The sequence below is a fragment of the Leguminivora glycinivorella genome, chromosome 19, assembly GCF_023078275.1.
Source record: "Leguminivora glycinivorella isolate SPB_JAAS2020 chromosome 19, LegGlyc_1.1, whole genome shotgun sequence".
NCBI lineage: Eukaryota > Metazoa > Arthropoda > Insecta > Lepidoptera > Tortricidae > Leguminivora > Leguminivora glycinivorella.
This window is the reverse complement of record NC_062989.1, coordinates 11,708,892-11,952,684: the sequence shown is the minus strand read 5'-3', so window position 1 is coordinate 11,952,684 and position 243,793 is coordinate 11,708,892. Positions and strand designations below refer to the sequence as shown.

At 37.3% G+C, this 243,793-nt stretch overlaps 2 protein-coding genes, 1 long non-coding RNA gene and 1 other non-coding gene across 5 annotated transcripts; all 4 read right to left on the bottom strand.

Annotated features, from left to right (window-relative positions):
- Nucleotides 1-7,281: 7,281 nt before the first annotated feature.
- Nucleotides 7,282-183,248, bottom strand: LOC125236253 (optomotor-blind protein). Its single transcript, XM_048142943.1, is given in 10 exon segments — nt 7,282-10,088; nt 10,419-10,632; nt 10,635-10,742; nt 11,642-11,775; nt 21,551-21,627; nt 22,196-22,342; nt 72,999-73,094; nt 135,859-136,012; nt 138,499-138,612; nt 182,793-183,248. Coding segments are annotated over 10 exon segments (1,596 nt in total). The 5' UTR covers nt 183,113-183,248; the 3' UTR covers nt 7,282-9,856.
- Nucleotides 24,858-27,941, bottom strand: LOC125236251. Of its 2 annotated transcripts, none has more exons than XM_048142941.1 (2): nt 25,895-27,941; nt 24,858-25,169 (listed from the first exon to the last, which is right to left on the bottom strand). In XM_048142941.1, exons 1-2 carry the CDS (start codon nt 27,323-27,325, stop codon nt 24,873-24,875), a joined length of 1,728 nt encoding a protein of 575 aa, XP_047998898.1. In that variant the 5' UTR covers nt 27,326-27,941; the 3' UTR covers nt 24,858-24,872. The 2 variants fall into 2 exon arrangements, with proteins under 2 accessions (XP_047998898.1, XP_047998899.1); XM_048142942.1 differs by having other exon boundaries at nt 24,858-25,173; nt 25,899-27,941.
- Nucleotides 36,475-42,308, bottom strand: LOC125236254. The gene is made up of 7 exons (XR_007178192.1): nt 42,061-42,308; nt 40,944-41,384; nt 40,303-40,561; nt 40,002-40,167; nt 38,928-39,123; nt 38,719-38,840; nt 36,475-36,917 (listed from the first exon to the last, which is right to left on the bottom strand). It is a non-coding gene; the product is annotated as an uncharacterized LOC125236254 (long non-coding RNA).
- Nucleotides 183,249-231,784: 48,536 nt separating the features above from the next.
- Nucleotides 231,785-231,856, bottom strand: Trnas-cga. Its single transcript has one exon. It is a non-coding gene; the product is annotated as a tRNA-Ser (tRNA).
- Nucleotides 231,857-243,793: the final 11,937 nt, after the last annotated feature.

Sequence of the window (243,793 nt, the reverse complement as noted above, 5' to 3'; positions counted from 1 at the left end):
GAGTTATTCCCGGGTCTGGTTATCACAACCGATTAAGTAAAAGTTTAGTTCGCAGGGGGGCACGTGTGCCAGCATGTAAAATTGTAATTAGTTTGAGTAAGCAACAGTTGTTTTAAATTGTAAGTGTATGTGTATGTTACTTTTGTTTCCGATTAACTTAATTAATAACTGAGGGTGCTCGTCATCATAATGCGGCAAAGGTAAGAAGCCAGAAACTAATAGTTTTACATTTACAGAGTTAGTCAATAGCATAAAACTTGCAATGACATGGGGGCAAGTTTAGTGTTAGGATATCTAGTTATGGTGGCGTAGTAGTATCTATTTACGCATCGTTACATGACAATATTGTTCTTTAAGGTATGTTTCTTATCGTGTGGATGGGAAATGAATAGAAAAATTTTATTCAAGGACCTAGCAACATTGAACTACAATGTATGACTATGTGCGAGTCTCGCTATTTGGAAAGTTGTACGAGAACCTATTAATTAGACCTTAGCTTGATGAACCAATTAACTATTTACATTAAAATTTATTATTTTGTTTATCAGGCATAGATTTTGTCATGTTTTTCTATTACCAAGTAAAACTTATTGTAAATAACGGTCATCCGTCTATAAGCCGTCATTTTATCCTCCACTTAGCTAAAAATATCGTGTAACTGTAACAGTATTAATTTTGCAATGTTGTGTTGGGGAAACTAAAAATAAAGGATAATCCAAAGTTCATATTTTGTTTGTAATTACGCTAACTTGACGCGTTTCGTGCTTCGAGCTTTTGAGTTACAGAGCCAGCAGCAGTTGTACGGGACAGCAGCAGTAGTACGAGCAGCAGTTGCAGTAGAAAATCTACGAATTGGAGTGGCTGTCTTCGCCTGAAGCCCCTCCAAGAACATATTTGTGCAGTCAGTAGGATCTACTACTTCGGCAGAATAAACAAGTTCAAAAACATCTGAAAAGGATCTGGATAGTGAAGAATGAGACGTGGGTAATCGTTTGGTTCAGGATATTTGTGGCTGGTCAAATGTAAGATGAACATGTTACCATTTTGTAGTTAGAATACCTAAGTTAAGTGGCATAGCGTGTAATAATTTTGATTAAAGCAATTGGCGTAACTAATTTAGCGTAAATTAAAATACATTTTGCGTAAATTTAATTGCAATTTAGCGTAAATAATTAAGCGTAATTTTTAGAGCATATAAGGCGTAACTTTTATGGTTGAAGTGATGTGGAATTGGTTTTTGGTGGTTGTGGGTGGCCAGTGCATGTGCGGGGCTATGGCTTTTTGTTGAACAGCAAGTCATGGTTTCGTATGTGTAAGGGTTTATTCATGACTATCAGGAATTAATTCTAACGTTGCTCTGACTATATTTATTTTTAGCGTAATTTGTCTCAACCAATTACGTTAAACATTAAGCGTAAGCGTAAACTTTAATTATAAGTTATGTTTTGTAGTATAGTATACTATGTAGATTTTTTCAATATAAAGCACAATGCAGTAAATATTTTATTCAAAAGGAAATGGGATTAACTTTTTTACTGTCAATATTTTGATTGTTTGCAACTTTGTATTAAACTGTATGAAAGAGCGAGTGAGGAAGAATAAAAGATGATTGAATGGAACATGTATGATATGTGTGTACGACTCAGATGATGTATGTTATGTGTAGATGTAAGAGAGGATGGATGAAAGAATTGATGTATGATTTTGTATGAGAGAGTTTATTAAGAGTTGTTTATCATCAAATATTGACAACAGTTATTGTTATTTGCAAACGGGGAAAAGGGGACCAAAGATGTGTTATCAAGAGAATATTGGTGTTAGGTTAAGGTCATACCTTTTATAGGTAAATTCTTTTTGATAACACAATACTCTACAAGAAGCTATCACTATTCGTCCGTCACACTCTCTATGAACGAGTGGGTTTGCAGAAGGAGTGTTTTGATTTAGTTTGCTTAACCTATCTTAGGGGATCCGGGGTACCGGGCTGCACAGCAAGCACGTGGAAAAAAAAAAAAAGAACCATGTGTTTGAACTGCAGTGACGTGGCGGTCCTACCTTTGGAGAGAAATGTGTGCCTCTGATAGACAGTTTTGGTCATTGCTATTTAACTAAAAAGCTTTCTATAGAAATGATTTTTTTGAAATCAATTGCATTGTAAATTAGTATGGCAATTTGCAGCCGATATACATCCAGATATGTATAATTTTTATAGTAATTTTTCATCATAAGTAGGATTATGATAATAATAACTTCCACAAAATAAAATACAGTTATTATTAATGTAATAGCAAGGCTGAGGCTGTCCAGGAGTTCCTTCCTGCCCATATGTAGTACCAGTAACTCGGTCGAGACTTTCAAATACTTTTAAGGATGTCTTCTACATTCTTAACTGACCATTTGGCTGACTCCTGAGCTTACGTGATGTGGGGTGGTCAAGCATGTGAATTAAAACACATGTTTGAATTACTTCGTGTCCATCTATCCTGACGCTAACCTCAGATAAGGACTTTAGAGTTCGTTTGGGTTCCACACGAATAAAAAAAAAAAAAAATCGAGTGGAAATCATTTGAGCCATAACGTAATATATATGAATTCAAAATACTTCTAGCTTTCTTGCTTGGAAATAGAGTACTACATCAAGCCAAGAAAGAAAGGAACCGGTTGTCCTGTGTGGGTTATTGACTGGAGTTATTGCCACTGGGAAAAAGTGTTGGAGGTTACCGCAAAGGTTTTTCCATTCTTTATGGGGAGGTTTTCGTTGTTTCTGGACATCTGGGCAATGTAGGTGGTGGAATCTCAATGGCTACGGTCGTAGATTCCGGATGAAACGCGAGGACTTTGCTACATAGGGCTCACTTGCCTCACAACCAAGTGTCGCATGGAGGGTGGAAATTCTGTCTGAAAGCAATTGGACTCATGGGTCATAATTCTGTGGGTTTATAATTTCATGCCGGATAATTTGTTTCCTTTCTAGTATTGGTCACTTTACACACCACATTTACATCAAAGGGTTAAATAACAATATCTGATTTAGAGTGGGAACATTTGTGCTCCGAGTCAAGGTTTACAAAACCTTTCCTCTGTGACAAATGTTGGGGGCAATTGTGACGATCCGATAATCTCGTTTCGTACAAACCTATGCATGCATAAATATAATCGTTATTTTCATTCCAAGTAGAAACATCATTCAAAACATCGGTAGCAAGAGTTCTAGGAAAACAGGTCGGAACTCGTCTTGGCGTCAGGCGATGGTGCGCAACCAATCACGATCGAGATGAGCGCGTCGGCGCTGGAGGGTGCGCTTCGGATGCCCATATATGGTAATACAAGCGAGCAATGCCGTCGGGGCTCCGGGGGGACGCTAGCGTGGCAGGTTCGGGCGGGGCCGTCACCCGAGCGGGCTATATAAGCCAGTACACGGGGCGCAGGGGATCATTCTGGAACGAGTCGCGGGTCGAGGCAGCCACGGGGAGATCTCTCCAAAGATAAGAAGGAGTCATGTGAGTTCTTTAATATTTATCACTGTTTTTCTTTGTGATTTCATTATGATGTTCTATTGTGCTTTGTTATATGACTATTTTGTGATACTTTGAAACATAACTGAGTTATTAGGGGTTTTATTATACACTTAGAATAATTTATGGATTTTAAATAATACTCTGATATTCTAGAGCATATTATATTATAATTTTATTAAATGCTTATTGCATATTTTCTGTGTTTGAGATCCAAGGGTCTTACATTAATTCCAAAGAATGCTGAAGCAAATTAAATTATTTTATATGAAAACTTATTACAATGTTAATTATATGGTTATCTGTATAAGCTTTTGCTTTAAATGGACTAAGGTTCTAAACAACTTCAGAAGAACAATGCTTAACTGCATGCTTTTGTGTTTGAGATCCAAGGATCTTACATTAATTCCAAGGAGTTCTGAAGCAAACTAAATGATATTTTATGGGTTAATTATATGGTTATTCTGTACAAGCTTTTGCTTTTAAATGAACTAAGGTTCTTAACCAACTTCAGAAAAAGCTGAAGCCAATTATATTTTATTTATTCTTCAGAAATAAAAGATTATTTTATTTCTGGATATTTGATAATATTGTGATATTATATTTTTATTATTTATTATATCTGTAGAATGAGCTGCTAATGGGTACTATATCTTTGGAGGTTTAATTGCTGAAGTATATGGGATAGCCGGGTTTTGAGAAGCTTAGGGACTAGGTTCTGTCGGGAATGCCAGTTTGAATTAAATATTTTTATTTCGGATTTGTTTTTGATAAATTAAAGAGACTCAGGTCTTTTCTCTTGCTACTTGGCATTGAAGTTATGATGCTTGTTTGGGCAGGAGGTCCAGGCTTGAGTATATCAGCTAAGCGTAACGTGACAGTTGAGGCAAGTTTTGTATAGCAATGCGTACAAGCTTACCACATACAATGATGGCCATTAAATGCATTGTCTTGTTCAAATATAGTAATTGTAGTCTTCATTTGTCGATATGTTGGAGGAGAGTCTGGGGTTCTATGGTTTATATGGTTCAAAATTTTTAAGAGAACCGGTTGATAGGTTCACATTCCAGAAAAGATGATTCTAAGAAAGGATCCAAGGCCTGGCATTTTAGATGATAGAATAGGCGACCTTACCTCATGCGCAAACCAGGAGGTATTTGCCTAAATAAAGCCCCGAACACAAAATAAAACAAAGGGTTCTTGGAATTCTTGAATTGCTGATAGTTTTCCTTTAATTATCTTTGAATAGTATTAATAGTGAAGTTGTATTCTCATTTTCGCTGATTCTCACTGACAATATAAAATAGAAATAATAGAAATAGAATTCCAATTTCGTATTCGATTCGAAGAAAGAATTGAATTGGCAAATAGCTTTACGTTGATGGTCAGAGCTTAGTATGTATTACCGACTATGTATTGTAATTCATACTAGGACGCGTTGGGGATGAAACACCTTTAAAAATAAAATTCCTAAAAATTTGACTAATAAATTGAATTTTTCACCTTAATTATTGTATTTTATTTCTTTCTACTTCACAAAGTGTATATTTGACTATGAGAATTGAATGAACATGTTGGTTGTAATTGCTCTATAAAATAAATTATGTATCGGTACTCATCTATAGGGAATATCAGAATAGCGGAAACTATTATCATGTTGGGGGTAGAATTTGTAAAAGTAGGGAAATATCTAGTGTGTTGAAACTTCCTACACTTGAGAAAAGGATTTGTGGTTACTTCGTACAGCTTAGGCGTCCTACCTTTACTAAACGATCACATTTTATTATTTTTCTTATGGCCAAACGTTTTAAATGCAGAACAAAAACAAACAAAATAAATTGGGATTAAATTCAGGGGTAGTTATTGAGCTTAATGGGTTTTGGGTTGTTAAATATATGGGGTGCTTATGGTAAAGTATAGGCTAGGGTAGGTAGGTCCCCTTTTGACTGTTACAGCACGACAGAGCGAGACTACCTTTCTACGGCGTTTCGGTGGCGCTTCGCGTCGTAGACATGTCAAAACTACAGTCCCAAAACCCAAAACTACAATGGTTCATGATTCGTAGGGTTACCAGATCAAATGATCCCAATGTTGGGATAAAAGGTTTTTCCGGGGTTTTGAGACTCATGTTGGCAAAAGTAAAACATTTCTTGTTTCAATTTGATACCTCAATATTGCAAATGATTTTTACTTTCTATATTAAAATATGTAAAATTGATAATGAATAACAAACTTAGTTAATCACGCGTGTATTGTAGGTGTTACTTGCTAAACATAACACATAATTTTTAAGAAAAAAAAACCGCCTTCCTTTGGGGTTTTGGTGTTAAGTACTTTCAAATGTTGGATTATATTATCAATTCGTCTGTATATTTTTTAATGTTTGTTATTCGATATCTCCGTCATTTCTGAACCAATTTTGAAATTGGGATGATTCTGAAGTACTTACAGATGATAATGATTATCAAAACGGAACTCTAACCAGGGGCGGCTCACTCTTCATCAGCAGTTCCACTGCACCAAATGTCACTGTTCTGGACGGAAGTGCATGCTGTTCTTATAAAAATACCAAAGTCACTATAAGTGTACCGTTCAGATTTGAGGAGTTCCGTTCTGACCATCATCAGCAGTTCCACTGCACCAAATGTCACTGTTCTGGACGTAAGTGTATGCCTTTCAGATTTGAGGAGTTCTCTCGATTTCTCCAGGATCCCATCATCAGAACTGGGTTCTGAGAAAAATGGGACCAATCTGTATGCATATACATTTAATCAAAAAAAAATTTTCAAAATCGGTCCAGTAACGACGGAGATATCGAGGAACAAACATTAAAAAAAATAAAAAAAAACAAAAAAAAACAAAAAAAAATACAGACGAATTGAGAACCCCTTCCTTTGAGATTTGGAAGGCGGTTAAAAATGACGGAAACCACCAGTGGCGAAGGCCGAACTTTTTTTATCCTTTCTGAGCAATGTAGCAGCGATATGTATGTTGTTTTTGTGAATTGGCTTCTCCGGTTTTTTTTCAGAAGTCGGGAGAACATGTGTTAAATTGGGAAAATCCCAGCCTACAGTTTCTCACTATCGTTCTTCTGTGGTGCGACGCAGACACTTGTGTGTCGCCACGTTGCGTCAACGATAGTGCTGTTGGCTTCGGGCCCAGATACCACCAATTACGTACGTGAGTTGTACGTGACACCTCTGTGATGTCAGATAGTGCGCACGCAATTATGTTTGTACGAGATAGAGATGTCACTGAGATTGTTCTTTTTGTTAATTAGGAGTCACCTATTTTGTTTTGTGGGAAATAGGGCTTGACAGAAAACTGATAAAAAAGAAAAGTTACAGATGGAGTCTGTGCGGAAAGAACAGTCTCGAAATGGTCTCGAAGTGCTTTTTCTACATACAATATTAAGATATTCCTTGCCAAAAACCCGCCCGGTTTCCTACATAGATAACGACTTGTTTCGGAAGTACTGTCTCTGGCAATGAATATGCTAAAGTTCTTTGAAGAACTGAGATCGTCGATCGTCATATCTCATATTATGATGCCATTTATCGCCCACTGATAATCATACTCGTATTTAACTCTTGGGCTTTATGATAAGCTTTTACTTTGTTGTCTATCATTTTTAACGTTAGTGGTATGTTCGGAATATATAATTATTCTTTGTTAGAGGTACTCATTCCTCATACTCGTAGTTCGTGTTAAAATTACCTTTTGGGTCATTATCTTGTTAGGGAATTACTATAAAAAAAACAATAAGTATTTTGTCAATAGATTTATCTATTATATTTTAATGAATAATTTCTCAATTACAGCTGTACTTACAAACTGCTCACAGACCTCGCCGTAAGCTTGTAAAAATGGCAAAATAACGAATGTATTGCATGTCAAATCTCTGGTTATAATTTACAGAGAGTGTTATACAAAATAAATGAGCGGAGCGAAGTGAGCTGCGAATACTCTTCTCTGATTGGTCAACAATCATCTGCTGCGCTCTGATTGGCTTACAAAGTCGTGACGTAACACGCACAACGGGATAACACTGAACAGTCATTTATTTTGTAAAACACTGTAAGTACTTATTACAAAAAATCGAAATAAACTCTTAATGCTTAAATTTAATGAATTCCATGGAAAATTATTTTCATTTTATAGATAATATATTTTGTATTTTTAACTACAATAGTTATCAACTATATATTACAAACTTTTTTAACTTAAAATTAGATTTTATCAATCGTTTTTCGCGCGCGTTCAATTGTTGGGCAGGAAAAAAATAATTCACGTCAAAATTAAAATTGCTAAAATAATGGAGACAACAATTAAATAAATATTACTTACATCCAAACTTTGCAGATTTCTGACCATTATCATTTACTCGTATAACAAGACAATTACATATTATTTTCGAAAATAAGTTTCATTGATATTTGTTTTTTTTTGTTATTAGCAACAATTAAACGCCCGCTAATCTCACAGCACAATTGACAAACATATTTTCAAAATATGTCTATTAGTAAACACGCATAATATATACCTTACAAATTGTATTTACAAAATAAAGCGATGTATTTAATATTATTCTATAGGGTGAGTTAAATGATTTGATGAGCGAATTGATTCAATGCAGTTGTAGCACAAAACACAATTTTGTAGAATTGCACATTTCATTTATTCTAATAGCGCTAATTGTAGTCAACAAATTAAAGCCAATTAGAAGCTTTTTGTTTGATACCTATGGGATAAAGTATCTCAAAAGTTCAATAGAAAAATAGATCCTGCCAAAAGAATGCTAAATTCAGTGACAGAAGGTTAGGTTAGACAGCTTGGCACAACACTAGATTTTAGTCACTAATAAATTAGGGAAAAAGTACATTTTCTCCCTTTTTTGACGCAAACTAAAAAAGTTGCTTAAAATATATTATATTAGTACAACGCTTACGGTAGCGATAGCAGAAGAAAACTGCTGCATATAATATAATTATATGAATTATCCCTGCTCTCGTTTTGATGTTTTGATGATTTTTTTATTTTCCACAATAAAAAAATCATCATCACGATATTTGTTTCTCTTGATAAAAAAAATAAAACTTAAAGTATTATGTCACAACTGCAGATGATTCAACTCGAAAGGTTTCTATATTAAGCCTATTGCTACTCCGGTGGAAAACTATTAGTGATTACTATTGTGTGGCGTAACCTACGTGTAGTGTTCGATGTTAATGTTATGGATAAAGTCGACATTTCTGAAGAAAAAAAAATATTTTACAAGTATTGGCAACATTCTGAATTACATTGTTTATAAATTGGACGCTACAAAATTAAACTTTTCATAAAAAAAAACGCTGCGTTTACTTTACTGAGAGTAACAGAAAAAGAGGAAAACAGTAAATAACATTGTATTTCTTGACGCGACAGAAAAAGCATCAAAGCAGCAAAAACGTGTAAAATAATATTTTTTCACCAAAAATTGTCGACTCTAAGGTAATGAAACATAAATAATATCATGCGCTTCGTAGAGTCCTATTAGACTGCAACATTTGACTTGACAACTTTACGTTAATCTTACAGCATAACTCCGGTTCAGTGAATCCAAAAATAAAAAAAATGAAGTTATGTCATTACCAGAAATCGGACAGATTTGCGACATCCTTAGTGACTCACGTCATTTTAATGACTTTTAGTATGAGATGACGCACAAAAATCCAATCTCTGGTCATTACTTATTTACAACTCCAATACCATATAATCCGAAACATGTTTTTTAAATGAATTTCGGCAAAAATTTCGTTTCTAAGATTTTTTTTGTGTACGGAATCTTAAAGATGGGATAGAAAGTTACAATATGTTATATAGGAGTCTATGAAACGCAATGTGAACGGGCCGTCAACACTTTCTGACGTCACAGTTCACGTTGAACTGCCTTACAGGTGTCTAACAACCTAACGACCTAACTTAACTATTTACATTCAGTATACGAATATCGACCCGAATAGAACTCGACAGAAAAAAATAGGAACGATACAAAAAAGCCACGCCTGGCTGCATCTATTGGCATCTTCATCGCATAAAGAACGTGAATTACGTTTTGGCAAACTGTATTTAATAATATAAAAGTTTTAACACAACTGTTTAACCTCTCCACCATGCCATTTGCAGTGGGAGTGAGACTTATAGCTTTCCTTAAAATCATGTACTGTCATGTTTGCACATTATATAAATGAGTTACACAAAGTTTTCGGAAATGGACAGAGTGAAAGCCTCGAAAACGCGAATAACGCACCAGGCGTAGCCACATCGATATAAATACACGATATTTACAACGCTCTCCCGAGTCAGTCCTGCGTCTCCACGTCCAAGCCGTTGACCATTCTCTCGATGCTCTTCAGGTCAGACGGCGTGCCGGTGGCCGTGGCCGTGGGGGCATCAGGCGGGGGGTCGGCGGAGGCCGCTCGCGCGGGGGGGGAGCCGACCCGCGGCCGCGCGGGGGAGGAGCTGAGGCTGCGGGCGCGGGGGGCGACTTGCTCGAACGCGGAGCCCAGGCCGGGTAGAGCATATGGTGCGAACCTGTGGGAAGAGAATGCCGTCAGTGAGAATTCTTAAAGCTTTTCCCTAGTTCTTAGTTTCCGTTTGTAAAATAGTGCATGGCTGCATAGTTGATCTAGAGTGGAAAAGGCAGAGTGTGTAGTCTAAAGACATTCATATTGCAATCGCAGAAGCGGTAAATAGATAAATGAGTGACAGGTAGAACTTTCTAATAGTTTAACTCCTTGATGCTGATGATGCGTTTGTTAACCGAAAGTAATTTTTGGTGGAACATTTTTTCTTCTTCTACTGCTCTAGGTTTGTACTGATTTTTGTTATTATCGAAAGTGAAGTTCATCATTAGACACTAACCTGTGCGTCTTCCCTATCGGAGGCGCAGGCAATGCGGGCGGCGGCGGTAGCGAATACTGCTGCAGCAGCGGATGCAGGTTAAACAGCAGCCCCGGCGGCATCTGGTGCGGCGGGAAGAACGGCGGCGGGTACAGCGAGGGGGGGTACAGGTAGGGGAGAAGGGGGGGCTGCACCGGGGGGCCGAGGGAGACGTCGGGCGCGGGCGAGGGGCGGAGGGGCCCGCGGGAGGGGAAGAGGCACGCGCGCCGCCGGAGCACGAGGAGTCCGAGCCGGCCTCGTTGACTTCTTCGGCGCCGGAGTCGCCCGCTGTCGAACTGAACCAGGCTGCAAGAGAGAAATGTGTTTTAGATATATGGTTACCACCAAAAGGACAATATAGGAGGATTCTGTTGGCATCTCCCGAAAATTCTGTTTACAAATATCGATGGAGTCCATTTCAATGTTTTTGGCTTCCAGATATTAGAAGACAAGGGTGTCTATAGTGAAAGGGGGCTTTCTAATGGAAACGTTATATTTCCTGTGGCTCGAATACGTCATAATATCAGTGCAGGGCTCAATCACTAGACTAAACTCACAAAAAAACTGGTTAATTAAGACTCCTCCGATTGGAAGGCATCAGGACTAACAGAGGTACTTTGGCACTTAAGAAAAGAAATTTCAAAGATGTTAAATTGAGCATAGATTCTTTCCGACGAAATATCTTCGGATTAAAAAAGACCAGGAGGTAGCTCACGTGTGCTGGTGTGGTGCGTGCTTCTCGGGGCCGGCGGACTCGAGGGGCCTCCAACGTCTAGCGGCCGCTCATCGCCATCTCTTGGCTCGGAGCGAGTCCTACAGTCCACTAGAGTACTCACACGTGCTAGTGTGGTCTGTGCTGCTAGGCGCCGGCGGACTCGAGGGGCCTCGAACGTCGAGACGCCGCTCATCGTCTTCGTCTCTCGGCTCGGAGCGAGTCCTACAGTCCACTAGAGTACTCCCATGTGCTGGTGTGGTGTGTGCTGCTAAGCGCCGGTGGACTCGAGGGGCCTCCAACGTCGAGAGGCCGGTCGTCTTCATCTCTCGGCTCGGAGTGAGTCCTACAGTCCACTAGAGTACTCACATGTGCTGGTGTGGTGCGTGCTGCTAGGCGCCGGCGGACTCGAGGGGCTTCCAACGTCAAGAGGCCGCTCATCGTCTTCATCTCTCGGCTCGGAGTGAGTCCTACAGTCGACTAGAGTACTCACAAGTGCTGGTGTGTTGTGTGCTGCTAGGCGCCGGCGGACTCGAGGGGCCTCCAACGTCAAGAGGCCGCTCATCGTCTTCGTCTCTCGGCTCGGAGCGCGCCGTCAGCAGCGCCTGCCTGCGGTACACGGACAGACTACTCGTGTTATTGATGCGAAATTTATTAAAGAAAAACTTATTTTTAATAATTACATATTATAGATAGACATAGAGCAAGATGTCGCCTATGACTTTAGTTACTTAGTGACCACAATTAAAGAGGCCCACTGACGATCAGTCCGCCAGACGACAACTACCCGTCAGTTCTTCGGCGCTGTCACTTTTTAGTTCTAACTGACAGGCTCTTGCCGTTTAACGGACAGATCGTCGTCGTCGATCAATATGCAACAGAATGTAACTCGCATGCGAGTTCTCGCACCGACTGTCTTAATTAACTTTAAAGCCCATAGTACAAGTTTTTCATACGATTTGTGGAAAACTTAAACTAAAGGGGGGAAAATTGCTCCATGTAAAAGGTACTTTGCATTTAAAATACATAAAACAAAGAGTTCTAAACCCACAGTATATCAGGCGCTGACAATAGAATAAAAATATGGATAGCTCTTAGCAAAACCGGAATAAGAAGTAGAAAAAGTACGAGTAAAGGATTTTCTCAATATTTTTATTTCTGTAAGATTCTTGTAGCAATTGCTAACCTTAATAATAGGCTAGTTTCCTACTAGTCAAATCAGCTTCTTTTTAAGAACTGTCAAAACGATTTGGTAATATCAAAGAGGATCGAGTATTATAGAGAGTTACTGTCGAAGTAAAATGTGTAATCACAGTGCATCCATCTCTTGACACAGGCTTAAAACTTTTGAACCTCAGTTTTGACAATTTGGCCCATATTCTTAGCTTGATATGTGTTAAAATGTCAAATATTAATAATAGCGCCATCTAAGTGAGCGTACCCCAACGGTGTAATGCCATCTAGGCCACCGTACCTTTTTCTGTATGGTACTGAGGTACGTTTTTTTCTTAGACTTTATCTGTCTATACGGAGTTATATATGTCTTTGGTGATATGGAATTACTATGAAATACCGAGGAGTGAGGTCACGGTCAATTCATTTACTTTATATCTTTCTCTTTGATTTATTAAATAGAAATTAAGTTTAAACATAACTACTGTCCAATTTTTTCTAATTATGTGGTGCTTTATTTCGTGCACTGCATAAAATATTTATTTTAAGTATAGGATACTAGCCTATTGGATACCAAACCCTAATGATATTCTTAAACATGAACACACTAAACCTATATTTTTCTTAACCCTAAAACAGCGAAAGGGCAAATTGCCGTGGGCCTCGCTGTCATTAGGAGAAGATTAACCTTTTGTGGCCCATTACCGAAATGTCAACCGTTTGTCACCCCCAAAGTGCACACTGTCATTTTAAAATTATTAACGCGGTGTTGTCACGTACCATTAGGTAAATAGTTTGCGTTTGAGACTTTTATTTTTAGCGTTTCTAATATTCGTATCAAAATATCTTATAAGAATTTCACCATTCTCAACATCTCTCGTAGGAGTCTTAGAAGTCGATTGGGTTAGGGGTTTAGTGAGGTGAGGAGGCATACTCAAAGGTTATGACAGATGGCGCCACCCTATCAGTCCATTGCACTTGCATAGCACAGATAAAGTATTTCATACGTGCGAGCGAGAAGATAATATGTTTTTCTCTCTCACACATATGAACGACAGTGACATGCCTACACACTTGCACAGGCGCCGCCTGGCGGGATAAAATGTCAATGTGCCTCCTCATTGTGGTGCGGGCCATGGACTAGCCACTTGTCATTGTACTAGTAATATCACTTTTTCCACCGGCACTAAAACGTGAGCAGTTGTATGTGGTAGTGCTTTGCCTTTTGGAAGGACAGGCGTGAGTTTATACCCGGAGGGCGCCGTGGCCGGAGGGCGCCGTGGTGAATGACATGATGACAACATCGATCCCAGCGCGCCCTCACGAACGGCAAAGAGGATAGAACGCCGGAGTGGGTTTAGTGGGTAGGGCCAAGTTTCCCCCCTCTCGACAGGGGAGGGGAAAGAAACGGCGAGTCCCACACATCGTGCGTAACAGCATTCCCACTCCGTCAAAAAAAAAAAAAAAAAGGCGTGAGTTTATATTAAATTTGTGTAATCTTATTTTTACTTAATGAGAATGTGGCATGGAAAACTAGGGCATCATTTTCTTTATCTCGGTAACAGGAATACTCTATGCAAATAAAAGCTAATTTGTGAGTGTGCACGGGAAAACGTCCCACTTTGTCGATTGCTATAAATTCGCTTTGTCAGTTCATTAAGGTACAAGTAAATCTCGCCTTATTTAATGGTAACCGACAAAGTGGGACGTTTTACTAAACACACTCACATTTGAAGCAACAACCTTGCAGCATGTATGAAGATCAGATAATATATTTACTATTGAGGAGATGCTACGTTTAGTGACTGTCATACCTACATTTTTATGTTAGCAAAACCAAACACTAAACGTATTATGCGAATGAAAGAATTTGTGTCATAAAAAAAAGTCATTAAGTACTTATCTTCTATTGACTGTACTGTCGGTACTCCCAAGTCGCCTAAACGTTCTCAAAACATCCAAAAATAATCTCCATGACAATAGTGCAAATGATTTGCTTTACCAGCTCTTTGTTTTAGGGTTGCTGCGGTCTGAATTAACTCGTCTCATTGTCGCTGATAGAATTTAATTTGGGCCACCCTTGCCGTTTAGGGTTGACGACGGTTATTTTAAAGTTTTTAAACTTTTTAATAAGAAGCTTAAACTTTTAAATTTGCACTAGTTAGTCCAAGGTTTTTGCGCGCTGTAGCGCCCATTTTGTAGATAATTTTGTTTAAAATAAAATCATTGCTCTAAGAAAGTGGGTTTTGTATACGAGACATTTATTTACTCGAGACTGGTGGCATCTCAGAGCATGTCCGAGATATACCTAGCTACAAAAATATATTAGACATAGGTACCTATCATATTCTTATACAAGACTTTATAAGTTTTATGTCAACAATTTGATATTTTTTCGGTTTTGCTGGTCGTTTTTTCGGATTTTTAAACGTCCAAAATGATACAACAACATATAAGTATGTGACATTATCTGGGTAAAGGGACCTTACTGTCGTGGGCGCTTACGACGTTATGAGCGATGTTCGTGTACACAATACGACGCCGCGGGACCAACCTTACCTACTGAGTACCAAAACCAAAACTTCTTGCTTCATTTGGTCTAATAGTCAATCTTCCTCATCTTAAAAAGAAAGCGCGAGAAACAATCCCAAACGACGTATTACCAAACGCGGTCCTTATTGTACAAACGCACAGAACAATTGCATTTAGTCACGCGAACCCAAGCTTCGCGACGGATAAAAATGATAAGAATGTGGCAACCCTAACTTAAACTGCCGGCATTAGGGTGCTCGCGTTACAATGTAAACTCTAGGGGTGCCTCGCCTTGTAATTTCACCAAATTTCATCCCGCTCAGTTCCCCTCGGTTTTTTATTGATGCCCTGTAGTTTATCCCTAAAGCTCGGATGATGAATTTAGGGATTTGATTATCTTTGGTAAAGTTGAATCATTGGTTAAATGTAAGCTTGCAGGGTGGTAAGTGATTCTCTCTAGGGTGAGACTTCCTTGGTTTATGCATTTGTCACTTAATAAATGAGATAGACATCATGCCAATTTAATTTTTAATATCTACTTACAATTTTGAAGAAATTTGTCTTGAAAGTATGTTTGATTCGACCAAATATGATGTCAGAGTAATGCAGGTACTATCAGTCAGACAGAATAGATTGAAATTATATGACCAGAAAAAAATCCCGACGAATTGAAAACCTCCTCCTTTCTTTGAAGTCCGACAATGAAATGGAATCCAAGAATGACGTCAATATATTTACTATCTGTATTGACGTTATTCTTACCATGTGATTCTTATTAAGTAGTTCAGAAATCGTTATTTGATACCCAAAACGTCACAGAAAATGCATGTAATTTTTGGTTTCAGTAACCCTTTGGCAGCGCAGTTCATTTTCTCTATACATTCATTCTTTTATCTAATCCTGGTAGAATTTATTAAAAAAGGTAAACCTTCTATTAAAATACCTCGTTCCATATCCAAGCACCCATAACCCATAACCAACATCTTGGCAAAGGGCACAGTCCACCCGGCACAAAGGGCCTATGAAATATGCCCGGCGTGTCCGCGCGTTTGTCAAAACGCTCACGTTTCCCGCCCTTCCGGCCGGCGGCCATTTTGAAAAAGAACTTCCGGCATCCGGCTCATCCGCTCTAATTCGGATGCTGTGGCTGAGCGCGTCCGGTACAAAATGTGTGAGCGAATTAGAGATTCCTTGCGTGTTGCTGGCGTAGGTAAAACGTGTGCATGATTATACCTTTCATATCCGACGGATGAAATTTAAATGTGCGCGTTGTTATATACCTTTCAATTTATGGTAACCTATTTTTCCCCTCACTAGCCCGGAAACACGTGTTTTATCCCATGCCAGCGAGTAAAAAGCGCATTTTATCCACTAGTAAATAAAGTAATTTGACCTTGAATTATAGTCAAATGTTCTGCTTTAAAATTGATAACATACATACATACATACATATAATCACGCCTGTATCCCATAGAGGGGTAGGCAGAGCACATGAACTACTAAGTTTCAGTGCCACTCTTGGCAAAAAGGGGTTGAAAGAAATCCAATTGTGACATTGCAGTGACAGGTTGCCAGCCTCTCGCCTACGCCACAATTTAACCCATATCCCACAGATTATAAAATAAAATTGATAAAAGCGAGTGAATCTAGTGATGAAGATGATTTACCACCAGTGGAACTACTGGAAGCAGAGGTAAACGCATAAACGCGTTTTTTGTGTTGAAATTTCCTCGCTATAGTGAGGGGAAAAGTTTTGTGTTACACACGAGTGCAAATGTATTTTACTTCTCGCGTATTGAAAAACTCGCTAAGTTCAGGATTCTATTCTCGAACCACTCGCATCGCTCGTGGTTCAACTATAGAATTCTTTCACTTGCTCGTTCTTCAATTCCACACTCGGTGTTAAAATACAAGTTTGCCCCTTGTATAACAAATAACTATTACTTCTCGTGAGTTGAAATTCCACACCAGGCGTTAAAATACCACATTTGCACCCTTGTATAGATAACAAAAAACTATTATCAATCTTGGTATCGAAGGTATTCGAGGTCCATGTGCTCATAGAGAACTTATGGCTTAGGTACTTGAGCGTGGATTTTTCGTTTCTAAATTCATATTATGAGGACTTTTCCTGAAACTTTATTTAAGAAACTTGGGTTTGCATTCTAAAAAAAAGCAGGTTGTTATCTTCTGGCTTACATACATTTATAACTGAATCAATACTTATACAACAAATAATACATTCGATTTTACTGTAGCAATTTTAAGCAAGATGTTCAAAAACGTTGGCTCAGTACTTAATTTTCTTACGGTGCGGCGTTATAGTTACTGGAAAATATAAAAACCCCGTTTTTGTCAAAAAGAATACGGATAATAATTATATGTACAGAATGATTTATTTTTGTGACATCATTTGAACTAATTCAACACACGTCAAAATGATTAATTTCCAGCAAAACTTGCTATACTACAGTCCATAATAGTAATAAATACTTAAAAAAAGTTGCTAATAGATATCGCGGGTGGCACACCGCACACCATACAGGTCTGGACTGGTTCTGCCAGCTTATAAGCGTTAGCTCGCTCGTAATTCTCGAGACAATGTCTGGAGCCAGTTTCTTAGTAAATAGACAGATACATAGTACAGTCGGCAAGAATAGTAGCGGGTGAAAGAACAAGTAACTGTGTGCGTAGCCGTATGCCCAAACCACAGTATAATAAAGAGTACTATCGTACAGTATGGCCACTCCCGTTCCCCGCTGAAAGTGCCGCCCACCCCTGTCGGTTACCTGACAGTTACCGCCTGTCAAAAACGCGAACAATCGACCTGTCATATCTCACTCATACAAGCATGGTAGGTACGCGTTCACCTACACGAGTTTAGAATGTGTGCTAGGAACGCGCCTCTTTCATATATTTGATGGCCAGTGTCCGAGATGTGCCCAAACGCTTCACGATTCGATTATTTACTAAATGGTGATAGGTTCACGATAGTTCAAAATTAATTTATAAATTACTCTTACCCCCTTACTCATAAACGTACACTAAAGTTATCAAGCCGATAAAGTTCGTTTGTCTCTTTCCGACGTATTGGTGTGATAGAAAGGGACAAACGAACTTTATCGGCTTGATAAATTTAGTGAACGTTTATGTATAAGGAGGTAATTGGTCAATATTTCTGCATCCACCCGTGCGATCCTAAAGGTACTACGAGTATGTAATGTTTTGAAGGTAGTTATATTCAACCAATGGATTTTCGGTAATGAATGTTCGTTAGATTACTTTAGTTCAAAGGCTTGAAGAATACACTGAGAAAAGGAGCCCCGCGTTGATCTGGTAACGTGACAAAATGTTCGCACTTTCACACTATGTCTAGGAATTTCACGATTTGCTGACTGTATGGGTTTACTGACGATTTGCCAAAAAACGTTTCCCAAAGTTTCACATCCCAAACTATTATTCCCAAATTATCATTTCCCAAATAAACGTTTGGCAAAACAACTTATCGCAAATTGACATTTAGCAAAACTTTTTTGGCAAGTATTTGTTTCCCAAAATATTTACTTGGTCAAATCTCATTTTACCAAATATTATTTAGTCAAATGTATTGTTAGGCAAAATTTCCATTTCCCAATAAATTGTAGTTAAATGGCGCACTAGAAATTAGTTTGTTGATTTTATACTTTGTGTCCAAGATTTGTGTGAAATAATGTGTATGTCGTACTTTTTTTCCTCCTGCTGCAAATGTCAAGTATGACATTTTCACTTACATGTCCGGATACATTTTATTAAAAAGAAACCTGATGTTTCCAAGACCATTATGTTCTATTAATGTTTAATTACATTAAAAGTCATTTCCGGTTTGCTCACTGTCAACCTAACACGCTCCTCCTCGCTTCGCTCGTCGTCGCACCTAAACTGACTCTGTCACACACGAGTTTTCTGTTACAATACTAATAAAATTATTACATTACATGTATGCCTTATAATATTTATTGTCAAACGTGGTTTTGCATGGTATAATTTGAAGAAACATTTTTTGACAAAAAAAATAGTTGACAAAATAATTTTGTCCAGTAATTAATTTGACAAAAATAAAGTTGAGCAAACTTTTCTTGTCCAGCTGAAGCACTTAGGAATGAAACAGTAAAAAACTTTGGAAAATTATCATTTGACAGATTTTAAGTTTGTCAAATGGGTAGTTGGCAAAATTTGACAAAAAAATCTTCGGTAAATTAAATGGATCCCGTAGAAATGAAAATGCAAATGCCTAAATATTTTCGAAATATGCGATGTGATATTTTGACCAAACGTGTTTTTGGGATATAAGTTTTGCCATTAAAAACGTTTGCGAAATAAAGTTTTGTCTAAATAAAATTTGACTAAGTAAAATTGTGCCAAATGATAATTTGACCAAACAAATTCATTGCGAAACATACCTTTGCCAAACAATAATTTGGGAAATGAAACTTTTGCGATCTGATTATTGGGAAATGAAATTTGACGAAACGTTTTTCGGCGAAACGGCAGGACACCGACTGTATGTGTATACTGTTTGCTGTGTGTATACTTTATAACGCACAAATGGATCATATGAACATAGTATATAAGAGTCAAGACTGATTCCAGTCTTAGTTTAATAATCTGGCCTATTACTGTTTAGTGTTTACCTCAGGTAAATAATTTTTGCAAGCATCAGAAATTATCTCAGGTGTACTTATTTCTAAGAATTGAAGAAAATCAATTAGATGAGTTCAAATTAGGTTAACGCGGACGAATAAACTGTTGGCCAAATCGCCGCGGGCTCGCGGCCGCGTTAACCCACATTTTCGCTTAAACTGAAAAACCCCATAATCCGATTTACCTATTCATCAAAAGAGCTAATTGAGTTCTCGTTCGAAATTCAAATACGTTCGCGGAACCTATCCTACGGGTAAATTACGCCGCGAAAAAAAGCAAAGCTGATTTTATCGTGGAAATCCAATTTTCTCCCTTGCACGCTAAAGACGGAAGAAAAAAGCGGCAAGTCGAATGACTCCACCATTTCGAGCCGTTACTCGCCGTGTTTAAACTTGGAACACGAATAAGGAGGCGCCGGATTGGTTTAATTTGAATTTGGAAGGCGCCGGTGCTGCTGCGTTCGGAAATGTCGGCACTTGGTGTAATTAATGCGAGATCCGGAGATAGGAGCTAATTTCGTTAGCTGTTAACTTTGGTTAAGCAGCCGGCGGTTTTTTTCCTTCATTAATCTTACAGTGAGCTTTTAGTTGCGTTGCGCCACCTACCGTGTTTTTCGATAATTGAATAGCTATTAGCGTAATTGTGTTTTCTAATGCGCCGTGTCCCCTCGCCTGTTTATCTTATCTGTAGATAGCGTAAGCTTAATCTTTTAAACTGGACTGTTTTTTCTCACGATATATTGATAATGGCGGTTAGACCGTTTTCACACTATCCGATCCGATATCGGATGTCGGGAGGATTTCAATAGAAAAAATCCAAGATGGCGCCTGTAATGTATGAGATATCGGTCCGACATCCGATATCGGATCGGATAATGTGAAAACGCACTTACGGACTTCTAATTGATGCATTAATTTATATCCCGAGATTTTGTACGATTTTAAAGCGAAGCGATTGAAACAGGTTGTTAATATTTATATCACTTTAATGAAATTTTCTAAGACTTTTCGTGATTATTGTTTCCGTTCAAATGTGTAGATACTATAAGGAATAAGAAGAAGAGAGTTAAAACGCGCTCCGGTTTCGTGGATGGCACAAAGTATAATCTAAATAACTGTCACACTTAAACCAGTACCTATTTTAGATTTTGTACTCGTAAGTAACATCGTTAAGATATTCTGAACTAAAGTCTGGTGGTTTTACGGTACTCTTTTTTAAAAGCAGGTATACTATCCGTAAAAAAGCTTATTTTTGGCGTGGAAATGAACCTCATATTTGATAAATCAGCGTGCATTCGGCGTGAATTCACGAATTTATTTAACGTACTGCGTATCGGTGCATATTTACTGGAAATATACCGGTAGAATTCAACATGTATGCTGTAGGTAACGTTATAAAATCCAAAAGCCTAAATATTCTGCATTTTTGAGACCCATTTCCGCTATAAAAGCCTCTATTATAATGAGTTTTATTTTCACTGTAGGAGCCTCTATATCTTATTGCGCGAAGTCATCGATTAATAACCTAATACTATGGTATTCTTTACTAGTCAGGTATACTAACAGTTTGTCTTTAAAATATACGTAGCTTAATGTATAAAAACAACCATTAGATGACAATCCTACATAAACTGACCTCGGGGCATTCCTCAATTTCTTTTTGTCTATAATAGACAAAAACGAGAAAATGTCAGCTACTTATAATCGTCAAATTTTTGAGTTGGAAAATTATTGCAAAATGCATGTGGGATAACATATTACTGCGTATCAGCATCCTATTGTAATCTTGACTAGGCTCCTTGCAGGGTACCTAATGGCGCCTGAGATGGCCCGGTTCTTAAGTTTTTCTACTATCAAAACTTTGTAAGCTTGATGAGCCCAAACTCAAGTGTGTGTATTCTCTTTGTTATTACGAACATAACTGAAAGTTTGTATAAAAGAAGAGAAAAATTAAAGTCCACCACGAAGACCACCTTAGGCGCCGGTGTCTTATAATGTATAAAGGGATAGATACTTACTTTTTCTCTCTCTTTCCCGCGCCGGTGTCTCTGAATCCTTTCGCGAAAGGATTGTTGTCGATCTTCAGCTGTGTTATCTGAAATATCATTTAATATTAATATTGCGTCGAAAAAAGGAAGTTCAAAACGAGTGGAACCTTTTCTGCACTTGTATCGTAATGTACCTACCTGCTATTAAGATTATCTTTGTCATTTAGAGTCGATTCAATGTGTTTAAAACACGGTTGCAATTTCTGTAAAACGACAGAGTTTGGCAGTAGGGTAAACTCGCCTCATTCGGTGACACGCCTAATTCGGTGAAACAATCAAAAATCGTCTTTCAGAATAGTGCTTCAATTCAAAGCTTGTATCACCGAATTAGGCGTGTCACCGAATGAGGCGAGTTTATCCTTTAGGTTCAGGTGCTACTTCATAATCTGCTAGACACACTACCTCAGACACTATTGACATAAAAGTCGTGGTGGAGTTTGAGGGTGAAGCAGTCCTTGAAATGCTCGCCTTGATGTTCTCTCGGAAAACTTTGGACTATAGTAGTTTGTGTCAGTTTCCTATCAGTATCAGTGTCAATAGAGTGTCTTTTATCAATTCGTCCAAAAGCAACCATTGTAAACCCTAGTAAAAACGCTTAAAACAACAAAAACTTACCTTCTCATTCTGATACGCCGTGACTGCGATGAACTCTGTCTCCTTGAAGACGTACGTTCTGAAGGTGGAGTAGGGCAGCTTGAGGATATCGTTGGCTCGCACCAGGTGGAACCGCGGCTGGTACTTGTGCATCGAGTTCAGGATCGTCTGCGTAACACACTTCAAACAGCTTAGGAACTTGATCGGAGGGCTTATGATTGGAACAGGTGGTATTTTAATGGAGCTAGCCAAGACGACAGTTAAATCACCCTAAACGCATATACCGTGCCGTCGTGGGTAAAAAGGGGTATAGAGAACAAAACTTAAATGTTTGGAAAAGGTGGACGTGTCTTTTAATAGCATCTCATATCGCGAAATAAGTAAGTATTTTTACTTTTCGTTTGACGTTTGTCGATGTTCAATTGTCGTCTTGGCTTGCCCCTTAGTGACTATATATTAGTATTACATATATTATAGGGGTACGTAATGTATAGGTATAAATAAATATAAGTGACCTAATAAATAACCAAATAGTGGGGCTATGGCAATTTAAACGAAAAAACTGCAAAAAACCTGCGTTTGCGCATGCCTATCTGGATTGACCATTAGTAGGCATGTCTTGCTCAGATATATGATGAATAGCTCTAACCTCTATTAATCCACCGTGTTGCTATTACCTACTCATAAATAACCTTCACAAAACTAGGTAATTAGGTGTAGGTACCTATATAATTGACATTTCCTACAATATTTCACTACCGAAACTTCACTTCGCCGCCCACACAAATCGCTGACTCTACGCATGTCAGCTCCTTTTAATGATATATGTACCTATGATGGACAGCACTAGTAATTTGAATACACGCTGTTGTTAGCAATCTACTTATATAATACCTTTCGACTTCTACCTGGATACATTCGCAGCTTACGACACTATAATCGATCATCCTCAATTTTATTTCACCACAGACACTTAATTTGCAGTTGAAAATCATTAAATTACGCCCGATCGCACACGAAGGCTATTAAACGGAGAAGGGCGTGTACTATAATTATGTTCACCATGTATTTATTATACATAACTTGAAAATTGCTCTTATTTACTTGAGATATATAAGGAAAGTTGTACGTGGTAAAATGTATCTGCACTTCTTTCAGTTTAACAGCTTTAACCTACTTCCAAAAGAGGAGATTGGTATAAAACTGGACCATAAGTATTATTGTTATATTAGTTTAATATGGGCATTTTTCTAAATTGGTTTTGGTTAAATTGCGTAGACGAGAGGCTGGCAACCTGTCATTGCAATGTCACAATTTTCGTTTTCTTGCAACCCCTTATTTTGCCAAGAGTGGCACTGAAACTTGAATAGCTTCATGTGCTCTGCCTACCCCTTTATGGGATACAGGCGTGATATTATGTGTGTATTATATTTTGTTTATTATCGTCATGAACTAACCTGTAATTAGTCATATATAAAAGTGGTATTAAAATCCTTTTTTTAAAGGTAAAATAAAATAACCTAATATATCTATTTATCATATTTTATCCGCTTAGGTATGATAGTAGGTATAAATGGGTATATAAGTATTAATAGAATGTGTGTAAGAATGACCTATAATATTCATTTATTTATTTATGGATGACACTTGTTACTATAATAGCAATTATAATTAGGTTTTACATTTATTTACATTTCAATGATTAAAAAAAGCTGACTTAAAGATTAATTATTTTTCTGTGTATCATAATAAAAACTGCGTCTACACTGACGTTGCACACCTTACTTTCAATGAAGTAGCTTCTAGTTTTAAATATAAAAAGCACCTGTTTTTCAATCGTTTAATAATATATGCCGCAAAACATCACTTATGAATATGAACTTCATACCTATTAAGCGTTTTTTTCTTCCAGACGACTTTATACGTTCTACTCAACTGGGCACATGAAAAAATGCAAAAAACACGTGTGTCCACACTTTTTTACTGATTACATGTTACTTTTTTAATTAATTGTAGTGTTTAAAGGCAAGGGAGTGCGATTATTTTGAGTTACGATGTACGGGTGGGGTGATAATTGAAATATTGTGGTCGGGCGCTTTCGACGTGAAAATTAAGTGTTGTCCATGTTGACAGACAGAAGAAATACATCACAGAAAAAACGTATGCTGAGTGTAAAATGAATTATTGCAAAATGATGGGTAGTTTTCGTAGTAACATTGAAATTTGGAGTCTGTATCGCTTTCGTAATATCAAGGGCCGATTTTGGAATGCCGACCATTCGATATCGTGAATTTCGTTGAATAATATCTCCACTACTAGCGATTTAAATTCTACTAACAAAATTGAAAACAAGAGGTTATTACCACTATATTAAAAATTACTAGCCTTACTTTAAAAAAAATAGCATTTTGTCGTTTCCTTTGAAACGGAGACTTTCAAACGGCGAATTCGTGAGTTCGAAACTCAAAAATCGGTCCCCTAATGCAAATGAAATGAAATGAAATTTATTTGATAACAGATCGTTACATGTCAGTACTAAATAATATATTATGTTATTATTGTGTATTAAACTCAAATATATTTATTTCATTTGGTATAAACAATATCTATGTTAAACTATATTATAATTATAGTATACAGTTATAATTATTTATATTTATGTATATTTATTTATATTTATCACATATTTATCGTACTATTAAAGTGTCAACGGCAATTCAAAGAATTCGTCGTAATCGTAAAACAATTCAAGCAATAGCCACTTTTTTAATCTGGCTTTAAAAATGGCGGTGGTAGCTGCATCTCTTATATTGTCAGGCAAGCGGTTATACACGGCGGGTCCTAGGTGGTAAATATGTCTTTCTGACTTAGCAAGTCTGTGCGCTTCGGCAACAAGTCTGTTATGGTGTTTATTGCTGCGGAGATTGTACTTGGAATTGGTACCCTTTCGTTTAAATATCTCGATGTTCGTTCGCGTAAACATTGCTACTTGATATATGAATAAGCAAGGTAACGGCAAAATTCTAAGGTCATGAAAAAGTGGTCGAGCTGGAGCGTCCGCAGGCTTGCCGGACATTGCGCGGACCGCTCGCTTTTGCATAACGAACGCACGGTTCCAGTCAGAGGCGCGCGCCCAAAGCTCAACACCGTAGGTAAGGAGGGAGTGCACTGTTGCGAAGTAACACTCACGCACTGCGTCCCTACCCGCGGTGTGCGCCAGGCGCCGTAGAGCGAAACACGCGCGCCCCAGCCTGCCGCACAGTTCATCTATGTGCGGCTCCCACGTCAGCGCGTCGTCAAGCTGAAAACCAAGGAGGCGCGTGCATGACAGGTGCTGTATAGCTGTGCCGCCCGCACACACCCTCAAAGTTTCACTTGTGTGCCCGTTTAATTTAAATGTCATGTAGCACGTTTTGTCCTTGTTGAGTGCCAGACCGTTCGATTGGAACCACTCATGGAGCTGTTCCATCACGTGATTTAGCGCCTCTCCCAGGTCCTGCTCGGCGGAAGTGCTGACGACAGCCGTGACATCATCGGCGTACATAAATAACTCCGCGCCTTGTATTGCCATTGGCAAGTCGTTCAGTAGTATAGTGAATAAGGAATTGGAGAGACAGGATCCCTGGGGCACTCCCATCAGGTTTCGCAGTTCCGAGGACACGACGTGACCCCCGTCCCCGACAACAACTTGGGCTCTGTTTGTCATGAAGAGAGTATTAGTTGACTCGCCGGACCGCGGATCCCGTAGTGGGCGAGTTTGTCAGCGATAAGCGAGTGGTCCGCAGTGTCGAACGCGCGCGAGAGATCGCAGCATATGACCGCTACCGGTCGTCTTGCCTCGCGGGCGCTCATCACACAGCGCACCACTTTTCGCACTAGATCGGTGGTGGACCGGCCGCTACGGTAGGCGTATTGGTTATCGGATAGTACGTTTCTTGGTGTCCAGAAATTAAGCAACCTTTTATTTATGCCAACTTCAAAACATTTACTAAGGCCTGGTACTAAGGATATTGGGCGGTACGACTTGATAGCTGATTTTTTACCTTTTCCTTTGTATAATGGGCATATTTTAACCTTTTTCATGCTATCCGGGTACACCCCCGATCGCATGCAACTGTTGTACAATTGGTCGAGTACGTGACATATTGAAGGGCTGGCTTGTTTTAATAACTTGGAGGATAGGCCGTAAGTGTCTGTGCTATTTTTAGAGGCAATTAAGTTTTTAAAAATGCTTTCAACCTCGTCGTGAGTGAATGGCTTAAGTCTCATGGAAGAGTCACTTGCGCCATACCCGCGCGATAGTGCGGTTATACAACGGCCGCGGTTGGCCGCGGGCGCTCCGCACGCGGCAGCGGCCGATACGAACTCGTGATTGAGGGCGTCCACCGCCTGTTGTTTGGTCGCGAACGGGCGGTTGGCGCTGTCCACCAGCAGCTCGGTGTAATCGACGCGCTCCCGAGCCTTCCGAGCTAATTCAGTATTTATGGCTGACCACATAGCCTTGCTTTTATTAGGGTTGTTAGTGATTACAGAGTTGAAATAAGCAGTACGTTTAGCTTTAAGTTCCCGGTTGTAAGAGTTTAGTACTTTCTCGGAGGACTGAATCAATGAGGTGTTATGAGGGAATTTTTTTGATAGGTTACTCAGTTCATTTGATAAAAGTCTGAGTTCAATTATTTCAGAATCTATCCAGGGGCAGACTTTACGTTGTGGTATGATCTTTTTTAATGGTATGTGGATATCCAGTAAGTTTGTTAAAATTATTATTACTTTTTTTGCAAAGGTGTTACAGTCACTAAGATAAGTAGTTACTATCCTATTCCAATCTATAGAATCCAATGCGGAAACAAAAGATGCTCTGTTTTTATTACTGTAAACTCGTTTTGTTATCGGTGCAGGTGTTGCATGGCGGGGGGGCCGCGGGACGGTTAACCTTTGAGCTGCGTGGTCGCTCAGATTAGTGTCTATACAGGTGGCGGCTACTCGGTCGTCGCGAATGTTACAGTACGCGTGGTCCAGTAAGGTAGCACTTGTACCGTCTCGCCTGGTCACATCTTGGACGTACTGACTGAACCCGTGTGAACTTAGTATGTCTAACAGCTGTCTTTTTATCGAAGTATTGTTTAGTAAATCGATGTTTATATCACCCATTATTATTGCTGATAATTTGTCGTCGTTAATCTTGGTTAGTAACGCGTCGAACAATTTTAAGTATTCAGTATGGCTAGTGAGATTAGAGTGATATATTCCCACAATTAAAATATTTTCGTTTACGAGATATATAGCACATACATCGAATATTTGTTCCCGGGATAAATCACAATAATCGGGTCTATTTATAGCCTTGATATGCGACTTAACGTAAATGCAGCTACCTCCGCGTTCGATATTCGGTCTACAGTAGTACGAAATAAGGTCGAAATTAGTTAATGTTACAGATATAATTTCGTAGTCGCGTAAAAAATGTTCGGTTAGAATTAGCACGTCACAGAGTAGCTCGTCGGCCAGCAATACTTCTAATTGTCTAGTTTTACTATTAAGGCCTCTAATATTGTGGTGACATGTAGTTATGACTTCTTGGGATGCTTTGCGCTGATAAGGCCGCGCTGGTGTTGGATGTGGCGGGGGCGCGGCGGGAGGGGCGAGCGCGCCTCGCGCGCCCGGTGCCGCCTCGAAACCACTCGCTGACTTCTGTCCCGGATGGCCACATTTCGGCGGACATAAGACTGTCAAATAAGCTCTGCGGGGCCGTTATTGCGAAAGACGCATAATGATTGTGTTTAAGCTGTAACTTAATAACAGTACAGTCTGCACTGCCCGTTTTCTTTGTTATGTATGATTTGATCGCCTCAGCGGTGGTGTCTTCTTTAAAAGATAGACAAGTATGTAGTTTTTTACTCCCGACTCGCTCAGACGTTTTTAGGTTTATATCTAAGGGTCCGGTGCCTGTTATCGAGACGCGCGTTGGTTTCTGTCGCATGCGGCCTTTAGAATATGATGCGATGTTCCATTTCTCATTGCACAAGTCTTCGGGTGGTTGAGTCGGGTCAGGTGTGTTGTTTTTATAGTGTAATGAATTATTTAAGTCAACCACCTGTATCGGTGGTGTCGGTGTTATATTTTCATTCACGACATCATCATCAGGAATGCGTACCGGGGTCTTCTCCGCTTTGTCCACTTTAGCGGGTAGCGACGTGCGGCGATCGTTAGCGCTCACGCTCGATCTCGCGGGTAAGTTACTGTTAGCGATAACTGTCGGCATCATGGTCGCTGCTACGGGATTTTCTCCGCGCGTCTGGGGAGTCGTCGATCCGTTTGGGCTACAATCGCTTGGTGAACACGGACGGCACAATGCAAATCTTCTCTTGCAGATTACAGTCAGCAACAACGCTATGAATACAGCCAAAGTGCCTGAAATATGTATACAGAAGTTTATTGCCTGTAGATTAAAGTGTGTATACATATTATTAGCACTTTGTATTCACAGCTTGGCTGCTGACTGTACTTGGCAGGTTTGTCATCTTACCGTAAAGTAGGTACCAGTGATGGACACGTTAATGCCCAATATATCACACCCTGCTGTCGCATTTATTGACAGTGACATCTACTGGGTCACTGTCCAGCACTAGTACACATCCCTTATTTTTTGCGGTCATACTAGTTTAGTTTAGTTTAGTTTTATTTATTTCATAATGATAAATTCACTAATAATTGACTATCAGGAGTTTATCACTTTTATAAGTGCCTTGTTTATGTTCTTGCCATGGCTATGTCCCAGATATTTAAACTGCCGTCTCATGTCACCTGTCATAAAATAAGTCACATACCGCTCAAGACATAAAAATATACAGCCATGTCATATAATGTTTTTTGCGTGACAAGATGTAAAATACTATTAAATATACAGATAATTGTTTTAATTCGAACTTTCCAGACATATGTGGCTTTCATTTAAATAAGGGATTTTATGTTTCATGCGCAATAAAGACCTTTTTATAAGAAATTTTGTTTTCTTTTTTATGAACACAACCTTACTACACTATAAGCATTAGAGTCCTTTCTTCCAGTGGGTGTCGTAGAAGTCGACTGTGGGATATGGGTTAAATTGTGGCGCAGGCGAGAGGCTGGCAACCTGTCACTGCAATGTCACATTTCGTTTTCTTTCAACCCCTCCTGGCAAGAGTGCCTCTAACAAGAGTGGTTTCATGTGCTCTGCCTACCCCTGTATGGGATACAGGCGTGATATGTAAGAATAAGAGAAGACCCTTTTGTGAAGGAAATAAACATAACATTACTATCCGTATAAAAAATTATAAGTACAATCGGAGGCGCCTGCACTCCAAGTCATTAAGGGAGATTATCCCGTACCTACGCTGCTGAATGTTACATGAGCGATGACCATCTAGCGCCGTTATAGAAAACTAGCCCTAATTGCCCCATTATACTGCATCGCAATTTGTTTCCAATTATATTCATTTATCGATTGGACTGTCACAGGTATTTAGATTGGTATTCAAAAGACGAATATGGTAAATCTGATGCCTGAAACTATTAATTTAAAAAACGTTTGTCCCATCTTGGTTAAACGTAAAAAGAAAATTATGACTATAATTTTATTAAAAGCGACATTTTCTGTAGGAGGTAGGGTATAGCGAATGATATTCCGCTTTGTGTGGTAGGACACAGCACAGGATATCATCGCGCTCGAATTTAGAGCAGAGCCCAACTGGGGAACTACCTCCGCCTTACAGAAGACCGCAGCCAAATAGCACTAGACACTACTCATAGTGTTGCTTTCCTGCCGGTGAGTAAGGTTGCCAGAGCTCAACCAGGGTGCGGTGTGCTGGTGACGGAAGGACCTACGGAACTTATTTGTTCCCTCTATTGTCATTGGAGTCGTCGGCAACCCGAACCCTCCTTATTAGAACTAATAATGGTGCGACACAAATATTGTAATTTAAAATAGTAAGTGCAAGTTGTTCAAAATTCCGGTCAGTTAATAAAAATACTAACTTTTGCCCGCGGCTTCGCTCGCGTTAAATTTGGAAATTGCGGAATGCTCCATACAAACTTCCACCCCCCATGTTAGGGAAGTGGGAGTTAGAAAGAGACACAAAGTAGCCTATGTCACTCTCCATCCTTTCAACTATCTCCACTTAAAAAATCATGACAATTCGTCGCTCCGTTTTGCCGTGAAAGATGGACAAACAGATTTTCCCATTTATAATATTACTAGCTTTTGCTCGCGGCTTCGCTCGCGTTAGAAAGAGACTAAAAGTAGCCTATGTCACTTTCCATCCCTTCCATTATCTCCACTTAAAAAATCACGTCAATTCTTCGCTCCGTTTTGACGTGAAGGACGGACGAACAAACAGATTCACACACTTTCCCATTTATAATATTAGTATGGATAGTATTCACAGTATTAAGTATCTAGTTTTAAGTTATGTAGGTTATGTTGAAAACTCGGATCTATATCGGAATCCCTAAAGTTTTTTGAACTATTTTTACATTGCCTAATATTTTTTGGCATAATGATCATTTGGCCTAATTTAAATGTCCTAATATTGTTTCGCCTAACGCCGTTAAACCCACTTTTTTAGAAGCGATTCGGATTTGTGTGAGGTCACGGTTCTAACCTAACCTAAACCTACCTTTCTAACAGCGAATCGGTTCTGGGTAATGTCATTTTTGGGGCAAAATTTAAATTATGCCAAATGATCGTTTGGCCAAAAGAGCGTTAGGCATTTCATAATTCGGCCAAATGAGTTAGGCCAAGTGATTTTCGAACAAACGTTATTAGGGATTCCGAGGGAGACCCTGAAAACTCAGCGTTTGTAGTATGTGGTTGCGACCCATACGATATCATCAATAACCACAAAATTAAAATTTTGAAAAAACCCCCGACCGCGACATAGTAGACCGATTTTCATGAAACACGGCTAAGAACACTCCCGACTAAGTTAACAGGTAAAAAAACTAAATCTAAATCGGGTCATCCGTTCGGGAGCTACGATGCCACAGACAGACACACACACAGACAGACAGACAAACAGACAGACAGACACGTCAAACTTATAACACCCTGTCGTTTTTGCGTCGGGGGTTAAAAACAAAAACTACCCAAAAGAAGGGCGTCCTAATTTTATAGATTTTCTTAATCCCAACCACACTTTAACCTCTGACTATATAAAATATTCACCGCGTGTTACGTCCGAAACTCGGTTACTGTAATGATGGTGCGGCCAAATTATAGTGCATTAGGCCGAGCGGTAATGCGGGGTTGCGAGTGTCAGTACTTGTAATACGGATCTTTTGGGGTGCGAAATTGCTTAAAAAATAATGTTATAATATGAAAATATTTAAAAATGTATTTAGAGATAAAATTAGATATGATAGTTTCCTACTAGTCAAATCAGTTTCTTTTTAAGAACTGTCAAAACGATTTGCTAATGTGAAATTACTATGAAATACTGAGGAGTGACGTCACGGTCAATTTATATCTTTCTCTTTGACTTATTAAATAGAAATTATGTTTAAACATAACTACTGTCCATATTTTTCTTCTAATTATGTGGTGTTTTATTTCGTGCACTGCAAAAAATATTTTATTTTAAGTATCGGAACCGCAACGTAGACAGTTGCGGAAAATTTCCAAAGATGTGGAAAAGTTCCAGGTAATTCCAGGATATTATTTTACAGGACATAAAGAAAAAAATAACTTCGAAATGGATAATGTAAATTTCCGTCAAAAAATATCTAAGTCCGTCCGAACGTTTTTCTTAGCTATAGGTAGGTATATTGATTTAGACTAACACGATTTGCACTCATAATTTTAGAACAAAACGGGACTTGGGGTCGGGCCTAATATGAATGTAAGTGTTTACGCGATTAAGTCCCGTTTTGTTATAAAATTATAGGTAGGTACTTTCCGATTTGACATATATGACATTGGTATTGGTACACTTTCCGGTGTGACATATATGACATTGGTACCTAGTACACGAAGTTTAAGGTTTCATCCATTTAGAAGTACTTAAGCAAAACACATAAAGTATCATTATTTTGTATTCATACACAGAAAAAAAAAATTACTTGAAGCAAGTAATATTATTTGAGTCAAGATCTTTTGGGATTTCGATATAAGGAAAATGGAGAATTACTTAGATTGAGATATAAAATGTTTCGCATTATAGTTCTTAGACCAAGAACTACTTTTTTGTATCAACATTTTAAATATCTCTTCCACTAAAAGCTAATAACTGTTGTTTCAAGAGAGAAAGCATTTTGACATAATTATTCCTTTTCTTAATTTAACATTGAAAGGCTCTTTAACGAAGATTGAATGTATTTTGTTTATAATAGTATTCAAAATTGGCTCAAAAGCGTTAGTTCTTATTGTAAAATAGCACATATTCTCTTCAAATGATGTAAGGCTCTTTTTTCAAAAGCTAAATTGTTTAACCCAAGAACGAAAATATTTAAAACAAGATATTTTCGTTCTTGGGTCAAACAATTTAGCTTTTAAAAAAGAGCCGTACATCATTCTCTTCAAATGATGTAAGGCTCTTTTTTTAAAAGCTAAATTGTTTGACCCAAGAACGAAAATATCTTGATCTAAATAGCTGATTAATTTACTCAAGAGCGTTTTGTTCTTGTTGTCAAATGGCCCATATTCCGGTCAAATGATGTAAGGCTCTTTTTTTAAAAGCTAAATTGTTTGACCCAAGAACGAAAATATCTTGTTCTAAGTAACCGAGATAATTTACTCAAAAGCATTAATTGTTCTTGCAAAATAGTTCTTTTCTTGTTGTAAAATGGAACTTATTCGAATCAAATGAGGTAAAGCTCTTCTTTTAAGAGTGTTTAATTCTTCTTATAAAAAGTGTCATTCTTGTCGTAAAATGGAACGTATTCCAATCAAATGAAGTAAAGCTCTTCTTTTAAGAGTGTTTAATTCTTCTTATAAAAAGTGTCATTCTTGTCGTAAAATGGAACGTATTCCAATCAAATGAAGTAAAGCTCTTCTTTTAAGAGTGTTTAATTCTTCTTATAAAAAGTGTCATTCTTGTCGTAAAATGGAACGTATTCCAATCAAATGAAGTGAAGCTCTTCTTTTAAGAGTGTTTAATTCTTCTTATAGAAAGTGTCATTCTTGTCGTAAAATGGAACGTATTCCAATCAAATGAAGTAAAGCTCTTATTTTAAGAGTGTTTAATTATTTTTATAAAAAGTGTCATTCTTGTCGTAAAATGGAACGTATTCCATTCAAATTAGGTAAATCTCTTCTTAATCACGACTATAAGGTGTGCCGTTCTCGAGAATGTTCTCCGTTTACTATGGGCTTTGAGCGAGAACGTTTCCTATACAAAATGGAGAACATTCTCGAGAACGGCACAACATGAGCTACAACACTTTTCATACGGACGTTTGTGTATTTGGCGCGTTTACAAAATTTACCATTTTATTTTTGTTTTATTCTTATCATTTTAATGTCTCAAATGAAATACTTATGATGTATTTTTTTACCTATTTAACATCTTTAGTTTTGTTTGCCTACCTTTATAATAATTATGGTCATTTCATCACTATAGACTTTGCGACAATTATGACTTGATTAAATTACCTACCTTAATAAAACAATAATAAAATGGTATATTTTGTAACTAGGATAAATACACAAATTTCCACTTTTAAAGAAGAGGTTTAAATTTTGATGGAGTGCGTGTCCCTTTACAACAAGAACCAGAAATACAAACTTAAAAGAAAAGCTTAATGTAAGTATGTAATTAGAATACGTTCTATTTTACAACTAGAATGAACATGTTACAAGAAGAATTATCTTAACCCACAGAAGTGCTAATCAACTCAAGCTTTAACTTTTTACAAAAAGACTTGTGCCGTTTTAAGTATGAATGAGTTTTGACAGTATTCCAGTATAATTTATACAAGCCAAATTAGTTTTGAAACACATTTATACCTATTCGGAAATAATGGAATGAAAGTGAAATGTAAGTTTCTCATTTATTTTATGCATCAGTTAAAGAAAGTAATTACAAATTCAGAACCTATCAGTATCACTATACAGTATTAAAATTGAATTTAGAACGGAAAACATTTTGACTTATAGGTAAGCATATAGGTACATAAATGTATGAGCTACCAAGATTGATTAGAGCTACAAAGTACCAAGATTCTCTACAAGTCAAACTTAGAATAAATCACGTCAATTGTAAATAGATGGTGCAAATACTTAAGTAGGTACATAAGACCAAATGGATGCTGATAAGCAATAATGTGTCAACCCACAAAAACTAAAAACATGAGATTTTAATGCCATGTTATAGCTGGATTTTTAAACTTCTATTGGCAAAAATGACCTTTTCATTTTGAAAATTTTCACTTTCCCAAAAGTAAAAAAATAGGTTAACACAAATCCTTTATCGTGTGTTGCCTGTTTTGCATTAATGTGTCAAGAACCTTAACTTATTATAGTAATTGGCAGAAGACATATTTAAATTACAATAATGTGTTAAGAGGGTTGACTCAACGATTTTTTTACACTTGACTCATTCTTGCAAAACGCAAAAAATGACATAGTTACCCACTATGAGACTTGAATGATTATTGCAAAATGATATTTTATTCGTTGTGTTATGCTACGACCCGTGTTATAAAACATAAGTCATTATTGTTAAATTATATTCGGGTCATAAATTGTTCGTTTTTGGTGTAAGTACCATGACACTATATTGTAAAATATAACTGTTCATATTAATTTATGTTTGAATAAGTTATGACTTAGTCCATTAGTATATTTTTGCACATGAATGGTAAATTCAGTACGAAATTGAACATTTTAAGTCATGAATATACATATTCGTTATTATAATTTGCAAAAATTTTTTACAAGTATGTTTTTATATAAAAATCTAATATAAGCTACTATTTTTTTATAATTACTAATTACATTAAGACGTGTTAATGTATGCATAAAAATATTGTTTGATTTTTGAATACTTACTGAATGGTAGTTTATTATTTTGTTAAAGATATTTTATGTTTTGTTCTTGTACAAGTCATGAGTTCTTCATAATTTAAATGACTTAGTCTATTTCTTAGCGTAAAAAAATATTTTGTTGTATATTTTAGATAAGTAGTTTATTTTTTTTAAAGATGATTATTTGGTTTTTGTAACGATTTTTTGTTGAAAAAGCACAGATAATTTAAATATGTGTCTAGAAATGATCATTACTCTAATAGTTAATTTATAGTATTTTATTCAACAGGCGTTTAAAGGAGGTCAAGAAATATCAGTGGCGTACTTTCCACGAGTATTTTGGAGTCAGTTAAACACCATTGCATACAATACTTTTACAACGACCATGCATTTAGTTTTTAATAGTTTTTTTTTAATAATTCTCGCGAAATTCACACTGTTTCCTGTATTGCAAAGGTTTGCACTGTCAGCTCAGCTGCCCAAAGCCTTCCCGCGCACACACGAGTATCGTTAATGCAATGCGTTGCCATGATTACAGAACCAAACAATGCGTTTTCAGTTTTTTCGATACGCACAATCCTGTAAATGACGAATAACAGTTCGGGAGTAGAAAAATCATTAAAAGGTTTGATTAATAAATAATGTATTGATTCCTACATACCTAATAACATAAGTGACCATGACTGATATGTTACTTAACACTTATAAAGTTAAAAATATGCACAGGTAGAGTATTTTACAACAACAATTTATGTGCTTTAACATGTTTATTTAAGACTCATAGATATTTTTAAACAATTAGCAAAAGTGGGTTAAGTATCATAACACAGTCTTGAAAAAGTTTGACGTCGTCGAACAATTCGCAATAAAAGAAAAGGGCATTATTTCGTCAAATTGAAGTTTGTTTTGAAATTAAGCTACAATAATCACTACTACTGAACGTATTATAGCTGAAAAACAAAACAATATATATAAAAACATTTTTTTTTAAGAGAAACACAAAAAAATGAGAAAAAATCTTTAGACGCCATTTTCTCAAAATGGTTGGCGTGTGGGTTGACACATTGTTGCTTATCAGCATCCAAATGTCATAGATACAATTTCTGTAGCTTAGTATATTTTTACATTTCAAGAACTTTATAGTCTAAGATCCGTACCAAGCTCGATCTTCACCGACGTGTTAACCAGGTGAAAATAATATTTTATTAAGTAAAATAAGTTTCTGAACATGTCTTACTATGGTAACCTCAATAAAAATGGTCAAGATTACATAAAAAAAAAAATTCAAAGATTTTTAAAAAATAATCTTGACCATTCATTTTTATTGAGGAGACATGTTCAGAAACTTATTTTCATCTGGTTAACACGTTGGTGAAGATCGAGCTTAGTACGGATCCTATACTATAATAAAATTAAAACGTCTAAGTTTAAAACATCAACTATATACGGTGGTACCTACTGTATCATACGCCGTATGGATTTGATACACTTTTTTTGAATAATTACGCGGAGGTGCTCACACACTTGGGGATACTTGGCGTGAAAAACGTGGTAAATCTTAAACAACAAGTCGAACGCCTTTGCAGCTGAATGCACGTGGTATTTGATATCATGAATAACGATGTATATCTGGGCGAAGTTTTGTAGCGGTCGTTGTATGAGCACGGAGGGTTGCACGGTATCCTTCCGGGCTGCAGCCTTAGCTTTCTGGGCTGCGATTACGCTGTCGATATCTCCGGCGTCCTGCATTAAAAACATAATTTAAAAGTAATGCCATAGTTCCCAGGAATATCCCACTGCTCAGCAGAGGCTCCACTACAAAAATATAAGTTCTTTTTTCTTCATTAAAATATGTACAGCAGAGACTTAGTCATATAGAAAATGGAATTTTAAGGTACACAATAGTTAGTTGTTTTACAAGGGGCAAAGTTGTTGTTTAACCGCACGTGCCAATATTGAAACCTGAGCAACCGAAAGATTCCAATATTGAACCACTCGCGAGCGTAGCGAGTGGTTCGAAAAGTGGAATCTTGTGCGTTGCGAGACTTGCGAGGGTTTCAAGGGACGAAGGTTAAACAAACTTTGCCGCCGAGTGAAACACAAAAATGTTCACCACACCAACACGAAGAAAACACTGACTATAAAACATCAAACTAAATCAAAACTATCAATTTATTCAATAATTATGATTCAAAATAGTCATATATATTTCGGTAATTTCCACCAGGAAGCTAAAATTAAAGATATGAAGTGAAATTTTGTGATAAAATGCAATTTTGCTATCTGTTTTTGAATAGCAAAGTAAGCCTTTACCAGTTGGTGTGGTGAAAAGTTTTTAATTTTTCCCTTAATTATTGTAATTAAATAAAGAAGTAACAAATACCAAAACATGGTAAGTAAAATATGACTTCATTATGGTGGCTCTATGGCAACTTTGCATGCCTTACAGTTTACACACGTAGAGTGTGTTTAGTAAAACGTCCCACTTTGTCGGTTACCATTAACGGCCTAGCCACGACAATGGTCTAAGGCGGCGAGCGGGGCGGCTGGGCTGCGCGGGAAACGCGCGCGGGCGCTAGCCATGCCACGTACTTTTAGAAGCGGCGGCAGGGCCTAGGAGCGGCCAGAACGTTTTCATATTTAAAAACATGTTTTTTACTGTCGAATATGACTCTAAAGTGCATAGAATGCTTTAATTAGTCAATTACATCTTGTACAAGAGAATATGTGTGATGACTAAGTACATGGAATTTATTTTATGGCTAGTTAAATGATACTTAATATAAATAAACACTTAGAAAAAATTAAGAGTAAATACAAATAAATACTATACAAAAATATGTTTGAAAACATTATTACATACTACATACGCGAAAGTACAATTCAATTTTCATTAAATAAAGGTTTCGGGTTCAAGACGCTCATAATAAAAACAAAATGTTTTGTTTCGCGCGGAATCGCTAGCCCCATCTAGCCGCCTAGGCCGGTCGCGCCGCTGTAATGTCGTGGCACCGCCCGCGCGGCGCGTTACAGTTGTTTGAGTCGCGCGCCGCCCCGCGCGCGCTCCCGCGGGTAGGCCCGTAAAAACCCGCGCGCGATTTCGAACAGCGGCAAGGTCGTGGCATGCCTCGCGCGCGCTGCGTTTTTGTTTTTGTGACTTACCGCTTGCCGCTGCCGCAAGACGCCTTAGACCATTGTCGTGGCTAGGCCGTAAGGCGAGGTTTACTTGTATCTTTATATGAATAAACTGACAAAGCGGCTTTATAGCAATCGACAAAGTGGGACGTTGTCCCGTGCACACTCACTAGTAATGATTTTCATAAAAAATGAGTGGGAAATATTAAATGGAATACTACTTTATTATGTTCTGGGAACATATTTACCAAAATGAAATATATTGAACTCGCTTGACTCGAAGAGTAAAATAGTAAAACATTAACTGAACAGTTACACAACTTTTATAGTTAATAATATAAATGTATATTAATAATAAAATAAATAGAATAAAACCCTTAAATTTGGATTGGATGCATCTAATACTTACATCTATCTGAACTAATAAGCCCTGGATTGATTCAGTGGTTGAGAATTTGACTTTCCTAGATTTCCGGCCTTTGGGTGGTATTAAAAAATATAGCAGGTAAATCTGCACCGGAATTATTTTGTCTGAAATTAAAAAAAAATTATATGAGACATTAGACTCACACATATTTTCATAAAATGATCAATTATGAATGCATTGTAATTAATTACGTTTTAACGGCCTCTGTATCTTTCTTCGTGGGTAGTGACTCTGCCTATGAAGTACAAGGTCCTGGGTTGAACTTGAATCCCATTTGAATTTGAACATTTTCAAGTTGTCATCCAACAAACTGAATGCTAATGGCTGAATGTGATCTGCTTGTGTGCTCTTTTTCTTTTCGTTCGTTTTTTTGCGTCGTTGTCATTGCTGTGAAAAATAAATTGGTGATTGCGATGGCAAGTATACCTACTAAAATAAATATAAGACGCTCTGATTAAGAGAAGTGTTCTAAAGGAAATATGGCGTTTATTTTTAATGTATTTAGTGTAGTAACTGGCCACCTTACACCAAAATCATTTTTGGTGTAATAAGTTCTGTGACCTATGAAATAAGCTTTGTTCATAGGTCACAGAATTCATTTTAGTATAACATGGCCAGTAATAAAAATCTTATGCTAAAATCAATTCTATTTATATATGTATGGAATTTATCTGTAATATTCATATTCATATATTCATATTCATTTATTCATAAAATTAACAATTTTACATGTCAAAGTTAAAGTTAAATTATCATAATTAGGGTACAATACAATATACATACATACATACAATCACGCCTGTATCCCATATAGGGGTAGGCAGAACACATGAAACTACTAAAGCTTCAGTGCCACTCTTGGCAAATAAGGGGTTGAAAGAAAACGAAACTGTGACATTGCAGTGACAGGTTGCCAGCCTCTCGCCTACGCCACAATTTAACCCATATCCCACAGTCGCCTTCTACGACACCCACGGGAAGAAAGGGGGTGGTGAAATTCTTAATCCGTCACCACACAGGCAGTACAATACAATATTACATTTTAAAAATAGAAAATACTCTCAAATAAATTCAATAATTAATTTAAAAAAGAAATAGATGTTGAACAATAATTACAAAAAATAATAATAATAGTATGTGATCGTATTGAACATTAAATTGCATTATTATTATAATATTCTGAGATGTCATAAAAAGCATTAATATAAATTGTATACATATATAAATAGAATTGAGGTGGCTAGTTATTTTGAGGAATGTCTTACCAGAGTATCTACTTTGCTGTCTTTTCAAATGGCCCAGGTTTCAAGAAAATCATGTACAGTTTCAATTGTTTGTGTCTTAATTCAAAGGTGTTATTCCACCTTTCACAAACTTGGTCCCATAGCTCATTATATTTCAGCCAAATAGCGTCGTCATTTGAAGCAGTCCCTGAAATAAAACAAAAAAAAAATTATCGAAACTTCGCTATACTTTGTGAAATCAAAAGGAAAAAAGACAACAGACAGACAGAGTTACTATTGCATTTATATTATTAGTAGGTACGAATATAAGTATGGATTTTACCTTGATTATTTTCCACAGACTCTACATCTGTATCCGAATCCCTATTAGAGCAAGTGGGTTTAAGCCCCTGCACTTTTCTCCTGATATGTACAGGAGATTTCGAACCTTGTCCACTAATTTGCCTTTGGCGGGCACATATTTTCTTGAAGCAGATTTGCATGTTGGCACAGCTTTCATATAGTAGGTATATATACTTTCAGTTGGGAAAAGTGAAACTATTTTTGCAGCTAGCAAATTGAATTCTTCTGGTTTGATGTTGCTGAGGAAAAAAATATTTTGAATAATCTTCATTCATATTTAAGTATTAATACTAATTTTATTATAGAAACCAGACAGAAAACCATCACAACTACCCTTGACGTAAATGCATAATTTTGCTCCCTTGTGAAAGAATATCTAACTCGCACTAGTCGTCAATCCATCTGGATTGACATGCAAGTACAGTCACCTGTATAACCTGTAATAATATCTTACGCAATAAAGGCTGCAAAAATATCTGCCACTAATACCTTATGAGACATTGTAAGAGTGTGTAAGATATTTTTGAGGCCTTCGTTGTGTAAGACATTATTGCAGGTGACTGTACCAAGCCTGAAACTACTGCTGTCTGGTCTCCTATAATCCATTAGCTAAGTACTTACTTGTTAACAATAAATGTGTAGTGATATTTCACCAAAACATCAACAATGATGCTTCTTTTTTGCGAGTTCAATTGTTTGTATTTTTGATAATAATTTAGAACACTATTTACTTGTGGAGTACATTGGCGGATACTCTTCAATTCAAATTATGGCAGTGAAAGCCTACTTGGTACACTTAAGTAGGAATCCAAATCCAAAGTAATGTCTATCAGAATAACTGACTGATCTTGATCAACTTGCATCACTTCTATACAGTTTGTTTTCGCTTTAATAACCATTAAATCTTCATTGAAGAAGTATGCAGTTTCAGTATCAGTAACTGAGTCTAAGTAATCTTGTAGTTTACTTTTTAGTTTAATTCGGTGCACAATGTGTTTGCAAAGCTCTTTCAAGTATCATTTAAAACCAAATATTTGAACTGTTCCTTGCTTATATCATTTTCTGTAAAAAAAAATAACTTAAATAATTGGATATCAATGATGAATATCTTATATTGAAGCATATTTGATAGCTATCGCGGAACTCTCCTATGTATATTGAAATGGGAAATGAACGAAATATGTGGATCAAAAACGAATAAATATCTGTAATAACTAAAAATAGCACAAAACCACAATATCATTAAGTCTTGCGGTTGGAGACAGGCTGGATCAAAGTCTTCCACTGCGACATGGTGACAAAATATATTTGAAATTTAAAAACTTCAGAAGACAAATGAACATCTTGATCGACCCCGGAGATGTATGGCAGTTGCAAAATAAATGATTAAGAAGCTTTCGTTATTTTGATTTAAAATTTCACGATTTTCACACATTATTTGAACAAAATGGGACTTCGAGTATTAATATAACTTGTTTTATTTACATCCACGTGTCAAAATGCCCATTGTCTCGTTTTGATAAGATAATACTTAAGTTCTTAATAGTTTAGTAACATACAAATATATCTAGCAAATGAGTAAAAATGTAAATGATGTACTTAGGTAATTTTGTTTAACCTAACATTTAATATGTATCTTGGTAAAACAAAAATGCTTACTTTACGCTTTAAAGAGAAACTATTTTATCTGCCATACCTTTTGATCTGCCAGCGATATTCTAGAAAATACACAACTTACTTTTAAAGTTCTCGACGACTACTGACGGCAAATCCCAGGATACCAATTTGTTTTCTGTGTCTTCTTCCATTATTTTAGTAGGTATACTTGCGATTGCAATCACCAAGTTAATTTTACCACCATAACACTTTCACAGCAATGACAACGACGCAAAAAAACGAGCGAAAAGAGCACAGAACAGTACACGAGCAGATCACATTCGGCCGTTAGCTTGGTTTGTTGGATGACAACTTGAGAATGTTGCCAGTATCAGTTTTTTTTTACCCAATAAATACACCAGTAATCACAAGTCCAACCTAGATAATGTAACTATAGATGGTTAAGCAAAGCATGAGAGTAAAAAATGGCGGCAAATTTGAATAATGTGCTCATACATTGTCGTCCCATAGAAAATTTGAATTTTGTTCTCACGATTTGCTTGACCGTCTATATACAGTCTGGCAAAAAAGAGTAGAAAATAATAGGGGCACCACTGTCTATGTAAAACGTCTTGCATATGGCAACTATTGAATCACTTTGACGTCTCTTTTGTATGAAAACAGTAAGTGTAGCCATGATAAAAAAAATAGTTCAATTTCTACTCTTTTTTGCCAAGCTGTCACATGGGAAAGAGGCCCGAAGTTTAGTCTCTTTCCGTCTTAATGCTATTGCACGGCGCGATACGTCGCACAGTGGATCGAAACGGGGAACATTCGGTGTTTTTTGATAAACTATTTTTAAAAATGCTACCCGACGGCAAATTATGTAAGAAATAAAAGTTGTCATGTAGTATTTTTCAAAATAATGCGTATTTGAGGCAAAATTTAATAAAATCTGTTTTTGTTTTATATGCAACCATAAAATAGGTACCTTATTTCAAGAAAATCTTGGGCGATCCCGCCTTCTAACCTATTGGGCTTTATTTTCCTACTTGTCAAAAGTATAAAATCATGCACCAGTTACTTCTGGAGGGGGCCTATTTTTAAGGAAGGCAAAGATCATTGAAAAAAATATTTTTCTTCTTAAGTAATAAAGTGCAGGTACGACAAATGATCGACATTTCTATAAAAAAAACGACATTTTTAACCTGTAAGCAAATTCCAAAAACGTTTAATTTAGAAATAGTACGTTTTATGAGTAAACATACGTAACTTCATGATATATAATCAGTATGTAATCTATGTGATTGCACTTGTATGGTTTGTAACGTGTCTTTCTTGGTAGGTACATACCTACACTTGAAAATGCCACGCGTTAAGGCTTAACTTTTTTATATCTAAATGTCAATTGTTCGTTGTATGGTTATTTTTAAAACTGTATGTTTTAAATTATGCGAAAAATACAATAAATTATAGACGATCAAGCAAATCGTGAGAGTAAAAAAACAAGCGAAATTAAAATTTTCCATGGGACGTAAAACCCGCGCCCTTGCAGTTTTCAAATTTGCCGCCATTTTTTATTCTCACTTTTTGCTTGACTGTCTATACTAAGAAATAAACATTTTTTTATTTACATCTCGTTTGCCTCCTATTAAACAATAATAAAAAACTTCTAAAAGTAACTGGTGCATGATTTTAATCAAACTTAAAAATAATGCGTATTTCATTATTTTGATAAACACTAGAAAGGAATTTTCGAAATGTATAAGTACCTATGCAAAACTAAGTAGCAACACGCTAAGTAGCTCTATGCCTTTGTTGTTTTATGAAACGGTTTATTTTTTTATGCCTTTTACAATTATTTATATATGGGGTATAATGGGGTATAATGGGGTATAATGGGGGCCCAACTAACACCTTTCGGGCTCCAAGTCAACCTCTCCTGCTCGTGGTATACCCTGCTGAACAACGAACGAGGCTCTGGCGACCCACCAACCCGCACTGGACCAGCGTGGTGGGCTTAAGGTCCAAACCCCTTCCATGAATGAGCAACTCCCCGTCACGGCCCCGAGTGCCCGGCTTAAGGGGTGCTAAGAATCCCCGGGCGGCGACTTCCCAAAATACAACTCAGACTCAGGCTAAGAAAATGGACACCGATTTGCTAAACGTTTTAACATACAACGTCCGCACATTGATGCAAGAAGAACGTCTCATTGAACTGGAACACGCTCTTAAGGATATTAAATGGGACGTGATTGGTTTATCAGAAGTACGCAGGGAGGGAGAGCAGACCGTCGAGAGAATCGATAATGTCTTTTACCACTTCGGAACAGCAGGCGGGCTGTATGGAGTTGGTTTCCTAGTACATAAGAAGTGGAAAAGCAACATTATCGAATTCACAGGCTACTCTGAGAGAATAGCGGTGTTAAAATTTCTCATAGATAAGAAACACACACTAACCATCATCCAAGTTTACGCCCCCACATCTTCACATAGCGATGACGAGGTAGAACGTTTTTACGATCTCCTCAACAAAGCTTGTGAAGAAAATCGAGGAACATGGAACATCGTCCTTGGCGATTTCAACGCAAAGGTTGGCATTAGGGCAGAACTGGATAACTGCGACGTAATTGGACCACATGGACTTGGTATCCGAAACGAGCGAGGTACTCGCCTTATCCAGTTTGCTTTTGGTCAAACCCTTAGTATTTCGAATACATTATTTTACAAAAAACAACATCGCCGTTGGACTTGGAACTCACCTGGTGGTAATATCAAAAATGAAATAGACTATATCCTATCATCCGACAAATATATAGTAAAAGACGTATCTGCACTGAACCGAATTAATTTTAACTCCGACCACAGACCATTAAGAGCAAAACTTAAATTCAACATAAAGATTCATAGACAGCTAGTTTTTGCAAGGAAAATTAAGCGCCTCAACAAGGATACCTTAATAATGAACCATGATCAATTTAACTTAGAATTAAGAAACCAATTTAGCCTTCTCAGTCTGGACGTATGTCCAGATGTTCAGACACAGTTCAACAGTATAACTAATAGCATTAAAATAGCAAGCAGCAAAATTAAACAGCAAAAACCAAACACCAACAAACTAACGCTAAATACAATAAATTTAATAGAACATAGAAGCCAAATCAAACACAACAGAGAGCAATATTCGATTATAGATAAAAAGTAAAACGTGCAATACGACGCGACATTAGGAACTTCAACACCAGACTAATAGAAATAGCTATAAAGACACACACTTCTCTCAGGGCAGCAAAACAAGAAGCTAAACAAGAAAAGGCATGGATTACGAGCTTGCGAGACGCGGATGGAAAGAAATATAGCAATCGAGATAAAATAACCGACATTTGCACGAGGTTCTATTCATCCCTATATTCGGACCCGTCCGCGTCTTCTATTACCTATAATTCTTCCTGTCCCGACACCATCTCTCCTATTACATGTCAAGAGGTCAATACCGCAATAAAAAGCATGAAATACCAGAAAAGTCCTGGGGAAGATGGGGTGACGACGGAAGCCCTGAAAGCAGGAAAAACTACCTTGTTGCCTCACTTAACGAGCCTGTTCAACTCCATCTTGCGCTCTGGTAAATTGCCCCAAAATTTCTGTCACTCAAATATAATTCTTCTTCACAAAAAAGGCGACAAGACAGATATCGGAAATTATAGACCAATCAGTTTAATATCTCACATTTATAAACTATTTATTAAAGTCGTAGAAAATAGAATAGCCCCTCTGCTCGACAAACACCAGCCCCCGAACAAGCCGGCTTCCGTCCAAGCTTCTCCACTACAGATCACCTTCACAGTATCAACCAAATAATGGAAAAATCCAACGAGTTTAAAATACCACTATACCTAGCGTTCGTAGATTACAGCAAAGCGTTTGACAGTGTCAAACATTCTGCTGTATTCTCCGCAATGCGTGAACAAAATATAGAAAATGCTTATATTGAACTCGTTGGAAACATTTATCAGCAAAGCACCGCAAGCATTAAATTGCACGATCCTGGCCCTAAATTTCGCATAGAAAAGGGAGTCAAGCAAGGCGACCCGCTGTCCCCAAAATTATTCACCTCAAGCCTACAGCATATTTTCCAAAAGTTTGCGACTAAGTGGGAAACAATGGGCATTGATATCGGCAACAAGAAACTAACTAACTTGCGATTTGCAGACGACATCGTTTTGTTCTCCCACACTGCACCCCCTCTACAACAAATGCTACAAGACCTTAGCACGGCAAGTCTTGAAGTCGGACTCACAATGAACATGGCCAAAACCAAGTTGATGACCAACAGGGGGAAAGATACGGTCACGGTTGATGGACAGGATATCCAATATGTCGACGAATACATCTATTTGGGCCAGATAGCATCCTTCGAAAACAGGCAGTGCAAAGAAATCGATCGACGCATCGAGAACGCCTGGAAGAGCTTCTGGTCCATGAAGACGCTAATGAAGGGCAACCTTCCACTGACACTAAAGCGCAAACTCGTCGACATGTGTATCCTGCCTATCCTAACATACGGCGCCCAAACTTGGTCATTGACGGAAGCCCAAAAGTCCCGACTCAAGATTTGCCAGCGAGCAATGGAGCGCAGCATACTCGGAGTCCGCAGAACCGATCGGGTTAGGAACACCGAACTGCGCTCCAAAACTGGTATTGTAGATGTGGGTGTTAAGTCTGCAAGGCTCAAGTGGGATTGGGCAGGACATGTCTGCCGAATGCATCCAGATCGGTGGGCCAAATTGGCTACCGACTGGACACCACAGATTAGCCGGGGCAGAGGTAGGCCAAAGAAAAGATGGCGGGATGACCTCGACGCATTTTGCGGCGACTGGCCGGAGCAGGCGGCAAATCGGGATGAGTGGCGGAAGAAAGGGGAGGCCTTTGCCCAGCAGTGGGACACAATTATAGGCTAGGAAAAAAAAAAAAAAAAACAATTATTTCAAAAACATATCAAAAGCGTGGTAGATTGTGTGAAGATTGTTCGCTAAACCATTCTCCAAGATTATCGGGTAAAAAATGAATACAGCAACACTGCTCATAGCAAAAAATGCAACTTCTTGAGACAAGATTTGTAAATTTTGTTGCAAGAGCTAGCAAGAAATAATATCTTGGAGCAATAATGCTTTTGCTTTCGAAGGTCTTGATTTAAGATTCAAATATTTCGACTGTCTTGAGACAAAAACGATTTTTTCCGTAACATAGGTAAGTATATATAGGTATACAATACAATTACATGCAAACAAACGAAGTATTTAATCCTCGCTATGGTTTGTACAACGCATATAAGCCAATATTTAGGTATATAGATTGCGGTGCCGGTACAATCTTCAGTACCAGACTAAAATTTCCGGTACCTGCGTCGTACCGGGAATTCCCGCTACTTCGATACTTTTCAGTACCTAGGTACTAATTGTTTTTCCAGCAAACATTACTAAAACCCGTGACAAATGCTTTGCTTGCTTCTTATCATACAAATTTATAGTCTATAGTAATATTGTAGTGTGGGTGTTGTTGTCTATAGTAGTATTTATAGTCCTTAGTCATATTATATATTATTACATTCTTCATTGTTAATTTAACTGAATCTTGAGTGAAACTAGTAATATCTTCTACCGAGAAATATATTAGGTACTTGCTTTTAGGATTTCTGATTCTTGATTGTTAATTTAGCCAAATCTTGATTGAAATAGTAATATCTTCCACCGAGAAATTTATTATTTCCTTTTAAAATGTCTAAATTCTTGATTGTTAATTTAACTGAATCTTGAATAAAACTAGTAATATCTTTTACCGAGAAGTATATTATTTGTTTTGAGATTGTCTTAATTCTTGATTGTTAATTTAAGTGAATCTTGAATAAAACTAGTAATATCTTCTACCGAGAAATATATTACTTGCTTTTAGAATGTCTAAATTCTTGTTTGTTAATTTAATTGAATCTTGAATGAAATTAGTAATATCTTTTAATACCGAGAAATATATTACTTTCTTTTAGATTGTCTTAATTCTTGGTTATTAATTTAACTGAATCTTGAATGAAACTAGTAATATCTTCTACCGAGAAATATATTACTTGCTTTTAGATTGTCTTAATTCTTGATTGTTAATTTAACCGAATCTTGAATGAAACTAGTAATATCTTTTACCGAGAAATATATTACTTGCTTTAAGATTTTTTAAATTCTTGAATGTAAATTTAACTGGATCTTGAATGAAACTAGTAATATCTTTTACCAAGAAATATATTACTTGCTTTTAGATTGTCTTAATTCTTGATTGTTAATTTAACAGAATCTTGAATGAAACTAGTAATATCTTTTACCGAGAAATATATTACTTGCTTTAAGATTTTTTAAATTCTTGATTGTAAATTTAACTAGATCTTGAATGAAACTAGTAATATCTTTTACCAAGAAATATATTACTTGCTTTTAGAATGTCTACATTCTTGGCTGAATATTTCAATAATTCTTGGGTGAACTAAATAATATCTCCTATCAAGTAACATATTACTTGCTTGAATACTTTTCAGTTGTTCATTTGAGATTTGAATGTAATCTTGAGCTAAGTTTGACTCTATATTGGCACAAGAATTAATTCTTAAATCAATTCTGCTTAATCATTCTTAAGGTGAGAAATAAATTAGTTTTGATTTGAGATATAAATTTTGACTCAAATAATATTTGCTTTCATCCAAGATTTTCGATCTTGAATATGAAGAATTTTAAATTTTTGAAACGTTAGTGAGATTATCTTATTTCAAGATATATATATTTGAGATCAAGAAATATTAGGTGAAACACATCTGGTTCTTGTTTCAAAAAACCATTTTTTTCTGTGTACATTTGTAAATAATACTTAAGTAAGACTGTTTTGTATTTCTCTAAGTTAAGTGAATGTTATATTCTTTTTGGAGAAATAAATTCTTAAACCATAAACCATATTTTATGAATATATAAAGGATTATAAAATACTGAAAATATTTTTCGAGAGACAGCGCGATCGCTTGTGCTAAGTTTAACAGTTCTGCTACTTGCCACTAGGTGGCGCTAGTTTAATCATGTACGTGTAAAGCTCGAATGTTTAGCACGCATATTTTAAACATAATAATGATTGCATGATTGTGTAAGATTTCACAGTTTTATATTACTATTCATTATTATGTTATACCAATCCTGAAGACCAAAGAGGCATATAATTATTGGGCAAATGATAACGTAGATACTTCACACGTACATTTTCGACTTAAACGAACATTTCCATGGAACTAGCTCAACTTCAACAAAGCAATAAGCAAGGAAGTTCATATCCATACAAATGAGACACAAATCTTCACGTATTATCTACATTGTGGCCTAGAACATTCTTGTATGCGTTGTACAAAGGTTACACTTTACCGCAACTGCATAGAGTTTATTTTATAAACGAGTTTCGATTGTAATGTTTGACAACGTATAGCAAAAATGCGTTTGTATGCAAAACATACATTAGTATTCTAAAAGCATGTTGAATACATCGGGAAACCACTCTTATTGTTAATGTATAAGGTCGTGGTGTATCAATATTCAACGGATTTTCGTTTTTGCTGTATCGGGAATAAATAATTTGATATTGTGATTTTTATCTTGTTTATTGCAATATATTATAGCTGTTTTGTGGATATCATTAAGTCATAAAAGCTGTCGTCAAATTAAAGTCATACCAAACTAAATTGGCAACTATTACTTATAAGTCGCAATGTCATATAAGTTTATAAAATAACATTTAATTTTGTATCGGCGGGACTGTCAAAATCGCTGCCTACTTAGATTGGTACGACTTAATAATCTAAAGTCTGATAAAATTACTCTTTTATGGACTTCTTAGTGGGCATTTTAGTGTAGTACCTAATGTAAGTAACAACTTGAGATCATTTCGCTTAATATAACTTTAAATTTATAGCTTTTATTCATAATTTCTGTACGAAGTAGTTCTGCACAAGGTTAATATTTTCTCAATCAGCGGTTTATTACAAACGCCCGTAAACGTTTTAACTCTCTACGTAGGGCTGTCCTATTTTAAATCCATGATTCACGATTTATTTTATTTATTCGTATGGCTTAATTGTTCAGTCGTTTATAAAGGTATTCTAAGGTTCTGGATCCATTGGATTACGTCATTATGCAGGGTGAACAAGTCCGCAGGGTTTCCACTGTATTTGCTGATAGGGCAGTGCTGAACGATGTGCTCGATGTCCTGCGCGGGAGCCCCGCAACTGCACCCTGGAGATTCTATCCATCCACATTTGTGCAGGAATGCTCGGGTACGGCCGCAGCCAGTTCTCAACCTATTTAGTTGGCACCATTCTTTTCTAGGCAGCGAGAAGCCAGGTGGTCTTACTGTAGGATTTATAGCTATCCCTATCCCACAGGGGAGGTTATCGTTCCATTCCTTTTTCCAGCTGTCCAACAGGTTGAAGTTCTCTTCCATGAGTTTTCTCGCGGTTCGGTGAGGAGGGTGTCGGGATTTTAACCGGTGTGGTGGAGGGTCTTTAAATTCAGCATGAGCGGCTAGATCCGGATGGGCCAAGATTTTCTGCGCCTCACGTAACAACGCATGCTGTCTCCTCAGGTGTGGAGGCGGTATATGACTGAGGGTTGGAAGCCACTGTACAGGGGTGCTCTTTATGGTCCCTGATATGCACCTCATAGTTTGGTTTATGATTCACGATGAAATACTGTAGGCATAACCACAGATAATATTCTAAATAGACTAACAAAACATGCCAGCGCACTGGCCAGTAATTGCATTAAACATTTTATTAGCTAATTGCGTGTCCCCCATACAAATCGGTGCTTGATTCGTTTAAATTGTTTTAATTTTGACAACCGTTTGTTGGCTTCCGTTCGTTTGAACAGTGTTGCGTTTCTTATTGTTGTGATGGTGGGAAAGAAGTAAGTAAAAGTACGTGCGTAGGTATATAAAGTCTGTGAAACCAATTCTGTCACTAGAAAAAAGCGGCAAATAAGAAAAAAAGACGCGAAGATTTATCCCAATAATACCTAACTATCCCATAGGTTTTTTACCAATGCAATATGCAATGTTTCGCAGCATTGAGTGCACAGCTAAATATAAATTCTCGCGCTCTGTATAGATATTTTAAAGTGTTATATTGCGAACCGTCACGGGCAGGAAAGCACAGCTAAATAGTTCTACACTATTTTTTTCTACACTGTCTAGTCCTAAATAAAGGTGTTTTAAAAGAAGTTAGATAAACAATCTGGGGGCCGATTTTTGAATCTCACGGCGTTCGAATTCAGAAAATTGTCACTGAAAATAGTAGGCAATTTCGGTGACAATTTTCTGAATTCGAACGCCGTGAGATTCAAAAATCGGCCCCCTGTACACTTATTAGTGTATGTTGTGTACACAAAACATTCATCAAAAAATAACAACTTGAATCCCACTAACAAATAATCGAACAATACCCAACAGTTCCATTCAACTCGTAATAGACCACCGACAAAATGACATCACTTTTCTAACGAACTGGCGACGGATCCAGCCAGCCACATAAAAATATAAATAATTACCACCATCGATAGAGTTTAATCGCTCAGGTTTTTATCTAAAACACCACATATCTTTAAAAATCCTCGGCATTTAAGACCTTTTTGAAAGGAAACTCATTCGTCCAATTTATTTATTTTACGGTTGGACAACATATTAAAATGTAAATCGAGCGGCGGTGTGGTCCGCTATCGATAAAGTATCGATTAAAAATAATCACTCGGTTAAATGTCGGAATGATTTAAGAGTGATGAATTGCGACTAGTTTATCGTATTCTAGTTGTGATCTGATTTGGTGTGCTCGTTAATTTACTATTCTGTTAAATGTTAATGCAATTTAATAGGTGTATGCGGTAGGGAAATGTCTTGTTTAAAGCGTGTCTTGTAATATAATAACGCAGTGTTATGTTGAAAATAAGACTTATGAGTTTTATTATTTTGTCATAGATCAATGTAGGTATACCATTATGTTTTATTTGGTACTATTCATTTAACTTAATAAAGCAATTTATTTAATTAATCGTATAAAAACTAGATCAATTAATTTGGATATCTACTTTGAGTAAGACAGGCAGCTTTTTTTGTGACATTTTTTTCTTTCACGCTCTTATGAGTATTAAGGCTAACAAGAGTGACAGAGAAAGTTAACAAAGCTCGGGAACATAAAATCGTAACATTTGAACCCAGAAAGTACTACTCTACTTTCATGTTTGTGTTATTATTAACCAACTGTTCTGAGTCAGAACTTCAGAACACCAAGTTGTCTCTGGACAACACTTTTTTTAATAAATATCGATACAAATGAAATTAACATAATCATCGATATCTCACCCAACCCTAACCTAATAAGACTAATTACGTGTAACCGACAAGAGATGGCGCCAGCGTCGGCACTTCACTGAGCTTTCGATACGCCACGGCTCATAAAAGAATTACCCAGCTTGTCTCTAATTACGATGACGCAAGAATGAGTCAGAGGCGGCAGGTTAGATGTTCGAAAAATACGATTTCTTGTAAAATTTGATTTTATTTTGCGCTTTTTCATAGTTTTTAACCGGCTTCCAAATCTCAAGAAAGGAGGTTATCAATATATATCTTCTGTATTTTTTAGATCAAGTATATTTTTAGGCAGAAAACTTTGTTAATTACAAAATTTTGCTTGTCTTGTGAACTATAAAAAGATGACAACGAGGTTTTTGTTTTATCATTTTAAGAAATTAGTAATATTATTATAGTAGAATTTGTGGATGATTTTCTACGTAAACAAAGCACACTTCATTATTCAACAGGTAAAAAACGTAAGTAAGTATTAGGTTTTCTTAGATATTGACAAAATAGTATTTTTATGCTCTTAACTAGACTTGTGCATAATATTGAGTAAGAAATTCACAAAGACGTCAAAAGGTAGGTACTCGATAATAATGAATAAATACCAAATTTAAAAAAAATGGTAAGTGCAAAAATAATGTATTATTATCATCGCAATTCAATAAGTAAATAATCCAAAACAAAACACTATCATATTATTATACATTCTGGTCATAAGCTTTGTTAAGGGCGAAAGCTTGTTATGGTAAGTTCCGCTATTGACCGCTAGATGGCGGTATCAGTCATCGCTTTGGGGCTATCTGCTGAACTTACGCTACACAACTTTTGTAACGGATTTTTTGTTCGTCTTTTAAATAATTCAGTTGGAATATTATCTTACAAATGTGTGGGCTTGCTAACATTGTAACATAAGGAGTTATAATTATAAAATAGGTAAGTAATTTTATATTTAGGATAAAATGTTCGAGACTATATTAATTATTCCAAGGTGCTAAAAGTCGGTAAGACGACTTTATCTTTGATTTAAAAACAAGATAAAACAGTTTATTTTATAAACTTTAAACACAAATAAATCAGAGTTGGGTAGTTAAAATAGTCTGCTTATTAGTGATGTTAAACTAGGCAACAAAGATATATCGATTAAAAAAAACTATTCAAAGATTCGATTGATTAACTTTGAAGAGTTTTCGCATGCTTATCAATAGCTGCATCTCCGCCCCACACTCTAATTCACAGCATAACTCCATATCTCGACGACCCACCCGTCAGAAATACACCCCTCTCCCTCTAACCTAGAGAAATCCAATCCCACTGTTTGTTTTTCCTTTTAGATCCTTTCAAATCTTATTTTGAATTTTATTCCTTCGTACAGGGGCGTTGCAGTTGTCGCATATCGGACCTCTTGTTTTAGCATACCTGTGTCTATATATGCGTTTCTCGCTCTGGCTTTTTGTAATTTTAATTCGTGGAACGGTTGAAACGTGATTCGAGTCCATAGGAAAAGTTTTTTATTGCAGATGTTCGGAATTCGCTGGAGCAAGGACGGGATTTCGGCAAAGCATCGTATCGATTTGATTCGATACTAAAAGGCGGTGTTTTCTGAATTTATAGTAAGACATAAGCTTTTTTGTGAATTTGGTAATGTTATTGTATGTTTGGTATTAATCTGATTGCTTGTTGAGTTTGATTAAAAGATTCTTCACCTAAATTATAGCTCACTTTTACCTCCTTCTTCACCTCCTCTCCCTCATGTTATAAATATTTTTCCCCTCACTAGCTCGGAAACACGTGTTTTGTCCTTTAATACCAGTGGGTAAAAACGCATTTTATCCACTAGTGGGTAAAGTAATTTGACCTTGAATAAAGTCAAATTAACTGCTTTAATATTGATAAAAGTAGGTGAATCTAGTAATAAACATGATTTACCACCTGTGGAACTACTGGAAGCAGTGATAAACGCATTTTTTGTGTTATAGTTTCCTCGCTATAGTGAGGGGAAAAGTTTTGTGTTACACTCGGGTGCAAATGTATTTTACTTCTCGTGTGTTAAAAAATTCGCAAGTTCAGGATTCTATTCTCGAACCTTAGAATCCATCCTCTTGCTCGTTTTTCAATTCCACACTCGGCGTTAAAATACAACTTTGCCCCCTTGTATAACAAATCGCCGTGTGCCTGCTATACGGCCACAACTCAAAATTTTTAATTTTCTGGATTATTGCAGATTCGTATTCAAAATTGTTCAATTTACGACCTTATTTCGAGAGCCATAGCAAAAAAGGTCCTTAAGAGCCTTTTTCTCACAAGTGGCCGTATGGAATTGACCATAAATTGTCAGACGATTCCCTGCAATACGGCCACTTGCCAGTTTGTTCGCATGTAAACCGACGGCCGTTTTGAGTTGTGGCTGTATAGCACACGTTTTAAAGGTAGGTAAGTGTTGAGTTGCGTCCTAAAAACTTGAGTGATAATTGAGATAAATCCCTTCAAATATTGTGTCAAACAGTCAGTATCACACTTATTATTACAAAATTACCAGCTCGACGCCGAAACTACTACACAAAATGATTAAACAAATCTCAACTTTGTTTTCTTACAAGTGCAGTTCAATATGTCTCATAATTATTTTTACCAGTCAGTACATTTTGTTCTCTACTTAAATTATTAAAAAACTAGACTTAAGATATGACGGCATTTGTCGAAAGTGAGAAGAAGTGAAAGAAGTTGTCAAGCGGACCCCAGGCTCCCATGAGCCGTGGCAAATGCCGGGATAACGCAAGGAGGATGATGATTTGTCGAAAGTGTCTTAAGATCTGCCCTTTTTCCGCTAAACTTGGTTATGGGGCACTCGAAGGCTATATGGTGCACGTCGGATCTGGGTGGCCACACTGTTACTCCACAAACTCGCACCATCCCCATCTGCACCACAAAGATGAGCAGTTTCCGATGCCTGCCCTGATACGGTTCAGCCGACACCAAACCTGTCGAGGCTCCTTAAATCACACCGGTCGGGCCCCAGTATCGAACTCGTACAGCTCTGTAGGAAGAGCTCTGGCTACCCAGTCCATTATCCATGCCTCTAAGGGGCTTACTTTGAATTCCACTAAGGTGGGTCACAAGTAAGCCCCTTAGAGGCATGGATAATGGACTGGGTTTGAATTCCACTAAAGTGGATCACATTTGGGGGGGTAGTCGAGACTTCAGTCTGAGAGCCTTTAGCGCGTCGAGGTCTCGGTGGATGGGTAAACTTGTGTCTGCTCGAATCTTGGCGATTTCACGAAAAAGGCACTTTTCTCGGCGGAAGTTTAGAGGTAAAATATGACTCAGCACCGGCAAATATGACTGCTGTTCCGGGTCTTGAGCTTCGCAGAGAGGCTGGTCAGGTGTTCCTTGAAATTGAGGCTTCTATCCAAGGTGACACCAAGATACGTAAGCTACAAAGTTGTATTTTGTTTCAATTTTAAATAATTAATATTATTTGGTAATGACGTAATATAATGTTGATGATTATAAGCTAGTTACCTACACATAATTATTGCTATCGTTACTGTCAAAGTTCGTAAATAAAATTATTTTAACTATTTGGTGTTTTTTCATATACATTTGCATGATACCTTTATCGAATAATATCGTTTAATTTTGGACGCATCTCAAAATCATAAAAAAATGTTTCTGCAATACAGCCACAACTCTAAATACCTGTCTTTCAGGCATTGTATCTTAAAAAAAAGATTTTTTTTGCGAAAAGTGGCGTGATCTTATGGAGGTTTATATCATTCCGAGTAAAAATAGCTAAATTTCAAATTCATAGACCTAAAACTCGAGAAGTAAGATCCTAGTTAACAGCCTCAACTATACTCTCAAAACTTTGAGACGCGATTTCTCGAAAAAATGGTTTTTTGAATTGTGGCCGTATAGCAGGCACACGGCGAAATAACTATTTCATGTTTCTATTCACAGAACTTATTTATTTGGTTGCACTGAAAACCAGCGCCATGGATAACTTAGTTAGTCATCGGCAAATGCTGAGTGGCAACCATTTTGGTGTATAAAGTGTTATTAGACTAAGATGTAATAGGTTAAGTTTTTCATTTTTTTTATACACCAAATAAACGTTTCTTTCTTTCTAAATATTTGTTTCTGCTCTTTTAAAGGGATAGTTTTTATTGTACCTTACAGTCCCACTTGCACCAACCACTTAACTCAGGGTTGTCAACTGTCAAATTCCGTATAAAATGGTGGGTTAACCCTCAGGGTTTCATTTCTTATATCATTGGCTGCATCTGAGACTTCGTCAACATTGCATGAAACTTGAGTAATTTCATGTGCTCTGCCTACTACTTTATGGGATACAGGCATTATGTACAGTCAAGTGCAAAAATCAAATAATCATCCTCGTTGCATTATCTCGGCATTTGCCACGGCTCATGGCAGCCTGGGGTCCGCACTAGTTTTTACGAAAGCGCGAGACTGCCATCCGACCTTCCAACCCGAAGGGTAAACTAGATCTTATTGGAATTAGTCCGGTTTCCTCACGATGTTTTCCTTCACCGAAAGGTGACTGGCAAATATCAAATGACATTTCGCACATAAATTCCGAAAAACTCATTGGTGCGAGCCGGGGTTCGAACCCGCGACCTCCGGAACGAAAGTCGCACGTACTTACCGCTAGGTTACCAGCGCTTCCTAGGAAACTAGCCTATTTACTCTAAAACAACTCAAAGCCACCTGAGTGACGATCAATCCCATAAAAAGGAAGCCGATGCCACTAAAAGTGTAAAAGAACAACACAGAAGGCCGCCGCCAATATTTGCGTTCGCTGTCGACAGGCAAACCGCCTTAGCAGAGTAAATAAAAGGGTTCTAATGCCCTTTTTACACAAAAAGCGGGGCAAATATTGGGGCAGACTGGGAGCTGGGAAATTGATAATTATATGGTCTAAGAATAACTGACACGTTAGGTATCTTTTTAAGTCCCAACGATCTGAGAGACGCGACAGTCAGGGCCACAGATGTCATATATACCATAGATCAAGCAAACGTATCTACTTAGCGTGTCAAATGAACTCAGTGAAATCCACTGAGTTGTCCGTCTTTACTCGCAGCTTGCAGCTTTCGGGCGTCAATTTTTGTAAGTTGAAGTCAACCAAAACATAAAAAATGCCTCGTTACGTGATATTCAATTGCAACAACACAAAAATTATGAACAATCAAGAGCCTGAGACATATTTAAAATTACAGGCAAGAATCAACTTCAGTACAAAATTTGACACGCTCGGCCCCTATACAAATATATGAATTTGTTTCTTCTATCTAAATTAAGTTCTGTGGTCAGCAGGGTTAGCACATGATTGCGACGAGAGTATGTCGCCGCGAGATAGACTACCCGTCCTTATGTCATTAATACAGTTAGAAGAAGACGTGTGATCTATCTCGCGGCGACATACTCCCGCGGCAATCATATGCTAGGCCTACAGGGCTGTTAATGCTGCTGCCTATAGGGCATCTCCTGTATAAGAAAGGAACCGCGACACGATAAGAAGAAGAACACCCGACGCAAAAACGACGGGGTGCTATTAAGTTTGACGTGTCTGTCTGTCTGTCTGTGTGTGTGTTTGTCTGTGGAATTGTAGCTCCCGAACGAATGAACCGATTTAGATTTATTTATTTTTGTAAGCTGAGTTAGTCGGGAGTGTTCTTAGCCATTTTCATGAAAATCGAGTCGATCGCTTTACTATTTGTGATATCTTTTCTACTCACCCGACCGAAATACGTTCACTACCGCTATTTTTGTGTCTCTCTATCGCACTTCCTTTATTAGTGACAGTTGCGTTTCATACACAAGTATAGCGACAATAAAGGCGATGGCGATAGCATTGGAGCATGAGCGATCGTCCTTTGTCTACGAGCCGCATGTAATTACTTAAATCATGATAGCTTTTCTATTAAGCTGACGTCACGGTGACGTCACCGCTGAAACAATCGCGAGCGGCCATTACCGATTAACGAGAGATCGCCGCCGGGGTCTAAATTAAAATAAATATTTGCGCCCGCGCACGGCGCTTTCAAGTCGCCGACACAGGTGCCGCGGGACGCTCGGGCGCGCAAGTGTTAGGCGATCGGAGTTATTACGCCGTGTCTTGCGTGGGCGACGGTCGCGCGACCGTCGCCGTCGCGTCTCATACTTCCATATCGATAAGGTTTGATTTCGTATCGCCGTCGCGCGATCGTCGCCCACGCAAGCCACGGCTTTAGTCACAAGGCCTAGAGTTGCAAAACCGTGTCTCTGGAGTAGCTGTCTCCAGGATATCCAAGCACGAGTAATACACCTTTTGGTATTTTGGTAAAAAGTGAAATGAGTGAGTGAAATATTAGGTAGGTACATCTGTAGCATCAGGTTTGATGTAGGTACCGATTAGATATAATTGCAGTTGGATCTACTTTTCAAATGTTGGCTCATCTTTGATTTGTCTGTGGTTGATTTCTATCCTTCAACCCTGGGCTCGGTTCTCATAAAAACCAGGGAATTCTAAATTTTTCGAAATTTACTGACATGTGATGTGATATAGGCAAAGAAACAAACTGTATTGCTATTCAAATTCAGGGATTACAGACTTCTTGGTCTATTATTTTGTTTTTTTCCGACTCATAGTTTAGAGACATCTGATTAGAAATAAAGATAAGTAGTTTTCAGTAGTGTACTAAAACGCTTCCTTAATTTAAATGTAATCAATTTGTCCTAGCTTAAGAGTTTTGGCACCGTCTGTACCAGTGTACATGCTATGATATACGACACCTATATGTGTCTTGGTTATAAATATGGGAAGGCTGTGTATTATTAGTACTAATGAATACTCAATAACTATGTAACAGTGCGGGTAGTATATAGTTATTATCAAGTTGTATTTATTTACAGAATTACTATTCTGTAGTTAATAGAATAAATTACTCTTTAGAAGGTTAGGTTCCATGTTTGTATAAAGTCTAGAACTAAGCAACTATCTAAATTATTACGCTAAATATGTCGGTTAATCTTTGGAAATCTGACACCTGACACTGATTTGTCAGATTTGATAGCCACGATTGATAAGGATAATATTATCTATACTAATATTATAAATGGGAAGGTGTCTGTGTCTGTTTGTTTGTCCGTCTTTCACGGCAAAACGGAGCTACGAATTGACGTGATTTTTTTAAGTGGAGCTACTTAAAGGGACGGAGAGTGACACAGGCTACTTTTTGTCTCTTTCTAACTCGAGCGAAGCCGCGAGCAAAAGCTAGTATTCAATAGAGTCAGAAAAAATCATTTTGAACATCTTACTATAAACAACAAACTGCGCATATTTATTTATGATCTGCTCTTTGTGTTATCACAATAGCTGCCACCTTAGTCTAACTCTAGATAAGACGCATCATTTATACGATTTCATTTTAACCTGAGACGTTTTAGTGACATTTCTCATATAATACCTTATTGCTCTTTTTCTCATTTTTTATTTTTTTTTAGCCTGTTATAGTGTCCCACTGCTGGGCAAAGGCCTCTCCCCTCGATTTCCACAACTCCCTCTGGTGTGTTTTTTTCCGGCCAGTCATTCATAAAAGTACGTATACTTAAAAAAATATGAAAAACATTTTTTTTTGTGATTTTTCGCATATAATTCAAACACATCTTCTGTATACCTTTCGCGCAGGATTATACACAATAATTACAAACGCAAATCGTACTGCCTGAGAAAGTCCCCAACGAGCCAATCACAAGTTACGACTCAAGATTATCTGGACCTAACCGACGCACAGGGTTACTAATTACGTCATAAAATAATTAAAATATGCATGCGAATTTGGGTTACGAGTGACATTGCGTTTCTAGAGATCCGCATTCGAAAATGAACCTTAAGAGGGCTTAGAGTTAAAGACTCCAATTTGTTGTAAACAGTGGTTAAGTTTCCGTTTGATCGCGTTATTTATAATTAAAAATTAAGGCCTTTACTTTATATCTGTCGATATCTGATAGTAATATCCGGTAAGGTCCGACCGAGATCTCGGTCTCGGTCTCGGTCTCGGCATTCTCGGCCGAAAATCGGGCCGAGATCTCGGTCTCGGTTCTCGGCCAAAATGGGCCGAGATTCTCGGCAAATCCGAGACTGCCAAAAACAAACAAATACCTAGGTATAATTCATAAAAGAGTGTAAAATATTTACGACAACGACAACGACGACGCGAAAAATCAAAGCAGCAGGTTAGAATAATACCTGCCTTACATGAGAGAAATCATGGCGAATTACGGAATATCGGACGAAATTTTGAGCTTTGTGGATGCTTTGAGTTTTTTTAGTAAGTATGGGTTTTTCATAGTCATGTTTTTGATATACATACATACAATTTTGGAAATAATCGCTATCAAAAAAAAATTCGTGTCCCTTAACTTTGAATCATGTGCCTAAAAATACGTCAAAATCAAAGTAAAGCTTAGTAAAGACTTTCAAGTAAAACCTGGAAAACTACCCGTAGAAAACACGATTCGACAACCTGTTTTATGATTTCTTGCAAAAAGTCACAAAAAATCAGGGTATTAATCGCTCGTGTAAAACCTCTGAAATTGCATGCCTCTATAGGCTATGGCGACTGCTTACCACCGAGCGAGCCGTATAGTTGTTTTTGTCACTGACGTAGTCTATTTTGCTACGGTAGATAGGTAAGGAGCGCGGGTAGGTTTGGGTAGTTACGGAACCAAACACTAAGCAGGACCCAACATACTATGGTTTCCTGGTTAATAGGTGAATTTCGATTATGAAAACATTTTTTTGTAAAAATGGCATATTTTTTTACTGTTTTACAAATTCTCGGTCTCGGTCTCGGCCGAGAATCAAATTGAATCTCGGTCTCGTTCTCGGCCGAGACAAAAATATCATTCTCGGTCGGACCTTAATATCCGGTAGATCGTGAAATTCTGACATATCTTGAAAAATTAAAATGTTAGTCTCTTCCTCGAGTTGACGAAGGCCCGCTTCGCGGGGCTCCTATTTCTAGACTGTTTAGGTACCTATCCCTCAGGATTCTGAATAAATTTAACAAACATATCGTCACTACTTTTAAAAAATCTCGTATCTCACGCTGCTCCTCAAAGTTAAAACGCAGTAAGTCTATATGCATTCCATACATACTTACTACAATTTTCTTTTCATTGACAGACGAAGATACAAGTTTTTTTAAAAGTAGTGACGATATCCGACCTACATTGGTGTCACTACCACACATTATATCTACACGAAATTTTCAATCAGGCTGATTTTACCATCACCCGCCAACAAATTATTACTCGGTTTATAACTTTATACATATACATAAATACATACATATAATCACGCCTGCATCCCATAAAGGGGTAGGCAGGGCACATGAACTACTAAGTTTTAGTGCCACTCTGGGCAAAAAGGGGTTGAAAGAAATCCAAATTGTGACATTGCAGTGACAGTTGCCAGCCTCTCGCCTACGCCACAATTTCACCAATATCCCATAGTCGACTTCTACGACACCCACGGGAAAAAAGGGGATGGTGAAATTCTTAACCCGTGACCACACGGGGCACTCTGTTTATACTCGTATATTTAATATGCCACCGCCTCACGGAAGTGTTGTTATTAAAACATATTACGGTAAAATGTTTGTATCGCAAAGGAATGTTTAATTGTTCATTGCCTGAATTTGGAAACGAAATGACACCTTAAATTTTCACGTCAATTCGTACTGGCTATAATTAATAACTGTACCAACTTGTGTGGGCAAACTTCCACATGTTTAGTAATTTATTTCGGCAATATTTTCTTATCGAAAGTATCGAATTTTGACTCATGTATTGCCACAGATTGCAAACGGGCTGTTAATAACCTTAAAAAACTTTTTATGTAAGTATGCAAATATATAATTTGACTTGATAATTGCTTTAATAATGCGCTTTCATTTATTTTACGGTCTCACGAAATCCCACATGTAGGTACACTTCTAGAATCATTTATATGATGAAATCTTTGTTTTTTCCGAATCATGCAGGCTCTAAAACGTAACTGAAAATGTGAAAATATTTTTAAATGGCAGATAACACTTTAAGGGCCACTTGCACCACCGAAAATGGAGGGTTAACCCGAGGTTTAAACGACCATTTTATATGGAATTTGACAGTTAAGTGGTTGGTGCAATTGGGCCTAAGAGTTTGAGTCGTACAAAAACTACCTAGCTTTGACTGAATAAGGAACACTTTTGGAAGTTCTTGTACATTACTTTAATAGCGATCGTGAAAGGTTTGAGGCAAAATGTCTGTAGGTACGTAACTCATTTTTGTAAACGTCTTCAGCTTTCGTGCCTTTTTAGAATGAGTTATATTATATATATAAATATTCTGATAGCTACATACATAAAATCTGATATAATTGATAACCGGTGTCGTAAGGGTCTGTTTAAGCGGGATTTCTAAAAGCCCACAGCTTGAAGTAGCACACTATTTGCGATCTTATTCTCCCTAAGGCCGTTTCTTCGGAATTCTTCTTTAGTACAGGATCCCTGCTCCGTCCTCACATACGAAGGCCCCTAATAAGTTACTCAATACAGACAATGACATTCTTTATTTGGAGAACGTGAACAATGTCCTCAAAGCACACACTTTCCTTGATAATTACTTTATCAACATTTATATGGTCACTACTCAAGGTTACGTTGAAAATTAAAGCTTTGACCGTATTTTTGTACTAACATCAAAGCCTACACAGCCACCAGGCCTGTGTGGTCTGCGCTTAACGAAACAACTTTCAACCCATTCACAGCGTATTGACCGAACGGCGAAGCTACCTAAATGGTAATTGGTTTTGTATGTCGACGGCGCGCGTATCGGTTTCCACGTAACGCGAGTCTGTGTGCACAGTACAGACCTACTTGACACTTCTGTTTGGCTCTGGTTACCGTCTTTCTGTCGGTTTGAGTACTCTCATCTTAGAACAATTTTTTAAACTAAGGTACCGGTAAACGGGGCAAATCTCGACTGGAAGGGAAATGTAACTGGTCCATTTTTTCCATATTTTACGATGTTTGCATTATTAAATATAGTGTCCACCGGTTACATATGGTAGGCGTGTTCAGTGGATACATAATAATGGAAAAAATGGATTAGTTACATTTGCCCCCCAGTGGAGATTTGACCCGCTGTACCTTATACGGTTTTTCAGTGGCCCAGTAGGACCGAACCAAGGATAGCCAGATTTTTGAAACGGCAGCAATCTAAGATACAACGCGTAACGTGTGTTGAAAAAAAGACGAAGACGGTAAGTGGATATATGTATAATGTGGCGCAACTGCGGTTTTTAATACGAGATGTTTATTTACTAAAACTGGACTTAACGACTTCTTCGTAGAACGAGAGATGTCTACCTACAGAAATTAGAGTAACATGTTATTTCATTGACACTTTGCCCCCAATCCATTTCCTAGTTTGAATTATCCTTAAACAAAATGTTCACGGTTTTTACAAAACTTATATTCAGGAAAACTGAACTTTACGCTTTCAACAACACTAGCGTTTAAATTTTAAATGCAACTTAAACTTCCGGTTGGTCTTCTAGTTAAATTATCGATATCCTCTTCCGGTGATTGTTCAATTGAAATTTCACATTTATCGCATAGCTGACACGACGCGGAATAACATAGTTTTCTTAATCTATACTACCCAGGATCACAGACTATGTAAACCTTAAGACTCCGCATATTTTTTTATTTTATTTGTTAGGAAAATTTACAGCGAAAGTTACAATAAGGCTTATAACATATAAACAATGTGCCAATAACAAGTTTCCACAGATATAAATGTGACCCTAATGAAACGCTATTCAACTGCAAGTTACAAGGTTGTTTTCTACAACAGTTTACATTCACTCGTAGAACTCAATGTTTGTGATCTTTTTTACAAAACATAAGTAATGATAAAGTCTGTAAGTACGTGTTATTGTTAGTGATACAATCTGATACACTAGTGTCATACGAAACTGTTACATTTAGTTTTCGAATTAATGTGTGTAGATCAGCTGCCGAATAAGACCGAACGTCACGTGTTTTTATTATGACCGAGTTAATTAAGTATGACAATTAAGTATGGTAACCTAGCCATCGGCAAAATCGCTTAAGGTGGACTTCCGAGCAAAGCGGCTCTATCGCAATGGCCGCAGCGTCAGAGCCGCTGCTTCAGCTTCGTAGCGGTAACAGACGCAGGTTCGCTTCCGAGCGGCGCGACTCTGGCGACAGTCGCCATTGTTTTTCCATAGAATTCAGGTCCAGGCATATAGACATGAAGCAATCTAGGATGATGAACTTTTGCTCCTTTACTAAGGATCATTATAGTATTTACGGATATAATATTTAGACTCTGAACAATAATTAAAACCTTGAAAAATAATACACTTTGAAGTGAACGATGGATATTTCAGAAACTTGTGCTGGTTAATTAGAAAAACTCAATTTGATATTATATTATTTTTATTCCGTTTAGTCTATTCTAGATGCTCTGTGGCCAGACTTCAAGGCATATTCCTAAGTTATTATCATTAGTGAGGAATGCAACAATATAATACCGGCCGCGTAAAAGTGTTTTAAACTCGACAGAAACAAGTAATTGTTTAAATGTGTGAGAGAACTTTTAATTAACTTCAACCTTTTAAGTGCAATTGCGAACGCCTTATTAGAAAGACATAAGCGTTATTATCGTGTAAGTAAAGTGTTAGATTTTCTGTGTTATGATCGTTAAAGGTTCTATATACGCTATTTTGCTGTTTCTAAGACATTTTGGAATGTAGCTTGCTTTATTCGTAATGATGGATTTGTAGCAGAATGTAATTCCATTACATTATTGTACGGTTATTTGCTGTAATGAGCGGCTATTATACAAGCATCTTACTTAAATTATTATTCTCGTAAGATATAAAGATCTTCAATTTGTAGATATTTGTACTTTGCCCGTTCTACAATACAATACTGTATTGTAGAAAAGGCGATTTTCCGCAACTCGACGTCTTGCGCCTACTCGTATTTATAAATGTTGGTGAGAGCAAAGCAAAAATTGCGACTTTTCCAAAATACCTATTTTCCTGTGGTGAAATGTTAGTACAGTTTTGGCAGTTACCAACATCAGAAACGAAACCTGGCGTAGGCGACTTAGATGGACGTTGAATTGATGCTACATTGGTGTCACATAATTGTGTCTGAATGACGCCCGCAGAACTTAGTTTTTCTTATTATGTGCGAAAATGTCTATTCCATGTGTTTCTTGGATAAAATGCGCCATTAGAGAGTAATTTCCACGAAAACTGGCGTACCTCGTTATGACAGCATTATAACTATTTTAATTAAGAGACCTTACAAAGTAAAAGTTTTAGTTCACAGCTGGCGCGATAGATGGCAGTACCCTACCACACTTAACGCGCTGTGAACAAAAAAATAAGAATGATTCAAAATACATTCAATACAATGCAAAGGAATATTAATAAAACTGAAAATGTTTGATACATTTAGATATACCGTTTGAAATATAATTATTTTTTATCTCACTCATTTATAGAGAAACCACATATTATGCCATTACTTCCTTATTGAAAACGTGAAACAATAAAACGAAATAACCCCGAACAAAATTACAAATAATAAGAACGCTAGCACTACGTGCTTTGGGTACAAAATCGTTAACACCACGATCCCTAGCAATTCATAGGCAACTCTATTGTAAAGTGATGGTTTTGAACTATAAAACCTTTTATACTAGGCGCTCTAGCTCAAGTATAAAATCATCCATTATTTCTAACACAATTTACTTAGACCTTGCACCGCGAACCGCCATTTTGGCGCGAGAGGCCATCTTAAATTGGGCGCGTTTCGTTCAAATGGGCGCCGTAATTGCAAGAGGCGCCACTGTCTTTGAAGTTGCTCCACATTTTAATGCATGCTTCATTAGAAATGGTTTTAGTAAATACAAGTGGATAGTATGTTGCTGCTACAAAAATATACTCGTTTCTATAGGAATATGATTGATAGAAAATATTTTTCAACTTCCTTGGTCATAGACAATTTCCATAATTATTTAATTGATATTGGTTCAGCATAGGAAGAAGTCATTAAGCAGAAATAGGTCACTATTTAAATAATCGGCGTTTTGTCATCTTTATCATACACATTCATAAAACGTAAGCAGTCATAAAATATCTATTTGTTATTGTATTGTTCGTTTATCCATTATCCAGGTATAAAGTACTAAATAAGCAAGTATCATCGATGTCGTAAAAGTCGTTACTATACAAAGGGAGGTCGTAACTGACAATTTATATGAGCGCTAAGTATGGGCAGTAAAAGTTTACAGTCAGCGCCACCTGTTATCGGATAGAAGTACTACAGTCTTTTAAACTGAATAATGGCGTATCTTTTTGATGCATTTATCGATATCATCAACTAATAATCAGTCAACTTCATTTTTAATGTAAATTTAAACATTTTTTTATATGAACCCAGTTATTAGTTAGGCAATTAATTTATCTTTTACCTTAAATATAATTATGAAGACACATTGAGACTATTTGAGACGAACGGTTATTAGTTACATCGTGCAGGCATGTATAGTATAGCACTTTTATTATAAACTAGCTTTTGCCCGCGGCTTTGCTCGCGTTAGAAAGAGACAAAAAGTAGACTATGTCACTCTCCATTCCTTCAACTATCTCCACTTAAAAAATCACGTCAATTCGTCGCTCCGTTTTGCCGTGAAAGACGGACAAACAAACAGACACACACTTTCCCATTTATAATATTAGTATGGATTCTTATACCGCTTTATAACCCCTAACTTGTATTGTATTCCCTCCACTGTAGGTCACCAGTATATTGAGACCCGTAGACTAATGCACTTTAGCGGGTCAGTCATCAAAATCTAAACTGGTCTTTTAGCTTCTAGTATTAGCTTTTATGAGTAGATTCAGTCAGATTCGAAGGCGCTATTGTAACTAATCGTTTTTTTCCATGTTTTGCAATTTTTACAGCTTTAAATAAAGTGTCCACTGGTCACATGTGTCACACGTGTTCAGTAGATAATTATTAACATGGAAAATAAATTGATTAGGTGAAATTACCTTTTAATTAATTAATATAAGCTCGCTTTAAATTTTTATGCTCAGTCTTAGTTCCTTATACAAAAGAGGATTGAGTATTATAGAGAGTTACTGTCAAAGTAAAACGTGTACCTAATCAAGTAATCACAGTGCAGAGACTGCCATCTCTCGACACAAGCTTAACTTTTAAACCTCAGTTTTGACAATTTGGCCCATATTGATAGCTTGATATGTGTTAAAATGTGTGGTGACGGGTTAAGAATTTCACCACCCCATTTCTTCCCGTGGGTGTCGTAGAAGGCGACTATGGGATATGGGTTAAATTGTGGCGTAGGCGAGAGGCTGGCAACCTATCACTGCAATGTCACAGTTTTCTTTCAACTCCTTATTTGCCAAGAGTGGCACTGAAGCTTTAGTAGTTTCATGTGTTCTGCCTACCCCTTTATGGGATACTGGCGTGATTATATGTATGGCGTGAGTATATGTGTTAAAATGTCAAATATTAATATTAGCGGCATCTAGCTCTATGGCTTTGAGGTACGTTTTTTTCTTAGACTTTATCCGACTATACGGAGTTACATGTCTTTGCTTATACCTATAATTATTGAATATGTAATTTTTGTATGAGTTTTTTTTTTTTTTCACTTTTTATACATACATATAGGTAATGATATTTTACCTTTTTTCTAATGCTATCAAGACACGAATATCATATCAATATATTCAAGTTGAGATTTTTAAAATTGAAGCACGACTGTGGCTCGAATCCCATGAGACATCGCCCAATACGCGAAACGATAAGGGGTTGGGGGGAGGAAAAGGGAGGGAAGGGAAGGGGGAAGGGTAATTGATTGTCCGTGATTGATGACTTTAAAGGTTTGTGAAATTTTAGCTTTAGTTTAAAATGCATTAGTTGAGGCAATACTTGTCTTAGAGTATCATGTGTGAAAAGGGTATTTGATGTAACAATTGACATATAGGTCAAATGTGTCACAATATTTATTATTATTTATTTGTTAGCCTGTTGTGTCCCACTGCTGGGCAAAGGCCTCCCTCTCTTTCTTCCACGCGTCTCGGTTTAAGGCAATGTTTGGCCAATCTTTTCGAAAGACGTCAAGATCGTGCCGCCATCTCCTTCGCGGTCTGCCGTCACGCCGCACTACGTTTGGTCATAGACTAAAATTAATCTATGGTTTGGTGTCCATTCGGTACTTTTCTTGGCCCACAGGTCGTTTGGAATGCGGCAGTCGGTTGTGACTCTGCCTGCTACGCCGCGGTCCCAGGTTCGAATCCCGTTAAGGGCATTTATTTGTGTGATGAGCACAGATATTTGTTCCTGAGTCATAGTTGTTTTCTATGTATATAAGTATTTATATATGATATATATATATCGTTGTCTGAGTACCCACAATACAAGTCATCTTAAGCTTACCGTGGGCCTCAGTCAATCTGTGTAAGAATGTTCTATAATATTTACTTATTTTTTTATTTTAGATGTGTCCGGCCCAGTGTCACAATAAAAATTTTGAAGATTAGTATTTACTTAGAGGTAGCATAATATGACGTCACGGTTTATTACATATAGGTATCTATTCGGTAATAATATACCTACAGTAACTCTAATTCTTGTTAATATTTTCTACCTGTTGCCCGCGACCAAACTTTATCTAGCAGATAATGGTTAGATACTTTTCACGAGTAGGTACTTGATCCTATACGTGTTGTGAGTTTCTATAATGATTGACATATAAATTATCCACTTATACATACATCAATAATTATTGACTTATGAATGAAATATCGATCATAAAAGCGATATATCATGCGCGCGCGTCGAAAAAAGGACCGGAAATCTAACGCATACATAATTACGAATGCCTGCAAATGATAGTCGGAAACCGAATTATAACATGCAAAAAACTACGAATAATGACCACACATGTCATTTCTAAGGATTAAAACAAACATTGGTACCTGTATTATAAAACACCAGCTGTCTAACGACAATATAACTATTTATTGCCCTAATTAAATACAAACGCTTGTTAGTTTTGTGAAACAGACCCCTAATCATATTGTAATTAACTTCGTTTTTACGCTAATCCTCTCTGCGTTTTTTCGACACTTCAAAGAACGTAAAATGAACCGTCACTTTACGAAATAAGGTTTCACTTAGCGCGCTCTTAAGTTCAAACTTTTTTCACTTTGCAAGTCATTATCGAAGCATAATATAACGTATTTCAAGCGAGTAAGGTGATAATTTGTGAGTAAATATCATGGTCAAATATTTGACTTTTTGAGGTGTTCTTCTTCCATATAATTAGAGTGCAGACACCTTGGTGAGATGACCACTGGCGCCGCGGGCTTGTAGGGTGACCACGTTGGAATTTAAATCAGGACTTTTAATGAGTAGTGTCATTTTAATTTTGTTTCCTTTGCTTTGTTTCTGATTATGATCTCGTTATTTGAGGTTATAAACTTTAGACATTTTTTACAGATACATGAGCATTAGAACACAGATACTAAAATAAGATCATCATATCAGCCCTTTATTGCCCACTGCTGAGCACTGGCCTCTCTTCTATATCTAAGTACACCACCTGTCCCGGTCAAATAAGATGAATAATGCATCTTTGATGGTTTAGTACTTGTACCTATTGGAATGAATTTGACATTCAAAAAACTTAGATCTGATTTAAATGAATGTTATGAAACATAGTAACTAGATGTAGATATAAAATGTCATAACTATGCAATTGATGACATAAAAGACGTGGCACAATTTACAATAGAGAATATCGTATGACTAAAGCATGACATGTCACAAGCCTTCTTATTAAATATATGTTAAGTAATGCTAACTCGATAAATACTGAAGATAATAAGGCATTAATAGTATTACATTATTAGTTTAGTCATAAAAGGAAAACAGCCATATTTGATGCTGCAAAAAACTATGTTATACCTCAATACTAGGTAAAGCTGGCTTTGTCAACTAGTTAACCTTAATAGGTAGATAATATTTTCCTCTTATAAGAGAAATAAGTCCTCTCATTTATGAATTATGAAATAAACCTTTTATGTCCATTTTGTAAATAATTCCAGTAGAACCTACCAGCTTAATTGATACCATTTTGTAGTGTTTAAAGCCTGTGGTGCTGATCTATGACATTTTTATTTTTTTGTAGAACCGTGTCACAACATTAATGTATATTACACATAAATACAGTATATGTATTTAGAAAAAGTCTTACATATTAGATGAAACGATATATGAAACTGATACGAAGGTCGATAGCTAAGTACTTATTATATATAGGTAGGTAAGGTACCTGTAAACTAGAAGCTACATACTTATTGACGCATCAATTCATGCTTTATCTCGCAACAGATCATAGCCGATACTCCACACGAAGCAGTGACAGCAGCCTGTATATTACACATGATTAAACCATGAACATGTCATGTCACTTGACACTACTGACTTGTCAAACGTCAAACGGTGGTTACAGAAAAGGAAGTTTCAATCAATCAATATTTATTGTGCGTGATTCACTATTACTGTTATGTATAAAGTTGTAGGTACCTGTTTTGCCATGAAAATATGGTTTTGTGTTAGTTCAAAAGTTTCAAAACATTTACTGTTTAAGTATTTATTAGTATAATTGTATGTCAACTTACTACAATCAAAAGAGAATGAATTAAAGTTTTAAAATTTTGAATTGAAAATGTCTTTTTGGTGAGATGTAATTGTATACTATAGGTACTGTATACATATTGTACAATTACATCTCACCAATTAGGTAGCATAGGTAACATAGGTGACATAAAATACGGTAGCATTTTATCACCGACTACCTGCTACCTACTGAGGTAACATTATTTTAATATTTCACGTTACAAATTACAAAAAATAACTAGAAAGCACTTGAATGCCAAGTAATTTATTGAACACAATTGGCGTATTCTTAAACAAAAAAATATGAAAGAAAACTGTATTAAATCATTTTTCATCATGGTCACCATAGTTAAATTTCCAATAAACGCTAGTATGGTATCTCTATCAATATTTTTTACTGATTTGGTAACAAGTGTAGCCCGAGGGCCAAGCAGGTGGGTAACAAGTTTATAAAGTATTTCTACCGAATTTTATAACAACTGAAATTATGATATATCTTCATAGTTCTGCCCCTTCGATCGCCCACGAAGATCTAAGTAAAAACCAGTCTGATTCATATTTTATAGCTTAGTTTTCTAAAAAACTATTCAGCAGCAAGTCTGAATAAAATTCCAAATTTACGACACGTCACATCCTACTTATATTATGAAAAAAAAAATTAAAAAGATTCCCCACTATGTCCGTTTGTACCATCTGTAAGTATGTCTGTGTGTATTTTCGTAATTGTAGAGTGACTTGAACAAGATTTCGTGCGAAATCAGGGCGGGCCGATAATATATTCTAAAACCTATTCTCTAAACTTCCTTTAAACTATTAAAAAAGCACACCATTCCTCAAGTTTACACATCAAAATTAAATTAAACCCGTAACATTGACGTATTCAAAGATAATCATCCCAAAAACGGAAAATAACACGGCCGACTAACCTTTCGTTTACGAACGAGCATAAACAAGAAAAAAAAAAGAAAAAAAGTAGACGAGCAGTCATAAATAATAGAATCATTAACATCTGCCGCTATGATTTGGATCATCAATTTTTTTGACGAAAGTAGTTTGTATAGGTTCTTTTTGGGGCGGGATACGTGTTTTGACGGTTATTTTTGTGCTATTATTTTTTAATTTCCGTTATGGAATTGACTCTTAGCTAGTTTATAGGTAATGCGAACTTTAAAGTTCAGATCTAGATAGTGTAAGAGCTAATTAAAACTCGGGGGCTAGAATCGTGTCAGTTATATGAAAGCTAGATATTAATTAATTACGCTGTTTAATATTTAGAGTAGATACGTTTTAAAGTTACTACATAAATATTGACAAGGCTGGTAGTAGAAATTATCTGTTCATCTAGTACTAGTAACACTGAAACATGAGGCAGCTGTCTTTTGAGTATTATTTAGGTATCTACTAAAGATTAAGTACCTACTTAAGAATTCGTATCGTTTATTAGTAGGTAATAAGTAGGTAGACTGACGCTTATATTCTTTTTATCCTGAAAACTGTAATAACAATTATAAATTTGTAGCTTATATTATGATTAAAAGTGCAATGGTTTCAATCAATAGACGTTGTGTAATTCAGGGGCGCTTTTGAGTTGATCGTTATGTACTTATTATGTATGACAGACACATCCTCAATTCGATTGCACTTTTCAAAAATAGCAATGTTCAAATGATTGCTGACTGACAAAATTGATTACTCTAAATTTCAAAAATCATCCCCATGGCTTTGATAATGAACTCATGAGTTCATGAACTCACAGAAATTATACAAAAAAAAAAAACTGACACGAAGCTAAGTCACCCAAAACCGCTAGCTCTTTGTCTAAAAAAAAAGTAAATAAAACAAAATGTCTACTAACCAAATGGTCTGAGTGGGGGTCTCTGGGCGCACTAGGGGCTGGGTTGGGCCACAGCAGTTTTGACAACATCCGTTGGCTTTGGTTATAGATGAGCTCCTACGAAGGAGAAATAAAGTACTTTAGTAACTGGACATGGCACCATAAGCCTGTATTAGAGGGATAAATAATAAATTGTTAGAAATGTTTTTAAGTGGGTGATATAATGACGGCCTCTTAGACTATGTAGTGACTTCGTCTATAAAGCTTAAGGAAATCTCGTAAGGGCATTATAATTTAAGGACTTTTTAATATTTTAAACATATCATTGTCTAGAACATAAATAACACAAACTTTATTGAATTTAAAATGGGCAAGTGTGTATATGTGTACAAGTTTCTAATGGGGTGGCAACGCGCATGTGACACTCTTTGAGTTGCAGGCGTCCATAGGTTACGGTGACCGCTTTCCATCAGGCGGGCCGTACGCTACGCCACCGACGTAGTATAAAAAAAAAGTCACCTGGAATAAGCTATATAATTATTTGCGATTGTATTTGTGATTTATTTATTACCAATAAAATGAATATGAATATGCTATTTGCTTCGTTTGTGATTAGAATAATTTTCCGAGCTATAAAATAATAATAATGACATGCGATACTATAAATATATGTTTTCTTTTGATGACTGTTAGTTAGCTAACCTAATTATGTATTTTTTGTATTGGGATAGAAGAAAAAAATTAATAATATTATGCTAAAGAGATGAGATATACGCAACATTATGCCTTTGATGTTTGCCATAAATTATTTACACGTATTTTAAAAATATGTATTACTATGTCACTATAAGAGAAAAATGTAAGTAATTATCTCTGAATCTAAGCCAGATATTTCATAATTATATTAAAGTCTCTAAATGTGGACAGGAATACGCTGTTAAAATTATTCAGGTTATTCAGGCCCACGGTGTATAAAATATGTATTAAATAGAACAGTCACAAATAAAACTTATGGCAGGTGTAACAAGACATACATTGTAAACTACAATTAAATATGTCAATTATCCGTTTTTACAGGGGGGTCTTCTGAGAACGGGCATACTGGCCGAAGCAGAATAAGATTATTAATAATAATAACACGTTTTTTCGAGCTGCGCCCGCGCCGGCGGCGTCTGCGCAGGGATATGGACGGCGCGTGTCGACAACCTTTGGCCTGGTTATTAACAGCTAATATAGACATCCGGAAATTAGGCTAGTTTCCTATACTTCAAATAAAATATTTTATGCAGTGCACGCAATAAAGCACCACATAATTAGAAGAAAAATATAGACAGTAGTTATGTTTAAACATAATTTCTATTTAATAAGACAAAGAGAAATATATAACTTAATTATGTATAAATAAAATAAATAACAATTCATATGTAACTAGACTCCTTAACTCAAATAATCTTTTCAATTTAAGATTAGCAGTTAAGTATATTATAAATGCATGTACGTTTCTTAGAAATAAACAGATTAAATTTTAAATTTTTTTTATAAAGTAAATGAATTTACCGTGACGTCATTCCTCAGTATTTCATAGTATGTAATACCATATTAGCAAATCATTTTGACAGTTCTTAAAAAGTAGCCGATTTGACTAGTAGGAAACTAGCCTGTTGCGGGGCACAAATGGATGAGACTAGCTCAAGACCAGGACAAGCGGCGTACTAGAAGACAGACCTATGCTGAGCAGTGGGCGATAAAGGTCTGATATAATGATGATGATGAATGTGGGTATAGTGAGATGGGGTCCAGAAAGACCTGTGTGATCAAGAAAAGATGAAAAGCGGAAAGAGTAAGACCTCAGGGCTACATGGTGAAAAAGGCCACCTCATGAAAAGTTGCAAGTCACATCTCACAGTTAGAAACACAAAAAGATCTGTTCTTTTTGAAAGTACCATTAAATCTAAAATACTATGTTTTAATACCTATCAAGGAATTATAAAAAAACGCTAAGCATCATAACCCCATAAACAAACACCCCAAATACCGTAATCGCCTTTTTTTTTACAGAAAAACGTAGATGTTTATACCGATACGGTTAATTACAGGTCTTAATAAAAACTATTAAATGACGTTAAATTACCTAAAGCTGTATTTAGATCTGGTTATTAAGCATATGGCCCCGCTATGTTCCACTTTGAGTAGTAACATAATTCTATGCACCACAATTTATTTTTTATCTACTATGTAACTAATAGATATGTACAGTTTGAAATACATCACAAACTACGTTCCGGTTTTTTGTATTTAAGAAACGTGCCTGCCAAACTCAAAACACAGCTACAAAAGCTACAAAAGGCGATGTCAAGCGAATGCAAAAAGCCGCTGCAAACTTTATAGTGTCAGCTTTCTTAGGGCCGGTTGCACCAAACCGTCTGGCACCGTTAAAGCGTTCGTTAAATTTTATTGTATGAGAAGTTCCATAGAAATCTGCTGAGTGACGATGATGTGTCTGTCAAATGTGGTTGGTGCAACTGGCCCTTAGACACTTAAATTGGTGTTGGTAGTAAATCAAAGTTTTTGAGTTTTGACCCGTTTTACTCGAAGATTCTAGTCCGAATTAATTCCTCCGAACACTCCCCTTATATTCTTTATTGTGTCGCTAACCCATTACTTTTACACTACATAATTAATACCTATAAAAAATATTGAGATATTTGTAAACGGGGTTCAATCTCTAAATAGACGACTCCGAGTCTTTAATAAGTTAACTCAAAAGATTTAATAAGAGTCTCACAAACATTAAGACAACTTTTAAAACAGATGACCCAAGGACTAACCACTACCTTCAACATTTATAAGTTACCAAACCGAGTGTTGGCAACCTCTGGTTAAAAAGTATAACGAGACAGTAATAATAGGTTGAGCAAACTTCTCGCCCGCAAAACAAACACGGACAGAGCAGCCGCGCGCAGAGGGAACAGCATTTATACTTTGATTTATAAACCTTTTTTCTATTCGGAAAACAAATTCTGTCCAGACCCAAGAGCACGCGAGGGCAGAGAGGACAGCATCATTAACACATTGATTTATGTATTTTTCTAACCTTGTTTGAATTATGAAAGGTCTGATTGAGGTGTTGATTTTTAGTTTTGATTCCTATTTGGTCGGTTTATATAATTATGCTTAGTGTTGGACCGAGTGACGTTTCTGTGCAAAATGTTCGAGTTGATAAAGCAAGACCAAGTGAGGGTAGCTCGGAAAACTCGTGCATGTCAATGTCAAAACATTTTTGATACCTATTTGGTCGGTATTTATACATGCTTAGTGTTGGACCGAATGACGTTTCTGTGCAAAATGTTCAAGTTGATAAAGCAAGACCAAGTGCGGGTAGTTCGAAAACTCGTGCATGTCAATGTCAAAGCATTTTCTCCGAGATCACGACGTCATGAAAACATTGAATGTGATTTACTTAAAAAACACCAGCTTGATTTACTCTCTTAAACATTTTTTCACTATAAATTGGTCGCACTAATAAGCCACTTGTAGTATTAACTATTAATACAAGAGTTATTCGCAAAAAACTAAAAAAAGGGACCTTTACACCCCCCTCCACCCGTCAGCTCCTCCCCTACCCATCAGTACTTTGAGTATGTGGATTAGAACACCATTCCCTACCTATGCTAAAATTCGCTTATACACGAGTTTTTTCCCGCGAGATAGGCTTCATTGAGTGTGCTATATAGGTACAATGCCTCTTTATGACTTAAAACTAAATTATTCATTGATACATCAAGGTATTGGATATGCGGTTTGTAATTTTTCAATTTAGTTTACGAATAAGTTATTCAAGCGCAAATGACCCTCATTCCCGCATAAACAGCGAGTTATTAATTAAAATGATATATGAATCAATTAGTTTTTAATGAGAATGTAAAAGGTGGCAAACAAAAACGACACCTGCAAAGTCGAAGACTTAAAATACTTTACCTATAGAGTTTTATAAAAAATATTTCAATTCAATACGTATCTACACAAGCCTCTGTGGCCTATTTGACAATAGGGTCAATAGGGATGACGAATACATAAAAAATGGCATTCTGTTTAGTCCGTCAGTTAGATCGTCCAAAAATACTGAACACATATTTTTCTCTATTTCTAATTAATGAAAAAATACAAAGATATAGAGCATCAAACTTCCGGAGTGGGGGGCTTGTGATGTCACTCCTAAGTAAAAATTGTACCTAGGCGTGACGTCACGCGAAACTTCAACGCACTGTACCGTCCTCATTTTTCGTTTACGAGAAAAAAGAAAAAATACGCGTCTAAAATTCTTTGATTCGCCGATTGAACGTCGTTCATTCCTTGTTTAATAAGGAAATATTGACGCTAAGTAACAATGTTAAGTCTTATCGACATTAATACAGGGCCTGGCCACATGGGCGCGTTGCGGCGACGCACCGCAAAAATTCTGCGTTGCGTTGCCGCGCCGCCAGTTTTTGCGGCAGGAAATCTGCGGCGCGGCACCGCGACGCAAGAACTCGCGGTGCGTCGACGCACCGCAAAAACTCGCGGCGCGGCACCGCAACGCAGAATTTTTGCGGCGCGTCGCCGCGCCGCCAAAACTGGCGGTGCGTCGCCGCGCCTCGATGACTATACACAGTGCAGAACTTCACGATCAGTCTTTATCCAGACATGGATCCCATTACGCGCATTCTGCTCTTGCTCGTATTACGGAGGCGCTTAAAAAAAGGAGACGAAAAGAAGATGCTGGGTCAACCCATATATATATAAAATGAATAATGACGGAACTCATTTTGAAAGGAAATATGCGGCATTAAAGACAAGTGAAGTGAAGTTCAAAGAATATTTCAGAATGACAATAGCAAGTTTCGAAGAACTGGTCTTTAAAATCTCACCTCGAATAAAAAAACAATATATATTTAGAAAACCTGTCGGACCTCTGGAGATGCTGAGATTAACTAAATATGCCGAATACCGAATATTTACCGAATATTCGGCCCATCTCTAATGTGGACAAAGGACGAAAGGACAGCCTTATAGACAGTAGGCAGGCAATTATGGTCGCGCGATAAATGATAAAAATATCAGACCGTCCCTATCGCACTATTTGTAAGTACGATAGGGACTAGGGACGGCCCGATGTTTTATCATTTATCGCGCGACCATGATTGTCCTGCAACTTCTTATTGCTATCGGTGTCGAGTACTTATCCAAGTTAGGTATCTATTTTAAATATGACGGTGTAATTGTGTGCAGTACAGTACCTACAAAAAAATGGTACAGAAATTAAAAATAATTACAGTACGCTGAACCAAAATAATATATTACTTACAATACTATATATCATATCATTTTCCTCAGAGCATTTTTCCTGTCTTTGTGTATACTACCTACGGTTGGCAACCCTACGGCCGTTTTCACATTATCCGATCCGATATCGGATATAGGAAGGATGTAAAATGTAAGATTTAAGTAAGTAAGTAAACACTTTATTGTACAGGAAAATAATACAGCACATAATATTTAAAATAAAAAGTTTCAGTACAAAGGCGAACTTATCCCTTTAAGGGATCTCTTCCAGTTAACCTTTGAGCATTTGAGGGAGAGTTTGAGACGGTAGACATCCACATAATACAAAAACTACAAAATAATAACAATACATTTTTCATTCCTTAGTCTAACACGCAGTATATATTAATAAATATATAAATAATCAATAAATATTTAATATATATAAAATATATATATACTACTTACAAAACCGCATACAATCCCTGTCTCAGTTTTCGTCCGATAGCCACAGTTTCTTTAGATTCGCCTTCAGCGATGCGACCGATTGACACTGTCGAAGAGGAGGTGGTAAAGTATTCCACAGTTTGACCGAGTACACCGTAAACGAATTATTATATGACCGATGTTTGTGGGGTGGGATACCTAGAGTGAGATTCGCACTGGAACGAAGCCGGTGCCCACTGCCACTGCACAGATTTATGCGCTTCCAGGTTTTTATTTATGTATTTAATAGATCATTATTACTAAAAAACGATATAAAACGCAAAAATTGCGGATTTAATGCAGATGGCACTCTCCTAGAACAGTTTTTGTCCGAGGCACCACCGAACTGCCGATATCGGCAGGACGCTTCCGACATTTTTGGCATGCCGGACCCCCCGCCAGCTGTCGGCCGATAATATTTGTGTGTGTGCGTATATAATGTAGGTAAACGTTTGTAGTGTAGTGTGCGTGACAAAAATGGCGTCTATTAAACAGCTGCTGTTAATGATGAATTTCTGTTGAAAACAAAAAGATTGTAATTCATCGGTCCGAATTGCGGATACTAATTTTTTCATCCTTTAGTAGATATAGTTAAATGTAAAATTATAAGTATTTATTTTACTTGCCGCTCTTGAGTATTTTTATGCTCGTTATTTTAATTTACAATAAAATATTTGAAATATAGTGCTTATAATTTATTAAATATAAAACTTTTTAAAAATATTTTTTGATACAAAATCATACTTCATTGATTTGGAACAATGCGTTTTATCGGACCGACATCCGTCACTATCGGAAGCGTTTATCGGATGTAGGATGTCGGTCCGACACCCGATATCGGATCGGATAATGTGAAAACGGCCTACACCGCTCAATGTGGCATTTGCACGATACAGCAACGTGCCGCGGCGGCCGGCCGTGTCGCAGTTGTTAGCTAAGCTACCCTTGTGTGCGTGCGTGATGACACGATTCGCTGGTTGTTCTTTTAGGTATTTAAGTACTTTTAGGTGTTTAAGTACTTTTAGGTATTTAAGACGCTACAGGAGCGAAAATGGAAAGGAAAGGGAGCCCTTTCAATTTGGGAATTTTAGTTAAATATACTAGTGTTATTAACTAGATTTATCGAAAAAAATTGTCCATTCAGAACAACTCAGTTAAAAGATATTGCGAAAAAATTCTTTAAAATCGAGGTTCCGCTCTCGACTGTTTCCTCCTTCAAAACTTAATGAATCGTAAGTGCGTTTTCACATTATCCGATCCGATATCGGATGTAGGACCGATATCCCATACATTACAGGCGCCATCTTGTATTTTTTCCATTGAAATCCTTATGACATCCGATATCGGATCGGATAATGTGAAAACGGCCTAACGGAATTTAATTACTAACAAAAATAATTGATTAGTCTATAATTTGGATGTTTAGATTATTGCAATACATTAAGACGCTACGGGAGCGAAAATGCTAAAATGAAAAGGAGTCCCCCTTTCAATTTGGGAATTTTAGTTAAATATACTAGTTTTATTAACTAGATTTATCGAAAATAAAAATTCCATTAAGAACAACTCAGTTAAAAAATATTGCGAAAAAATCTTTGAAATCGAGGTTCCGCTCTCCTTTCCTCCTTCAAAACTTATTTAAACGGAACGAAATTTGAGAGTCTGAATAATTTAAAATGAAATAATCTGTGTCGGACCGTTTAGATTTTTTGGACAATTGTTACCGATCTTGAGTATCCCTTTTTCAAACCATATTGAAAAATGCCGTTTTTAGAAATTTTTGATTGGATCTAGCATCTTTTAAAATAAGAATAGCAAAAAATATCAAAACGGTCCGACTCAGAAAAAATAATAATAATCTGTGTCGAAAAAATCATTGCTCTATCTTCAAAAACCAAGGAGGAAATAGTCGAGAGCGTTTGTATGGAGAACTGACCTGTATCGTATCGTCTTAAGAAATCTGATTTCAAAGGTTTAGGTAGGAAATCTAATCATCAATATTATTGCAATGTAAAATTATTTTTTTCTTTTTTCTCCGTGTTTTCTAACGCGCTTATTTTTAGGAAGCGGTTTTTTTTCATGGTTTGTTTAAGGTACACACCGACATGTTGTAAACATTTTTTAGTTTTTCGTAAGTTAGTCGTTCGCCCACACATGGAGTACTGTTCTCATCTATGGGCAGGGGCACCTCAGTACCAGCTTCTCCCTCTGGACCGCATCCAACGACGAGCGACTCGAATTGTCAACTGCCAGCATATCTCCGATCGGCTTGACCCCTTGGCGCTGCGTAGAGATGTGGCCTCGCTCTGCATTTTCTATCGCATGTATAACGGGGAGTGCTCCGAGGAATTGTTCGGATTAATCCCTACCGCTTCTTTCCGCCATCGCCGTACGCGACAACATTTCCATCGTCATCATCTAGATGGCTGGCAGTCCTCAACTGTGCGTTTCTCCAGAAACTTCCTGCCCCGCACAGCTAAACTGTGGAATGAATTGTCGCCTGCGGTATTTCCGGACCGATACGACCTTCAAATCTTCAAGAAAAGAGCGTACACCCATCTTAAAGGCCAGCAACGCACCTCCAACACCTCTGGTATTTCGGGTGTCCATGGGCGGCGGTGATCGCTTACCATCAGGCGACCTGTCTGCTCGTTTGCCTCCTATCCCATAAAAAAAAAAAAAACGGTGGTCTACAGCTAAAATTGATCTACGACAGAAATGATCTGTACATATTAAAGTAAGTAGGGAAGAAAACCGCCATGCTGAAGTGTATTTGTGCATGCCACGTCTGGTCTGTCGCATGCATGGTGAGACGACTTGGACGCCTTTATGAGTGACTGCATGGCCGGAAAAATAACACCAGAGGGAGTTGAGGAAATCAAGGGGAGAGGCCTTTGCCCAGCAGTAGGGCACTATAACGGGCTAATTAAAAAAATCTGAACCAGTTTAATTTTAATCTATTTTTAAGAAAATTTCCTACTAAAATGTAGATTCTAGCGAAAAAACGTACCTAGGTTTTTCCAGTGGAACATTATTTTTAGCTGCAAGCCACTATTTACGATTTAATCGATTTAAATAAAACTTGCCTACTAACTAACTAACTAGTATGGCACTGTGATCCAAAGAGGATCTTGGCCTCCAAAACGAGAGCACGCCACTTATCCCGATCCTGCGCAGCTTCCTGCCAATTATCGGCTTGTAGCTGACACAGATCCGCCATCACGCTGTCTCCCCAGTATCTGGGCCGACCCGCCGGGCGGCCACCAGTTGGTCTTCCCAGATACGCCCTCTTGGCAGCCCGATCCTCTCCCATTCTGAGTAGGTGGCCGAACCAGCGAAGTCTGTGGGATTTGGTTACGCCGATGATGTTCGCTTCGCCCACCAACTCCTCTATTTCGGTATACCTCCTTATCCATTAAATTATCCATTTGCATATTGATCGTAGTGAAAACACGTACGAAAACGACGTACGTTTTTCTGTTTTACTTATTTAAAGGCACAGGTCACACGTTTTTCATCAAATTTATATCGTACCGTTTTGGTTTTTTGGCTAATTGTTACCAATCTCGAGTATCACTTTTTTTGCGCCATAATGAAAAAGGCAGTTTTTGGAAATTTTTGATTGACTCGAGCGTCTTTAAAAATAAAAATATCAAAACGTTCCAACACAGATAAGATTAATAATTAATAACAATCTGACTGGGAACAAATCAAATTATTTTATTGAATATTTTTTTGATTTGTTATTTAATAACCTAACAATAAAATTAAATTTTTGAAAAACTCCCGACCGCGACATAGTGGACCGATTTTCATGAAACATGGCTAAGAACACTCCCGACTAACTCAGCTTTCAGACAAAAAAACTAAATTAAATCGGTTCATCCGTTCGGGAACTACGATGCCACAGACACACACACACACACACAGACAGACAAACAGACAAATAGACAGACAGACACGTCAAACTTATAACACCCCTTCGTTTTTGCGTCGGGGGTTAAAAATAGTCTTTCGCTATATCGTAATGCTGCAAATGGATTCATATAGGAGGTGCAAGCACTAATTGTTGCCTTGGGCCTTGTCGTTTTTTCTTTCGTGTATGATGTCTATTTCAATTTATAGAATAATCTGTGTTGAAAAAATCAGTCTACCTTCAAAAACCAGGGAGCAAATAGTCGAGAGCGTTGGTATGGAAATTGAACCGTCCTGTATCGTCTTAAAAATATAATCGATTGTCGATTTAGCCCCGCTCCCCAGCTGCCAGCTTGCGGACCTGAGGTTGACTATGATAAGAGAAGCATCTTAGCAGGTTGCCTCAAGGGCCTACTCCAAAATCCTGCCAGATTTCCGTCCATAGTCCATAATAGTGCGTAATTTTATTTTCACGAATTTATTGGATTCGGTTCGGACGTAGTTCGAAAGCGCTTTATTTTTAACGTAGGTACCTATCGTCATATTCAGATAGAACGAATATTTTATTTACCTATGTATTTACAAATTGTCAAATCTTTTGGGAATTACATAAAAGTCATAAAATTATTTATTTAATTAAATTTTGAAAAAACCCCCGACCCCGACATAGTGGACCGATTTTCATGAAACATTGCTAAGAACACTCCCGACTAACTCAGCTTTCAGACAAAAAAAATCAATCTAAATCGGTTCATCCGTTTGGGAGTTACGGTGCCACAGACAGACACACACACAGACAGACAGACAGACAGACAGACAGACAGACAGACAGACAGACAGACAGACAGACAGACAGACAGACAGACAGACAGACAGACAGACACGTCAAACTTATAACACCCCTTCGTTTTTTGCGTCGGGGGTTAAAAATGTTATTATTTAAATCTACCCATCGATGTACCCATTGCGGAAATATAAATTAGAGAGGCACTCCATTGTCAATAAACCCTTAATTGCATGATTTTACTTTTTTTAACAATTTACAGATATATGACACCATGGTGGTATATATGCTGAGCACTGGAAAAATAATGAAAAAAATCTATCACCATTTTTTTAATATGAAACAACGTAACTAAAAAAGATGATTTTTAATAGCATATTGAAAAATTCGAATATTGCTTAGTATTTTATCGTGAAAAACTGTACTAAATCTACTATTGATTCAATTTTCGTGATGCTTGGAAATAAATCCATCACCAAGTAAAGAAGGGTTAAATATAAACGACACGAAGTTTAATTCGAACACAACAGTTCACAATTGCGAGCAGCGGCAACGCACCGCCAGTTTTGGCGGCGCGGCGACGCGCCGCAAAAATTCTGCGTTGCGGTGCCGCGCCGCGAGTTTTTGCGGTGCGTCGACGCACTTGCGCGCGGTGCCGCGCCGCAGTTCTTGCGTCGCGGTGCCGCGCCGCAGATTTCCTGCCGCAAAAACCTGGCGGCGCGGCAACGCAACGCAGAATTTTTGCGGTGCGTCGCCGCAACGCGCCCATGTGGCCAGGCCCTTTTTTTAGCATACATATTTGATAATACCTACGTGACTGGTTACCTTGCTATTTGAACTGAGTTGGTATTGAAAAACTTTTGGAATGTCCCGGAATAGAAGTTAATCCAAATCTGCCGGCGTATCATGCTTCCAATTTTATCACTTATCCGCGTGGATAAAGCATCCGTCACGCTTTGGGAAGTATGTCGGTGTGAGAGTGACCGTTGTCTTATCCACGTGGATAAGTGATAAAATTGGAAGCATGATACGAGTACTGCCGGCGTATCATGCTTCCAATTTTATCACTTATCTATGTGGATAAAACATCCGTCACGTTCTGGCAAGTATGTCAGTGTAAGAGGGACAGGTGTCTTATCCACGCAGATAAGTGATAAAATTGGAAGCATGATACGCCGGCTGGTTAAGGCCAGACGAGGAAAACACTCTTCATATTCCGTTGTTTAACTATAGTTTTGCAAGGATTGTTCAGTACATTGCGCCATGAGAAAATGATCGAAACCGCACGCCTAATTCCTACCATGCTTTACAGCTTAATTCTACGACATCAGAATTTAATTTACAACTCGCGGTACTGTGTTTACGGCAGATTGCTGGTCGCACGCCCCGAGTAATGTCTCGGATTCCAGCCGGCCTAGCCAACGTCACTGTCGTTGACTATAACACGCCTCGGACAATGGCGATCAAATATACGAAAGAGGTGCGTTCCTACGCACACATCTCGTGTCGTTGAACGCGTACCATGCTTCTATGAGTGAGATATGACAGATCGACTGGTCGCGTTTTTGACAGGCGGTAACAATGAGGTAACATAGAGCGAGCGGGCGGCACTTTCAGTGTGGAACGGAAGTGGCCATACCATGCGATAGTACTCTTTAATATACTGTGGCTACGGCCTGGCAAAAAAGAGTAGAAATGGCATATTTTTTTATCACAAAACGCACTCTAGCTTTGTAGCGATAATACGGAAGAGCGGTGGATATAGCTACGATATTATCGTAAGTGTTTGTGTATTTGTACCCAGAAGAGCTAGAGGGACGATGAACGATATACTTTTTTTTTTATTATTATAAATGGTCTTACTTACTCTTGGCCACAGACTAGCCAAAGGCAAAGACGTGGCCTACGATGGAGTGAGCTCGCCCAGAAGATGCCTGTTCACTCTTGATTTGAAGGTTGCCGGGTTATAATATGAGCTCGGAAATATAGCCGCCGGCAAGGAATTCCACTCCTTGGCAGTGCGCATAAGAAAAGAAGAAGCAAAGCGTTTCGTGCGGATTCGTGGAATATCCACCAAGTAAGGATGGAGACACTTCACACTTCCACTTTTGAAATGTAAGCGATTCTGACGTTGGCTAGGTAATTTGTTCTGCTGACGGGTGGGAGAAATTGAAAAATAAATAACAATCAGGGGTAAGAATAGATTATTAAGAAAAAACGTTGTGAATAAGTAGGTTAAAGCACAGTTTGATATTTCGTTGGTTAATCGACAAAAGTTGTAATTACCCGCAAATGTACAAAATAATTTATGTTTTATACAAAAGTACAGAGTATGGAAAATGGTAACAGGCAGGTCAATGTTACAAATTATTCGCTTCAAGCATCCCTTATTAATTAACTTCTTGAAAGTTGACCTACACTGACCCCAAAAAAGCTGACACCAAATAAAACCGTTGGCCACAATTGAAACAGTGATTTACGAGGAAATAATAATAATGTCAAGAACTTAATCAGCGTGCGCCTGCGCCGCAATTAGTGTCGTGTACAAAATATGAATCGGCGCCCGCGCCTCCAGGCGAGTACAGTCGGCGCCGAGAAAAACAATAGTGTTATCAGAAGAAAAATTAGAAACCTGGTTCCGGTGTTTTTGGAGTAATTTCACTCAAAAAGGACAGCATTTTCAGTCCCACCATGTAGTGTAAGAAACTACAAATTCAATAAATTCTTCGGGATTTTTTTAAAGATTGAATCTGCTAGTAAAATTTTGAGCTCAAAATATGAATCGCCTAAGTTTGCGTCTTCAGGAATGTGCACTCCGCGGCAGAAAAATAATAAGGCGAGCCAGAAAAATTTTGACGGTCCTGATCTCACAAATCCAGGAGTTTTTGGAATAATTTTTTGGGGGCACCATGCAGTGCAAATTTGAATTTTCATGATATTTGGGAGACTCTTTTATTATTGAATCTGCTAGTCATTCTGAGAAATAAGAATCTAAATTCTAATTTAAAAATAAACTTCAACTTCTGATTGACCTTTTTTTACACAAGAACTTGTGCTCTAAGCTCTAATCCATAACATTCAGTGAAACACGAATGGGCGGAGTTATTTAGCTGCTCACATGTAACGTTTTCATCCCTTACTTATAAATATGAGGAAAAAATGAAAAAGAAAAGCGTCGTTGACTGTACTATCGTAAACCGGCCCGAAGCAGATTATACCCCAAATATGGACACGAAGCGACGTAATCAAATTAACTCAGCTTTCAGCTCCAAGCTAACTATATTGTCACGATAATTCTATAAAACTAGCTTTGCTTGACATAGTCCCCCAGCGCCATCTCTGATCTCAATCGACCAATAAACCTGGCCGAATATGGAGCCGCCTAATTAAGCAACATAACCGAATATCGTGTCTTTACCTTTCACCAGTCGGGAAGAAAAAACACCGCAATAGATTAATGATACGAGCCAGCGCCGTAAAAGAACGAACTAACAATGTATGATGCTCATGCTATCTTGTAGCTAAAAGATCAGCGCAAAAGCAAAAGGGATTATCTTCGTCCTGCAAGTTTGTTTAGAAAGCTACTTTTGGTTTTAAGTTGGTACTGGTGTCGTGCGCGAGCGGTGACGCGTTGCCCGCCACCCGCGAGCATGAGAAAGACACAGCTATAAGTTGGAAAGAGATGGAGGAATAATCAATAGAGGCGCCACCAGAACGCCGCGGGGCGGCGCCCGCGTCGGCCCCACGCGCTCAACTCTTATTGAGAAATTCTCGAGATGATGCATAATTCTTTTTGGTTTCCTGTGTGGCTAGTACCCATGTTAACAATATTACCATTTATCGTTGACTTTGTGTGCCCTTCGGCCGCTGATTTATAAGTTAGCGGCCCGATTGTTTCAAGATAAAGCGTTTAAACGCGCGGTATATCTTGGGAGCGATTGTATTCTTGTACGACTCTTATAAGACTAAGAAGGCTTTCTGGCATAAAATTTCGCTTTTGGAGCTTAACATTTCGATTCATTCAAGTCTTTAAACAATGGTTTTCTTATTATAGTTGCCATATTATGCTTATAGACGATTAGACGTCTCAACATGTCTAAAGGACGTGGGTAATCAGCGTTCCGTATAAGGCCCTATAAACCCACAAAAAGATGATCATATAGCCGTTAAAACAGCAATCAAGCCTTATCACAGTTATGGTAATAAGACATGCTAATTCTCAAAACCAACAAGCGATGAAAAAGAGAAAAAGAAAATCGCTCCGAGCTAAAAAAGGAAAGAAGCCCGCAGACGGGCGCCAGGGTCCAATTATGGCACGGTGGCCTAATCCACAGTCGTGGTCGAGATATCTCGAGAATGCGCTAGACGTTTGGCTGTACGAGAATTATTGAAAGGTCGGCCGTTTAAAAAATTGCCGAGTTAGGGTGTCCCGTACGTTAGTGCGGGTAAAAAGTTATCGTTGGATTTTTTGGCGTGAATTTTTTTGCGTGTTGTGAATGACGTTTTCAGTACACAATTTGAGACAGGTATATTGCGCGTTCTGCTCATGAAAGTGCAAATAATATTTATCTGAAGATGATCTCCAATAATCAAATTGGTCCCGAGCTTAAACTTTTTTAATTTTGGTTCCTCATGTCAGAACTGTTATCTTGTCTTATCTGCGGGCCGATTTTTGAGTCTCACGCGTTCGAATTCAGAAAATAGTCACTGAAAATAATAGGCAAGTCACCGTTTTCAACCGGTATTTTAGTGACAGTGAGATTCAAAAATCGGCCCCCTGATCTGATCTGCATTTGATGAGAATGATCAACATTCTTTTTATCTCATTCTCAGACCTGTGCTTCTACTATAATCTTCTGATAGCAGTACAAGTATCTTATTTTATATTACACTACGGTTTACCAATGCCTCTGTGACAGTCAATCCATGATTCAAATCGCGCCGTGACCTATCGGCCTCGGCGTGACGCCATTGGCCGGTACTGTCCCGCCCATGTCCGGTATTTGTATAGCTAAGTCTGCTGATATCAATTACTACGAATTGTCACTTCTGTGGTGTACAGTTCTCACTCAGAATCGCTTTAGGTTATGTTTTTTTTTTTTCAATTCAATATGTTTATTAAAATGCTAAAGATAATAAACATTGAATACGAGTGTTTATATTACATGGAATAAGACTATTATGTAAGTCAAAACGTTATATTCATTCAGTTATATAATTAGGTCGCCACTTAAAAAAAATAAGATCTTAATTTTGTCGATGAACTTGGCTCTCATCGGTATTTGTCGCTACGGGCAATTTTTTGACATTTTCAGTTTTTAAAAATAACTAATATAATAACTAAGTCGTAGAACTGTTTCAGTGTACAATAAATGTAGGTATACTAGTAGGAATAGATGTCCTTTAACACGTTCGGCGGCGGTAGTAGATTATAAATATAATTTTACTGATAATTTTGATTGGCAACGACCTACGACTACAACCGTCATCGCCTCCGAACGTGTTAAAAATAGTCCTAAATAATTATGTTTCGATTCGACAAATACATAGGTAAGTACTATGAACATGTCCCCGATAATAATAAAAAATCGATGTTACAACCGATAGTCCACTTAACACTCACCAACTACCTATTACATTAAAAATACACCTTACTACAACATTTATAGAATCCAAACTCAAATAAAATATTTCAAATAACTAGGGTGTCATAACTAAGGGTGTTATGATAAAAGACGGATTAAAATGTAGTGTAAAAGGGGCTTAAGTTATTACGTCACGCCTCGCGTCGCCGCCATTTTGTGTTATTAAATAATAACGCATTATGAGTGCTGAGCCGTGTTTTTATTAATAATCGCTTTAATAGGGAGGAAGATATGCTATTTTGTAATACATTATGCCATTTTTGTTGAATGAGAAAGAAAGAAACGGAATGTCATTACGGAGCTTATAGTATGAACTGAAGAAACTTTCTTCTGGTACCTATGAATTTATAATTTATAACAAAATACCATGAAATTAAGTACGTACCTAGTAAATGCTTTATTAAACGAAATATGGAGAAGATTGAGCAGTAAAGCGAACCCTGGTGCTAGGCCGGGAAAACGCTAGGTTCAAGAAAAATAAAAATGAAGATAAATATTTATTGCAGTTGAAGCCAAGATGACATATTTACCAGAAAAAGAAACAAAATCAGTCATCCATACATGTGCGATAGAGACAGATAGCTTATAGTTTCGTTTATCAGCGAACAATTATCAACTTGGTACAACCAGTCTTTATTGTCTGGTCCCGATACGGGACAAGGCATTGGAAGGGTTCTCATTTTAGACGGCGAGCGATTTCGTATACTATTTTAGATCAAACTAGCTTATGCCCGCAGCTTTTCGCTGGCGTTAGAAAGAGACAAAAAGTAGTCTATGTCACTCTCCATACCTTCGACTATCTCCCCTTAAAAAATCACGTCAATTCGTCGCTCCGTTTTGCCGTGGAAGACGGACAAACAAACAGACACACACACTTTCCCATTTATAATATTAGTATGGATGTTATATGGCATTGTAATACTAATAACAAATAACCTTGCTTGTATGCATTGTATGCATGTAAAGCCGTGTAAATCAGCCCTTAGGTAAGAAAAGTCGCATCTTCATGGATGGTACAAACTTTACTGAATCAGAACGCTACCTTAAACCAGTAACAGACCACACAGGTAACTCAGGGTTCTCGAACGACAGTCACGCGGCATCACGGTCGTAGGTCGTAAATCGTCTATCGGCTAATCTGAGGTTCAATTAACCTGAGCAATTAAACGCTCGGATAAAGCGCTGGTGGTCCCGACATGTTCGAGATTGGACGATTAAGTTATGAGATACGGTGGTAGCCCAGTAGAGTAAGTAGAAGGGTACTTTTAGACAAGAGCTTTCCATAAATTTTTAAGTTGGTCGACTGTTCGCGTTTTTGACAGGCGGTAACTGTGAGGTAACCGAGAGGGGGTGGGCGGCACTTTCAGCGGGGAGCGGGAGTGGCCATACTGTACGATAGTACTCTTTATTATACTGTGACCACAGTGACATTGACACTTGACACTGACAATTCTGTGCCTACTTCTGGGTTGATAAGTAACACTGTTACTCAGCAATCTCAGCATCAATATTTCCTTGTTGAACAGGCAATGAACGGCAAAGTGTTACTGTCGGGCGACAATGTCACTGTTGTTAAATAGGCCAAGGATTGAATAACGTATTCAGTGGGTCTATTATGCTTGCAATAGGGATGACGACTACATAAAAAAATGGCATACTGTTTAGTCCGTCAGTTAGATCGTCCAAAAATACTGAACACATATTTTTCGCCACAGATGTCATATATACCATAGATCAAGCAAACGTATCTACTTAGCGTGTCAAATGAACTCAGTGAAATCCACTGAGTTGTCCGTCTTTACTCGCAGCTTGCAGCTTTCGGGCGTCAATTTTTGTAAGTTGAAGTCAACCAAAACATAAAAAATGCCTCGTTACGTGATATTCAATTGCAACAACACAAAAATTATGAACAATCAAGAGCCTGAGACATATTTAAAATTACAGGCAAGAATCAACTTCAGTACAAAATTTGACACGCTCGGCCCCTATACAAATATATGAATTTGTTTCTTCTATCTAAATTAAGTTCTGTGTTTTTCGCTTTTTCTAATTAATGAAAAAATACAAAGATATAGAGCATCAATGTTCCGGAGTGGGGGTTTGTGACGTCACTTCTAAGTAAAAATTGTACCTAGGCGTGACGTCACGCGAAACATCAACGCACTGACCGTCGTCATTTTTCGTATACGAGAAAAAGAAAAAATACGTGTTACGTGTAATTAGTTTTTTTTAGACGTCTCGCCTATTTTATCACTTATCTACATGGATAAAGCATCCGTCACGTTCTGGTTCTGACAAGTAGGAAGAGGATCGAGTATTATGGAGAGTTACTGTCAAAGTAAAATGTGTAATCACAGTGCATATAGACTGCCATCTCTCGGCACAAGCTTAAAACTTTTGAACCTCAGTTTTGACAATTTGGCCCATATTGTTAGCTTGATATGTGTTAAAATGTCAAATATTAATATTAGCGCCATGTAGCCGAGCGTTCCCCAAAGGTGTAACGCCACTGTACCTTTTTCTCTAGGGCTGTGAGGTACGTTTTTTTCTTAGACTTTATCCGTCTATACGGAGTTACATATGTCTTTGGAGATACTGAACTCGCGACAGACAGGACAGGAATAACAAAGGTACAAGACGATAGATATCTCTCTAAACTTATAACCTTGTTCTACAATCGTGATCTGAGAGTGTCTGAGTCTGCCCGCATCTTTCCACCCGCATGTAAGTTCGCGTCTTCCATAATGAACTTATTTTTAGACTAATAGATTTTATTCATTAGTTTAATAATGTTATCAGGTTGAGTAGCTTCTATCTTATTTTATACCTACACATTTTAGAACTGTTTATGGACTCGATTTTAATGTTAGTGTCCTTAGTTAACGATCAAATAAGTGCACCATCGTTAGTCAAGTCATTTTCGCAAATTTCTGTTTTCCTAATTCAATAAGGATGTTTAAATCTGGAATTACAGGATGAAATTCTGAACATAATAAATAAATATTATAATTAGGACATTCTTACACAGATTGACTGAGTCCCACGGTTAAGCTCAAGAAGGCTTGTGTTGTGGGTACTCAGACAACAATATACATAATATACAAATACTTATATATAGAAAACATCCATGACTCAGGAACAAATATCTCATCACACAAATAAATGCCCTTACCGGGATTCGAACCCGGGACCGCTGCGTAGCAGGCAGGGTTACTTACGCGCTAAGCCAGACCGGTCGTCAAAATGACCCTTTTCTATTGGAAAACCGCATATTATCTAGTACATAATCATAGGTAGTATTAAATACATCACGAATTTGCCAGACTTGAAAGAACCAATTTATAAACTCCGTTTAAAAGCATGAACTGTGTTAAATTCTGTAGTGGGTACAAACAGAACAAAATAAGGGAGTGTTTCCAACTTCATAATTTCCATAGACATTTGACATTAATGATGACATTACCCACTTTGTCATTACAAATACAGCTAACTCGTCCCGACTATATTCGACCACATCTGCCTCGAACAAACGCAGTCGGCACCTTTGAGCGCTCAAAGGAGACCGATTTGTTAGGCATAAAGAGCTCTTTATACCACCGCTGATATGGCGATTCAATTAATGCACCAATTGTCGCGTAAACGGGTAAAAATGTTCACGATCTCTGCTACCATGCGACCTTTTCAAATCCGAGACGCCTAACTTTCAAAAAGTCTTATTTACACTTACCGTGGAAAGGACATACGACTATTTGAAAGATGATGTTCTAACTTACAGAAAGGCGTATGTAGGGTTGGAGTGGAAAAGGAGATACGACTTTTTTAGTTTGAAAGACGACGGTCAGGTTTCGTAGAGAAATTAAAGCGAATTTTTTAAGTAAATTAAAAAGAGGTTTTATTGGCGGCCGGGACTTTAAGTGTTTTTGTACGGTTATTGCGAGCGGAGTCCATTGAAGCTGGTTGGGTTTAACATGTTTTAATCAAAGCTCGTGATATCGTGTGGTCTATTTGTCAAGATTTCATTTACCATATTGCATACCTAATGTAGATTGTAGCATAGGATATGATTGGATCTGTTAACGTGTTACGTGTCCTTCAAATTCAAGTTTAAATGGTTAGTTTTGTATTACTGATGGCGAAATTGTAGTAGTAAGCATCTTTGTATTGTTTTTAGAAAAAAAAAATGTAGATAAAAAAATAAATCAAGAATTAAAGCGTGAGTTTCAAAATAATTCGGTTTATATAAGTCGTTTATTTTTAAACTATGATTATTTATACCTACATAGTTTAATGTAATCACTTACTCCGAAGTTGTTTAATTTTTAGTTTTCATAAAAAAATAACACATTTTTATAATTTACAGTATTTACCAAAATTAAATGTAAAGGTAACGACTCAAAGGTATGTACGTTATATTGTCAACTATTTTTAACCCCCGACGTAAAAACGACGGGGTGTTATAAGTTTGACGTGTCTGTCTGTCTGTCTGTCCGTCTGGCTGTCTGTCTGTCTGTTTGGCTGTGTGTGTATCTGTCTGTGCCATCGTAGCTCCCGAACGGATGAACCGATTTAGATTTAGTTTTTTAGTCGGGAGTGTTCTTAGCCATGTTTCATGAAAATCGGTCTACTATGTCGCGGTCGGGGGTTTTTTCAAAATTTTAATTTTGTGGTTAGGTTATTACATTAAACAATTAATAATATTCTTGGGTTCTACTATTCTACGTATTTTTATATCCAAGTATGAGAAAAAGGTGTTGACATTTTTAAATTGTCTCATCATTGAAAAACCTTGCGGTTAGCCCCAAATATTTTAGGAGACCGTCATATATTTGAGACCACTTTTCGGTCTAAAAAGGTTTTAGTAGATGCGGTAACATTTTTCCATTTAAGCTCTTTTTTTCTTTCGCGTCCTTTAGATACAGTCAACCAATTGGAACACTAGGCCACTCTAAAACCATGTCAAAATGACAAGCAGTTAAGAGATTTCATACAATCTGATTTATAACGTCACTATGACATAGTTCTACAGCGGCCCAGGGTTCTAATTGGTTGACTGTACCTATTTCATAAGGATTCGCGATGTGGCGATAGGTAATAAAAAATAAGTAACAAAAGTACCTACAATAAAATCTTCGCACCTATTTTTGTATATTTTTAAAGGTAATATAAGGTAAAATAAGACATCAAAAATAGTTCAAATTAAGTATCTATCCTGAAAGAAGAATGATTAAATAAAACTTTTATTTCTTTATTTAAACTTTATTGCACAGTAAAAAAAAAAATACAAAAGGCGAACTTAATGCCAGAAGGCATTCTCTACCAGCTAACCTTTGGGCCAAACTTGGCCAAACAGAGATCAATAAGAGCTAAAACTTTATATCAAGATTGTAAAAAAACAAAAACCTAGAACGTTCACTGTGCTCGAAATGCGATTTTTGCGGCTTAAAATGTCTCTAACTTATTTGTAGCCGTTATTAAATTTAATGTTTTAAAAATTTTACAATACACCATTACTGAATAAAGAACGTCTTCCTGAGCCGAAATGTTCTCATAAAAGCATGGAAGACAATAACATTAAAATTGTATAGATTACCGCGAGCGGTAGCCTGGCGGTGACAATACAAATGAGTGTTTTAACGCAATCGCTGCCTTCATCTTGCCGGCTACTTAGAACTGGGAATGTATGGAGTAGGTTTAATTTTTTTGTTGACATTTTTTTTTCATAATCATATTCATTTATAAGTACCTATAGGTACATAATAATGGATACACGGTACACGACTCCTTACATTTTTGTATTTTGCTGGTTAAGTTTTTTACATTTCACATGTACATTTCGAGGATGGCTTAAATGTAAAAGCGAAGGCAGTGGAGTCTGTTCAGATATGGATATGGGGTTCTATACTTTCTGTGACTGTTGTCAAAGCGGACCCCAGGCTCCCATGAGCCGTGGCAAAATACCGGGATATCGCAAGGAGGATGATGATGACTTTCTGTGACTCTTCTCTTTCCGAACAAAAGTGTTTGTTGAAATAAATATATTGCATTTTTTTTGTACCTTAGTACCTATAATTAGATGAGATACACACTGGCTTCTATAAGTGTGTATTATTTTATCACTGTCTTAACGAAATATCAGGGACGTCACAATTAATGTCTAAGGAATAAACTCGTGATATTTATTGTTATCACAGACATTTGTCGCATACCTAAGTATAAACTTTATTATAATTTATAAATAGCAAGTCAGTGACACTTTGATAGTGCAGAGTAATTAATAATGTAACACGTTCGTGATTTATTGTTTCTTATAATATATAAAGCAATTAAATTTTATTTCGTTATTAAGGTTCTCTAGTATCTATAATATAATCTGTCTTCTATATCTATCCTTTGCAGCGAGCGGGACTCGGAATGGATTTAGTTTAGTAATGTAGTTCTAATTTTTGTTGTAATTATTAATTTATTTAGTAATTGGTATATTTAGTATAAGTCATGATTGTAATTATTTTATCTTTATATTAATAAAATTTATTCACCTCATTAAATTTTATGTAGTTTCAAATATAATACTAAAGTAATAGGTTCTCAACTTCTCGCGTTAATCAATCTTATGAAATCAAGCAACTTTTTTTTTTGTAAAACATGAATGATTTAAGGGTATTTAATAAAGAAGCAAACGAATTATTTCATTTATATCGTGAACTTAATTCGTTATTAATTTAAAAATAAATGAAACGAAAAATACGCAAAAAAATCGTGTCGTCTCCACGCCACTTCTGTTCTTAAAGCCCATCCAATACCTGATGCCGATAACGTGTTTAAATTCAATTTTTTATTACGCCTTATCAGCGTCTTAAGGCCCCCACACACGCGGCTATTACACCCACAACACTAGAAGCCTTCGATAAAGGCAGACAAGCGATAACTTAGGAATTAACCGCCTTTTTAGATGCGTCCACATCTTCCTATAAAATACTGACTGGACCTTAAACACGTGTGGAGGCAATTCGAACTTACATTCTCAAGTCAAAATGATCTAATTTCGTTCGTACATATTTATGTGCGAGTAAGTACAGAGCAATATCCGCTAATGATATCAAGATGACTTTGATTTCGGAATTCGGAATGTAAATTTGATCTGGCCGTCTGGTTAGCCATGAAACTTGGTCATTCTGATTAAAGATGCTAATCGCAATTTTATTCCATGTTTAAAAAGAAGTTTTTTTCCTACTGTATGTAGACTTCTAGGCGTTAAAATAATCTTGTCATTTAAAATCCCTTAAATAATGTAAGTGTTGCCATAACCATTACTTGGACTACTTAGACCTGAATTCGCAATTATCAAAACACTAATTGTAACACTAAATCCGTTTTCACATTATCCGATCCGATATAGGATGTCGTAAGGATTTCAATGAAAAAAATCCAAGATAGCGCCTGTAAGGTATGGGATATCGGTCCTACATCCGAAATCGGATCGGATAAAGTGAAAACGCACTAAGGTTCAGTTGCATCAACACATTTGCACAGTTTACAGACACATCAACGTCATGCAGCAGAAGTCTATGGAAATTCCTATACAGAATCTAAAAAGTTGTATTTTAAATTAGGTAACTGGGCGTTTTCCAAATTAAATCCCGAAAATCGAATTTCACCTGATCTGGACGTGTTTGGGCTCATTCTACTCAGAATCACGAGCTGATTCGATCTCGACGATAAAAAAATGTGTCCCAAATTTTCCATACAAAATTCGAGTTTCCAATACGTCACGCTCGTAGTAAGTTCATACTAAAATCGTGACGTAAAAGGAAAAAAATATTAGGACACTTTTTTTTTATCGTCGGGATCGAATCAGCTCGTGATTCTGAGTAGAATGAGCCCAGACACGTCCAGATCTGGTGAAATTCGATTTTCGGGATTTAATTTGGAAAACGCCCAACTGACGATTTGGTGCAATGCAACCGATCCTAAGTGTAATTCAAATATTTATACATACATTATTCTTCACTTAGAATAACCTGATCTTAACCCATGCCCCAAAAAAGCTCCCAGGATTGATAACCAAAACAAACCAAAACGCTGTCACCTAATTGAGAACGCCCAAAATCGGCGCCCTTTTTGTCCGATTGTAAACCATAAACAATAAATTGACGTACATACTTTTTAATCGGACCACCGAGGCGCTGACACCGAGGCGTTCTGCCATATCTCGTCACTTTGCTGTGTGGCCGAAACACGGAACGCTACTTGGGTTAATTCGTTTTTTATAAGGGCTCTTAAATACGTATCCGAGTTTATCTTAACGGTATTAAAGAGCTACCGGTCTTGGTGAGCGTTCTTTTTAGGGTTCCGTACCTCAAAAGAGAAAAGGCAATCCTTGTACGTGTAGATAAAGTGCAATGTTGTTTGTTTATTTTCGTTCTGACTCTTGGAGACCATATACATCTCCAAGGGAAAAAAAGTAGATTAATATTGGAAAATAAATCTTTCATTTCAATATTTCATTTCATTTCAATTTTTTCTCTTCGTATTTTTAAGGAAACTTATGAACGTATGGTATATCAGTCAGGCTCAGTACAAGAAGTATTAAAGTTGACCAAGCTAGCACGAAAAATATGAACGTTTCGAGCGAATAATGATATCCCAGGTCCCAGGTTCATGCCACAAAAATGTAATTTCCACACTGTTTAAAGAATTAAAAACAACAGTTCAGGTACTTAACGCTCGCCTAGAACAATGAAAATCAAATAATATTGTCTTATAATCAATCTTAAAGAAAGTAAACTAATAGAAAATCTACGGGACCTTCGGTGAGCGAGTCCGACTCGCTCTTAAGTAGGTATCCAGTTTTTTTTTAATTCGATGCGACGGCGTTGGCGTAAATGCGATCATTTGAAGTTGACAATTGCCATTTGATGAGGCTCGCCAAGGCTGGCAAGGCTGCCGTGTTACGCGTAAGTAGGTATTACTCGCCATTTTGAGTAAAACCTCTTTAGAATAACAGGATTAATATAAAACATAGGTATAGGCAGTTTCGATTTGGAAGTTACATTCAATATTCAAATGTAATAGGTAGGTATACCTAGTTACAGCTTTTTAGAATTCCGTAGTTTTAATATTTTGACACCAAATACTATTGTTTTAAACACACGCCAATGTAAAGATATAATTTCTTAGGTGTTAGTTTTAGTTTTGTACTTCGTTTTAGGTTAATTTTTATATTAATGTAAATAAATTTATATTATCTTTTTCTTCTGTGACAATTTGATATGTTTTCTCTGAAGAAGTTATATTTCTTAGGTACCTCAAATGTTAACTGTCTTCACGGTTCTTCGCATGTTTATTACATCGCTATTCGCGATATGTTTTGAATTCGTTGATTTTTAATCAGCCACTACATTACATGTAAATGGATCGTGAATCTTTCTCACTTGATGGTCTCATCGGAAGATCAGCGCTAGAAGTCACCAGCAACACGCTGAGATGAGGCCATTTCGTGGCACATCATTACTTTCTGTCTTGCTGTTATTATGTGTATTTTGCCTTGCCTGTGTTCACGAATAAATGTTTATTCTATTCTATTCTATTCTATATCAACCTCACCTAGTTAGAAACATACATTATTATAGCTATCCCACTTCTACATATATTTTTATAACTTTATATATTCATTTGATCAAGAAAACTTCGTTCTTCCATTTTTGATAACCAAAACAAAAACACTCGAACGCATTGACTTGTAAAGCAATAAACAATATGAAAGCTTATTGAGGAAAGTTTTAACTGCGTGTCAAAACGTTATATCGGGTTTATGACGACTATAATTTTATGACAGGTAATGTGACAGGATTTCTGGCAACATTTACAGTTCTTGATCGAGTTTCGAAAGCGGCGTTACACTTTTTTTAAGGCTTACGATTTGAAGCGAAGTCAATCATTGAATTTAAACTTCTGTCATCGTACTACTTCTGCAAGAGAAGCAGAGTTAGCACATGTCATGATTGCCGCGAGAGTGTGTCGCCGCGAGATAGACTACCACCTACTACTACCTTATATCATTAATACAGTTAGAAGAAGACGTGTGATCGCTCTCGCGGCGACGTACTCTCGCGGCAATCATGTGCTAGGCCTACAGCACATGATTGGCACCAGATTACATCGACGCAACATACGACTACCCGTCCTTATAACGTAAATCATACGTAAATGGCTGTTAAATACTCAAGAGACTTAAGACATATAGTTGCCTATTAAACACTGAGAATTCAATAAACAAACCGACAATACCATATAAGACAAGCTTACAGTCAAAGGGGCAACCCTTCCTTAATTAAATACGTTATATACGCCCTTCGCCAAAAGGGTTTATACGTGGGCTATTTCGGACGTAGAATAGAACAGTGTTCCGTTAGCTTGGTCGGAGACGAACTCTCATATGAACTGAGGTGAGGAAAAGTGGGGATTCAGTAACGGATGGTCACTATGTATCTACTGTTGACCCCCGGGAAAAAAGGGGCTAAAAGGGTTCTCCTCCTCCCAGGGCTAAGGGATCAGTGTGCGTAGCCGCATGCACAAACGCTCACGATAATGTCTCTTTCGTAGCTATCTATCTCTATACGCAAGTATTAGCACGACAGAGCCAGACTGCATTTCTGCAGGGTCAGGAAAGACTTGTTTCTTAATTTATAGATCAGAGTTTCACCTTCTTGTGTTATTGCATGCATACATGTTAATTATAAGATGTAATGATTTTAAAATAAGTTTCTCCAACTGAGGGGGGACTGAAATCTTCTAGAGGCTGAGGCGTAGAGTTAGAACCGGCGGAGCTTTATTTGACGTTCATAAGCGCATTATAATATGCCTACTTGAAATATTAATTATCTTTATCTAGTCGCCTATACGGTTGACTCACAACAACAGGAACAGAACCAGAGTATGACACAATTTTCGACCAGAGTTCTACAGAATTGGTCGCTTAAAAAGTTGACTTAAACCCACAGGAATATAAGTACGTATAACACAATTTGTCACTTACGGCCGTCCCAAACACGCCCTCTAGGCGGTTCCGACATGGACATATTTCACGCGGAACTACCCCGACTTACAGTAATGTGACTTACAGTTTCATTTCGGGGAATTGCGGTTTTCCTGAACGTTGGATGAAAAATCGGTGTTTAACAAAGTCTCGTCAATAATTTCAAAACTGGCCATAGGTTTTGGTTATGACCATAAAAAGTCAGCTTAGTGTGTATTATAATGTATTTTTTATTTTACCGCTACATGCCTAATTATTTCGGATAATGACGAATCAGAAACTTTTCAGTAACATACAGTAATTAACAACGAATACCTTCTTCAATAATAGGTGTTTTAATCACTAAGTATTAACTTTTTTAATGATTTATATTTTGATAGTCTCCCAATTTACTTCATAAAATCGCAACCATTTAAAAAAAAAGTCTCCTTCAACATTTTCTGTAACAAAATAGAACCAGAAAACATTTCACGCGGCCATTTTATCGTAAAAACAACAAAGCATAAGCATGTTTGCAATGCCATTTCAATGGCAAACACAAGTAGTTGTCTCCATATTCACTCAAACAGAATATCAAACACAAGTATGCGGAAAATGCCAAAATTGGCGTTTTCACGAGCGAGGGGACAGGTGTGATCGCAACACGAAAATACCGACGCCTCACGAGTCATAAAAATAACGTATGAAGAATTTCTTTTATTTGAAGAAAATATTATTGTGAAAACGTGAAGTGAGAACGATGGCGGCGCGATGGTGAATTTGAAATTGGAATTCTTGGGATGATTATTTTTGCGAGTAGCAGTTTATTTATTCCACGTGCAGGTAATATAGGTACAGAAATTATACATACATTAAATGAAATCCATATACCTACTTGTGTAATCAGACTAAGCTATGTTGGCAAAGTTGGCAAAGATTTTGATACTCGTAGCTTAGCTCTGGGCTAGTGTTAGTGTTAAGTAAGAAACGTCATAATTTAATTTTTTTTATCTTTTATTGACGACACACGTGGTGACGATGCCAGCCTCATAGGAGATTTCACATGTGTACCTAACACTCAGATCTTAGTGCGAGATATTTTTTAAAATACGTAAGTATTTTCTCAGCCTCTTTTGACAAAGGCTGTGAAAGCCAGATATTTAGGGATAAGGCACTATCTAACATATCACCTAAAATGTTTCTCCACTCAACTAGACACCTGGTGCATTCTATAAATATGTGGACTAAGTCTTCTATTTTGTTGCAATACTCAAAATTTTAAAGAACTCGCCTGCTTGCCATGTGCTATCAAAATCGATACCATGTTAGCTTAATTAGTATTCATTATTTCTTTTTAGCTATTTATTATTGCAGCTAATTGATACTAAAAACTCTATCCACCCCATCAGTTTGATTTCTTACATCATATCTATAGGTATTTTATGTTATTATTTAAAATGAACGCTATTAGTATTAAAAACGAGAGCTTAATCTTACAGTGTAGGTATATGTCTGATCATAGGACAAAAACTCAAATGCACGTCTCCACTTCGTTACAATGTTGACTAAAAGTTTTCTCGAATCACGATAAGCTTGTTAGCGTACATTAATGTCCCATTAAGTTTTATGGTGTAAGAATACCTATTATAACCAACACTGCCTTACTTACTCGCCACGGTTTTTAGGATCTGTACAACTGATAGCCGTGGACGGGAAAATATGAACGATATCTATGGTGATTCTTTTCGAATAGGGTGAAAAAGGATGGTATTCTGTACTATATGCGTTTTTTTATGTATTTTATGTTTGTGACGTGAGTATTTGTTCCAAGATGTATTATTAGCCATTATTTTTAAATGATAGTAGCGCAAAGAGGTACATGAACATGTTTGACAGGGAAGTATTAAGCAGCTATATTCGTTCTTTATTTGTAAAGTATCTTGTTACGAATTAAGTAAAAAGTCCTGTCTATAAATTGTAGCTTTGATAGGAATTTAAATGTATGTTTCTGATAGACATGTAGCCAAGATTTCATAGAAAACTATAAACGTTCAAGGTTGTTCATAAATAACGTAACATCAAAACGAACCGTTTTAAAACCTACGAACGCTGTCATATCGGACTAGTACGTCAAAACTGACAGCTTTATGCGATACACATGCAAATGAGGTTGTATGGCTGAGGGCCATACGTCAGGGGTGATGTAAGCGAGAGTTTTGGGGCACGTATCCCGATGACATTGACATGTCGATGCTTTCCGTTTTATTAATTTGGTATACTCTGTCAAACAAGTCTGTCAGTAAATAAGAACGAAGAAAACTATATGCATCCTTTTCTTTAGGGTGCTAGAGAAAAGGATACCTATAGTTTTCTTTGTTCTTATTTACTGACAGACTTGTTTAACAGAGTTTATATTGGACCAATTCGATAACCACGGTAAAAGTAGGCTGGTAAGTTAACTTCGAAATGGGGTTGTTTTTAATATTTCAAATTTTTTGAAATTTAGAGTGTAAGAACCCGTGTTGCAAAATTATTAAATTAAAAACTATCCCACGTAGAATAGTACCCAAACTCTCAAAATAGTACCTAGGCAAAAACGTAATATTTACTAAAGAACTATCGTAACCACTGTTGTTTTACAAACTAAAGTTTTGGCAAGAATATAAAAGTATTATATGACTGGATTTTTGTGGAATTTCTAATTCGATAGTTTGTCAGACAGATTGGAGTTACCTAATAAAAGGGCACTCTTGTAGCAACTTGAATTTAAACACGCTTTATGCCAATTACAAAATATTCAGGAATGTCATACTACAAGTACCTACCAACTTACATGAGTTTTCATGGCAAAGCAGATGCTACGAGAAAAACACAAGTTTTAAGTCTAACCTCCTTTTTAAACACACATCTGTAGATCATCAGTGGCTTCTAAGGTATTTCTTGACTTACACGATGCTATAAAAGAAAAAAACCATGGCGTTGAAAACATTGTAACCTAATTGTTGGTTAATTCTCCCAGTAAAAGTACCCCACTTGTCCGTTCCCACGGGACGGACGGACAAATATTTGCAAATGTCGAGAGGGATCGATTGCACCCATTGTAGTTGACGGACAAACGGACACAGCTGTATGAGTAACTGTTTATAAACCTCACAGTTGGAATCTGATTAAGCATACGTATGAGCACAGATCAATGTGTGAAAGACTTAGGTAGATTGACTCATCAAAATTTTGAAAACGCCTACGTCTCAAGTAACCACTACAAATTCAATCAGACTTTACGAGTATACGTTAGTACCTATACTTCGTTTCTTTTAAGATTAGAATTATCTGTCAAACGGGTAAACAAAGAAGCAGTGGTCGTAGACCTTCCTTCTTCGATTTCGGCCGATACCACTGATTTCTTGGAACTTATAACTTATAATACTATGTACATAAGTTCCAAGAAATCAGTGGTATCGGCCGAAATCGAAGAAGGAAGGTCTACGACTACTGCTTCTTTGTTTACCCGTTTGACAGATAATTCTAATCTTAAAAGAAACGAAGTATATATCTATGCAATTTTTTTTCCGAAGTGAGTGACATTCTAGGCAAATAGGTGGCTTGCAAATGGGACTAAATGGTTGCTACAAAAAAAGGAATGGTACCAAGTGTTTATTGAATTATTAGAAGAAAATAAAAATATGTAATTTACAAACTTCTGTTGAATATTACATTCAATTGTGTCAAGAGAAGAAGCTCTGGAATTATATTTCTTCGTACATACATACATACATACATACATACATACACACAATCACGCCTGTATCCCATAAAGGGGTAGGCAGAACACACGAAACCACTAAAGCTTCAGTGTCACTCTTGGCAAATAATGGGTTGAAAGAAAACGAAACTGTGACATTGCAGTGACAGGTTGCCAGCCTCTCGCCTACGCCACAATTTAACCCATATCCCATAGTCGCCTTCTACGACACCCACGGGAAGAAAGGGGGTGGTGAAATTCTTAACCCGTCACCACACAGGCAAACATGACCTTTCTTCGTACATGACCTTTTAATATTTTGTAATTGAAATCAAGTTTTTTTTCCGTTATAGGGCTTATTATTATTATAGCCATTTACGAAGAATACTCAAACGTCTATCTAGGACTTTAGGTAGCGCCTAAGATCCAAAAACCTTTCGTAGACAACTTTTTTAGTTCTGGCAACACACAATCTAAACCAAAAACAATGGCAACACTAATCCATTTACCGTATTTGCTCGGGACGAAAGTGTCAAACGATACTTATGCTATTTCGCCGGTCTTTGCGCGCAAATATTTGTGTTTTGCACTTGGCACTGTTTGATCCGGCCTGATTCCCGTTAATCAATGGAACTTGAGTGGATGTGTAAGTGCTTTTATCGTGGGGTTTATTTATATTTACATGTCCGAGGGCTACTTTTTAAGTTTGCTACTTGATACAATGCTTTTACAATAAATTGAGTAGACAGCTTATTTTGCACAGCCAAATTGTTTTCTGGAACTGTTTTGGTTTTTAAAACTTTAGCCTTTATGTACAAACAATCATTAAAACATGTTTGTTGAAACGGTCTCAAGTTTTCAATAAAATTATATCATACCTAAGATCAAAGATTGAAAATTCATCATCTTGACAAAATTCAGTTTCATTTGTAACATGTTAGCAGCATCGCGTCGGTAAGGCTAAAGCGTAACGATGTAACTTCAAGACTGAATGTAGGTGATTATGTTTTCTACAAACCAATCTAGGCATTCGTAAAAATAAAAAAGATGTTATGTAGACCGGGTAGTATATAAAACAGTGGTGCGACCAGCCTTAACCTATTACGGAGCAGAATGTTGGACTATGAAAAAAGTTCACGAACAACAACTGCACACTAACGAAATGAAGATGTTGGGGTGGGCCGGCGGCGTGACGCGTCTAGACAAAGTCCGCAACGACTATGTTAGAGGTTCCTTCAAAGTAGCTTCTATCGTGGAAAAAGTGAAGGAAAGTCGCTTGCGTTGGTATGGCCACATACAAAGGCGCGAAGACGACTACGTGGTTAAGAAAGTACTCTACATACCAAACTCGACCAGGGGAAGAGGAAAGCCGCCTGCCACTTGGTGGAACAACGTCAAGAAAGAGATGGACCGGAACAACCTAAGTACTCAGACAAGACAACCCAGAAACAGTTCTCTGGCGCAAGTGTACAGGGAGACCCGACCCCAGATAAACTGGGAACATGGGTAGGACAAAGAAGTTATGTAGACCGGGTAAGCCTATTTGGTGTTCTAGCAATGATCGAAGTAACACAACACGTTAATGAACTAAAACCATTAAAACTAACCCCTCAAATACACAACTAGGCAGTTATAAGTCAGTGTGAACATTTAGGAAAGTAGTGTGGGGTAGTAGCGTGACGCGACACCTGAAGTTAGCCGGAGTATGGCCAATGGCAGTATATTACTAACAATCAAACAGAGACGAATTAGAATTTGTAGGGTTAGGTTTATTGAAAAAAAAAACACTTTTGCATTTAGAATTTTTAATTAAGTCGAAATAACGCTCGACATGTTTCGTTCGATCCATTTCCGAGGATCATTTTTTTTACTTTTTTTAAAAAACAAAGTTGACTCAAATAAGCCTGACCAGAAATATGTGACTACCTACGCGCCAATCGCGCCATGTTGCGGAATTTCATTAGAACTATTCATACTAAGTATACTGAACTGTCACCGCATACTTCAAAAAAACAGCGCCCTCTTGACTTGCCAATAGTCATATATTTCTGGTCAGGCTTTAATTTTAGCTAATATAGAATTTAAAACTAATAAAAACTTTTTCGCCACACCAACTAATAAAGGCATTCTTTGCTATTCGAAAACGGATAACAAAATTGCGTTTTATCCACAAGAGTGCAAAGTAATTTCATACAAATTTTACCTTGATGTCTTAAGCGCGCAGGTAGATTTTACCTATAAATGATGATTTTGAATCATACATATTGAATAAATTGATGGATTTGATTTACTTTCATGTTTTATATTCAGTATTTTGTTCGTGTTGGTGTGATCTTTCGCTCGCTCGGGTATCAATATTGGCACGTGCGGTTAAACAACAACGTTGCCCCCTTGTAAAACAAATAACTATAACCTTACGAAAAGACCCACACTGGCAGCTAACATAGCCATCCGACAATTCCAAACCCAAAATCCGGGATACCTACTGGCTGAAAAAACTATAAAAACCTACGAAAAGACCAGCACTGCACTGGCAGCTAACACAGCCATCTTGAATAATTCCAAATTCGAAATCCGGCACCCTCGCGTGCGTGGCACGCGTGTCGCACCGGCTCTAACCGCCGCCATTTTGGCCAGAAAATTGGAAAAACAACACTCCAAGTATAACCTCCAAATGTATGCAAACGAGCACCGTGCTCGCACCAGTTCCGGAGAAAACGACGTGAATGTTATGGACTAGTAGTAGTACATTATGGAAATGATATCTATCAAAATAACCAGTACTTACATTTGTTTCTGAAATTACGGGCATTTTGACAACAGATAATCCGTACATTTGGCGTACTGGCATTTTTATCTAAATTTTAATAACAAAAAATATGTGTGCTTTTTAAAGTATAATGTATTTTGCGACATTCGCGTCACAGTTTATTAGAATCATAATTCTTAAACACTTGAATTTTAACGCCAATTTTCTAAAATGTTCATGGCAAAATGACAATCCATGTCCTACCATTTAAAGTCTATGATCTTATTTCGGCACAGTTCAAAAATGGAACAAGACAATTCGAATTCAGAACGAAATGGAACGCGCCCAATAATGATCTTACTTTATGGTCTACGTCAGAAAAGTTTGGTTTGATGTGTCTATTAAATACTTTGGTATTTTTGCGTTCTCGGAAAGTATTTTGATGGCTGATAAAAACTAAGTTAATATAATGGCTATTGGTTTTACGATGTGATTATTATCTTATTTGCCAGAAATTTGCAGATTAATGGCAATGAATTTTTTCACGTTTATAAGGAAAATTATATTTAAAAATTTTAATGTGACGTTTTGTGGCGCTAACTTCAAAAATCGTGTGACTGTGGATTTCCCATTTTCACGCGTAGAAACTTTTCCACTCAAAACGGAAATAAAGTAAACTTGAGCCACTTGAAACCTTTTATTTTGCCCTAAGAGCCTATAAACCAGGGACCGGACAACCCCTTCCGCGCTACAAGCCTTTCATTGGGAATCCCTAACGTAAGGACGACCCAATCGAGAGACTCTCCCTTTCAAACTGCAAGCCCATTCATTTGACTAGCCCTTACAAAAAACTAAGCAAAACAATAAAGCTAGCCCTGTGCATTGGCTTAGCGCTATCCGATACGGCTTGCAAGCCTTTAATAAGGGTTACCCTTATTTTAAGCGCTATTTATAAGGCTTTCCCTTTTGTTAAAGCGTAGTCGAGCCTTGCGTAAAAGAGACAGGATTATGAATCTAAGCTATTGTAAGAACAGGAAGGAAAATGCGCTGTTGCCACTCCGCACTATGCGCCCCATTTTTAATTTTGCAACGAAACATGTTTTCGTTGGATAAAAGTAGAACACGGCTAGAAATTATTTTTAATGAACTGGGAGACAAGGAAGTGATGGATCGCCTGATGGTAAATGATCATCGCCGCCCATAGATCAGTATGTACGTTCGTACGTATGAATGTATGTAGGTATGTATGAATGTATGTAGGTATGTATGTATGAATATAATTATGTAAATATGTATGTATGCATGTAAATATACAGTGTTGGCCGAAAATCAATACAATTAACCATTAACATTACACATTGAAAACGTTAATTGCCAACATAAAAACAAGCCGTTTTCGTCATCCAACTCGCCTTGATGAGTTAATTGGGTGAGCAGTTCCTAAGATAGAGCTGATGCTGAACCCTGGCTTTTCCCAGGGGAACGCGGGTTTGGTTTAACATAGGCAAGCGTTGTTTTCGTCATCGGACTTGTTTTGATGAGTACTTGAGTGAGCAGTAACCAAGGTAGAGCTGATGCTGAACCCTGGCTATTCCTAGGGGAACGCGGGTTTGGAGTAACATAGGCAAGCGCTGTTTTCGTCATCGGACTTGTCTTGATGAGTACTTGTGTGAGCAGTAACCAAGGTAGAGCTGATGCTGAACCCTGGCTACTCCTAAGGGAACTCGGGTTTCGTGCAACACAGGCAAACGCTGTTTTCTTCATCGGACTTGTATTGATGAGTACTTGAGTGAGCAGTAACCAAGGTAGAGCTGATGCTGAACCCTGGCTTTTCCCAGGGGAACGCGGGTTTGGAGTAACATAGGCAAGCGCTGTTTTCTTCACCGGACTTGTCTTGGTGAGTACTTGAGTGAGCAGTAACCAAGGTAGAGCTGATGCTGAACCCTGGCTTTTCCCAGGGGAACGCGGGTTTGGAGTAACATAGGCAAGCGCTGTTTTCTTCACCGGACTTGTCTTGGTGAGTACTTGTGTGAGCAGTAACCAAGGTAGAGCTGATGCTGAACCCTGGCTATTCCTAGGGGAACGCGGGTTTGGAGTAACATAGGCAAGCGCTGTTTTCGTCATCGGACTTGTCTTGATGAGTACTTGAGTGAGCAGTAACCAAGGTAGAGCTGATGCTGAACCCTGGCTATTCCTAAGGGAACTCGGGTTTCGTGCAACATAGGCAAACGCTGTTTTCGTCATCGGACTTGTCTTGATGAGTACTTGAGTGAGCAGTAACCAAGGTAGAGCTGATGCTGAACCCTGGCTTTTCCCAGGGGAACTCGTGTTTGGTGTAACATAAGCAAGCGCTGTTTTCGTCATCGGACTTGTTTTGATGAGTACTTGAGTGAGCAATAACCAGGGTAGAGCTGATGCTGAAACCTGGCTATTCCTAGGGGAACTCGGGTTTCGTTCAACATAGGCAAACGCTGTTTTCGTCATCGGATTTGTCTTGATGAGTACTTGAGTGAGCAGTAACCAAGGTAGAGCTGATGCTGAACCCTGGCTATTCCTAGGGGAACTCGGGTTCCGTGCAACATAGGTAAACGCTGTTTTTGTCAGCGGACTTGTCTTGATGAGTACTGGTAAAGCAGATATTGAACTCTGGCTGTACCTAGGGGAACTTAGGTTTGGTGCAACATAGACAGACCCGGTTTCCGTTATAGGCCCTGCCTTTATGAGGACTTGGGTACGCAGTACCGAAGCCACTGCTGTAGCTGAGACCTGGTGGTACCTAGGGGAACTCAGGTTCGGTGCAATATAAATAAACGCTGTTTTCTGTTCATAGTATGTTTCGTGTGAAATATCTTAGACTTGTCTTTATGACTGGTACTTGGTTGAGTTGAGTAGTACCATAGAATCTGTCAAACTATTTCTGTTGATTGTTGTGAATTCTATGAAGATCGTTTGAAACAGAAATACTTTTCTGGTGGCAATCAAGCATACAGCCCGTCTGATAGTAAATAGTTACCGCAGTCTATGGACGCTTGGAACTCCAGTATTCTCTTTATTCCCTGTGTTACTATTAGTGAAATCGACTGTACTTAATTTTGATATTCAAATGGATATACATACGTATTTTTTTAGACATAAATAAAGTGTTTTATGTATGGCAAATCAATAAATTTGTTCTAACTACTTGATGTTAATATTCACTTCTGGTAGGATTTTTGTTCAGTTAATATTATGTTTTATGCCTAACTTGACATTGCATGAAATATTTCTATATTATAATGCACCGAAACCAGAGTTGCCCTAGATACCGCCAGGGCTCAGCTACAACGCTGTCTTGGCTATTGCGCACCCAAGTCCTCGTCAAGACAAGTCCGATGACGCAAACAGAGTTTGCCTATGTTACACCAAACCCGAGTTCCCCTAGGTACAGCCAGGTTTCAGCATCAGCTCTATCTCGGGTACAGCTCACCCAAATACTCATTAAGACAAGTCCAATGACGAAAACAGCGTTTGCCTGTGTTACACTAAACCCGAGTTCCCCTAGGTGCAAACAGAGTTCAGCATCAGCTACACTTCGGGTACTGCTCACTCAAGTACTCATCAAGACAAGTCCGATGACGAAAACAGCGTTTGCCTGTGTTACACTAAACCCGAGTTCCCCTAGGTGCAGCCAGAGTTCAGCAACAGCTGGACTTTGGGTACTGCTTGCTCGAGTACTCATCAAGACAAGTCCGATGACGAAAACAGCGGTTGCCTGGGTTACACTAAACCCGAGTTCCCCTAGGTGCAGCCAGGGTTCAGCATCAGCTGGATTTCGGGTACTGCTCACTTGAGTACTCATCAAGACAAGTCCGATGACGAAAACAGCGTTTGCCTGTGTTACACTAAACCCGATTTCCCTAGGTGCAGCCAGGGTTCAGCATCAACTGGACTTCGGGTACTGCTCACTCGAGTACTCATCAAGACAAGTCCGATGACGAAAACAGCGTTTGCCTGTGTTACACTAAACCCGAGTTCCCATAGGTGCAGCCAGGGTTCAGCATCAGCTGGAATTTGGGTACTGCTCACTCGAGTACTCATCAAGACAAGTCCGATGACGAAAACAGCGTTTGCCTGTGTTACACTAAACCCGAGTTCCCCTAGATGCAGCCAGGGTTCAGCATCAGCTGGACTTCGGGTACTGCTCACTCGAGTACTCATCAAGACAAGTCCGATGACGAAAACAGCGGTTGCCTGGGTTACACTAAACCCGAGTTCCCCTAGGTGCAGCCAGGGTTCAGCATCAGCTGGATTTCGGGTACTGCTCACTCGAGTACTCATCAAGACAAGTCCGATGACGAAAACAGCGTTTGCCTGTGTTACACTAAACCCGATTTCCCCTAGGTGCAGCCAGGGTTCAGCATCAACTGGACTTCGGGTACTGCTCACTCGAGTACTCATCAAGACAAGTCCGATGACGAAAACAGCGTTTGCCTGTGTTACACTAAACCCGAGTTCCCATAGGTGCAGCCAGGGTTCAGCATCAGCTGGAATTTGGGTACTGCTCACTCGAGTACTCATCAAGACAAGTCCGATGACGAAAACAGCGTTTGCCTGTGTTACACTAAACCCGAGTTCCCCTAGATGCAGCCAGGGTTCAGCATCAGCTGGACTTCGGGTACTGCTCACTCGAGTACTCATCAAGACAAGTCCGATGACGAAAACAGCGTTTGCCTGTGTTACACTAAACCCGAGTTCCCCTAGATGCAGCCAGGGTTCAGCATCAGCTGGACTTCGGGTACTGCTCACTCGAGTACTCATCAAGACAAGTCCGATGACGAAAACAGCGTTTGCCTGTGTTTCACTAAACCCGAGTTCCCCTAGGTGCAGCCAAGGTTCAGCATCAGCTGGAATTCGGGTACTGCTCACTCGAGTACTCATCAAGACAAGTCCGATGACGAAAACAGCGTTTTCCTGTGTTACACTAAACCCGAGTTCCCCTAGGTGCATCCAGGGTTCAGCATCAGCTGGACTTCGGGTACTGCTCACTAGAGTACTCATCAAGACAAGTCCGATGTCGAAACCAGCGTTTACCTGTGTTACACTAAACCCGAGTTCCCCTAGGTACAGCCAGGGTTCAGCATCAGCTGGACTTCGGGTACTGCTCACTCGAGTACTCATCAAGACAAGTCCGATGACGAAAACAGCGTTTGCCTGTATTACACTAAACCCGAGTTCCCCTAGGTGCAGCCAGGGTTCAGCATCAGCTAGACTTCGGGTACTCATCAAGACAAGTCCGATAAAAAAAACCGGCCAAGAGCGTGTCGGGCCACGCTCAGTGTAGGGTTCCGAAGTTTTCCATATGTTTCTCAAAAACTACTGAACCTATCAAGTTCAAAACAATTTTCCTAGAAAGTCTTTACAAAGTTCTACTTTTGTGATTTTTTTCATATTTTTTAAACTTGTGGTTCAAAAGTTAGAGGGGTGGGGGGGGCGCACTTTTTTTTCCTTTAGGAGCGATTATTTCCGAAAATATTAATAATATCAAAAAGCAATCTTATTTTTTATTTTTACACTCTGTTGGCGTGATTGATATACATACTGGGACCAAATTTCAGCTTTCTAGTGCTAACGGTTACTGAGATTATCCGCGGACGGACGGACGGACGGACAGACAGACATGGCGAAACTATAAGGGTTCCTAGTTGACTACGGAACCCTAAAAAGCAGCGTTTGCCTGTGTTACACCTGAGCAAAGAAGGAGCCTATCATAACTATAAGTATTTGGTATTGAAAATTGAACCTTATTTTATCTACAGCCGTTTCCATCAAACAGAAACGCGCAAATATCACACACAGTGCCGCCGTAGGTAACGATCGTATGTTATTTCCTTCGGAGTAATGTGTGCTTTATGAGCGAGGTACAGGATTTAAACTCGCACGATTATGCTATAAGGGAAAGCAAATAAAACCCAATATAAGGCTTACCCTTATGGCGTTAGGCTGAGCCGATGATAAGGGTTTTGAAAGGGTATTGGGCTATTTTAGGTAAGCGCTTTCGTTAGGGCTTTAAAAGCAAAATGAAAGGGTATCGCGTCAAAAGGGTAGGGTAAGTTAAGCCTAACGAAATACCCATACAAAACCCCGTATAAGGGATAGCGGGCCGGTCCCTGCTATAAACCCGTCAGCGGCAACTTACTTCCCTGTGAGCTCGCAATTCAGCTGAAACTGCCGGCGTGTGACAATAAAATGGTCCAATACAAGTGGCGTTAGGAGGAACGCACTGGGATGGCTCGAAGACACGCATCTACAAAACAAACCAACGTTTTCCGACCCCTGACTTCCAAAACACTAGTGCCTACTTCTAACAAGTACAAAGCTCAGTGGTACTGGTTATAGGAAGGGGGGCAAATCACCTATTATTAAGCAGGGGTGCCAAACTAATGGTTTCACGTGTTTTTATGTGTTCCGTTGTATGCTAGGTACACTGGTCAAAAAGAGAAATAAAAAAACAAAGTGTGATGTAAAGCTGCATTTTTGGTATGTTATTTGGGGTCCTTGGGGTAATGTAGGACTATATTTTGCAAGCAAAAAAATGGTGTGCTAACTTCGTAATTTAAAAAAAAAAGTAAAAAAATCAGACTTTTTTTGGTATTTGCCGTTTTATTAAAAAACTATGCATTTTTGGTCAAAAGTTGCTGTGTAATGTTGAAAGCGCATTAAATTCCAAACAGTTTGACATCTTTTGTATCAATGTCCGTCAAATATTTTTTGAGATATGAAGCGTCAAAAAAAAACATTTTTCCCCTTTCTATGAAAATATTCATTTTGCTAATATTTTGAGACAGATATCAGCAAAACAACTCAGGCTAGTACATACATTGTAAAATAAAAATGTAGGAAATTTCACTAGCTTTCATTTAAGACCAAAAGTGTGCCAGTTATTTAAAAAAATAGGATTATATCGTAAGTCTAGTATAACTGGATCAGAAATAATCGGTGGATGGTAATGGCCAAATGGGATAGTTTACATATATTTACAGGAGGTGTAGCGGAGAATGAATTATGATTATTTGGGGCTGTTCAAGTATTACTCAGACACATATTTGCGTATATCAAATCAACATTTATTTAGTTAGTTAAGTTTACGGTCAAAAAGACCTCAGGATCGACGCTTGGCGGAAAAAATATTTACGAGTAGAAAACCCTCATTAATTGAATCAGATTGTTCCGAAATTGTTCTTGTACGGACTGGTTTTTAAAGCATATCACTGAGGGTCAATAACATCGATGCAATCTCACGAGCGTTGTCGTTTGTCGTGGACGTGCCCGAATCATAGTATTCTCCGTTTAACGAAATATCAGTACATAGACTACATAGTATGTGTTGTATTGCACGCGCAGGTCTCTCACCGCCGCGCAGGTGTAGTCGGACCATAACTCGACAGTATACACTGAGGAACAGCTGTCTTTTTGCTCTGTCACTAGTTTTGCATTGTCACTACATGTGGCGAATTTTCTAGCCAAGAGGTTTGCCCTTACTGAGGTGGCTCGCCTCTGCCTTTCTATGTCCTCCTGGTCTTTTAAACTGGACAAGATGTGACTCCGCAATTGAACTCCATCAAGCAAAGGAAGTGGTACATGTGTGGGCATATGTGCTGCCTCCATGAGCATAAAAATTCAGACTTGTCCGGATTGTATCTCATGTTATGCTGGCTGGCGTATCTCTCGCATTCTGCAAGTATCTTACGCATAGCTCCCACAGATGGTGCTAGTAGGACCATATATTATCGTCTGCATATGCGATGTGATTTATCATTTGCCCATTGATGGAGCAGCCAACCTCGATACTGGTCAAAGCCTGCGACAGCCCATCCATGTACACGCTGAAGGGAGCCGGAGACATGCTGCCTCCTTGTCTCACGCCACAGTTTAGCCCGCTGGCTGTGGACAGAGTTGACTTCCATCTTACTACGTTCTTCTGCTGGGAATACCACTTCTCCAGTATCTTAATAATTGGCGTGGGCGCTTTCCGTTCCCGTAGTTTATTCCACAGCAATTGGTGGTCAAATACAACTCAAGTGGACTTTCTATCACTACAGGAGTTGTGCCATCAAGATGCAGAACCAGGACCCTCAAAAAGGAAAAAGTAAAATGTAACTAATTCTATTTTATTTTTCTAATTTAGGCCACTAGGTGAGTGTTTTATTGTTGTATATTATTGTGTCGACTTTTTGTTTATGTTATACTAACAGGTAGTTTTTAAAATATCCAATAATGTATAAGTACTAACCATTATGGGCCCTTTGTTGTCTGATATAATAAATAAATTAAATTAAATTAATTTACTAAACTTCAAAATTTTACTGTATTTTATTTCTTCATTAGTAATAGTCAAATCGATGCAAAGTTAGCTTAGACAATTTTATCAGATAAACGGATATCAAAGAAAGTAAGATCGAATAGATAACACTTTCAACCTAAAACTTTTAGCGTAAACTAATACCTTAACCAATCTACCAGACTCTTGGCTTCTCCATTTATAGATTTTTTTTTTGTTTACCAAAGTAACTATTCTTCTTACTGACTTTTATTTGCACTAAAACTAAAGCAAAATAAATTTATACAATGTTGTATTGCAATATATATCATATCATGAAGTATTTTGCAGATATTTGTCCAAAAATATTGGCAAAACGCTACATTTTATAAATGCGTCAAAAATTAACCTTTTTTGACGCTTCATATCTCGAAAACTATTTGACGGACATTGATAAAAAAGATGTCAAACTGTTTGAAATTTAATGCGCTTTCAACATTATAAAGCAACTTTTGACAAAAAACGCATAGTTTTTTAATAAAAAAATAAAAACCAAAAAAAGTCCGATTTTTTTACTTTTTTTTTTAAATTACGAAGTTAGCACACTTTTTTTTTGCTTGCAAAAGATAGTCTTACATTCCGCCAAGGACTCCAAATAACATACCAAAAATCCAGCTTTACATCACACTTTGTTTTTTTAGCCGATTTTCATGTAAGATTTGACCGGTGTAAGGTAAGTGTTAGAAGCTATGTAGGTCATGTGAATTGGTTTTTGACGGCGGTTTTTATCAGATATTTATGATTAGGTGTTTTAGCCCTAATTAGAAAGTTATACGAGTTACCATAAATTTGGCGATTTATGAGCTTATTACACCTATTTTGTATTTTTTTTACGGTAAATACGAGAATGTACCTAAATGTTTAGTTTTTGTAAAGATGTCGTCCGATCCTATTTCAGATGCAGAACGATGGGAAATCACCAGCAGCTAGAGAAAGTACTATCTATAAGTCTTAGGTTTCTTTTAATTAAAGAGAAAAATGCGTCTTTTGTTTTTTAACCGCCTTCCAAATCTCAACGGAAGGGGTTCTCAATTAGTCTGTGTGTTTTTTTTTTTTAATGTTTGTTCCTCGATATCTTCGTCGTTACTGGACCGATTTTGAATTTATTTTTTGATTGAATGTATATGCATACAGATTGGTCCCATTTTTCTCAGAACCCAGTTCTGGTGGTGGGATCCTGGAGAAATCGAGGGAACTCCTCAAATCTGAAAGGCATACATATGGTGATTTTTGTGTTTTTAAAGGAACAGCATGCATTTACGTACGGAACAGTGACATTTGGTGCAGTGGAACTCCTAATGATGGTCAGAATGGAACTCCCCAAATCTGAACGGCACATTTATAGTGACTTTGGTATTTTTATAAGAACAGCATGCACTTACGTCCAGAACAGTGACATTTGGTGCAGTGGAACTGCTGATGATGGTTAGAACGGAACTCCTCAAATCTGAACGGCACACTTATAGTGACTTTGGTATTTTTATAAGAACAGCATGCACTTACGTCCAGAACAGTGACATTTGGTGCAGTGGAACTGCTGATGAAGAGTGAGCCGCCCCTGGTTAGAGTTCCGTTCTGATAATCATTCTCATCTGTAAGTACTTCAGAATCATCCAAATTTCAAAATTGGTTCAGAAATGACGGAGATATCGAATAACAAACATTAAAAAATATACAGACGAATTGATAACATAATCCAACATTTGAAAGTATTTATCACCAGAACCCCAAAGGAAGGCGGTTTTTTTTTCTTAAAAATTATTTTTAGTGAAATAGGCAGCAAACGAGCAGGCGAGCCGCCTGATGGGAAGCAGTCATCGCCGCCCATGGACATAAGGAACATTAGGGGAGCCACTTATGCGTTGCCGACCTTTGAGAACCCTAAATACCTGCTTCTTGAAGAACCCCATATCATAGCGCAAGGGAAACACCTCAGAAGATAGTTCATTCCACAACTTGCACGTTCTGGGCAAAAACGAGCGAGAGGCCCGTTTGTTCTTGGTTTGTTTCGTATTTTATTCTTTTTCTTTATGGCCGTAACCGATGTCAGATATCCTATCGAGCTATGAGAAATCGCTCTTTTTTTTTTGACAAGAAAAATATAATAAGTCAAGCAAAATGCCCGTTAGGCATTACAGTTCAGGCGCCTCAAAAGCATAAAGCACGCAGTCAAGTACGTAAAAAGGATTAAGTTTGCTTAAGATAGAACCTTTGCCGACAAAAACTATTGTATGCTGCTTGTTATCAGTTTTTGTGTTAAAGGATTGAGTTTTTGCCAGCTTCTGGGTTTTTGCAGGATCAAAAAAAGTTGTCTGTATTGCGCAGGTGATAGAAATAATTATAAAACTTTATCTATTGGAGGGAGGCAAAAAATCTTCACCGCGTTAAGCCAGCAGTTGTTTGAAATGAAATGATTTGAAATTATTTCAATGAAATAATTTATTTGTTATTAAATGTAGTGTACAATGGTGTTCACATAATTATTATAAAGCTAAACACATTTAGGATTAATGATTTATACGATAAAAACTATCGTACCTATGTCCTTTCCTTGGACCTAAACATTTAACACGTGAAATGCCTAAATGCCCTGCGTGCCTAAAATGGCGAAGAAGTAACAGACACAGACATTTCTAAAATGTTGTCAAAGGTTGACTGGAAGAGATTCCATTAAGGGATAAGTCCGCCTACATTGTATATTACAGACTCTGTAACTGTGTCTCTTTTGTACTTTTGTATTTTGTACTTGTTTCCTTTATGTACAATAAAGCTTATACATACATACATACAATGTCTACGCCTCGCAGATCCAAGAATAGGCTAAATATAGCCTAGGAACCATCCGGTCTTGCTACTACTGGGAAAATAACTTAATTCTATAACAGTACTTTTTATGTCACCAAAAATTAAGTTTGGTAATTTGAAATAGTTTTTTTAGTTAAGCCACCAAAATTTGTGACAAAAAACGTATAATAGAATAAAAAAAATATTATTTTAATTCACTAAAAATCAGGCGAAAATGGAATCAGGACTTTTGTTTTAAATTCGACTACTTTAATTTATGACCTTTATAACACATTAAGAAACCACCTATTTTTGTGAATGATACTTCGTAGTAGCAAAAAGCGGACTAATTAAATCAGTTATGACACAAGCAATAAAAGGACAAGTGAAGTTATGGTTGTTTTGTATATACATTATGTGTTGAAACACTATGAAAACTGAAACCACCCCAAAAACAAGACGGATGTTCAATATTTTACTAGCTCGGAATAACATTCACGGCAAAAATTACATAAGCAAAAAAATTGGAACAGACTTTTCGTTAGGATCATAATAAAGAAGAATAAAAATTAATCCACCTTTAAATGCTCGCCAAGAAGCGCTAAAACCACATACGTACGTACTGAAATAAGTATTTTCATATTCTTCTTACCTACAAACTCTCTACCATTGACGATGTAATTTCCTACATTATTTCAAAAGTGACTCATGTGTTCAACCGCATTTTCATTACATCATGGTATAATAATATATTTCGTCGCCACTACTATCGCTTAAATAGCTCAGGTTGTACTAGCGTAACGTAAAATGACGGACGGTCCTGATGTCGTGGGTTCGATCCCCGGCAGTCGAAATGAACTTTTTTTGGTTTTTATTTTATTTTTCTTTTACCGCCTTTTTACCCCCTTTATTTAAAATATTGTTTTTTTGTTGTATATAACATTTTATTTAATGCTGTGAGTAATTTAGGTACAGTCAAGATATTTAATTCCCTAGCCATTTTAAAATGTTATTAGACACATGTAATGCAATAAGGTCGAAAACTGTATTTCAGTATTAGTATTGATTGAAGGTAACCTAAGGTTCAACATCGTTCCTCCCCGCAACCGCAATACTCTGTCTTAGCACAGATCAAATAATACTAGTCTTAGCTAACCATCGCTAGACGTTATGCCATTGAAATAAGGATTACAAATGTACAGTGACAGTTGTCCGGTATGACTCATAGATTTATATATTATTAAGCTAGATTGAGTTGTTAGGCCAAAAAGTGTGTCCACATGAGAGGGTAAAGTTGGGGCTGGTGTCCCTCTCGCACTTATTGCCACTGTCAAAATTATTTGAATGACGTCATCACTGTCATTATTTGGGGATACCAGTCAATATTCAAAGTTACTACCAAATCTACTAATACCGAATTAAAGGTTTTTTTTAATTGCGCAAATCTTTGGTTTTATGGCTTCATAATAATGACTTACCAATTCGCTACAAGGTATTAATATCCTTGCCTCGATATAATACAAAAATCATTTAAGAAGTTTATTAACTTAGTTATCATACAGGTAAAAACACTACTACTATAGTAATCTCTTTAACACTGGTCACACGTGCGAGAGGGACACCAGCCCCAACTTTGACCCTCTCATGTGGATACACTTTTACTATCCTAATAAGAACGTTTTTCTGCACCGGTGATAAAGTCAATTTATTATGGCAAAAAAAGTGTGAGCTCAGTCCCTATTGAAAGTCCATGGTATGACTCAATGAAAAATTGGCTAAATAGTAATCGGAAAACAAGCAAAAAGGGTAGAATATATTTCTATAAGTTATTTCGTTGGATTACATTACAAAATGAATGTATAATACATTATAATACTCGTTTTAATTGTATAGATTTAAATAAATAATTTTATTAGTTCAAATTAATGACCGTCAAGGAACAAAAACTAATTGAGTCGCTATTAGACCGTTTTCACATTATCCGATCCGATAACGGATGTCGGAAGGATATCAATAGATGAATCCAAGATTCCGCCTGTAATGTATGGGATATCGGTCCGACATCCGATATCGGATCGGATAATGCGAAAAAGGTCTACATTTTACACTTTTGAAAACCAAGATTAATTAGAGTCAGTTGTATGGTCGGTATGTAGTGTAAATAAAAAGTCGAAAAGTAGTAGGTTCTTTCTATACTTTTTGCTATGTATTTTATATTTCAATAGGCAGGCTTCTGTACCCATATTACAGTACTTTCAATATGTGCTATCCTATAATTAAATTCGGACACCCGCGTAGACACTTCTAATATTATTTGAATGGCATTACCAACATTAAATCTCCTTTTGAAAATAAATTTTAAAGAATATCCCACTATCAGATCAGAGCCACTGGTATTTAATTTAAAACAAATGCCTATAATAAATAAATCCGATTAACCTTTGGGTTGTCTGCTGTCGAATTTAATTATTTTCATAGAAAATATTTTAATTTGTATCCTTCCAGCTCGAGATTCTTGGAAGCCCTGTAAATTTTTCTTTGTGACAACAAGATATGACATGTCAGGAAATTTACACATACATACATTACATACATTTATTGTAATAAACGTAGTACAAGTGACCAAGATAAAGATGATACAGTAGGGTATTTTTAAAGTTTATGTAATGAAGAAGTAAAATTGCGGCCTTTTTTAGGTATTTCTATTTATGGAATAAATTGGAAATATCTAATACCTACATACTTATTATATATTGGTAGCGGCTCCATTCGTTCAATATTCGTTCGCAATTCATTTTGACATTTAAGTCATTTGAGCATATTATGACAAAAGGTATTTTGATAAAGAGTTTTTAGTGTGTCGCAGTTCCATTTGCAATTTTGATACTTAGGTCTTTATACACTAAGTTGGTTATGGCATGAACGATTTTTTTCCTAAGCAGATAAGAAGTTAACGTTATTAGCATCAACAAGAATGTTATAAATGCAATTTAGACCCAGATTTTTAAAACATTTTTGTTATGAATTGTGCGTCCTTGTATTTAATGTCATTGCAGTAGCTTATACTTATCAACTTATAATATAAATAAAACATAAAAAAATGAATTAAAAAAGCTGTAATATCTACGACCTACGTATGCGACGACTCAGATTTGAACCCGTGACCTGTGGCTTGTAAGTCTAACGATAATCGCCGGGGCTATACCTGGCCGTGACATATGGGTCGAAATTAGACTTTGCATAGCTTTCGCGTTTGTAACAAACGTTGCTTCAACGATTCTGAAGAATGGAAGAATACATTTCACAAGATGACGGAGATCTGTCAAATGGTAGAAGAGAAAAACGTGAGATAGATGTATGTACTGACAAGTATATACTCTTTTCGACGACTGTCAAATCGCATGCCTAAAATAAATATGTAATTTTTTAAATTACTTTGGACTTTATTATCGGTGGGAAACGTCTGTTTTTAATCTACCTAAAATATTACTTATGTAGAAATAGGCATGTAATGAGGAGGAACACTCAAAGGATACGACAGATGGCGCCACCCTATTAGTCCGTGAGACGTGAGAGCGAGAAGCTGATAATTATGTTTTTTTCTCTCTCTCACATATGAATGACAGTGACATGCCTAGACTCTTGCATAGGCGCCGCCTGGCGGGGTAAAATGTCAGTGTGCCTCCTCATTTACGTTAATGTGTAATAGAAGAACAGAATAAATAGCATGCGACACGGCTCATCACCTACTCTCGGCCCAGCTCCACTGGCGTGGTGGTTTGCCATATGGATTCCTAAATGTAAGACACTAAGGTCCAAACCAAACCACGCAAAAAATGTAAATATATTATTAAATTAAAGTATTAAATAAAGGTCAAACTTATTGGGTGGATTATCATGCTGTTAATATTGTTAAATAGGGACAGTAAAAGTCAACCTCGTACTATTATCTGTTCCTAATTTGCCCGGTCAAATATTTAGATTTTTTTATTTCCATATAAATATATTGGTGGTTTTTATATGCTAAATATCTGAAATATTATGTGCTATTCATTTCTGCTTAAAAATATCTGTTGTTATATTTGCTCTAGAGCACGTTAGAAAAAATTCAAAAATTCTATATCATTAAAAAAAGTCTTATTTCCCGTCATATATTTAGGTGGCTTTGGGTTGTAAACCTTAAAACTGATTTTTTTTTACATGTGTCCACCATTAAATTACTGTGAGGTATTTTGCTGAAAGAAAACGCTTATTTTTTGGGCGTAGTTTTTTTTAATATCTTCCATTCCAAACTATTGGTGGATTCGAAAATATAGGTTTTTTAAATTGCGATTAAACGCTGTATATGAAAAAAAACTACTGTTGTAGAATTATTTTCAAAAATATCGCACCGTTCTTAGGCTATTCTAGTTAACCTACATAAGCCAAAGTCTAGGTGGTAACCTAAATTAACTTTTATCATTACGTAACGTTCAGAAATAAAGTTAAAACACTCGCTTTGGTACCTAGTTATATTTGGGCGCATTGCGTCACGAACGTTAACGCGTACTTGCGTACCCTTTTGAAAAGTCGCGTAGGACATATTTTGAACAAAACTGGATTCTTTTTAAGACGAACGTAAGAAATACAAAGGCGTAACTCCTGGAACACCGTTGCCAAAAATTTGCTACTGAATTATTAATTATACAGGGTGTAAACCTAATACGGGCGAACCTCTTAACGATGGTGAGTAGAGTATAGGACATAAAAAATGGAATTAGATTATAACTTTTACTTAAAATTGAAATATTTTTTTTATCCATACAAAAAAATTGGGCCCGCAACGTAATGCAAACACACTCGCGTTAACCGCTCGTTGACAGTTGTCATTGATTGTCATCGCAACCACGTTTACAGTACATTGCTGCTGGGAAATTTTTCAAAAATTAATTATGGGGTGAAAATTAAAAGTAACTCAAAAACACCTCTTAATTAATGATAACAATATTGAATTATATGCCTGGTTTCATTTATCGCCCTTATTAGGTTTACGCGCTGATTATAACCCTCAATTGATTCAGTATCATTTTTTGATGATTATATTTACATAATATTCTTTATATAAAACAAACCTAAGTATATTACACAACGAAAATAAAGAAATAAATTCAGTATCTTAATATATAAAACATTCAAAAATACGGATGTACTAACGTAATGTCATAATAAAATCTCGATTGGCGATATGTTTCGCGATGGACTGAGAAGCGAGCGGTGCGGGCAGTGCACGGAGTTTAGCCGTCGCGATCACTCATTCCATTCTCCATAACACTCGAAACGTGTCGCCAATCGCGATATAATAACGTGAGAACATCCGTATATTTAAATACTAGCTTTTGCCCGCGGCTTCGCTCGCGTTAGAAAGAGACAAAAAGTATCCTATGTCACTCTCCATCCCTTCAACTATCTCCACTTAAAAAATTAAAAAAGACGGACAAACAAACAGACAGACACACTTTCCCATTTATAATATTAGTATGGATTTGAATATGTCTCACGAAAGTTTAACGTGTATTAGTAGGTAATATGGTCTGTGATGGGTATTACAATGCGTTAGCGGTTTACCTCTTTGAATCCAACGACAGATATACATATTTTTTTTTATCTTTTATTTTTATTTACATGAACATATTTACATAATTATATAAGAAACTAAGACTAAACTTAAAAGCTAGCTAATGTCTAAAATAGGACCTTGAGGCATTGTACCAAGGATACTGGCGGCATTTCCTTGCTGTATCGCAATGCTGATACGTTGTGCGAGGAAGTCGCCAGCTCTTCGGTCACCAGTTACCTCAACCAGACGCTTCGCGATTTCTGTGATATACATATTAGAAGCGCGATCTGTGGATCGATTTTTAGGGTTCCGTAGTCAACTAGGAACCCTTATAGTTTCGCCATGTCTGTCTGTCCGTCCGTCCGTCCGTCCGTCCGCGGATAATCTCAGCAACCGTTTACCAATATGTATATCAATCACGCTAACAAAGTGCAAAAATAAAAAATGGAAAAAAATGTTTTATTAGGGTAAGTAAAGTGGGGGCTGATATTTTTTTTCATTACAACCCCAACGTGTGATATATTGTTGGATAGGTATTTTAAAATAAATAAGGGTTTACTAAGATCGTTTTTTGATAATATTAACAGTTTCGGAAATAATCGCTCCTAAAGGAAAAAAAAGTGCGTCCCCCCCTCTAACTTTTGAACCATATGTTTAAAAAATATGACAAAAATCACAAAAGTAGAACTTTGTAAAGACATTCTAGGAAAATTGTTTTGAACTTGATAGGTTCAGTAGTTTTTGAGAAAAATATGGAAAACTACGGAACCCTACACTGAGCGTGGCCCGACACGCTCTTGGCCGGTTTTTTGAATTTCGAACGTACGAGTTCGCTGACAGATAGTATGTGGAAGTAGAATGTAAATCATGCAGTGGAGTTATTATTGAACGAAATTCACGGAATCGAATGGTCTACATTCAACAAACCAAAACATTAAAAATCGTGAAAACATTTCTAAATACGTAGTTGCTTAATGTTGGCGTAAATAGAAAATAAAATGAAGCCCCTGAAACACGTTTAAAACTGGTATATTACGAGTTAAAGGTATTGTTCGCTAAGTGACATTTTACGAAGTTTCCCAGAAGTTTGTTGTTTGTTGTTCATTGCGAATTTTGAAATACTTCGATCAGCTTACGTCATAGTAAAAGTTTGGTAAGTACGTAGTACACATTTTATTTTCATTGGAAAAAAAAAGAAAAAAAAAGTTTTTTATGTTGTACACTCAAGGATTTTAATTGTTGAGCAACTTAGAAAGAATAAATTTGTTATTTCATAGTTATGACGTGTCCAGAAGTAGATCAACAATTAAAGTCCGTGAGCGTTCCTACCAAATCTATTAGTAACGTAAGTGACATAGATGTTGGACATGCCGGGTAATTTGCATTGAACACTTCTAGATGGACGCTCCTGTTTATTGGGCTATTGCGCAGACGCAGAACATTTCCGCGTATGTGTAACCGCAAACCCTATGCAACGTCACAGTATAAACAACCAGTAATAACTCTTCTAACAAACACACCGCGCGGGGTGCACACAAGCGCGTCGTGTGCGTACGCAACACATGCAAGCGAATTTGGATAAACGTGGATAAGAATAATATGCATAATGATATTTTTTGTGTTTTCTGACTGATATAATGTGGTATTATTATACTAAAACTTATAGTTAATATTATTAAATAACAACATCTTACTTTGGATGATGTCGAGTAACATTTATAGTAATTTTGTTCAACCACGTGCTTTCGAACGCAGTAGGTACCTTTCGAGTCGCCGCTGCCAGAGAGTAACTACCTGAGTCGTCTTTATTCTGTGGCAACGTTGACAGAAAACTGTCCCAACTGTACTCAAAATGAAACTCAACTCGCCGTGTAGGTATATGAGGAATATTTTAAAATCTCGTTGTCATTACATGAATTTGCTATATATGTGTGTTGTGTGCGAGTTCAACTCTAGTACGGTTCAAGCCCAGCACACACACACACGTTTTTGCCGCAGCTGTATTCTGATGAACAATAGCGCTGTAGGAATTGTTCGGAATCAGGCCTCGGATTAGCCCTTCACAATTAAAGCTTTCGCCGTCTCTGACGTTTAAAATGTTAGCTTACACTGCTTACCAATTTCGTACATCTACCTTAAAAAAAAAAGCTGACAGTCAAATAGGGCGGTTGAAATTCTGATTTGAGACTATCAGTTTGAAAAATTAAATGAGGAATTCATACCGCCAACTCAGGCAAAATATATCTAACTTGATTATTTTGATCTAGTGTTCAAACTACATTATTATATTCTGCTCTCGTAAATCCGTTAGAATTAGAACCTAATAAGATTAAGACTTTAAGTATAATCGTGTTTATTTAGTATTTTTAATTGCGCCCTCCGTAGGTATGCCTCGTACGACTCGATACGACTAAATAAGATTGGTAACCTATTCAAAGAAATGCATAATAATGTTCACTGCAATCCCCACTTAAAAAAAACTCCCGACCGCGACATAGTAGACCGATTTTCATGAAACATGGTTAAGAACACTCCCGACTAACTCAGCTTTCAAACGAAAAAAAAAAACTAAATCTAAATCTGTTCATCCCTTTGGGAGCTACAATGCCACAGACATACACACACACACAGATAGACAGACACGTCAAACTTATAACACCCCGTCGTTTTTGCGTGGGGGGTTAAAAAGAACAGCTATTTTTTAACACTTTGATAAGACTTGGTATTAATCATTCGCTTGATAACGTAACTTAAGATTCAACAGTCCCTTATACAGTGATGCCTTATGTACTAATTAAAACTAAAGAAGCTGCTATTGGTACACAACACATCCTCGCAACGACCTTTTTGTTACCCACAGACTCGGAGGCAGCGTAAACCCACCGCATTCAGAAGGCCCCTCAAGATGTTTTGGTAAACCGTCCGATTAGTGACGGCTCGCCTCCCTTCAACGGGATTTCATGCTCGTCTGTACCTCTTTATTCGTAATTGATACTAAACATTTTGATGTCTTTATAATTGGGACCCATATTTTGAGAATAGAAAAAGTTTGAGCTTCTTTGAGTTCGAGAGGCGATGAATTTTGAGGTTGTTTAAGTATTTTGGCGAAATGTTTAAGGTCCGACCGAGATTCTCGGCCGCGAATAAATTGTATGAAGTCTCGGCCGGCCGAGACTATCGGGTGAGACTTCATACAATTTATTTATTCGCGGCCGAGAATCTCGGTCGGACCTTAGAAAATTTTAGGTAGCCTTGTGCAGAATTCATCGATTCCGTTTAATCTAAAGCTCCTAAATAACTTAATAGGTGCAGGATAAGGACAATTTGATACTAATAGTGTCAATGTCACATTTTGTGGTTTCACACCAAGTCAAAATACCAAGACTGTGTTATGTAAATACCTCAAAATATCATTTAAAAACATTTGAGATAATTTTGTACCAAATGGATGGATGGAGATAATAACCTGATAGCGCCAACTGTACAAATATATGATTTGCGCTATACTGGAATGCTGTTAAAGCATCATTTTGTTTTAAATATTCGCGTAGAGAATTCTCTTCGAATAAATAAAAACATAATAATATAGCAAACCACGCAAAAGCATACAAGGTAAGATTTAAACGACACCACGCAATATACTTATAAACAAAGGCACACGTAAAATTTACAGCCGCATAAAGGCGCGTCCGTGTGGATATGCGGCGCCAATAAAGGCGAGTCCACACCGGCGCCAATAAACGCTTTGGCGACAGACACGCCGATGCGCCATTAACACGAACATAAACTCCTGCGCCGGTGTAAATACTAAACAGGGTCTGTACAGACCAGATGGAGTCTGGATACCTATAGTTACGCTGTCATTGTCATTTATTTTCATGCTAGTTTTATTCGGAAAAAGGAGTTTTGGGTTTTTGATCAGCTATTGATTGATATTAAACATGTAAAATCGGGTAACTCACGTAAAATTGTTAAAATATATAGTATAAATATATTATTATTCAAATAGCTATTGATTAGTTCGCAAATTATTGTATTTTCCACCGATTTTTTCCGTGCGAACGAAACACGTGACTTAAAACATACTGGCATAGAAATCGAATAACATACCTGGCAGGCAAGCATGGTCGCGCGATAAAAATATGATAAAACATCAGGCCGTCGCTCGCTATCGAACTTACAAATAGTGTGATAGGGATGGCCCGATGTTTTATCATTTATCGCGTGACCATACTTACCTGCCTAAACGAAGTTATATTTTTTGTACAAATAAATGAGCTATTACTCCCAAAATGTTGTATACATGTTTGAGATTTGTTTCAGAGTTTTGGGTAGGTATAGTAATAAGTAGTTGAGTGGTTTTCAGTACTAAATGGCACACATCTTTCCCTGTTACTCCAACTAGAACGACAAAAGATTCGCTAGCAATTTGCAAACTTGGTTGCTCGTGGTAGGTCCTCAGATCCCCTTGCCATAAACCTTAAGAGATATGAGGTCGGTATAGACCCGTTAATTAACCTCTAAACCGTAGATTGATTTGGTATTGTCAGCTTTTTATAGTTTCGCCATCACGGCCTAATTAATAGATGCCGATTTTATACGGGTTGTAAAATTAAACTAAAAAGGTTGATTTATACTTGAGACTCGTCAATTCCGTTTTCTGAGTAAATACATTATTTTTGTTGAAAGACAGACAGATATTTTAAAGAGAAATCTGACCTCTGTAGGCTACCCACGAGTTAGACGTTTACCTGACAGATGACATATGAAATTACCTGTCACAGGGATCCTCACTGGATGCCCGAGTTATACATAAGTAGTCACTCTCAATTTTGTACCTACGGGCAAATCTTTAAACATGTCATAAACTTTCTAAACTTATTCTTCTTACATACATTATATTTGACAGATGACGAGATGTCATATAGAATGACCTGTCACCTGTCACATGGGCCATCATTGGACGGGCAAGGTATAAGAGTCAGTGCTTAAAAGCATAAACAAAAACAAAACACTAAAGGTTACACAACTTGACATATTAATAATACCTACTCAAGTTATATCAATTATCAAAAGGGCTTGTTTCCGTAATCAAAACGAATACTTTTTTCATTAGATACAGCTATTCGTCGCCGCTAGGGTCTTTATCATTGTCACGATTATCACGGTCTATGATATAAACGTCAATCATGAAATTTTACACTTTTGTCTTGCCTTTTCAAATCATGTAAAATCGAAAATTGTGGAATGCTCAATACAAACTTCCACCACTCATTTTAGGGAAATGGGGGGTTAGAAAGAGACAAGTAGCCTATGTTATTCTCCATTCCTTCAATTATCTCCACTTAAAAAATCACGTCAATTCGTCGCTCCGTTTTGCCGTGAAAGACGCACAAACAAACTGACGCACACACTTTCCCATTTATAATTAGTGATTAAACGAACTTACCTGTAAGTGAAGTTCGATCACAATTATATGACCGACTTCCTTCGAAGCAATTAGGTTAACTATTTGTAGCTGGTATCCCACGCTATAGCCTTACACGGATCTTAAGAGGGTAAATTAAAACATTAATGTGGCAACACTACCATTACCACCATCCGACATCACCGGTTCACCGCCCTCATTCTGTTTTTTTTTTTTTTTTTTTTTTGTGTAGGGGTTGGGTATAAAAGTACACTGTTGTAACGTACTAGAATGAGGAGGGTCATTACTAATTGCTTCGAAGGAAGTCGGTCATATAATTGTGATCGAACTTCACTTACAGGTAAGTTCGTTTAATCACTAATTATATTTCCCGACTTCCTTCTTCGCAATTAGGTTAACTATTTGTAGGATGTTGAGAGGATGTAACAAAAAAAAAATTACGTGGAGAAAAAAGACTTATATTTCTCAAATATCCTTCAATCATCACATCACATCACATTGAGTACAAGTAATGAACAAATTACTTATTTTTATTTATTCACCATTACCAGATAATATGTACTTTGCAAATTGATTAGGATCATCAATTATTTCTTTATTATAGAATTTTGCAAAAACTGACGACGATTCACTCCAACCCGCAGTTTTTCTAATTGTTTCTATATTAACTCCAAGTTTCTTTGCAGCAGAAGTGGCCGCGTGCCGCGTACTGTGGGCACTGAACAACGTAGTGTCTATACCACTGTTATGTAAGGTGTCCTTTATCCAATGGCTAAGTCTTTGAGACGAAATTTTTCCATGTGGTTTCTTATGACTGATAAATAAATTTGTTTGATTATGTTGACGCAATAACTTTGTTTTTTCTATATAACATACAAGTGCTCGCCCCGGACAAATCTCAGGCCTTTCATTGAAGAAAGGGAGTTTGAGCACAGGTTGTAAAGCATTTGCTTTCGATGTTTTTATGATATCAGGGATTTTTATGATAATTTCCAAATCATTGTAGACTTGTATGTTATCTAGTTTTATTAAAGACAAAGTCTGGACACGGTGCGCGGTCACTAATGCTAATAAAGTGGAAGTTTTCATGGACAGATTTTTGCAAATCAAGATCTTCGTTTGGCCATTTGTCGGCTAAATAAGATAAAACAATATTTGGATTCCACGTTAAAGAATACTTTGGGGCAGTAGGTCGTAATCTGAATACACCTCGCATGAATCGCTTGATTTTTTCATCATTAATTATTGGGCCTAGAATAAGTCCTAAGGCTGATTTATATGAATTAATCGTACTATATTTTGCACCTTTTTCAAAGGTCAGGCTTAAAAAATCTATTATAGTAATAACTGAGCAATCAAAATAATCGCATTTTTTCAAATTACAATAATCTACCCAAGCCCGTATACAGCAATCGTATTGTCTATAAGTGTTATCCGCTAAGGACGCAATCATAATTTCTATAGCATTAGGGGACATCTGTTGTTTCAGTAACGCCTGCCGGATAATTTGACGGCAACCAGGATAAGAGTCTTGTGCAGACTGTGTGCAGATCTGAAAGAAGACGTCAGAAGGTTTATGTTTGGTCCAAAATATAATGTTTCTGAAATGATTAACTTTTGCATGAGCGGAAACCAGGGTTGGGTAGGCCAAAATGGTACAACGACAATACCTTCCGCTTTATCTGATATAATTTTTTGCAACATTTTTAAAATCATTGAAAATGGTGGAAACGCGTAGAAGAACAAACTCGACCAGGAGACAGTGAAAGCGTCGACCACCCAGGCATTAGGGTCGTTTTTCCATGAAATGTAAGTTTGTCACTTCGCATTCGACCGACTGGCAAAAAGGTCAACATGTGTTTTTCCAAAATGGGTTACAATATTTTCATGCGCCGAACTACAAAAAATCTGCTTCATGATTATGTTTAGTTTTTATGTAAGATACATAAATCATTATTTTACGCATTTCACACCATTTCCATATCTCCCTGGATATTTGGTTGAGTTGTGGGTATTGTATACTACCCATCCTGTTAATACACGATATTGCAGTGACATTATCTATTCGCAACAAGATCTCGCAATCTGACATATTTTCAGCGAAGACCTTTAATCCGAAAAAAGCTGCCTTTAACGTATTTGTACGTTAATATGCAAATTGATCTCGTCTGTTTTCCAAAAAACCTGATGCTTCCTGACCACTACAAAAAACACCCCAACCAGTTCCAGATGCGTCAGAGAATATTTCTTTTTTTTTTTTTTTTTTAATTCATTGCAACGCAATAGATTGTAACCATGATGAATATTTTGTAACCACCAAGATATCTGAATTGAAATACCGAGGTATGGATATTTTTTGGTCATAGTCAGGATTATCTAGCAAACAAAGATATTTGCACCGCTCTAAATTGTTTGTATGTAGCCACCCATATTGAATGGCTGGACATTCAGAGGTGAGCAGTCCTATAAATTTCGCTAATTCTCTGAGCCTGCATTTTTTCAGGTGCGAAAAGTTTAATAAAGCTTTATTAATTTTATCTTTAGGTAGTGACATTGTCATGTATCTTGAATTGAACATGAAACCTAAAAACTTGCATTCTCTGTGAGGTTCAAGGCAACTTTTTTGGAAGTTTATTAGAAAACCCAAATTTTCTAGAAGTGAAATTGTGTGTGTTACGTTTTCGTAACATTCACTATAAGTTCGTCCAATGCAAAAAATGTCGTCCAAATAAATTACTGAAACGAAATTACGAGCCCGTAAGTACTCCATAACAGGTTTCAGTAACTTTGTGAACATACGTGCTACGATACAATTCCGAAAGGAACAACATTAAATTGATACAATGTACCGTTATATTTGAATCTCAGATATTTTTTAAAATCACGATGAACTGGTACCAAAACAATAAGCATCTTTCATATCTATATTTGCCATATAGCAATTTTTTGTAATTAGTTTCGCAGCCGTCCTATAATCTTCCATTTTGAAATGACTCGTAGTGATATGTTTATTTAAACGTTTTAAGTTTAAAATAAATCTTTTATCGCCGTTAGGCTTTGGAATCAAAAATATACTCGATAGAAATTCATCCGAACGATGTGAACATTTCTCTATAGCATGAATTAATGGCTTTAGTAAAATCAGAGTGTTCCTGGGATTTAGGGTAGGGGACGATTTGGGGGATTTAGGGTAGGGTAGGGGTAGGGTTGCAGGTATCGATAGGTGTAGTAGTAAGAGGTATTTTGTAACCTTCTAACCAAGATATGATCAAAGGATCATCGGTGACTTGGGACCAGTTAGCAACGTAATGCTTGAGCCGCCCGCAGTAGCTTACCTCGGGTACTAGCGCCTCCTGGCCCGCCTGCTCCGGCTCGGCGACCGCTCCGACTTCTCCCTCCGTTGAAAGCTCGCTCTCGTCGCCGGACGACGCGTCGAAGGTCTCCGGTGCTCCTGTCTGTTGGGGGCTCTTCGAGGCGTTGTTTTCCAGTTTAAACGGCTGCTATACTGTGTATTGTTATAGTTTTTACGTTTAATGAAGTTATTAACATTGAACTTTTGAGATTTTTCATTTTTGCTTTGCTTTAAAACAGATCCTGATTCTTTAATACATTTAGCCGATTTTAATTGCTCAGTTATATTGCTACCGAATAAAAATTTGTCTCGAGGACTTTCGGTAATAATATCTTTAACATCAGCGTTAATGGCTGCAGTTACGAACCCACGACGGGTCTTAGTTTCACAAAAATGACTATCGCAAAGAACACGACAAGCGTCGCCCAATGGTTTAAGTATTTTCTGTGTCGAAGTTTCCTTATTTATTACTAATTCAACCACTTGGGACAAGGCAGCTAGAGCAATACCTATTTGTTTCTGTTTTGCCGATAATGCGGCATCTCTTTTTACCATAAAGTCAGATAAAGCTACTTTAGCCTCTGGGTTAAGAATAGGAGGGACTAGAAAGTCACAGTTTTGTGGAATCAAGTATTCCTTGAGCAAATTCTCAGTTACTTCTTTCGGGAGGCCCTTAATAAGGATTTCCTGCCACCTGGAGGCGATATCCTTATGTACGGGTTTACCAAAATCAACCTCCGGTTCAGGCGCGTCACCCAGCAATAAAAGAACGTCTTCGTTTAGCGCGAGGTCAGCGACCTCTGGTGCACAAGGAACCTCAGGAGCTGCGGCCGTCGCTGGTGCCGGCGAGGGGCTCGATGCTGTAGGGCCGGCGTCCGCGCGCGCGCGATGTATTGACACGCCGCTCGGGCCCGCCACGGGTTCCGCCGACTCGCCGCCGGGCCTCCCCGCGGGCCGCGACGACACGCCGCTCGGCCCCGGCACAGGCTCCGCTGACTCGCCGCTCGGCCCCGCCGACGGTATCGCCGCGCCGGTGCGCGCCTCTCCAGCCGAACGAGTACAGACTTGTTCTGTAACGATATGCGAATGCCCATTTAGGTAAATCTAGCATTACTTAGTCCCATTTGGACAAAGCGTGCTTATAATGTATGAAGAAGACATCCCATACAGATGCCTCGCAACATAACACAGCATATCTTATCGAAGAGATTTTGTCGTGAAGGTATCGACCCCATACAGGACGAACGCATCACATCTCGTCATTTATGTGTGCTTCGGGCAATTAACGTTCTTATATTGTATGAAGAAGACACCCCGTGCAGATGTCTCGCATCATAAAAGAACATTTTTACGTAAAACTTGACGTACGTCGACGTGCAAAGAAAAAAATATACATTGAGGGTAGATAATACTAACCATATTCATCGTCGTCGTCTGATGACGATGTAGAAATAACTCGACGTCGATCTTTTTCCTCGAAAGTTGCTGTTCTAATCTTCTGATTTTTTCTCGTATCTCTTCTTCAGAATAATCCAAATCACTTTTCCTCTTCTTAGGCGCCATCTTGAGGCACGTTTGAATATTCGATACTACGTGTTAAGGCTATGCACGGAAAAAACAGAATGAGGGCGGTGAACCGGTGATGTCGGATGGTGGTAATGGTAGTGTTGCCACATTAATGTTTTAATTTACCCTCTTAAGATCCGTGTAAGGCTATAGCGTGGGATACCAGCTACAAATAGTTAACCTAATTGCGAAGAAGGAAGTCGGGAAATATAATATTAGTATGGATATGGATTTTGTTGATTGTGACACGATATTATTTTGAGCCCCGGTATAGAACTTAGCACGTCCGGCCTAAAAGTTATGCAAGTCTAACTAAACTGCCGAATTCGTTGAAAATTATTCTTAACGCTGGAGAAGCAAGTGTGCGAAAGTAAACGTTTTATATGAAAAAAAAAATTAGAATTACAAAAAAAGTGATAGTGGGCCCACATAAAAATATAGTGAACACGCCAATATAAAAATTATGTAGAGAATGAACGATTTTCATAAACGATAACCTATAAAATATGATTTATGTATCTATGGTGTATAATTAAAACTTACACCGCTTCCTAATTGTGCAAATTGCATCAAACGCACTAATTAAACTTGCATATCGAACAAACATCTGCTATTACCACATCATAAACTATCGGAAGACATAAAAATTAATAACCCACACAATTTTAACACAAAAAACGCATCGTCGTACCAAGTCAGCTGTTGTCAAAATTCTACGCATACCTCGCGGCGACTTCGTTATTTCAATTACCCCTCGTCAAAGACAAAAGACCTGACACGAAAGAAAAAAAAGAAACAAACGCGCATCGGAAAAAAGAAAAAAACAATCGTCTTATCTATGATTGGATCGCGGTCGTGTAAATGCGCTCAAGTGTATTATGTTTAAAGGGCCGCTTTCTTCAGTAGCGTTTTTGAAATCGAAGCTGTGCTTTCGGTTTTTTCGTTAGCCAATCGGCATGAGACTTCGGGTGGACTGCGGACTTCTAATTAAGTTTTTGGACTTTAATTACGGGCGTACGTGCTCGAAATTTTATGTTGGATCTCAAATTGTACTTCGTCAACGTTGAAGAAGATGACCGCAAATTTGACAAAGGTGCCCGTGATATAACTCATATAACTATGATATCGTTTGCTCAGCTTGATAAAGTACCTACTCCTGAAGGATCAGAAACTAATCATATCAAATAACCCTGTGTTTTTAAAGATAGAACATGTTCGTAACGTTCAAATGATTTGTATTGTATAACTCTCAACGTACAATAAACTCCAACAAAAAAAAAATTAAAAGTAGTAGTCTCAAACTCCCAATTTGTAACGGCGCCGTTGAAAGCGCCGATCTATCGGCATTGAGGTAAAGACTCGAGTTGATGGGTGCCCAAAGTAAATAGCCATAATAACCGTAAAAGGCACAATGCTCCCCGCTGGCCGTCGACAGGGGTCCTTACCCACGAACCTCTTTTTAATTATAATATCACCCACATTATAAACTTTTTGCTGCGACTGCTACTTTTTGGGACGTTTTTTGCAGTTTTGACATGAGCCCCATTATTTAGAATCTCGAGGTTTTGTTGTTCAGAACAGTTGACAATAAACGCGTTACACAATACAAAAGCATGGGTTTTGGTGTCGGCGTAATCTTTATGGGTTGTGGAGTACATGGACCACATGATTGAAGTACAGGCAAAGATAAAAATCTACATTTTGGAAGATAACCTTAAATCATCCACCTTATCGTTACATCAAAGAACGTTTAGTACTTAAGTGATATAGAAAGTGACACACGACTTTATGTTTGCATCTACCTCAGTAATTTTTACATGTTTGGCGTCAAAATCGTGCGAGAAATATTTTGTTAAACATATAGGTAATTTAATATGATTAACCCTAAATTTTCATTTAAAGTTATACCTTTATTTTGGACAATCTGATAGGCTTCGGGTTTTATTTCATCTCTAAATTCGTGTAAACTGAAAATTATCAACAAAGGTCATCATTGTCATCAAAGATCAACTTTCTTAATTTTCATAACTTTATAAGAAATTGTAATGCACTTTTATCTTTGCCTTAACGATAAATTATTAGATTACTCATCTCATAAAACATTAGACTAACTTAAAAAGAATATCACCAACACCAAAACCTGTAAGAAAAGTCGGTACTCACGAATCCGTGTTTGTCACTAATGTTGTTGGTCAGCTTCAGCTTGTGGAAGGAGACCACCTTCTGCATCCACTGTTCGCCTGTCGATGGCGAGTCAGGGTGGATGTACATCCTCTTCGGCATCTCAGGGTCAGCTTTGCCGGCCACCATCCACCGGCTCCGGGAACAGAGAGAAAAGATACAGAAACCCCCTTAGTTGGAGAGGGAGAGGACATTATTTATGAAGCGGAAAATTTTTGATTGAGAAGAGATGGTAAAACAAAAGAAGTACAGTTGTTAAAGAGTGAATGAAGGCGTAGGAATTTTGAACTAGGACAGCTTTTCATATTTAATGTAAAGTCGGCTGATTTGTAAACGCGATTAAAACAAGTTTTAATTAAATACTTTATGAGGGGACTATTTATGAGCATGCTCAAGACAGGTGGTCGGTTTTAATTATAGTTTACATTTCAACTAAAAATTATAGCTAACGTTAATTCTATGCATGTATTGAAGCATGAAAATCGATGCTTGCGAAAAAAAGCCAACACCACTTGCATGGAGAAGGATTTAGTTTATTAACAAAAAAATCTACATAATTGACACGCAATGTGCTCTAAGAACCCCCATAATGCGGTTATCAAATGGCAATAAAAAAGCAACTTAGTATTATGGTATAACAATAAACAATGCATGGAACATAATGTGAGTGAAAAGAGATCTGCGGAACAAAAAATGTACAAAACCAAAGCAAGTTTGCGGTGTGAAGCAGCAAATTACTGAATGGAGAGTAATTCTTAAGAAGATAAGGGCCAGAATTGGGGTGCGTTGAGCTTCAAGCGCGAACTTCCTTTGGCTTAATGGGCTACCTTGTTCAAGAATCAATGAGCGATTTCGGAAGGTTCTCCCTCGGAGCCGCGGGCTAAGGAAAGGGACATAATGTTTACCAAAGCGCAGATCCCCTATCGGTTCACATCAGTACATAAATACGCATGCTTCTTGCCTTTTGTTTTCAATATTACGAATTACATTAAAATAAGATCAGCTACCGACCGTTAAGCGGCCCCCGACACAATCGCTACCAGTAAACTCTTATTTTAATTTAATTCCTTCAGTTTATTTATACCTGTTGTGGAATTTGTATCTGCAATCGTCGGCAGCTACGATGTCCATTAGCAAAATGTACTTTGCTTTTTTATCAAGACCAGAAACGCGAACTTTGTAGGCAGGAAACATACGTCTGCAAGCAATACGAGAGAAAAACATGGATTGGGACTCGTTCTTTGCGACAACGATTTGACATCACGTCGATTGTGTGACATGCCGCCGGACTAGTTTCACTTTTTACGTCCTTTTGGTGGCGAGAAACGACTGCTTCAGCTTATGGTCTCACCCGCCCTAATTACGCAGTATTGTAACCGAGTATCTTATATGGTTAGCGCTCTAGTTAAGCTGAGAAAGTTTAAAGGTGAAGAACAAAGAGCAATTCGTCCTATATTAGGAGTTTTCACGAATCAATGCGAGCTCTAATCAGCGGCGCGGCGCAATGAGGTGTCACCGAGTATTTCGCTACAGACAAAAAGGCCGTGTTTCCGCCACAGACGACCAAAAATGGCGAGGTACGCGCCCATTGTGCGATTTTATGCCGTCGCGCAACATCGTGACCACCAGACGTGAGTAAATGCAGTGTTAAACGAAAACTCAGTAACTCAAAACACGCCTTCCAAACACCGTCTAGAAAAAACTTGTCCCCTGACATATCGAACGGAGTTCGAAAACGAACGGTCCGATGGTAATGGCGAGTTAATCGATGAGCCTCACAGATTTCGAGTAATTTATGACCGTATTAGCAGAGTTAGGCAGCTGGAGGCTTTTGTCGGCTCCGATATCGGTTTACGGCTGAATCACAGTCGCATATTCGGCCGGAATGCCCGGGTCGTATTAATTAACGGATATTAAATCTGAGTTTATCGGCCAAATCTCGACTTGGCAAACCCGTGTGTCGGCGGTTTTGATATTGGCCGTCGATCGGACTGACGTAAAGCGAACGAGTCGTTCTTATCGCCGCTTGTCATCGGGAATTAAACAATGTACACGATCATTTACGATAATTATCGATCTCCGGCGCTTCGGTACACGTCCGCAGTCGCATCCTCACGGAGCTGACCCGGAAGGTTCATCTCTATTTTTTCCTAACGAGATCTCCCGACTTGATTGTCGCCGCATTTAGTTCCAATTTCGATTTAATTTAGTAGAACACAACAAGTCGCGCCGGTATTTCTCACCTCTGGTGTCGGCCGGTTCGCTTTTTACGCCACCGCCGCGGTTGAGACAAAGATATTTTAATGATATTACCCATCTGATGCGAGTTGAATCCTTAATCGTCGGGCTATTTGGATCTTACACTTGTCCGACATGTCGTTGCCCTTAAAATTGAGCGTGCTTTGTATCAAATGGTTTGTCCGCAATTAAAGAACGGTGATTAAGTGTTGCGTAGCGTGGGGACCAGAAGCTTGGCTGAGAAAGTGTTTATAAGTCATCAATCGACGTGAACGTCAAATAGCTCCGAGAATCTGGTGTTGCGACACCAGGTTCTCAGTGGCTTCGAATGGTGGGTGGGGTGAAGTCGTGATGGCACAGGCAATGGATGACCAGGCAAGCTACCTGTTGTGGAACTTATATCTGTAGTCGTCAGCGGCGACGATGTCCAACAGGAGGATGTATTTGGCCTTCGCGTCCAATCCGGATACGCGGAACTTCATTTGAGGGAACATTTGTCTGTAAATCGGAAATGGCCCCTGTAGAAACGATATTACGACCAATTTACTAGTTAAATTTTGAAACGTAAGAAGTTCCTGAACATTGATCTTAAAATTCTTAAATTTTCTTTTGCTGTATACACACTTATTCTAATTACACAGTATAAAAACAAGTTGCTCATTGATTGTTCCTGAGTGATATGTGATATTGCAAATGAAGGTAAAATCCACGATATGTCGGTTCTATTATTTTATTTACCAGTATCGCGCCGCATTTGAATTTTACATTTCAAAACGAAAATACATGCACGTACCAGTTGTCAGCGTTTGATAGGCTAGTCAAGTGACTATAACCTTCAAACGGTACAGAAACTTGCAAAACATGCCCAAGAAGCTTCAGCTATGTAAACTGCCTCGTGTAAATGCAAAACCAACTGCTTTCTGCGACAGCGTGCGAGAGTGCAATCTGTCATGTCATCGGGCGTTGCACAAGGCAGACAGTTTTACCACTTACTCTTCCTCACGCGATATTAATTGGTATTTGGTTAGTTAAGCGTCATTTGTAGAAGCAATCGTTTGTTTACTTAGACTAATTTATTTACGATTTGCGCAATAGTTTTAAGTGACAATGACAACATTGCAATTGTTTGCAATCTATCTATCTATTATGTATTAATCTTTTTATCATCAGGTAGTTTATCACAACTGTTGCTACGAAGGATTTCTTTGTTATTTATGTTTAATGTACCTAGAACTATTTTATACATATGTCATCTTCTGGGCGAGCTCACTCCATCATAGGCCACGTCTTTGCCTTCGGCTAGTCTGTGGCCAAGAGTAAGCCCATTTACAATTTTAAAAAATGTAATGAATACAAAGATTTGTGTGTCTGTCACGAAAGCAAATCTAGATACCAACATACCAATAATTTCTTAATCGTCATTACTATCACTCTTATTCCCTTTTCAGATCAAAAGCGCTTTAGGCTTACGCGTTTAAAATTCCTGGCTATCAGAATCAAATCGCCAAGTTTAGACCTCTCTATTTATCACGTCATCAAGTCAACAAACAGTTTTGTATGCCTGCCCCGTGCTTGGAGACACGACATCCATCAGCGCCCGTCGTCACGTAGGCGCCATAAATAAGATGCCTAATGAGCCGAGGCTCAAGTCCTTGTAAAAATTGCACTTAAAAAGTTGATTCCGCGTTATTTCATTAAAATTTATTGTAGATTTAAACAGGAATATATTACATGATAACATTAAGATAGTAAAATTTCACATTTTTAAGTTATCGATAACTACAAGTCATAATTCATTTTTTAAATCAAATTAATACTAAGTATAGTGTATGTGTAGTGTATGTGTATATATGTGTAGTATCAACATTGGTTTTCACAATTTGAAAAAATACTCTGAAAGCAGAGAAAAAAGATTTTACAAAAAAACTCTAACCTTTTTGACTGTCATAATGTTTTAAATGCTATATGACATATACAATTTTGTAAGGAAACAAAAATCTAAATGGGTAGAACCTGATCATTCTAAGTTCAGTAGCAATACATATTTTTTTAATACTACGTCGGTGGCAAACAAGCATACTGTCCGCGTGATGGAAAGCGGTCACCATAACCTATGCACGCCTGCAACTCAAGGAGTGTCACATGCGCGTTGCGTTGCCAACCTATTTGAAACTGATAATACTGGGAAAATATAGTTGCGTTAAACACTTCTGTTGACAGGTCAGTGACATCTCATCTCGAATGCAAAGCGCCAAGCCGTCGGTGATTTTTACGTGTTTTATGCTTTTATAATGCCATTAGTGTAGCTTTTATAGATACCCATAAAAGCCGATTTATTTGTATAACATTAGCACGATCCAAATTTGTTTTTATTAGCTCGAAATTCTGGTTACCACCGTGGTGATTTAAATTAGGTTTTTTATTGTATTTAAATCAAACGCGTGAGAAACTGAAAATAGCTTATTACTTAGCCATAAATGGTGTCTCCATTTAATGCCGATTTATTATTCAGTGCTTTTTCCATTAACACTTCCATAGTAAGCTGTAAGGTGGCAAATATTTTACGCTTTTCTGTCTTGATATCTGGGTATAAAACATATTATAAGTATGTAGTACCTAATATAAAAGTAGATTTCGCGATACCTTTAATGAAAACTGAAATACTATTCAGCTACTTTCATTTTTCATACATAGCTACTTACCCTTTTTAGTTACTGCTCTTGTTTGTTTATTTTCTACTGCACCAACACAAGCCTTGCGTCCTTGGTTACTACACTGTGCCAAAAAGCGTCCATCTACAGCGAAATCTAAAGACATACGTCTGTTCGTACTTAAAGGTTCTAGCCACAACCGCAAGGTGTCACTGTAACATGACTAAGATGATGAATTAATATCGGCGTGACACATGCCAAGTTAAGTTGGTAATCATTGTTTACACTGTACTTTAATTATATAGCTAACTTGTTTTTCTAACTTTCATGACATATTTTAAATGCAATACAGGTCTCCCGCGGTACAGGCCTAGCCTAGTGCGGGGACCCCTGGAAACTTGTGTTAACAATAATTAGGATATGCACAAATGGATGTAAATTTTACCTATCTTTTGTAACAAATGACTTTGTGTTTATGTGCAACAATAAACGATTTTTTACTTACTTTTACTTTTTTTTACTTACCCGCCACGTGATCGGGTTTATGTGTGTATATGTAAGTGTCATGGGTGTAGGAGCTGTTTGACATTGGACGACAAGGTGTTGTCATACTTTATTTATTTATTTACTTACTAGCTTTGCCCGCAGCTACGCTCGCGTTAGAAAGAGACAAAAAGTAGCCCATGTCACTCTCCATCCCTTCCAACTATCTCCACTTAAAAAATCACGTCAATTCATCGCTCCGTTTTGCCGTGAAAGGTGGACAAACAAACAGACACACACACTTACCCATTTATAATATTAGTATCATGGATTTATTCACACTAGAATAAAGCGTAATACCATGAGATTTTGTCTTTTTGGACTACGGTGCTTGATAGCGTAAACGTCATGGGGTTCATTGTATAAAGAAAGTGAAAGCGCCTCCAAATTGTTACTTTCAGGCGCCATAAAATTACATACATTCCTTTGACGTTCAGATGGGCCATTTTTTCAAATTGTCCACCCCACTTTTTTTGGATTTGGAAATTTTTATGTGGTTTCCACTCAGAATCGCGAGCTCTTTCAATCCTAATACGAGAAAAAAAGTGTATCAAGGTTTTTTCCCATTCCGTTAACATTTTTTCATACATTTTAAATAAATAATAAATAAATATTATAGAACATTCTTACACAGATTGACTGAGGCCCACGGTAAGCTCAAGAAGGCTTGTGTTGTGGGTACTCAGACAAAGATATATATAATATATAAATACTTATATACATAGAAAAAAATTTTGTATGGCGGTAACGGAATGGAATTATGGAAGGTTTGAAAAATGTATGGAAATATTGGGACTTTTTTTTCTCCTATCAGGATTGACAAACCTCGCGATTCTGAGTATGAATCGCGTAAAAATAGCCATGTTACAAAAAAGTGGGGTTGACAACTTTAAAAATAATGGCTCAGATAGTACCTAATTACCTATATTTATCTAAAGCATCTTAAAGCGTTAAAATTACTATTTTAAATGGTTTAGTTTAGTTAGTCTGCCTTTTGATTATTATGCTTGTACACCGGTTTATGCAGCATACAAAGTAAAACTATAAACAACCAAGCTCTTCTATGAGGAACGGCAGCAATGACATGTCTTCAAACATGTCTTAACACTCTTTAATAGTCATTGGAACAGTAAGTCGGTGGGAAAAGAGTTCTATAGTTGCGTATTGTGTCTGAGAATATGTTGTAGGCAAATTGCTTGACCTGTTTACATATACATACACACCGATCACGCAAAGGCGCGCATATTATGCGTAAGGTACAGCGGGGCAATTTCGACTGGGCAATTTGTCCCCCAAATGACACTGATCCACTTTTTTCCATGTTTTACAATGTTTGCATTTTTAATTAGAATATCCACTAGTTATATTATATATGGCACGCGTGTTCAGTGGATATACATGTGGAATTCAACTTAATAGTGTACACTGAGAGAAAAAACGTTTTCAGTACAGATGTTGTTTTTTTACGCACTAGTGCGAGAAGTGGTTCATTATATGCCAGGTCAAAACTTCGAAGGCTCATCTGTACTGAAAAACGTCGTACGATACGACTCGTGTCAATTTAAAACACTCCCTTCGGTAGTGTTTTAATCTATCGCCACTCGTTTCGAACTTCCTTTTTACGCACTTGTATCGTAATGTACTATTTCATGTTCGTTCAACAAGTTTTTTGCTGTAAACGCATTTTATCCACTAATGGATAACGTAATTTTACCTTGATATAGTCAAATTTTCTGCTTTAAAATTCATAAAATAGGGTGAATCTAGTGATGAAGAAGATTTACCATTTGTGGAACTACTGTAAGCAGTGATAAACGCGTTTTTTGCGTTGTACTTTCCTCGCTATGGTAAGGGGAAAAGTTTTGTGTTGTACACGGGTGCAAATGTACGAGTATTTTACTTGTCGTGTGTTGAAATTATAGTCCTCAACTATAGAATACTTTTGCTTGCTCGTTTTTCAGTTCCACACTCGGCGTTAAAATATAACTGTGCACCCTTGTACTTATAACAAATAACTATTAATGTTGAGATAAACAGCAGCACACACAAGTTTCGTGATCGCGCTGAATGCCGCAGTGTGCCCCGTATATGTATCAGAACATTAAAATGTACAGAATAGGCGACATCAATCAGAAAACAGTGGTTGCTTCACAAATCGTTTACGCTGAAGGCGCTTTTGTCAGGAATTTAATGAGTTGATAACAATATCAGACTAGGAGCAGGTCGTATGTGCAGGCAAGTTCAGAGATATATTAACAGTCAATGTTTTAAAATAAATTTATTAGCAAAGACATTGATAGTAAAGGTCGCGTAAATATGTTTTTGGTACTATGTCTGTGTTTTATAAACTTATAATCATCGACCTTTTTCAACAAATAGTTAACGATCAAAAACTATCCGAAGTGTGGAGCTGTCACCAATTAGGTCTTAAGGTGGAAACCCATTACACCATATCATGCTATGACCGTGCTATGAACGTGTCAGACAAAAAAATATTCTTTGTATTACAAAGTATGAGGCTATGCATACTAGCCCGTTCCATCACCGATCATACCCGTAGCGTGCCATGCACGGACCGTCAAATATTGTCGGCGAGGATATTTTGCCGGTGTCGAAACGCTCCGTGAATGGCACGCAACGGTGATAGAACGGTGCGTGCAGGCGGTCAAACGGGGTATAACCGCGTATGGTGACCGTTTGAAGCACGTTATACACGCGTTGTCATACTTCTTTCAGTCACTATACTCGCCTATGCTACGGGGATGATACGCGGACACTACGGTCACTATACTCGTCTATGCTACGGGGATGATACGCGTACACTACGGTCACTTAACTCGTTATGCCCGGATATGAAATGATGTGGACACGTTGTAGTGGGCATAGCCATCCGTGTCGCGTTACATTCCGTGCCTGACACGTTCATAGCACGGTCATAGCATGATATGGTGTAATGGGTTTCCACCTTTAATTGGGGGGTCAAGGAGGAAATTCGCTAAGCGACGGGGGTGATTAAAAGGGGGGAGGGGCGCATCTGCTCGCGGTGACGCATTCTTGCGGCTTCGGCGGTGGCGCCCGGTTGTACAATTCATTAACTAACGTAAAACTCCCCAACTCCTATATCAAATGTGGTCCACAAGTTGAAAATGAATTTTAGTATCAGTTACAAATGGTTGTTTTGGTTCAGTCCGAGTTGTTTAATCAATTTATATTTATTTATTTAAGGTTTATTGCACAAAAATAAAAAATGTACAAATAGCGGACTTAATGTCTAATGGCATTCTCTACCAGTCAACCATCGGGCTAAACAGAGACAAATAAAAATGGTGCATTGAGAATGAAAAATAAAATTACCCCCCAGTCGGGATTTGCCCTGCTGTACCTTATTTATAACAGTTTCGTTTCGTTCACTACAGACGTCGGATCGGAATCAGCATTCTATTGACTGTAAAATCTTACCAGTGCACAGTGCCTAGTAAATACATATCTAACAGCAAATATACTTCTCGAAATTGTAACGAAAGTGCAAAATGTAGTAAATACCAGTGTAGGTATGACTTTGAAAGACACCCTTCTCGTGCAATTCTATTTGTTGTGTTTTATCGAAAAATAAATGTAGGTATTCTATTCTATTTTAGTCTAAAAGTCATCAATGAATGTTTTCTCTAACCGTTAGTGCCTCGTGTAGGCTGTAGTCATCAATGAGGGCTGACTTTACCCGTCAGTTAGCCCCGTGCCACCGGGCGTCAGTCATCGACACGGCTCGTCTTTCACACGAATCTCTATATCTAGCGTACCTAGGTATGCTGTAAACGTACGCCTAGCTCGACAGCGTGTTGAACTCACCAATCTTGATTTTTACACGTCAGAATCCGTACTAATACCTAGGGAATTAGATTAAAACGATTCGGTTTTGTTGAGTTTTCTGTGTTGCTTCATGTTTTATTTATTAAGTAGATTAAAGAGGATCAAGTATTATAGAGAGTTATTGTCAAAGTAAAATGTGTAATCACAGTGCATAGACTGATCTCTCGACACAAGCTTAAAACTTTTGAACCTCAGTTTTGACAATTTGGCCCATATTGTTAGCTTGATATGTGTTAAAATGTCAAATATTAATATTAGCGCCATCTTGCCGACCGTTCCCCAAAGGTGTAACGCCATCTAGGCCAACATACCTTTTTCTCTAGGACTTTATCCGTCTATACGGAGTTACATATGTCTTTGAGTAGATGTAAACATCACAGAATATGTATCTAATAGTACAAGTACGTTACAGGAGGCTCACAGTTTTGATGTTCACGAAATTCCGCCTTTAAAAAATCACACACTTATAAATATGTAAGGTACAGCGAGGCAAATCTCGACTGGGGGGCCATGGTAACTGATCTATTTTCTCCATTTTTACACTATTGAGTTGAGTTCCACATGTATCATAATATCACTAGTGAGATTATAAACTAACGGATTTTACAATTTAACGGTGACATATCCACTGGACACGAGTAATAATTATATAACCAGTGGCACTCTAATTATTAATGCAAACAATGTAAAACATGGCAAAAATGGATCAGTTGCATTTGTCCCCCAGTCGAAATTGTCCCGCTGTACCTGACATGGGAAATCCGTGAAATAATAAAAAAAGTGTGCCATACAATACGTTGCTACACGTAATTATAAGAAAATGAATTCAACGATGATGATACTTAAGACAAATTACGTTTACGCAGCGGGCGGAGCGGCGAGCGGCGCGTTCAGTTTGCGGAGTCTAGCCGTCGCGTGAACTCCTATACGCCTGAAGAGGGGCCTCCGAATTGGCCCGAAACATGTCGCAGCAATAGCGATATAATAACGTGAGTACAACCGTATCTCAATTAATTAAATTACGTTTTCATCTTTTCAAACAACTGGTAAACGTCTTCTTTGTAATTATATGCCTAGTTGCCATTTCTATATCTACATAACTCTTTTTTATTAGGAAATACATGATTTTGAACCTTAATAACATAGCATTTTATTCGATAATTAAATCTAACAGCATATTGAAATTTGAACCGTATCAAGCAGATTTAAAGTGTATTTGTTAACCCCCGACGCAAGAACCACGGGGTGTTATAAGTTTGACGTGTCTGTCTGTCTGTTTGTCTGTGTGTTTGTGTGTCTGTCTGTGGCATCGTAGTTCCCGAACGGATGAACCGATATAGATTTAGTTTTTTTTTTGTTTGAAAGATGAGTCGGAACTGTTCTAGAACCCATGTTTCTTGAAAATCGGTAAACTAAATATGTCGAGGGTTTTTCAAAATTTTAATTTTGTGGTTAGGTTATTTTAATAAATTGCTACCCAATGTTTCCGGATTTTCCGGCAGTACCTATTTTATCTGAAAATAAACTTTATATCGGACTACATAAGGTTTCTTTTACATTATTAGGAACAAAACAATTGTGGACACTAAAAATGACCAGCCATTTTGCTAATAACATTTAATTGAAGTGTAAGAGCAAAGGCTACTGTTCACACCGGCTTGCAAAACTGTTTGTTTGTATGTATGTATGTATGAATTAGCGGGTATTAAGTGATTGTCACATCGTATGTAATATGTATGAACTTGCAAGTGTATGTAACACGTAATTGTAGGTAATTTATAGTTTCTGTTATATGGGTATACATAAGTGACTAGGAATTACAGTGCATGTCTGTATGTATGGACGTATATGAATATGCTGGTCGTTCAATTGATACGTCAAGTTGAACCAATGTTAAGTTTGCAGTTTTAACAAATTTTGTATGAGGTGTGAATGTGTATTAACACGTCGATTTTTCATAAAAATAAGGACATTTCCATAAATAAATAAAAAAAAATACGAATGTACTTTTGTTTTTTCAGCAACATAGCAACCCTCTTTATCTTAAAAACTTAGCAAAGAATTAGTAGTATAGACGGATAAAGTCTAAGAAAAAAACGTACCTCAAAGCCCTAGAGAAAAAGGTACGGTGGCCTAGATGGCGTTACACCTTTGGGGAACGCTCGGCTAAATGGCGCTAATATTAATATTTGACATTTTAACACAATATGTATCAAGCTAACAATATGGGCCAAATTGTCAAAACTGAGGTTCAAAAGTTTTAAGCTTGTGTCGAGAGATGGCAGTCTATGCACTGTGATTACACATTTTACTTTGACAGTAACTCTCTATAATACTCGATCCTCTTTGCCTTTGGCTAGTCTGTGGCAAAGAGTAAGCCCATTCATAATTTAAAAAAAAACTTCATATTCATATTGGTTTATTGCAGTCATGTACATGCATTATGTCTAGGACTTATGACTATGTATGTATGTATGTATAAGCTTTATTGTATATAAAGGAAACAAAAGAGACACAGTTACAGAGTCAGTAATATACAATGTAGGCGGACTTATCCCTTAATGGGATCTCTTCCAGTCAACCTTTGAGGAAATGAGTAGAAGCGAATTAACGATGAGTGACCAATTCAAAAATGTACAACCACTACAAGAATTAAATGCAAATTTTGTATACACATGGTAACAAATATATACATATATTAATATAATAATAAATAAACAAATACTCATAAAATATATATTTATATAGGTAGACTATGTTACATGGATCCGGGTAGGGTAAATCAATTTAGTAGGTACATAAATTATTCTTTGATTGCTCTCCTATAATTATGTATCATAACATAATGTTCTTGTATTAAAAACTTCGTTCGACCTATTTACTATTCGTAATTTTAGGTACCTACATATTAGAAACTCTAATGAGTAAGTAAAATTAATTTCACCGAAATTAAAACACGTTTTGTTCGCATTAATCATTTTAATCAACGCGTTATCTATACGACACACAAAGCTAATAAACTAGAACAGGTGTTTTAGGTTAAATTGTAACATTAACCGACCAAATTAAAATTCTTTCTAACCACTGACGTCATTTGTTTAAGTTTTAGATCCATTTCAACGACTGGCATTTTTATATGGCGCCTGTAGGCGCATGATGATCTTATTCTTATTACTGAAATGACGGAACCACCATAAAATGTATCCTATATTCAAATCAAACTACGTTGACAGCGTTATACCTAATGTCCGAAACGCTCACAAAATGTTGTATATGATAGCTGTATAAACCAGAATTCGAATGAGAGTATACATATCCACTTAAGTCGTTATGGATTTACGAGTGTCATTCTTAATTCAAAAATGTCATAACTTTTTAATTTTCGCATCTAACTTTATGTCTGTTTTCTCCCGTGTTATGCTGCCAGTGACATAGGCGCGTGGGTACGTCAGATGGAGGACGGTTGATTTCGAACGCGTTAGAATTTGAAATTAGAATTGTAAGTTATAGCCAGGATTTGCGAATACATTTTGAAATGTTGTGTAGAGTTGTATGATCACAATACAATATGCAACTAGTCTGGATATATTTTCCGTATGGTCGAAAATAAAACAAAACATGTATGTTATTTGTCGGCAAAATGCGTCAATACCTTACTAATATCAAAATTAGTAAGTAGATAAAGTGCTTTTTGGTTATATATTGATAAATAATGTAAAATTATTTTTAGAAATCGAAAAAAAAAATGTTCGTATTTTTTTTAACTATGGGATATTTTTGCTAGAACCGTTTCTTCCAGTGCTCTACTTCTTTGTACCGTCCTACGCTCTGTATTTTAGAGGCACGTAGAGTAACGTAGAGCCGAGATCGGCTATAAAGATAACCATGAATTCCGCTACCGGACACCATCTAACTAATTAATAAAAGTAATAACGAAATTAAAATGCGACACGTGCTCAGAGAAATTCAGATAGCAATTATATTATTACAGTAGAAACTATTCTTAGTTTCGGTTAAAATTCTTACATATTTTTCAAAAAATATTAAAAATAAGCTTCTCGAAGCTACAAGTCACAATTTACAAGGGGTAGTCAATGCCTAATATTTATTTATTTAAACTTTATTGCACAGTAAAAAAATGTACAAATGACGAACTTAATACCAGAAGGCATTCTCTACCAGCTAACCTTTGGGCCAAACAGAGATCAATAAGAGCTAATAGGTGCAAGAAATATAACAAGACGAGAAATTGAATATCTACTTAGTAAACCTAAATGGTTACGTCTAATATGACAAGAAAGAGACTTCCGCTTGTAACTTGTAACTTTCAGTTTTGAGAAATGGGCCCCTGTAGTAGCTACGCACTAACAATTGCCAAAATAACAAGTTTAAGATCTAAGTAACTTCAACAGATACAAATCCATGTTGGAAACTTACTAAAGTAAAAAATTTTGAAAAAACCCCCGACGGCGACATAGTGGACCGATTTTCATGAAACATGGCTAAGAATACTCCCGACTAACTCAGCTTTCAAACAAAAAAAGCTAAATCGAAATCGGTTCATCCGTTCGGGAGCTACGATGCCACAGACAGACACACACACAGACAGACAAACAGACAGACAGACAGACAGACACGTCAAACTTATAACACCCCGTCGTTTTTGCGTCGGGGGTTAAAAATAGAAACAAATCGAAGACCTTCATGTACTACAAAGACACCATAAAATCCACACGAAATCTAGGTTACCCTACTAACTTACAAAATACACCCGGCAACAAAGTCCTGCTACAGATACTAGGGCGAGAATTGAGCTTTTGTCGCTTACTGTACAGTCAATAACACAGCTGTGAATACAGAAAAAGTGGCAAAAATATGTGAACACACCTTAATGCACAGGCAATAAAGTTCTGTTAAGAAACATATTTTTGTCACTTTGTTTGCATTCAGAGCTGTGTCGTCCTTATACTGTGGCTGTGTCGTTGACTGTACTCAGAACAACAGACACTTTAGGAGTGTCAAAAGTAGCACGGAATGCAATTCTGCTGCATTTTATAATTCTTTCAGGGTATAAAATAGTGGAACGAGCTGTGACGCGAACAGCTTGTAAAAATAAGGTGATTTGTGGGGAAATGTTTTCGAGGTTTTCTGTTGACGGTTTTAAAATAGGTTAGAGGTATTGTAAACGTAATTTAGACGAGAACTAATTGAATAAGGAGGTATATAACGTGACATGAGACATATACATGAAATAAATGTCATATGCAAAGAAAAAGTGACCAAGTGAAGTATAATAGTAGTGTGACTACTTAAAATACAAAATAATTTAATTTGTTTTTAGAGTGTCATGAGACACTTCCGCACTCCAGTTTTGATAAATATATTGTATAAAGAATAGTACTCTTTATAGGTACGGCTCTGCAAAAAATAAGGCTAAGAAAATAACAATTGATTATTAAATAGAGATAGACAACAGGCGCTACGTAGGTAGTCTTATCGATAAAGATCGATCTCTCCTAAACAGCCTTTGGGGTATACAAATATAGAGATGATGAACCAATACAGGTAGGAGTTTTGAACGATTCAGGTTTATTTTCATTAGACTTATATTGACCGGGATAAAGACCGTACGCAACTTTGACATCCACACGTCTACGTCAGTTTTCCGTGATCATGATGTATGCAACTGCGTCGAAATATCAGGAGCTCGACAAAAATCAAAAAGGTAATCACGGTCTATATCCCGATCAATATAAGTCCATGATAGGTACGACCAAACACCCAACACAAAATCATCAATATAAATCTCACACACTTTAAAAGGACGAGAAAATTATAACTCAAAACTCAAGATAAGGACAGCACCTAACACTATGTCATCTTCAAGAACCACTGAGGTCAACCTCGTAAAACAAAACGCCACAAAAAAGCACTAAAAAGTGTCACTGGTAACTAAAAGGCACCGCTTCTCTAATAGCCCTAACGTGATTTAAGAAGGTTAAAACTAAATATAAATAGCTATTAACAAAAACCCTTATCTAAGGTGGTCTGAGGTAGCGAACAAGGGAGCTGTTGAGTAGCTTTTTTTACATTTTGGGTGTTTAATAGCTGTTGGCGACACCTGCAGAGAGCACACACAAAATGTTATTTGCTATCAAATTGATTGCAGATTTTTTTATACCACGTCGGTGGCAAACAAGCATACGGCCCGCCTGATAGAAAGCAGTCACCGTAACCTATGGACGCCAGCAGCATGGGCGTTGCCACCCATTAGAAACTTGTATACCTACTCTCACACTCCTTTAATTTTATCCTGCAGTTTTTTTAACATCGACAGCAGAATTGTTTGTTACCTCTATGCTTTATGTCGATTACAAGTACACATTACAGTTTTTATCTATTATTACAATTATTACATGATGAAATTGCATGCAGCGTCTAGTACAAAATCCGAGCTTTTTCGTCTCAATTCAGGAATCCCGCTGAATCCTAGAGATAAGGCGAGACGTGACGTAAGCCCGCTCTCGGCGCCACCTTTGTCCTATCTACCCCCGATCCAAAACGTCTAAACTACCATCATCGAGTCTATGACATGCGTTCAGGTTCAAAATGTCATAGTTCTCCATAACCCGGTAGTGAGATACGTCGTTTTTGTTGAAATAGGATCAGTATCACGTACTTATAGTTGCTGCGTTCGTCTAATTGGATAATGGTACAGATATGTGATGACTGTGATGAGCTTTTGATAAAATTATTTCAGTACAGTCACGTCTATAAATATCTATACATATTAAAACTTATAACTGGGGAAGAAGGTTCCAAATTGTATAGATATTTATGTAGCCGACCGTATCTATAGATGTTGGGCGAACTTGAGAATCTAACCTTTTATGCCATCATCATCCTCCTTGCGTTATCCCGGTATTTTGCCAAGGCTCATGGAAGTCTGGGAACCGCTTTGACTTTGAAAAAAAAATTGGTTCTGCATTGACACTTACTTATGTGTAGATTTTTGCTCTAAATTTCTATGTGAAGATGATAAACACTGTAGTATGAAGAAATACCTACACGAATGAAAGAAATAAAATACCTTATCCATATTTTTCCAACTGCCAATTAAAGTCTTTCTCACTATTTCACTCAAACCCTAAGATAACAATAGTGATTTAACACGTTGCTCCATTTATACTTGCAAACTATTGTTTCCAAATAGCTTCTCACTTGTAGGCGTCCTATCGACATAAACGCTATTACTGCAGACTTCAACAGGTTATAAATTGCCATAATAACTCCTAAACATGAATATTATTGTCCTCAAACATCATATAAGTCAAAGCAATAATATCGGCAACTGGATTCTCCTTTGCAATACTTTTTCAACCAATTTCCCTCCTTGTATTGACGTCGAGAAGGCACAATTTTCGTCTGCAAATTCTAAAATTGGTGACATACCAACGTGGGTTGCAAAATACGATCAAATTAAATATTTTTTAATCAAACGTCGAAATACAATGCCATCAATAAGACACGTCATCAAAACGTATTATAAAAAATACTCAAAAGACTCAAAAGCGGGACTTTTGATGGAACGGGCGCTGCGCCAGGGTTGACAAACGGACACGGTTAAAATAAATAATTATTGACGTATGTAAATATTTCAAAATGAATAAATTACTGTCGAAGGCCTTACCCGAAAATGTCAAGCTGTCAAAAAGTTACGGCAAAATTAAATCCGATCCTATTTAATTATAAACAAATGTGATTACCTATGACATATGCACTTTTTAATCTATCTAAAATATTGGACAATTAAACTATTTTTCCACTTTTAAGCGGCAGCGGAGATAAAAGTCGACAAAAAATCAACCAATTGCATTAGCAAAGGAGTATACATCCTGTATTTTACAAGTAATGATGGCATATTTTTGCCTCAGAGGTATGGTAGTTTTATATAGTTTATACAATATACAGTCTTATATAGTCCTTGGCAAACTTGGAAACTGATAAATGACAAATGCAATAACGCCAATGACTAAACCGACACTCTGATACACGTAGCCCCGGAGCGATCTCTAAAAATTCACACTAAATAATCAAATAACTTTTGAAAGTCAAAAATCTGTCAACCCTACTTGTCTCCGCCGACAAGGTGTCGATTAGTGGCCGCGACAAAAAGAATAACATCTTGTCGTTGTCATGTCCCCGATCGGGCGATAGCGGCTGGACAATTATTCAAAACTAACTCGTTCGATTAAAGATGGGTTGATAAAGTCGGCTGAAGTTTGTGGCTACTGTGTTGTTGAAATATTTCAAAGACCTAGGGATTATCTATAAAGAGGAGTCTGTGCGAGTTATTAGGTACTCATACAGTTCTGTTGCTACAAGATCACTGAGAAGGAGGCCAAGACTCACAAAATTCACAAATGGTTGTAACGCCACGAAAAACAGCAAGTCCTACAATTTTGAACTTTTTTGGAAATGTTTGTAATGAAAATGAATGAACAACAATGATATGAAGCCAAAAAATTGCCTTAGCTATAGTAGCTACCTATGTGTATGTTGATATTGTGTTTGCCAAACTGCGAAGAGACAATATTTTTTCATGAAGAGAAGATGAGAAGACTACACATTTATATTCATAGGTACCTTTCTCTTAAAACGGTTAATGATTTTGTATACTTATTTTGTATACCGAGCTCATATAACCCGACAACCTTCAAATCAAGAGTGAACAGGCATCTTCTGGGCGAGCTCACTCCATCGTAGGCCACGTCTTTGCCTTTAGCTAGTCTGTGGCCAAGAGTAAGCCCATTTATAAAAATAATAAAAAAACTTGTATTTTCAGGATTTTGTAGAGAAACAATCATATTAAATGATATTGGTTATGATGGGTTATATGAGCTCGGTATACAAAATAAGTATACAAAATCATTAACCGTTTTCACTTTAAGCCATCGACAACCCGTTAAGAGAAAGGATACATATACTACGAGTAAACCGCATACAAATCTGTAATCACTAATCTCATGCTCCTCACGTAGGTACGGAGTTTCGTAAATCCACTAAAGCTAAATAGATATAAATTAGATCAATTAGGACACAAACAATTAGTCAAAATGCGGTGATACACATGCGTTCTATTTACGTGAGAAGTTAACTGTCTTGGTACTTTTGGACGTGCAAGAATTTAGAATGATCAAGAGTATCAAGACCTTGTAGTAATGGAAGTTAAGATCTGTCTGTGTTTGAATAATTGATAAGAGCCTACGTTTTTTCCTAACAATGTAAATAATAAATTAGCATACCTACTATTACGATGGAAGGCTTAACCGAAGCCTAATGGACGTCTGCAATTCAAGAGATATAGGTAGCCACGCGCGTCCCCGGCCCCTATTGAGCTTATTAGTTAAATACAAGAGAAAATTCGCACAGATTATTACATTTTTGATTTCTCATAAATGCACAGAGACGTCATCTACGCAACAAGATTTCTTTTTGACATGGATAAATTATAAAGTAGATTGGTATATTTTGGTTGCAAAATTAATTGCACAAAATAAGATCAGACGCAGGAATTAACTCAAAACTAGTTTCAACCCGCTAATATTTAAGCGAAGTTGAGAACCAAAAGCGCCTAACCCTAAAAAGCCTAGTTCCTAGTACCAAACAAAAACCTCTAAATAAGTCGCGAGCCAAAAATAAAAAGCAAATGGCGGTCTATGCCACGACGAAATGCGGAGAATGCCACGTGGGCTCACCCCACGAATTCGACTGCGACTCCTGTTTTATTTTGGATGTCTACCATTTGTTATACATAATACATGTAGGGGCCCTATCTCGAGATCGCGACCGCCTGAGAATTCGGGACGGCGCCACGGAACCGGGATACAGGGTGATGCGCAGTGGGGACATTTTTTGAATATTTTATCATGTGGAAGGGCCTTGAGCTGTTTGGCTCAAATATGTTTCGGTAAGTTGATCTAATTTTGAACCCCCGCCCCGACGCAAAAACTACGGGGTGTCTGTCTGTCTGTTTGTCTGTCTGTCTGTGGCATGGCATCGTAGCTCCCGAACGGATGAACCGATTTAGATTTAGTTTTTTTTGTCTGAAAGCTGTATGAAAGTTAGTCGGGAGTGTTCTTAGCCATGTTTCAAGAAAATCGGTCTACTATGACGCAGTCGGGGGTTTTTTCAAAATTTTAATTTTGTGGTTAGGTTAGGTTAATTAGACAGGTATGAAGTAGAGATTCTGCCATGTTTTAGAAGCATACAATTTGAATACTAGCTTTTGGCCGCGGCTTCGCTCGCGTTAGAAAAAGACAAAAATTAGCCTTTGTCACTCTCCATCCCTTCAACTATGTCCACCTAAAAAATCACGTCAATTCTTCGCTCTATTTTGCCGTGAAAGACGGACAAACAAACAGACACACACACTTTCCCATTTATAATATTAGTATGGAGTATGGATATAGGTATACGCTCTGCTAAAGATACCTTTCAAAGATTTTGAAAAGTAAGACGTAGGTATTACATTCTACGTGCATGCTGTAAAGTAATGATTGAGTGGAGTTGTTAAAATCATAAATGAAGTTAAGTTTTCTTATTATATTCTTGTAAACATGTAACATATTTTACTTCTCACAACGAAACTCTAATACTTAAGTAAAATAAATAACCGAATTTATTAAAAAATTCCAAATGTCAGCAAAAAAATCCCAATCGTATATAACCCGTTCACAACTTGTAAGTTCAAAAGGAGAAACAAAATTGCGAAAAATAAGCCCACCCTGTATGTAGCAGATATAGAAGATCGAACTGGCCCCAAAGAATGCGTCGCGACATGAACTTATGAGTTACAGCCTCCGTTTTTTGTCGGAGATGGCTGGCGATTCGGAAAATTGACCTTAACCATAAAAAACTTGTCTCATTTGACGGCCTATAATGTAAATGGGCTTGATTTTTAACTAATTGAGGTTGGTTTGGGGTAATTATTGTGACGTGTTTTTCATCAGCACATAATAAAATTACTTTCATGCTTGCTACTATTGCCATTGCCAATAACCCTGGCTAATCGTGAGGTGCACTACTGGGGCCGGGGGGCCGATTTTATAGTGTCTATCTACTATTAAATTTTATGAATTTCGTTGGTTAATTAATATCTTCACTGTTAGCGATCTAAATTCTACTAACAGAATCGATAACGAAGGGGCATTACCAATAGATTTTAAAATTCATCCCTCCTTCCCCCTCCTTTTTAGGGTTTTCAAAAATAGCATTTCGTCGTTATCCACAGAGTTTCATACGGCGAAATCGTGTGTTCGAAATTCAATAATCGTTTAATCTTATGTAGTTCTGACTACCGCTGCCTATCATTCGTAATCGACAATCCACGATTACATGTATTTATGACAATCATCGCCACTCCTTCATGCACATTGACTAAGGGTTGTCAAAAAATATTTTGAACATCAGGTATCATTTCTGTTCAGTAGTACTTTTTAACCTAATACATATCCTATTATGCTATAGATATTATTAAGACCGACCCACGTGGCGCCGTGTTGTCCATGACGGTCAATCCAAGCACGACAATGCCTGGTTCTCCTCCTTGAATGATAAACGCATGAGGCGACACGAACAGGCCTCTAACCCCCGCCCATCTGGGGGAGCATACACCTGCCATGTGTGCGGACGAGGGAACCTCTCTCGAATTGGGCTGTACAGCCACGAACGTAAGTGTCGCAAGGATGCTGCTTGAATCATCTGTTATATTTAGATACAAAGGCCTGTTATTAGATAGTGTTAACCTCAAATCAAAAGTGTTCGGTAGTTACATCGCATATAAATAAAGAAGCGTTTAAATAAAGCCTTTAATAACACATTGTCGGAGTCAAATTAATAATTCAAACTCGCGTGTGGTTGAACGATGCAAATAAAATTGATCGACGCCGTTCTTTATTGACATCTTACCAATTTATATCATTGGAAAGTTCATTTTAATTTTAAGGCAGTAAAGTTAAATTCTCTGTAAAACTTGAAGGTAAGATACGAGGTTGTTAATAGCGAGTTCTGTTCAATTTTCGTTAATTATCTTAAATACTTAGTTACTTTATTTGACTGGTGCTTTTATAATTTTGATAACGAATTCATTGTTAAATTAAATGTTATAATATCATAATAGTATATCTGTATATTTTTATAACAAATAATATATAAGTAACATAACATTGACTAATTAATCATGTACAAGAAAAGCGCATATTACCTGCCGCTATGATTTGACGACCTGGCATAGCGTGTATTGACCCTGCCTGCTACGCCGCGGTTCCGGGTTCGAATACTGGTAAGGGCATTTATTGGTGTGATGAGCACAGATATTTGTTCTCGAGTCATTGATGTTTTCTATGTATATAAGTATTAGGTATATAAATCGTTGTCTGTGTACCAGCAACACAAGCCATCTTGAGCTTACCGTGGGACTCAGTCAATCTGTGTAACGCCGTAGCTTGCGTGGGCGACGGTCGCGCGATGGTCGCGCGACGGCGATGCGACGCATACGAAATCAAACCTTATCGATATGGAAGTATGAGACGCGACGGAGACGGTCGCGCTATGGTCGCGCGACGGGGATGCGACGCATACGAAATCAAACCTTATCGATATGGAAGTATGAGACGGCGGCGACGGTCGCGGCGTAAGACTGTCCTATGATTCTTTTTATAACTACTAAAGTTATATATTTGTGAGCGTCAGAATGGCGGGTGTACATCAAGCAATCCTGGTGTGGTATACGTCAGGAGTTAGTGCTAGCAATGTGCCAAATGTGCGCCAAAATTCGAGCAATGTGCTCTTTGAACTCCAGAGATATTTAAGAAATTAATGACACCCGCCATTCTGACGTCAGGTTGGCGGGTGTACTTCCAGTTCTAGCTAATGGCTGCCTACTCAAGAGTGAAAGTACTGCCTGAGGTTAGTGCTCGCAATGTGCTTCCACATGTATGAAACACAAACTAATTCAGAGAACCGTTGAAGAGTAATATGGGATTGAATAAATATATCTATGAGTATCACTTTTTTGTGAAAAGCGCCTGCATGTTAATGCTGCATTGCAGGCAATGAACATTGCTATTTTATTTCAGCAGGCGTTATAGATATATTTATTCAATCCCATATTACTCTTCAACGGCTCTCTGAATTAGTGTGTGTTTCATACATGTGGAAGCACATTGCGAGCACTAACCTTAGGCAGTACTTTCACCCTCGAGTAAGCAGCCATTAGCTAGAACTGGAAGTACACCCGCCAACCTGACGTCAGAATGGCGGGTGTCATTAATTTCTTAAATATCTCTGGAGTTCAAAGAGCACATTGCTCGAATTTTGGCGCACATTTGGCACATTGCTAGCACTAACTCCTGACGTATACCACACCAGGATTGCTTGATGTACACCCGCCATTCTGACGCTCACATATATTTCAAGATATAAGAAGATAGTAAAAGGAGTTTTTTTTTTCAGTGTTTATAAGACAAAATGGAAACTCCATAGGTTTAATTTATTACCTAATCTCCCGTTGTTTAACTTTTCCCGACTTACCTAAATACCTACTTGGACACTGGACAGCCATAACGAATTCGATATTTTGTGTTTTTACACAGAATATACAATAGTACTAGTAGTTTTCATAGTTTGGTGTCATGTCATATTACAAAAAACTCTAGAATAATAGGAACTAACCTATTCTCACGGCCGCAGCCGTCAGGCCGTCAGCTAGGCGTTGATGAGCCATCCATCTCCGAAACCACTCTGTATGCAGGACCCAAATCAGACCAGACGCGATAAATCCACTATTAACACAAAAAATAGAACAAGATCGAGTTTGACTTGTTCTTCGAAGGTTCCGTACAATTTAGTTTCTTTATAAAATGTTCAATTTTTGTAAGGAACTTGTAATTGGTAAGACTACTTACCTAGAACTATGTATTTGGTTAGGTTAGGGTACCTAACTATTTAACTAACCAAATTCATAGTTCTAAGCAGGTAAAGTGGAATGTACCCTATTAATTTTTAATCCCTTGGCAGTGTCGAAATACACACTTAAATATTGCAGTAAAAACGGTTGTTCCTTTATTTACGTGAACTTAAAAGATTTCTTATAACTTAAAGAAGATTGTAGACTTGAGTATGGTTTTAATAATATATCAAGCCTATAGTTCGCATTCCAAAGATAAAAAAGTCTTAACAAATTGACTGACGTCCGGATTTCTTGTTCCCTGTTAAACCTTTCCTACAGAACCCTAAAACCGAATTCAAATCATTCTATTTGTATCCCATCACGAGAACCGAACCTTGAGACATCATTCTGCTAATTTGGCTAACCCCGGTTCCGTTTCAAGAAGTACAGTGTCTACGAATCATGACAAATGGTACGGAATACTAATTTTCTGTGAGAAAAACCCAGAAAAAACGTAATGTGTGCGTGTCACGTGTGTGTGAGGTAAGATAAAATTAGCATGACATTTGTTTAGTAGGTTAGGTGTGTGTGGATGATTCATTGGGTTTTAACCGATTTTGGAAAAAGGAGGTTGTAATTCGATTCGTAATGTAATTCGAAAAAATCCGATTTTCGGAAATTCCTATTCAGAATCAGTACCAAAATAGAAGAGTCACAGACAAAATGTATAGGTCCCCAATGTCAACATGCTTTCTATGACTCTTTCTGGGTGACATACATATCTATGCACTACATGTGTATGAATTTAGAGTTAAGCGACGCCGCGAACGCTAGTGTGGAACTTTCTGCGTACCTATCGAATCCAGACTCGCGTTCGCGGCGTCGCGTCGCGCCGTGATTCCCGCGCATAGTGTGGAGCGGGCTTTACTGTAGTAACCGACACCAAATAAACTATAGTTTAAGGCTGGATAGCTTCTACATGACATTACTTAGTACTTTTAGAAATGGTGTAACCTGCCTTTACCCTAAATAGATAGATAGATAGAATACTCTTTATTGGCACACCTCAGCAAAAGATACAGTGGAGACAAAACAAATGATACACACATTGGGATTATTTTTGCCACCAATTTAACAATTGTAAAAAAAAGGCGGCGAAAACGAACCATTCAAATAATTGTACTATAATTTATTATTGAACTACAAATATGGTCAAATAATTGTACTATAATTTATTATTGAACTACAAACGTAGTTTCTTAGGTACCAATAGTTACTTTAATATTAATATTTCATTGACAACAGGAAAAGCTGGCTCCAACTCTCAAGTCGCATGTTCTGTCAAGTGCGATCCTATCTCACTTTCGTAGGACGCGGAATATTGGCGAATAATTGACGAGGAATAATCGAATAATAAATTATTCGTTTGAAATGAATAATTTATGGAGGGACTCGGCGGTCTAAATAGAAGATCTCGTTATTTATGATATTAAATGTAGTGACGATGGATTTGAAGAGAGCGTTGTGAATATTCTGTCGAAAGATCTTACTAGTAGTAGGAACAAAGTATCGGAAAGCGTTGGAATCAAATGCTCTTATGTAGAAGAAAATACTGTGTGTAAATGTAGATATTCTAGGTAATAATAAAAAAAAAAAACAAAGTTTGCGTTAAATTGATGAGGAATTAATTGATCATGGTCCATAAATATGTCATTGCCTGAGCATCATACGCATACTAGGTTTCTCCTACAAATTCTCATTTTATACCATTCATGCAGAGGTGGGTCGAAGAGATGAAAGACACGGATAACTTAGTAATTGTAATATGATTTACATGATTAATAATATGTAACTAATATGATGTAGCAGGGATTTTGATACTAAACCATTCAGAAGATCCGCTAGAGATTCGGCGCTGGCATGTTTTCCAAACTCATCTTCCTCAATTCCCTAAGTTTTTTTCCACAACATGCCAAATATAAGCGTCAGGAGATGCGCAGGATTCGCATGCCCGTCACGATCGCACAGCTCTTCAATCGACGCCTCATATATCCACGGTTTGGACAACGTAATCGCTGTCACTACGCGATGGGAATATTTCATTTTTTAAACGGAACTTCCCACATATATGTCGATTCGTCAGTAGCTAAAAGAATAGTGCTTTGTGAGAGGGCAAAGTGTATTATTAGGCTGCGACATACCTGAACAATTCGACTAAATGGCATATATCTAAGTAATATTAATAAGCCACTGGGTCGGCTGTCTGTCTTTTTTTTTATTTTTTATTATAAATGGGCTTACTCTTAGCCACAGACTAGCCAAAGGCAAAGACGTGGCCTACGGTGGAGTGAGCTCGCCCAGAAGATGCCTGTTCACTCTTGATTTGAAGGTTGCCGGGTTATATGAGCTCGGAAATATAGTCGCCGGCAAGGAATTCCACTCCTGGGTTCTAACCTTTCGTTTGGTGTGTGATTTTTGTCTTTATTTAATAGATAAAACTTTTTTTCAATCAGGTTTTGCCATATCATTGTCTATATGTGGAAAGCCCCCTGCATAGCTGCATGATTATATTATTGATATGGTGATTAATGAGTTGAATCTCAAATTGATAAATAAAATTTACATGTGCTAGGACAGTGACGGCTCTTAGAAGTCGACTTTAACACATAAGTACCTATACCTAAGCTAAAAGGTATTTACCCAAACACATCGCGTTACATCACACAAACTACCCAATCCAAAAGTGAATTGTTGGCACCAGATCTCAAGTCAGATCGTTTGAAAACGTTCCAAAATCCGTTAGCAAGTTAGTTCACAAAATGAAGAAATCAAAAATTGGTGCCCACTTACATAGGGCGCTGAGAGCACTCAAACTTGACATTTGGGGTGACCGAATTCGGTATTAAGACTCAAGGGGCCGAACGATCTAAGGAGATATACCGAGATTTGTAAAATACGATCTTGATTTAACATTAAGCATTTGTGCTTCTTAGGAAATATCATTTAAAAATAGGATTTAGAATCTGAATACGCTACTAGGTGTCAAGCACGTCCGCTCGAATGATAATCAAAATTCAATGATGAAATTATTGAGAATTGATATGAATATTTGATAGACACCTTGCCAGTGTATTGATTTACTGCTTATAGATTGTTTTCAATTATTGAATGGAGTTTCTTATTTACCGACCTTGTTACGCCGATGTTGTGCATGCAATAACAAAGACTGAGGTTCAAAAGTTTTAAGCCTGTGTCGAGAGATAGCTGTCTACGTACTGTGACTACACAACTTTGCTTTGAGAAACTTAGGTAAAAAACTTAAGAAAGTCACCTTTTGTATGTTGAGTGACGTGTTCGAATAGGCGTTTGTTTTGTTTGTGTTACTAATTTTAAATATGACATGTGTTCTCTAAACACGTCACTCACACATACAACAGGTGACTTTCTTAAATTTTTCACCTATAATTCTCTACAGAGTGTAAAAAAAATGGTGGTGATCCGTTTAAGGGCGTACTCAGTATCGTATTCTTATCAGGAAAAAGTAGAAGAAAATTTTTTTTTCGCTAAAAAAATTTTCACTTTTATATGAGCCGGGCCGCGCGAATCGGTCGAATCTCCATACAAAGATAAAAAAATTTTTTGCGAAAAAAAATTTTTATCCTACTTTTTCCTGATGAGAATACGATACTGAATACGCCCTTAAACGGATCACCACCATTTTTGTTACACCCTGTATGTACAGGATACTTTTTTTAAATTATTCTTTATACGTATTACGACAACATTACATCTATATCGTATTAGAAAATCTTGCACTAAATCATCTTCATAACGACCAACATAAAAAAGAGGCGCCAGCGCCACCTGACCCGCCCCACATTATTTAACTCGACCTAATAATTTATCTGTAATAATTTAACTTATCTGTCTAACCTTAGGGTTACTGTCAAAGCTTCTTTCATACAAGAAGGAATCCTTGTATGCAGTAATCAGTAAGATAATTTCCACTTAAAAAGTACTAAAATTTTAACGATTTGTGACTATCTTAACCACAAGGCTCAGTGTTTCTTGTGATTTGTCAAAACAGACATATTTGTACATATGTCTAAGTTTACCTTATAATATAGGATACATAACGTCTAAGAGAAAACGTGGTTCTGAAAATTAAGACTACTCGAAAAGATGACGTTATACCTTTGACCTATTGGTATTCAAACAGAGACCAAACTGTTTCATACTTGTAAATTTTTACATGTATAACATGTATTCGCTTCTTGCACGACCCGTACTGCCCTCATTTTGTGGTATTTTCCATGTAAAATTGTAGTTTTGTAAATGCCTTTAAAATGACATTGACGTGACGTATTTATGACAATCAGCGCCACTCTGCCACGTACGGTGCCAAACTGTCATCTTACGTTCTAATAAAAAAACCGGCCAAGAGTGAGTCGGACTCGCCCACCGAGGGTTCCGTACAAACTTTCGATAGTTGAATCATCAAATGTAATTCATGTAACTCTACAGACTTAGGGCCATTTGCATCAATCACACATTTGACAGACACATCATCGTCACGCAGCAGACGTCTATGGAACATCCCATACAATAAAATTTAACGAACGCTTTAACGGTGACAGACGGTTTGATGCAATATGCCCTTAATGTCTGAGAGAAAATACAACCAGTTTTCATGTTCGTTCAACAAGTTTTTTGGTTAAAATAGCGCCTACGTGCTCTTTGGTTCAAACAACAAGCTACTTGTCATTTGAATCGGCAATATATTTGAATCAACAAGTCGATTTTATAAAAACAACCTGACACATATTGTTTTAAACATACGTTTGGCAGATTCAAACGGATAAACCGCAACAAGTCGAACTTGTTAAATTCACAATGCAAATTTCTCTCAGTGTCCACCAAAACTCACTCAGTGCGCTTACCAAAAGGTAAGCGTAATAGGTATATTTTAATTGAGATTGTCACATTTATGGATAAGTAAGATAAGTATGAGTTATAGAACGTGAGGTCATTCGGAATGTTTGTGGATTTTATTATAGGTACTGTTTTTTACAGTTTTTATGTTTATCACTATTAAATATGTGAGAAAAAGTTTACGACTCCTGGTTTATGGGAGAAATATTAATATGACGGCTACGTTTCATTGCTGTTTTTATGCTTTCATGTCTACATTATGTATTTTACCACAACACATACAATAAAAGTCTGACTAAGGTAAGTTTACAACGGTTTTGATTTGGCAGAATTTACATGTGTTAACGTCATTTCATAATTTCATGTACAGTCAACCAATTGGAACCCTAAGGCCACTGTAAAACTATGTCAGAATGACGTTATAAATCAAATTGTAAGAAATCTTATTGCTTGTCATTTTGACATGGTTGTAGAGTGGCCTAGGGTTCCAATTGGTTGACTATACTTAGTCTGTTCGGAAAGAGAAGAGTCTGATGTACATTCTACTTTACACCCTACTTTCTATGATTCTCTTTCAGAACAGACTCTACCTAAGTCCTAACCCTTGCGTTGTCTATAATATCAAAATCGTTTAATTTATGAACTCTCTGTTTGACTCTATTATTTTTATCGTGCGATATTTTACAATAAAAGTAATTAATGTCTCATTTCAATTGTGAGCTTTGTTTTATAACTGACATTTTTGTATTTATATTAATAAAGATAAGAATAATAAAACCTTAAAAACATGAAAGTTCGCTTCGCTCATTAGGCCCCATAAAATAATCAGTATCTATGTGATCGCATCAAAACCAAAGACTACTGTAATTAAACCAACATTTCTTCTTCAATACCAATTCTGCCAACTGTAGCAAAAAGTATAATTAAGTTTATGAAAACATTTGCACGGCACCTCTGCCGGCCTAGCCAATCGAACATTCGCAACGCAGTCAGACTCAGTTGCGCCAATACCCCAGTACCTAATAATACCTCTAAAGAGTACTATCGTACAGTATGGGCATTCTTTGCCTCCCTCTAAAGTGCCTCCCACCCGTTATCTGTAACCTCAGATTCACCGGCTGTCAAAGACGCGACCAGCCAGACTTAGGAAACTGCTATATTATTATATAATATAATGTAGGGAAAACGCGTCAGATAGACAATCTAACAAATAAATAATGCAATGTCAACGGGTTGACTGTTACCTCGCTCACACAAGCGTGGTACGCGTTCACCTACACTACTTAGTAACGCGTTTGTTTCATATGGTGTGCCAATAAGAAGAGCAATAGAGATAGCTAGGATATATTATCGTCAGCGTTTGTGCATTTGGCTACGCACCCAGGCGTAGGACGTGCCTAGACTGCAGACGGGTACTAGTTCTTATCTAGACTTCTAGAAAAACCTTTAATGACGGGTTATTAAAAGATTTACGCGTAAAATTGCCTGAGACAAAGTTGGAGGTGTCTTGAAGCGGACATTGTGTAAATACTGTAAATGGCATGGAGTTTTTGGAATCCATACTTTAAAGCTGAGTTTATAGACGTGCAAGTTTTGAGACAGAAGTATATGCAAGAAAGAGATGCAGATATTTGCCACTCACTCTTACCTATAAAAACTTGCACCAATAACTTGCTTGTCAAACTCAGCTTAACCCTTAAATGCATAGTAATGTATGTATGCAACTATGCATCATGCATTTTTGACTCTATTGACAGCATGTCAAAGTTTAAATTTGAATAAATCTTTGTCAAGGTCATGCATTTAAGGGTTAATATTATAAATGGGAAAGTTTGTGTGTCGGTTTGTTTGTCCGTATTTCACGGCAAAACGGAGCTACGAATTGACGTGATTTTTTAAGTCCCTTCAACTATCTCCACTTAAAAACTGTTTACTCCACTTAAAACCACTGTTTTGCCCTGAAAGATAGACAAACAGACACACACTTTCCCTTTATAATAATTATTATGGATTGTTAAACAAATGGACTAAATCCCACGGTGTTCTCAAGGAGGCTTTTTACCAGTTTTTATTGTAAGAATGCGTTTTGATATTATTCCACGATTCATATTTTTTTCTTTGTGATTAAATAAATGATCTATTATCAAAAGTGGTAAATAATTCAACAGACTTGTCGCAGTAATTAAGGTCGTCGTAAAAGGCGTCAATCAAGAGTGAAATATGGCACTTGCGAACTAAGATGTACTAAAAACTATGGATATGAAATCAACTAAATAGATATATAAGAACTTTATTCATTCCCACAACATACCTACATGGTAGATAAAACAAAAGATAAAAGGCATGCATCTTAAAATAGAAATTAAAAGCTAATTACTTAGTTACATTTTTAAAAGAAGGTAATACAAAATTTTAAAACTAGGTATAAGTAATAAAAAAAAAATTTAAAAAACAACGGACATAGTGGACCGACTCTCATTAAACATGGCTAAGAACACTCCTCAATTCAGTTAAAAAAAAATCTAGATTTTTAATCTAAAGGGGTTCATCCATTCGAAAGCTACGATGCTACAGACAGACACACATAAACTGACAGATAGACAGACAGACATGTCAAACTTATAACACCCCGTCGTTTTTGCATCGGGGTTTAAAAATATTTCGTTGTATAACAAAAATATTATTTCCCTCGTTCAAATAGGTAATCGATAGGACCACAATAGGACTACAATTTTTTCAAGCAATTTTGAACCTAAACGAAGCCTTGCATGTGAATATAATATCTGTAATAGAGTTGGGCCGAATATTCGGTAAATATTCGGTATTCGGCAAGTTTTTCAATGTTCGTATTCGGCCGAATAATTCGATTGCATTGCTGAATATTTACCGAATAAACAAAGTAAATAACTAATGAAGATCTTACGTATTCCATTGGATAATAAGCTCCTAATTTTAATAGCTTTCTAACGCCGTGGCTTGCGTGGGCGACGGTCGCGCGATGGTCGCGCGACGCCGATACGACGCATACGAAATCAAACTTTATCGATATGGAAGTATGAGACGCGACGGCGACGGTCGCGCGACGGTCATGCGACCGTCGCCCACGCAAGACACGGCGTAAGGAATTACTAAAAAGAGATAATTTACCTATGCGTCAAAATATAAATAGGTACAATTGTTTTGTAAAGTAAAAAAACCGTAGTTTAAGAGTTCAGAGTTGTTTTAACTAAGTTTTAGTTATCCACTAAATCATAAAAACTTAGTTGTAGTAACATAAATATGTAATCATTATCAATCATTTAATAGTTTTAATCTTAACATCCGCTTTAAAAATATTCGTATTCGGCAAAGTCCATATTCGGCCCAATATCAATGTCCTTATTCGCCATCAACATAATTATCAATTATCTTATCTTAATTTTGGGAATAGAATTTTAAAAGAGATGTGACATTTTTATTGATGACGACTCTACTTTTTTGCACCCGCCACATGTATTGGTTAATAAAATATTAAATAGTTATTTGTTATACAAGGGGGCAAAGTTGTATTTTAACGCCGAGTGTGGAATTGAAAAACGAGCAAGTGAAAGGATTCTATAGTTGAACCAGGAGCGAAGCGAGTGGTTCGAGAATAGAATCCTGAACTTGCGAGTTTTTTAACACACGAGAAGTAAAATACATTTGCACCCGAGTGTAACACAAAACTTTTCCCCTCACTATAGTGAGGAAACTACAACGCAAAAAATGCGTTTATCACTGCTTCCAGTAGTTCCACAGGTGGTAAATCATCTTTATTACTAGATTCACCTACTCTTATCAATTTTAAAGCAGTTAATTTGACTTTATTCAAGGTCAAATTACTGGACCCACCCACTAGTGGATAAAATGCGTTTTTGCCCGCTGGTATTAAAGGACAAAACACGTGTTTCCGAGCTAGTGAGGGGAAAAAAATATTACTCAGTAATGCCATATCCACATTTTACTGCATACATCATGCCTCAATTTACAAGCCTTTAGGAAACAAGTGACGCCTGTCAATTTTACGTCCCGAATGTCACCGAACCCTGAAGGTTAAATGAATTGACAGACATCAAAGTCAACTGCACTGACAAATGTATTGTCATTCATAGTAGCATGAGATCATCGTGTGCATATAAAATTGTGTTAAAAGTCTGCAGAGGAAATAAAGAAATTAAAAAAAAAAAAGATATCCCTCAGGTTAAGTACTCTTCCGATTTCGAACAATGCATATAAGATATTACACCGATATCAAACCTATTTGTACGCGTCATAGGTGACGATTTTGGTTGAATAAATTTCATTTAGACCCTCAGAAAGTTGAGCCGTACAATTCGATACGTTATAAAACAATATATATCAGTAGCCTCAGCTGAATGACAATAGTTGACTCTAGGCGCCGATCGAAAAGTAGTCTGGCTCTGTCGCGCCAGTACGGAAGAGGGACAGAGCTAGCTACGATGACGATATTAGACGGATCAGACATTACCAAATTTAGCGGAGAATTGGCAGATCTTAAGACCCTGTCAACGACTGCAATCGAATATCTGCAGTCTAACTTTTTAAACATTTAAAAGTAGACACACGATATACGCAGGGTACGTACTCTGGAGTCTGGACTCTAAAACGTTACAAAGAAAAACACAAAATGCACCAACTATATACACTCAGTATACCCATCAAAAGCAAAATACCAATAGGTATTTTCGGTTAGTTTACACTTGTAACGAGGGGACCAATCAATACGACACGATCAGAATACGCAATGACAAGTAATTCGGTTCCTTTTTGCGTCCCTTTTTATTTGCTCGCCACTGCACTGGAGAAAGGGTGTATCATTTCGACGGGGAACATGTGTCTTATTTGCACGGCACTGTAAGTGTATGGGTTGAAATGAAAGTGGTAGTGGTACCAAACGAAATTAAATTTCATACAAAACCTTTTCATACAAACGTGTGCCTGATTTTGCTCTCTGGGTGTTATAATATTATTAAAATAATTAAACTAACGTCTTAGGGCCCCTCTCATTAAGCGTCGGCGTCGGACCAAGTGTACGGAAAAAGACGCCGCGTCGACATCGCGCCGACGCGGCGTCAGGCTTTACCATACAGTTGGCGCGACGCGACGCCGACACTCGCGAGACGCTCAGTGAGACGGCCCTTAGTTGTCATGCAGCTTTGATTTTTATTTCATTTTAAACTATGATAAAGCGAGAATATATTTTCTTAATATAAACTGTTTTTCGCTTCTAATACTCAAATACTCGCCCCATAAGTCCTATAATAATATCTATGGTTATCAACCATCATCTTCTTTTTAAATATTTTTCAAATAATCAATATGGAAAGAGGAAAATGGAGATTACATTTGTATAGCGTAGCACCCTTTCCCTTTCTTTGTAACAATGTAAGTGTAAGTAATTAAGATGTTTGAGATATTTAATACGTTTTTGGACGGAGAGTTTGTAATTTTGATGTGAGATAAGTTTTCTTAAAACCACAAGCCGCACATGTGTTTTTTATCGATAAATACACAAGTAACTTATGTGCAAAGTCTTTTCGGAAAGAGAAGAGTGGTGGAACGGGACCCTATACTTTTACCACACTTCGGACAGTTCGGACACTGGCGATCAAATATATAAAAGAGGCGCGTTCCTATCACACATTCTAAGCTCGTGAATGAGATATGACAGGTCGACTGTTCGCATTTTTGACAGGCGGTAACTGTGAGGCAACCGAGAGCGGATGGGCGGCACTTTCAGCGGGGAGCGGGAGTGGCCGTACTGTACGATAGTACTCTTTATTATACTGTGCCACAGCCGACCTCAATATCATATATCATCTAAGAGACAGAGATATGCATTTCAATAGACAAATACCGCAAATTAATTCAAAGGTAAAGGTACATCAAAGGGTCATCAAAATATCGCAGATTGCCAGGGATCCTCACATATAATTACAGGCTCGGGAGACACCCCTAATTGGCTACCCTTAGAATTAGGGGTTAAAATGCTAAATCTTATACTGTTAGTTTAATGGAATTTGAATGGTTAATAGTTAAATGATTATTAAATGGGGACTGTGGGAACTAAAAGCCATAGATTTAATGATGTTTTTGTCAAATAAGAGCACTTTGTTATTACTTTTCGGTAAAGGAAAATATCGTCAGAAAATCGAAATAATCCCAATAAAGCTTAGTTGCTCATTGGATCGGAAGGTCAGATGGCAGTTGCTTTCGTAAAAACTAGAGCCTACACCAAACCTTGGGATTCGTTGTCAAAGTGGACCCCAGGTTCCAATGAATGCCGGGATAACTAAAGCAGGATGATTAGAGCACTTTGTTTATTTTTTTCTCCACCCTGTCTACGAATGATACGGACAAAATTGAATTAAATGCTTACTGTGCAATAAATACTATTTTATCAGAATCGCTGTTGGAATTTTGGATGGTGAGGACCTCATGGCTGGCCTTCTGGGCATAAAAGCCACATAAATGTAATGTTTTCTTTTAATTAACTTCCTATTTTACTGCTTTATAAGTTATGATATTTATGATGAAATTATATTAAGTTGTAAAGTACTCATACCTATAAAACATCCTAAATAGTCTAAGACTAACATTTATGCACATCTGTCACGCTATCAGCCTGTTCCCACCTGCCACAAATAACTCTTGTAACTTCACAACTTTTTATATCTACTCTAATACAATAATGCTCATGTCCGTATAATTCTGCAATAAAATAGCGAATCATAATTTTAATTGACATAATTATTGACCTTTTGCCGCGGTTGCTATAATTTAAGGTACAGTTCGGTTTCAGACAGCAAAGCAGTGTTGCTGCGCGTCATATCAAAATGTATGCAAACGTCAAAAAGTGCAAAAATTGACATTTAAATTCATTTTTACATTTTCAACATTATTGCGCAGTAATGTCGTGCTTCAATATTGCAACAGTCAGGCTGTCATTTTAAAATAATAGTTTTTTCATTTTGACATTTCGTAAGCAATAGTCAACACAATTCCTGCCGCACGGCATTACTGCCGCAAATGTAAGACTAATTTTTGTTGCCAAATTTTTAGACATTTGCGACAACTTTGTCAGCAATAGGTATCAACATCGAAACAACATACTGTGACAGGTGAATCGTCAAATATATCGTACACACCTTACCATAAAAACAAATATGAGTATTCCGATATATTTGTTTGTAGCTGTGAGTGCGTGTTTGTTGTTAGCGTGTCAAAATATATTCGATGGTGACAGTACCTACAGTTGGCAGCAATATTCAGCCGCAAAACTTAACGCATCTGCAGTCTGAATCGAAACAGCACCTTAACTGACCTTTAAGGTTCGCAGTGAATTTTTCTTATGACTGCGCATGAACATGCATATTCATCGTTCAAAGAATCAGCTTCGTTACTAATTGCAAGTTTTTTCGTGTTCCGCTAACGCCTGTGGACGGAATACTACATTCTGCAATGCTTTTCTAGTTATAATTAGCTATAAAAGTGGGAAAATTGTATTAGTTGCTTGTAATTAGAAGCAAAATAGGTTTGCTTAAAGAAATATCGATTTGTTCTTGAGATATTTAACGACGTGGTAGACAAACGAACTGAGTCGCTTGACAATCTTGACATCCTGACAAGCTATAGGTGAGAGTTTTATATGCTACATATAGACAGGTTCTGTGCCTTTCAATTGTATTCTTAAAAAAGAAAAGTCTATATGTATTGTACTTTCATAACTTGATCAGACCAATCGTCAAGACGCATTGACGTAGGTATTTAACAGACACACCGAAAAGCTACTCACAAACTCAGTTGAATTTATAATTGAAACACCGTTACTTCAAGATTTCCCCAAAAGAAACCTCAACATCAAACCAAAAGCCCTCGCGAACGGACAATAAAACACCTCCCAACTTTTTTCTTTTTAAACATTTGACAGCAGCGCCTAGAGGCGTCGCGATCTCCGCAAACGCTCTGCCTGCCTAGCCGAAATGACAATCGTTGACGATGGACGCCGATCGAAACACAGTCTGGCTCTGTCACGCCAATGCGGAAGAGAGATAGAGATAGCTAGCTACGATAACAATATTATCGCGAGCATCCGTGCATTTGGCTACGTACCCTGCTTACCTATTCTCCTTGACTGCCACGGGACGGCGTTTACGAAGAGCTACATACATTTACTATTGACTTTGGCTTTTTAGAGCGCCATTTTACGTCTTTTGAGATTTTGGACTCTGGTTTATTATTAAACGAGTTTTTGACACGTTTCCAAGTTTCAAACGAGGTTTTAAAGATTCATAATGTGTACTTGACAGACTAACTAGACTAGTTTTTTCGTCTAACTACCTAAAATTATACATTTGTATCAATTTGTAGTTCTAAATATAGGGTGCGTCTGCAAAACTCAATTTTACCTCGATTACTTTTTTCAAGTAGGTAGATCAACACACATACAGCTTTAGAAGATTGTCAATACTAATCTTGCTCGTCTCTCGATAATTTGGCGATCCGAGCCGAGGCCGTTATAGTGATTAAGCCATTTTTACAGTAATTCAGTAACAAAAATTAAGAGTAAAAAAAGTACCGTAGCATGAGAGAGAAAAAGATTACAAAAACCCTAATATAAATAATCCTAATATAAATAAACTAGGACCATATCTGCAGCAATTAAAACATTGCACTATGAAAGGAACAAATAATTTGATTTCGACTCCATATAAAATACAATAATTAATGTTTCTCAGTGTCTATAATAATCGAATCACAATGTACAATAGTAATTGCTTCAACAGTATAAACGTATACAGTGCTAGCACGGAACCTTAAGCAGCAAATCACTCTACAAGTGTTACTTATTAGTACACCGTTCATGTCAGTCAGCAGTTAGAACAATCAGAAAGGTGGCAAGTAATACTGATTTATTGAGTTCGCGTGTCCAAATCGTATATCAAGCGGAATAGCAGTTATTGAAAGTTACATTACAGCAAAAACGACATACCAGCGCTGTGTACACGTCAAAGTGAGAAGTGATTGATCTGAATCCGGCTACTGGAATATTCTAGTGCGGTTTGGAACGGTCAATTTTGAATTTGGAACGGGGGTTGACGTATTTATTTTTCCTATCATGCTTGCAATTTTATCACTCATCGACGTGGATAAGACATCTGTCACTTTCACACTGCCATACTGGTCAGAGCGTGACGGATACTTGTACTCCTTAGACTATTACATACACAGATAAACACTACACTTAGAAATGCAAGTGTGAATCAGACAGACAAAGTGCCTGCTGCGAAGCCTAGGCTCCCCAAAGACGGTGGCTCCATTAGTCCGGCCTAGACTAGCCATTAACTTTAATTTGTCCGCCATGTTGTGGGCGGGGCCTCACATGTAAACAATCTGCGGATTTTGCGGTCACTTTTTAGGTTATTGAAAACCTATGAAGAGCGGGTTAGATGTTTTTTGCTGTTTTTCTTTTTTAAGAAATAGTATAGTGTGACAACACGATATTAAAATTTGCAGGCAATTCTGAATTTATTGTTAATAAAGTTATTATGAAGTTTTAACCCCTTTTTCCCCGTGTGATGTTATACCTACTGAGGTAAAATTCTAACTTTTCCTACAGTTTCAAATGTCCAGAATTTACTACTTATGACACTTACGTCTGTGCTCATGTAAACTTTCGCAAGAATATGCACACTTTTTTATAGTATCCTTGTCTATGTATAAGTAGGTCCCGTCCTCAATATAAATCTTTGATACTAATTATGTCGTTGGTAACTTTTGTGAAAAATACATGCATTGCACTTTTGCTAGTGACAGCTCCAGTACCAATTTTCTTCCAATAGTGCCACTATACCGCCACTAATTGTCGAATCCACCACTGGCATGCGGACTGGCAAATAATTAGTTCCATAGACAACAGACGGGTATATCACGCACCTATGAAAAATTAGGCAAAATTACAACTATGGTATTCTAAGTTTAAAAAAAAGTATACATCTACATGACTTGCACTTTACCTACAATTCTAAAGATTTTCTTATCAATTTTCTTCCAATAGTGCCACTACACTGCCAATAATTGTCGAATCCACCACTGGCATGCGGACTGGCAATTAATTAGTTCCATAGACAACAGACGGGCATTTCACGCGCGGACACTCGTTACGCATCCAAGACTTAGCATATACATTGGTATTGCGTGTATTGGTAATTGAGATTTGCTAGCAATGTAGTGGTAGAGATTGTGCACACCAACAGTATTCCTCGAGTCTGGCTAATGCAAGTTGATCCCGCAAAAACGTGGCAATTTAAAAAAAATTGAGCAACACATTGTTTTTTTTTTTATTTGATGAATAATGATGATTTTTATTATTTCTAATTTATTTTCAGCACTTATTGTACTAGTTTTTATGGTTTCATTCATTATTATTTATAGATTACGCTGTTAACTTTTACCGAAATTCGTTAAATTGACAGTCACACTGACATTTTATGACAAAAGATGATATGACATGCAGAGTTGCAATTTAAAAAAATACTTTGATCAACTTTCATTAGACAGACTCTAGACTTAAAGTAAGATTTCTGCAACATTTCGAAACATTTCTGAATATGTAAGGGTAATTGGGATTTTGAATAGTACCTATAGGGGCTATAGGTGTACGATCAGAAAATATCACTCACAGGAAATTTTAAGGGACCATCCACACTCATAAGACGCATGTAGAGCGCGACGGACATCTCCGTACGTTGCGCGCCGCGAGACACGCGACGCCTATGTGGGGACGCTGCCTAAGTTATAAATACAAATAATTTATTCATAATAGAACCGCATATAAGTATCTTTATCATGATATAGGCATAACACATAAAAGATTACATAAAAAAAATCATTTTCAATCATGGAATATTCTATGCATTTCTTATTTTTCTACTCGATATTTCAACTAGCATACAGTGTGTTAAAACCTTATAATAATTACAATACATATTAATTTATATATGGACATGGATAGTAATAAATTACCATTGTTTTACAGATGATAATTGTTCGTACTATAAAAACTATGAAACCTCGATCGAGTCATTTTACCAGGTAACTATAATCGTTTCTATTATGTATAAATAGTTTCTATGTTTTGATAAGTAGATAATATATATGCCTATTTCTTTGAACATGTACCTAGATTTAAAAAATCATTTCTGAAATCATATATATATTTGACGACCGGTCTGGCGCAGTCAGTAGTGACCCTGCCTGCTGCGCCGCGGTCCCGGGTTCAAATCCCGGTAAGGGCATTTATTTGTGTGATGAGCACAGATATTTGTTCCTGAGTCATGGATGTTTTCTATGTATATAAGTATTTATATATTATATATATCGTTGTCTGAGTACCCACAACACAAGCCTTCTTGAGCTTACCGTGGGCCTCAGTCAATCTGTGTAAGAATGTCCTATAATATTTATTTATTATTTATTTATTTATATGAATAATTTCTTACGCATATAATTGCAAGGTTTTGTACCTATTTACATAATTTTTTGTTTAAATTAGCCAGTAATGATAATAGTCATAGCTTAGTGGAAACTACAGTAGGTACGCTCAGTTACAAAACTAATAAAAAATGTAAATTGGTCTTTAGTTAGAGTCACTGATCAATAAAAATTGAAACTCACATAAATTATCTGCTAACCTATAATATAATTTACTTAATCAAATATTGTAACACGTATCTTTATAATGTGATTACCTATTACAGTCTGATTGTTTCACGTAATATACAGCGTGTAAACGTAATACGGACGATAAATGAAACTTGGCATGTATTCATTAGTGTTATCATTAAATGAGAGGTGGGTGTCTTTGAGTTACTCTTTTTCACCCCCCTTTTCTTAGCAGCAATGTAGAGGTACTGTAAACAAGGTTGCGATAACACGCAATGACAACTGTCAATGAGCGTTTAACGCGAGTGTGTTTGCGTACATTACATTACTATTCAAAATGACCCCATTTTGAATAAAAGTTAGGTAATTACATTTCTTATGTACTATACTCACCACCGTCAAGAGATTCGCCCTTATAGCTTTTACACACTGTATAATTTTAGACGTGTATTCTGATCTGATAGTTTTAGTTTTGACAAAAATATTTGTTTGTCATGTGGAAAAATAGTTAATTAAATATATTCGTCACGGTGGTCCAAAGGCTTTATCACAGCTTCAAGTAGTTAATTGATAATAAGTAAACAGTGTCATAAAATATTATCTCCACTGTTTGCTCCCAACTATTATCTTAACTTTAAAAATATTGAATAAACACATTTATCAATAATTACAAAAATTACTCCATTGCTAAGGCGTCTATTTACCTTTTATAAGGAATTATTGTCAAAAAAAAGTGCGTGGTGTCCCACCGCGCAGAAAAAGTAAAATTTTGTAAAATAACATTATTTCAAGTGACTTACGTTTTTGCGTTTAGTTACTGCCGCCTTCTTACTGTTTTAAACATTTTACATTGCTAATAGCTCAAATTACAGAAAAAAAGCAAAGATAAACTCATGAAATTCGGACAAGTTCAAGAGTTTACTTCAAACATTGGCATATTCCTGGCATCCGAGTTGGCAACACTGAGTGTTATATTATATGTCGTTTAACGCTGTCAGTTGGAAGTTGCATTCGAAGTCTCATTTCATTAAATTGCCTGTGTTCAAACATATTACGTAAGGACTCGAGGACCGATAAAAGTATCAAATATTAAAAAAACATAAAAGTAAAACTTAATAACGAACAATTTTTTTACATTTACAAAACCAGACACAAAATTGAAATTGCAATAATCTCACTATACTGGTCGTCTGCTAGGTGGGCCTATTAAAGCTCGGCCACACATGCGCGTTTTGAGAGCGTAGGCGGAGCGTTACGGAGCGCAATGATAGCGGTGCGCCGGAGGAACGCTGGCGTTGCGCCCAGCGGACGCCGTCGGGAACTAACGAGCGCGGATTGCGAGCGGAATGCGCGCGGATTGCGAGCGGAACGCCAGCGTTCGTCCGGCGCACCGCTATCATTGCGCTCCGCTAATGCTACGCTATCAAAACGCTTTATGTGTGGCGGAGGCTTTACATAGTTATAAGTCATAAAAAAACCTGTAAACCCTACTTCTATTATTTTGTATTTGTAGTATAATGACCAAATCGTGTGTTAGTAATGTTGGTAACGACCAGAAGCATTACCAGGCTAACTGAAACACTTACAGATGATGACTAATGACTATAATGATGGAAGCGTTCATTGAATCTCGTCAGAGCCTAGACAAGGTGACATGTCTATAGCAGTGGAACCTCGGTAATTCGAACCTTGATGAAGAAGTCCCGAAATGTTTCCTATTCCTTTCTTTTCAGAGCCCAAAACCACCATAACTCGGAATAGTTAAACTAATTAACAGAAAGTAAAATATTTTTTGACTTGGTGTATATTTCCGGTTTATAATACGAAGTCACAACTATCAAGTGCAATTATTAACTCTATAACTAGAAAAATTAAATTAGTACTCCTCTTTACAAACTTTAAAAAAAACCGGGAAATAGTTATTTAATGTACCAAATATCTGTAAATCTAAAAAAGTCAAAGGGTAGGATAATATTCGATTTTTATAATTACCTCTCCTCTTTATGCTCATCAAAAACTTTAAAAAACCATAAGTCGGTACAATAAATTAGGTAAATAACCTTTCTCTTAATTAAAAGGAACATCAAAGAATACACATTTAAATATACTTTCTGTATCGTTAATTTGTTTTTAATAGAATATAATTTTACCACTGCGTGTTACCAACAAAAAAATCCGAAAAACATTGGTTGCAATGCACGAATGCTAAAACATTTTTTTTGACATTCATGCCTTGATATTTTCAGTCCGTGTATTACCTCCTCAAGTGTCAGACTGATTTTTGAGTCGTTAGAATATTGACTTTATTCTAATTAATCAAATTTGACTTGATTGACTCCAAAAGAAAAAAAAATCCGAAAAACATCGCAAGCAAATGTCAAAATAGCTACTCGTAGCTACGTGTTACATAAGTTCGCGTGACAAAATGCTCTCGTTATGTGTTAATGAGATATAATTAACAGTGATAAGCCCTGGGCAATGTCGTATCACGTGCTAAATAAACACTGTTACAGATACACGGATAAGCTGTCAGGGACAGGGACTTATATTTTATAAATGTTGGGCATAGGAGTGACAGTGGGTAGATCTAGGAGAATCGGGCCATTTGTGTTGATATAAAAATTGCACCGTATAGGTATACTAAAGAGTAATAAGTGCTGCAATATATGACTTTCTAAATAAACACTATCAGAGACAAAATGGGATAAGCTGTCAGGGACTTATATTTTATAAATGTTGGGCCTAGGAGTGATAGAGGGTAGACCTAGGAGAATCGGGGCATAAAAATTATGGTCATTTGAAATATTGGGTTGATATGTGAAGTGACTGAAGGTAGTACGGGAAAAATCGGAGCAGAGAACTATAAAGATTTTGTATATCGGGTTGATATGCAATTTTTTTTCAAGTTATGGAAAGGCTTATTGAAAAACAAACAATACAACAACTATAAATAAACTTAGAAATAAGAATAGATAATATAAATAAAATAAAATAACCTCACAAAAATCGCTGCTACTGGGCAGTGTGCCCAGAAGGCTGGCCGCATTGCCACGTTGGATGGCAATGCTAGCGTTGTGCAAAATATTTAAGTACAAATTAAAAAAACAATTTTTTTTTAACAACTTTAAAAATACATTTTTATAAATACTATCCTTGCAAACGATTAGCAAAAATCTCTGGCATGACTTGACCTGAACGATTTTAATAATTACCATTCTAGTACGATACATGCATTACACATTTAACGTATAATAATTTTCAATAAAATAACTTAATTGCATGCAAATGAATCAGATTTTACCTTATGCGCAGTAACTGGTAGTTTAAGGTAAATAATAATTACCAATATATATTATAATTCATGTAATGTCTTAATCACGTTAGTAAATAAATTAAATAGGTAAGAATTTTATCGAGGTTACTTTATAAGTTTATATAATAACATAGGGTAAAGCAAGGATAATCGGACCGCAGGGCAAATAGTAAACGATACGATGATCAAAACATCCTTTGGGATTAAAAATATATGAGTGTATTAAAGTTGCAGCACAGATGTAGTGAGTAATCCTCATTTTCTCGGAAACGTTCGTATTTGTTACGGATACTTCACAAGTACTTTTTATCGTTCGTATATTTCCATAAAAATATGATAGTAAAGCGTTTTGATTTACATCTAGCTCTTTTAAAATTAATCTTTTTTCAAGAGAATTCTAACGATGAAGTCTTATTAGAAACGTCATATTTTCGTAGTCATTTTATTACCTAACAATTTTTAAAGTCGGTGTTTATGCAAGATTTATGCAAGATATGCATAAACACCGACTTTACACTAAAACGCCATGACAGCCATAGTCAGTATTTAAAATTGATATTCGTAATTTGAATTGATTCCTGTAATTCAATCTGCCTCATGTTTTGTTACATTTAAATGAATTTTTTTTTTCTTTAATTGAAATATCTCGGAATTCAATATTCAAATTCACTGTAAATAGTTGTTATTCGGTTGGTGAAAATATTTAATCACAATTTCGAACCGAAGATTATAGTAGTTGAACTTCCATAATTTAGTAAAGTTCCAAATTTATAACTTTTACTTCCAATAAAAAATGTAAGTAATAAAAAAAAGTCGTCCAATATACCTACTTAACTTTTAATTAACAACTTCAAGGCTGCCAATTTTCTTGGTCTAAAAATCGCCTCATGTTACGAACCTCTATTTTCGAACCAGATTGAATTCTGCTCGGTAGCACGATTGATAAATTGTAGGTTACAGTCTCCTGGCTTGCTGCTCACCGTGTTATTTGTATCATAATAACTGCTTGTAAAAGATAACTGAAATAACGTTCCCCATTGATTCGGTTAGTTTTATATTGCGAAATAAATGCTGGAAAGTTTGGTTATTCAGCGACGCAATATTTTTGTAAGTTTTTGTTAGAAATTAAACATGCCACAACTTACGAAATTACAATGTTAATTAATAAAGATATACTTACCTGACTAATGGCAATTTTGTTAGACATTGGCATTTTTGCAAAGTAAAAAAAAAATTCAAATGTTTTTTTTTGTGTTTGTGGTGGGGCAATTCGAATCAGTATTCAATTATGATTTGCTAAACATTTGCGGGGTTTTCATAAATTTCTTATTTGAATCAAACTTATGAGAATACATTAAAATCTAATAAGGAATGTACCTATAAGACTGATACGATAGACGGCAACGTGATAATAAATACTTGTACAAAAGCTTACTTTTTATTTGCCTTTTTAAATCATAGATTCTAAAATAAACTGTTATAATTTCTTAGCCCTTATTTTGTAATTGAAATTCGTGTAAATTTCACCGAATCACAATAATTGTAGGTAAGAGTTTACCCTTTTGCATTGACACTGTCAACTAAATATCGTTTTCGAGGAAATTCGTTGCGAACCCTTTTATTTTCTTTCTCACAAACTTTTTCTTTTTGGCAACACCGCTCTTTCATCTCCGTTACCCTCTAAATTTGGCACCGTCACCCTTGAAGTGTTTGTACTACAAATATCTACATCTACGTATGTATCTATATTATTCAATGTGTATTTGCTAAATGGTATTTGAAGGGTAATTGTATAATAACGGTTAACATTTTATAAAAGTTTTTAACTGGTTTAAGTGCATACCTATCTTAATACCGAAATAAGTATTTAAAAACTTTTTAATGTATTAAATAACTTTGTTCCAGGCAAATAAATACCCTATATACATTTTATATGTCGGTAGGTACCTACTTAATTTCGTAAATGACATTGCTTACATACCTACTCCCCGAAATAATATATCATAATAATATTTTCATACCTAAGTAAAGATTGGGCCCTTTAGTATTACGTATACTAACTAGGTACAAAAACTACACTCGATATGAAACTATCGAAATACAGGAATAGCAATTTTCCCTAAAAATAAAGACGTATATTTTTATGACTATTGACTCAGCAGCGCAGCGCGAAGTTACATTCGTTAACAAACTTTATGAGCATGCGTGATGAAACTTACCTATTCATTTATCTTCAGTAATATTGACAAACAAATCAAAGAAAATATAACCCATCAGCGGAAAAAAAAACTAACCAACATTACCACATTTTTAAGGGTTGTATTTGATGCTTCATAAAAATTGTCTTTATCATAAAACAAAGATTCTTATTAATATATCTCACGACTTAGATTTAACGTAGGTAGATTATAAGCAGTGACAATGTAAAAACATAAGTTACATAAATTATAAGTAGGCACTACTTAGAAAATTACAATAATATTGTAATATAAGAAATGACTTTTTTTAGTACAAACGGTACTAACCTAGCCTAACAATAATAAATTCATCAACGCAAAACCGGTTTTAATTCTAGTTAGCTTCTATAATTTTACACCACTAGTTTCTATTTATCAAATCATGATTTATATCGGTAGGCACTCGAAGCCTATTACCTACTTTGTATAGAATTAAAACAAATAAACATTAATATTTGTCTAAGAGCGATGCATTTGTTTTGAAACAGATGAAAAATCCAAAATCAAAATAACAAAATGTTAAATATACCGGCATAGACTATTTCGTCCCCAAAAAAACATAATTAGTGCAAAATTCTCAGCATCCGAAACACATTTTTAAATTCAGAGAGTAATTAATGCGAATCCACGTCCCGTCGGTGCAGTGTTTTGGCGAAAAAAAGCGCCTACTCTATGCATCTGTCAACACGGACGCCGCTTGCACTTCATACGGCGTGCATAACTAATGTTAGGTTATGTTTGATTTCTTATTTGTTTAACGTGTTTTCATATTTATTTTTGTATTAATTTCATAATATAATTAAAGAGGAATGTATATCTTTTGTTTTTAATGTGCTAGATGAATGGAAGTTGGTGAAAATTGCGTTGCAAGTTTAGAAAAATGCTATCATTTATAAATTGCTTATGCATTGTAGTGATTTAAAATCATAATAGTGGGAATATCAAAAACTTGTATTGTTTCATCAATTATGAGCAAAAAATATATTTTTAAGTCGGTCAAGTAATTGAGAACCTGACTAATAATTATCATAACAAAAAAACAAAAACCGTAAAGAGAACCGCCAAAAGAATAGGTAAACGGTTGCATAATTTAATGTAAATCAATCTAGACTAGTTTTTTTAGACAAGTTTGAATTGGTTTTAATTTAAAAAAAAAAACTAATTGTTTTATTTAGTAACTGACGACTTTACGGCACTTTTTCTTCTATAGATTTTATTAAACGCAAAAGTTAGTTAAGTAAGTGTTTCTTATCAGTTTCAAAGTAGTTCCGGCAGTTTGTAAATAAACAAATCCGCGCTTTCAACTTGTGACGGATCAAAACAAAACTTCTCGATGCCTAACCTAAGCCACTCGCTACTTACCCTACCTCTTCGATACACGTGTAACGCTTAGACGGTTTCATTTGCAATATCACACACATCACTGATACACGTTAAGGCACGATCACAACGAGCAACGGGTACGCGACGGCCGTACTGACCTGCCACTCTTGGTGATCACCATCTCGGTGCCCAGCTTGTGGAACTTCTCCCAGAGGTCCTTGCCCTCGAGCGTCACCTTCGGGTCGTCGACGACGCCGTCGTCGTCCGGTGGCAGAGGCGCGTAAGGCGGAGGCGGCGGTTTAAGCAGCGGGCAGGGCGCGGACAGCGCGGCGGCGGCGGCCAGGGCTGCCGGCAGGTACGGCGGCGGCGGCAGCGCGCCCGCAGTCAGCAGCGCCGATACCGAGAAGTCGCTCGGTCGCGGCACCAGCAGCGGGTGGAACGCGACGGCGTCGCGCCGCTCAGTGCCCTCGAAGCGCATGCCCGCGCCGCCCGGGACCCACGGCGCGCGCTCCAGCGGTCCCGTCGGCTCCAGCGGTCGCGGCCGCTCATGCAACGTCCATAACCGGCCGGCGGCTCGCTCGTCACTCGCTCTCGTGGCGACACCCGCTCGCGCGGCAGGCGTCAAACGACTGGCCGCCGGCGGCGCCGGCTCCGACACCCCTCCGCGCGCCCGCCCAATGGCGCGCCGAGCGGCTCCCCGCGCGCAGGCAGGCGGGGCCGCGGCGCCACGAGCGTTGTTTTTTCGTCGCGGGCGAGGTGTCCGCCGCCGCCACACCTCGCGCGCCGACCGGCGCGGGCGGCGGCGGCGGGCGCGGGGCGCCGCTAATCTCGTTAATACGCGGGGGCGACACTACACCACACTACACTCGCCACCGCCGCCGTCTCCTTCTAATTGGACACGTTTCCGTTCGTTCATCAATTGAGCTCGTTACTCGCTGTATCTTTTGTGCGTCTAGTGCTGGCTGCTGCCGCGGGCCCGGCCTGAGCAAACACCGGTGTCTTTGTGGCGGACCACAATCACGCTTATCAAAACAACAACCAATTACCTACCTAACAATTCAATTGTGATCTTTTCCTTATGATATGGAATTAAAGATGTTCCTACATAGGTACTACTTATTTGGTACATTCAATACTTGGCCATTTCATAAGTAATTTCCTTTTCGTGCATATTTATAAGTGTAAGTTTCTAAGTTGATTTTGAGAAACTTTATAATTTTGCGTCGCCATTATTTTACTGAAAACCAAATAGCTGAGATATTTCCTCTGCGTGAAAATGTAATTTTGTAAGTGTCAGTTTCTAAGTTGATATTGCGAGACTTTATAAATTCCCATTGGCATTCGATTTAGGTACTTACCTTACAAAAAACAGATAGGTTTATACAAAATATTTAGAATTAAAAGTAGACGGATAGTTCAAGTTTTAGTACCTTCATCATCGTTTTTATTTGCATTTAGGTACTTGTTTTACCTCTTTATAATTCATGAAATATTTTACCTAACTACATTTTTTGAGTAGGTTCACATTATGGAAACGAGGGGGATGAAAACTAAATTTTCAATATATTACCTACTGTTAAAAATAATCGTAATAATTTTACTTGACTGAGGCTCTATTAATCTTTAAATAGTACTTTTTTTCTAATTAGACATTTAATCTAATTCATTAATTTCATACAGGCATATAAATATTACCTAGCTCGTAAAAAAATCCTTAAAATAAACGATGCATGTGGTGAATGCTCTTGCTCCATCTATATACCTATATAATTCTTTTTACTTTAAATCGACCAGATTATTTTACTCGTATCTTTATTAAACTAATTAATTGAGTTAATTGTATATACTGAACAATGTAAAATTTCCGTTACAAAAATAACTATAGTTTTTTTCTTGGCGGCAATAAAATAATTGTTAATTTTTAAATTTTTTGAGCAAGCTTATCGTCGTTTAATACGCTTCGAAGGACCAGTTTGTTAAAAGATGTATTTTTGTTTTAGTTAACACAATCGTTACCTAGATTTCATGGTAATTGCGATATCTTAGGGTACTTTGAATATAAAGCTTTATATTTATGACACTAAAATAGGATTACTTTCTAACTTTTAAGTAGGTAATTTTTTAGCTGCGATTGTTACGACTTTGTTTGAAGCCGCATTTATAACTTACATAATTTATTATTGCAAAATAAATAATTCGCATCTAGGTATGGCAGACGATTGTATTACCTAGGTATAATTTCGTAACAAAATTAAAGGTAAATTTAACAAACAATAGGGAACTTGACTGTAGTTAAAATAAAATATTTTATACCATGCACGAAATCAAGCATCAGATAATTATAAGAAAAATATGGACAGAAGTTATTTTAAATCCAATTTCTATTTAATAAGTCAGGTAGAAATATATAAAGTAACACAGTTTAGCAAGTCGTTCACATTCGTTTTGACAGTTCCTAAAAAGAAGCTGATTTGACTAGGAGGCAAGTACCTAGCCTTTAGCTTCCGGTACCTACCTACTTCCTACATCACAAAACGCTGTTTTGTTTATTTCATAATATCACAGTGTTACTTTTATAGCATTGACGTAATAGTTAGTACATTACGATACAAGTCAAGTGCGAAAAGGAGGAAGTTCGAAACCCGTGGCAATAAATTAAAACACGACCGAAGGGAGTGTTTTAAATCGACATGGTTACGAATTTACTTTTCCCACGTAAATCGGTTTTCAGTGGGTATGGGTGGCCCTTTGAAGTTTCGACCTAACAAGAAATGTACCAATTTTAAAAAAAGCATATTCATAAGTAGACCCCGGATTGTTGTCGCGATGACGTCACAATAGGGTGATTTGGGGAGTAAATGGACAGGTAGAACAAAATGATACATAAATTATAAGATAAGATAAAAATGTATATTAATTTTACCAGAGAAAAACATAATTTCATTTACGGTACATCCAAATACCTAAATTTTTTCATAAAAGAAATTCCCAGTGAATTTATCAATATAATTTTTTTGGTAGGTATATAACTGCAAAACTTAAATTTCTACTGTTTACTAGAAGACGTAGCCTAACCGCAAGTCATTTAGAAAAACTATTGATCTGTTACGGAGAGTCTGTTAACGAAAGAGCAACGTCGATATTTTTTATAGGAAGATTCGCAATAATATACAAAAAAAAAAGTAACAATTTCGTATTCTAACTATATAACTCCCGTGAGACTCATACATATTTAAAAATCGCGCGCGCTCTCGACATGTAAAGGCGGGGTGTCGCTACTCTTGAGAAAGGCTCTCGAAATTGAACCGAAACATGTCGAACGCTATATCGATTTAATACGTGAGTAACCCGCTTAAAATATTTTTAATTTCGTATTCATCAACACTATAATATATGATATTTCTTATCTTATCTTATCTAAATAAATCCGTATTAATTAATACTGTTCCATTTACTCCCCAAATCACCCTATTGTGACGTCATCGCGACAACAATCCGGGGTCTAAGTCTATAAGCGACTTGAGTCGTTGTCAAAGAGAAGGTGTCACGGAATGTATAAAACCTCAATCTCATACATTCCACAACTCTTCTTTCCGAATAGACTCTTCTTGAGTCTTACGCAGCCTATCGTTTTGGCATAGTTACTCTTAGAAATTCTTAGAATTTTTTCTACGAATATTTGAACGGGGTACTCAATGTAGAGATTGTTGAGCCACTTAGAGTAAATGCTCTCAAACAACGCTTAAAGTGAGTAAAAATGCTTTGTTATATCATAACGGCGTGAATAAATTAGGTTATTAACGTAACAGAGTGAAAATTGCTCTAGTTGCTATTTTTTTTCATCTTTTCTCGTCACTGAAAATGGGAAGTGAAAGTTTTTGTAACATTAAATTATATACTCGTAACAATGTACGAGATAACCTAACGACAAAATTGAAATTTAAAGAAAACCTCCGACATATTGGACCGATTTTTATGAAACATGGCTAAGAACACTCCCGACAAAAAAAACAAAACCAAATCGGTTCATCCGTTCGGGAGCTACACAATACCACAGACAGACACACACACAGACAGACAGACTGATACGATTGCGATAATTGGCCAGTGACGTGATGAAAAATGATGATAAAATATTAGTAAAAGTACGTAGTGTACAATTTAAACAACCAATCAACAGGTTTATCGCTACAGGAGCGAAAATGCTAAAATGGAAAGGAGCCTTTCTTTCAATTTGGGAATTTTAGTTAAATATTATACTAGTGTTATTAACTAGATTTATAGAAAAAAAAATGTCCGTTCAGTACAACTCAGTTAAAAATTGCGAAAAAATTCTGAGGTTCCGCTCTCGACTCTTTCCTTCTTCAGAACTTAATCAATCGTAACGAAATTTGATAATCTGAATAACAATGAAATAATCTGTGTCGGACCGTTTAGTTTTTTTGGCTAATTATTACCTATTTTGAATACCAGACCTTTTCTGCGCCATAATCAAGAAGGCCGTTTTTGGAAAATTTTGATAAGCTCTAGCATCTTTAAAAACAATTAAGAATATCAAAAAAATCAAAACGGTCCGACACAGATAAAAATAATAATAATCTGGGTTGAAAAAAATCATTGCTCTATCTTCATAAACCCGGAAGGAAATAGTCGAGAGCGTTTGTATGGAGAATTGACCTGTATCGTATTAATATTAGTTGACGAAACAGAGTTTTATGAAGATAACTATTTATAATGAAGTAAGTACCCCACTGTCTCAAATATTAGTGAGTGCCTAAATGAGTTAGATACAAGTATTTTTTAAATCTCCTTTTTCGAACACGTGTAAAATATGAGTACCTATAATAAAGTTATAATAATATGTACCTTTATTTATAACTATAAATTAATATCCATTTACAAGGAGGTTGAAAGGTATAGAATAATATGTACCTACCTACAAGTTACATAACGTCACTACTTTTAAAAAACTTGTATCTTCGTCTGTCAATGAAAAGAAAATTGTAGTAAGTATGTACGGAATGCATGTAGACTTACTGCGTTTTAACTTTGAGGAGCAGCGTGAGATACGAGATTTTTTTTAAAGTAGTGACGATAACTAAGTTTTGTCATTGAAATTCATTCTCAGATAAGCTTAATTCCACATTTATTTAAGGCTAGCATTTGCCCGCGACTTCGCTCGCGTTAGACAGAGACAAAAAGTAACCTATGTCACTCTTCATCCCTTCAAGTATCTATCTCCACTTAAAAAAACATGTCAATTCGTCGATCCGTTTTCCGACACACACACTTTCCCATTTATAATATTGGTATGGATTGTAAGATTTGTAGATAAGTACCTACTTTAATAAATAATATACTTACATAAATAAAAAAAATACATTACAAAACGGAATATTATTCGTTTAAAATTAACAGTTGATTAGCCCACCATTATGACAAGAGTAATTTGACTCAAATTCCCGTAAACTTTTAACCACTTACAGCTCCATAATTTCTTATCCTTAGCGCCATCTGTTGGTGGATAGCGGGGAACTCAAATGATTGATTGATCATACATTGATATACCGATGGTTACCCCGGATATAGTAATTATGTTACGTTGAGCTTGCAATAGTAAATAAAATACTAGCAATTAAGTCTCAGGCAATCCGATAAGAATTATCAAAACTGTCAGTGGCCTGTATCACAACAGTGACAATTGTCGCGCGACAGTGATACTGCGACGTTCAACAAGAAAATATTGACGCCGAGATGTTACTTATCAACCCAGAATTGACAAGCACAGGATTGTCAATGTCAAGTGACAATATTACTGTGGGGAAATAGCCCATAGTGATATCGATGTTATCGATCTTATATCTTTATTATTTGCCACCTAGTAAGATCTGCGGGCCAATTTTTGAGTCTCACGCGTTCGAATTCAGAAAATTGTCACTGAAAATAATAAGCAAGTCACCAAGACTATTTTCATTAGACATATTGTTTTCCGTGATCATGATGCATGCAACTGCGTCAAAATATCGGGAGCTCGACAAAAATCAAAAAGGTAATCACGGTCTATAATCCCGGGGGCCGATTTTTGAGTCTCACGCGTTCGAATTCAGAAAATTGTCAATAATAGGCAATTCGCCGTTTTCAACCGGTATTTTAGTGACAGTGGGACTCAAAAATCGCCCCCCCGGTCAATATAAGTCTAAGCAAGTCACCGTTTTCAACCGGTATTTTAGTGACAAAATCCCGTATGCGAGGTTCAAGAATCGCCCTCGTGTGTCTAAAATAAGCCTAGGTTTGCCGTACTTATTACACCTAAAAAAGAAAAGGATTTTCTTTTATTCTTATCGATGTTCGATATATAAGAATAAATAATCACTAAGTAGACTGTTTGACGTCTTACTGCTAGACTAGGTGTCGTCTCCATATAATGCATATTCATAAATAGTCACATTACCTACATGCTAGTCTTATCTACAGGAAGTTAAAATAGTTATTTACGACACAAGTGCGAAAAGTAGAAACTCGTGTCGATTGACACTGCCTTCAGTCGTGTTTTAATTTATCGCCACTTGTTTTGAATTTCCTCTTTTCCGGCCTTGTATCGTAATTTAGGTATTATTACGTGTGACTTTGCCATTGTAAATGATTGATAAAGAGTTTGCAAAGGCTACTTACAGAATAATAGTACATTAAATAAATAAACAAATAAATAGAATTACACAGATTGACTGAATCCCACGGTAAGCTCAAGAGGGTGTGTTGTGGGTACTCAGACAACGATATACATAATATACAAATACTTATATACGTAGGAAACATTCGTGACTCAGGAACAAATATCTGTGCTCATCACAAAAATAAATGCCCTTACCGGGATTTGAACCCGGGACCGCGGCTTGGTAGGCAGGGTCACTAGTGTCACTACGCGCTAGGCCAGACCGGTAGTCAACACTTCCATACAACTGCGGAAAAAAGGAAGTTCGAAACAAACTTCGGTCGTGTTTTACATCTACATGAGTTTCGAATTTCCTTTTCGCACGGTATGTATCGTACAACGTTTTTTAGTAGAGATGGCCCTCTGAAGTTTCGACCTGTCCAAAAAGCACCAACTGGGGCCGATTTTTGAATCTCACGGCGTTCGAATTCAGAAAATTGTCACTGAAAATAATAAGCAATTCACCGTTTTCATCCGGTACTTTAGTGACAGTGAGACTCAAAAATCGGCCCCCTGGGCCATTTTATTCAAAGTTGTTCGCCACTTTTTGTGTAATATGAGTATTTTTCACGCGATTCAGGAGAAAAAAAAATGTCCCAAGATTTCCATACATTTTTCAAGCCTTCCATTCCGTTACCGCCGTACAAAATGTATGAAAAAATGGTAACGTAATGGGAAAAAACCTTGGGACACTTTTTTCTCCTAACTATTAGGATTGATAGAGCTCGCGATTCTGAGTGGAAACCTCATAAAAAATTCCAAACCGAAAAAAAGTGGAGGGGACAACTTTGAAAAAAATTGCCCAACAGGTACTGTAATAGGTACTGAAAAAATATATCTATACCTATATTGACCGTTTTTTCCTTTTTGATTTTTATTGAGGTCCCGATATTTTGACGCAGTTGCATGCATCATGATCACGGGAAACCGTGAATCATGTAAGAATCATAAGAGTTTTACATGAGTCAAGTGTAAACTAAAGGTAGGGTGCATTGGGGTAATTTCGAAGTACAGAAATGCCCAGGTAATTTCGAAATGGTAATCTTGATATGATGGAAATATTGGTGATTTTTAAGTGACTTTCGAAATTACCCCAATGTACCCTATAGGTAAGGTATAAACCTATATCTTTTACACTTTCGTGAGCTATTAAGTGTACAAATACCCGTTTAAGCCCCTTAAAGTTTCACACACGACAATAATTATAATATGAGCAGATAATTGAGTTAGCTCTCATCAGATGCCCTCAGCGAAATAAAGGTCCAGTAATTTTTACGGCTCGTTTTCGAAGAAAACCCCTTGGGTGGCTCGAGTGCCTAGCCAACGTCGCAATCGCTTGCAATTCGTAAGCGCTCATCTGTAGCGTGACAGAGTCAGACTACAGCCCATTTCTCGAAGCTACGTTAGCACTAAAAAACTGAAATTTGGTACCATATGTATGTTAATCACTCCGACAAAATGGTAAAATAAAAAGAGGAAAAAAAATGGTTTATACTTATACCCCCCCTACACGTAAAGTGAGGAATGTTTTTTTTTTCATTTCAAGCCTAACGTGTGATACATTGTTGGATAGGTATTTAAACATGAGTTTACGCAAATCACTTTTTGATATTGTTAATATTTTAGGAAATAACCGCTCTAAAAGTAAAAAAAAATGTGTTTCCCCCCTTTTGAACCATTACTTTAAAAAATATGGAAAAAATCTCAAAAGTCGAACTTTATAAATGCTTTGTAGGAAAATTATTTTGAACTTGATAGGTTGAACAGTTTTGGAAAAATATACGCGAAACTACGGAACCCTACACTGAGCGTGGCCCGACACGCTCTTGGAGGGTTTTTAATTTCTTTTTTTTTTGCCAAGCCGTAACGATTGTCACTTTGGTTAGGCCGGCTGGACTGACAAACTTACACCTACAGTCTTCGTGAACCTTAACTTGACTGACGCCAAGTCGATTTTAAAATAATCATTTTTTAATTTAACTTGGTTTTCTGATTAAGTAGATTATATTTCGATTGACTTGGACTTTAAAACGGCGTGTAAAGGGTTTGGTTTTAAACGATGTCTGTCTAAAATATGTTTGTTTTGTGATTAAGTTTTGAGTTGGCTGTTTCGGATTGTTGAAGTTTTATTGGTTGCATTTATAAGTTTTAGCGACTATGTTTGTGGCGCCATCGTTTGGTGAAATTCGTTTTATGGTCGTGATTATGTTTCAATAAATATAAACTGAGTGAAGTGGAGAAGTACCTAACCTTTTCATATAAACGTAGTCCTGGCTACGTTAAAAACGTAATCCTTTCTCATTTCTATTATAATTTATTAGTTCATAGTGTAGTTTTATTTGTGTTAGTTTAATATGTTTTTTTTTATGATAACTCTTGTATAAGTATCTTCTTACCTGAATACATGTCACATGAATTTAATTTTAACATATTTATGTAACAATTTATATATTTTCTAAAATTAGATAAATGTAGCTCATAAATAATATTTTTTTATTTTAAAATTACTGTTAGAGTTATAATTTTAGAACAAAACGGGACTTAATCGCGTAAACACTTACATTTATATTAGGCCCGACGTTTCGAACATCACATTATGTTCGTGGTCACGGGTAGACACGCGCGGGTGTTTACGCGATTAAGTCCCGTTTTGTTCTAAAATTATGAGTGCAAATCGTGTTAGTCTAAATCAATATACTGTTAGAGTTCTTATAAAATGTGCAATAATATGTATAAAAAAATCTCCTTCTATACTTACCTTGTCATTGTCACATTAACGTCTTGTTTGAAATGTCATACAATATTGTCAAACGATTTAAAGCGACAAGGTACAGAAATTATCACTTATGCCGGTGACTGTATGTAGTGGATGTTAATATTACGAAAATATCTTGACAAGGTATAGCGGGTCAGTTACGAATGAATTAAAATTTCATCTACCTACTCGATTTTTTATTTTATTTTTTTGCATTATATAGTGTGGACACTATGATTTCCCACTACCCCCGTATGGTGAACTATAGGATACTCCTGTCAGATATTTTTATAGGTATTTTTGAGTTATGTGCATTTAAAAAGTTCTATGTACCTACCTAACGTTTTTCACGAAATTTAAATGCGTCATATTCTACATAAGGTATGCTTAATATACCTACTTAATTTTTTTTTTCTTTCGTCCCTATGGCGAAACGGTGTCGGTCTCGTTTACCTAATTATTTAGGAAGCATTTCCTGGATACCTCCGAGTCTTCTCTACACTTCTCTTCTTTCCATCCTGTTACCCTCTGCTGGGGTGTAGGGCTCGAATCATATTTCTCCATTTACTCCGGTCTTGGGCAGTTTGGGTGACTTCCTATCCACCCCATGCCTAGCACCCTTTGCTCCTGCTGAACTGAACGACGCCAGGTCGATTTAGGGTGGCATGGTTTGCGCTTTCCGGGTATATTCCAGGTGAGGGCCATTTTGGATAGGTGGGTGTCAGGTTTTCTGAGGATGTGTCCAATCCAATGCCATTTCCGCTTCTGGATTTCATCGTGTACGAGTATTTACGGTTTTCTTTTTCCTTTATTTACTTAATTAGTTATAGTAGCCCGAGTCGTACGTACACTCACATAAGTAGTATTTTTTAGTCACCGCCGGTTATTTACGATATAAATACATTATAGATACATATGTCATATGGAGAAAAAGTTATATGTAGCATGCATAAAATACTTCCGTAAAAATGTCCATGTCAGATCAAACATCACTTTTTTCGTGTTTTTCAGGTTGTTTTGTACACACAGCGTAACATGACTCCGCTACATATTTGCCCCACTCTTGCAATTACCAAAGACATATATAACTCTAAGAAAAAAACGTACCTCAGTACCATACAGAAAAAGGTACGGTGGCTAGATGGCATTACACCTTTGGGGTACGCTCAGCTAGGCGCTAATATTAATATTTGACATTTTAAAACATATCAAGCTAAGAATATGGGCCAAACTGTCAAAACTGAGGTTCAAAAGTTTTAAGCCTGTGTCAAGAGATGGCAGTTTATGCACTGTGATTACACATTTTACTTCGACAGTAATTCTCTATAATACTCGATCCTCTTTGCAATTACATAGGTTTATTAAATAAATTGTAAAACATGAAAATAATGAAAACTATGTAGTAACCCGGAATAGAAAGCCTTTACATGTGACGTTCACACACCCCATAAATTCATGTAAATTAGAAATTCATACTTGTTCTCTGCCATTTACGATAGATGTTACTAATTTTAAGCATGCCTTGAATACTTTTTTCCCAATTTAATGGGCAGACCTTAAACTTTTTTAACGAGATCAGTCTACGAACGTAATTTACGATGTACAAACACGTCCGTTATCCTAACAGGTCATACTAGCTATATTCCAGTAATGAATACCTCCATCTTAACATATTATTCAATATCAACATATTTTGCGCCTTGTTTTCAACTCATTAAAGTTGAAAACGGTCCCATTTTTTGCACCTATTCGAAGAAATGAATAATAACAGCAAAAACTGTTACCGTATAGAACTTTGCTGCAGGAAAAAGGTAAATAATAGTATTTTAAACTTACAAGCATTTGAAGCCTTAAGTTCATATAATAAAATCGATTTTCTCGATTCTCTTTTCAATCGAATTAGACGCTTGTACGATTTAATATCGCTAATGTATCGATTCAGGTGTTGCGCGTTTTGTTGAATACCTGGTGATTACACACGTAGGTACCTATTATGATAATAATTAATTAATGTACTTATGGTTTTAATGAACTAGTAGATACATTGCGTGTAACAACATACCTTTTGTGAAGGCAGCGTCAATTTATTGACGATCGCTTGAGGCATATATTTGTTCTTAAGTCTTGAAGCCAATAAAAACAAAATAAAGAATAAAGAAGGTTTTCTATGTATATATTTAAGAAATCACATAGGTAGGTATATATCCTTGTTATCTATCTTCAAATCGAAATTGCAATATAGCCAATATAATTCGAAACTTAGGGAATGCCAAAGTTCAAATCCTTACAGCTACGTACGAGTATGACTGTGATTGATTAATCAGATTATATCTAAATAAAGGTTAATTTCTTGACAATAAAGACATCGTTAGGCTCATTAATAGGAACCACTAAAAGTGACACTCTGCACAGATACATACAATCAAGCCTGTATCCCTTAAAGGGGTCGGCAGAGTACATGAAACTACTTAAGTTTCATTGTCACTCTTGGCAATTAAGGTTGAAAGAAAATGAAACTATGACATTGCAGTGACAGGTTGTCAGCCTCTCGCCTACGCCACAATTTAACGCACAGTCGACTTCTACGACACCCACGGGAAGGAAGGGGGTGGTGAATTAACCCAACACCACACGGGACCCTATGCTCTATATTCAAACCGAATGTGATAAGTTGATAGGATTCCTGACCTATCTGTACTATTTAGAAATCGTATATTAATTTTAACTATACTTTTTAGACTTGTTATGTATAACGGTAACTACAGTTTTACTACTTTTAGGTACCTACTATAAAAAATCGTGAGAATAACATGATATCTTCCCATCGTGAAGCCGAGCACGCCGAAACGTGTAATAGAGACATCGTGACACGCGGCCTGAGCACAAATAAACCCACAGTTATGTTGAATGCTATGCACTCTCACCTAATGCGTAGCCAAATATTAAATTACACGTAACATCATTCAATTTAAAGTGCCCCATACACGGTACGACTCATCGTTGCGATCGATCGGACAGATATCGTGGCGACCGGTCGCATCGGAAGTGCTAATAGCCAATACACGAAGCGATTGAAACGGACGTTGGACAGTTTCATGTGCTCTGCTTACCTCTTTTGGGAATACAGGCGAATACAGTTTATATATGTGTACCTACCTATTTTAGGAATTGCAACAAGTCCATAATATATATTTTTGCAGAAAGGTAGGTTTCTATTCAAATTTCCTCAAGTGGACAAAAACTAAAGCCGGGAGAAAATACACTGAATACGTATATCATCATTCCCTTGCCCTTTTCCCATTAATTGGGGTCGGCGCAGCAGATCACCTTCCTCCATTCCTCTCTATCAGCCGTCATTTCCATACTAATACCTTTCACTCTCATATCATTGTTCACACATTCCATCCATCTTTTTTTAGGTCACTACCATTGTATCCATCCACCTTCATATTTACCACTCGTTTTATAACATTGCTTTCATCCCTCCGCATTACATGCCCATACCATGCTAATCTACTTCCTCTCAACTTCTCTGTCACTGGTGCTACTATCAGGCTTCCTCTTATATACTCATTCCGAATCCTATCCAGTCTTGTCACACCACACATCCATCGCAACATTCTCACTTCACTCACATGCAGTCTTCTCTCATGATTCGTTATTTTGCTGTTCCATAGAAATGAGCGGTATCATGACATTCGAAATGTATGAAATAGCCAAATTTTTTTTGCGATTTCGGCATTGGTCCCACAATAAAAATATTTTATGTTGTCATAAATAAATTTCAGGATTGACCATTGAACTTGGCACCCATTTAGATATAATTTCTTTTTTCGTTGAAGTGAACAACATCATATTATTGAACTTGGGTCTCATTTCACATTTATGTTTTCGATGGGATATCATTATTTTTTGTAGGTATTTAAGGCTACGGGAACGCTTATATTCACTCAGTTAACTCAGTTTACTGGAAAATCTAGGACAACTAGCGCCATCTAGTAAGGCCCAGTTGAACTAAACATGTTTTTCTGAACATATCACTTTTCGAAAATGATAAAAATTTACCACTTTCTGATTTTTTTTCTGTGTATTCACCTAATTACCTATCTTCCTTGCCATTTTCAACTTTCTAGATTATCTGGAACTAGGTTAGAGTTTATGTCTATAGGTATATATATGATAAAAATGACGATTTTTGGTCTTTATTATCTTAACAACCGTTTGAGATGTGTTTTTGAAATTTGGAGCACATAATTATGTATCTCGCAAGTGTCAATATATGCGCCAAATCTGACACGTATGTGTAAACTAGTTTTAGAGTTATGAGGGGGTCAAAGGTGGCTCTATCTACAGGGTGGCCCAAAATTACGTTGACAAGAAATGGGAAATGTTGAAATAAACCAAAATATCGAAGTTACTGAAAGTATTTTTGGGCCTATATATTGTATATTTCTACATTCACCATGGATATTTCAAAAGCATTCATATCTATTTCGCAAGGTTTGCAACGTAGACCAATTGTATAAAGACATTTTTTCCAGATTCATAAGCTCGATAACGTTTCAGCCTAGGTACTTACGTAAATTCACCTAACTTCTAAATATATAAAAGAAGAAGCTGACTGACTGACATATCAACGCACAGCCGAAACCGCTGGTCCTAGAGATTTCAAATTTGGCACGTAGGTTCCTTATATAGTGTAGAGGAGCACTAAGAAAGGATTTTCCAAAATTCACCTCCTAAGGGGGTCAAATGGGGGTTCAAAGTTTGTATGGGGAAACAAGATTAGTTTGACTATTTTATTCGAAACTTCACAGGAAGATTCCTTAAGACATATGACTGAATACGTGTTTCAGGTTTTTTGAAAATTTAACCCCTAAAAGGGTGAAAAGGGGGTGATAAAGTCAAAAAATCAATATGGGTATCGTTTTTATGGTTTATCGGGTCGCCGATCACGATAAATACAACGTTTTTAAAATCTAACGAGGCGGAAGTGAAATACCTTCTCCCCTGTTGTGGTGCAATGGGGTTTAAATATATAAAATAAGATATTGCCTGACTGATTGACATATCAACACACAGCCGAAACCGCTGGTCCTAGAGATATCAAATTTGGCTCATAGGTTCCTTATATGGCGTAGAGGAGCACTAAGAAAGGATTTTTCAAAATTCTTCTCTTAAAAGGGTGAAATGGGGGTTCAAAGTTTGTATGGGGAAACAAGATTAGTTTGACTATTTTATTCGAAACTTCACAGGAGGATTCCTAAAGACATATGACTAAATACATGTTTCAGGTTTTTGAAAATTTGACCCCTAAAGGGGTGCAAAGGGGGTAAAGGCAAAAACACAATATGGGTATCGTTTTTACGGTTTATCGGGTCGCTGATCACGATAAATACAACGATTTTAAAATCTAATGAGGTGGAAAAGAAATTTTCTCCCTGTTGTTATGCAATGGGGTTAAAATATCCAAAATAGCCATAAGTATAGCTTTAGTTTTTATCTTTACTTCTGGTTCAAGAGATTTCAAGTCAAGTAGGGGTAGGGATAGGGATAGGGATAGGGATAGGGATAGGGATAGGGATAGGGATAGGGATAGGGATAGGGATAGGGATAGGGATAGGGATAGGGATAGGGATAGGGATAGGGATAGGGATAGGGATAGGGATAGGGATAGGGATAGGGATAGGGATAGGGATAGGGATAGAAATAGGGATAGGGATAGAAATAGGGATAAAAATAGGGGACGGGGACGGGGATAGGGATAGGGGAGGGACGGGGACAGGGACGGGGACGGGGACAAAGATAGAGATAGGGACGGGGAATAATCGGTCGGCAATCGATATCTAGGCAGTGTAAAATGCAGGTGGCTCAGTGGGAAGGGATTAGTAAGTAGGCATCGGCGAGTATCCTGCATCCGTAATAACTATTACATTCAATGTGCTGTAAGAAGATCGTTGTTTTGCTTGCCTTTTATATGTTTACGTTTGCAATAAGTATAAGCAAAATGGAAAAAATTGTAAGCGATAATGCAAGGAAGTACTTTTTACCCTACCGACCATAGCGTCGAGATACTGGCTATGTGGGTTGTATGAAGTTTCCCCAGTATAAATATTTATATAGGTAAAATACATACATATTCGTACCTACTACCTACGCTGTGGTGGCTGTGTAACAATTCTACAATCATTGCAAGAATTTCTTTAAAAACAATAGTAATATGTGTAAGGTACAGTCAGCCAAAACCGGACCGTACAGCAAATAGATCAGTTACAATGGCTCCCCAGTCGAGAATTGCCCCGCTTTACCTGAATCGAAATAATCGTGGACAGATGTACCTACAAAGAAACCTATGGATCCAAATGAAAATCTTATTTTTTGTAAACGTTTCAATAAGAATATTTTTATTACGCGGGCGAAGCCGCGGGTAAAAGCTAGTAAAACTATAAATTATAGTTTGTAATCAATCTTAAAACCTAGCCCGTTTATTGATTACAAAAAATAGAATATTTTACAAGCTATACGTGCAACAAGTTAGACGAAAGTCATACTAGAGGTGCAGCGGCGGCATATCGTTAATTTTTTGTTCTAATAATTGAGTTTGTACTTCAAAATAAAGATTCGATTTATTTGATCAAAAATTATTGAGGTTTCACATTTTAATTTGTAGGACAATCATTCGTGTAAGGACAGAAAAATAATCATACAAATGTTTGTCAACGTATTTTTGGGCCACCCTGGCCCCGTAGCCGAATGGCATTTCTCCGACGCCAAACGAAAGCGATACGCCGCTGGCTCTGTCGCGCCAATACGCAAGCGCGATAGAGATAGATATCTACTAGCGCTTCGTTTCGTGAGCGTTTCGTGAGCGATTGTGCCATTCGGTTAGCCACCCTGTACTCACAAGAGAAAACCTAAACCTAGTTGATGTGTTTAACGCCTCCCAGTTTAACATCCAGACTAAACCTAAAAACTATTCCAAGAATTTCATCCTGAAATCCCCATTTTCACAATGTAAGTACATAGCTACAGCTCTTGGGTACGCATGACCGCCCAACTAAGAGCTGGGGTCGCGAGGGGCGCTTGTGGCACTGTGACCTGTGTGCTGAAGCTAAGTCTAGGATTCTATACGTAGTTTACATTTAGATAGAATACTAGACTTATCTACAGAAATATACCTTCGTTCGACGACCGGTCTGGCCTAGTGCGTTAGTGACCCTGCCTGCTACGCCGCGGTCCCGGGTTCGAATGTAAGGGCATTTATTTGTGTGATGAGCACAGACATTTGTTCCTGAGGTATGACTGTTTTCTATTTTATTTGTATCCATACTAATATTATAAATGGGAAAGTGTGTGTGTCTGTTTGTTTGACCGTCTTTCACGGCAAAACGGATTTTTTAAGTGGAGATAGTTGAAGGGATGTAGAGTAACATAGGCTACCTTTTGTCTCTTTCTAACGCGAGCAAAGCCGCGGGCAAAAGCTAGTATTATATACATCGTTGTCTGAGTACCTGCAACACAAGCCATCTTGAGCTTACCGTGGGACTCAGTCAATCTGTGTAAGAATGTCCTATAATATTTATTTATTTATTTATTATTATGCCTACAAAATATAAATGACGCTTAAATACGTGGAAACCCCTTATTTTATAGACTTTAGGTATTCAAAAGGGAGGGATGGAAGTTTTCCTTGAAGTAAATTATTTAAACCCAATAGTTTTTTTTATTTGATTCATTTTAAGCTAACGCCATATTTTTTTAAATTGACCCTTCCATACTTTTGGTTTTGGTATAGGTACCCTACTCATACCTACTTGACAAAAATTTAATCGCAATTAGGTCTAACTACCTAAATCATGAGAATGAGGTACGGTCGGTATATATTTTTGACACATTCCGTTCAGACCTATTATTCATTATCAAAATGTACCTAGGTCAGTGAAAAGTAAGATATTAATTTCTAACTTTAAAAAAATACGTCATGTCATTGTGTCACGGCTCATTTAAAATAAAAACGAACAGTGACACCAAAAATGTTCTCGTCAAAACTATATCGCAATAATAAAAATAACCTTGAAACTTATTAATTTCCGAGCACGTACCTATTTAATTAGGCGCACATACAACACAATTAAACAGAACGCAAAAAATGGTCCACTAATTTAATATCAACCGAAAAAATCCGGTTTCATATTTCCACAACCTTAAACGGGCATGTTATAAATAATGAGCGAATAAAATTAAGTTTACAACGTGATAATTAGACGTGCCTGTGTCGACGCAACGCGCAGCGCCATCTAGCGGGGAGCGGACGGAAACAAGGAGTAACTTGCGCAAGCTCACTGCTTTTTTTAAAATGTTGTACCTATTGTTTTTATATTTTTTACGTTGTTATTATGAAATTGCAATATTTTGGTATTCAGGTGTCTAGGGTATGTACCTACTAGGAAACATGCATTTGCAAACAAGTTTTGGACCCATTAACACAGATTTTCGTTTGTGGAGGTATTAACTGATATGGCTAAGCTTTGAATATTGAGTCTTACACATGGACAGATTTTGTGAATATTTTAACTGTGTTGGAACCATTAGGAAACAGCATGTAACTTTAGAGTGTCGGTTCTCGAATACTCCAAACATCCTGCCTGTCTGCAGCCCGTCAGTTAAGCAAAAGGTATTAAATACTGCAGCATATTCATTTCTAACATTGGTGAAACTCCCTAACGACCAACTATATTTTACAGACGTCGCGACTAAAATTCCACGACACTGTCAACTTCATCAACTGGCAAAAAAGCAATGTCAAAAAGTTTCGGCGCGTATCAAACCGCCCGATACCAACTTACTTTCAAATTAGACGACTAAAACGCAGATAAAAAACAATCTATTCGATACAAATATTGCACACGACGGCGGCGGCGGCTCAAACAAGAAAAAAAATAAAACTGACATTCTATTTTTCTCTGGAAGGAGCTTGCGCGCGCATTGTGCGCCTGAGTCGGTAAAACGAACAAAACCGAACGACGCCGACGCGGCGCGACCGAGCGGGACCGATATACCCCGCGCGCGTGCAAAAGAAAGCGACAACTATAGTATGGGCGTTCCGTTATCAAATATCTCATCCAATTAATGCTCAGTGGGCTTCCAAGAGGGCGTGGTCAGAATGATCCAGGCTAATAGGGATCGAGAGAAATGATCTATAGCTCGCAGTGCAGTCTGTATTGTTGTTAGTTTCGTGCATTTATTTTATATCTACTACGTTTGATGGCTGAATAAATTTCCATGTGCTGGTTTTATGAATTTTAATCGGTTTTTCGGTGATATTTTTTCAAAGTGCAGCTTTTTATGTGAGGTAGTAAAATTTTAGTGCTGTAGCAATTTACAATAATTTGTAGGTACATGTGCTGGTAGACCTCCTACCGACCCAACACCTATCTCTATAATTGATGTACCTAATACCCACAAATCGTCACTACTTTTAAAAAAATTTGTATCTTCTTCAGTCAATGAAAATAAAATTGTAGTTAGCAGCATGCGCGGATCCAGAGGGGGGGAGCCTAAGTTGGCCATACAAATAAACCACGTGACCCCCCCCCCTCTGCGGCCTGGGCCTTTACCACATGACCCCCCCCCCCCCCCCCGGGCACGAAGCTGGATCCGCACTTGGTAGGTTAGGTAGTATGTATGGAATGCATATAGACTTACTGCGTTTTAAATTTGAGAAGCAGCGTGAGATACGAGATTTTTTAAAAGTAGTGACGAAATACATACTTACTTACCCATCTACATAAGTACGTGTATTACTTCACTTACCTAGGTTATGTTTACAATAGGGTCTAGAATTGCTGCCAGCATCTTGGGCACTACGCCTCAGGGGCCCTCTTTACTTAGATTTTTAGTTTTCTATTTAATTGCCTAGTTTATGATATTCATTGTATGGAATTTTTATTTAAGTGTTTTTTTATTTAATTTCTTAAATCTCTATAAACTGAAATGGATATCATACACGAAAAAAAACGTTAAGGCCCACTGGTGGCCGTGTCGAGAATCGAACACGGGTTTTCAGCTTTACGCGGCTATATCCTGACTACTAGACCACCCGCCCTCATCCCAACCCCGTCTCGTCATTAATTTTTATTCAAAATCGCAGTTTCTATGTTGACTGTACTGCCAGCACATTTAACGTAATTTAAAGGTAGGTACCTACCTTATAGACGTACAGATACTTCACTAGGTACCTAAGCATAGAACCGACAAGACCAAGCGTCTTCCGGCAGAGTTGGCACCTTAATTAGAGCCACAAAAGGCTACCCCTTCATTTACATAGCCACTGTGCGGGTAGTTTACAATGCTGTAGCTAAGGTTACGAATGATTATTGTAGACGAAACATTATAAGTACAATAGATAAATAGAAATCTTTATTCGCACAACTCAACTAAAGTTAAAACAGAATAACAACTTTATAGTTATTAGTCATAAAAAGATCACCAAACTAGGTTTTAAAACGACGGTGGTCTATAATATTATAGAGGAATAAGTATTTACGGTAGATGACGCGTGATAATTTACGCTAGTTGACGCGTGAATGACGCGAGATTGTCGCTAGATGTCACTTAACTGTGCCTATACGAATAACTCGTATCGACTGAAGTATGGAGTTACAACTCTTCCCTTAGGTACTTATTCCTCAATTATAATATGAACCTCTATGAAGAATATAATGATAATTACCTAACCATTTTAAGTTCCTTCTAAATCGGAAGTTCCAATATCTGCCTACCATAGACTGTGGTGCAAGACAAGTTCAAAACAATAATTAAATCAAAATCTTTGTTCAGTGAGAATCGACGTCAGATTATAGGTACCTACCTAACTGAAACGTTAGAACCCATTTTCCTCTTTAGTCTACTAATAAATCTCATAATAGGTATTAGAGGTACACTTATAGCTAAAACAAACATATACGAAATAGCATAAGAAGTGTTAAAGATAGGGTTAAATTGCCTACAATCTTATATCTTCTTTTTCTTCTCAGCATATTTGCGTCCACTGCCTGATATGCCTCTTTCATGGATTTCCATTCCGTTCTATATGCGGCGGTTCTGTGTTAGGACGGCCCTGCCGTCTTTTTGATGTCGACCGACATCTGGCTCATGGTTTTCCGTCACCTATGCTTCCCAGTCTAGGTCTCCACAGCAATACTATTCGGCCTCATCGATCGCAATTACAATTTTATATACCTGGAGGTAATTCAGGTATTTTCTTGGTACGCATACGCACATATCCACACATTTAAGTAAACAAAATGGGCTCGAACATGACAATAATACAACAAAATAAAGAACAATAAAAAAATACAGAACCATTGAAAACCCACTAAATACGTTACCGCATATGTTCTACGCTGAATACGTAGAATCGTTATACTATACGTTAGGGTAATTGTGCCTATTGCCGGCCGTGCTTCCGTGCCCCATAATTAGGGTAATTCGACACTTCTAGCGGTGTTGTTTACCATGTTATACTGGGGGCTTGTGTAGGAAATAGCTTGGTTTGAATTTGACAATGGTAAATGTGAATAACATACTGACATCGTAGGTGAAAATGATGCAAGATGCATAAAGGCTACATAACATTTATTTACATACGTACATATGATCACGCCTGTATTCCATAAAGGGGTAGGCAGAGCACATGAACTACTCAAGTTTCAGTGCCACTCTTGGCAAAAAGGGGCCAGGTTGCCAGCCTCTCGCCTACGCCACAATTTAACCCATATCCCACAGTCGACTTCTACGACGCCCACGAGAAGAAAGGCACATTTATTTAAATAAAAAAAATTGTTTAGGTACCTAGTTAGTACCTATTAAAGTAATCGGTCGAACTGACGGCAACTGCTGGGCACAGGTCTCACTTGTATTTGTAAAATACTTAACTCGTTGTGTGCTTCTATGATATCTACATAAGTACTTATTTTTGGAAGCCGTCTACTGTATAAGTACGTACTTATTGCCTTATGGTACTTACCACCTGTATTAATTGTATAGATAAGTTATTATAGAGGCATGTCTGTTAAACAATTCAGGCAGATATAGGTATTCGCCCCGTTTTGAGTAACTTTCTTTGAACCTTTGAACCTTCTGGAGATTGAACCTTCACACATGGAGATTACAAATCTCACCCAAACAGGATAGGCGACCATACTTAAACCTCCAAAATAAATAGAAGAAAAAACGCCCCTATTTCTTTTTATCAATATAGATTCCAAATTCGAATTTAAACATCTGCCATTCGATTGTATAGACGGTTGTCATTCCTTTTTCAAACTTTTCAACAATACAGTCGGAAATCGGGGTGTTCGTCGTATGACAGTTGCTGCTCAAAATCATTCTTTATGCGTGTCTGCCAACTTAACAAACCAACCAATGGAGTAAAAGTAAACTCTATTGCGAAGGTCTTCGACACTTTATTGAAACCATGAGTAAGTTGGTTAGCCTGTTTAAAATTCGATTGCGTTGCGCATAGACTGTAGAAACCCCTAGATGGCGGATATATGACAACATTAAGGTATCACTTGGGCCATTTTTTTCAAAGTTGTCCACCCCACTTTTTTTTGGATTTGGAATTTTTTATGTGGTTTCCAATCAAAATCGCGAGCTCTTTCAATTCTAATAGGATAAAAAAAGTGTCCCAAGGTTTTTTCCCATTCCGACACCATTTTTCATACGCTGAATGGGAGGTAACGGAATGGAAGGTTCGAAAAAATGTATGCAAATCTTGGGACATTTTTTTTCTCCTATCAGGATCAAAAGAGCTCGCGATTCTGAGTATTAATCGCGTAAAAAATATCCATGTTACAAAAAAAGTGGGGTGGACAACTTTGAAAAAAATGGCCCACTTTCACTTATTGTGACAGCCAGTTATAGCCAGTTGCTCAATTCATATATATTTTTTTATAAAGTTGGAGAGAAAAAGCGGTACAATATTGATTGAAGATCGAGTAATGTAGCTAGGTTTATCTTTTTTTCAGTATCTGGTATGCGTCATGAACTCTCATGTGTACCTACTCTCGTAAAGGATAACATAATTATTTAGATCCTGTTTAAAACCTTCTATTTTTTTTGTCTATGGCGTTGCGTGTATTGGTTTATCTGTGGATTTTCGTGGTTAGTTGGAGAGGTTAAGTAGGATTATTTTTGTCTATGGCTTCAGGCGGTGTTTTAAGCCAAAAGAAGTTAATCACGCTTCAGCAGTTTTAGATTGAAACTAGTTAAGAAATAGGCTTTTTAGGTTGGTGCCTTAATCTAGTCTTATTCTAAAATAACCATAAGAAGTGAAGTGATGGCAGTGGTCTAACTCATAGACTACTTCTTGTGTATGTAGTGGTGTCTTTTTTAAGTTTCGGATATAGATTTTTTTTCAAATGCAACTAAAAAAAGAAATCCTGAGCCAAGCCTCCCTTGCGCCGTTCGCTCAAATTAATCTAAAAGGAGAGTGTTAACTTTATGTATCTTTAAAGACACACTGCCATTAAAGGGTTAAAATAAGTACTTCATCTGTGACAAGTTGTTGGCATCAAACACAGCACTTATACGAGTCGCTCATCAAATGACGGTGATGGGAAATACCTCCACTTAAGTTATGAGCTTATGAGTTGTATTGTACGTATTAGTTACGTTAAACACATTTGCAGTAAAATTTAGTAACAGTGACAGTTAGCAGTAGATATGAGTATTTGAAGAACAATAACATGTCTAGTCTAGTCACTTTGACAACATGTTATCGTGGATTGAAAAGAGTGAGATTCAAATAAGTTTTATAGACGAGTATAAATACAACGGCCCTAGAAAGCTCTCCATTTTGAGACTAAACATCCAATAAAAAATAATGGACTAAGTACACCTATTTTTTCGCCTACCCTTGTACTACTACTTGCCTTAGCGTCTATTTCAGACGATATATGGTGCAATGACTAAAGAGACCTATGCGGAGCGACATATTTTGCCATATAGCTGACAAGGGAAGTTTGCAACCGATTGCGACGTTTCGCTAAGGTGTCTTCTTTCCCTTTTGTCAGCAAGTGCCGCAAACCAAGTCTCATCGACGAACTTGCTACCATCTCCAACGCACTTTTGCCACTCCGTCCGCTTCTCAGCAAGCTTCTCCCAGTTTTGGTAGTCGATTTTTAAGGCGGTCGTGTCCTTATTGGCGCAGTAAAGCCTAGGCATAACCACCTGGCATAAAATCTTTAGCAAACAGAAGTATACTCATCTAGTACAAACGTCATCTTAGTTCATCTGCGTACACCGATGTAAGGCTAAATGTCAATACAGTTGACAACTGACATTGCCAGTGCAATATAACCCCTTACCCATCGTAATAAGAGTGCATCTTATCTTGTATAACTGCAGATTAATGTTTGCTTCACCTTCATGGTACGCCGGGTCTTTACACCACTTGGCCCTAATTGAATCGTATTAAAACTCTAATTATTATTAATTAGTATGTGTCCGTACATTTGAATGTTGGCAAGATTTTTAAAATACGTTAGTAGGGCTAGCACATGATTGGCGCGACAGTATCTCACCGCGACACAGATAGCAGTACGACTAGCACATGACGCAGGGTATGTCTCCGCGAGATAGACTATGCCATGGGACAGGCTATATCTTTATTTTATGTCTGAATACAAAAAAACAGAAGAACGATTAGGTTCTTCTGTTTAATTAATAATTGAATTGAATTGAATTGAAATCATTTATTTCAGACTTATTGGTCCATAATAAATAAATACGAATTAAAATGAATAAAGAGATAATAAATTAAGTAATTATATTTTTAAATTTTTTATAAATTAATAATATTTTACCCGTAAACGTAATCGGAAGAATGCTATAAATGATTAATCATATCTTGTAAAATATCGCATGTTAAATTTAATTACAAGATTGGTACGGTCTAAGTACCCAGATAATTATAATGATACGACGAAAACAGCAATAATTTGTTGAAGATGTATCATTATTTTCACTTTGAACAAAAAAAGAGGAGAAATTATGATTACGTCTGTCTCGCCATTGCCATTTAAATTGCACTTAAACGTGAAATACGTATGAATACAGGTAAAAATTATGTTAATATTGTCTTCTATCTTAGTGTTATCTAAGCTATTTAAAAATCTGTATTATAAGTATACCTTCGTACGATTAAAAGTTAAGTTATCAAACGTTGTGAATAATTAATAGGTATGTCTACTTGAGAAACAAAAATAAATAAAATATTATAGGACATTCTTACACAGATTGACTGAGGCCCACGGTAAGCTCAAGAAGGCTTGTGTTGTGGGTACTCAGACAACGATATACATAATATATAAATACTTATATACATAGAAAACATCCATGCCTCAGGAACAAATATCTGTGCTCATCACACAAATAAATGCCCATACCGGGATTCGAACCCGGGACCGCGGCGTAGCAGGCAGGGTCACTACCGACTGCGCCAGGCCGGTCGTCAAATAAATGTAAAAAAAATATTTTCATATCCAACACCTATGGAATAAATTTATAAAAATATCGTAAATTGTACCTACATACCTACGTATTAAAATGTTAAAGAGGTACGGGTTTCAATAAAATGTGTTGCTTATGACATGGAATGCAGCAATAAAATTATTTTTCTGATTTTTCACATAATTGTATTCCTTGATACAGTTGACAAATTATGTGTCGTATGTGATTATACACACTGACTTATTGCACTGTTATTCATATTTTTTTGTTATATCAAGCGCAGGCTTTTATGTTTTACTTTGCCATGAAAAGGGTTAGAGGGTAACTTTTTACGTCAAAAAAAAACGGAAGCGCCGAAAAAACAGTTCCCAAACTCAAAAAATCGCTTGCCAACCGCAACTGTCAAAATTTCTCAAATCGATTAAAGAAAGACTTTCCTGTCTATTGTGAGCTGAAGAAAAAGACGGACAATAGGAAGGAAGCGCCGACCGCAGCCCAAATTGCCAGGAACGTCCCTAATTATACAATTTTACTATAATTTTGTGGCTAGCGAGGATACTTAAAAATCACCACCTCAATTGTGAATGTCGGCAACCACTAATCAAATAAAATTAACAGCGTTCGCTTTTGTGGGGGTTGGGACGATAAAAGTGGGAATTAGGGTTGGCAGCTTGTTGCGGTATCCTGCTCGTTACGAGGTGAGTGACCGGGTGGGGTTTTGGAGTTCCGTGACTGATGGTTAGAAAAAAGTAGTATGTGTGCGACTTTTTTTTTTATACCACGTCGGTGGCAAACAGGTATACGGTCCGCCTGATGGAAAGCGGTCACCATAACCTATGGGCGCGTGCAACTCAAGGGGTGTCACATGCGCGTTACCGACCCATTAGAAACTTGTATACTCCTTTTTTGAAGAACCCTATGCCGTAGTTCATCGGGAATATCTCGGCAGGGAGCTCTTTCCACAGCCGGAGCGTACGCGGGTAATTCAGAATTTCTGGAAGTGTACAAGTTTCTTATGGGTCGGCAACGCGCATGTGACACCCCTTGAGTTGCACGCGTCCATAGGTTACCGTGCGAACACATCTAAGGTGAAAAATAGTACATCAGGCGTATCTATGCTTCGTTTGAAATTAAAAATGCATACTAGAGGTAATGTTGTTTAACGTGTGAATTTTTTTTTTTATGGGATAGGAGGCAAACGAGCAGACAGGTCGCCTGATGGTAAGCGATCACCGCCGCCCATGGACACCCGAAACACCAGAGGTGTTGGAGGTGCGTTGCCGGCCTTTAAGATGATATTGTCTAATATTGTAAGTATGCAAGATAAAAGTGGGAATTAGGGTTGGCAGATTGTTGCGGTATCCTGCTCGTTACTAGGTGAGTGACCGAGTGGGGTTTTGGAGTTCCGTGACTGATGGTTAGAAATAACCTAACCACAATTTTAAAATTTTGAAAAAACTCCCGACCGCGACATAGTGGACCGATTTTCATGAAACATGGCTAAGAACACTCCCGACTAACTCAGCTTTCAGACAAAAAAAAATTAAATCTAAATCGGTGCATCCGTTCGGGAGCTACGATGCCACAGACAGACACACACACAGACTGACAGCCAAACAAACAGGCAAACAGACAGACACGTCAAACTTATAACACCCCGTCGTTTTTGCGTCGGGGGTTAAAAACTGACATGGAGTTAATTTTTGTTAACAACTTTCACTAATTTTGGGTCCCAATTTTCAAAAATTTCCATTGACCAACATTATAAATACCTAACCAGTTTACAAATTGATACATATCTGTTTACATTCGACCGACAAACCCATGTGTATAAATTTGTCAGTTTCCCTTCACCAATTCATGGTGATGACATGACATGTAACATAATGTAACTCAATACAGTTGGGTCTATGGTGGCAATAAGATATCGTCACTACTTTGAAAAAAATCTCGTATCTCATGGTGCTTTTCAAAGTTGAAACGCAGTAAGTCTATATGCATTCCATACATACTTACTACAATTTTCTTTTTATTGACAGAAGAAGATACAAGTTTTTTTAAAGTAGTGACGATATGTATCGATACGTGTTTCATGGAGTTTTGAAGTACGAGTTGCTTAATAAGTAATAACTTTTAGGTCAAATCTTTCACTTTTGTCCTTTGATTTATGAAGTAACTAGCTTTTGCCCGCTGCTTCGCTCGCATTAAATTCGAAAATTGCGGAATGTTCCATGCATTCCCCTCATTTTAGGGAAAAAAAAGGGGGGGGGGGTAGAAAGAGACAAAAAGTAGCCTATGTCGCTCTCCATCCCTTCAACTATCTCCACTTAAAAAATCACGTCAATTCGCCACTCCGTTTTGCCGTGAAAAACGGACAAACAAACAGACACACACACTTTCCCATTTATAATATCAGTATGGATCTATCGCAGGAATTGTGATGAAGTAGTGAATTTCTGCTGAAACTGTCAGTTAATCTTTTTTTTTATGATATAGGTAGCAAATGAGCAAAGGAGCCGCCTGATGAGAATTGCTCATTTTTTTTTACTCATCGTCGTCCATGGACGTCTGAGATTGAAATGATGACTTTTGGCCAAATTTAAAGGTACTTTTTATTTTGAGTACGGGGTAAGTGAAATTCATCTGATTTTATTTAAATCAATGAGTTTTATCAACCATAGCTAGTACATATAAACTACCAATAGAGTACTGTTAAAAAGTGTGTTGTGTGTGTGTATTAGCTTTCACAGCACAGCCACGAAAAACGTTGTTGCCCTACCTGACACTGCTTGAATAGTCTGTTAGAGACTTGAAGGCCGATGATGATGAGAGTACTGTCAATTGATTGTATATCATGTAATATATGTCGCCAAATTAGTAATCACAATTTAAATAAAAATTGTGTTTAGGTAGTCATATTTAAACATACGGACGGTACTCACGTTAATACATCGCTTTTTGCGATATGTTTATAGACATATGGAGACCCATCATCAGGTATGAGTGCTCGCAGCGGCTAACATGAGTACATCCGTTTCTTTCAATATTGGAATATGTCTCGCGTAAATTTAAGATCTACCTTCTGTGATTCTGATTACTTATTATAGAATGTCAATGCTTTCCCTGTCGACGTACTGTCACTGAAAATACATATACGGGTGTGTCCTTTCTGGGGCAGTAGTTCGGCTGTCAATGTAGTGTCAGCGAATGGGTTAGTAAAATAAATAAATAAATAAATATTGGGGACATCTTACACAGATCAACTTAGCCCCAAACTAAGCAAAGCTTGTATTATGGGTGCTAAGCGACAATATACATATTTAAATAGATAAATACATACTTATATACATAGAAAACATCCACGACTCAGGAACAAAATTTGTTATATTTAATATCTGTGCTCATCACACAAATAAATGCCCTCACCGGGATTCGAACCCAGGACCGCGGCTTAGCAGGCAGGGTCACTACCGACTGAGCCAGACCGGTCTTCACCGTGGCTTAGCAGACCTTAGGCTTAATGTTCTTACAAAGGGGTAAGTATTTTTCAACTATTTCACTCGTTGGTCAGGTAGGTAAAGTTAAAAATGCGGTGATCCCGTCATAATACGCATACCTCTAACCCGTTTAGTGCCGAGTTTATAGGGGAAGGTCGATCGACAATTAATATGGAAGTGAAATCTGTGGGATTCTGCCCGGCGTCCGAATTTTATGGCGGCCGGCGCCACCCAAGCCGCGGGCTACGGCCGCCCGTGGAGTCGCTATGCAGATCACACACTGAGAGAAATCAAAACATATTTAATAAATGAAAAAAAAAGAATCAAAAATATAAAAAAAAAAATTAATTTGTTCCCTACATCGATAGATGGCAGCACCATCTCTCTCGCTATATCGTAAATATCGTAATCCTGCAAAAAGATTCATATAGGAAGGTGCAAGCACAAATTGCTCGCCCTTAGAGTTGGTCAAAGGCGCCGTTTTCGTCCATAACGTGCAAGTTGTGGAATAAGCTATCTTCTGAGTTTCCCTTGCGCTATGACATGGGTTTCTTCAAGAAGCAGGTATTTGTGTTTCTCAAAGGTCGGCAACGCATAAGTGGCTACTGGCTCCCCTGATGTTGTTTATGTCCATGTTTGGCTATGACTGCTTCCCATCAAGCGGCTAGTCTGCTCGTTTGCTACCTATATCATAAAAAACGCTCTTTTGAATATTTATCACACTTATTTAATTATTATTTATCGTATGGCATTTTATATCTACATGTCACTGCATAACACATTTAAAAATTAAACCTAGAAGTCTTAAAATAGTCCACGGCTTTCCCATTTAAGGTTTTGAGCTCTTCAAAGCTGCCATTGAATTTGGTGTTAGGGCATTCCAGCACCATATAATAACACCTCAGAATACATTTTGCATAAAAAATGTATTGTTTATGTGTACTTTTCTGAGAAGAATCAAATGATAAATTATCGACATTAACTATCAAGGGGCGTTTTATTAGATACTTATTAGTTAATATGAAATTATTTATTTAAGGTTTGTTTGATTAGAGTAGGTAAGTACCTACCTAGATCAATTTTGTTTTTAACAAACTGTTCATGAAATATATATAGGGTAGGTTGTATGTCATTTGACTCATTTGTATAATCACAAACTGCACACATAGATTCTGTTCAATTCGATGAGGTTATGTTACTCCTTAAAAAGATACCTAACTTACAAGTCTAAATTCGTTCTACAGCCGCACATCATGCATTGCGAATAATAAATAAAACTTAGGTTTTAATGATTTTTCTACTATCCATAAACATTGCGTTCAAATCTACTTTTAAAAAGTTTAAAAATAAAATTTAAATCACGCGACTCCATTCTTCTCCAACCCACTCCGCGGCGCCTAGTCCGCAGCAAGCGGCGCGTTATGCGTCCATGCTCCATTATTTATACAACACAACACAACATACAACCAACATAACAACACAACACAACATAATGTTAAACATATCGCGACTTGGGAGTCCTCTATCGCCTAGTTGGTAATGGCATGTTCAATGATTCTTGTTTCGCGTATGATTGTGAATTTGTGAGGTAATTTAGTTAGCGGGGTTTTAGTGCTTTTGTATTTAGTTGTGCTAGCTATTATGAGAATAATAATCCATTATAGGAATAATTACTTGTTTGATAGCAGAAGGAATGTAGTAGGTAGCAGCAGGGTTAGCACATGATTGCCGCGAGAGTGTATCACCGCGAGTTAGATCACACGTTTCTTCTAATTGTATTAACGACATAAAAAAAAAATATTGGGGACTCAGATCAACTTAGCCCCAAACTAAGCATAGCTTGTACTATGGGTGCTAAGCGACGATATACATACTTATATACATAGAAAACATCCATGACTCAGGAACAAATATCTGTGCTCATCACACAAATAAATGCCCTTACCGGGATTCGAACCCAGGACCGCCGCTCAGCAGGCAGGGTCACTATTACCGACTGAGCCAGACCGGTCGTCAAAGGACGTGTATTATATCTCGCGGCGACATACTCTCGCGCCAATCATGTGCTAACCCTGCCGTACTATGTAAGTATCGCTGCAAATAGATAAATTATTAGAAAGTATTATTCGTTCATATGAGTTTTCACAGAAATACCTAATGTACTATCAGCTGCAAAAGTCCATGGCGAATTTATCAGTAAATTCATTCATAATTTCTCCATGCAATTATGCAGCTCACTGTACCAAAATGAGCGAACATTGTAAACAAAAGTTCACTGACACTACTTGTGTGACTGTTATTAGGAATGTATTACAGTATGAATTTTCTGAGATGAACTTTTCGCTTTAGCCGTAATCTGTTAAACAAAGGCCTTTGTTTCTATTATTCCCGGCGGCTAGCTCCCGTTTCCACAGCACGTGCTAAAGTCTCAGTGTAGTTAAAAAGCAACTATTAATAACAATACTATAATTGATTGATTGATTGATCATGATAGCAATAAGGTTCAAATTTATTAAACAGTTTGCAGTATGCAGGTAACATTTTTTGAAGATGACAAAACGTGTTATCTCCGAAAGGTCTTTTTATGGATTTGAACCTTATTACTATCATGATAGTTGCTTTTTAACTACACTGAGACTATAGCACGTGCCGTTTAAACGGGAGCTAGCCGCCGTGAATAATAGAAACAAAGGCCTTTGTTTAACAGATTACGGCTAAAGCGAAAAGTTCATCTCAGAAAATTCACACTATACCTACAATTCAGTAAAAACTTGAGGATCAAGATGGTTAAGACGCTGACAACACCCAATGACCGTGACGCTAGCGTACACTGTTTATTCGCATGGGAGTAGTGAGAGCGCGATGTCACTAAAACAGGGCGGCTAGGTACGAAAAGTACGGAATTTTTTTTTTTTTTTTAATTAGCCTCTTTTGTGTCCCACTGCTGGGCAAAGGCCTGCCACGGAAAAATATTAAAATAAAATAGAAAGATGCATTATTTGTGCAATATGTTTCGTTAGTGTTTTAGATATGTATATTTTTGTTATTGTAATTTTCATTAAAGACAACTAATTGAATATTTGAACGACATAAAGCTGTTAAATGACGAACTCGAGACCAATCCTTGCAATTTTTTTCTATCGAGCCAATTTCGTTAAATCGTGTATAGAGTACTATGTTCGTTAAAATATAATGAATAATATATACATATAATTTACTTGCCTTTCTAAAACTAATAGTTTATCTTAACCCTTAAATGCATTAATTTTTCTTTTAACGAGATACGAGTATTAATATATGTGATAGACAATGGTTTTCTGACTCTGGGAAAAAAAATAAAAAAAATATTTAAGATCAATTTTTATACTAAATCAGTGTTAGACGTTAAATAGGCCAAATCATATTTATATAAATATATCGTAATTGGTAAGTTTTATTTAAAAAAAAATACTACTATTAAAAAGGTACACTATTTCTGAAACCTTTATGATAAAATGTTTAAACATGAACTAATTACTAACTCCGAAAAGAACAGCCTAAATCACATACTAAAAATCGCCATCGTCCTATTTTTTCACACTTTTCCGCCATTTCATCGTAATCCTTAAATAATAAATAATACCTAAATCATTATATTATTTAATTTATTTAATTGTATATTAAATAATAATAAATAATGAATAATAATTAAGCAATAAATGTGATTTTGGATAGCTACATATCGAGCCACGGGCCATCAAATATATGATGCATATATACATCACCATGCATTTAAGGGTTAAGGCCCTACACACAAGATCGTGCCCGACATTTTTGCTGTCTTCGAAGAGTAATATGTGCTGGTGACTGTACTGACTGTACTGCAGTACTGCAGTAGGTTAAGGGTTAAAAAACTGCGCAAGTGACATCAATTTCGCGCAGTTGGGTGTTGTCAGTCCCTTAAAAAACGTATTACATTTTCAGAATGTTGGCAATTATTGAAACTAAGCACAGTAACCATAAATAAGTATACATACACACATACATACCAATTACCATATATAAAGCTTCCGGAGATATGGAAAGCTTGCAAACTTACATTCACCTTAAGTAATTTATACCAACCGGGTGTTGTCTTACCTGTCTATAAATAACATTTAAATTCTTGCAATAAGGTTTATTTCGAGCTGTGGATAGGTATTGTACGTTCCTTTGAAGATTGCGGCATAGGGTTGCCATAACTAAGCCGACTGCGTACAGGACAAAGGTTTTTTTTTGGAGGAACCAGGTCACATAGGTCACCAATACCAAGACTAAAATGCCTAAAATGCATGTGTAGCAAGAAAAAAAAAATCCACACATAATTAAAAAAAATAAGAATTGGTTTCTACGAGTACCTAACCCAGGACCTAAAGATTTTATATTATTATAACTTACTAGGGGGGGGGGGGGGTTGCCCAGCAGTGGGACACAATAGGCTCATAATAATAACAAGGCCAACCGGGATATTTGCGTCTGGTGGAGTTAATGCGTCTTTTGAAAATATTTTCTAAACGGAATTTAGAACTATGATATTAAATTTAAAGTTTTGTGGACGTAAAGGGTTTCAAAAGTTTTAAAATATTCCGTTTAGAAGACGTCTTCAAACGACGCATTTATCCCACCAGACGCAAATGCCCCATTGGCTTTTTGTTCTTGAAAGTGTATTAGCCCTCCTGGCATGACGAAGGACATGGCGGGGACAATCCCTTACCTCCATCACGGGGAAACGATGAGACTGATCAAACAGGGACATGTCCCGATATAGACGGACGTATGGCAACCCTACTGCTACACCTTGCAGTTAAATTTACTGATGCGTTTTGAGGTGCCGCCATTGTGCAATACCAGCTGCTGTGTCAAGACAATGAGTATTGCTGTACGTACTTATTGTATTGGATCGAACCTTATATTTATTTATTTGTAGGAGGGAAGCGAATCGGATAACCGGGCCATTTTTTTCAAAGGTGTCCACCCCCTTTTTTGCAACATGGGTATTTTTTACGCGATTCATACTCAGAATCGCGAGGTCACTCGATCCTGATAGGAGAAAAAAAATTGTCCCAAGATTTCCATACATTTTTCAGAACTTCCATTCCGTTACCGCCATACAAAATGTATGAAAATACAAAATGTATGAAATAATTTTTAAGAAAAAAAAACCGTCGCCTTTCGGGTTCTGGTGAAAGTTACTTGCGAATGTTGGATTATGTAGAAATGTGTAGGTATTTTTTAAAACTGCTTTTAATGCTTTAATTATTAGATGGCAACATAAATGAATATACGTATAACGTTAAGGTTTGAGGAGTTTCCTCAATTCCTCATGAATCCGATATTATATTATAAGAAATCGAAGCTTGACAAACTTTGACTTGAAAACTCAATATGCTTAACAAACATAACTAAATAAATAAATGTCACTGTTCTGAACTTAAATGCATGCTTTTCTTGCAAAAATACCAAAGTCACTTATGAGTGTGCCGTTCAGATTTGAGGAGTACGGTTCTGACTATCATCAGCAGTTCCACTGCACCAAATGTCACTGTTCTGGACGCAAGTGCATGCTGTTCTTATAAAAATACCAAAGTCACTATAAGCGTGCCGTTCAGATTTGAGGAGTTCGGTTCTGACCATCAGCAGTTCCACTGTACCAAATGTCACTGTTCTAGACGTAAGCGCATGCTGTTCTTATAAAAATGGCAAAGTCACTATAAGCGTGCCGTTCAGATTTGAGGAGTTCGGTTCTGACCATCATCAGCAATTCCGCTGCACCAAATGTCACTGTTCTGGATGAAAGTGCATGCTGTTCTTATAAAAATACCAAAGTCACTATAAGCGTGCCGTTCAGATTTGAAGAGTTCTATTCTGGCCATCATCAGCAGTTCCACTGCACCAAATGTCACTGTTCCGTACCTAAATGCATGCTGTTCCTTTAAAAACACAAAAATCACTATATGTATGCCTTTCAGATTCGAAGAGTTCCCTCGATTTCTCCAGGATCCCATCATCAGAACTGGGTTCTGAGAAAAATGGGACCAATCTGTATGCATATACATTCAATTAAAAAAAAAAATTTCAAAATCGGTCCAGTAACGACGGAGATATCGAGGAACAAACATTAAAAAAAATAAAAAAATAAAAAAAAAAACATACAGACGACTTGATAACCGTCCTTCTTGAGATATGAGGCGACGGTTAAAAATGGTAACGGAATGGGAACAAATCCTTGGGACACTTTTTTTCTCCTATCAGGATTGAAAGAGCTCGCGATTCTGAGTAGAAAGCACATAAAAATTTCCAAATCCTAAAAAAAGCGGGGTGGACAACTTTGAAAAAATGTACATCGTTTATTGTGTCTGTAGTTAAAATAATTTATTGTATTCCATGCACGAAAAAAAGCATCAGATAATTATACGAACAACAGGGACAGAAGTTATTTTTAAACCCAATTTATATTTTATAAGTCAGAGAGAAAGATGTATCATTCATTCAGTTGACCGTGACGTCACTCGGCACAATTTCATATTAATTCCATATTAGCAAATTGTTCAAATTCGTTTTGACAGTTCATATAAAGAAACTGATTTGACTAGAAGGCAAGTAGCCTATTGTCTACAGTACCTATAGAAATCAAAGTTGTGGAAACTTCTAAGTCAGTAATTTTATTTCATTATATATTAATGCAAAAATCTGTTTAGGTAAGTTAAGATAAACTAAAAAAATGTTAGGTATTACTGCAATTTTCTGACTAAAACCTTGCCTATATTGTATTAAAATGATTAAACATTTTGTGTCCCTATTTATTTTCTATTTTAAGTTGAACATAAATAGTCTTTACGTCTAGTCACCCTTCAGGTTGGAAGATCAGATGGCAGTCGCTTCTTTGAAAACTAGTGCCTACACCAAATCTTGGGATTAGTTGTCAAAGCGGACCCCAGGCTCCCATGAGCCTTGGCAATTGCCGGGATAACGCAAGGAGGATGATGATGAATTGAACATAGTGGCGTTATATATAAACAAATACATAGGTATATAAACAAAAACAACAGAAAAAATATGTTTCAATCCTTCTAACATCCATAAAATTATCACGACCCACTTAACACACTTTTTTCAATATGACCGCTAAAAAATAATCAAAATTAGCTTTGTATTGTAGCGACAAAACCCTTGTCTCGAACATGTTTCACTTTCCCGTAACGTGAGAATCAAATCGACCCCGAAATTCGAAACCCGAAACGTCTTCTGTCCCTTTCCCACTTTCGTGTTTTTTAAGCAGGATAGAGTGATGAGGAGTAGGGTTAGTGAGACGTGTATAATACTGGCCAGTTAGATATTAGATGGCAGAAAAAAAGTTAAGCAAGAAATTGTTCGTCGACGCGTTACATTGACAGGTCTGTGGTAAAAAACCGTGTCTACTTGTTATACGGCAATCCACTAAACGAGTTATAGGCTTATATTAGATATATTAAGGACAAAATGTTTAATTATAAGAACTAGGGTAGGTAAATAAATAAATAAATATTGGGGACACCTTACACAGATCATCTGCGCCCCAAAGTAAGCATAGTTTGTACTATGGGTGCATGATAAGCGACGATATACATATTTAAATATTGTAGATAAATACATACCTACTTATATAGATAGAGGTAGAAAACATCCATGACTCAGGAACAAATATCTGTACTCATCACATAAATAAATGCCCTTACCGGGATTCGAACCCAGGACAGCGGCTTAGCAGGCAGGGTCACTACCGACTGAGCCAGACCGGTCGTCAAAATATAATATTATAATGGTTTTTGTTATCTAAGTTTCGTGACGCATTGGTTATACTGTAAGGTCATGTAAACATGTTTTTTTTAATAAATAAATAATAATGACGTTCTAGTTTTCGTTATTTTTAGGGTTCCGTACCAAAAAGGTACAACAGGAACCCTTATGGTGCGACTCTGTCCGTCTGTCTGTCCGTCTGTCACATTCCTAAATATCTCGAGAACTACTAATGCTATCAACTTGAAATTTGGAATAGTTGTGAACATTGTGAACCTCTATAAATAGAAGGTATAATTTTTTTAAATTTATTAATTTTAATTGTAGAAAATGGCCAAAATGAAAGGGGGGCAAACTGTAAATTTCAAGTTACTAGGTCAAGTGGGGTATCGTTAGAAAGAGCTTAAATTGAATGTAAATAAACTATTTTTTATAATTTTTTTGTTGTGGAAAAGAAAAGAATTTTGAAGGAAAATGTAAAAAAAAATACCGTTCCCCCCCCTTATCTCCGAAGTTTACCAACGAAAAATTATGAAAATTTTAGGAAACATTGGTTTTATGCTAAATATTACAGGAAAAATATAATCGTGTTTGTATCTTGAAAACTTTTTTTTTAATTCACAAAAAACTTTTCACATTTTTACTTTTAATTTACCCACCTTTGCGGATGTATATAGTACTTCAAATTAGTACGAGATGTTACGTAAATCATCTTCTTTCCAATAAAGTAAAAATTGTTTAAATCGGTTAACATTATACAGAATAATCCCTGAAAAACCAACATACTATGGTCGCGCAAATTAGTTAGCGAATTCACCAAGAGATGGCGCTATACACAATAATGCTCATTAGTACCTATACTTTTGTCTTCTAGTCAAGTCGTTAGAGTTATGTGAAAACATGAGATTATTTTAACTGGGGAGTTTGAAAGTTTGTACGGAACCCTCGGTGGGCGAGTCCAACTCGCACTTGACCGGTTTTTTTTAATATGCTACTACTATTTTGTTATTTGCGAAATATGTTATTTTATGTTGGTGGATACTGGATATATTAGTGGACTGATTAGTTAATACTAAATTGATAATGACTTTAATATTGTACCTCCTACTTTTCCGTCAGTCCTATGAATGGTCGGAATCGGACTACAGAACAGAAAATTAATAATGTTGGGACATGTTATCATTTTAAAAAGAGAGGTTACTCAATCACAAAAAAAAAATACAAAAAACCGGCCAAGAGCGTGTCGGGCCACGCTCAGTGTAGGGTTCCGTAGTTTTCCGTATTTTTCTCAAAAACTACTGAACCTATCAAGTTCTAAACAATTTTCCTAGAAAGTCTTTCTAAAGTTTTACTTTTGTGAATTTTTTCATATATTTTAAACATGTGGTTCAAAAGTTAGAGGGGGGGGACGCACTTTTTTTTCCTTTAGGAGCGATTATTTCCGAAAATATTTATATTATCAAAAAACGATTTTAGTAAACCCGTATTCATTTTTAAATACCTATCCAACAATATATCACACGTTGGGGTTGGAATGAAAAAAAATATCAGCCCCCACTTTACATGTAAGGGGGGTACCCTAATAAAACATTTTTTTCCATTTTTTATTTTTGCACTTTGTTGGCGTGATTGATATACATATTGTTACCAAATTTCAGCTTTCTAGTGCTAACGGTTACTGAGATTATCCGCGGACGGACGGACGGACGGACGGACGGACGGACGGACAGACAGACATGGCGAAACTATAAGGGTTCCAGTAGTTGACTTCGGAACCCTAAAAAATATGCTCTTCCTTAGAACAAGGTTAGAAAATAAATATTATAGGACATTCTAACACAGATTGACTGAGGCCCACGGTAAGCTCAAGAAGGCTTGTGATTCTCATATCCCATAAAAATTGAAATATAAAAATTGAAGTTTCTCATATCCCATAGTCACCTCATAAATTATTATTTAATGAATAGAATAGAATAGAATAGAAATCATTTATTCGTGACAAGTGAAAACAGAAATTATTTACACAACACAAAAATATAGGTACATACATAATAATTGCCACGAAATGGTCCCGACTCAGCATGGTGTTAGCCTGGGAGGGCCAACGCTGATCTTCCGTCGGGGCCATTGCGAGTGAAAACACGGAAAGCACACACACATCACAAACAGGATAAAAAGGACAAACAGGATAATGGTGACTGAATTATCACTGTATGATTAGTACGATTTCTGTTATACGTGATTCACAATTGGGCGTCTCTCATTTAGCGGCATTTTGGGCGATTATCATCTACAAATATATCAATCCGAACCCACCAATAGTATCGTGGGGCCAGTATACGAACAACGCTTTCTAGGTGTTAAATTTAACACCTCAACACACACGCTAAAATACACTCTCATACACACACACTACGATCGATATTCTAACGTGACGGGACAATACTATATATCTTACAAAAGAATTACTAACTTCAATCTAAATTTAACTCTATAAGAATGAACTTAGAGTCGAATTTATTTTGGATGTAAACAACGCTACAGGCGTCAATTTTCACACCTCCTCCATTCAGACAATATCAGCTTTACCGAACAGCGTTACGATTGAAACTCGCTTGCAATATCAGTTCGAGTTAACTCGTTTCTCGAACGCGACCGGATAAGGTGTCGAGTTTCTCGCCTCGGGTGTGAAGGGTCGCTATTCTGGACGCTCATTGGTCGAGCCATTTCATTCGCTAGGTGCTGATTACAGATTATGGTATACAGATAAAGTTATAGATGAAACGGTGTCTGCCTTCCGATGTGACGTCATTTGTAGCTATATTTTTTTTAATGAATGAAAAAATGTATGAAAATCATTTTCGACAGTTACTTATTACAAGCTTTTAATTTCTGTTATTTTGGGAGATAGTTATTACTTGGTCAAAACTGTTTTTTTTTATAACTTTTATTATAACTGTTTTTCCAACTGTCATTAACATATATGCAATTATCAACTGACCTACTGACCTGTTGACACGCTGTGATTAAGTTTTTAGTAACGACTATCAATTAATAATTTTTTTATAATACTTATTATATATATAAATGAGTTCATTTAGTATGGTAAACAGAAGCAGATGTTATCTTCAGACTTATTTAGATATTTATTTAAAAGGAAAAATACCTAAAACACTACTGTAAAATGTCTTCTTTAAAACTACGTAAGTTACATGGGATTTTTCTTGAGGGCTAAGATGAAAACTGTTCCGTATGACCAAGCACTACGGGCGGCTTACTATCTTATCCCGAAAGAAAAACATTTCAATCTTACCCCATCTCATCTAAATCTGTTTGCTGTGCTAGAGTCGTTTTTGCCTTAGACGCCTACAAAGTTAATCTAAACATCTAGATGTAAACATAGAAATCCTAAATCGCTAAAGCGTTACAGTAATTGTAATTATTCACCGTCAACGCCGGCGCTATTCCCAGCGTTCCTCGAACGCGCGCGACAGATAAAAGCGATAGCGGTGCGACAAGATTTATCGCCTCTGGGAATCGAGCGCTTTCAGAATAGAACGCTATTTCCGATGGCTGCTGGGCGAGAAATAAACCAGTGTAAAAAATACTTAAATATTACATATACGAGTAGGTACAGCTTATACCTACATATGTAGGTATACCGTGCGTGGGCCTGAACAACCCGATAGATTTTAAGTATTTAACTACGCATTTTTGATGTAAAAACGAACAAATAAATGGTCGTTGTTGTGTCCTGTCGTTGTCGTGTGTCTATGTCCTGTCGTTGTTAATAGTCATAGTTGATAAAACTAAAAACAAATCTCTAAATGTGCAATGGGTGAATCCACGTACCTAAAAGTAACGTGAGTCACGAATTCATTGTTTATTTGAACTACAGCTGCAAATGAAAGGATCTATGCATATATCGGGAAAGTAACACTTATTTAGAGATACATTATCACTTGAACTTGCATCATGAATAAATTGAACGTGCCATATAATCGTGACTCATGTTACTCTTACCGCGGATTGACCCAATAGGTAATCTATATAATTGTGCTATGCTTTTGTTAGTAGGTAACCTACTGTCCTCATAACATATGTAGGTAAATATGATAGTGAAAACAAAAAAAAGTTTATATGTATCTGCAAATATTTGCAAATATAAAGCCGTACAATTTTTTTTTATTGTAAGCCGCTACTCAAAATAAATATCTGTCACGCCAAAAATACCCAAATATAACCCTTGAAAAATATTTATCAATTTGATTGTAAATAACTCAAATATGAGAACACTATTCGTGTACCTTTTCTCATAACATCTGCACAACCAACTTTCAAAGATTACCCTCAAATATTTTAACTAGTAGGTACCTACTATAACTCGTATAGATATATATTTGCCAGAGGACACCTAACCCCCATCGGTCAGCCACTAAGCCTACGGCCACATAACGCTCCGTAAGACGATTACCTCGCCGAGAAGGCGGGCTGGAATTGATCCCGGGTCCCCCCTAGGGGGGCCTTTGTCCGGTGTCCGTGTTTTGGTGCAGATGTGATATTTTGTGACTTGTTGTTTGAGTGGAAATAATCATGCGTGCAAAACAGTGAGATTTAAATGTCTTTAGATTTTACGGATCAATATTGTTCCCAAAAATTACTAAGATACCGTTTTTATGAAAGCATCTCCTAACAATTATATTGTTTCTCATGAGCGATCATACATTTTTCTTCAAGCTTCATTAAATAGGTGTCCTTAACAGCTTCACGCGCGAGAAAGCTACATAGTCGCATTGATAGCTAGTTAATGCGATCTTCCACCTTAAACGAGGAAGCCATAATGAGTACTTAGTTAGTTCAGTTTTTTAACGAAATTTTCCTTCACTACAAAGCAACGACAAAGATTCAATACTTTGATGATATAAGTAGGTAATGAATTACCTGCCATTGTAAGTTAAACACTTACAACACAAAAGGGGTTTAAGCGTTGATAAGTTGCACCTATTCAGTCTAAATGTGAAATCAAATCACTCCAAAACAAATCAAAATGCTACATCATCCGCGATATTACACCGTACACGTGCCAAGTATGTATTTAATTTGTTTCTCGTGCTAACGATATTCCTTCCTCGTGTCTTTCAGTCATATTTTTTATCGTTTTTCTTTGCGAACCTACTTTCCGCATTTGTATCTTAATCTAAATGTGACCTACGATTTAGTTCAGTTCTGTTCATTGGCCACGACATCTTAGCAGGTGATTGTTGCAGTGATTTTATTATGTGGTGCCGGTACATCGTCTTTGGTGGCTTAGTAGTCCAATGGCAGCACGACACCTTTTGCCACATCTGTCACAGGTGGAACGTAAGTCAAGAGGAAGTGGTGCTCTGAAAGCCTTTTCTGCTTAAGGTTGTCTCGTGCTCCGACCTACGATTAGGTACCACATTATAGGTTAGTCTTATATTGACCGGGATTAGACCGTGATTGCCTTTTTGATTTTTGTCGAGCTTCCGATATTTTGACGCAGTTACGATCACGGAAAACTCTCCAATATGTAAATGTTTCTGGAGTTTCCGTGATCATGACGTATGTAACTGCGTCAAAATATCGGGAGCTTGACCAAAATCAAATAGGCAATCACAGTCTATCATCATCGTCCTTGCGTTATCCCGGCATTTTCCACGGCTCATGGGAGCCTGGGGTCCGCTTTGACAACTTATCCCAAGATTTGGTGTAGGCACTAGTTTTTACGAAAGCGACTGACATCTGACCTACCAACCCGAAGGGTAACTAGGCCTTATTGAAATTAGTCCGGTTTCCTCTCTATGTTTTCCTTCACCGAAAAGCGACTGGCAAATATCAAATGACATTTTGCACATAAGTCCAGGAAAACTCATTGGTACGAGCCGGGTTCGAACCTGCGACCTCCGGATCGAAAGTCGCACGCTCTTACCGCTGGGGCCACCAGCGCTTAGGCAATCACAGTCTATGTCCCGGTCAATATAATTCCAATGAAAACAATCGTGAATCATTCAGTACTCACATAAAAGGTGTTTCTGGAGTTATAGGATATTTAGGTAGGTACAGGTACATACCTAAAGGCAATATCAGCCGAGATTCGTCCGGGTTTCGAGCCAGGCATTCCATACATCGCAGTTTGTATGGAATCTGCAGCTAGGATTCAAGGAAGCGGGAATGGATTTCAATCGATCTCAAAAACCGAACGGGGTCTGCTTTACAAGAGTTCCGGAATTCAGTGTCCGTCGTAAAAGATGAATTTACGAAGATTCTCTTGTATGCATGGTACGAGTAGGAAGGAATGTCATGACTTGACCGATCTATTCTGTAAAATTTGCCAAATTAATTCGTAGATTATTAAATCGATACCTATTTCTAGTCGAGTTCTTTTCGGTGTCGCTGAGAGGTAATTAATTTAGTTATTAATAAAATATACCTTGTACACATTATGCAGCAGTTTGCCAATTTCATAAACATCTACATTGAACAGTTATATAGACGACAACAACTTGGTCAAGGGTTCTTATTTCTTATTATTTCTTAGGTCCTGAGCAACATCAAAAAGCTAATCGATGGAATCAAGAAAGAAATACCTAATCGATGGAATCAGGTGTGTTTATTGCAAAAATCCATGATAATCAAAATCTATAAAATGACTTTGGAGGACGCCTCGTACTGAGGCGAAACACGTGTCGAGTTCTGTGTTTTTTGTGGTAATTTGTTATATTTCTTTGCGTATTTATTTTTTGCGATGGGAGGGTTCACATTGCATGGAAAATACGCAAGTATAACGGTTTAGCACTGATTGACCAGCATGCTGAAAAAAGCTAACCAAAGCTAAGATTTTACAACAAATACCCGAGTAAAACACCTTAGTCAAACTCGGTCCAAACATTAGATACTGTCGCGCGCAAGCCGCAAACGTGCGGAATCCGGGGGCCACCCTCCCCCCTCCCCTCCCCCCTCCCGGACGACGGCCTGTCACTGACAAATGGCCCGGAGGAGAGCTCGACCCCGACACCCTCTCCAGGCTCGCTGTATGGTGAGGGTGCTGTCTTGGAATTTTCTCCGAATTGTCTAGGAGTGAAGAACAAGGCGGCAGAGCCCTCAATATTGTAATGTTTTAAGTGCGTCATTACCTTATTAGTACCTAAGCCTAGTATAGTTTGTGATACTGGAACTTTGTTTTGAAGATAGGTACTCTAAGCGTAATAACCTATCCTTACGCCTGCCGACTGAATTTTAGCTATCAAATGTGTACGTTTTTAATCAGTACAGTGCACAATACATATACTTACAGTTACGCCAGTGCTCCTAAAAAGAGTAGGAAGAGCATATGTAAGTCCACAAATATCAGTGCCGGGTTGATAGAAACCAAAATGGTGATATCGCATTGAGAGGTTGCTAGCCCATTACCCTCATATGTCACAAGTCAAATCCCAATCCTAGAGTAGACTTTTACGACACCCACACACAAGCACAAGAGTGCAAAGTCAAAACTGGCTAGTAGAATTGACGTTTAATTAAATGGGCAAATCAACGTAAAAGTAACGTGAGTCACGACCTCATTGCGTGCTTATTTGAACTACAGTTGCAAATTAAAGGATTCATGCGGTTCACTATTATCTGGCAGAAACTTTTTACACATATATTTGATTCGTATAATAGTTCTTGGCAGAAGTCAAGTTTGGCAGAAACACCTTACGCAGAAATTTGGCACAAATCATTTCGCAGATTTTTGTAATACAGAATCGTCTGTTGTCATAATCTTGATGAGCATAATAGTCTTCTAGTTGAACAGTACATTTGCAGATAATATTTGTGCATAATATTTAGGCGGCATAAAGTTGTAATTTGCTATTTGATAGCGAGTTAGATGTGTTGGGGATGCAAGATACCTAACACTCTTCCTCGCTTCGCTCGTCGTCGTACCTAACGGTGACTATGGGCCAGTTTTTCTTTTCTGATAGCGAGTAATAATTCTGCTAATGTAATATTATGCTGTAAGACTATTATGGTACATACAATTATGCCAAACCAAAGTCGACCAAAGTAATGTTTTGTAAAACAATATTCTGCCAAATGTATCTTATGCTTGGTAGTAACAATGCCAACTAAGTTTTCTGCAAAATTACCATTCGACCGAAAGCGTTTCTGCGAAACATGTTATGCGAAGTGTGTTGCGGACAAAAATTATTCTGCCAGATGAGGGTAACCCGATTCATGCATATATCGGGAAAGTAGCACTTATTTAGAGATAGATTATCACTTGAACTTGCCTCATGTTAGTGTAATTTTATTTTAGTAATGTATTATAATAGTAATGTGTATAATTTATAATAAATTTAAGTGACTTGTATATAATGCGAAATTGTAAATGTGTTACATTGTATTGTATACCCGAAAAGGGTAGCCGTTGTTCATAATTATGTATCTTTTAACATCTTGTTTAATACGGTAAACAATAAACGATTCTTATTCTTATTCTTATTGTGAATAATTATATAACATGCCATAAAATCGTGACTCACGTTACTGTTGCCACGGATTGACTACAATGGTGATTTTTAATTATAAATGTTAAATAAATTCAATGAATTTGATTAAGTTTCATGGTTACAGTTAATATTTTCCCTGTGTTAGTGTGGGTAAAAATTTTGTAATAACTGTTAAGTACTTACTTTTCCTGAGACGCAGCCATAAACCTTAGCAATTTATATGTATGAGTCCTTTATTTTTTTCCATTTTTTGTTGTAAACGTTCTAATTTTCTTACGATTTTCCTCCACGCAATCTAACCATTATAATTATTCGATTCCTCAACCTCGTGTCTATCGTAAAAATTACAAAACTAGTTTTTTTCTGTAGAATAAGTTCCTGCTTAATGATTATACGCTTGTAAGTAGTGAAAGAAGTGCAAGTTTTATGAGATAATAGGCACCTGTGGCCGTTCTTAATAGGTGTCCTTGTTAAGTTAGACTGGATATCGATCAGGCTACTTTACATAACGAACCATTATCTATAGTCCATACTAATATTATAAATGGGAAAGTGTATGTAAATAAATAAATAAATAATAAATAAATATTATAGGACATTCTTACACAGATTGACTGAGTCCCACGGTAAGCTCAAGAAGGCTTGCGTTGCAGGTACTCAGACAACGATATATATAATATATAAATACATATACATAGGAAACATCCATGACTCAGGAACAAATATCTGTGCTCATCACACAAATAAATGCCCTTACCGGGATTCGAACCCGGGACCGAGGCGTAGCAGGCAGGGTCACTACCGACTGCGCCAGACCGGTCGGTATGTATCTGTTTGTTTGTCCGTCCTTCACGGCAAAACGGAACGATTAATTGTCGTGATTTTTTAAGTGCAGATAGTTGAAGGGATGAGGAGTGACATAGGCTACTTTTTGTCTCTTTCTAACCCCTCACTTTTCTAAAATGGAGGGTGAAACTTTGTATGGAGTATTCCGCAATTTTCAAATTTAACATGTGCGAAACCGCGGGCAATAGCTAGTATTAAATAATACTTCATGAGTCATGAGTAAGTAGTTTTTAACTCCCGGCGCAAAAACGACGGGGTGTTATAAGTTTGACGTGTCTGTCTGTTTGTCTGTCTGTCTGTGTGTGTGTCTGTTTGTGGCATCGCAGCTCCCGAACGGATGAACCGATTTAGATTTAGTTTTTTTTATCTGAAAGCTGAGTTAGTCGGGAGTCTTCTTAGCCATGTTTAACGAAAATCGATCTGCTATGTCGCAGTCGGGGGTTTTTTCAAAATTTTAATTTTGTGGTTAGGTTATGTAATTAGCTTTATAGAGAAAACAGGGTTCCAATTTGACCCATCTAAGAAAACTGCCGTGGGGCTAATTTGGGCTTCTTAAAATATGAGTACTATGGAAGCATAAAATACTAGTGGCAACGTTCAGTGGCCCGTTTCTTGAAAGGTACAAGCCTTGTATTACAAGTGTGTTTCCATGACAACCCATATGATTTGACAGTTCGCGCACTTGTAATACAAGGCTTGTACCTTTCGAGAAACGGGCCCAAGATAACTTGAATAGTCGGAATACTGTCTATTGTTTCCGGGTGAGATGGGTTGAGATGAGACATGCTGATTTAAAGTTATAACGGAATTGCACAGCGACTAATAATAGGTGACTCCAACACAAGTGCACGAAAGTTGTCTCGATCCTGAGCGACGTCCCGTCAGTTATCTGCTGTAGATTGTTCATAATCTACTTCAACAACATCGTTCCAATGGAGGCCTAAAAGTATGCTTGAGATACCTTTCGGCCTCCGCCCTGCGACCCAGGTATGCCAGATATACGATTATCATCGATTCTTAAAATGTGGCCGAGCCAGAGATGACGGTGACTTAAGGGTCTCCCCAAGCCTATCCACGCCTTCGCCGATCAAGAATAGCTCGTTACTCGTTATTATTATGAACATGCGTATACCTATGCAAGCGTTCAGTGACTACGACTCGTAAGCGTCTTTATACTAACGAGCGATTTTTGATCGGCTAGAGCTGATCCGCGTATTATTGAGGAAACAAGTCTTTCAATTTTGGGTTCAGCCACGAGATCTTCATCAATCTTGATTTTTTTTTAACAGTGGGTAAATAAGGAGATAAAGTGGGACTGGGCTGAGCGTCTGCCGCATGCGTGAGCTGTGGGCTAAGATTGCCACAGAGTGGCAACCCGGCCTAACGCGAGGATCTGGCAGACCCCGCCGGCGATGGCGGGACGACTTGGATTGCTTCCTTAATAATTGGCCCGAAACTGCCCGAGAGCGGGAAGATAGGAAAAAGAGGGGGGAGGCCTTTGCCCAGCAGTGAGACACAACAGGCTCCTAATAATAATAAAAAAAAGGAGATACACGTGTCTTAGACCTATCAAACAATAGAATAATCGAAGTCCTAAACACGAGGAATCTCTCACTACACCGCGAGCCCCCAGCAGGCGCTATAATTCCGCAGCACGGCGCCGCACCGCTTATCTCCGGCGCTGCAGGCGCCGCGAGCAGCGCCTAGAGGGGGGAGGGGAGTCAGAAGGGGGGGGAGTACGTGTTGATGATAAATATAATGGTGTGTATGTATGTTGTAAATACTTTGTTTAAATACTTCATAATACAGCCGGTCTAACCAAGAGCGCAATCGACAACGAAACGCTTTGTTGCGTCTTTCTATCACTCTTCCAGATTGGTACCTAACTATGTTTCATGAAAAATATAATAGGCTACTTGTCTCTTATTCAAATCAGCTTCTTTTTAAGAACAGTCAAAACGAATTTCAATGTCTTGCTAATATGGAATTAATATGAAATCGAATTGAGTGACGTCACGGTCAACTCAGTTACTTTATATATTTCTATCAGACTTATTAAATATAAGTTGGACTTAAAAATAACTTGTATCCGTCTTTTTCTTATAACTATCTGACTCTTTATTTCGTGCACGGTATAATATATTTCATTTTAATTACAGTCAAGTTCCCTATTTAATTGTGTATGGTAGATATGGTAGATTTTTTTTTGGATCAATATTCGACATTGGCAGTTATTCGCTAGGTGAGACGTCCGGTGCTGCCCTTTGCTTTTGTATATTTTAAATCTTATTTAGTCTTAGTAGTTACACCACTAGACCGCCACTAGGACTAATGACATGTCCATACGATTATTTATATAATTGTATAATATAATATATGTACTTCTTCAAGTACGTTGCCAATATCATAAAACACTGGTCACTGAAATGTATATAGAAAGACTCAAATCACCATAAAGAGGTCTACCATCTATCGAGTTTTCTCAAGTTATAAAGAAAAATCCTTACAAATTCGCTTTTTATATATACAATCAAATAACTAATCCGAGAGATTTGTAAATTCTCCAAAGATAAGGTGCAGGTGGTTCTTGTATATTAAGGTGCAGTGGTATAAGGGTAATTTCGAAAGTCACAATCACCACTTATTTTCATCACCCCGAGTATTACTGTGATTCGAAATTACCCCGATCCTTACATTCTTTTTTTTTCTAATATACAAGACCCACACTGTAAACACATTTTCCGAGCATTTTCGTCAACGTCCCTTCCGTGCGTGACTGTACTTAACGCACTGCGTGCGACGTTGAGAAATGGCGCGGTGGAGCGCTTCTGTCTTTGCTATTACTGGCCAGTGTTGCCAGAGATACAATAATTATCATAAATTATATGATAATTTAGACTGTGACTAGGTTTCAGGGGCCCGTTTCTCGAAAGGTACAAACAAGCCTTGTATTACAAGTGCGCGAACTGTCAAATCGTATGGGTTGTCATGGAAACACACTCGCCTGCCTATTACCTATGTAAAATGGCGCGGTGGAGCGCTTCTGATGTCGTTACTATTACTGGCCAATATTGCCAGGTGCACTATTATTAAAGTACATGTACGATTTTGAGATCCGATCTTACGTATCTTAGAGGGAGAAGATTACGCAAAGATGGTTTGATAGTTTCTACATAGATAAATGCGTACGTACAACACACGATACCATCGATATATCGGTTTGGTGATCTACCTTTATGATTGTCATAAGTAAATGAATCGTGAATCACCACACCATCATTTCCCCTGCTGGAAGATGCAAACCAAAAATCTAATATTTGGAGCAAAATATGTTTCAATTGGGATTTGGCCCTGCTGGTGTTAATAGAAAATGTGAAAACTGTAAACCGCTTGGGTCTATCACAAAGAGCGACGAAAATTAAGTTTTTTCCAAAGATACTTACTTTGAAAAGTTAAACTTCGCGCAAGTAACTGGAATAGATATCACGCACAAAAGAAAAAACGACAAGGCCCACGGTGGCCAAGCCGAGAATCGAACCCGGGTCTTCAGCTTTCGCGGCTAACGTCCTTACCACTAGACCACCCGCCCGCCGTGGTACCCGACGAAATTTCTCTAGTGTATGTCATCTCTGATAAGGCTAGGCGCCTTCAAGAAAGAAATTTCGTGCAAGAAATTTCAGGGGCAGTGCAAAGTTTTTTGAAAAGCGTTATTTTCATCTGTATGATTTTGAGTCTCAAATTTATACGAAAATTTTCTTCTTCTCATCTGGCAACACTGACTAGCGGATATATGTGTACACAAGTGTAAATAGAAGCCTGCGTTGGACCGTAGGGTGTAATTTAAGGGGGAAAAGCCATCAGTTACGTGTGGGAAGAAATGTCGTTAAGAAACGCTGTCTACGTTACTGGTGTAGAGATCTCAATGAATCTACGATTAACACCGAAATGAGGAACTTTTCCATAGAATACTAGCTTTTGCCCACGTCTTCGCTCGCGTTAGGTAGAGACAAAAAGTAGCCTATGTCAATCTCCATCCCTTCAACTATCTCCACTTAAAAAATCACGTCAATTCGTTGCTCCGTTTTGCCGTGAAAGACGGACAAACAAACAGACACACACACTTTCCCATTTATAATATTAGTATGGATAGTTTCAGAAAAATGAGGTACATATTGAGACTGTAAGCAAAAGAAATACCACTCAAAACTGTGATATTCGATTATTCTGACATGCCCCCATGTCCCTAATGAAGGATAACAGGAATTAAAAATATGTAGATGTTGTTTTTTGAAAGAGGCCCGCACTAGGCTAGGTCTGTATCGCGTTTTAGAAAGAGTGTTTTAATAGTTATTTGTTATACAAGGGGGCAAAGTTGTATTTTAACGCCGAGTGTGGAATTGAAAAACGAGCAAGTGAAAGGATTCTATAGTTGAACCACGAGCGAAGCGAGTGGTTCGAGAATAGAATCCTGAACTTGCGAGTTTTTTAACACACGAGAAGTAAAATACATTTGCACCCGAGTGTAACACAAAACTTTTCCCCTCACTATAGCGAGGAAACTACAACGCAAAAAATGCGTTTATCACTGCTTCCAGTAGTTCCACAGGTGGTATTTGACTTTATTCAAGGACAAATTACTTTACTCACTAGTGGATAAAATGCGTTTTTACCCGGTGGTATTAAAGAACAAAACACGTGTTTCCGAGCTAGGGAGGGGAAAAAGTATTAAGTTATTTTCACACTCGCTTTCAGATTTAGTGTGTATATGATGATGATTTATACAACGTATCCTCCATGTTTAGCTGTTTCCCACCCCGGGATTTAATTTAAACATCTCCATTGTAAATTCATCTTTATCAGATAGTTCAGCGCTGAAGTCACTTAAACCGCGGAAACTAAAAAGGCAACATACAGAAAGACAGTCATTATTGCATTGTGTGCATTAATAGTAGGAATTATAACTTACTAATAAACATTATTGTAACAACAGAAATGTTTTCTACTTTTTATTAAGCTCTTATAATACTCATACTTAATTAATTAAACGAAATAACCCTAAAGAACCCGGTCTCATTCCATCGAGTGGCCATATAAGGCCATATAATTTCAAAACGCTGATCCCGAACACATAAAAAGGCAGTCTAGCCGATGTTATAAAAATTCAGCATTGGATAAATAAAAATATAGAATAAAATATGAAATGAAAGTGGCGCAAGACGCAAGGATCGCGTCCTTTGAATGTGCTCTGTGTGGCGCAGAGAAAGGTGTGGAGTCGCTATTAGGCAATATTTTATTATACATATTATGAAAAATTGACAGTCGATTTCGTAAAAATTTGTGCCTACGCCAAATCTTGGGATTAGTTGTCAAAGCGGACCCCAGGCTCCCATGAGCCGTGGCAAATGCCGAGATAACGCAAGGAGGATGATGGTTAAATATGAATTATAGAATACAATGATAGTGGCGTAAGTCGCAAGCAGTGGAGTCGCACAACAAAAATAGTTATTTGTTATACAAGGGGGCAAAGTTGTATTTTAACGCCGAGTGTGGAATTGAAAAACGAGCAAGTAAAAGGATTCTATAGTTGAACCACGAGCGAAGCGAGTGGTTCGAGAATAGAATCCTGAACTTGCGAGCTTTTTAACACACGAGAAGTAAAATACATTTGCACCCGAGTGTAACACAAAACTTTTCCCCTCACTATAGCGAGGAAACTACAACGCAAAAAATGCGTTTATTACTACTTCCAGTAGTTCCACAGGTGGTAAATCATCTTTATTACTAGATTCACCTACTTTTATCAATTTTAAAGCAGTTAATTTGACTTTATTCAAGGTCAAATTACTTTACCCACTAGTGGATAAAATGCGTTTTTACCCGCTGGTATTAAAGGACAAAACACGTGTTTCCGAGCTAGTGAGGGGAAAAATATATATTTATAACAAAACAAAAAAAAAATATGTAAAAGAGGGTTAAATATTCGAGTATTCCGCCTACATTATTGTTTGACCCCGTGTGGCGACGCGTCTTTCTTCGTGTGGGTGTCGTAGAAGTCGCCCGTGGGATAAATTGTGGCGTAGGCGAGAGGCTAAACCTGTCACTGTAATGTCACAATGTCTTTTCTTTCAACCCCTTATTTGCCAAGAGTGGCAATGAAACTTAAGTATTTTCATGTGCACTGTCTATCTCTTTGTGGGATACAGGCATAATTGTATGTATAAATAAATAAACAAATAATAAATAAATATTATAAGACATTCTTACACAGATTGACTGAGTCCCACGGTAAGCTCAAGAAGGCTTGTGTTGTGGGTACTCAGACAACGATATACATAATATATAAATACTTATATACGTAGAAAACATCCATGACTCAGGAACAAATATCTGTGCTCATCACACAAACAAAAGCCCTTACCGGGATTCGAACCCAGGATCGCGGCTTAGCAGGCGGGGTCACTAGCAACTACGCCAGACCGGTCGTCAAGTATAAATAAATACTAATGATTTATATAATTCTAGCATCTCAACACTCATCGCTGTTCCGCAGAGTGTCTCTGGCCGTAACAATCTGAAGGCGCCACGGGTCAGCTAGCGCGACACGACGACATTCGTGCCACAGAGGGTGAAATATTCGAGTATTCTGCCTACACGACTATTTGGAGGCGACTTTTCCAGCCAGCTCTTATTGGTACGACGCTCCTTCTACTTTTTCTTTCACTTGAACTTTGTAACTGCGTCTGGGCTTTCCTTTAGGTACCTACTTCTATGTCATAGCATTGTCATATCGAGATTGAGTAACACGATACATACAGGTAGAAAGATGGAGACGATTAGGATTTGCATCATGTTTTTCCGCGGTTTTCTATATTTTCTCCGATACTTTTACGGCGGTTTTTGCCTCCTGGCTTCTGCGTAAGTACCGCTTTTATGTCACAGTCTCTATTAAAATATGTATAGCAATGTGTTGTACTTGCTTTCCCATAAGGATAAGCACGTACGGTTGGTATACGACAGAGTTCTTGAAACTGTCTGTCAAAAGTCAGTACTTAAGACTGGTTTTAATGTCACGCGGACCGATCGCGTGAAGCGATTCGCACCGGACTAATATCTATTGAATTCAGGCCCCGTAGCCGAATGGCATTTCTCCGACGCCAAACGAAAGCGATACGCCGCTGGCTCTGTCGCGCCAATACGCAAGCGCGATAGAGATAGATATCTACTAGCGCTTCGTTTCGTGAGCGTTTCGTGAGCGATTGTGCCATTCGGCTAGCCACCCAGGGAGCGTTTTAGAGTAGGTAAACGGTCCGCGCGGACGACAACATCAACTTCATACAAATTGCTCGTTCGGATCGCTGGCGCGGTCGGTCCGCGTGACACTAAAACCAGCCTAAGATAAAAATAAAATCATTACCAGTCTGTGTAATAATCTGTGGCGGACCGTGGCATCGCTGGGGTGGTCAGCTATTGGGGCGAGAGCGCTCGATACTACACCTACACAAAAGGAGTATAACTTTACGTTGTACTTTCTTTGTCAAACGAATACGTATATATACTTATACGAATACGTATGAGTATGCCACGAAGGTTGTGACTTGTTATCTATGTTTGTGCGTTGATTTTGGGGTTTGAAACTGTCGGTGACTTTTGTGTTGGTAATCTGGGGGCCAATTTTTGAGTCTCACGCGTTCGAATTCAGAAAATTGTCACTGAAAACAATAGGCAATTCACCGTTTTCAACTGGTATTTTAGTGACAGTGAGACTCAAAAATCGGCCCCCTGGCAGGCAAGCATAATCGCGTGATAACTGATAAACGTTATAACGCCAGGCCGTCCTTTTCGCACTATCTGTAAGTGCGATAGGGACGCCTCTATGCGATAAAGCTTATCCAACTAGTGTGCTACTGTTACGCCCGCTGGTTAACAAAGATTTATTGACGCTTAATGTCTTCTGTACGTATTCAGTTTTCTATACATGAGGACTTATACTTCGTGGTCCTGTGGTCTGTTTGTATTTTTAGCAGTTCTATGGAGTCCATGACTTATCTTAGACCTAGCCCGCGGCTTGTGAACTTAAATACCAATCCACAGGACGGACTGAGGCTCTTTCTCGGATTAGATTAAGATCTACATTCAGTTACTTACTTAAATTGAAGAATGTTTAATCAACAACATGAAACAGAACGTGACTATCTTCTTCGACCGTACATCAAGTACTTATACCTACCTTTCTACATATGTATTCAAAGATTGGTAGGTATGCCTACATATTTTCTCTTAGCTTGAAACTTTTTCATAAGTACCAAAGAAACAGGTTTGGAAAGTCCTAAATAAATAAATATTGGGGACACCTTACACAGATCAACTTAGCCCCAAACTAAGCAAAGCTTGTACTATTTGTGATAAGCGACGATATAATTACTTAAATAGATAAATACATACTTATATACATAGAAAACATCCATGACTCAGGAACAAAATATCTGTGCTCATCACACAAATAAATGCCCTTACCGGGATTCGAACCCAGGACCGCGGCTTAGCAGGCAGGGTCACTACCGACTGAGCCAGACCGGTCGTTAAATAATACGAGCTTTCCACATTTTTAGGGTTCCGTAGCCAAAATGGCAAAAACGGAACCCTTATAGTTTCGTCATGTCCGTCTGTCCGTCTGTCCGTCTGTCCGTCTGTCCGTCTGTCACAGCCGATTTACTCGGAAACTATAAGTACTACAGTGATGAAATTTGATGGGAATATGTGTTGTATGAACCGCTACAAAATTATGACACTAAATAGTAAAAAAAGAATTGGGGGTGGGGCCCCCATACATGTAACTGAGGGATGAAAATTTTTTTTCGATGTACATACCCGTGTGGGGTATCAATGGAAAGGTCTTTTAAAATGATATAAAGTTTTCTAAAAAACATTTTTCTTAAAGTGAACGGTTTTTGAGATATCAGCTCTCAAAGTCGTAAAAAGTATGTCCCCCCCCCTCTATTTTTATAACTACGGGGTATAAAATTCTAAAAAAAATAGAGGTGATGCATGCTAATTAACTCTTTCAACGATTTTTGGTTTGATCAAAGTATCTCTTATAGTTTTTGAGATAGGTTGATTTAACTGTAATTTTGGTTAAGTTATTGGTTTATTATATTTGCTGCTACGGAACCCTTTGTGCGCGAGCCCGACTCGCACTTGGCCGGTTTTTTATTTATCCTAACTTATAACAGCACAGAATACTTGTGGCATCTCTAATTTGTGACCTCGCCCGGCAACGTTTAGGGGTGCTATTACACCTCCGTCCCTCCGTTTTCCGAGCGATTTACCCGGGCTGAGAGATGTGACGTCACTCCGGCCTCTCATTTTGACGTGAGGCTATTATAGAGGCTGCACATGTAGTTAGGCATGCGTAGGGTATGTGAATCGTTACAGAGTACCTTATACCAAAGACATATATATGTAACTCCGTATAGACAACTGCAGTCTAAGAAAAAAACGTACCTCAGAACCATATAAAAAAGGTACGGTGGCCTAGATGGCGTTACACCTTTGGGGGACGCTCGGCTAGATGGCGCTATTATTAATATATGACATTTTAACACATATCAAGCTAAGAATATAGTCCAAATTGTCAAAATAGATGTTTAAAAGTTTTAAGCTTGTGTCGACAGATGGCAGATGATAGCGAAATATTCCACCACTAAGGTCAATGGGAGCAGTAGCGACATCTACCGTAAGAGTGTTAAACTTCTTAACTCATAAATACGATGGTCATGAACCCCAATCCACCCGGGGGCCTGGGTTGAGCCTACAATTTCACCATGCAACTAGCCGTGCGAAAAAAATAACACTGTCTACTATTGAACTGATTACAATTATTACAAATCTATCCTATGAGTGTGCAAGCTTCTTAAAAAACAGAAATATCAAAACAAATGCCGAACTAACCGACTTTATGTCTAAGCAGTGAGTCTGATCCTTTAATCTGCATTAAATCATATCCAACTCCTAACTTCAACCCCAAAAGTGGCAAAACGGAATTATACTAAGCAACCCTCGGACGATTTTCTTTCCCCTTAGTAGCCAGAGACACAGTATAAATATGACTGTATTGTGATTCAGAGCCATACAATGTTATACTGTAAAAAATGTTACAACACTCACTTATATCCATACCTTGATTTGAAATCTAAACCAGAATAAATAATTAAGGTAAGTACTTCATTCCGATCACAATAATATGTTATGACATTGTACTGTATTGTCAGTAGTTTAATTTTCAAAGGCTATAATCTATCTTTGAAGCTAAATGTAGGTACTATCAGCTGCAAAAGTGCATGGAGGAATTATGAATGAATTCATTGATAAATTTGCCGTGCACTTTTGCAGCTGATAGTAGGTACTTACTGGGACTAAAACATAAGAACGTCGTTTAAACCGCTCTATACTCGTAACTGATATAATACCTAATAGGCCGAAATAAAAGTGTACAGTGCGTGAGATTTCAAAAGAGTCTTCGATAATAATGGAAACCAGTGTCCAGTTCACGACTACGTCCGATTTCATCCGAAAACCGAAGTCTCTGGTGACATCTCAAGGGTTCTAAATAGCAAGTTGCATCTAATACTATTTTTATCATATCCTGGTAAAAACTTCCATGACATTTTTATGGAGATCTCAAGGATGACCGCTTCAGTGACGACACGTGACCTCATCCAAAGGGCAAATCGTTCAAAATACTGCGTCTACCTGTATTGCGATGTAAGGAAGTTGAAAGCTCCCTCAGTTAAGTTATCTGAAACAGTTAAGCTGTTAGTTGGCCGGTCTCTTAATTACCCTTTTCCGCGGTTAATATTTTGTTCCCAACTTTCCCGGCCCTCCCCACCACTTACTTCCGAAAAGTCTTATCTTACCACTGACCGATGGTCACATACGACCTTTTGATATGAAGACGGACACTCTGTAGGATTGTTTGGTCAATTTAAGCAACAGAGGAACTCTGAATATGGTTTCCTTTTCATAGCGCTTAATTTGCACTTCTTCAATTCGGATTTGCCTTTCACTTCCTTTTTATACAGAAACTCGTGAATTGTGGACATCTTTCTCTTTTACTCCAATTAAGGGTATAATTCCAGTGACAGAGATAGTTGCGCACACTTTTGCGGACATCGTTGGTTTTCATGGTAGATTTTTTTTTTTTTGATGAGTGTCTTGGGAATTTAGAGAAACCTCTATCTTATCCACATAATGGACGCCGGGATGTCCCGAGGGGTGACCTGTATGGTGACGGGTTAAGAATTTCACCACCCCCTTTCTTCCCGTGGGTGTCGTAGAAGGCGACTATGGGATATGGGTTAAATTGTGGCGTAGGCGAGAGGTTGGCAACCTGTCACTGCAATGTCACAGTTTCGTTTTCTTTCAACCCCTTATTTGCCAAGAGTGGCACTGAAGCTTTAGTAGTTTCATGTGTTCTGCCTACCCCTTTATGGGATACAGGCGTGATTGTATGTATGTATGTAAAAAAAAAAACCTAAATTAAAACTAAACCCAAAACCCATTTTTAGTTCAAAATTAGTAAAATTTAAAACTAAAAAGTGACAGTGGCAAAGAACTGGCAGTCCATTGCCGTCTCACGGATTTATCGTCAGGCCTTGGTCAGGCCTCTTTATAGATTTTTGCTGGCGTTGAAATTATGGGTAGGTACAGTCAACCAATTGGAACAACCAAAATGACAAGCAGTAAGAGATTTCTTACAATCTGATTTATAACGTCAGTATGACATAGTTCTACAGTGGCAGTTCCAATTGGTTGACTGTATGTTACCTACGTTTAGTTTAGAAGAACAAATAGAAATAACATTATTTAACATCTTCCAAAGAAAACTTCACATTTTTATTAGCTACACGAAACACAAACCGGAGAGTTTCTGAACATTGCCAAATTTTCAAGTATAACACTAACAACATTCTCGTAAAGATGCTTTCCAAAGCAGGCCAAGTAAAGTACTAAACTATGGTTTATACTTGTAAAGTAGTATTTGGAGAAAACTGAAACAAAACAGGAATAGTGAAAACAACACCGTTCGAGGGTTATTTGGTAAACAGTTGTGGGATCATGAGACCTGTGAGACTAGCATGACAGGGTAAGTAAGGGTTATTTGCTAAACAGCTGTGGGATCATGAGATCTGTGAGACTAGCATGACAGGGTAAGTAAGGGTTATTTGGTAAACAGCTGTAGGATCATGAGATCTGTGAGACTAGCATGCCAGGGTAAGTAAGGGTTATTTGGTAAACAGCTGTGGGATCATGAGACCTGTGAGACTAGCATGACAGGGTAAGTAAGGGTTATTTGCTAAACAGCTGTGGGATCATGAGATCTGTGAGACTAGCATGACAGGGTAAGTAAGGGTTATTTGGTAAACAGCTGTAGGATCATGAGATCTGTGAGACTAGCATGCCAGGGTAAGTAAGGGTTATTTGGTAAACAGCTGTGGGATCATGAGATCTGTGAGACTAGCATGACAGGAAAAGTAGACTAAGTAGCCATGCATAAACGATTACGATAATATCGGTATCGTAGCTAGTTTCCTCTGTCGCTCTTCCGTATTGACGACAGATCCAAAGTCATAAATCAAAATCAAAATAATTTATTCAGCAAATAGGCCACAGGGGCACTTTTAAACGTTACATGTATATATTTAGAATGTATGTATGTATGTATGTATGTATATATATGTACATATTTAGAAAAGATTTAAAACTGAATTGAAATTACAATTGATACTACTAATTCTAATTCTAACTAAAGTATAACTCTACTACAATAAATTAGAGATGTATAAGGTCTCTAAATGTCGAATTACAACCAAGAACTGCACTTAATATAAAAAGTACAAATACAAAAAGTCTGAAATTACTTTAGGGGTGCAAATGACTCTAAATTTCACAACTAAAGATAAAATGTATACTTAATCTAATTCTCTTTAGAGATGTATAGGGTCTCCAAGAGTCAAAATCATATAATTAAAATATTCATTAAAAGAAAGGAAACAAACGAGAAGCGAACAAAGTGTCCTAATGCAACATAAATCAGAATTAAAGTTACTAACTAGGTATAATAAGGTGTAATAATAACCAGACTACATTTCAATACGGCAGTTTCCTATACTTAAAATAAAATATTTTATGCAGTGCACGAAATAAGCACCACATAATTAAAAGAAAAATATGGATAGTAGTTATGTTTAAATATAATTTCTATAATATAAGTAAATGAATTGACCATGACGTCACTCCTCAGTATTTCATAGTAATTCCATATTAGCAAATCGTTTAAACAGTTCTTAAAAAGAAGCTGATTTGACTAGTAGGAAAGCCTAGCCTATTGTCTAGCGTCAAGTCTTGGCCGCGTGCGTACAGGAGCGCTAATTGTCACAAATACACACAATCTTATTGGCATGACCAACATTAATGCTAGCGACGACCGTTGGAACTAATAATATAGAAAAAGCCTCATGGCGTTAAATCCGCCATTTGTTCTCTTTTTTGTAAATTTGTGTAATAAAGTTAAATAAATAAATATGATCCTATAAAATTGAACATAGAAAAGCCCGCACATCGAAGGCAGCAGCAATCGAACACGTAGCGTAGTGACAGACAAATATAGTAATATAGGCATTATTTTTCCCAACTTCTTGTGAACATGTGGTACCCTACATACATAAGGTCTAGGCAACGCCTGTCAGGTATCGTGCTAGAGCAAAATGGGTGGTGGGTGTAGGGGGGGATGAGCTGCGTGGAGGCGAGGCGAGATAACAATTCTACTAACAGATTAGTCATTGTCTGCCGCTTTATTGAGTACAGTTTAGTGAGAGCTTTTACGGGTTATAAGTTTAGACAAAACAAAAGGTTCATTTGAAAAAAAATGAGTCTTACCCTCGTTTGCCCTCTGGTTTGGAAGGATATATGGCAGTTGCTTTGGTAAAAACTAGTGTCTATGTACAATCTTGGGATTCGATGTCAAAGCGGACTCCAGGCGAGCTATCAATCGTCTTAGGGCCGGTTGCATCAAACCGTCTGTCACCGTTAAAGCGTTCGTTAAATTTTATTGTATGGGAAGTTCCATACACATCTGCTGCGTTACGATGATGTGTCTGTCAAATGTGGTTGATGCAACTGGCCCTTAATCTCATCATTCATCATTCTAATGAGCCGTTGCCAAATTGCCAGGATAAGATGATACTGATGATACCTAACAATTAGAAATCCTTTGAAATGCATGCAGTACGGACATACTGCAAACCAACTGCAATTGTATGGAGACTGTACCCGCCCAATCAAGTAAGTACCTAAATGCTTAGGAAGAAGTACTCGAATCGCACGCGAAGACTTGTTTCGCAGATAACTTCACGGGATTTAACATTTATACATGACCGGAGATTTTGATGGCCCGATGTATGTGGAAGATTCCAAATTCAAAAATTTACTTACTGCTGGCTCTTCATGCTAGCCTAGTAGCGATGGGTGGTGGGAGGATGGGGTGAGATAACAATTCGACTCGCACCAACTTAACAGATTAGCCATTCACAGTTTACTGAGGTAAGTGCTGGCTGGAGCATTCCCAGAGAATACGCAGGATTTCGCCGTAAATATCGGAGAAGACTCAGCAGAAAAGTCGATATAAGAAAAGGTTTGTCATGAGCGATAAAATAAAAGTTTGTTGTCTCGAATCGGCTGACAGTGCTGACACCTTCCGATGATAAAAGTTCCGAAATAAACTAAAATAAATGACATCAACAACTCTTATACACTTACGACAGAAAAACCAGAGAAAGGTGGATGGATTGTATGAGAGATGATATGAAATGAAAGCAAGTGAATGATGAGATGACGGGCGAGAGGTATGGAAGAGGAAGACATGCGAATGACGACTTACGAAAAAAATGCTATAATAATGTATTGAAACTGGCTAAATGGCATATTTTTAGACATTTTGACGTGAGAGAAAAATTCAAAGAGGTGAACATTCTTACCGTTGCCTCTCAATACATATACGAAAATATTATGTATGTTCGGAAAAATATCCACGAATTCAAGCTTAACAGTGACATCCATAACTATAACACAAGGAACAAACATAAACTTGCTGTGACCGCCCACCGTCTCCGTAAGGTTGGTACGTCTTTCGTCGGGAACTGTACACGTTTTTATAACAAAGTACCAACCGATATAGTGGATTTGCCATTTGACAAATTTAAGGCACGCATTAAGCGTTTGTTGTTATGTAAGGCGTACTACACTGTGAAGGATTTTAAAGATGATAGGGATGCCTTTAAGGTGGTTGCTTGTCAATAGATGAATGAAGTCGTATATATTTTTTCATTTTCTCTGCATTGTGTAATTAAGCATACTAGTGTTCAATTGACGTATGAGAACATATTCTCGTCTGATTATATTGTTTTTATTTAAGTTTAGTTGTGGACACTTGGAGACCTTATACATCTCCAAGATTATGTGTTTAATGTTT

Coding starts and splice junctions, on each gene's coding strand:
- LOC125236251 (XM_048142941.1), bottom strand. CDS start 27,325: ATGGGTGATATAAACATCGATTTACTAAACAATACTTCGATAAAAAGA. Junction 25,170..25,894: donor TCCGCGGTCCGGCGAGTCAA/CTAATACTCTCT, acceptor TGCTTATTCATA/TATCAAGTAGCAATGTTTAC.